This window comes from Achroia grisella, unplaced genomic scaffold (assembly GCF_030625045.1).
Source record: "Achroia grisella isolate CSIRO2021 unplaced genomic scaffold, CSIRO_AGI_Agris_v1 utg558, whole genome shotgun sequence".
NCBI classification, from domain to species: domain Eukaryota; kingdom Metazoa; phylum Arthropoda; class Insecta; order Lepidoptera; family Pyralidae; genus Achroia; species Achroia grisella.
The window spans coordinates 1,509,961-1,752,673 of record NW_026712938.1 but is presented as its reverse complement, the minus strand read 5'-3'; the positions used below and the strand labels follow the sequence as shown (position 1 = coordinate 1,752,673).

Below are 242,713 nucleotides of genomic sequence, written 5' to 3'. Positions count from 1 at the left end.
CGTCTCATTGATACATTGAGCGCACAATCAGTGAACTTTTTTTTTTATATATAACAACAACAGCGATCTATTTGTGAGTTTACAGATCACCGCATCTCTCCCTGTACTCAAGAATCGCTTTACTGGACCATCGTAATACTAGACATACATACCCATCACGAACATGCCTTCCTAAATATCATATTGTATTTTATAAATAACGAATTTTGTTAATAAACTTGGAGCGTATAGATCTAAAAACTTATGATACCAAGACGATAATAGAAACTGCGGTGTTGGTACACTGATAAGACATAGGTGGTATACTAGTACTAACCGATATCGAATGAACTTATTATAGGATAGTATACTAATCGATGTTGAGCAAAAATATTGCTGTATAAGCTATTAATACAATTCAAATAAGATATTTTTTATTTGTACCTAATACTTCTGATAATACTACTATAGTGTCTCCGCGTCAGTATCATTACTTCGTCGTAGCTGACGATTATATTATTAATAGTACATATATTTTATGCATTCCAAAACTTCCAAATTGACTTATCTATTTTCCAATATAACACCTATTTCCTTACCTGAAAAAATAATACATATTATATTTAAAGGGCTTTTTTTGACATTTTGACATATTACCTCGTCGAAAAAATAATGAAAAACTGTGGTAGTACAAATATTATAAAAAAATAGTATTCGTTACTTTCAAGGTTTGTTTGATTATAAATTAGGAAGATAAATAAGAGAAATTTAAGCTCGCTGTACGCTCCAACAGGTCAACTATACTCCAAAATTTAATTAATGTAAAAATTAAATTGTGACAACTTAACACAATGAGTTATGTGTAAATTAATCTGTCAAATCTAGCTTAATGACTACAAAGCTAAAAGCTAGCAATATAAGAAAAATAATCACAAGACTACGAACTTTCTATGTTGGATACGTCTGACATATCAAAATAATTCACTCGTAAATGTCACAGTTCACCGAGCTCGAAGGCTCCTAATCTCCCCACAATACTCAGTATCACTAACCTTTCTCGAAGGTCAATTCAAGAATGTATAGGTACGCTTAAAATACGTCAACTAACATAAAACGATACCATAATAATAATAATAATAAATTGTACTCGGCAATAACTACGATATTAGAATAGGTAATTGAAAAAACAAGATTGCACTCACGGCACGCATTTACAAAACATATGCGTAACATTTAAAACAGCAGTACAACGCAACTTTAGAATATTCAACACTTTACCGATGCGTTCTGATAAGTTATTGCATACAAATCTCCCGGGGGTCGGAAGTAGTCAATGTATAAATAACGTTAAAAATCACAGGTGCAGCCACGTTCAGGTGGTCAAAGGAAGATGTAGATCCGCCGCTGAGACGACGGGTGGCCCTGTCGACTCAAGCGCCACACTGCCGCTCGGCGCGCTGCCGTCCGGCTCTAAGGCACAGCCGTGTCAGCCGTCATGGTCTGTGGAACCTGTGACAAACAACAAATTCGCATCAGTGCCCACTCTAATATCCCCAAGCCATATAAACAGCTACCATACGACATTATACATATATACTAGTCCATTTTCAGGTAGATCACCTGAAAATGGACTAGTATATACATAACTTTTCAACAATAATTAATATTTTATAATTATATCCTATATATGTAACCTATTAAATTATAACCACTGTTATTATTGTGTTTATTTAGTCTATCTGTTTCCTAGTTCCTATAGTGTAAACACTGTTTGTTAGCAGTGTGTGCAGTGGCACTGCATATTGAACTCAAAATTTGCATGAAAACCTAATTTAACGTAGTTGTAATCAAGTGGTGGAAAAAAATATGGATCAAATACAAAAGCCATTACTTCGCAATTTTCATCCATTGTAACTTTCTCTATTGCTTCAAAAATACTACTTATCTTTTTCTTATGTAACATTATTGCTAAAAGTCACGAACGTTATGTATAAAACGATCGTAAATCGCTTTATAACGACCAATAAAATGGAATATGATATATTACTGAATTATTACTTCAATTTTTAAACTATACCAGAGGTTACGTACGTTACTACGTACTGCCGTTTTGACTATTTCAGACGTGAACCAAAATCCATATTCTCTTGTTCGACTCTGAGCAGACAGTTAGTGTAATATATATCAATGTTTTAGTGGCGTGAGGCCTTGTAATTGACCTGTCTATTTATTTTAATGGACGACAATGGAATGGTGTGGTCGCCTGCGCTAATTGTATGCTGGTGGGACACCAGTGGAGGATGATAGAACAAGCAAGAGGTGAAGTCGGTGACAAATTTATGAGGAATTAATCACGATGGATTTTAGAGAGGACCGCGTGAATGCCGACCTGAAATAGTAAATTGCTAGCAATGGAGTCACTGGTTCCCATTACTAACAATGCACTTCCCCCTAATGGATTCAGACTTACTTGACCCTATGCGAGTAAGGTGTACCTGTACACTGTCCCCCATTGTAAACCCTAACAAAATGACCACATTGGGATAAAGGAATTCTTACTTCACGATAGGTAAGAGGTATTTTTGTTACAAACAATCATAATCATGAACACAAATGTTTGTACCGTACGAGGAATTAAACAAACAACTATCAGTAGCATAGCAGTGTGCTAAATCGCTAGACCACTGAGGGCGTCGTAGTTTCTTTACTTCTTCTTCTGTTCTCTTGCTCTAATAATGGTACATACCTTGTGAGGTGCTTGCTTTCCTCGTGAACCGCCATTTCAGAACTCTTAAATTCGTTGAGTTCCCGTCGAATAGCAGCTTTGTCCCGTGGCGTGAGGCGTGTCCAAGGCTTATCAGCGCGCCGGTCGTAATCATGCGCCTGTGACAATATATATTAATGAATATAACTGGTGGATTTAATGTGTCTACAATATCGTTGTGATCTCTTATAATATGTTACTACCGACAAAAACAATAACAGATTTTACAATATATACATTATTAAAACCTACAGAGCATTAAAAAGTAAAAATCATACATACCTGAGTAACTTCAATATAATCGCTGAACCTAATAATTTTCTTTTCCTTCAGTTCATCTACCGTGGGCCGGAAACTAAGTTTACGAAGCAGGTACCGTTTCTTTTCCTCTTTTTGTTTTTTCTCCTCAGCTGGTGACTGACCTACAAAATTTTACACAATTTTATACATACCTACATAATTTATATATACTAACAACCTAAAACTTCGTATGAGTGACCAGAATGGCTTGATTGTTGATTACAGTTCATGACGATTGTATGAGCCTTCAAGACTCGAAGTGTTAACAAAGAAATAAACTCTAATTTTCGCAAAGATAATGTTAGTAAAGATTGACAAACATTTTACAATATTATTTGATACTCTGATGAAAAATAACTTACTCTTGAGTATGTTTCTTTCAACGAGTTCCTCGGCGGTGGGTCGCATTGACAGTCGACGTATCAGACGAGCGCCAATCGCCTCCCACGACTCTTGTCTCTCGTGTTCGCTCTGGACCACCAGAATATTTCTGCGATAAACAATAAACAACGTTTATTGACTGTAATCTCAACAACACTATTATGTAGTTCATTATCTAATTCGCACTGACGTAACTCTCTATATAACACACTGCGTTGGAACTAACAATAAAATCTAATCACTCACTACACTTGCATGAGCTCTCGCACCGACTGGTAATATAAAATTTGTCAAAGCGCACATGATACCTACTGAAAATGTGTTCATAATATCCAATTTACACACACTTGGCTACACCCCAACAGCCTCTAATTAAATAATTAAGGTCACCCATTATTCACATTGCAATTTGTTATAAGTACACAAAATTTATTGACAACGGTTTTAATATTCATCGAATTTTATAAACATAATTGGGCCATTTAAAAAAAGAATCAATGCCAGTGCCAAGACTGGGCTCGCACTAACAGGAAGGAATAATACATCAATAACAATGACTTTGCTTGACGATGTATACAAAAATAACCCTCCCAGGCGAACGTAGCCGGTACACGTTCTATGACAACTACTATTAATTAATACTATACTGTGAGAGCACTAAATAGCACCACGTGTTTTGAGAAAACCCGGTTAGTGTTCTATTAAACTGACCTTAAAGCTTTCATGATTTACGAATATTTATGACAATATTTTTATAGAACTAAATATTCAGAAATATCACTGCACAATTTAATGCTAAAGGTATGCCAAATGATTACAGTAGCCGTGCATCGCCGAAACTGATAAACTAGAAAGATTTTCAATCTTATGATAACTGAGTCATTCCGTTATTAGTGGGAAGATCAGTGTTTCGTCGAAGCTGTCAGTGCGACTCTTTCGGCCGCATCCGTTACTAGCCAACTATCCTAACACACCTACACAATATTCCAACGTTCATTCAAATAAACTTAAATAAATATGCTCATGATGTGTAATGCCGGATGAGGTAAATACAGGCGTCTCGTCGAATGTTGCTTACTATGTGGTCAACGTAATACCTCGTTTATATTTAGCCAATGCTACTACTCCTTGTAGTATTTACTTCTCGAAATAATTTTCAGCAGCGTCAAAGTCAACAACTATTTACACTGCCGCGATACACATTTCGCAATATAGGACGTAATTTAACTACATACAGAGCGTGCTGAAACAGTATCTTATTGAATTAGAATTCTATTTAGCATTACATTTTTCTATCTCATCTTAAGAAAGTTTGCTACAGTTCTATTCTTAGCTCTGTCTAAAGACAGTGCAATCTTTGGACCTTACAAGTGGTTACGTTCTGCTGCTTGTTTTATCTAAAATCTAAAGATAAAAGCTTAGCCTTTAGTAGTACATTTAAAACTTTTATTGTAGTGTTTATTTACACATACATTTATTTATAAAAACGTCAAATGTCTGCATTGCAGATTTAGTTATCTTGATATTAAACTATTTTCTTAATTTAAAGGAGAGTAGTAATGGGGGTATTATTAAAATTTATTTGTAGGATGTTATATATTTTACAAATCATGCAAAATTACTAATGCACACAGCGCCAATGCACTCTGTATTTTAATTTCAGTGGCTGTTAATATTAATATTTTCTTTTTGATCAGAGCAAGCCTCTCTTACTGCATGTACATGTGAGTGTTATGAAAACTGTTAAAATGTGTGAAAGTAACTAATTAACTAAAATATGATATAACAGTTGGTTATAAAACTTAAGTTTAGGATGGAGTACTCAATTGTAAATACACTTTGCTGTTTTTAAAACGGGCTTAAATTTATCGTAACTTGTGTCTGCATTAAATGTAGATTGAATAGAAATTGCACGAATATACATATATGAAGAACATTTAAAAAAAACATCTTTTAAAAATTTAGAAATTACCTCTATCAACGCTGCAGTCTCCTTATATATTTTTGTTATATTTAAGTAGGACATGTATGCGAGTTATTACATTTATGACACTTGTTTTTTTTTTTAAATAACACAATTAAAATTTTGTATAGAGAACAAAATAGTTATAACATCAATACAGTTATAACCAAATTATCCTGAGAATTGCTATTAAATAAAATAAAAACGCATATATAAAACTAAACAACGAAAAGACTCCAACATTTGGAGAAACCAAAATAAATAAGAATACTTTAACTACACAATAAAATAGGAATGAAACACAAGGTCCTTTTTATTACAGTTTTGGCAAAGAAGCTGTGAATTGCCAGTTGAAATGGTAACAGTCGTCTATAGACATCAGAAATTTAATTTGTGACTCCCGTAGTACGGCTTAAGCGTTGTCATTTATGAGGAGTATAGTGTTATAGCTTAGTCTCTCCCTTTAATTACTACCATATCGCTCCTTATGTACAGGATCATAACTTACAAAGCAAACTATTTTACGATAGAAATAAGTGAGACAACCAATGCCAATGCCAACCAATGAAATGCCAATGACTTTGTACCAATCCTTCCTGACTGAATTCGTAAGTAGATAAAATAGACTAGAACTACGACTCATGTAAACTACACGTGTGTATGCGCTAGTCAATGTAACCAGTGGAGTTAGAGACTTATAGAAGAAGCAGTATACCTGTTGATGAGCTCCTGCCGGTCGGGTCGCAACGCCAGCTTGATGTTCAAGCTTTCTTTGCGCGCCAGTTTCGCGGCGACACGCTCTGACTCAGTGGCGTAATCGTCGCGGTACTCCGTGGCTCCCTCCCACGGCCGTGCGTTCTCCTTATTTTCCAAAGCGTTACCCATTCTCACCGGTCGAGTGCTGTACGAGAAGTAACATAAATTAATTGAAATATATTAAGGATTTATTTATTCTAATAGTAATAAATACGACAAATATAATTAATACTCTTTTTTTATAATTATTAGAATATAAAATCATCAGGATTGTTTTACAGAAGCAAGATATATACTTTATACTCATACAGATAATAATGTTGATTGTTTATGGCGTGACTTTCCCCTCTGAGCTCTGTTCAATACTGTGGATATGATTATACTGAAGTCATTTTAAACTTATATATTGCTATTATATTAATAACGATGATTTTATAGTGTATCCTCAACAGAAGAAAGAAATTAGTAATATAACTTAAACAGTCAATATTTGCCTTAAGAATACATTTATTTTTTAATCAAATAATAAATTGTAGTCATAACAAAGATCTAGTTGATACATAACATCTAAATTGAAACTATAATAGTAAACAAAATTAAACGATGACTTATTTAAATAATAATGAAAATAATTGTAATCGTGTAGTACAACTAAATGCTTTAATTAGTATTTATAACCAAGTACAATAAAACAAACTTATACGTATAATTTTACTTGTAACTGAATACAGTCATATCGTAAAATTAAGAATACATTTACATGCAACACAGAACAACATTATATTATAGATTAAAACAATTAATATGCTTGCATGACACATTTCATTCATCATTCAACAACACGAAAGTATGGATTATGAAATTTATTAAGATTAGTAAAGGAAAGTAAGTGTATAAATGTATTCACTACACAGATTTGTAATCAGTGTGGTATGTTACTAATATGTAGCATCTGATAGTCAAGTTTTAGTAAGTGTTTACATCTATAATAACAATGGGGTGGACACAGCGATAGTAACATCAAAAGTAATTGTTCAAGATATAGATGATAGTCGGAAGCGTGCAATGCACGATGCATGGTCTAAAGGCAAAGCGGGCCGTCGGGAGGCCTCTGAGCGAAATGGTGTGGCTCGACAACATTGGCATAACGAGTGGGACAGTTACCATATACGGATCCTCGGTTTTGGCGGCGGACGTCTGCTCGCCACCACATTATGGAAATAAATGTATTCACAATTACGCCCACAATATTACAACGTTCACACACTATGTATGTTAGACGTGTTTATAGCTATGAATGTCACACCAATTTTCTGTATGTATCTAAATAGGTAAGTCAATATTTTAATGAGTGTTATAGTTAGCAAACTTTACATAGTCTGTTTATGAACTGAACGTTACTATGAAAAATCATGAATTGTTTGATAGTTTTAGTTTACTACAACCTATTATCATCCATCTGTTTAAACTAAAATGCAATTTTTATATACATAATATATGATTAGCGGAATGGGTTACTTACTGTTACTAATAATATATTCTGTATTTATCAAAAGCCCCACTAACTTAACAAGTCGTACCCTACAATTGACATTGAAAAGACTATTTCTACTAAATGTTACCTGTGGCTACAGCACAATTTTAGACATATGAAAAATATTCCTCTGTTTTTAGTTATGTATAAAAAATAGCATTAATTTAAAAACAAACGGATGTTTTAATTACACTGTTGGGGTCTTAGACTTTATGCAATTATATTGTATGGATGCAACATCACGGTATACTGACTTGAAGCTCGTGTGGTGATGGTCCTGACGCGGCGCTAGAGGGGTGGCGAGCGGCGTGGCTGCCGGGGAGGCGGAAGGCGCCGGTCGCTTCTTCAGGGCCGATTTGAGAGGCATCGCGTTGAATATTGGCTCCTTAGGTGGGATCTCCTCGACGCGGTTCGTGTCCGCGCTGACTGTGTGAGGTTCGACATCTTCGTCCTCGTGTTCGTCCTCCTCTTCGGCTGGTAACAGATGATAATTTAATATTAAGCAACTGAATAATATTTATGTAATAATAAAGGCCCATATTGCGGTATTTATAAATATTTGCAAGATCCTTATGAATGGAGATGAATTATATTAAAACGTCGTCCTTACTTCCACATTGATATACCTAACAATGGTGCTTTTTATGTGTGTAGAGTTTATTGTAACATACTTGTGCAAGTTAAAAGAATAAATATTATTTATTCTTTTAACATACATATACATTAATGTTATATAGGAAGAAAGAAAATGTACACATTTTCTGTGGTCTCGACACTGACGGCGGCTGTCGGCCACCATATCATCGCTACACCACCTCCTCGGCTTGTAGTCCCCCTTATCAAGGTGGACAACATATTAGTGGGGACTCAGTCCACAAACCAACTAAGTATTATATAAAGATATATGTACGGTACACTGTTTTATATTAACAAACTGTTCCATTCATTACATTTGAAAACATTACAATAATTGAGCATTATATGAAATTAGATCTTAACATACAGTTAGAAAAGGCAATATGAACTTCAGGAGGATCAATCTTTCATTATTCCTTTTCGTATTACGTATGTACGTAAAATGTGTAATATAATTAATATGTAATGTGCTGACCTATAAATCACGGTACTGTAAGTAGTGTGTTCTTTACACACTACATGTTAATTACAGTTTGATACTTTTTATATAGCTGTTACAAATTATATGTATTACTGTATCTCTTCTATATAAACATATCACGATGTACACAAACACAACATGCTGATGAACACGTATAAAAAGCGCTCGTATGACGGTAAAACCGGTAGTAGTAATGAAAATAGTTGCGGCAATACGTACGAAAGATAAACAAGAATCGACCGATAACCCTTCAGGGGATACAATCTAAAATGTAAAGCCAATATAGAATATATAATTTCCAAGAATATGAACCTATACCCCTACGTACATTTGTTAAAATATCCGAGATTATATATAGGCAGAGATATTGTCAATTAATAACAGATTGTTAATTGACAATATCTCTGACTACCGTATCTAAAATGGAACACTGCACAGACTGTCCAAAATCATCTGCACGCTATAGTCATTTCAGCCGCCAAACCGTTTGCTTTGTAAGATGCCTTTCGGTTGAAAAGTGAGATAAAGCGAAAAATTGGGCAGTATATTCTAGTCTCGCAGAATGGCAACGCAAAAGTGCACCACAGGCAAGATGACCATGGTACTGTTACGTAAATAGGTGATGGTTACTGCTTACCATTAGCTGTGATATCAGCTTATTTGCCATTCCATTTATTTTAAAAAAATACTAAACTTATCATCGTGATTACATTTAATAACATAATTAGTGTTCAAGAATACAAAACTGGAACTCATATTTTGATTTAATTTAGTTAAGTAAAAAACATGGGCTTGTTATGCGGAGTAACGAGTCTTATGTCTTAAAGAAAGTATTTAATATGAACTTAGATGGATGGAAAGGGAGAGGACGATTAAAAAAAGATGGATTGTGTGAAACATGATAGGTATAAAAGAAGAATAATCCCAGATATGACGGCTCATAGGGATCAATGGAAGAAGAGGATATACTGCACCGACTCCAAATAATGGAATATAGGCAAGGCAATGAACGAAGTAACAAGTTTGTTTGTTACTTTATTCTTTATTGTACACACACATAGGAAAAGAACAGTGATACAATAATTGTAAAGTACAAGTGCGAGCTTATCTCTAAAAAGAAATTTCTTCCAGAAAACCTAGAACATGTTATAGGATAGCATGTTAATTTGATCACCCAAGCATACTTGTACGATGAAGAACGACTACAATTTTATAAACTGAAGAAACAAGTTTATAATATTGGTATAGATAAATACTTACAGTCAGAAAGAGGATGCTGTGGAATGGTATGTTGATGGTGGTGACGGGTGGGGCTTGGTGAGCTGAACATGGGCGGGGGCGGAATAGGTCCAATTTCCGAGACCGCGATCGGAGGCTCCGGTAGCTCCGACAGCACAAGTTGTTCTTCGCTGTCGCCGCCGTTTTCGCCGCCAGATGGTCCATACCCGCCCACTGTAAATAAATAATTTGATACTAGTGTTTATTTTCTACAGGCAATAATTATATATTTTAATAATACCTGTAACCAGCGACTTCGACCGCTTTTATTAATATAAAAAAATAGTCTCTTTGTGATATAATCTATTTTCATGCAAAAATTCATTAAGATCTTTTCAGTAGTTTAGACAGACACATATAGAAGCATAAATGTTGAATTAATGAATAACTTCATACACGATCACGGGATACGACCATTACTGAAGCCTAATTGCCTACATTACGAAACTAACTTTCTGCGTTATGCACGAAAATACTTTTGAAGTTCTGTTCAGATAAATCGATAATATTACTCACGAAATCTCACTGATCGCCTTTTTAAGTAAAATTAACTAGTTTCTTAAATATATTTCAGGAAAAAATATACAATACTGGGTGTATTGTATTTTTCTCTAATGGAGTGTAGTTTTTTGTAATTGTGAAACCAATGATTACTATTTATTACAAAAGTCTTTTACATATTTATATATATGGGGTATATACCATGACGTATTGTTATGTATGTCATTATTCATATCACACACATCACAATCGGCCTATTTGGAACAATCCCCATTCCTACAACCCTACAATTTTTAGGTCGCCTTTCATATTACATTACATTAAATTAAATTGAACAAGCAGGTCACCGTGAGTTGGATCCTTGGCATCATGAGTGAATCGTTATGCTCCAATACTTTCAAGCAATATCAGACCTATCCTATTATATAGAACTCGTAACAAACAGGGATAACTATAAGTTATTCGCACGATTTCAACATTTCTATTCATGAATACAATTTTGGGTGGTGTGGCCTGGTTTGGGTGTTATATTAGTTGTTATAGTTGTGGTTGAATACATGCTCTGCTTCACTGGAACTAGATAGCGTGATGAGTGCTTGTTCTGGGTTATTATTAATATATTCCCTTTTTCCCTAATTATTCCTCTTCGTTTTAAAGATTTTGTTCTTTTTATCAATTAAAATCGTTATGAACCTATGACGATAAGACCAATTAATGTCTCGAATATTCATTAGATTCGTCATCCACTATTTAATGCATCGTTTCTTGTTTTATAAAAGTATTATTTTTATTTTAGAAAATATATATTATAATTTTTTCGTTCCAATACTTTTTATTAAACTATTTACCAATGTTTATATACTGCATATATACTCCTAATTTTATTGCTGCATGAAGTATCAACGAAAATTATTACGTATATCTTTAAACGAAATAAAATATCTATGCAGTAGCAAAAATTACATACCAACGTCTCCTTGATAACATATCCGCCGTGGTAGTTTGCCTGCCGTCAACGAGTTGGGTCTTTCAGGCCTCATTAACTCTCCACCATTTTCCAATTTATCTTTCTTTGGTTCTGAAAAGAAAGAAAAAATCTTTTCATTTTTACTCAAAGAGAAATCTTTTCAAACAAAAATCGTATCTGTCAAATTATTAAGTAACAAAAACGTGGGTTAAAATATTCTTGCCAAGTATATCTAGTACTATTTGTCATGATTTTTTATAAGGCAACGTAGCATTGTAGTAGTAGTACGATGTTACGTTGGCTTTATTTCATTCAAACATATTTTACAATACATAATTAAAAAAAAATTACTAATATCTTTCTTAACAAACTGGATTCTTTTTTAGATAAAAGATAATCTATGTTCGTCCTCATGATACAATCTATCTTCACATTTTTCATTAAATCTTGCTATGCAGTATAGTCGTGAAATAACAACTACTACCTAAGTATGAACATATGGATATATAATTGAATATCAATGTTTATGCAATCAAATTAAATTTAAGTTCTACAATAGTTTAATGCGCATTATTGACACAACGGTATTGTGTGCAAGCTGTATATTGTAGTATAAAATATATGGTGTAGTGTGGGATGCGTTCGAACTGCTCCATGGATGGGCGGCCAAGGTCGTTGTAGGAGTGAATGGATACGCGTGCCACGCGCTCGTGACTGCTCTATGATCTATTATTAGCATCCTCGTTTACTACAACTATTTTATATCTGGATAGTTTTAACTTCGTATCTCCGCTGCAATAAAGCAGGGAGCAGACTATTCAAATTCAACCGAGCCCAATACTGTGATCCCGCGCGCGTATTCAGTCAGTTTTAACTTATAACATTAGCAAAGTCAAATTATAGTATTTATCATTAGTTAGAAACTTAGGTACTTTCTTGCATTTTATTTTGTTCTTCGAGTATTTCATATAATAATACAATCACAATGACAATCTACCTAATAATATTTATCCATTGACAAGTCCAACGAGGTTAGGTTAAGCATAGGGTCTAGTTATTTTTCATACAGAAGTAAACATAGATAGCAGTCGATAGTGTCAAACGATGAGATCCTAAGCCTTAATACAAAATTGCATATTTTGAAGGATGCGAATTTGTAATTTGGCTGTAATAGGGCTTAGATAAATAAAACAATAAAGAAGTCGCTAATATGATATCTAGCATTATTGCGTTTTAAAAATGTCCTGCAATCTATTTAGCAACATTCATAAGCGAGCACCTGCCAGCGTCACCGTCTATACATTTCATGACCCACTAAGGTCTTGTTGCTCAACTAGAATTGCGACATACCAATTTCAGGGTTACATTTGAAGATTTATACACTTACATACTAAAGCTGTGCTTTTTGAAATTCGGCCAAATCTAAAATGAATGAAAACAGAAATGAATTTTAAACTCGTCAACGACAAATTAAGAATCAACATATCGCTGATTAAATGTCAAAGGGCCAATACGCAAAAAAAACTGACTTAAACTGTTTTTATTTCCAAAAATGGTATCTAAATCGTTATAATTTTTATATTAAAAAAAGACACCCTTGAATCTAGAGCTAACACATAGATATACCACTTATAGATTCGTAAAAAAAGTAAAATTATCACAGCAAAAATTTTAATGAGCTCTCCTGTTAAATTTACCTTTTGCGTCATGTGGCATTTAATCAGCCATATGTAAGTACCAATACTAAGAACGAAACAACTCCTCAACTATCTCAGTGCTAAATTACATTACATTATATAATACACCTGCAAAATATATCACAGTACATAGAGAACTAAGTTGCCTTTTATACTCTGTGTCTGCCTTATCTCACCGTTCAAGCGATGCACAACTTATAAAGTAAGCGGCCCAAATAGGGGAGACCTAAGGTAAATCTTTATTACGCTGACGAATCTTTAGAAAGTCTACCTCGGTAATATGTGAAAACTTAGTTAAATTAAATTTATACAATAAAAGAAAATACTATGATTGGATGAATGATTGAATGGTTAAGATGTTAAAATATTTTTATTGTAAAATCATTGATATGACAAACACACAATTCACCAATGTAATGTTTATCTATTAGTATCAAAGTAATCTAGCGGGCGTTTAATAAATTGGCACTCTAATAACACAAAACAATCCCCGTATGTTATTCTGGCATTGTTCTTAAAGTCATCCTAATACTTGGTTTTATGTTCCAGTTATTGTATCCAAAAAGTTATTTGTTCTTTTAGTTTTAACTTCACCTCAAGAAATGTTTATTCAACAGGCGGACTAGAGCGCGGGGTGCGCGAGCGCGCTCTGCCCGCGGGTCGGGGTGGTCGGGTGGTAATGGATCGATGCAGCCGCCCTTGGCCGCCGCGAGGACGTCGTTCGGCCTCGCTGCAGCGTTACGTAACATACAGCCTTCAGACACGTGGGAGAGGAAACCAATCGCTAGCCAGTGCCCTGATACTATTTGTAATCGATAAAATATCCCGTAATAATTGTTAATACTTACGTAAAAATTGGTAAGCTAAATTTAAGTTATTTTAAATGTTGTTCTTTCAACATTAATTATATCATAATAATTATGTTGGTGCTTTTTAATGTCACAACAATGGTTATAACCCTCCAAAACGTCAGTTTTTATCCTATCTCAAATATGTATATAGGTTATAAATAAGAAGAAATTTTGTGATCGACTTAATTAACACTATTTTAATTAAATATGCTTTTTTAATGGAGGACAATAAAAATACTTTAAAGTTAAAATTTAAATAAGAAGTTAACATATGGAGATCTCAAGCGGATAAACCTATTTTTGTTAAATATTCCTTAACAATAAAATATATAAAAAGTGATAATACATTGTAAACAAATGGAATACACAAGGAAGATTCCAATGTATAGATAAACTATAGATAGGTATAGGGCGTAGTTTAACAGTAATTACTTTTTAGACGTCAATCATCGCGTGTGATGTTGGTAGAAGGCCGTGGCGATCGAGAGGTGGTGACGTAACGGTCGAGTTATGCCAATAGAGAGAAGGATACCACCAGTAATAGCATCACGCAATGTCAAGAGTACGAGATGGACGCGCCGAGCGTTGGATTCCTCGTCATGTCGCGTAAAACGACGCGGCTGATGGCGACGAAGCGCGACGCCGACGCGGGTCGACTGGGTATCAGGGTTGCCAACTTTAAAACAGCCTGGTACGAAGAAGTAAAAACTCTGACAAAAACTCGTAAATTAGCTTAATTCCTCTATAACCTCGTACATCGTAGTATTTTGAACAATACTTGGAGGTCAGAATCTCGTACAAATTTGTATGGGCTTGAAAATACCCATGTACAAAGGCCGAATCGAGTATTTGTTCGAGGATCCTCAAACGGTTGGCATCCCTGCTGTGTACCCAAATCCACTAACCACGAGCTCGTTATAAATAAATTTTGTGGTTTGAAAAAAGAAAACATTTCGGTCGGTACGTTAGGTATTTGGCCTGTTTACACATTTTCAACAAATACTTTACAAGTAGGCAGTTTGTTACGGGCATTTCACTGTCGACATTTTAAAAAAGTAAGGTCAAAAATTTGTTCATTTATTTTTGACATAAATTTTAAACATTGTAATCGGATCCGAATATATAATATATACATTTTAGAACTTACTATTATTAGAGGATTTACTAATCAAATTTTTATATTAAAAATCAAAATACTAGATGCGTTACGCGACAGGTAATTTAAATTTTTTTGGATATAGTTTTTTAGCGTGTATGTTCATTGATATTTACCTTAATAAACACGAAGAAAAATAGTGAAAATCTTGCCTCTCGGAAAGGCCTTCGTCTGACATCGAGTATGTAACACTACAATTCGCGTTAATATTATAAATATAGTGATGACATTTTCTGACTTGGTGTTTATGATTTTGTAACCACCATTTGAAATATTCCTTTGATGGTCGTGTTGCTTGATTCTAGATGTATGTCAGCTATAGGTATTTATGTACTTACCTATTCAACCCTGGACAAAATCGGCACGACACTTAACATAGTTATAAATCCCATTCCTAAAAATATTTAATTTAGTAACAAATTTATTATTGTTATATTAGGAATTATTATAAGGATTGAAGCGGAGATTAGTAGTATACCTGATTTTGTATAGTTTATATTTTTTATAAAATAATGTTATGAAAAGAGGTGATTGATTACACACACACAGCTGAAACAATTATGTTCAGAAACATTAAATACTGTGCTATCCTTACATAAGCCAGTGGCATTAAGAAGCCGTTAAGGCAATAAGGGGCCTTAAGAGATGCATTTGATGCCGAGAGACCAGGGTTTGTAAAAGATAAACTCTATCACTAGTAAATATATTTGAATCGCGGTCACAAATACTGACATGTAAGAGAATACCAAAATACAAAGATCATAAAATTAATGAAACAATTTACAAATTAGGCCAGAGTGTAAATAAATTAAGTATAAATTTATTTGCTAAACGCGGCGAGAAACGACAGTGATGAGAGGCATGTGGGTGGACCTAAGATGAGTATGATTTCTATCAAGAGAATAAATTTATGTATCAGAATGGCTCTGTATAATAGTAATTATTAAATAAGAACATAGACATAGGAAAACTGTATTTAAATGTTGTTTAAATATAGCATTAATTCACTAAATAATAACGTTTATTAAACCTATTACAATAAAAACAATATGAGATATTTCAGTACGATTGATATGTGTCCTCGAACACTAGTAGGTAAAATATATTCTATAATTACTCACTTAATAGCTACCAACCGTCATACTATATGTATGTATAAATACAAGAAAATAATAACTGTTAATATATTAAAAAAATATTAGCTGATTTCAATGTCAACAAAAGATGTATTTCAAAACATGGATTTTTACTTATGATTTTTGATTAGTTCGCAAAAATGTATAGACATAGTATACATTTTTGCGAACTAATCTCAGTAATAGCTTATCAATTTACAGTTGCGGTTTTTACAAACATATGTGGTAAGTCATTTAATATAAAATTTTGTTTTATTCTAAGTACGAAATACGAAGTCGGGGGCTAAGGTAGGTAATTATGACAATATATATTAATTACTCATATTTACAAGTCACACCGTCAGTTTTGGGTTTAATAACAGCCATATTAAGGGAAATATTTTTGTAACGTAGATATTAATTTTACACATTTGCATGAAATAAGATTCGGTCTCGCAGTGGTAGGCACATTAATCATTCGGTCACAGCTGTTAACGTTCACACTGATGTTGAATCAGTTTAGACGGAGATAATTTGGTATTGTTCAACATAATTTATTAAAGATAATTATTTATTTAGACAGCGCTTATAATTTTAGGATTTTTATCACTGTTCTTCTAGTTTTTTTTACTAGTCCGATTGGACCATGATATAGCTATTGTTACTCTTTCACGTAAAAACTACTAAACATATTTGATAAAACTTTACAGTAAGCTATACATCAGAATAACACATATAAATATCATGCTGTTGAAACCAGTAACACAGCTATTTAATAATAATCTGATTATAGGGATGATGGTAGATAGAAACTGAGGAAAGTATGTTCTTTCCTCAGTTTCTATCTACTATCATCATGCAAATAAATATAACCCTGAATGTCTCTTTGGTGAAGGAAGTAGGTATAGATATCACACCAGATTAATAACTGATTAATATATGAGAGAGTATACAATGTTCTAAGATAACAGTTAAAGGCATTTTACATTTAATACTCAGTTATTTTAAAGAGACAAATACAATTCGGTCGGTTAGACGACGGACAGATGGATATATGTATATTGAAATAAATTATGGAAAGTTTATGCCTACCTCTGTAATGAATTCACATACCGCTTCAATCTATCATCATAATTGTGTTATCATAATATACATATATGTATGTATAGTTTTATTTGAACAGTAGGTTTAGTGAATGAAATTATAATAAAGCCAGTGATAACAAATAACCTAATAACATTCTACAAGAATTATGAAGAAATCACAGATTTTTGTTAGGACTGCTATATGTTGCAATATATAATATACTTATTCATTAATTCCAAATAATAAATGAAAACATTTTTGTAAGTTTAATAGTAAACGTAGTAAAACGATAAAAATATTTTAATTTGTAAACATATCATATGTATCTATTTAATTTTAAATGGCCTTCAGACGCCATGATTTGATGCTGATTGTCAGCTAAGTATTCATCAAGATAATAGGATCTCAGTAAATACTTATAAAATGAACGAAAAAACTTTCATTTCTACATAAAATCAAAGAAAATAATTCATAATATTAAATTATCTACCTAAGATATACCTATACACCCGACCATATGAAAATTACATCGTCAACAACATAAAATGCCTCTATACTCAGAATAAACATAATTTAATACGTGAATTTTATAAGTGAGCAACATAAAAGCTTAGAAGGTCATCGGTCGAGTCGCTCTGGTATCAATATAACATTTATTTTGGGGATCATTATTTTTACAAAGGGTTAAAAAATAAAGCTGAACAAAAAGTTTAATCAACCGTGTCATGATATTACAACGCCACAAATATCGGAATGGAACGAGGGTCGATACACCACATATTTAGTCAAATTGGTAACGAGGGTTAAATGAGTATTACAGTGGCATGTTTTTTTACTCTTACTATGTGTTTTACTCTTTTGAATAGGTTTCATTTAGTATTCACAAAATATTGTAAAATATGAAGTTGAACGCCTTAAACAAAAGGAAAAACAAGTTTCATGATCATTCAACTTGTGCTGAATGCGCATTCCGGATGAGAACAAAAAAAAAACCTGACTACTCAGTGTAATTAAATAAGTGATATTAAGGTTTTAATAACTACTAATTCTATTTTTTTACGTTTAGAAAGTAGGCAATCTTCTCTGGCCGTCAAGTATATTACTTATATGTATACTTCAGTGCGATCTCAATTTATTTATGGAATAGTGTCATTTAACGTTTCTTTCAGAACACGATGATCAAATATTTGATATACCCTACTACCGCGTTAGTTCTATTTTATCTATGTTCTTATAATGTGATTCCCTAACAAAAATAGCAAATTCACAAATGTAAGTAGGTAGTACTCATTCCATCAGTAATGTTACAAAGTCTGATGATCTGTAAACAATTGAACCGATCTCCATCATTCTGAATAAAAACATACTTGATTAAACCAGCTTTAAAAACCTAAAACTTGTCAAACTGCCAATTTTCGGCTTATATTCAAAGTGTAGACATCAAATGTTTTTTACAGTTCCATCAGCGACACTTGGTTTAAGATAATTATAGTTGATATACTCATCAATATTTAAACATGTTTTCAACATAGCTTTACAAATTATTTTCCTGTCATCATTCAATATTCACATACTTTTTGAGTGGACATATTCTTAATTTATAAGTTGAATAAACAATAATCACAAATGTCACTCTTATCTGATCTAACAGAAATGGTACAAAAGTAGAGAAAGTGCTTGTACAGACAGATCTATATACATCAAAGGTCTTCCAATTTTTATTTGAGTGCTGAACAATATAAATACCTACATAATTATTCTATTGAAACGAAAGCTACAGTACCTAATATATTGTGATGATTATTGACTTTGGTATGTAGACATTTCAGTACGCTATACGCTAATGTTATATTGACGTATTTCCCATTGATCTGTTCGTAAATAACTAAGTCATGTAAATATTTATTGTTGTACCAAATCAATAACTAACCTCCTAGTATAAATCAATATACCTCCTACTAGTATAAATCATTATATATATTAGAACAGTGTGAATTGTATCATCTCAATTCTATTCGTCACCACGTTATGGAGTTTAGCTCTACCTTGTCGTGTAACCTTGAGGCACCGCATAGTATTTAGTTTGTATTTTATGGAAATTGATCCTGCATGGATCAATCAGAGGAAGAGTGCTCACATTTCTTAGCAATGAGGTGACTGGCGACATAGAAGTAAAAATACATCTTTTAAGCTACTAAGCATTCTGCGTGTAAACACTTTCGGAATGTAGTGATTGACGTTCGTGAAAGCAATTAAAAATTCGTATTTAGTCTGCATCGACGACTGCGCCACCGGCTGAGCACAACATGCCGCAAATAGTTGCACAAGGCCACGCGGCGACGTTTTCTCGCAATTTATCGGCAGCGGCATCGCCGGCGCCACACCACGTTATTTCCTAACAAACATCTGCCTTCCGATTGACGCAGCCCAATCCGATTTGTCAGTCAAGTGGAAATGTACTTTTATGCGAGTGAAATGACCCATATTGTTGGAAAAGCCCATTGTGTTCATCACAATGTTTTGTTTACAATAATACAGTACTTGTATGTATATGTACATAGATAGTGTTAATAATAATTAATCGATTAAATGGTCACACAGATCACGCGAAATATTCCCCAAAATATTGTATTCTTGTGATTAACAAATAGTACCACATCAAAATTTAGAACAACCATAAGTCTAACTTGTTTGAAATTTGAATAAACATTACATTTTACACACATATTAATAAAAAAAATGCTGAGAGAATAAAGTGCTCGTCGTTAATTTTCCTAGCTCTTTCTACAAACCTGACGTCTAATGGCCGGACCATTTTGCAAATGTGGTAATATTTATACAAACGGGCCTAGCAATTACTTTTTCTTTGATGTTGTTTCGTGTTATCCACGCTAGTGATGATAAGCAATCTTTGCATACCATACCATACCATACCATACACCAGATATATCACAGATATACTCGTAACACTGCATTACAACATATCCTAATAGCATAATAATAATAAAATTATTTCTATGTCAATTTTCATTTGTAAATATAGTGGAACATTATGGCACAGATATAGGATATCAAAAATGCGTAGGTAATTTCAAAAGTACGCCGTGGACTTTGGTAGAAGTTTTAATTTTTTTTTTTAATTGGAATTGGAAACAAGCTGACGCCCCACCTGATGGTATGCGGTAACCATCGTATACATGAACATCACCGCGGATATCACGTTATTATTAGACACTTGTAATACCACTCATAGTTGCTATTACAGAGAACTAAGATGTCATGTCTCTTATACTGTTATTTCACTGCTTAATCTGCACCCTACATCCCTACACCCATTATAGGTGAGACGAAGGTGAGATGAGACCCAAAATACTTTTAGGGGTCTACGCTGTTATTTAGATATTTTTAATTGTCATATCCTCTACGTAATACGTATTTTACGTATGTTTTTTTTTCAAATCTTTCCTCAGCCATCTTTTTCGTAGGCCGAACTAACAAGCATGCCCTCTCCCACTTTTACACCAAGATCGCGACAGTTCTTACAAACCGTCTCGCTCACGAACTTTTGTATTACTAATGCGGTCCGTCAACCTTAATCCGCAGATTCTACGCAATGCTCGCATTTCGACCGCATTATTCATTCATGCTACTTTCATTCTCTTTCTTACATCCCCAACTCTCACTACCATACATATGAGCCACAATTTCAGACTTAGGCTCAACTAATATTGGTCGGGTGAAACTTGTTATTATTGTTTTACTTATAATGTTATGTGTACAACATATATACGTTATAAATTTAAAAAGCTTAATTAATATTTCTTGATGTAGCAGACTTACTGGTTATGTGTACAAGATTATTTGAATTAAATGCGCAAATTTTCTCGAAACGTAATATTCAGAACAAAGTTCAAGTTAATTTCATATAATTTCTGCTTCATATGTTTCTCAATAAAATTGTGTACATTTAAAATTAATCACGAAGTTGTAATTATTTTAACAAGTGTGGGTACACTTGTTAAAATAAGATCAACTTAACAAGTCAAGGCCCCTCAGGGAGTGTACGAGGTGACTGTGAATAATTCGCTAACGTACACAGGGTTTACTAGAATACAGTGAAGCTAAACAAACAAGATAGCAAGCACATTATGCTGAAGTTATGAAAACGGGAGTGGCGCGTGGGCGGTTAATACTGGCCCGTACCTTAGGGTGCGCTAACCATGAATATTTTGTTATTTACCCGAAACGAAACTAACTCTGAATGTAACAGAATAATGTATTATCATTTGCATGATCATAACTAGAATTATATTTCTATTTAAAAGTGGTAGTCAAGATATTTTATTATTCTTTAATAATTTAATTTAAAATTGTATATCTTTGTAATGAAGACGACCTCGTTGAATGTACTAACAATACTAAAAAATGTATACCCATTGACTTTATAATAAAGAATATGCGATCGATATTTACTTACAAAAAGATCTTTGTAGATCAAGTAACGTTCAATTTCTATTCACCACTTATTTGCAATTACAATTCGATATTAATTTTCAATTAATTATGATTAAAAATGTAGAAAATATCAACATTCTTTGAAGTAGTCAAAGGATGTTGATATTTCGTCATTATCACCTAAAAATGAGTAAAAATTTATGCGATGATTGAAATGAAAAATGATCAGAATCTATACATATTAAAAACAAGCCCCCCGATGCATTGGTCTGTATGTTTGATAATCAAAAAACTTTTAAGATCCTTTTTATCAGGAAGTTTTTATGAAACAAGGCCACTTGTTACTGACTAATAATTCGTATATCGTAGCACCATTTTTATCGCAAATACTTATCTAGATTAGATTAACCAGATTCATTAATTAGTTTAATACATAAAAAGAAACTGAAAAAATTATGGAGACAAGAACGTAACTACATATTTTAGAAAGTTTTCTAATTTGTTTCTGCGTAAATCAGGTTTACGGGCCAATTACGTTTTCTAGCAACAATTTCATATTTCAACTGATGGAGTGAACTATTCTGGTTAACCCCACTCACTGACATTTAATTGACCCCATACTCACTACGTAAACTATAATATTAAGAAATAAGAATTTAATAATTCACTCGTAAGTAATTTACTTTAACTCACTAAACTTAAATTTTATTGATTATATATATTCATAATCTTGTTTAATTTTCTTTCTTAGTAATACTAGTATACCTTCTTTCATAATAGAAATATAGGAAAGAGATTACGCTAAGTTTACGTCTGTTTGGTACACAATTTGACAAATCAATTTCAGGGAGAAACCTAATCTATTCAAGATAAGGTTTCTCCCTGAAACTGATTTGCATATTTATTATATATTAAGTTTATATTTATTGATCGGAAAATTAGCATTTTAAGAGATTTATTATCCCGAAAAGGAAATATAAATTGCCTATAACAACTGTACCTAGAAATACTTCAATGTTCATATATGGACGATAGCGCAATAATAATGCGGAGAACGCAGAAACTGTATATCATCATACGTGAGTAAAAAGACAAGTACTCTTAAAATAAGAATATAACGTGAAGATACAATGTGAATAGTAAATCAACACCTACTAAGTTAGAACTGAGTGGGTCTTAAAGTATTCCATTAAACTAAAATAAAAATAATGAAGGCAATAATGTTTTTAGGACTATACAATCGTTGTCTCATAACAGATTCTGTTATATATCCTATGCTACGAATGATGCTGTATGGAATGATAAGAGCGTGACATTGACATTGCGGATGCGTAAAGCATATGGTGAGCGGCGTTGCGGGCGAGCAGCCAGCTGTAGTCGAGTGCAAGTGCATGCGAGAATCCTGGTGGATACCATTGTTACGCGCGAACAGTGTCAGGTTTGCGGCCTGTCTCGGGATAGGTGACTTGCGGCGCACGTAGTAATGGTCGTGGCGCTGCGGCGGTGGTGGCGGCACGAAGGGCGGTGGTGGCGGTAGACGAGCAGGCCTCCGCCTCGCACCGCCCGCGAACGCGTCCATCGCGGCGAGCGTGCCGACGTCGCTCATGCTCGCGGCGCGCTCGCGGCTGGAAGACTGCGGCCGGCCGCACGATCGTTACGCCGCCCCCCGGACCCGACTCCGCGCGCGCTCTTCGATCGCCGCCCGCCCTCCGCGTTTGCCATCCGCCCGCCCACGCGCCGCCTCGCTTTGTTTTGAATTTTTAATTTATCGTCATTCATGTAGCACTAGTGCAACATAACGAGAAAACGAACAGCACTAACGTGAATGAGTTCGGTGACCTACCAACTGCAACTTGATATAAGTGGTCATATAGCTAACCAAATATATAATATAAAACACGAATTGATTATTTTTTAATCATTCGCATTGATCAGTTGGTATTTAATAATAGATAGTATTTACAACCTGCTGTTTATAATATATAGTATAATCACAATATATCAATTCTAACTAATTTAATAATAGTATAATTCACATACTTGATGCCCAACTATATTTTATTATATTATATATATATATATATATACGAGTATGGTATACATAATCCCCAACTTATATGTAGATACAGAGGTCATTCGTAGCATAACAAAATGCTCGATTCGCAATCAGTCTATGATAATGAAACTAATTTTACAAAGTTATCATGGCTTTGGTATAGAGGTGTTTTAGGTTACGTACCCAGAAGTTCGTTGTTTAATTTCAGATAACACAGAGTATCCCAAGTTGAGGACTAGAAAATCTAACAAACGTTTACCCTTGACTATGTCCTTGTAGTTGAAGTTTTCAAGTTCATAGAGTTCGGTTTGAGATGTCATGACTTGAAACTGTTTTGATAAGTTTAATTTTATTAAACACCAACTTTATTGGAATTAATTTCCTGTCGAAGTTGTCCTTAAAGAGTTTAAGACTACCCAATAGTTTAGTTTCCCCAACAAAGCTTTAATTTTTTTTTTCTTACAGAATCAAATAGTTACACAGTGCAATTATGTTAAAATTTCGAAAAATCACAATGTATGTTCACAATTAACACAATGCATAAGGCGTAAGATTTTGGGTAATTTATATCGTGGATGGGGAACATGGTAATAGGTATTTAGCATCTGTGCAACTTCAATGTATTTTAAGGTATAGATAAGTCAATGGGCCTACGATATAAAAGTGTAGGTATAAGCGGTATAGCTATAGTCAAAGGTTAAACCATTTATAGTACCTAAAGATTATTTATTAAACCGTGCATAATCTGAAGTTTTCTTAACTTTTGCCCATTTACAGATAACCTATTAGATGTTTTAATAACAAAATTCACCGTGAGATTTTCTGTATTTGGACTTGAAGAATCATCTTAGTCTGAAGCCTCACAACCGACTTTCAACTAATGAGTTTCCGTACTTTACTCGTGAAGACGTACATATATTATAAAGAATTGCGCTAATTTCGTTGCGTACGACTGTATGTAAGTTCGAAGAACGCCATCCTCCCACGCAAAACAGTATTTGTCGCCATGTGCAGCCAAATAGCAGTTTACACTCTTTGTTTGACGTCATATAAAAAGAATACGCATTACGAATAATATTGGCTAAATACATTGAAATTACAGGATAATTAAGAATAAGTAGCATGACATTTTAGTCCTCTGAAATGGTAACGCATGAGTGGTATCAGGTGGGGTATTAAATAAATATATATATTCGAGAACATTTAAAAATAATTTTAATACCACAATGAAGACGAAATTTTGTATTGGAATAACCCAAAAACTCATTTTGAAGTGAAGCTTCTAACAAAGTATTAGTTATAACTAGGATTCTATTACGTTTATAATTACGGCATATAATATTTATCTCGTATTTCTTTCATATACAGATAGCGATCAGTTAAATTGTTATTACATTTATTGATTATACCAGTTCAAATTGTCTTTTTACGAAATGATTTAATTAATTGCATGTTTTATAGCTATTAAGGTGTAAAACTAATTCATAAAAATGAATATTCCACATGCCCATAACCTACTTTCTATGGGTATGTAAATCAAAGTGTATAACTACAGCTGCGTAATATTTTGACACGTGACAATTAGAAATATTTTATAAATGCAAAACTATTAACAATAGATAAGAATGGTTAGGATATTACAAATAAGTATATATTATTAAAATTATGTTTAGAGCGCTCCAGAGCTTAGTTATAAAACAACTAGTTATTACCGGCGACTTTCTCATGATTTTTAAGACAAACAGACGGGTTTGTCTGTGATACAATGTACCATTCACGTTAAATTTATTAGAAACCGATTCCTCACTTAGTTATATAAAGCTAACAAACAGACAGACTTATATAATAATAATAATTCGTATTTATAATATTAGCCTGGAGGTGAAGTAGATCGCTAGCATTGTATCATGTCAGGTCGATCGCGGGATTCCTCCTAGAAACCAAATGATATCATCACGATATGTTAACTGACCTGACCTCATATCATCTTATGACCCTCCACTGATGCCCCGCCAGCGTATACTGTTGGCGCTGGCCGGCGCTCTATTCCTTTGTTACATCATTTCATAGACGACAACATATCAAGTAAATAACTAGTTTATTAGCATACAACGTTATAATTTAATTTTCTCATTGCTTTCTTGATTTAATTGATTGATTTTAGAAATATGAAAGCGTAGCGGTTTTTGTATTGATTGCCGCATGCATTCTTATGTAAAATGTGAATACTATAACTATCAGATAGCAATTGTAAGTAGCTTTGACGTAGTCTAGTGTTTTGAGTAGTCATGCTCACTAAAATGTCCAGACTTGTGGCGGCGTGGTGGGCCGGGTCATTGGGCTCCCTAAAATATGGTCGAGCGCAGTGATGGCTGGCTCATCCGTCATACTCGTGAACGGGTGCTGCTTGTAGGGACTGGTCTGCTCTAATCACTATGACTGATTTCCTCTTATTAATTGTTTAACCAGTTGGTTATATATTCAATATTATTTCTATTTGAGTATTTAATAGAATTAGTGCTAATTGGTGGTTTGTATTCACACACTTAAACTTAAAAATGTAAAGTAATAATAAAATTATTTAAAAGAGCAACACGCAAGTTTCTTGCTCGTTCTTCTTGTGATGAGACAGCTTTCCGAACGAGCGGTAGATTAAAAAATGTAATGACTATTCAAAAGTGCTTCAATGTAAGTTTATTTGAATAAATGATTTTCTATTCTATTCTATTCTATCAAAAAAAATATTAACATAAAATAGCCCGCTCTGTACACTGGTTTGTGCAGTGTATGTGAAGGTCAAATAATTATATGTAAGTATAATATATATATAATTCCGTAAAAAAAACGATACGTCATTTAGTATCTAGTAAGCGGAGAAACAGATAGATGAAAACAGCAACTCCGTTTTATATTATTTTATTAGATTATATAACAAATTTATAATATTTAATTGGCCTTTCATAATATATTTATTGCTATATAAAAACAGACAGGAAATTGACGCGCCAAGCAAAAGTAAGGCGTTAGTTACCTACTGTTCATTCAATAATATGGCATCAGTTACTTTGCAGATCTAAATGTCAAAGTATAATCTTATATCACATATTTTGCAGCTTAAATGCGAACTTCCTGAAACATCTTATTAATATTATAAACTCGATTTGTGAGTATGGATGGATTTGTTACTCGTTCATAAAAAAACTACTGAACGGATTTTGATGAACCTTTACCTAACATATAGGCTATAATTTAAATAGATATTAAGTAAATTGGGCGAAATATAATGATAATGTCAAGTAAGTGTGATGCAGAAGAAGTTGCACGGGTCGGCTAGTATTAACAGTACTCTTGAAAATTGAAAAACTGCCAATTACTCCTCGGAAGGAATACCAAACAACATAATAGAAGGAGATTGTTAGTAATGAGGACTATTGGCCTCATTGCTAGTAACCTCTGTAACTAAGGTCAACGCGGTTCCCTAGAAACTGGTATCATTAAGAGTGAAACAGAATTTTTCCATACATCCGTATTTGTATATTTCCTTTTCCGTTTCTTCGCCATAAGGACATTAAAGTGAATGTTTCTTCTCATACTGTATTTTTTTACGTGTATTTTTTTTTAATAAACAATTATCACAAAATTCATTCATTTCAAACAGACATAATCAGTAAGTTTCTAAACAAAATTGACAAATTAAAAAAAGGAAAATATAGAGTCAAAGACTGCTGTACTACTCTACTAAAAATCATTCAAAGTTGTCCAGTTATGAAGAAGAAAACAGAAATAAGAAATCACAATTTCCGCTATTATTTGGAGGTATAATCAAAGCGAGCTGCAGTTGTACATTTTACTCTTTACGGGGAAATATGGATCGGGACAGCATAAGTATACGGGTATACCTTTGAAATGTAATGTGTCAACAGCGGGGACAGTTAGTCAGACAGGCAGGATGATATAGTACTAGAATTGACGCCTATTCTTGTGTTAGTTTAATAAATATGTTTCGCCGCTCGCGTTTCGTAATGGTTAATTCGTAGTGAATTCTCCACATTCCCTTCGAAGGTATTACCTTAGGTACTATTCAAAGTATGACGTACGTGAAAACGTAGTACAGAGGTATGTCCTTTGACATAAAATCTACAAATTAATCCATTAAAGTTATAAAATTTTATTTACGGTTTGCTAATATGGAAAAATGTGATAATTAAAAAAGGAACTAAAACTATAAAAACCATTTCTATTATGAATACATTATAATTGACATACATATCTTATATAATATATATCTTATATATTACCTGAATACTTGTACATTTTTAATTGAAATGCTAATTTCTGCACAAGTTTAATTGTATACAAGGTTACATAATGGTGCATGAAAGAAGAACTTATAGTATTTTGCCAATGCTATTAACCCCCCTATAGTATTGGTAAAATACTAATCAATCTACTCTTTCTCGGTGACGGTAAATGGAATCCATCGTGGTTAATGGTGAATTCGCTATGGTACCCTTACTGATCTAACTACTTTCTCATTCTCTCATTCTTCGCCGACCCTGGTGACCCAGTATACTATCAATGCAGATGGGAATACCTTTCCATCATCTGCCATTAAAAAAATACCACAAAATAACAGAATACATGATCTTGTGAGTCATAAGCAATGGTCACACTTGTGATGCGTCATAGTCGGGCTTGCTTGCGATTTGTGCTGAAGCGTTGACTGCGTGCTACGCACCTCTCAAACAGGCGCAGCCCATGATGTAGCCCATCATAGACAGACGCGGCGCAGGTGGTGGCGGTGGCGGCGGTAGCGGCGGCACGCGCCTGCCGCGGTGTGGCGCTCGCGACACCGCGCCCACAGTTATCCACCACCCTTAACTTGATGACGCCCGCACATCCTGATCTAACCACCTTGATTCACCACGTATAGTCAAAACCCAATTACGAACAGCTGATTTCGTCATCTAATAGACAGGCGAATTTACTTTAATTGCATGGCATCAATAATGGAACTTTTGCCGGAAATGAACTTACAAGGATGTATTTATTTTGTTTTGCGGTTGTACTGTTTAACGAAAAGGCACCGGAATGGATCACAATTATTTCAATTGACAGTGGTATAAGTTTATAATATACGCCACTATAATGTAATGGATGTGTAGTTGGGTTGGAAGTGTTCGAATGCCTGGGGACCACAGCCGGTGCAGCGGCCGCGATCGCGTGCTGGCGGCCGATGTGGATCGATAGCGCCCGCAGGTTCACGTCTTGCCACCGACCGACTTGCTACCATACATAAGTGAAATAAGATATGACTAACAATTCTTGGGTAACCTACAAATTGGTTTCTTTTTCAAATTCATCAAAATAATGTTGTCATTAGAGACTGAACTGAACATAGAAAAGTTTTGAAAACGCATAAAATTTAAATTATGTAATAAGTGTACTTATGAGACACATTTGACTTTATTAACATGCATTCTAGGTAACATGGTTACTTCACAAGATGTACAATACAATAAATTTAATGCATTTCTCTTTGGTGTCCTTAGCTTTAAATAATGCATTATATTTATATCCAATAGCAATTTAAGTACTCATTAACTCTAAACAAAACTCAGAATTGGTTAAACTAAACACTTCACAAGTATGTTACGGGGCAGCTGATATCATTTTCAAGTCCATATTGCAGTGCAAGAATTCAGTTCATAATTTGGAGGGGGTATAGAGACGGCACGTAATGAGAGAATATCGTTGAAGGAATAATATGACAGGTAGAATTAGTGTGTGGGCCGGTGATCGAGTGAGGTTAGGGAAGGCGCGAGGGTCGGCAGGTTTGCGGCAGGTCGCGGGCCGGCGGCGGCGCGGGCGGGCCGACACTGAGGCGCGCGCCGAGGACCCGCGCCCCGCGCAACCCGCACCGCAGCCCCCAATCTAGCCCCCACAGTTACCCCTACGACCCTACTTTCTAACTATACATGTTTTCAAATCTAGCTTGTTGGCTGGATTTTTACAGAAAATCTAGTGTTGAGATAAATATAACTGTGGTTTCATATAATGCCATTTTAATTACAATCAGGCAATAAAGCGATTTTGGCGTCTGGTTAATCCTTACTTGGTAAGAATACTACTGCAAAAACTAAGTATCATCAATTAATCTTACTAGTCTTGAAAGCTTTTTAATTTTTTCTCCTATATTATACTTTATTTTCCTCCAATACTATATTTTATTTTGCATTAATTTCTTGTAACAAAAATACATAAGTACTTATATTTCATAAATAATATTTTTTATATAGTTCTAGGATTCTTCTGGATTCTAGTTTCAAGCTTGATATCATGACTATAAAATAAATCCTATTTCATTAAAAGTACATGAATTTTGACCTTAGACAGAATCAAAAACTTTTTTTATTTTACATGATATTATATATTTCATAACTTGGTAAACGACGTAACTTTATCTTTCACAAGTACTGGGCACTTGGGCAGATCAGAGAATGCACGCACAATGTATATGTAGCACTTTGTGCGGCCGACTCACACACTTAATTCATCACTCATACTAAAACCGTTAATTTAATTCATATATGAACTAGTAGCTTCTCCCGGCGTCCCCCGGGTACTACAATGTACGTCATAATAGCCGCTGTCCACTTGCTATATAGTAGTTTTGGTATCGTGATCGTAAAATAATATGCAGCAATAAATAAAGTAGTCAGGAAATTAGCACTATCGCTTTATAATATTAAAGAAGTTGGTTCGAAGTTGAAGTTAATAATATTTCACTAACTAAATTATTTTCCCTGGAGAGAGTTATTCAGTTTCGTGACTACTACGATTACATATATTCATTACGATTATTCAATAAATTTATAAAAAATAAAATCTTTATTTTCCTTTCTACGAAAATTGCACGGACGGAGGAGTATGAAATCGCAGTTATAGTTTATATATCCTTTTCTATATTTATTAAAAATAAATATAGAAAAGGATATTTCTATATAAAAAACTATTTTAAATAAATAAAAAAAAATTACACACTACCCTGTATATGACTTTTTGATAGGACCTTAATTATGTACAAACTTAGAGTTTAAATTAATTATGATCGAATTTCGAGCATTGGACGACCACTAGTATTTAAAATATAATATTTTTAATATAGGGATCCTGATTTAACATTCACAACATATGTACGATGTAAATGTTTGAACCGACTACATGTTCGTGACGAGCAGGGACGGGGCGGGGCGGGGCGGGGCGGGGAGGGGAGGGTCAATGTTCGACGGCAGTAGGTACTGGCAGGATACTACTAATTCCAGGCACGCGCCCTCCACTCCAATCCAATCGTGTACGGACAACAGGTGCTTTTTAATTACACAAATTTTTAATTACACACAAATTAATTAAAACTCATTAATTATATATATATTAACATACTTTTCACGTGTTATTACCATTTTGGAGATAACTATTACAGTTAGAGCACAAAAAAAACATAAATATAACATTTACTGTGTTTAAATGTTATTAATTAACACAATATAATGAGTTAAAAGTAAAACGTCTGATATTATATATATTTTCTAGACAGAGACTAGACTAGACTAGAGATGCGCCTTCTATCTACACACAAAACTCACTTTATCCACTGTCCTAACTCGTCTCATGATATTATATATATCCATAAAAATAATAATAAGATATCCAGAATACGCAATCTCATTTGTACCGAATAAAAACTCTGTTCCACCATTTTCTTTGTAGAGCAATCAATGCTGACGATTATGTAGGCGCGCGATTATGCTACACTTCTACAAACCAGAACTCATTCGTATTTCTATTTACCGTGCAGTATTGGTTTTAAACTTTCGTGTTTAATAGATATTTTGTACGTCACATGTCTAAATTACGTATAAGATGAGAAGTTTGTTAATAATAAGGACCAACGTGGCTATTGCAAAAATTGTTCCTGTCCAGGTGACCATGTCTATTGTCGTCAATTTCTGAATATCGCCACAAAGATCCTCCACTGTTGCCCCGTCAGCATAAAGTTAGTGGTAGTTAGTGCAGGCGAGTGCACACTTTTAAAATTATAGGTATGCTTGCAGTGATTGTTGTACCGCGATCTCTATGGCAGTAAAAAAAATACCTACTAACAATTACATCATTTTGCTCCAATCTGCTCGTGAGCATGACTACATCCATGTAATGTACTACATACATCGAATGGAATGACATCTTTTAATAATTAATTAAATAACGAATAATTCAAATTCAATAGTTTAGCATAATATACATCCTGTCATCAGCCTGTGTTCATCTGCCATAATATTTTAAAGGTTCAAATGACGCAAGTTAATTCTAAATATATACTAGTGGCGCACCACTCCCTCTACATAATATTTGCGTAAATTGGTGTTAAGACACGACATACTATACTGATAATGCGGTGTCAATGTACTATGTCTGTACGAGACGCGCTAACTATGTTTCGTCTATTGACTAAATAGATAAAAATACTCTTTCGTTAAGTAATCCAGTAACGACATCGAAGAAAGTAATTTACATCACTTACTCTAGACTGTCCGTAACTAAAGTCAAGCGCGAGATAGTTGACTTCCGTTGAAGTAAATATAGTTATTATTCATTACAATAGGGTTGCCAATCTTTAAACATTTAATCCCGTACAAAGAAATAAGAAACTTGATAAAATCTGGTATAAACTTGTACGAGGAGGAAAATGTCCTGGCACCGAAGACCAAATTTCACCTTATACGAGGATTCTAGTACGGTTGGCACTCCTGCATTACAATTAACATCCAAATTGATAATTTGACACCGCTGCGCGTCTAAGAGACAGACGATTGTCTATTGTATAAATAGATTTGACGACCGCGATGGTCTAACGGTTAAACATGCGGCTTTGCTTCCGATAGTCGCGGGTACGATTCCTCGCGCAGTACAAACATTTGTATCCATGAATATGATTATTTGTATCAGTTTGGTTGTTTTCTATATATATATTTTAAAAATATATGTAAGTATTTACATCAGCTGTCTAATACCCATAACTCGGGCTCTGCTTACCTTGGTACTAAATGGCGTTATGTGAATTGTCTACGAAAAAAAAATAGATAGAACTGCACTCACCAATGACGTTGTTATTTTGATGCTGGTGTTGCGCGGCAGCAGCGACGGCTGCTGCGAGCATAGCTTGCTGATGAGCAAGCTGCGAAGCCAGCTGCGCCTGGACGGCGGCGTGCATGCCCGCAATCGTGCGATCCGGGCCACTGATGCCGCCGCTCACCGTGTCGCCTCGGCCGTCATCGCCGTACGTCGGAGACAGCTCTTCATCTGCACAATATATAGCTTTTATTAGCAACGACGATCTGGGTGGTCTAGCGGTTTAGCACACTGCCTTACTTCCGATGGATACGGTCTCAATCCCCGTACAGTATAAAAATCACGAGTATCTCTATTTATATTGGTTTGGGCGAATAACTATGGCATTTGTGAGAGAAACACTAAAGAGTACTCATAAAACGAAATAGTCTATCAGATGTCTAGTAGATATGCCTATAAGATGTCTAGTAAAGGCTCTGCTCAGTTGCAAATTAGACAGTTTTGGGTATTCCAGAGTTATTGATTTATTGTTAAGACAAACGAAACCAAATGCATTTACAGTAATAAATCATGCACGGAATGAAATTACTTTATTGGTCACATTTATACTGTCGAACGGCACGATATTACGATTTTACCGTCACGTATACCGTGACCGCGAAAGCATAGCGAAGCAAAAAGTATGCAGATGTATGAAGACGCTTTTAAATCGCCGTCGACAAGTAACGGCATGCTGAACAAAATTGTGCATGAATAATATCCTAAAGTGAATATAAAATACAGATCATAAATAAGTTAACTCTACTTTGCATCGAATCTTTGTGTTATCTAATGACATTATTGTATTATATATTAATTCGTAAAAAAAATACTATTAGAAACCACTAATAAAAACTACAAAAGAAATAAAGGAAATAATCCAATCAAATCCACTATTGAAGGTGTAATTCACTTTGTGATTCATCACAAAGTGAATTACATAAAGGAAAAAATATAAACATAAATACAAAAAGTAATTTACCGGAAAAAATCCTTTCAAAGATAACTCTATAATAAGTATCTACAATATATTCGCACGGTTAATACAATGCTGTATAAACTCAGAAATACAAATTGTAGAAAGAAGACCTTATAAATAAAACTTTTAAAGTAATTTTACCAAAACTTTTACATTTTGAGTTAATGCATTGTATTAAGGTGTGAATAAAATAATGTATTGTTGTTGTATTTTAATGTATGTTTATATAATATGTAATAATAATAAATATGGTACCATCAAGAATTCCAATAGAAGCAGTCAAGAAGTTTAACAAAATTATACAATAACAGAACTCTAAAAATATATATTTACATAAGTGTAGAGCATATTGATTCACCAGTTACACTATTATTTTGGTATGTATTATATTATAATTATGCTAAAAGTGTTATGGTACATACAAATAAATTCCGTATAGGGAAAAATTTTAATGACTTAGTTAATTAGCCTTGGAAGTGCCATAAGCGACAAATAAACTCACTTTCGTATTCATGTACCTTCCTGTAAAATTTCTGATTAGTCAATGTGTTGTTTCGTTTCCTAGTATAAATCTGACTAATTCTGTTTGGACTCTGACTACATTTTTGTACTAGGATATGTTATAGAATAAAGTATTTTATATGTTTATTAATTATATCATTACTACATAGTACAAAACAAAGTCGCTGACGCTGTCTAATTGTCCCTATGTATGCTTAAATCTTTAAAACTACGCAACGGATTTTGATCAGGTTTTTTTTTTTAATAGATAGAGTGATTCAAGAGGAAGATTTATATTCGCCCGAGTGTATATAAAACATGTACACTCGGGCGAATCCGGGGCGAGTAGCTAGTACACATATAAAATATAATATAGAAAAGCCAGTTTTATGGCTTTTCTATATTATATTTTATATACATACATTTTCGTTACTTTTTATACTCAACAAGATTATATATGTAAGTCAAGAATTACATATTGTATTAATCGAAATTTAATGAGCGCTGTAAATATCTGACGTTTTACACATGGTTAGGTTATGGCGTTATGAAGACTTTTTAAGGTACTATTTCTTGGCTCAGTTCTCTAATGCTCGATATACATAATTTTGTAGAGCAGGGTTTCATAACATTTTCATCCTAGACTCCTAACATATTATAAAATTCTCAACGACGCCTCAAAAAAAGGAACTGAGTAGCATTTATTGATTACTAGCTGCTACTTCGTCTGATAAAACTTTCATGCCTTATTTTAACCCCTTCTATATTTTTATCTCTAATCCCAATAAAATCCGTTTAGGCGTGAAAATGTAACAAACAGACTGACACAAATAAACAAACTTGGATATATAATATCAGTATAGGTAGTTGAGTGATCCAGATTTAAATTGTGGAACCCCAATGATATAGTCCCGGACCATAGGGACGGGCGTCAACAACCTCTAAGAAAGAAGTGTAACGAAATTACTATACCACTAGTAAGATACCACGGTTAATGTTAAGTATGACACAGTAGATCTGTCATTAAACGAAAATAAACATAATATGTATGTTGAGTATGTAAGTAATGCGAGGACTAAAATAAATTGTACCAATCTAAAATACTATATGTCAAGAGTAGGGAGATAATGAGTAATAATTATAATTCAAATATGTGAATTTAGATTTTGGAAAACTCTATTTATCCTTCAAAAGGATTGAAGTAGAAGACTAGAAGGAGAATGATGAAGATAGTGATTGAATAGATTGAGCCTTAGTATTTGCGTAGTGTCAGTGTTAGTAGTCAGGGTTGGTAAGTGGTCGTATTGTCTAAAACTACAGGTATTAGAGTTTTTGAAAAATTAATAAGAGATTAAAATCGTAAAGAAATATGAAATTTGGCATGTACACAGTTTCTGAGATTGCAAGAAAGTTAGGAATAATGGGTAATTATTATATTGGTAAACATGGTCTCTCAAATGATGTCACGGGCAGAAATTAATGATTCTATAGTCTAGAGTCTACAAGTTGAGTGAACAGACAAACGTTTCCGTTCCGTACAATAAAAAATATTCTAATAAGAAACGACCTCCGAATATTTTTCTACTAATTAATTCACTAGGAATCCTCAGCAGCGTAGTTCTAGATTTTATGCAGAGCTCCCCCTCAATTTTTGGGCTCTTTCTTTCGTATCTCCATATAATTATTATAAAATAATTTACATTTAATATAAATAAACATAAAAAACATTTAAAAACGTATAGAACTTAGCGTATTAATATGTTTTTAAAAAGAGAAACCTTCGTAAATATTACACTAAAATCGTTCAACTGTTTGAATACATGAAAAGGTAACAAGCAGACACTGTCACATTTATAATATTAGCATGATTATTCTAATTTTGAACGATCAATTATTATTATTTTAATTAATTTAATATATTTCATAAATACTAGTTACTACATTTAACCATTAACTTTACAAACTAGACAATAAAATTTATTTGTTATTTTCACTCTCAACCTAACTTATGTACTTCGAAACAATATATATTGTTTCGAATATATATAAGAGATAAAATAATAAATGTACTATTATTTATAAATTATAAATAGTATGATGAGGCCATTGACATGTTATATTATAACAGTCAATAACTCATGTCATTATATATATTAATTATGTTGCGCTGTGGTTACGAATGTAAGTCGATACGATAAAGACAGACGGCGTGTAGGTGCCCAACAAATCTTACTGGCTTCAGGGACAGGCGTAACTGGACTCTCGGGCAGCAGGATTCCCTTCTGCACCAACTCATCTCTATTTGCCCGGACGGATATCTTTCTTTCTAGGGCTGCAAATAATAAAAAAACATACATTTAGTACATGATCTGTTTCTCAATCTCTTGGTAGAAAAGAAACAAATTTAACTTAAATCTTTAACATTTGTATCACCAATACTTAATGTCGACATATGTACTTTAAGAAATCACTAAAGAGATAAACATAAAATTTCTCTCAAACATAACAAAAAGTAAAATAATATTTATTTAATGTCTTTGAAATGTAGTACAGTAATATGTAGTATTTGCATATCCCGCATAACAAGCATAAATATTCTTTAAAAGTAATGAGTATTAAATTCTTATGTGATATTCTTTAGAAATAAAGATGGTACCATAGTGGTACACAAACAAATATATACGAATAATTTAGGTACGTATGTACATAATATTATGTAAATTTTGAATGTATTGCAAAAAATATACAGAATCATTAAAACATATAACACTTTACGGTATAGGTAACATATAACATAATTCGAATTAAAAGAAAGAAAATTAATTCAATAACATGTTTAAATTTCTGTGACAGCTATTCTCAGCATATGTGTTATGTTTACACTGTGAATATTCTAATCGATACATACTATGTTAAGATTATTCCTCAAAATATTTCAACTCCACTACATTAAAGATCAAAGAATGATATACGTTATTAAAATGTCTAATTCATTATTCCGTGGTTCGTTATCTTGTAGGTGTAATAGGTTTGTATAACAGTTTTGATATATAGTACTTACTTCTAGATGCAGCTTCAAATTTTTCAGATTTCTTTTTCCGTTTCCACTTCCATGGTTTAAAAAGTCTACCGAACGCCGAGAACTTGGATTTCGTCCGTTCTGCGGGTGGTGTCCGCGCGCCAGAGCCCAGGCTGTTCGTGCGCACTGTTGAGCCATTTTGTTTTTTTGCTGTAACCAACACAAAAAATAAGTTGTTACATATCAAATCACAATAAAAAATATATGAATGTTGTTTAAATTCATTCATTCTAGTTTATAACCTTATGAAAGATCCTGTCTTACAATACATATACTCTTGAATATAATTTCAACATTAATTTAAATCAAACATTTCAATCCTTGTTTTAAAAATAGTCCGTTTTACTGTATTTTTAAACGCAAACAAAAGTAAACGTCACGTTCCAATGTCGTTTCAAGATTAAACGTGTAAAACTTCGCACTTCTTACTGTTTGCCTTTTATCTGGAGACAAGATTTTTAATAGACCTATCTACATTTTAATGATTAGGCAAAGACAGCCTCTTATTAAATAATTATTCTTATTATTTTTCTTACAGGCAATATACGCACACTGTTTTCACAGATTTTTTAAAGTCCATGTAATAATTAAATGAATGAATTACACTCAAAATTATTTCACAATTATTATTTGTAGTTGTAGTGTAGAAGCTTACTCAAAGTTATCAATATCGAAAAAAAATAAGAAGGTTGGCTATTGGCACAAAGAATGCGATGAAAGACAGCTCTACATCAATACAGATAATGGTGACAGAAATCGGTACCCTATTGCACTCACACATGTGTCATACATACACACAATCAATGGCCCCATTACGTCGAGAGTCTATTGTGAAGAACTGTCCGTGACTATCACAATACCAGCAGGAAACTACCTACATACATACCTACGAAACAGAAGACTTTCTCATCTCAATGTCTATACATATGATCTATTTTTATGTATCCCTGAATTTTTAGTGTTCGAACGTAATTTGGTTATATTAAGTAATTATAGTTGTAGATTATGGTACTAAACAGCTAGATGTTATCATATTAAATATAGTACAAAATAAGTATACAGTGGAATACGAAAACATACTACATAAACATCACGTATGAAATAAATCACGGAAGCCTCGGGTACATACATCAAAAACTATTCTGCCCATAGACAATACATATTTCAAAATCTAAAGTTTCCATGTTTCGATGAAAAGCCTCAATTACGTATGTAGTCATGTCTATACATATATGTACGTACCTAGTGAACGTATACCCTATATTAGATAGAACAATGTACGAGTATATTAAGCAGTGTAATGTCTAAAATGATCGCAACATTTTTCAAAGGTGACTTATTTTAAACAAAATATTTATTGACGTATTTCCACCAAGACGAACCACATTACGCACATCCACTCAACCATTACGTTATCTATGTGCATTTTAAGGTGTCCAAATATTAGAGATAAAATAGGTATGTAATCAAGAAGACTGATTCAGACAGAAAACAAGTCGACAAGATAAGACGCACTAGTAAGTACCCTACATGACAAACAAAACAAAACAAATACTATTAATGATTTCTTAACACATATCTTGCACATTAGCGTGATAATTTTGCAATTTACTATTCATAATTGGAATTCTTATTCGTAGTTAGCAAGTAGGCGTGATACATGATTCGGTGTACATAATTCAAAATAATCGCTCGTGTTGGCGTATTTGATATCTACTAATTACAGATGTGTTGTTGCAGTCAATGAATTAGAAGAACAAAACATCAAATGGAAACAGTCAAAAAATATTAAATGAAAGATGATTCATAGACGGTGAGTTCACTATTATCAATGGAGCCCACCAACACACTAAGAACTAAGAACACACAAGACCATGACCGTTATTTAAAGATTATTCTTTCACTTACTACATGTATTTTATTCCAAGTACTTGTATTTGACATGTATTCTTAATTTGAAAATATGCTGATACATGTATTGAAGAAGGCGACCTCTGTATTTTATATGAAGTCCTGCTTGACTTAAAAATACGATTGTCAACACTGAATATGGCCAGTTTTGTGGGATAAAAATAAAATAATCTTTGCTTTGTGCGTCGTTTTAAGATATGAATATTTTGTAAAAACAAAATTATGCGTTTCCTCCAGAGATAGTAAAAATCGCTCATTTTCAATTCAACTAAGAAAGTATATTCAACATAATAAATTTTATTAGGGATACATAATACGAACAGAACTCCCAGAATTGTGTATAAAATCATACTTAATTATTTCACAAAACCTAAAATACTATTTTTTACAAAATATTTGTCACAAATTCTGTTAAAAAGCATCGAGCTTTACAATTCTGCCGTATCTGAAGCTAATTCCGCTTTATTCTGAAACTAGGAGAAGCTGTGGGAGGATATTTGTTTCTCTAAAATTCAGTCTCGATGAGTAACAGTGTCATAAATTCTCAATACCTATATGTAAGTAGATATTGAGAATTTATGACGTGAGGGATTTTTTATATCTTAAAAATTAACATTCAACATTATAATTTAAGTATGTACAAACATCAATCAATACTATCAAATCCTAAACACGCAGATTTGGTGAAGAACGAAAAAATCTAAATACCATGTAAATATATATACATAGACGCCCAAATAAAAAAACTTGATTACTAAATGCGCTTACGTCTCTAAAATACAAAAGTGATTAAACATTTATGTACCTCGTAACTAAATACAAGGGCCTGCGCACCTAGGAATGCAATGAATGAATGTTAATCCTTGATGAATCATTGTCATAAACATCATTGCGCAACAAATATTATTACTATGCTCCTCATGCACACCATATGAGTACCTACTAACGTCGCACTGCAGAGAAGATTAGAAGAGTTTAAGGTTGACATAAACAATCTATTTACAAGCTAATAGAATAAACTAAGTACTGATAATAAAGATTGCACTAGGAATACAACAATAAATAAATATAATTATTGAACTAACTGCAACTACTTACAATGAAATTACAAGACACAATTACAACGCATTCGACATATAGTACCTACCATTGTTGACTTCAATTAAAGCGGGCCAATAGTAGCACGGGCGTGACGGGACCGATTCTAAAACCCGAATATTTCATTAGTAGTAGAAGTAAGTATAAATAGAACATTTACTGCTTATCTGACGCACTATAAAATAACATTCGTTATCAAGGTCATTATAAAAAATGAAGATGACAATCTATCAAGAGAGCGTAGCATATTTACCGCGAACGTTGCGGTTAATCCTTAATCGAACAAATTTGAAGAATCAAAAAATGCAGTTATACTAATTCTGCATATTTTGATTCTTTCCCTGTTTGTTAAATTGTTATGTTGTGCTTATACATATTTAATTATTTTAATGTTTTTATAAGCATTTAAATAACTTTTCTAGAGAATTTTTCGTTGCTCGACTGCATTCGTGAAGATTTTTCTATGTTGTCCTTGTGATATCCCTGAGTCTCAAATGTAATAGCTTTATGGAGTGTTAGATGAACCGGCTTGAAAAGATGAATTGTTATGTACTTTTTTAATTATTACTATCAAATTTCGATAACCGATTCATATGACTTCATATTTAATGAAGTTTAAAGATAGATTTAATTTTACAATTTACATTATACCTCAGCAGGCGTGCTGTTAATTACTGTTTGATAAACATATATAAGCATTTAAAAAAAAATAAGCCAACGAGAGATCGGAGATCAGAATGCAAGGAATACGCTACGAAATGAATATTTTTTGCACTTAGACTGCCTAAGATCAATAATCTCTATATCGATTTACTCCTGGCAATAATTTCCTATATAGTAATTTACAATCAAGATTCACGTCGAGGAAGCAATATAGCTAATTTTACGTAGGCCCATGCAACAGGCAATTATTTATAAAAGCAACTTCAATAGATGAAATCATAGTAATAATTTAGAACCGTTAAGATTTATTCCGTAGTACAAAATTTTCCGATGAATTAAAACATAAGAACAACGAAGTAAACAATTTAAATAATGTATTTCAGTAAGTATAGTGAACTTACAGCTCTAAAAATAAAAAAATAATTAATTTCTATTTATTGCATTTTTACGTTATACACCGTTCTCTGGTACATAATATACCTAAGTATAATCCTGTTTGAGGTACCAAGTCCTTCATCTTATAATTTACAATGATAAAATAAAAAAATATTTTAGTGATGAAAATCATAAATTGACATTTAACTGAACATTAGTCACCACAATACCACTAAGTTCTGCCTAACGGCCTACCGTAGAATATGAGACTCTATGACTTGGAATGAATGAAAATAAAAGCTTTAATGTTGTGTTGTGACAATATTTTACAGTTATATTCATAAATGGCTGTGTCAGCAAAAACAGAGCGAATGACATCATCAGGCCATGAATAATATGCGGGAGATAATATCACGCATACGAAAGTATTGTTTGTCTCGTTCTGGTGCTCAGTAACTATGGAAATAAATGCGTCCATTGCCAAAAAATCTTACACAGCGGTTAATGTTTGTACTAACTAATGTAAAGTAACTACTACTGTATAATGCAAATAGAAATCAAAAGAAATATATACAAATTAATCTTGTTGATGTCTTACGGGTTCAACCATGGTGCTATATTAATGTGGAAATATGAAGTATGATGAGATAAGCAGACCATTGTCTTCGTCAATAGACTTTTCGCTTTCAGTAGTGATATAATTAAGTGAAAACGTGGGGAAAATCATGGTCTATTTATTCCTTTGTTCGGAGATAAAAAAAACATGTTTCTTTTCACGAAATTACAATAAGCAATACATACAGTATTTTATAATATCGTGAACAATTTAAGAGGTAAAACTAACACTGCAGCAATAAATATTTTTGATTTTTTTCTTTGTAAACTTTTGAAAGACTTTTTAGTCATATCATATCACAATCGTAAAATGAAAAGTTATACAGAAAGACACAAAATGTGAATTTATAGTCTAATGACAACCGTCATTAGACTATGACAAATTAAAACCAGTACAATGTTTAGTAAAAAATCTCAAAATAAACCTATTTTGAGATTTTTTACTAAACTAAAGATTTTTTTATTGTACTGGTTTTAATTTGTACTGACAATTAAGATTATACCTGAGAAAGATACGGTAATAATTGTATATTCAATTCAAACACGTTGGTTGCTGGCCTCGTCGAAGGTTACTTTGAGTTCAACTTTAACTATAAGGTCATTTTATTAACCGTGTTAGAATTAATAAAGAAATACCGTTGGAGGCATTTACAAAATAAACTTTTCCTGCGACTTCGTTTATGTGGGCAGCTTACCCGACTAACCCTGTACGTACCTATAATAATCGTTTACCGTTTCCGGTCACGTGTAGTAAGTAATATGGAATCACAAGCCACCTCGTCACACGTTTATATCATGTACTTTAGTGTATCATTGTAAATTTAAAAAGTAAGTTCAGATATATGTAATTCAGTATTATCTACTTATCCAGTTAAGAAAAGGACATAAAGTTCGATAACACATCTAAGTAACAAGGCTTTATTATTATCTCGATGATAGCCCAAATCATGTTTACATTGACAATTATTATAATCATGATATACAAGATGAAGATTAATGATAATATTTCTGTCACTAAACGTAATATTTTTAAAACGCAATTAGATTCTAACCAGGCCTGATAATCATTAGTAGAGAAGTTTTAAATGTCGAACGGCGTGAACAAAGCCTCATTTCGCAAACCTATTGTTAGGAATGTGGCTAGGCGTGTGACGAGACTGAAAAGAGTTATAGCTAAGCTATAGGGTACTGACCGGCAACAGCTGCAACCTCCTTAGCCCCAACATGCAAGAAGTCTGTAAGAGACAACGAGCTCGCAATGAGCTGCCTGCGCTCCTGGAAATCCAGTTGGTCGAGGCTACCGGTCCTAGTCCCGCGCACCGCCTGGACGGGCGCGCTCAACGACATGTCAACTACGCAACGCCATGTTGCATGCACATCATCTTTGGTATATAATCACCACAAAAACACTGACAATTTACACCAGTAAAAGGCACACGCGATGCCGACACGAGAAAATACACTACGAAATATTCATATCAAAGTGCCTGCGCCGCGACAGACGCACAGCGGTGGACTGGTGGCGTGCGGGCTGACGTCTGCGCGGGGCTGGGTGGGGGCCCGCCTGCCTTTGTCCCTCTTGCATGTTGAAATGCACTCGACTCGCCTCGTCGAACCGTGGCGAGCCGACTGGCGAGTATCCCATGTCTCGTCAACGCGTCCGAGTTCCGACACAACAACCGAGCAAGCGGCGCCAAACTGGATTCTATCAATTGTTTTACTTGATTTGTTTTGTAGTCACGAGATCACGAAGGCAATAGTTAATGACAGTGGCAAGGTTGTACCATTATTATTACCTTTTAAGAATTTTAATTAATATTGATGTTTGACACTCAAGTTTAGTTTATGTACGATATTTTCATGGAATCACTCAAAGTTTATACTCTTGATTGCCTTATAGCAATAACAGAAAGATGTTTGTTCGCTAAAGAATTATTAATATTTGTTCAGAATTGAAGCTGATGAATACTGATGTACCTACTCATATATCGCCGTCTCCCGTCATAAACTTACTGCACCCAAAGAAACACAGATTTAATTCAGAATGTCCTTTTTGGGTAAAATAACAAATAATACTGAGAAGCGGGTACTACCTATATAGTTTGTAAAATTTTAAGACTTGTAAAATATTAAAAACGTAAATGCAATACTAAAAACAGAGTAGGCTCCAATACAAATTAAAAAAAAAGAGTAATAATAAACAAAAAGTCTAGTGATGGCAAAGGTAACAATAAAATATAACATTAATTGTATTAAAATTAAAATAATTTTTATTACTTTATATAGCACAAAATATATATAATAATGTATTATTTATTATTTAAAAAATGTGCCTTTATTCGTTATCATTACTTATTATTAATAACATATAATGATGAATCGATTATTACGATTGAATGAATTATTTTAAACGAGGAGTTCAAATGAATATAAAATGTGGAGTTATCTGTAGTTAAAACATTTGAATAAACGTAACACGTATTTCCATTTAGTGAGTGCTTATTCATGTAAGCACAAATATTTTTAATAAGAATTTGTTTTTTTTTTTTTATTATTAGTGCCTATTGGAATAGAGTAGAGCCAATTTTAATAATGTATATTCTCACTAAATATTTTGTTTTATTCTGAAGGCGCTATAAAGGGCCGGTGAATAGATTAGGTTAGAAATTAATAATTATTATGATATATGATGTTGATATTGATACACATAAGTTAATTTTTGTTAATTTGTGTCGCTTCGCTAGTATATTACAATATCAATGTCAAGTCAGATGTCAATGTTTTATGGAAATATACAAGCCTGCTGCAAACTAAAATCGATTTTACATATAGTATGGGTAACTATGTAAGATACGGGTTTTACCTATGTCCAGTATTTTTAAACGTGCGATCGATCCATCGGTGACATAAAACCTGCACCTTCTGAGCAGGTGCACTACTGCAACGACCGAAGCCAATAGTGTATATGAACATACAATGGCCACTTCTACAAATAACTAATAACAAATAACTATAAGACCCTAAACGATTAAATGTGAGATACCACGCCATCGCGATGCATACAGATTAAAAATACTACCTGTAGAGATTCACTGTTTATTTTTTGTTTTCCAATCTGGGGTCCTGTTTGTGTTTTTAAATAAGTATGAATAGTTTCCAGTGACATACCACTTTCGATTATGTAGATCATGATAATCTTAATGTAGAAGTAAACGCAATTATATCTAACGGGCTTCTTGTGCGTACTGGTAATTACGTCAAGAAAATTAGGTAAGTTCTCCTTAGGTAAAAGAATAACTAAACAGAGTTATATCTGACGACCCCTTGCCCAAAAGGGTACCGGAAAAAATCTATTTTCAGACCACTTTTAATTTTTAGTTTACAACAATCAATCTTAGTGCATTGCATATGTGGCGTTGACTATAAAATTAAAATATTGTAACGAGTTTCTGATAACAAATTTTCAATTTTCTATATGCATCTAATTCATTGGTACGAGTATACTTTATAGATATTGTGAAGGATGGAGATCAAGATGACGAGCAAAAAGTAAAACGGCACCGTTGTAGTTGTAGAATATTTTTGTATTAAATTGACTTATGTCATATAAAAACAATATAATATTATAAAAAATATAGACAATAAAAATGTATATAAAATAGTTTCCAACAGATATCCCATATATAACAAATCAGTTCAAATACGATACGATAAAATATATTACTGAGAAAAAAATATTTAATCTAATCTTATCAGTATAATTATTATAATTATACAATTGTATAATTATAGGTTAAACGTGAAAACGTCACTAAATTTATTGTCTATAAGTATGTTATTTATTATAAAAATATTAATCGCCATCCTCAAAGATTTTACTGATTTTAAAAATTCATACACCTATAAATAAAATCAAGATAAGCAAGTAACATAAATTGTATTCTACGTGGTGTAGTCAGATGAGATATAATATATATAATTATTTAACTATATAAACTAAATTATGCGCAATTACATTATCCTGCAATATAGTCTTTATTAGATAGAAGATACAAATTGAGATATATAATATAAAGAAGAAGAGAGAGATTTAGCTGCAATATAGATATTTATGTAGTATTAAATAAAATTAGGATGGTAAAAACAATATAAAATGACTTTCTTTCATATATTATATGGTTAACCAAAAAATTTTGAATATTTAGTATCTTATAAACATATTACTTTTCCCTGGTAAGAAAAGCAGAAATTTTATAAAGAAGAATACTTCTTTATAAATGTTCTGCAATTAGAGACGTTTTATCTAAACTTAACAAATCTTTCTATAATACAAAAGTGGTATATTATATATAGTTTAATAGTTTTAGTTAACCGCAATGTACAATATTACTTTTTTTTATACACACGCGTATAATCGAAAAAAAAAGTGAATCATTCGTAGTCTAATATTGAAATTATGAAATTAAAATAGTTACAGATTGCTATAAAAATATAAGTACTGTCCTTAATTCCTGATATTCCTTGTGTTGCTTTGTAATAATTTTATTTGTAAATCCCAATACAAAGGGATTAAAACTATTTAAAATCAATTAAGTATATATAACATTATTTTAAAATACAATCGTAATACTTATCATTAGCCTACGACTCATAACGTTTTTGTACTCATTGATTATGAAAAATGTGATAACCCAGATAGTATATAATTAATCTGTGTTTAAAACCATCAAATCTTTTCTTTAAATGCGATGAAATATGAAACTGAAGGAACCTTCTCAATTTCTATTGCTGTATCTAATATACATATAACTCCTTAAAAGACACGCAAGAGCGAACATGGCGCAGCAAAAGCATAACAGTGGACCGCGCCGGACTCGTGAAATCAACTTATATCGATTTAACATCTGATGACCCTCGATGCACAAAATATTGTCCAAGAACAAATCTCCCAATTCCTAGTACAAATGCGATCAAATTTTCGACCACTATGACATGAAAAATTAAACCTTTACACTCAGTAACCACTAATACTGTCTTATTATAAATATGGAATAGTTTTTTTTTTTCATATTCAATGAAAATATAGCTTACTTTCCTACAAAATGGCCGATGTAGTCGGTTTTTTAATAGTCCTAGTATAACCTACTCTACATTTTTTCATAGTCCTAGTTAACGAGGCAGAAACTACATGACGGGGTTCATTTAAAAATTGAAAATGACATTTTTGTGTAGCATAGTTTACATTATGTTATGCAATGTACAACAAGAGTATATTTTTAGTTTTAGTACATAACTAACGTTGAGCCGGAACTATTTGTATATACCTGTAGGTACAACTGTTGTGAAACAATATGGATGCTAATATATATTAACATTTTTAATGGATTATTCCATAATTTATTTGCGGTACATAAATCCTAGGACACAAGTTTCTTACTATTGCTTAATTCCCTAAATAATTCTAAAATCACTTGATATACTTTTAATACAATTAACTAAGATATTGGTATATATCTGAAACGGTGACGCATAAAATTAGATAACTTACAGAATTCTTCACCAGCATCTAATGCTCCACTTTCGCTCCTAGTATCATCGTCTATAGGCCTACGTTTATTTTTTCTATTTTGAAATAAACCATCCATTTTCTCACTACACGAACACTTTGGCATTACAATTCCGTGAATTTCACATTATTTGAACAAATTTTATGTCCACATTGAATTCAACGCGATTTATAACTAAGACATTTCATTACATATAAACTTTAAAGAGATAAGATACCACGCGACTGATAATAACAATATAGCTTATCAAATTATTTTTGTACTACGCCTGATCCTTGAATATGTTAAGTAATCACCATACACAAGGTTATTAAAAGGCATACTTTTAGCAACAATTAACAAAACAGTATATTTCAGATATGTATATACGATAGCAACGAAATAAATGCTACTTTAGAAGACTACAACTAATAATGTTAAATTGGTATCTTTATTCTGTTGCAATAATAAAAACACAAGTACAGATGCTATACAACGATTGTTGCCTGGCACGTAAAGAAAATACAACATAAACTAGTAAAATATAATACACGTGGAAAAAGTAAGTACACTTGACCGGTTTATTGAATGTCAAAGTGAAATAAAAAATATTATATAGTGCCTGCTTGAATGATCACAGTGCTCCGATATGATTTTATGTGGATGAAGCGGCCGCTGTGAGATTAACCGTGGAGCTTGTACTTATTAATAGATACCTATTGCCCTAGAAAATAAACGGACCATGTTTTTATGCCTGAAACCTACGTACCGTTAAATGCATGCAGCGAAGCCTGAAGTCAAAAGTATCACCTACCTTTATAATTTTACATTAAAAGTAAGACGAGATAATTTAAAAAGCTTGTATTAGAATTTCATTAATTTAAACATTGAAAAAAACGAATCTATGATATACTAATTTGTGTAATTCTAATATAATATTGTGTTAAGAATTTAGTACGTACTTTAGTTAGAACATTTATGTTTTATGATACAGTAAACTACGCTAAAGTTTAGATTACATATTACAATATGAACACTTCAGTCTAATTAAATAAAGAGGCCGTATGACAGCATCACATTAACTCTGAGATTAATCAATCAGTGTGCTGTTGTTAACTGGCGTCTAATAGGTGCCTACCAACATTATGTATCGCTATACATAAATACCATATACACACCTATTTCAATAAATCATGCTTGGGGTCACTAATTCACAACGACAACACAGAAAGAGGATGCTCTCACCTCTAGCGTAAATGGGAAAATCGCCGTCAGATCGGCTGTGGGTAAGCATGGGTCCGTAGCACCGCCACGGCGGTCTGTCACGCGGCGCCCGAGGGCCCTCCACGGCCGCTCACCTACACCAGGCCATTAGCACATAAGCTCTCGGCACGGGGCCTACATCTACGTAGCACAGTTAGCGTGGCGTCCACCTCACAAAACTAGCATCAACTCGGCGATGGCGGCGTGGCGCCACAATGTCGGGAAAATGAACAGAGGCTGCGCGGCGCATCTCACGCGCGCACCCCTCGCCCATCCTAATTCGAGCTCGGTGCCCTCCGATCCCCTGTATTCAGCGTTACGCCCGACACAACGCTCTTTCCCCCTACGTACGATAATATACGTATTCCGTTTCCTACACGAGTCATTCTTACTAGCCAGCATTCATAATTGTTGTATTAAAATGTAGAGAATCAGAAATAAAACTCTAAACAAATACGTACACAATTAAAATTAAAAATACATGCACTAGAGTAATCACCATTTCACTTATCTATCTATTGTGCTGCGTTGCGATATGTGTAACGTGGTGTTAATGTAATGTTATGCGGTTGGACGTAATACAAGCATTACATGTAACCTATGAGGGTAACCGATGCGCGTTAAATGCAGTTATAACAATAACTAATAAATAATCAAACGTTTACGGGAAAATTATCGCCACACTATATCTAGATGACCTTTCTGTAGACTGTTGTAGATCTTTATTTATTAATATTGTAATACACAACTAATTAAGTATTCATAATAATAATAACGAAAATCAGTTACATGAAGCTCTAATTATTAACTTTATGATAACAGAACAATGCTATACACTATCAAGCACCTGTTAATTAATTTTCGAGACGATTTGCAATGAATCGATTCTCACATTGTGCCTCGTCCATAGACAAGTAGTTAGGTAGAATAATAATATTAATAATTACTACTTGCCTACTTACGATCCAGGTAGAGATCTAAGGTACCCAATTACTCCTACATATCGTCGTTGAATTTAGACGTAGTTTTTTTTTCGAACAACCGTTCATATAGTATTGTTCCATAAATCTTGCATCACTCTTTTGTAATTCATCCTTTCCAGATAATCAAGCCACAGCTACTCTAATCAGAATCAATCCATGGATATCTATTAATTTACATTTTGATTTATACCGAGTTAGACTTTGTAGAAAGTCGCCTGTGTTGTTAAATCAGTTTCACTTATTTCAGCGTTTTTACTTTGTAAGCTGTGTCGATTGCTGGAGTGAAATTACAGCATAAGTTGCATGACACCATTGTCCTACGGAATGGCAACGCATGTTTGGTAACACGGGCATCACGATATCGTGATAGTGCATGGTGATAAGGTGATGTCCGTCGTGATATATATATAGATAGAGAAATAAAAAAAAAATATATATATATATAGATGCGACGGTTACCGATTAGCACCATCAGTATCGAATGTGCCTATTCCCTTAACAGTTAATAGTAACTATTAAACTACATAAATGGGCATTTCCTCGAATCAACTTTTGAATGAGTAGAATTATACGGGTGGTGATAGAGTAGTCAAATAATATTTGTGATTATCATAGGCTTTATAATCTTTAGGTATGTTATTATCGTCTTAAGCACGTGGAGTATAACAAGTCATCCACCTATCCTACAATATGTTATTTGACGGCAAATTGGGTTGTCGGACTGTTATATATAAAAAAAAAATACAAAAATATAAAATGCAACTTAACATAACGGAGGAAAAGAATTTTTACTAATGGTGCTAGTTGACCTATTGCTCACAATTTATTTTATAAGATAGACCTCCAAACGGAGCTTCCATCAACCTCCTTATCCTTAACCATCGTGGTTAATTCTTGATGAATTTGCCATACTTGTGTTCATGAAGAGATAAATAAGGAAATCTTGGCTACTTTTTAGAAAACAGTAAACACCATATTACTTTAACACACTCCTATTACGTTGTCTCATAATAATATCAAGTGTAAGTCTTTGTGACTAGAAATATACTCACTTAAATCACCGTTAGCAGTTGTAGAATCAAATGGAATAGATAAGTGACGACCTCCTTTGCCGACAGCCGTATTCAATTTTTCCGCACTGTTACCTATATGAAAACCACATATTTCAATGTATTAATGGACAAAAGGTTGCTAAATATTAACATTATAATTATTCGAACAATCTTATTATTTTTTGTAAATCTAAAACTAATACAAAATTAAATAATTTTACTATTGAAATATTTTTTTATTTATCCGTAAGTAATAATGCTAAGCAACAATTTCTAGGTATAACATGAATATAAATAAAATATAATATATATATATATATATAGATATATATATATATATATATATATATATATATATATATATATATATATATATATATATATATATATATATATATAATAATAATATAGATATAGTAATAAATACACAATGATTTACAACTCAGTATGGGCAGTAAATCTGAATCCTATCTGTTATTCTGTTATAGCCTTTAGCTGTAGATTATTATTGTACAAGAAAAAAATCAATGACGATGCATTTTCATAAGAACATAAAAAATATATAGCTTCAATGTTAAAAGTCCTTATGAAATTATCGAAAGTCAGTATTTTGTCAAAGCATTACTTTTCAACCTAGAGTTAGAGTTTGAATAGTCAAAGCAATGAAGGAAATAACAATGTATGAACCTTTTCTTTGTCTTTACTTGTCAAAAACTATGACAACTCAGCTAATATAATGCAGCTAGCACAGATACATAGACAAGAAAATTTAAAAGTTTGCTTTACTGCACTACAACACATGTATATTACATAACATAAAACATTTAAGACTTTCTATGTTGTAATTTAATGTTCAATCTAGATGAATACACATGTTTTGTAAAAAAAAAATCTTATAAACATAATAATATAACAAAGAACAAGTATTCCTATTCATATTGGGTTGAAATGTCCTGATGGATTAATCCATAATATAATTACATTTTCCAGTCTTACTGGACTTTTGTTTATCTATGTAATCTATCTTATTCATGATATTTTTACGCCATAATTAAGTTTTCCTAATAAATGGTTTGAAACTTTTCAAAATTGGCAATGAAACATTGAGTTACAAGTGGATAATTATTTATTAGTCAATATAATAAATATCACAGAGTATGCATATAGATTTTTTAAAACCTATTCCAACATTTTGTAACTATACAAAATATTCTTTATTACAACATTGTATTGTATATTTGATCCACTCCTCACTACCATATAAAAAATACATACATATAAAAAACATAGAAACATAGAAAAAACTTTTGTGTAGTTGTGTGTAAATGTTTGTGTAGTCTACACAAACATGTTTTTTCTATATAATTTACATATGACTTGCTACTTTCTTCGTGAATTAGAAATATAAGATGTGTGCAGCTGCCACATTTTTTTACTACTTTGTTACCATGAATTTCCCAATGAGTAAGACTATTCTTTATACTTCTAGATATAGGTTTAACAATAATTTCTTTTGAAACAGATGAAACAACTGTTTTATATATATATATATATACATATATGCAAGGGTGCTATTCCTCAACCCACTCAAAAACCATACATTGAGAGGAATAAAGTGCAGTTTGAAGAGGAATAGTTGACATTATCTATGCATTTCAAATATATATATTTCAGAGGCATACAAATAAGTACAAATAGGGATCTATTAAAAATGTGGCAGTTTTAACTAGTAACAACCATTTTTGTTCCTAATTGCTTAGTGACTAAAGCACATATCACTAAGTAATTAAATATTATTTTAAATATAATTATTGTCAAGTTAAATGCCACATGTTATTATTAAATGTGAAATCTAAATAATTGTTTTCATAATTTTGTCTATATTGTCTCAATTTATCATTTTCCTTTGAAATAAAAATATCTTTATAGAGTGCTCTCCAGTCCTGTCTATCCGATTGGAGCTCATTGAAATCCCTTTTAATCATATCATGCCATAAAGATTCATTGGTACCCAACATATGTAATCTACCACATGTTTTACTAACATTTATTATATCATTCAAAGGTAAATAAAGTAAAATCTTATAGTAAACTTCTTGAGGTAGTCCAATTAAACTTGCACTAGGATACCCACTGTGGCTTATAATTTTACTTTTTACTGGAACTATAATTTTATTCTTGAAATTAAATGTGAGATGTTTTAGATCTCTGAACATCATTGGAATTGAAGAAGCCTGTACAGATACGATATAGCGACTCACAGGCAAGCAAATGGAATATGTATCTATTTTTAACTCATTTATCACTACATTCAACAGAACCATAGCACCCAAAGGCGACATTATCAGTTTTACTGGAATATTCTGAAATCCCATCAGAACGAACTTAGCTTCTTGGCCAGAAAACATCTCCAAGTATGACTTGATATCCATACATTTAAACTCATCTGTGATAGGCATAAATCCATTTTCGACCATAAGAGTAATAATTAATATGAAAAATAAATCCTTTTGTGATAAATCATTTGGTTGTGATCGACCAATAAGTGTTTTGATGATATTCTCCAACACAAGTGGTATTTTTTCGGTAGTACATTCTTCTAAAGCAAAATTCATGTCTAAACATTTAAGGTATCTAATTTAAGTAAAACATGTGGAATTAGCAGTATATTGAAAATTATAAAAAAGATATTTAAGTTAAAACTCAAAATGATATTATATATCAATTGTAAACAGAAATATGTGGTGCGTCATTTTGCTTATGTCACGATTGACATGTCTGACACCGAGTGACATAAAAGACATAGATGAGATTGATATATTAATTATAAAAAGAAAATTATATTTAATTATATATTAAGAACTATTTTTTTTCGTTTTTCCACTTTTATCGTAAATAGAAAGGCTTTACATACTTTCCTATGCATAATGTATAATAAATTGGCGTAAACTTTGACACAGGTGGCGCCACTATATTACAACATAAGGAAAAAGCAGCAGACAGAACAATCTTACTCAAAATATATACCCAGACTATACCACTCTCACAGTATATTGTTCGGGACAGGCAAGCAAACAATCCAAGGTCTGAATACCATGGATATATAGTTAAAATTGTAGAATAGTCTTATCAATTATTGTTCTATTTCGATGACGGTCCTTTAAGCAGGCTCTCATTTGTCTATTAAACTTTTGGAGTCCATAGGTTATACATACATATTATAAATATTATAAATTCCAAAAAAGTAAAAACCTGTCAGTCTGTTCTTACTTTTTACAATTAAACTACTGAATGAATCATAATAAAATTTGATGAGGGAAGTTGTGTCATGGGGACAGACATAGACATATCTATCATCTCAATTACAAGTAGAGGGAGATATTTTGTAAGCAAGAATATTTTATTTATATATCATAACAATTGTATGGCCCGTCTCATGGTAACATTATATTTTAAAGTCCTTAACCCAAAACAAAAAAAACATCCATACACTAAAGAAAAACTAATATAAGTACAAAACCAATATCATTAACTCTCCACACAAATATACCTTTACATCTATTATATGGGTAGTAAGAGACTCCTAATTATTAATGTCATAATGAAACCAACATAAGCTCACCCTACCACCATATCTACATGGCACACACACTATGCATGGTAGGATTATTAGATTGGATAGGATATTTGGATTGTTATTAATATTTCTAATACTGGAAATATAAATGGAGAGAATAAGTTATTACTGTCAGTTAGAATCAAAATCAGGTACTTTGGGATAATAAACCACTAGACCATGTACTTTCTACAAGGCACTGTTTTTCCTGTAAGGTTTTTCAGGTATAAAATGCTCATTAACTCATAATCATCATAAGGTTAATGAATATTTTATCCCTAAAGAGCAATTTATAAATGTCATAAATTTTATTCCTTCTGAGAATTGACAAAAAATAAGATTTTATACATTAGGTTTCAGTGATGCTTTATGATTGTAGGTTCAGTTAATTATATTTAAAAGAAAATGCTGTTTTCTTTTTGAACTTTTCCAATACTTATGTAAATTCAATTTATTTTAACTACAAGCTTAAATATGTGACTGCCGCTTATGATATTTTTAAATATATTCTAAGGATGGGAAATTTGTCATTTAACCCATCTGTTTTAGAATGTATGCTTAATTTCATATGAAATTCCTAATTTAATAAAAATTTGCAATATTTGCATATAAGGCAACACAAGCCCATTGCCAATAAAGAAAAAAATTGCTTCATATTCTTTTTTGGTATTTCTTAATATTCCAATATCCCTTTAAATTAATTAAGAAACAAAAATTGATAACTATGTTAATGTCAGAGTTTGGTAACAGTCAAGTTAGTAATAGACAATTACTAACTGACTGTTACTAACTAATTGCTTAGTTAAAAAAATACTAAAAATAATATATTTTTAGGTTTTTAACTACCTACTAACTATTAAACCCATTTGCTAAAATGTTGATTTTATTAAAGTAAGTTCTCTACAAATTAGAGGCAAAAGACTAGAGATGAAATTGATATCCAGTAACTATCTGGTATCCGGCCTATCCAACGGCCTTAATACTAACCGACCAAATACTGGATAATTATTATTTGGCTGGATAGGCATCGGCCATATTAAAAAAAAAATCTGGGTAATAAAAATATTTTTTTTTAATAATTATTTGCTTTATTTAGTTAGTCTTAGTATTACTTAAGGATAAAAATTAGTTAGTTTAAAATTTTAATCACTCAATAGTAAATGACTGTCATAGAAAGAAAATTAATTTATTAGTTAGCTAAGTTCCGCCGGATATCTGGCTATTCAGTCACATGGTTGGCTGAATATCCTGTATCCGGTATCCAACCAATCTGCTAGTTCATCTCTATAAAAAACATATTTTAATTACTAGCACTTTTTTGTTTAATCTTAGTGTCCATCATTATGGCACTGTTTAGTATAAAAATTCATGCAGAATAAATGTCAATATTTATTTTCAACAATTACTTTGTGATCAAAAAACACTTTTTTACTTACAACTTACAATTAAGGCAAATTGTAAGTCAACAGTAAGATTTCTCAGAAGATAAGTTAGTAAATTAAAATGTATATTTTATTATATCTTCATGGTATTACCTACAAATAAGCAATGTAACAGAGGAAACATTGAAAATGAGAACATTAAACATGAAAGCAAAAAAAAATTTAGATTAAATTGTTTACCGTTGTGGTTGATTATACTGTAATGCAAGGGAGTAAACAATTTTTAATAAACTGATTATTACAACAAAACAAAGCTAGGTTATGAGTTATATTATACAATAATTATACTGGTTAGTATATAGAAGAATGCTTACCGATATTTCTTGCATTTCCATGTTTCATATTACTCTTCAAGGAATCATCGGAGATATTACAAGAACTTTTTTCGCTGTCACTAGCCATTGAAAGGTTTCGAAAACTATAAAATTACTACTACAAGGAATACTATTATCACATTTTATATATAAGGCTTAATTTACTATAAACCTGTATTAATTATTATACTCTCAGTCACACTTCAAAAGTATAAAAGTAACGAAAGTATATATTATAACTATTAGTAATTCATGTTTACACCCTTTCCATCGTAATAGTGCACAGACTGGCACAGATCAACAATATTTATTATTGTTAAATTGTCATCCAAAGAATATACTACTCAAAAGTTGTCATCCATTCTACAATACAGTAGATGAAGTACATGAATTAGAAGCTTGCAGTTCTGTACAGGCTTAAATATGATTCTTATCTCTACGATATAAAGTTTTAGTTTCAAGTATATATACTTATCATAAAAGGTAATTCGGGAATGTGACATTACTATAAGGCATTCTCTTTCATTAATTAAGTTTGCCATTATATTAATAAAATTTCAATGGTTGAAAATAATTCTAAGGAGAGTTGAATATGTAGATGATATTCGTTTTAATTATAAATTTTATAAATATATTGATTAAAAAAAAATATTATATTATTTACTTATTAAATATGTTTAGGTAGGCATGAATTTACTTTCAGTTTTTATTTTGAAACTCCTTTACAAATCACACAGGGATATTACTACAAATTATCAAACTATTAATTGTTGAATTCAAGAAGATAAATGATCAAAATAGTAATATGCTATAAGTGTGGCATACACTACATTTTATAAACCAAACAAATAATTGAGACTTGATTTGACCTTGACATTAATTCTATTGGAGGAAGACGGCAAGACATATTTCCATTAATTACAGAAACAATTTGTGCATGTACAATGTTAAGCGACTATTACTAATTGAGTCAATTAAATAAAAAAATTACAGAGAAACATCCATGGAATCTTCAGGATTGTTTCAGAGTTGAAATTAAATATTTGATATGGCAACCCTAACTGTATTATTTCTACCATATCCAAATTTTAATTACAATTTTCGAATTTTTATCACCACACTGTCGTTCCTGAATATTTTTATGTGTTTCGTGACATAATCGCATGCCTCAGTTCAATTGTTGATTTTAATATTTTTTCATTTTGGAATACAAAGTCTAACTGACACAACATTAATTATCGTATTAATACACATTTTGAGACTCCGTACCTAACTGAGTGCATTTGCTGATGTGATATTCTTGAAATGTCATCGTATATGGCAGGTGTTTTCGATTTAGATTTAGATGTGGATAGTGTTACAGTTGGAGATTCAGACGAAGACGACATTATCGAAATAGATGAGGTATTTTTATTTAAAGTAATGAAAAGTTAAATTATGTTGTTAATTCTAACCTAAAACCTGATAAATATAATGGTATTTTTATTGGAAGTTATAATGAATTTGTATGGTAATTTTCGTTTTATATGTAATTACCATAAATATAAATTGGAATTTATTTTGGAACTTTTGTATCGTACATGGGGTGCAGCATATCCATCCCAACACGGTTTATTGTTTGTGGAATTCTGTGTTATGAATACAGATTCATCATAATGTTTGATCAAGCTTTTGTATTTCATCAATCGCCTGTTTATCTAGGAGTAATATGAGGTACCAAAGTATCCCTAGTGTGTAGATATTGTAAGTACTTTTGTTTTATATGTACATAGTTTTTATAGGAAAACATGTTGCAGTAGTATTTCTGTATAACTTGTTTTTACGACCCCATATAACATTTTACATATAAATTATTCACATTTAATTTTTCAAGAAGCTAAAGGGGAATTAAATTGTATATATAGGATACAATATATATACGAACAAAATATTTAAGTTTTATTAAAATCAAAACTAAACTATGAACATTCTAAATAAAAACCTTATGTATATAAAGTAAAGAAACTAATTATGAACTGTATAATACAAATCAGCATGAACCTATCATTATACATTTTACAGTACAGAAATGTAATATGAGAAATCCTCGCATTATTAATCCACATAATATGAAAATGCATTATAAGAGTACCTGTTATAGGGGGAATTACTGTATTTGTTTCAGTATTAGATAATACAATTTTTTCATTATATTTATTAATGCTTTTGTTGTGAAACCTTTTTTATAATCTAAAATTATTGTTTTAGAATGTTGTCCATAGATTTGGCTGTAACTGATGTGAAATTTACTTTTGTTGGTGTTGAAGAAGACAAGGCAAGATTCAGAAACAATCATCAGAAATGAAAGAAAGATCATCAGAACCAATGTTGAATCTGATGGATGGTATATAGAACGAAAGACAAATACTACAGATTTCTTACTGTTATATGTGCAAAGAATTCTCTAGTGTGGTTCTGAATAGAGTAAACAGTGGTTTGAACTGATTATTAAACTGTATATCATATATTTTTTTCAAAAGACTAATTGCGAAATCTGAAACCATTCTGATTTCGAATGATATTGAATTTGGGAACAAAAATAAGAATATTGATTTTAGAAATTTTCACACACATAGAAATTTGATTTCTTAAAATTAAACACAAATATTTAAATTATTCTACATAGACCTATCCTTACTTAATATGAACAGTTTGTTATGAAACAAACTAGCAACAAGAGTAGATATATTTGACAATCAAATGACAAGGGTGTGTGTGACCAGCGTTAGTTACGGGATCCAACTTTACTCAAGACTTGAAATTCTAGTATTCTGTTGAAATTTCAGGAAACTAATTTCAGAAAAATATTCTGTAAAATTTAGATAACATGGAACTTCAGAGCAAATTAGGTGCATTCATTTTGAAGAATTCTAATCATTAAAAGAAAAGAATTGACATGACTAAGTAAGACTATATTGTAAAAGCAAAATTTTCAGTTAAATTGTATCTGTTGAAAAGACAAGTTGGTCATATGTTAGAAAAGTAACCAAAATATGTGCACAATTGTGATTTTCGGTATAAAACATGAAAAATAAAGAAAGCCCTAGAAAGAACTAATCTGAGAATATACAACGGAAGAAAGCAGAATTATTACCAAAAAACTATTTTATAACTGTTATGAATTCATAAGATTATGAATTTTTGAATTAGAAGCATCTCAAATAAACTTTGGTTTTTCAAGTTAAGATTCCATTCCATATATATACACAATCAGAATTATGAGTATAGGAAAGTCAATAATTTAGAAATAAATTGAAAAATTTGGTGATCCATGTGAAAATCGGAACTATGTTCAAATTGTTAATAATTCTAATATTATACTAGTATTTGTAACATTCCATAATAAAACAATAAATAAATTAATAATTGTTTTTTTTTTTAATAAATATATGTATAATATATTACATACTACACATACTAGAAATTTTAGTAATGTTATAATTACATTATTTATACTGGTACTGGGAATCATCCACCAGTTGTAGTTATATTGTAATGTTTAAATTGCATAGTTTTGTGTTTGTATATTGTAGATTAATAACACATAATTTCTAAAAATAATAGGAGTAAAATCCAAATTATATTTTACAAAGTGAAACATAACTATATTTTTTATAGTCAATTTAGTATTAACATTTAAAATGACAAAGGATAAGTGTTGTGTTTGTGACTTCAAATTTTTTAATTAAACATTTAAGTTACCAGGAACTGTATATGCATACTGTTTTGTTGTTTGTTTTTAACAAACTTATTATAATTATATTATTTTGCAGGTGGATTGTGACCCAGAGTTACATGTTAATAGTATTGTTGAGTAAGTGTACCTTATATTTTTATCTAAATGCATAGAGTTTTGAAAAGAATTTGACTATACTATCACTTATATTATCCTTAACTTTTCAGATTAGAAGGTTCTGAAACCATACAGCTGTCGGAGGACACAGTTAATCCGGGACAGTGCAAACGTCTCGGCCCACAAGATTTTGAATTAAGGAAAGTTTTAGGAAAAGGTGGTTATGGGAAAGTATTTCAAGTTCGCAAGATTACAGGAGCAGATGCTGGAGCTCACTTTGCTATGAAAGTTCTTAAAAAGGCATCAATAGTTCGTAATCAGAAAGATACTGCACATACTAAGGCTGAAAGAAATATATTAGAAGCTGTTAAGGTGATTTGTTCATTAATTATTTGATATACCAAATATAAATTGAAATCTATGCTGTATCAAAATAAAATGATTATCTGAAATGTACAAACAAATTTCTTTAACATGACATGCCACTTAACCTTAGATATAAGCTAATATCTAAAAATATCAAATTACTCATAATTTTTAATGACTTGTAAATAAAATATTGTTTCTGATTGGGCCAATATTTACAATAGTAATATGTATTACAATCTCTACACTTTTTTGTTTCCAGCACCCTTTCATAGTGGAATTGGTTTATGCTTTCCAAACTGGTGGTAAATTATACTTAATATTAGAATATTTGAGTGGTGGGGAACTGTTCATGCATCTTGAAAGAGAAGGCATATTCCTTGAAGATACTGCGTGGTAAGTACTCAAATAAAAATATATGGTAGCATATTGTCAATACTGTCGACATGTTATAAATAATTTAAAAGAGAAGTGGTACCCCTGAGGGTAACAAATTCAAGCAAATATTTTTGAAGTCATTGGTAAAATTATAATTTAGGTCATTCATCATTAATTGTACATCCTGAAATTTATTAGTATTAAAAATAGCTGTAATGTGTGTTATATATATGTTTAATATGTGTATTTTTTGTTGCAGCTTCTATTTGTCTGAAATTATTCTAGCACTTGAACACTTACATAGCCTAGGTATAATTTATCGCGATTTGAAACCAGAAAATGTGTTATTGGATGCACAAGGGCATGTTAAACTCACAGACTTTGGTTTATGTAAGGAACACATTCAAGAAGGAATTGTAACACACACATTCTGCGGTACAATTGAATATATGTAAGTGGCCATAACTATATAATAATATTTTATATTTAAATAAGTGACGTATTCAATGGTGTTGACCACTGAAATCTAAATCTAGTAATATTGTAATGGTGAAGGGCTTGTTTATTTGATTAAACACACTAACCTTAAAAGCTACTATGTTGAGTTGAGTTTTTTTGGTTTTAACCATATTATAGCCCATTTATCTAAGAAAGCTGTAGGCTACAACATATCACGCCACGATCAATAAGAGCATCAATAAAAAAAACATGATGCAAAAAGTAGTAAAAAAATTTTTTTCTTCTCTTATTATATTATCTTTCTCTCTCTGTTAGGTGACGCCGACGATGTTACGCAGACTGGTTATTTATATATATCCAGTAAAAAGTGGTGTTCATGTATACAAATGTTTGTGTTGAGAAAAGTTCGAATTAGCGACCATTGAAGGATCAACTAATGGACTGTTATGGTCAAATTTACTTTAATAATCCTTACTTAATAATATATTTTTATTATTGTAGGGCACCGGAAATATTAACAAGAAGTGGCCATGGAAAAGCTGTTGATTGGTGGAGTTTGGGTGCCTTGATGTACGACATGCTTATTGGTCAAGTATGTGATTTTTTATATATTTATGAATAAGTTAATAAAATTTAATGAGTAACTTATAGTACTTTATGGTTAGGTACTTAAAAAGTATACATTCACATCACCAGACTTTGTATAAAATCGTTTGTATAAGTCTAAACTCTAAACTCACGCAGGGTTTTTCTGTTGATTTATTTAAGATATTAGCTGGCTTTGTAAGCTGTGATTCGGTTAGTGTGAGGGTTTTGCCAGTGAAATTCCAGGGTACGGGCGCAAGACATCTTAGTTCGCAGAGATGGTAAAACATGAGCCAGCATGCACGGTCATGACAAGATGTTCGTGGTGATGGCCATACAGGCGATGGCTTCCACTTTCCATTAGATATGTCAGCTCAGCGTCAGCTTGCTATTGTAATTACATAAAAAAACGTTTCGTCTTTCAGCCCCCGTTCACTGGTGATAATCGTACAAAAACTATAGAAAAAATACTTAAGGGAAAATTAATGCTGCCTGCTTACCTCACACAAGATGCCCGCGATTTGATACGCCGTCTTATGAAGCGGTCTGAGACTCAGCGTCTAGGAGCAGCTGGTGCAACTGCAGTACGAAATCATGCATTTTTCAAACATGTTCAGTGGGATGATGTGTTTGCACGCAGATTAGAACCACCAATAAAACCCAGATTGGTAAGTGTAGTAAATATGTAATAGTAATCTGAGTCTTTTGTATATCAGATCGGTATTGCTGATTTGTTCAATTAAATTACGATTTATAAATAAGGACAAAAAATAATCAAGAGTTGATTCTTAATTCTACTGTATTTTTATGCCTGTATGTTTTATGCGATAGTTGCCTAAACTGAATTCTAAAATAATAAATATCATTCATGATAGTTTTAGTAATTTCAACGTGGCGCGTGAGATCAATTTTGAAATTACTCATGCTTGCTCTCGAGTGGGTCTCACATTAATTTTGTCAAAACATAACAGCTTATTTGTGATGAAATTATTACTGTTCTTTTATTTATATAATAAAATATTTGAATCCATTTTGAATAATAAATAATGGGCTGTCCGTGTAAATGTGCCTTAAAGGATAAGCATAGGTACTGAACAACCCAAGGTTGCAGATTTGAAACTTTAACAACCCCGCGCAATATTTAAACATTCATGATTATGTTGTATTGGTTTATATTATTTGTGTATATGTGTTAAAAATGAATTAAGTATGTTTAATGTCTATCCATTATCTAGTACTTATAATACAAGTTCCTCATATGAGATTCAATGGCGCTGACACTGGACGGTGGATATTTACTTATTTATTATTGATTATATTAACATTCAATAATATCGTGTAATCCTATAGTTATCACAAAACTTAATCGGATTATTGTACGCATATGTAAAGTTAAAATAATTCATGAGCATACAGAAATAAAGTGTGGGATAAAAATATGATGAAGTATAAAGAATTCTTTATCATGCGGTTTTGTAATTAGGTTGTGTATTATAAGATACACATCGTACGGAAGTCAGCTTTTCGGAAGTCATATTCACTCACTTGTAATATTTATAAATTCCAGGCAAGTGAAGATGATGTTTCACAGTTTGATACGAGATTCACGCTACAAACGCCCATTGATTCACCAGATGAATATACTCTTAGCGAAAGTGCCAATTTAATGTTTCAGGTAATATATTATTTCATTTCAATTAAAGTAATTAATTACTTGCAAATGTTAAATAATACTATTTTAAACCATATATCATTAAACTAACTTATGGTTTGGACTCTGATAAATTTGAATAGGTTCTTAATAAATAAAGTACAATATTTTCTCTATTGGACAATTGCGGTTCCATTGCTAAGAGGTTTTTTTATTTTAATTTTACTATGTTTGTATACCTATAACCTTAATTAATGTTCTCATACAAAAAATTATCTACAACCAGAAGATTCGGCTTTGTTCAATGCTGCATACTTTGCACGACGAAAAAGATACATATTTCAATAAAACATGCAATCTGTAGTAAAAAAAGCCCGTCGATTCTATTTATTTTCGATTCTACGTATTATTTCGATTCTAAATAATACGTAGATATTATATTATTTACAATACTAATTACATTACAGTATACAAAAGTTTTCATTTAGTTTAACATATGCATATGATTGCGCAGGGTTTCACATACGTGGCGCCCTCTGTGATGGACGAAATCCATAAGCCTCGCGTTATCACAGCCCGGTCACCGCGACGCCCGCGGCCTCACCACCACCATACTTTTGGGGGACCGCCCCCATCCACCGCCAACCAGCACTCGCATGCTCAACAGGAAGACCTTATGGACGTTCAAGGTCTACCTATATAGTAAGTACCGTATCTAGGATAATTATTGTTAATTAACTTGGTGACCGGGTCAGCGGCTTTATGTTTAACTTATCCGTAAATATTTATCAAAGATTTGCTAACATATTAATGTTAGTTGTTTGTAACATATAATAATGATAGATGTAGTCTATAGGAGAATCAAGTAACCTTGTTTAATGATGATGTTATTAAACTTAGTGAATACTAGAGCTGGAGGATTTGTGTTACGAAGGTCTATTGGAAAATCCGACTGCATTTTAATTATTGGTGTTGTACCATGAAACCGTTGATCCAGTGAGCCTCATCCATTAATAGCATACAGCCGCACACTAGCGGAGACAGAGATGTCTATTCCTATAAAAAAAACAAACTAAATGTCTATAAATTGCATATTATTTTTTTATATAGTTATAGTATTCTTCCATTGTTAACAGACTAATGGAAATATACTGTAAATATTTGATAACATATATAACTATATGCACTCGTTATGTAATAGTATATTATACCTTATATTATATTATTAAGGACTGTTTTTAGTGTGCGGCTGCGCTCTTTCTAGTATAGTATATACTTATAATATTGTAACTAGTACTCCGTACCAAACTGAGAAATTGATGAGTATTGTGTGCTAATTAATTGAAGATGCAGTGCAGAGCTATATCTGATATTAATATTTTAGTTTAATTCATAATTACTGTTATTATATGTAATATTTATGTCGGATCTTATTTGGTTGTTGAAAATTATCTATTATATGTTTTAATAATTATATTTGTACTAGTGATGATGAATCGATAATTTTATATTGTAATTATAATTTTAAAATGCAGTTTCTAAATATATCGCGACATAATCCGCATAAAATATAAGTGTTGTGGTTCATAAAAATCAGGAATTAAACTGTATTGTATAAATCATTTGTCCAATCTATCTATAAAGTTTAGATAAATGTTTACCTATGTAAATGTTAATTTTACTGTTTTACTATGATGATATTGAATAATAGAAAACTATGTAATCTTACAACAGGAATGAGTGGGAACTGCTGACACTATTTGTTACCAGTTTTAAGTAAAGAATATGAACAAGCAATATATGTATATGTGCTTAAGCTCGACTACACCTAGTTTATCAGAGCAATACTGTGTTAAGTTTCACTGAAACGCAATGTAAACTAATAGACAATGGCTCTAAATATGTGCACTTTACGTCATATAGCTCCCACAAAAAATATAAGTACTCCAAATTTTGTATTTTCGTGAATGTGATAGTTGACGGAGAGCGCGATGGTCATGTTTAACAAAATTAACGGAATAATATAAACAAACTAATTGAATTGCAATGAATGTCACATTTAAGTAAGAAGTTGAAAATATAGAGATGGTTATTTTTCTGGTTTGTTTACATGTGTTGCAGTGTAAGTTCAACATAGTAGTATTATGCCATGGTGATATCTAATTATATATAAAATTCGTCCATGTTGATTTAACTTTGATAAATAGCAGTTAGCTTATCTCATTCTAACAATATATATTATATGTTCTCTTATTTTTGTGGGTTTTCACATAATTTTACTTTATGTTCTATTAAATTGTCTTGTGATTTCATTGCCAATATAAGGATATTATGTTTTTTTTTGTTTATATTAATATACTCTCTTCATATATACAACCTATCACAAATATATATAAAGAAAATACCACAACAAGAAAATGGCTTCAGTAAATGTATGACGGCTGTTAATTTGTGGTGCAGTCTTAGATTACAGCTCTTCTTTTTTTTTAGTTAAAGTGGACATTAACTTATTCCACAATACGTAGATGAGCATTACATAAATATTGCGTAGGATCTACCGGGATATTTCCTTGGCTTATGCAGGGACAATATCAGTACTATATAACAAATAAGAGAAAATGTTCTGTTTTTTTAAGTTGCACTTTCACGATTCTTATCCGTAACGAGGACTCGCAAACTAATATAATACGTTAAGGTGTGCCTTAAGGGCGGGCGTTCAACACAAAAGTGTCGCGATATTTGTAGTTAATGTATGATTGCGAGATTTTGGTGCAAGTCTACCATATTTTGCAGTTCCCGCCTCCTATACAACGTCATGGTAGTGGTGTGTTGAGAAACAGGGTTGCCAACCTTTAAACACTTAGCATTATACGAAGACCTATATAATCCGAAAAATGTCGTATATTAGCTGAATTTGGCTCTCTAAAGTAATACATCTTGATTGACATCCATGTTGAGAGAAACCCTCCTCCATTGCAGTAAGATTTTCGTCAGAATTTCCTTTATAATTTTATTGAAAGACTGACCTTTGTTGAATGTTTAGTGAAAATGTATTTTGCGTCACTGATGTGTAAGAATAAAAGAGATAATATGACAGAAATACATTTTGCCCGGCCGGGTATAACTTATATGAAATTAATGTTTTCCAAAATTCTTTCATTATACATTTGTTTCTCTTTTGTTACTTATAGATTTTTCATATAATTTTTAAAATATATACAATGGAATGAACCTTGATTAATATTTGTTCACCAAAATACTGCTAGAACGGGTTTATGATATATATGCAGTGACAAAACTTGTATACAAATGTAATTATTTCTAATTAATCCCAACACAAATATACAAATATATTTATTAATTTTCATGTATTTGGGTACATATATGTATATAATATTGAAATATAATGATGAAACGATTCTATATTATTTATTACATAAAATAGTATTGGTATGAGAACGTTGAGATTTTTTAATAGAATTATAGCTGACACAATGCTGTCAATAATTAAGTTCAATTAAATAAGTACAACAACAATAAGTACACATGGAAAAAAAATACTGGTAGAAATCTGAATTAAGTTACTGTTATAATTATTATATTATTCGATAATAATAATTACATTGTATTATCAATTTCATTGTAATATCAATGCATCGTTCTAACATTATATTTGTAGCTAATGAATAATGTTAAAATAGTTCTTAATTACAAACTATGGCAAATAGTAGCTAACTTTAGCTCCTGTTCCTAACGTTCTGATGTCAATAACAATTTTAAATCTAATAAAATAATATATTTCTAAATAATTGTTATATTTTTTTTTTAGATAATATTCATAACCAGTTTGATGTTTAATAATACTTAATGAAATATTGTTATAATATTTTTTTCTAAGTAACACCTAGCTTGCACTGTATTATTGTTATAATAAATTAGTAAACAGGTAACTATTCTTAATGTATGGCCTTGAAGAACCGACCAAGAGTCATAAGAATAACATGTACTCTATTATCGCAAGTCGTATTGACTACTTACCTATTGTATCCGGTGCAGTTAGAGCGATAATCACACAGACAATAACATATTTTTTTAGATTCAATTTAATGTGTTTTAGTGATATATATCGAATACATTATTATATGTTAACTTATTAAATCTCCGTTCTTCCTATACAAAACTATACTGCAAGTTATATATCAGTAATTGATATAAATATTTATATAAATAAAATAGGTAAATTTAAATATCAGGCATATGAATGATAGGTGCAATTACTGGTACCTATTTATATGAATCAAAGAAAAAAACATGTTGATAATTTAGGAGTTCCGCGCTCGCTATCAAGCAAACTTGTTCAGTAACCATATGTACAATTGAAATGGGTATGAGACCTATTGGTTACATTATAACGTCAACACTTGAGTACGATAGATGATGCTATTGATAAATGTATGATTAAAGGCAATAATTTACACGGATATATCAATTTGTGGCCAGGATTAAGGAATATGAGACATCAATATATATTGTAATAAATTTAAAATAATTATAATCATTACGACGGAATGATTTGTCTTCTTTATTATTATTTAAGACATTGTTGTAGTTTTCTTTTCTGAAATACAGATACAAATACTTAATCGACTGAGTAATGGTATAATTGTCATTGGCAATTACATATAAAACCTACATAAAAGTTTTCTCAAATGAATGTCTGTGAAATATGAAACTATTTTATACTGCTTACGTATAACTAATGTACATTTTATACGAGTTACCGTTTAGTCTAATCTTTTGTAGGATTAATCGCAGTAACAGAAAATGTTCTAACCCCGACTATAAGGGCCTGCGCAGACGAGGGTTAGTCCTCGAAGTACTTTAGCTGCCCGTCGCATTAGAGCACGAATTAGGATAAATTTACCATAATTATATACTTAGAATTATAATTTATAACGCTCACTAATACACCATAACAACCCATTAAATCCACTCACTATAAGAGGGCTTAGTTTACAACGCTGGTCAAAGCAGTCTGATATGGGTTGTGTTTTTGATTTTCTACTCTTGCAGTGGTGTGATGTGCTTCTTCCTCTAGTCCTATGTTACGACATCCTGAGGATGAATTGAAATGGCTATTAATAATTATTATTACTCGGCAATTAAACCAATAATAACTCTGATATATGATGGAAGAAAAATTATGAAAATATCTACTTACACTATTTGAATGAGTATCATACACGAATAGAAACTAATGGTAGATGTGAGACATCATGTTCATTAGAGAATAGATTGAAGTTAAGTAGTACCCCGTTATTGCTCATTTTCGGGTGCCTTGCGACTGATTCAATATGATAACCCACTATTTAACCTATTGAAGAGCATCACAACTTTTCGCCATTGATATCCACTATAGAAATCCTTTGGATTGACAACAGTTACACTATTAGTAATTTATGTTTTTCTAGTTAGTTGCTATTTATGTAGAATAAGTACATGGCAAATTAGAGCATGGATTGTACAGTCAGGGGAGTAATACATATAATAATAATGGTATGTAAAGATGTTTCGTACCTTATTTAAAAATATTGCTACTTAATATGTAAAAACTTTGTAGTATCATTATTGCCACTGTGACAATGTACCAACGTGTTTACATATGCTTGTGACTTTACTTTGTGCGGTAGTGTGTAGTATAGTGTTATATAATTTGGACTTTCATTGCTTTGTACATCTCAGGCTGGTATACAATAATTCCAGTCTACCATAGTGTGTCGTATTGTTTTCTATTTATATTTCTTACTCGAACAGATACGGACTAAAATATGTATCGCGTATATTCTAGAAATAATAAAAAGTCCGCTTTAAAATTACCTCGAGGACTGTCCCTCGTCTGCACAGACAAAATAATAAATTTACATATATTATGTACCTTGTTACCATGCTTGATGAATTGAATTAAAAGGTCATTTTTTATTTTGTATACTGGAGTTTCAATTCACAGTATTTATTCCTCATGTGTCCCCTACAAACGAGATCATTATAAATAAATAACAGTAAAGTGCATATTCAAACACAACAGGAATGTACAGCCTTTATAATAAAAGCTATACTTTCTATTTAATTTACTAGTAGGCATAATTATCATTACATAGTATAAAATAAAGTCGCTGTCGCTGTCTGTCCCTATGTATGCTTAAATCTTTAAATTTACGAAACGGATTTTGAAGCCGTTTCTTTTAATATATAGCATAACTCATTGGTGGTAGCTGGTAAGAGTTCGAGTGTGAAAACTATAGAGGGAAAAACACGAACATTTGGCACGAATTTGTAGGTTTTTACTACATACATGCATTTGACTTATGTAAAACATAAATGGTGTTCCTACCATTTATATTTTACATAAATGTAAGTTGCTGACTTTGTATATTTCTTATTTATAAACGACAACAGATAAAGCTATGAATTAATATGGCACCTACTATTATCTAGATTTATTATATTGCAATTGGTTGTACCTCTATAATATGCACTATAGGGAAAAGGAATAAAAAATAAATTATTATATTATTTATTGGTACAGTGCAGATATTTTTGTACAGAGTTTGGCTTAACATTAAAATCAACATCACAGTCATGTTAATCTGCAATTGTGTACAGTTTGACACAGAGTGTTATGTGACTAAAATACTACAAATAGTTACAACCATAATGCAATAATTTGTAGTATAGTGCTCATAATCTGTCTATAATAATTTCAATCATTTGTTTACTACTTTTTACCTAATACACATTTTTTATCAATAAGTAATGTTTACAGAAATATAACGTTACATGAACAGTAAAACTTTCAAACATTTATAATTTAAATCTTAATCCAGATATTATTAATTTTGTAATGTAATCTTCTGCTATGCAAAATTAACTATATTAAGTTAAATTAACAATTAAGTAACACACACACACATTATTTTATGAACATTAGCAGCTAGATATTCATAAATAATTTCTAGAATTATACTACCATTTGCATTTCCATACAATTATCACAAATAAGATAAATATTATGAGATTCATTTAAATCAGGAACTAAAGTAAATTGAAATTCATTACTGCATGCTGTACTATGATTTTCTAGCATATTGAAGATTTGATATTTTATTTGCTCAAGAGATTTCTCTGTTTTAATGGTACTTTGACAGTTTGAACATGCCAGAATTTTATTCTGTAGAGTACAGTTGAACTTTTGACATACTGGACAAATCAGATCATTGTTTTCCTGTTCTAAGGACCAGTCCACAGTATCAGCTTGTGCCTTCTCATATTCTTCCAACAGCCTGTAAATAATAAAAAGCTTACAACTTTAAAATATAAACAATACTAAAGAAATTATTCACATAGTGTTCAAATGCATTACATTTACTTTGTTATTACATACATTATAAATATTATATAAAAACACCCATATATACAGTCATACTCTTGAATTAAAACATTAATAATGTGGAGGACAGACTGAACATCTATATTAAGATAATAATAATAAATAAATAATATAAAAACAAAAGGAAACTTTATCGCTCAAAGCGATCTCTTACAGACAACCTGGAGCATGTTAATCTGCTATAATACCAATGTATACAAGGTCTTGAAGTGAGTGGGTTTAGAGACGAGACACAAACCATTGGAATTCTTCTTGAATCAATTCTTTTTTCACTTCTTCATGAACTTCAATTTCTTCATCTTCAATTGTATGTGTGTCCGAAAAATTGAACATAGTTTTATAAATGTTATCTAAAGTGTCCTGAATTTCAGTATGTATATGTACACCACGGAACTTAGTCAATAGCATGTTGCGGCAATTTTGTATTTTGTCTCTATAATTCTGTAATAATATTTTTATACATGTATTATTGCTCAACTGGTAAAAAAACAAATGTACATAAATTGTTTTTGTAAAATATACCCTTAATAATGACCAAATAACACTTTTAATGTAATAATGTAAATTTTATAAGTATTTGTAGAATATAAATACTTGTAAAATATTATCTATCCAACATATATTTATATTTTATTCTAATTTAATAGCATCAAAAGTATATTTTCACTACCCTCAAGCAATATAAAAGCATCCACAATTACTCTATAAAAAGCTAACGGCAGTAATGCTTTTAATCTATAAGATGTATATTGAAAAGGTAAGGAAATTGTTTGCATTATATCAATTTTATGTTAATTTCTTATTAAATTTCAAATGCCAAGTTTTGGCTTCTGGGCACTAAATATGGCTAACCAAGCAAGCAGTATTATTAAAACTGTGGGTTTGTTAACAGTTGGAAATCCAAAATAATCGACAGGTGGAATTGAATTACATACCTTTCTCATTTTCTCTTTCAATTCTATGGGCGAACGTTTTGTAAGATTGCATTTCAAATTTTTAAATTTTGGCGATGCAGTAAGTGTTGGCGAATTCATGGCTTTAATAAAGCTTAGCCTGTAGCTTAAACTTTATTAATTTTTAATAGTGATACATTCAATCATCAAATATAATTTATATAGGATTATAAAAGATAAAGAATAAAAAATGAGTATGCGAAAAGAAATTATTTTTAATTTGACAAGTATAAAAAAATTAGAGATGTGTCAATTCGAGTTACCTTGATTTACGCTGAATTCGAGTTAACTCGAGTTGAATTCTGCCAACTTGAGTTGGAAGAATTCAACTGGTAAATGAACGAATCAAGTGAAAGAGTGTTTCGGTATATCATGAAGTATTCCGATCATTTCATTGTTATAATTTTTCCCTGTATTTGTCCGGTTAAGTCATCTTTAAAATGATTAAATTAGCGGTTGTCAGTTGTCATTTGTTTGGTATTTTTAAATACTTTGTAATTTTTATACCACGTATGTGGCAAATAAGCATACGACCCATCTAGTAGTAACGTTAGCTTATTATACCGTAGTATATTTTTATATTTGCCGGGACTTAAGAGGAAATTTCTTGTTTTTTTGAATCGCCAGTGAGTAGATGTCGAAAGTGTAAAACATACTCGGATTTATTTTAAATATGTAAGAAACACGAGTTCGTTATTGAATCATGTTAAAAAATAGCACTCAAATAGGAGAAGTTGACCTGCAGCCATGCATGCGCTCCATAAGTCCTTCCGTGGCTTTAAAGTGCCATTACTACTCGCCCCCTATGGTTCGGTGAAGTTTTCAAGGCCAGCTGCGGCCAAAAATATTAGAATTATTAAAAATATTAAAATAAAACTGTTTTTTCCTGGTAACTCGAGTTAACCGGAGTTACCTGAATTAACGAAGTTAACGACCAACAACGAGTTAACTCGAGTCATGTTTATTACGAGTTAGTACATGTCTAAAAATAAAAAAATAGTACAAAAACTTTTATGGATTTGGAAGTCACACACAGTCAGGGTTGCCAATATTAAATGTTTATGCCTCATAAAAAAGAAATAATCGTACACATTAATCAAGTCATTTGAGTCATTACAGTGAACATACTGTTTTAAATAGGTAGGTAGATAGTAGTTCATATATGTAACTATTTATACATTTCTGGAGGTAGAAATACCAAGGAAAATTTAATACATTCAAACCACTAATAATGTCACTTTTAACATAATAGCAACAGACACAATGCTGTAATTATGACTAGAGTATAAATCATGGCAAAACTATACAGATTTTAATGGTAGAAACGTTTTTTTTATTAATTTTATTGATCATATCAGAGACAAAAACAGAGATTTTTATTGCCATTATAATAGCGTTTTCATATAAAACTATGTAAATATAAAGGAAGATACTTTGTAATGCCAAAATAGACAAGACACAGTGTCTGTAATTCGTACTCTTACATAATTGTCATTTAAGTCTGTCTGCTCTGTGGTTTAATCAGTCACTGTTAAATGTCATTTGTCGTAGTGTCATAAAATGGAATGGAAAAAACAATGTGAATCTATTGATAGATAATATGAAAAATATGGCTAAGTCCAAAAGTTGATTTAATACTAAACTAATACTTATAATAATAATAAAGTGTTTTTTTAAATAATTAGTATACTTATAAATAAAAATGACTCACGTAGAGAAACGGCCATCTCGACCAGGAAAAGAGACGATACATTCTGGGCACTTCATGGTGTCGCATTTTGAAGCTGAGGCTCAAGATGAATTTGATGACTTGGCTGTTCCTGTTCCTGAAGAGGAGCAAAACGTGCAAAAAGTTTCTGGAATCACTACATACACAGTGGCCCGGTCGAGAGAAGTATTTCCGCCTTCAGACAAACATGAAAATAAACAACATCAACAAGTTTCAATAGAAATATCTCTTACAAAATTATTTAAATGCATGACTTTGGCCTACAGGTTTGTATTGGACACTATTCTATTTTTATTATTTTAAATTGTTTAATTCTATTAGTAATCTATCCTCATTTTAAAATTTTAATTACTATGCTTTATTTATTTAGCATAATATATCTATTGTTCTGTATCTGTAATTTGTTTTTCGTCATGTATTATTTATAGACATTTTAGACATGAATAATAAAAATAAATGTTTTAGAATGTCAGTGATGGTGTAATTATATTAAGAAGTACAATGTGCTGAGATTATCAGCCATGTGTGAATCTAAAATGTAGGAAACAGTATGTTTCCATTGCTAAATCAATGGAAACATGCAAAGATAAGAGGAGGTCATCATAGTCCAATAAGACAGGTCATTTGCACAGATAACACAGTGTCTACAAATAATTGTTATTTATAACTGATTATAATTTTTAATACTTTTATTGTTATTAACATTTTTATTCACATTATCAATGTTTGCCTATCACACTGGGTACTACTTCTGTATTTTATCAAGTATATTTGCATCTAGGCAGATATGTTTTTATCATAGCTAAATAAAATATTTAAAGATAGATGATTGACAATTTCATAAAAAAATATCTGAAATACTTATATTTCAATTATTTTTTAAATTATAAGTATATATTATAAATTTACTGAAAGTGAAAATATCTCGTAAAGTATTAGGTTACTTTCATAGATTTGTTATACATAATTAATATGGTTACTTGAGGACAAATAGTAATTGTCTCATTAGGAGATAAAATAGTTGAGTAGACTACTAACCCAAATATTACTATGGCCATATATTATCAAAGTTATTGGAGATAATGTCTTTGAGCCAAATTATTCTAATAATATAATTTAATGCTCTGCATTTAATGCTCAATTACATTGAGCATTTAATACAGTTAAAAGTTTATCCAATGAATTTAATTCTGGGTATTTGTATTATAGAGGAGTATTGCTATTTAGGAATCCAACATGCAGAATAAATAAAAAATCATGGTAATGAATAAGATTTTTAATAATTTATTCTGATAATTGACATGCAGTATCTGAAATTGCTCCATAAGAATAAAGCTATTATATATATATATATATATATTTAGTTAATAATTATATAGTTAATTGGTATAGTTTAAAATGAGTAGTTGCTATCTCAACAATAAGTTGTTACCAATTGATGTATGAGTATGAGTATGATCATGGATAAATCAAAAGTTCAAACTATTAATACCTTATCTTACAAGCAGTGACAACAATCAGTTACCATTTAGATATAAGTACAGTTTAAATATTTGTGTAATCAAACTAATACTTCAAAGTATTTTGAACTATATCTTTACTTGTATAAAATAAATACTATCTTAACTAACTTAACTAAATATCCTTAGAGTTCAAAACAAAAAGGTTTACAATTTGTGCTTTTCAATTTTAAACTTGCTGAGTTGTGTGTCATGCTGCAAAACAACTTATGTCATGGACATTGATCCTACCAAATTTTGTAATCATTATATTTACATAATAAAGCATTAGTAAATGACTAATAGAAATTAATATAATATTTAGGTATATACTACAAAATAATTAATAGTTTCATACTTTGTACTGTAAGTAATAAGTAAGTACATATTTTATACAGCATCTTCATTTACTATATAAATAGTAGTTTTCATCCATTGCCTCATCATGTACAACATATACATGTAATTTTACTATAGTTTGTCAAGTCCTTATTATTATCCAGAATACTTGAAAGAAATTGAATGGTTAATGGACCCATAGAAAACAAGTATATAAACATACATTTTTAATTTATTTATAAAGATAATAGTCCAGATTATGTAAAAATTGTTTAATTATCTGGACAGTAGAGATAGGGTAACAAAATTAGAGTTGTATTAAAAAATCCTCTACAACTATTATTACAATTAATTTAAAACAATATATGTTATACTGTTTTATATTAAATGTAATAGATAGATTCTTTATCATTTTATTATAATGCTTGATAATTTATTTTTAAACAGATACATACATTGAAACTAATAACTAAATAAAAAAAATCAGTATAATACTTATTTAATTAAATTCTTTAATATTCTATACTATACTAATAATAAGAATTAATATATAAATGATGGTGTAAATGTTATGTTTTTAGTTTGCTTTCTAAGTCCTATATTTACAGTTGAAGACTACAAATTAGATAAGATAACAGTCTATTTCTTATCAGCCTGTTATTTACATTAAGCTCCAGATCCCTTTGATAGTGATACAGATAAATAGCTTAACATTTGATTGTCTGCTGACTTTTTATTTCTACAGTACAGTCTCACCACGAAGCCTGTACATTTACTAGAAAAGTATACATTTACTTTTTATCTTTTAATAATGTCTATTTTAAATTATTTTCGAGTGAAAATGTTTCTTATGAATTCAAGGACTTTCATAGTTAATTTAATAATAAAAGTACTTTTATCCAATATTTGTTTGTGACTGTGAATTGATATTGTGTGATTGATAATTGGAAGCATGGTAAGTCAGCATTGTAATATATTTGTTTTCTTTTTTGTTGTATATTTGGAATTCTCAGACAAAAACTAACATCACCAAAATGGAATCGTTTCAAAGGTATAAAACTTCGGTGGAAGGACAAGATCAGACTAAACAATGTTATATGGAGATGCTGGCACATGCAATGTGAGTTTATAAACAAATTATCCTAACATTATCTGATACATTTCTGAGATGTGATATATTAGGGATATCTGATTTCAATTAAATTGACAAAAAAAATTATGATTACTTAATCTATACCAATATAAACGTGTAGTGTTTTTTTGTAATATACAATTATTAGCTTTTCACTAAAGGCATATGAAATTATGTATATACACTATTTATGTACATCAAAGATATATATTAAAAAAATGTTGTCAGATTCTCTGTCTGTATTGTTTTTGCTAATCTCTGAAACGACTGGACATATTTTTACAGGAATTTCACTCGTAGTTAGTTCTTGTCACACCAGCGACATTGTTTGACGACTTGTTTTTTAAAAGGTAGACTGTAAAAAGTTGTCTGCGTGTGAACCTCTATTTGCTGTTTTATTCCATGAAATTGCTTTGTAAGCTGTGTGCAGGGTGCAGCCAGTGAAATTACAGTGTTAGCCCTCTGGAATGGCAACACATGAGTGGAATCACGGGTGTCACCTGATAAAGTGCTGTTAGCGCTACCATAAGTTAGACCGTTAACTGGTTGACCATTTCAATTACATTTGTTAGGAAGTCTATATACTTGACTTGGTAGATTTTTTAATGATAGGGTTTAATTAAAAATCATTCAAAACATCGTTGCTGTTTGGTAATTCTTAACTTTGATATTATTTCTGTGATAAATGAATATATGATATTAATGTTAATAGTAAAAAAAAATTGTGATATGAAATTAAAAAAATAAAATACAATATAAGAGAACAAGAACGATTAAGAATAAATAAGAAGTCATTGTTCAATCAATCAATCTTATTCCTTAATTTACCTTAACTGTCTTAACTAACTAACTTTTGCCAACTTAAATGATGAAATTAGCTTTTTCGTCACGTGGAAAATTCTTCAAAAGACCGTCCACCCGCCGAAGCAGTAGCATGGAGGTGTGGTGGGATATTAACCATAAAAAATGATACGGTGTACATACGAGCGCCATTGCCTTATTACTGCGACTCCGGCAAAATCATATTTAGGGAAAACATTGTCGACTCCCCCTGTAACTATTATATACTCAGGTATGACTAAGTTTGCCGATTGAATTAAATTAGTGCATACATGCTATGTACAATAGAAGTACTCTACATATGTAGTTAAACTATTTTATTATATACTAGCTGTACACGCGATTTCGTCCGCGTGGAATTTAACTTTATTTATTGTAAAATAAAAGAATTTTTTGAAATAAAAGTCTCCTAAGTTGCTTATTATTACATCAGCTACCTGCCAAAAAAAGTCCCGTCAAAGTCGGTCCAGCCATTTCAGAGAATAGCCGTAACAAACAGACATATACAAAAATTGAAAAAAAATGTTATTTTGGTGTATGTAGCATATTTATATTCATATGCATGTAGTAAAAAACGGTTATTCAATATTACAAACAGACACTCCAATTTTATTTATAAGCATTACATTAATTTAAATTTCTCTAAAAATAAAGTACTCCGCACTTGATCCACACTCCATTTCTTCAACTACTAAAGATAACATTGTATAATTAACTAATATAGCGGAAAAATACATGTATCTGCAAAAAAAAACATTATTTTAATATTGATCTAAACGCTATTATGTACCACCATAAACAAAGTTGTCCGGTATATATTATTATTATTATTATGGATTACAATGATTGTTTTTTGTAATTGTTTGTATTAAATTCGGTATATATAGAATCAAATACACATTACATTAATAAGAACGAAATTATAACAGCAACAAAGTAACACTGGAAATGCACATCATATAAAATAAATGTTTTAATTTCCTTCAAATAATAATAATAAATAATCGTTTTTAAACAGAATCCTATATGTAGATGAGGTCATTTTATATAGGTTTATATTGCTTAGAATTAGTATTCATAAATTGTCTTTATGACGAGCTATAACTACATTTACAGTATATATTCCCAATTTTCGTACTTATCTCTTCAATGCATAATAATATATAAAATCAGAATTATTTGACGGCTGAGGTTATGATTACTGTATATTTTTATTTCTTAAAAAAAATCCGGTTGCTGTAGATCAATAGCTACTATATTTAATACAATAATAGATATACGGAATACCGCAGAAATATCTATACCTATATAAAATACAATATAAATATAAAAAGGTATGTCATACACGATTATATTAAATTATTTGAAAATAACTTTTCTTATTCCACTGCGATACCTGTCAAGTATGTAGATACTTACCGGACTTACTATCGTAGTATAGTTGCGTTTAGGTTTAGTCAACTATTTTCGGTTCATAGCATACACGAGAATCATACGTGTACATTATGTCTGTGAATAGTACAGGTGGCAACCATGTAGATATATATTAATATTTTTGGGACGTGTAAGTAAATGATAAGAACCTGTCACGCGTCATCGCCGTGACACGCTGACGTCACATGAACAGGTATAGACGGCTTTATCGTATTTTTTTTACACATAATTATTGAAAAAATGTAGATAATACAATAAAAGGTGATAAGTGTCATGTCATGTTACATGTTAGATTAGAGACGCATATGCACGGGCGTGGCGGGCGTCCTTTCTGCACACGCCTCCTTTTGGAGTTTGCGTGTTGCAGTTTATGAATGAACATAAATGTGTTATGTTAATAACAAACAAAAAAGTTGTCCCCTATGTTATAAAAAATGTAACTTTATTATAGGAAAATTAATACTACATATTAAAATACAAGAAAAGGCTAAGAAAATATATTTCAATGCCCCTGGGCCCAAATCATCCGCATAGTCTCTTCCACTAGGCATTAGACATGTTTAAAGAGAATATTTAATAGAATATTCAACTATTACAGTTGTCAGGCAAGCAGCACAAATGGCTACATTGCAATGACAGAAAATATTAATTATACAAGCTAAAGTTTATTTATTATTTTTAGTTTTCTCAATGGCATATAATCTTGGAGATGCTATTTCTAGGTATTGGTGCTTGATAAAATTTTACGTATAGTTCAGATTGCTCAGCTGTAACACATTTATCCATTTCTGATAAAAAAATACCTATAGATGTTATTTTGTGTGTTTATACATTTATGGTTTTAATTACTGAATTAAAACCATAAATGTATAAAAATAAATTAGTAGGTATACTGATACCTACTAATTTATTTTTACTCAAATATCAGCAATTTTCCCAACACAAAACAATCGTCAATTTTTGTATTTTTCAGTCATAAAGAAACAAAATACATTAGTTTGCCAGTTCGCTTCCCCGTTGGATGTCGATACGCACGTAAAACCAGAGGTAAATTTAGAGTATAATTTAAGCACTTAGTGAAATGTTTTTGAACACCGATTATTGCACAATTTTATTTACATAAGTAAATTAGACACATCTATGTATTATTGCAGACAACAATATTAGAAGGTAAATATTGGAAAAGAAGAGCCGAAGCAGTAATAGCAGAATATAAAAAATGGCGTATGTTTCATATTATGCGTCTTTTTGGCAAGGGGGACTCGACTGTCCACGATTCGGTAAGCATATTATGACCATTGGATTTCTTTGTTTAAAGGCGTCAACTTCATAAGGCTAATGTAGCATTACCATATTGTTAATGTAATTTATTTGTATCGAAACGATACGAGATCTTCCATAGAATAAAATAGAATAGAATAGAAAATCATTTATTCAAATAAACTTACATTGAAGCACTTTTGAATAGTCATTACATTTTTTTTAATCTACCGCTCGTTCGGAAAGCTGTCTCATCACAAGAAGAACGAGCAAGAAACTTGCGTGTTGCTCTTTTAAATAATTTTATTATTACTTTACATTTTTAAGTTTAAGTGTGTGAATACAAACCACCAATTAGCACTAATTCAATTAAATACTCAAATAGAAAAAATATTGAAAATATAACCAACTGGTTAAACAATTAATAAGAGGAAATCAGTCATAGTGATTAGAGCAGACTAGTCCCTACAAGCAGCACCCGTTCACGAGTATGACGGATGAGCCAGCCATCACTGCGCTCGACCATATTTTAGGGAGCCCAATGACCCGGCCCACCACGCCGCCACAAGTCTGGACATTTTAGTGAGCATGACTACTCAAAACACTAGGCCACTTCAAAGCTACTTACAATTGCCATCTGATAGTTATAGTATTCACATTTTACATAAGAATGCATGCGGCAATCAATACAGAAACCGCTACGCTTTCATATTTCTAAAATCAATCAATTAAATCAAGAAAGCAATGAGAAAATTAAATTATAACGTTGTATGCTAATAAACTAATTATTTACTTGATATGTTGTCATCTATGAATTCGTCTATCCTGTAATAGGCTTTCTTACATAAAAATTGATTAATATAAAATTTTAATTACCTCTCTGTCAGATTTAATGCAGATTCTGGCAGTTTATTATAAAATCTTATGCAATTACCATAGATTGAATTACTGATTTTGTGCAGACGGCATTTAGGTAAAATAAGTGTTCGTGTTCTGCTAACGTGTACCAGTGGAGGATGAGGAGCAGTTAGCCCTTCGTGCCAAATTCACCAAGAATGAATCACGATGATGACTCTCTCCCGCCTTTGGAGGATTTTAATTACGCCGATGTATATAAGAATCTCTGTGTTCTTGCTTGTGCTTGGTACATGATCATCACGTGATTTTATATTTACGCCGCTATTTCAGATATCTACATTAAAATTTTTATTTGTGCAGATATCGGAAATGGACACAGTGGAGTCATTCTCACAATGCAGCGACTTCGCAGGCAATATGCTTACAGACGAGGACTATCTCAACTTCATGAGTGACACATTGTTTTCCACCATCACCAGCAATCAGCCGTTCGCTTTTCCAGATTGTAGAGAAATTGGTAAATCATCAATATTAGCCTTCATAGCATTAATTTGTACGAGAAAGTAATACTTTTCTAATAATATTGAGGACACAAATGTATTTAGAATCTTTTCTTATACTGTTTCTCTAGTTGAATCTTATTACGAACTCTACATTAAAAATTGACTTGTTCATTAGACTACTTGTCTACATTGGAGTTTCTATAAAAGATTGAAATACTTGTACTGTCTTCTAAAACTTAATCAAGACTAAATCGATACTATCAGTTAGTTCTTCCATTAAATATGAAATATACAATGAATACGTCACTACTTCCTACGTATAATTCAAGCGTATAAAAAACAATACAAAGTTAATAAATCGTGTATTTTACTCCATCAGTCCATAGTTGGGACCGATGCTCAGCTCAGCTCAGCTCAGAGTAGTAATCGGCGTTTGACGTGATATAGAGGTGATACGAACTTGTTTTACATTGCAGCTAGAGGCACGAGTTTAGCAGACTTCATTCAACCAAGTTTAGGCCCCTTGCAACCTAATCTTGATGATTTTATGGAATTGGAACCTATACAAGGTGAATATAATTAGTAAATTAAATTATCTTTGACATATACGAAATGTCTCTTACATTCATAGTGTGAACATTGATTGTTTGTACATTGACGGTAGAAATATTATATATAGTAATTTCATCTCAGACGTATTTTTGATTAGCGGCTGATGTACCCGTGTCTTTACTTTTATCTTTTATTCTAAAAGATAGCCTCGTGTAGCTATATATCTTTATGTCAAAATTAATATAATTTTGTTATGCTATTAAATAGTTGTACAGAGAACGATATTACTGAATTTACCTTGTATTGTGCAAAATTATATACCATTGTATACTTATTTTTATATTACATTAATTATTTTGGAATTAAGTGCAAGTACATAGATTCATAGTTATTTTTGGGGTTCATTTTAAAATCTTTATAAGTGTCTGCTGCTTTTATTTTGTATTCAATTTCTTACACGAATTAAGTTTTTACAGAACTATTGTCAACGCCTCGCTTGCCGCCCGTACCCGAAGAAAGCACTCTCGCTCCCGAGGATAACCTGTACCGGAGTGGTATGTCCGTGGACTCGTATAGCTCACAAGGTTACATAGCAGGAAATCAGACGTCGAGCCCAGTCACAATGCCTACGAGTCAAATGTCCATTCATGGTACGCTTGTAATAGTATTATGTTATGTATTGTTAATATTTTGATTATCCATTCATGTTTAGAGTCCTTCATCAATGTTGTTAAGTTTTTTTAGCATCTTAAAACAGGTAAAGTTTTTTTTCAGAACCTTTAAAATCATCCGGGTCGTATTATATTTCAATACAGATATAATCAAATTTAATTATGGAAAATTGACCATCTCGATAGAAATTGCCACACAAACATTAAAGCTGCAGGTTAATCCGGACTTAGAAGTCTTGTATACTTACTCAACAACCTCGTATATCATTGTTCTTATTATTATCAATTTCCGTACTTCAATATCACATACAAACTTCTACTAAGATGAAAATATCCCCGTATCGATGATCAAAAATCCCTTTCGCCTTAGAAATTGCGTGTTCAATGCAAAACAAATGTTACGCGGTTCCTGATCATCTTCTCACTTTTCAAATAATTAATGGCGATCTTTCTGTGATATGTGTGGTTTATTACACTTAGTATTTTCCTTATTTTTAGGTACCAGTACCAATACTCAAATGATGACGATGTCTGATCAGACGATTAAAAGTGAACAAATGCGAATGTATGATAATGGAAGACAGTTTATACAAGGAAACTTACAGGATAATATGATTAATGCTCAAGAGATACTGGCATTCGCCCCTCCGTCGTATGATCAGCAAGGCACTACTCATTCTGGCCCGCAAATGAATAGTGTTTACATGGGTAAAACACGATTACCGTATGTAAATACGCCTAAAATCGTATCGCAATCAGAAGTATGCTATTCTAAATATAACAATTCAGGTTTGTACTATTTTTAATTTTGATTTTATCGTTACAGCGTCTTGCCTCTTAGGGCGAGTGCCTTGTACGTTCATAGTCATAAAAACAGGTACTTAGTAAATAATTAAATTATTAATAATATCTTATTTCTCAACAGTCATACCGCCATCGCAAACAGCGCCGGAAACGGTTTCATTGCTCCAGCAACCGCCGTCGAGTCCAAAATATACGTCGACAATAGTATTGCCGGGGCGAAGCGGGTACAACCGCGAGAAGCCGAGACCGCGTTTGACGCACTATGCGAATCAGCTCCCAAATAATCAGTACCAAGGTTATGGCCAGCAGCATGCACAGAGCGCTGCGCCGGTGGTCACTCAGGGTTACGAATCCCGACCAGGGGCGGTACGGCAAAACCCTACACAAATGCAGTATCTGCAACCGAATCCCGTGGAGCCGTATAAACCGAAGTCTATACAGGCTGGAGTCGCCGCCCGATCTTTCAAAATTCCCTCGTCGTCTCTTGCACCACCGATCTCCCAGCAGGTAAGGAATTTGGCTACTGTATTAGCCAATTGGGTTAGAATAATATGTTTGGTAGTCTGCCTTTAACATAGCTACATACTTATACACTTTTATATAGCATTAAGTAAATCAGTGAAATACCGCACCACATGTATCGAGATGGTACCCTTAGCATTGTCGACGCAGATGTCGAGTGTGAGCTCGGCGAGTGCGGGCGGGCGCGGCGGCAAGCAGGAGCAGTTCCGGTCGCAGAGCCTGCCGCTGGGCGCGCAGCTCAACGCCGACTGGTCCGTGACCACCGGCGCCCCCTCCGCCGCCGCCTCCGCGCCCCCCGCGCCCCCCGACCCCGCCCGGCCGCCCGCCACCGTCCTCGCGTCCGCCACCGGCTCTGTGAGGCATACCGCCAGGGTAACTTTCTTACTCGATTATTATGAATCTATTACTTATTTAATACTAATAATCTGAACGTATACATCACCAGTTAATATGTAAGTAAAGCCTGTACCAGTATTTCAGGCGTCTGAAGGCTTATTTACTATCAATGTATCTGATGGTAACCGTAGCATACAGACCTTAATTGTAGTATATAAAAAAATGCTATTGTACTCGTGTATTCAAACGTGTATAGATAGACGCATCAGAAGCCGAGACAATTTGCGGCATGTATGTTTGTTTAGATATATGAACTACAATGTTTATTTAAGTATTATTTCTGTCTATATATTATATTATAAACAATTCTCTTTTATATATGTATATATAAATATAAGGTGTAACATCTAATATTCTGGTGTGAAAATCATTTAACAAGTAAATAAATGTAGGCACGTGAAACGAATCCGAGTGCACTGCGTATGCGGTCCCGTTCGACGTCGAGTGGCTTGATGATGGAGAGCGGAGGCGGCAACTCTTCCGGGCCGGCCCGTCGACCGCCGCCGCTCAACAGCGTTGCATCTGAACCTAGTCTGCCTCAAGAAAGCGTTATGCTAGCTCAACTTCTGTCTTCCCAACACTGTAAGTTACCCTCTGCGTCATCATAAAAGCATCAGAAAGTTATCTCTCTTTTAAAATCAGAACATTCTGAACCTAGTCTGGCTCAAAAAAGAGTGGTGCTTGCTCAATTCCTGTCTTCACAATCTTGTAAGTTACCTTACTGCGTCAACATTAAAGCAACAGATGATTATTAACTCATTTTTAAAATCAGATCACACTGAACCCAGTCTGCCTCAAGGAAGCGTGAAGTTTGCTCAACTTCTGTCTTCTCATGTTCTGTTTCACGTATTATTATAATGATTTTTGTTTCTTAATAGTCATCTATACAAATTAGAATTAAAATTTCTGAAGAAGATTGTTTGTGACTACGCCTATGTTGTATTATAAATGGTAATTGTGTTCCATTTATTTTCAGCTCAAAGTTTATACAAAGTGAACAGTAACAGTGAGGAGGCGTTGGCCGGTGGCGACCCGACCAGATCGCCGGTGCCAAGACTCCAATCCTCGCCCATTGGCAGCGACGTCATGTCACCACATCACGTGAGCGTTCATTTTCGCTTATTCGGTGGATAGGTACTAAACCCCAATTTTATACATACGTAATCTATAGGTACAATATTCGGACTTCTACTTCTACCTGTTATTCTGCTTTTTATAATTATATAAAAAAAATATATACTCTTGAGACATAATTAAAAGAAAACAATCAGCAGTCTTTTATACTACAATTTATAAAAGATTTAATAGATAGAGACGAATTGTTTAGGAAGGACGTGAGCCGTTTTTATTGTGTTGTTTGCAATTGTAACTACCTCCAATTTCAATAAAATATGAAATGATTACAACAATGGTAAATAAATAAATCCCTAATAACAGACGTAACAAATTAGGATGCCAAAGTAGTAGTATTATAATCAAACTTGTAAATTCTTAATTTTACAAAATCTATAATACTGCATTGTAACTGACACGAATTATACACATGCGAAAAGACTTTACAAATGAGACAGACAAGTCGTCGTTTTTTTATTAGGTATGTTTAATCGCCAATAGGTATTATTATTGAATTCGCTAATTCTTGAACGTCTAGATTTGATATCGTTGAAAAAAGGCCTTCAATTTATCATTGCGACATCCATTCGTATCAAAAACGGGATCATAAGTTTCCAAATATATTTTTTAAAATAAAAACTAAGATTACAATTGACTATCTGTAATCTAATCTCTTATCGATTTTCATACATCGCTCATACATGTCGAAATTTTGTTTTTGATTTTTTTTTTGTTGAATATTAAATTTATAGGAGAGAGGGGTTATGTAGGTATTTCTGACTTGTTTAAACTTGTTGATATACAGTCAATTCAGTCAGTTTCTACTACGGCCCTGTATCTAATAGTTAGTCTAATAGATAGTCTATTAATATTGTTTAGTCTTAGTCAGTCTTGTTTGTATAATTAAATCGTAACTTAGATCGTCATATTATTATATCCAATTCGCAATTTGAAAGATTGAGAAGAATACTCATTTTTATATGTTTCAACTTTAATTTTAAATTGACACACGGAGATATCAATTAGTTAGAAAAGATCGTATGTACAAATGAGAGTTTGTAATTTCCGATATTATATCTATCTGCTTCTGCGCTTCTAGATTACGTATGTTTTTATCTGTCTATTAGTTATTACTTCTACATTACGCAACTGTCTATTAGTTATTTTATTGAAAGTTATTTACGATCTGCTACTAGAGTACATTATATAAAAATATATGATCCAGTTCCTGTAAATGACATTTATAACTACGTGACTGTGGTCGTAAAATAATACTGTCATCGTGGGAAAATGACTCACACTTTAACTGTTTTATTACTGGTTTATAATCATTATTAACGACTGATTATTGCATATTAATTTTAACCGGAGTATTGTTACTAATTTCATAAATTGCACAAAAGCTCAGTGAGTTATAGCATTATCTGGGTAGTAATAGTAAACTAATCAGGTTGTCAGTCAAATTAAACACTTGACAAGACTTCCAATTATCTTATCATTATGGTTTACATTTAAAATCAAACTAAATAATATATTGACGACTAATTTCTGGTTTATACCGGTCAATCTAACAATGACCTCTGACAATGTCGTAAATAAGTCGTAATAGTGCTGTTAACTTTATCATACAACCTATATTAGATACAAACTTGTTATTGAATTTTGTGTCATCCAAAGTAATTACTGGTCTTTGCGCATGTTAATATTAAATTGCTGTTACACAGAGCTGATACTTTTGTCATGTTTTCATTTGCCCTAGATCGATTTTGTACAAATTCTGCGTCAAAGCAGCTAATTTCTAAGTTGTGTTTCGGTTGAAGGGTAAGATATGGCAAAAAATTGCAGATTATGAATGCATATTTTAGTCTTCCGGAATGGTAATTCATGATGCGGGCGTTGTGTAATAACATTTGTGGTATTGTTCACATGTCTGCCGGTGTTTCCATATACCATCGAGTGGGCCGTTGTCTTGTCATTCCAGTTACATCAAAATACATATTTTTATTCATAAATCAGTGAATCTTAAATTGTCTTAATAAAATTTGTTATTCTAACCAGTCAAGTAAATGACTGAGTCTGATATTAGGGATAAAACGAAGGTAATGTGGGAAGATACGGAGAGAAAATTACTAATAGATATTTACTTTATTCACATGAACAGATACACACATATACATTTTACAACACCGAAATAAAAATTACGATAGCGATAATGTTATGAATGTTGAATATTAAAATTTACGAAGAATTTCGCCACAGGGTAAATATTTAATCATAAATACGGCACTGTATGTAGCCAACGCGTAGATACAAATAAGAGTGATATACTTTTATTTTAATAATATGATCGATATCACGTTTATTTTATACACGGTTTTAAGGAACCATTGCAAAACTTTTAAAATAACTTGCAATTTATTTCATCAATCTGAGTCTCGATTGTAAACGGAACCTACATAATTTTGGTTTTGGTATAGAGCATACATAAGAAAATACTGTTCTTTTGGGTATCGGTTCGAAACTTATCAGTATGATCATTTTAATTAATTTAACGACGGGTCGAGTCGTACTCCACGTAGTGAGTGTGGTACACCTATATTAATATACACACTAGCTCAATCTAAGAAAGTAATCAATCAAAGTAATTCCAAAAAAACGTTAACATGACCATTACTTACGACTTACTGGCAGAAAATCTTGAACTGTGTACATGTAATCGTTGAAATTGTTGTGTGTATAACTGCGTGTGTGGTGGCGTGTGGTGGGAGACAGTCGCTGTCGCCGCCGACGTCGCCGGCGTCGCCGCGCGCCGGCAGTCCGCGCGAGCCGCGCCGCACGCACCTGCACGCCGAGCAGAAGCGGCGCTACAACATCAAGAACGGCTTCGACACGCTGCAGGCGCTCATACCCCAACTCAATGCCAACCCCGCGGCCAAGGTACGTCATCATCGCACCCGAAACCGCACCTGCTCGGATGACCACTTTGTTCTTTTCTCACTATAGAGATACTCATAATTTCACTAGTTGCACTTAAAAGCGGTGGTTCCAAGTTATATAAGGCTAACTTCATTTTTTTTTTGTGAACTGTTTGGAACGAATCGAACCTTCAATGTAACGGAAAACTTATTGCAATTTATTGTATATTTATTACGTAAATGCATACGATTAATAAAAACTTTCTTTGTCATCAGATAAGTAAAGCTGCCATGTTGCAAAAGGGAGCAGAATACATTAAACAGTTGAAGGCGGAACGAAATCAAATAAAAGAAGAAATGGATAGTTTAAGGCAGCAGATTGAATGCTTGAATAACTCTATTTCGTAAGTAAATTATGGTAATTATTTACCATAATTAAAATTTAAGTCATTATAGTTTTTTTTCTAGGCTTTTTGACAAGGTTGGGCTAGTTGTTATCACGAGCAGGTTACAGTATTGCGATATTATTGTCAGAGATAGATTTTAATAAAATGGTTCACGAATATAAAAAAAACCTACGGTCCATCTGATAATCGCCGTCGCCGAGTACCGGTATTCGGTACTTCTAATTCACATATTCAGTACTGGTATACGGTACTTCTAATTCACATATTTCATCCAATAGCAGTAAATCGTAAATCATAAGCTTAACGCAGCGAGGTACGACAGGCAACATAATGACGTACATAACATTACGTATATCGGTGACGGCGATTATCAGATGGACCGTAGGTTTTTTTATATTCGATGTTGGCAAATAAATATACAGCCCTTAAGATGGTAAGTGGTTACCGTAGGCTATGCACACATAAAATACTTGGGGTGTTACGTGCGCGTTGTAGACCCTTAAGAAACCTTACTATACCCTTCTTGAGAAAACCTCGACAGGTATTTCATTCCACAATCTGTACTGTTTCGCTGCTTAACATTTCATATAAAAATAGCGTGTAGGTACTAGGTGTGATAGTTTAAGTAACAATAGAGATGTAATATCGATACGAGTGGCGTGTGTCGCAGTAACTGCCACTCGCTGCTGCCGGCGACGGGGGCCCCGGTGTCCCGGGCGCGCGCCGGCCGCCTGCGGGAGATGTTCGCGAGACACGTCGCCAACCGCACCATGCACAATTGGAAGTATTGGCTCGTATCCTTTTCTGAAATATCTATTCAGTTCATCGTCTAGTAAAATGTTGTATATTTTTTACAATTACAAGAACATACCTTCATTTGTATGATAACTTGAGTACTACATGGAATTTCGAAATTATTTGCTCTTCAAAAGTAAAATAATAATTATTTAAATAACAATAAGTAATTAATTTAAAAATATATTTTGCTCATTTTCCCTCTATGTATGTCCCGTATGAGCACCCGCAAAACCAGGGGAATTCCAGTTGCGTTGCCGGCTTTTTAAAAAGGATAAGCTCCATACTTGAAGGTTTCAATATCGTGTCGGTTCGGAAATACCATTACTGGAATTGATTCCCTGTGGTTGTGAGTGGCAAAATGTTTCCAGAAAAATGCATAGCGGAGGATCGCCGTTCATCCAGATGATCAGGGTGGTATTTTAGTTTCTGGCGGGTAGTGCGATGTTGGGTCAAATAAAGATTTCCTTAAGAGTGCGTTCAGTTCAGCGTGGTGGCGGCGGCGCTGGTGGAGTCGTTCAGCGCGTGCGTGTCGTGCGGCAGCGGCGCAGACCTCGTGCGGACCACGCTCCTCTGGGCCGAGCAGCACTGCTCGCTGGTTGAGATGCGACCCGGTCAGTGTCAAACTAACTCTAACGTACAATAGTTGTATTTGTATGTAGTATTAAAACGCCACTGATTAATACGATAACTTGTTTATAAATAACCAATATATGTTTTAATTGAGATGTTTGAAAGCTTTATAATAGTATTATAATAGTATATAGTAGCTTTATAACTTTATAATATAGAGATAAAAAGAACTGTGAATTTTGTAGTCCGTTGAAGTAAAATTCAGATAATACTAATTTTATATATTTATTTACATATGTAAAAAATATTATTTTCTGCCACAGTAGCGGCGGTACACCACTCCCTTAATTGATACTTATATTTGAATTGCAGCCGTATTGAATTCATTGCGAGTGCTATGCACGAAGACAGAGATCCTGTCGAACCCCGAGAGGCTGCCAGAGGAGGCGCGGCAGGCCGTCGCCTCCAGCGCTGGCGTCAAGACCGAGCCCACCTAACACTACACACACAGCCACCGTATCGGATTACGTGCCTTTACCGGAAAATATCAAATATCATTTTGATTTGTGATCTCTATCTTTCAATATACATTTTTAATGTGATGGAAAGTGACACTATATGTCAGTAGTTAAAATATGTATATTACAGGTTTTAGCCATTTCATTAATAATACTTTTTGAAAGCTCCAGTCTATTGTGAAGTCAGCAAATGTATTATTAACCGCAACATTACAATATCCCTAGTAACATCAGACTGTTACGCTGTTGCTTTAGAGAAGTTATTATGTTGAAGTTAAAATTGTAATTGTTCACTATAGCAACTATTATTATATGATCTGTTGTATCGTTAAATTGTATATCAACAAATTTATAAAATGTACCTTGAAAACAACATGGAATTGATTGAATTGATGATATATTAAATGTAATTAAACTGACTGTACAATTGACACTAATAAATGCACGTACTGCTATAAAGAGTATACAATAGTGAAAATTGTTTTATAATTTTTTTGCCATTATAAGTACTATTAAGGATTCTTAAGGGCCGGCAACGCGCACCACTGGAGTTTCAGGCGGCCATAGGCTACCGTAAACGTTTACCATCAGATCGACCGTATGATTCTTTACCACAATCGTGTTATAGAAAAAACTACTAATTATAATACGTGTAAACACAATTGCATATATGCCGGTAAAGGAACGTAGACGCGGGAGTTTAGTATTAAGTTGTCAGATATAGGTAATTGTTAATTTATATTAAATGTTATCAGAATTGACGAAAATCGAGCGTTGTTAATAGGTCATTTAGTACAAGAATCTGACCAGAATTTGATTTCACTGTTAATTTTTATCATATAATCTATTGTTTAACGTCAGTTCTGATTATATTGGTCAGTTTTAATTCATACAACAAAAATACCTCAAAAAGTTAAATTGGTAAATTTTGTACCAGTCTTGAAAGATGCACGATGTTTGGTAATTATTTTAAGAGAACCGAATTTATTTCATGCGTGTAATTTTGCTTGTATTTGATTATATTTTCTTATACTTATGTATAACGTATTAATGTACAAATCTAGACGCTCATATTAGTCAGTACTTAACAATATTAACACTGAATATGACTCTGGTAAAAGCAATTGAAAGAATATTTCATTTGTATGTTTAATTCAATTATATACTTTATTAAACGGGTATGTAACTTATATTGAAGTTATATTGTTCATATAATATATAAAAAACATCACATATTTTAATTAAACCAATTTGAGTTTAATGTAATATGTATATAGTAAGTCTTGTAAATATATACAGATTATATTCTAAGAATTATATGAGTCGAAGCCTGAGCAGCCTACCCATTTGTACCTTGTAATATATATAATAATATTAAATGCCAATATTCAGTTAAAGCTTTTAGTAGTGGAGTTGTCACATCCCTCTGTCAGCCTGGTTGATAAAAACATGATTGAACATGAAAACGAATAGCATAGATTGTCATAAGAAGTACTAAAATTTTGTTTCGTAAGCCGAAGTGATTTTTTTAATATATTTTGGTCGATATCTTTTTATGAAGTATTTTATAAAACGCACAAGTTATTTGTTTTTCTTATTTATTCATTCAATGACTCAAATTAGCGCTTGTGTAAATTGATTATACCAATGCTTACTGTCAGATATAGCATCATACAAATATTTATGTCAAATAATATAAAATCGGACAGTTCCAAGTACAAAAACAGTCAATGATTATGGCACTGCGCAAATGTGCACCGCTTAATATATTGGATGTTATCGTATTGGACATATTGTCTTATTTTTATACAATAAATATAAAATTGTCCACTATAACTGTCTGTATATTACGCAGCGCCTAAACTGTAATATATATAAAGCTAACTAAAAAAAAATGCCTGTTATATACTTGTTTGAATGAAGTGTGGCCTAAATTAGTGCCTTTATAGACTATGTTCATACACATTGATAATATTGTCATGTTAATATATAAGACAAAATATATGTCAACTCATGAAATTACCAAAGAATTGTGACATGGTTATTCTACCTGAATGTTCACTGTAATATAATAACACTGAATGTGATATTATGTGTGAAGCATTGGAAATGTTGCCTGCCCGTCCTCTCCAATAACTAAGTGTGATAAGTAAAAGAAAAAAGAATTTAATGAACATGTCGAGATTTTAATTTAGCATTACTGTAAGGATATTTACGTAAGTTGTATAAGTAAATATTTTTATATGATTTGTGTGGTGACACAAATGTTTTTATATAATTATATATAAATCGGTGCCAACGTAAATATTGTTGTAATTTGTTATGTAGTGATATAATTTTATGATGTAACGTTGACTCTGGTAGCACGTTGTGTTTGTTGTAAGCGCGCGGACGTCGCTGCGCTCAATGTGAGCTTTAAACGAATTATGTGCAATTGTTAATCTATTGATAATACAATTTGAAACTAAATTACATTGTTTATATTATTTATTTTTCAATAAACACCTTTACATGTATAATAATAATATGTTAAACGGCAGTGAAAAATCTTTGTAATTGTTTACTAAGTTTTCATAACTCGGTAATTGTACATATTTAACAATACTCTGTTCATTTACAAATATAGTACGTACATTCTGTAAATAATATTGGCGTGTCTAGGTATAGTGATGAAAATAAATATGTAATATTGCAGGTTTTTGGGGTAAATAATTAGTATATTATTATCCCAATTCTTAATTACCAATTTCGATAAAAAGACATGCCATGGTTGTTTACTAAATACACCGAACAGAATATGTACATACACAGGAACTTCGTTGAAATATAAATGTTATACATTAAGTTTATTTCAGTATTTTATTATTGATATAAAACTTGACAAACGTGACTAGGTAACGTTATTATTACGGAATTCTCTAACGTTCAGTTTCATCAACATCACCATCACCAACTGAGGATAGAGTTTAAAAGTACGTATTGATCGTAAATACCATTGGATAATAAATTTTTAACCTTATTTTGATGAAGTTTTTATATAGAAAATCTGCAAGCATAAGTTTTATATTTAAAAAATAAGTATTAAAAGTATTCGACTTTAGTGGTCGTGGAAAAGTATTATTAAGTAATTCATAAATACAATTTAAATTTACTGCTTATAAAGTATAAAATATACGATACTCCTGTCAATCATTCTCAATATTGCCAAATTCAAAAGTCAGTAAGTTTGGAAATTGCTAATAGATTTATAAATAAATAATGGCCTCTGTCTCATTGTCCCAAAAATAATTCAATTGTTATATATTTACACAATATATTTTTTTATTATATTTAATTTTGTAGTAATAATGGATGTCTTGTGTTCAAACAAGAAAAAAATATTTAATGTCAATTGATTTTCATGGAATAGCTATATCTATAATGATTAATAAATAGATAATTACGATACTCAATATAAATAAATATATGAGTTTAATATAACTTACAGTAGGCAGTAGGCTAAAGTAAGTATTATAAAATATACAAATATAGAATTATACCTGTATCAGATATACATAATTTTGTCTTTTATGCGTTATCTATAGACGCACCAAATAACGTACATACATAATATACATCAATGTCGGATGTAACATCGTTTTTCTCATAAGTCATATTTTTCGTAATCCTTAAGATTTTCTTGGTAGTAGGTATTGTAGTTTTATCTTGTATGGTAGTGTTGTCTCTTTGGGTAACTGTCGGTGGTGGCTGGTGTGAGAGTATCGAGTGTCATCGGGCTCCAGCCTTGAAATAAGTAAACATTTATATTTTCATTATATATCATTTGGAAGAAAGAACAATTACTGAATACTGAGTATTAAGGACAAAAAGCTTCCGCGTTTAATATCATATTTATTAACATTCGGTTATTTTCTTTGCTAATTAATAAGTGTACATCATAATTAAATAATAAATAACCCTGGTTAATTAATACAGCGTCATCTAGCTCCCGATACACAGAGCTTGTGTTATGGATACTAGACAAATTATATATATACTTGGATATTTATAATTATACATATTACGTCAATATATACATATTATACATAGAAAACATCCGGATCGATACAAACAATCATACTCATGAATACAAATCTTTGCATTTTGCGAGTAATCAAACCCGCCGACCATCCGTAGTAAAACGGTGTGTTAAACTGCTAGACCACCGAGGCCGTCGCTTTATTAATTTATTAGTTAATTAGTTATACATACGTACAAAGTTGGTCCCGCACTGGTCAACTTCATATGCTTCTAATTGTGTCATTAGCAAGTCGAGATTATCTTTCTCTGTTCACGGTGGCTAACATGCGCGCGAGTCGTGAGGTAGGTTGCCCGAGGAGCTCGGATACTTCTCCTTGTTCCACTATGTGGCCATCCTCTAGGACAATGGCTCGGTCGTAGCCACGCACAGACGAAATACGATGCTGTAATTTTTTTTTAAACTTATTTGTGAGTAGACAAAATATGTTGAAACTATAGAGAAGAAAGAAGTATCTTTAAAAAAATAAAGTAAATGTCAAATTCTCTGCTTTCTTCTATAGAATTTGGAAATCTTTTTTATTCTACTATTACAAAACTGGTTTCTGTTTTTGAAGTTCCATTAAAAATTCTCAATTAAATGGGTGGTCAACTACTATGAAATTATTTCTCCTTCGTCTTCGACACTCGTGCTAGTCCTATAGATTGATTAATTAAAAAAGCTCGTCAGAATACTTCTTTATTAGGGCGTTCTTTTCTTCAAAACCAGAAGTTTGAGACATTTTTGGATACAATTTGAAAAAAATACTAGATATTAATTTACGTGCAGCAGCGCGCACTGAGTGGAGCATACTGTGGGAGGTTACCGTGACGGTGAGGAGGGTGGTGTGCGGCGCGGCGGCGGCGAGCGCTCGCAGCAGGGCGCGGTCGGCGGGCGCGTGGAGCGCGGCGGCCGGCTCGTCCAGCAGCAGCGCGCACTAAGTGGAGCATACTGTGGGAGGTTACCGTGACGGTGAGGAGGGTGGTGTGCGGCGCGGCGGCGGCGAGCGCTCGCAGCAGGGCGCGGTCGGCGGGCGCGTGGAGCGCGGCGGCCGGCTCGTCCAGCAGCAGCGCGCCCGCGGTCCGCGCGTGCAGCGCCGCACGCGCCGCACACGCGCGCGCAGCCCACCCCGCGCTCCACCCGCCCTCGCCTGAACCGGCTGACGCGCTCACGCTGCATTCTGGAATATGTTGAATGAAAATCTGAAATTTACATACCTAAATATCTACAATTTTGACCGCATATTTATAGAATACGCAACAAATATTGAATGGGATAAAGAAGGTGAAGATGCATTTGAACAAAGTAAGCAGAGCTCGCAGAGATCTAAATTTAGTATGATGTCTGGAGATCAGTTTAAAATACTACCTGTTTCGCGTGTGATAAAAAAATAGTCTAAATTCTTCTCTATTTCAAATACTACGTAGGTATATTATGCTATAGCAATAGCTCGTCATATTAGGTTAGCCCCGGAAACGTAATAAATAAATAAACAGACTCACTGTCGTATTTAAAATACTTTAGACGCCAATGGATTGGTTGTTTAATTTTTTTACTAAATAAACAGATCAAATAATAATATCACAGTCTACGATAATAAACTCACCTAGTCCGGCCGGTTGAGCCGTAACGAAATCAAACAGGCCCACAACTTTCAAACTGTGCCATATCTCCTCGTCGGTGTGCATGGCGAGCGGGTCCAGGTTTTCTCGCAGAGTGCCTGAGAACAGTACCGGCTCCTGTGGCATCAGCACGACACGGTGCCGCAGCGCCCGCAGTGGAACCCGCGTGGCGTCCTGTTTGTCGATGAACACTTGACCGCTGCGTATAGTCGTTGCGCCCGCACACGTTAACAAGAGTGATGATTTACCACTACCGCTACGGCCGCAAATTGCAATCTGTGTAAACAGTGTATTTAAACAAAAAAAACCGAGGAGTAAATAGAAACAATGATTCATCGTGTTGTTCAATACATATAATAATTAATTGGTTACATAGCCCCAAAAAATTTAACTATTTTATTAACCAAGCATTAAACTTCCACTTTCCGAGTCAGTTTGAGATTTATTTAAAATTTTAGTACATCACAGACATCACGTTTCATTAAATCCATTTAGTTTTCATTAATAGTAATATCAATTTGGTTCGTAACCATCCGTATTAGTTTAAATAAAACTTATTTTTCAAAATGTATATTATATATACGTATAATCAGTAAAAATCACGGGATCTTAACACGTTTTATATTTATTTGCTGAGTTCCCGATATTTCGGTAGTGTTTCAACCACCATGATCACGGGTAAATGCGTAAAAATAAAGACATATGCGTCTACCTTCACACATCTTCGTTTGTTGCTACTACTGGAACTCGCACGATATTCATCTCGGCAAACTGTACTCACAGTATCTTTACGTCGAGATGAATATCGGGCGAGTTCCAGTAGTAGCAACAAACGAAGATGTGTGAAGGTAGACGCATCTGTCTGCCCATAAAAAGATTTCATTTTTCATCTACCCGCTGCTCTTCAGTTTACCCGTGATCATGGTGGTTGAAACACTACCGAAATATCGGGAACTCAGCAAATAAATATAAAACGTGGTAAGATCCCGTTATTTTTATTAATTATACGTATAAATAATGACCGCGTCAAGTTTAAAACAGTATATGTATATTATATTTAGTGGTGTAAAATGTTTTACTTTACTTTACTTTACTATCTGTACCTAATGATATAAAATAAGCCTAATATCGTAAAAACGTAACAAATAAATGAATAGAATAGAATAGAAAATAATTTATTCAAATAAACTTACATTGAAGCACTTTTGAATAGTCATTACATTTTTTTAATCTACCGCTCATTCGGAAAGCTGTCTCATCACAAGAAGAACGAGCAAGAAACTTGCGTGTTGCTCTTTTAAATAATTTTATTATTACTTTTCATTTTTAAATTTAAGTGTGTGAATACAAACCACCAATTAGCACTAATTCAATTAAATACTCAAATAGAAAAAATATTGGATATATAACCAACTGGTTAAACAATTAATAAGAGGAATCAGTCATAGTGATTAGAGCAGACCAGTCCCTACGAGCAGCACCCGTTCACGAGTATGACGGATGAGCCAGCCATCACTGCGCTCGACCATATTTTAATGCAAAGATTTAATCAATGTAAAGTATGTAAAACAATATAAAACAACTGACTTTTTTTATTAATGAACGCATAATATATTTAGATCTAGTTATCTACCTTCTGCCCAGGACTGATTGACAGGTTTATGTTGTGGAGGATAGGTTGCGCTCCCGGCTCAGGTTGTATTGTTACATTGTCAAATTCTATTTTTCCATCTCGTTGCCAGCCCGATGGTATAGGGCCTACAAATATAGATTAAAAAGTATATGTTACATAGATTTACAATATATTCAGGTAGGTAAGTTGCGCGGGTCAGCTAATGAGTTAAAATATTCCAAGAAGGGCTCACAAGGAAATATGAAGTGATATATAAAAAACAAAACAATACATAGGTATATTTATAAAAAGAACGGTGGACAAGCTGCCAGCAACATCAATATTCATCGTAAGTAGCATAATACTTACAATCGTCCTTGTAATCCTCTTGAGGCACGTGCGTATCGTGAGAGAGGCGCTCAACGGCGGCGAGTTGTAGGTGCAGGTCTGCGCGGCACTTGGCCAGGTGTGCCAGGTACGCAGGCAGCAAAAGCGCGTACGCGCCAGCCAGCCCGCCCGCCGCCGCTCCTCCGCCGCCGCCGCCACCGCTCAACGCCACGCATAGAGACGCGCACACGCTGCCCGCGCCCACTATGTCCTGTACACACAATATACGACAATATTTATTTTTTTGTATGGACACCAAGAATGGAAAGTATTAGCTGGAAAGAAAGTACAAATTGAAGAAGTGCTAACACAGGGTAAAAAAGACAGATATTTAATACTATTGTATCGGGTAAACATGAGATTGATTCTTCACGATAAATACATGAAAATTACCTATTATTGATGGAAAAATAGAAGGAAAGAGCAGGTTGGGAACATGAAAACACAGTTACATCAAGGAACAAAAAGAAAAAAGACAAAATTGCAGTAGCGTATATGTATAGCGTAAATGTAGGGGGGTAAGGGGAGAATGACAACAACATCTTGTTCAGCCCAACTGTCAACCCCTCCTGCACGCGATAAACGGCGGTGACAACCAAGTTGTCACGGTGCTTCCTGCTAGATAACAGACGGGGCTCTGGCGACCGAGGAAGTGGCGGTATAACTACTAACCCTACCAGGCAACTGGATAGGAGAGGCTACAGCAGTCTTGGGAATTAAATGATCTCAAAAATGTTTGGAGCAGAAGACAAAGGGAAACCACTGCTACAAATCTCCCAAGAAATTTATTATGGAAGTGCAATCAGATATACGACGAATGACATGCGAACCAATTAGCAACCGGCGCCGTGATGTGACCGGGGCGCGCGGTGATAATTGGACTACCGGTCATGTTGTGGTAGGGAACCAGGCCACTCATGGAAACTCTGCCACTGGAACCTCCATTAAATTGCGACATATCCAGAAGATATGTACATGGAATGTACGGGGTTTACTCTGTCCTGGAAAGCTTACTATACTAGAAAAGGAAATTACTAGAAACGACTTGACATCTGCGGCCTTAGCGAAACACACTGGAGAAATAGTGGACATTTTCTTACCGAAAACCACGCCGTATACCACTCTGGCAATTATAATTCTAGTGTAAATCGAGTGGCATTTGTAATTCAGAAACACCTTAGGAATTATGTAATTGGCTACGAATTACATAATTCCTAAGGTGTTTTGGAATTAACAATGGCATACTAAGTATCAAACTTAAAGCATGTCCAGTTAACTTAAACTTCATTCAGATTTATGCTCCCACCAGTACAGCTAGTGATGATATCATAGAAAATTTTTATGCTAAATTAGAACACACTATTTCAAAAGTCCCAAAGAGAGAGATACTTTTAATCTTGGGCGATTTTAATTCAAAAATCGGAAATAACTCTCATCAAATCAGCAGTTGCATTGGAAAATTTGGACTCGGTATACGTTATGAAAGAGGTGAACGTCTCATACAGTTTGCCACTGAAAATAATTTTGTTATAACAAAACAGTCTCTTCTAACATCATGTACGCAGACTTTATACCTGGACATCGCCCGACGGCAGTTATCGTAACCAGATTGCCTATATTCTAATTAACTCACGATGGAGAACTTCAATTCAGAATTCCCACACTTTACCTGGTGTCGGCTGTGGGTCAGATCACCAATTACTTGTTACAAAATTAAAATTGAAACTAAAAGCTACAAGGAACACTAGCAAACAAGTAAAGTTAGAAATAAAAGATTTGACAAAGTTTGTTGAAATAGTGGAGAATAATTGCGCTGACATAACATCAGAGCTGCCATGGACTAAAACGAAAGCTGCAATTACTCAAGCTGTGGTACAGTCCACACCAACAACTGTAACAAAAAAAACGCCAACATTGGATCACTGATGACACCCTGGCTCTGATTGAAAAGAGACGTGAGATAAAGGTTGCTGGTGTAAATATCACTGCCATAAATATATTATCTGCAAAAATCCAGACAAGATGCAGGAGTGATCATAACGCCTATCTTCAAAAAATCTGTGAAGAAGCCGAAAATCACGCAGATAGACTTGAGTCCAGCGACCTATTTCGGAAGATTCGTTTAATCACAAGAACATTGTCTTCTAGAACTTGGGCTATAGAAGATAGCCAGGGCACAGTCGCTACAGAAATTGATAAAGTCTCCGAAATATGGCAATCTTACTGTCAATCACTCTTTGCAGATCCACAGTCTCACCTCTCCGAAAACATAAAATCCGAAAACAAGAATTTAGAACCGAATATTCTTAATTCGGAAATAAGAGCAGCAATTAAACATATTAAAAACGGAAAAGCAGTCTGTACTGATTTTATTCCAATTGAGACCATCAAAGCCTTGGACGAGAGAGCGGTCATAATGTTTCATGGAATATGCAACAGGATATGGCAGACTGGAGTTTGGCCAACAGACTGGGCACATACTATCTTTGTACCCTTACACAAAAAAGGCTCTACAAAGAAGTGTAGCAATTACCGACTCATAGCCCTAATCTCATATGCCAGTAAAATCATGTTGCATGTGCTAAATGAACGCCTAAAATCCTGCCTATCTAAGGAAATCACGCCTGAACAGGCAGGATTTGTTAAAGGAAAAGGGACCCGAGAGCAAATTTTCATCGTGCGACAGATAATAGAAAAGGCCCGTGAATTCAATAGGCCGACTTATATTTGTTTGTTGACTTCTCAAAGGCGTTTGACTCTGTGAAATGGCCAGTTCTGTGGAAAACGTTACTGGAAATGGGAACACCGTCACACCTGGTATATCTCCTTCAGTGTCTATACCAGAGCGGAACAGCTTCAATACGCACTGACGAAATACTGTCTAAACGTTTTCACCCCAGTGCTGGTGTTCGGATGTATAATATCACCGCTACTGTTTAATGTGTACACGGAACTTGCCATGCGCATTACTTTAGAGGACTGGACTACCGGCATTAACATCGGTGGTTACAAAATTACAAACTTACGCTATGCAGATGACACGACCTTGTTTGCGACTAGTGCTGAACGTTTGGAAACGTTACTCCAGAAAATGGAGCGAGTAAGTAAAGAGTTTGGGTGAAAAATCAATCGTAAAAAGACTAAGATCATGATTGTTGACCAATAATAATTCGCCCGAAGTCACTCAATTGGCGAACTGTGAAGTGGTCGCATCCTACATTTACCTGGGCTCATTAGTTTCGAATGGAGGAGGTTGCATGGAAGATGTCAAGAGACGTATGGCCATGGCAAGAAGCGTTATGGATAAGTTGAAAAAAATATGGAGGAACCGAAAAATAACAGAGCTGTCGTGCGGTGGATTACATCAGCCTCACATCCCACTACGTAATGACCACGACCGTTCTGACAAGAACGAAGCGAATGAGAAGAAGAAGAAGAATATGTAAAGAGGATGATGGAAGGTTGTGGGAAGTTGCAAGAGCTCTACCGACAAGAGCGTGTCTCTTAAATTATATATGAATGACACGCAACGGTGGTGGCGAGGCATGAGTGAAGGATGTCATAAAGTCAGATTTAATTAGCTGCTTATGAGCGATGTTTACAAGTAGTAACGATAAATAGATAAGTTATATAAGAGGACTATTGCTAGTTTAGTTTTAAACTTAAGTTTTTTCACATAACACTAATAAAGAAAAGTATACATAAATATCTTACCAAACTAAGTCCAAGCCAGCGGTTGGCCGAGTTTAGAAGCAGTAGCGCATTTTGATTGCGATCTAACCGACGCTGAAAAGCGGCGCGCATGTAAGGTTGGAGCCGACCTACGCGCACGGTGGCGCCGCCTGTGCTCGTCTCCGCTGCCAGTGACACCACACTGGCTGCGCTCTGTGCCTCTTCGCGCTGAAGCTCCCTGTTATATGACAATGGGTATTTCCTATTTTACATATATTTTCTAACTAATGATAATATACAGGTATATTATGTATATATTATGTATATAACTAAAGTATTGCAGCCGTATATTCAGGCCATTTGCATAAATTTATTTTTAAACATCATCTTATATTTAATCTGATCTCTCCTCAAATTAGAAGTTAATTGTCGACGTTCTTGATCGTTATTATTACACTATTAGCATTTACTTATCATCAGTCATGGTCGTGACATCGAATCTAGCCAACAAAAAAAAAACTTTGTCAAATAATATTTCTGAACGACACTGGTGATGGAAACACCCATAACAAACCAACGTATTAGTCTCCTGACACGTTGGATTTAAATTAATATACCTACTAAGCAAAATGAACACTTATTTCGTTCACTACTACGTAGACAGTCGACAATTTCTGTGACTACCCAATATGGTAAACAGTCGGGGAAAGTATGATGATTACAATTTACAACTAAAATTTATTTTTACTTCAGAAAAATAAACATTTCCTCCACCGGAACCAACATGCATGACATCAAAGTTATATTGGCGCCAAAAATAAATGACACAGGTAATACATGCGTAAACACATACTAGTTTGTTATATTAATTTTCGGTAACTTTACGATCTTTTTACAATTTAATATAACTATTTACTACTAAATGTACCTGGCATTATAAAGGTAAACTGATTGCAGAGTGAAATAAAATATAACGGCTGGAATAAGGGCAAGGAGACTCCACGGTGCTAAGACTGCATTAACTAACATCGCAGCTCCACAAAGAAGTGCTAGCTGTGCCCAACGACTGGTAGCTATCGGCAGTTTCTGTAAAATAATAATAAAGCACATTATTAGAACATTAACACATATTATGCAATACATTATATTAGTTTCAGAATATTAGAGCTGCTTGTTAGTACTCCCAATGACAGTTATGTAATAGTAAGAATAGAAAGGACTTAGTTGCTTCAGTTAGTTATATGGTTTCATAGCCCTTACATTCCTACCTGTAACTACTTATAATTATATTTATAAGTAGTTATTTGGCAAAAATTTAACTTCTCAGGTTTATTCACAACAAAATAGAAATTTAACATTATAATACTGTCATACATTTGAATAAGTTCGCAAATATAGTTATAATAATAATAATCATCATATTTTTTATTAATTATGTAAGAATTGTAAATAACCTTATCAATAACTTGTACATCAGCAGAGAAGCGATGTAATTGTGATCCGTGTGGCATTGCGTGGTGGTAATGTAGTGGAGCGTGCAGAGATGAATGCAAGAGGCGTTCGTGGAGTTTACGTCTCGCCCTCGCTCCCGCGCATGCGTTCGCCGCTTGTGCAAGTCCGCCCATACTCGCACCGCACACACACCACAAGGCGTAGATTTGGACGCCACTCCACATCTAACATTAATAAGATTTTCTATAAATTGTGTTTTATTCTTGATGGGTCAAAAAGACAAAATTGTAAAGATCCACACACGCTCTAAAAATATTTATGCATATTGAATAAATACTAAGAATACCTGTAATTAATATCATTAAAATAAATAAAAATAACAATACATCGGTTGAAATTAGAAAAAATCTGCGAGGAAGCAGTGAGTCGGTACATTATTTTTTTATTATTATTAAATGACAATTTTCGTATATCGTGGCATTTGTTTAGGGTTTTGGCCGAGAAATCTTCTTATTTAGATTAACGTCTTCTTCCTGCTTATCCGCCTTAACACAACAGAATGTTTACAAGCGATTTGATAGATCAACCTTTTCATCCACAATTATAATAAACGAAGAAAGAAACTTTTTAAAAATAAATATGTTACACACTGATGACGTAACTTTTCATAGATAAATATTTTTTTATTATTTTATAATGTTAGTTTAAATAATAGGTGGCACTTTAATAGTAACCTGTTCCTCTGTGAGTGGCACTTTGGTGTCGGTTGTCGTACGCATGAGCCAGTAGTCAGCAGCGATCGAGAGAGCCTGCGCCGCCGCCGCCGCCACCCAGTACAGGGCGCCCCACCATCCGCACGCCCGCCCGTACTCGCACCACGCTGCTTCCTGGAAACATCCATAAAACCAACGATTTTATTTATTTAAGTATATATAAGGTGGGTGACCCAAATAAAGCCTATGTCTTAATTAATTTATATAACTTTAATGCACACAGTACCAAAGTAACAGTATATTTGGCGGACTTAACATCTTATATAAACAAATATTTATAAAATAATTTATATAACTTTAATGCACACAGTACCAAAGTAACAGTATATTTGGCGGACTTAACATCTTATATAAACAATTGTATATATTTATAAAAATGTATATATTTCAATAATTATATTCTAATTACACCTCTATTAAAATCATAACTTGCTAAATCATAATAAACTTTGCTGAAGCGAGCGTAAACCGCAGGCGCAAACGCTAAAGCATTGAGTAAAACAAACAGATTCTCAATTAAAAAAAAAAAAACACCATGCGGTATTTTCTACCAGTCAACCATAGGTAGTATAGAGAAAAATTGTTGGCGGTGCAAAAATAATCATAACAAAAAAATCGCTTATATTGTGAAAATCAATGCCATCAGAGCGTGATAATTAGTAACTAGCTGTGCTCGTTGTTTCACTCTCGTGAAATTTATTCATTTTCTAATTCGGACCAATCGCATCCATATTATGTTAGAAAACAACTAATAAACTACTAAATGTATCCGCGACTTCGTCTGCGTGTAGTAGTGACCTTGACAATATATATATTTGTAGTAATATGTTTACGTATACTGTAAGCTAGAGTAATTCAAGATTTAGCAGTTAATATACAAGTTACACCCTACTGTGTGTGTTTACTCTCACCACCCCTCCTGTCATCACATGGCGACCGTGACAAAGAAGCTGCATAAATGGATCAAGATATATACTCTGAAGATCTTCGGGCAGCAAAGAGGTATAAATTATTTATACTCAATATACTATGGAAATGTACGGTACAATGTACGGTGGAAATTAATGTTCCTAGGCCATCGGTGTCCAATATCCTCAAATTGAGGTTCACCGCATACCTGTGCCTAAAATTAATTGAAGCATCCATAGATGGAAGTATAAAGATTGAATAAAAGTGTGCTAGCGGTCTACAAATGTTGTAGTGATTATTGTGCCGCGATTAGTGTCATTTCTGAAGACATTTTTATACGTGTTTGGTGTAGTGAAAATATAATTAAGGGACATATTAAGTGGTATATAATATTTGATTGTGTATTTAAATTTAAGTCACTTATTTTGAACAGGAAGTAGGCAAACTGTGACAGACCAATTACACAATTTTTGAAAGAATTTTATATTAGTCTATATATTTTTAAAAAATGGCCGCATTTGATTTAAATATAGCTTTATTACTATTAGGTACATATAGTGAATCGAGATGAGAAAATTATAAAAAGCCTTTTAGATGGCATTGAATTTTACAAAACCATCCTCAGGCCTGATGACCATCCCTTACTAATAAATTTATATTAAAGACGTGACTTTCTAGTTGTGCCAAATTAAAATTAAAATCAAACTACGATAATATTAATAATTTAACAGAGGATATAAGAAAAATTTTTTAAATCGTACATTCATTTTAACACAACTACAAAAATGTAGGCAGGGTAATAGAACAATTTTAGAGTTTGGGGATGAAATTGAAAGGTTGTTTGTTGAATTAACAATTGCCCAAGCGGGGGGTTTGAACACCGCGTATGATATTCTATTGCCCATAAATGAGAATATTGCAATTGCCTAATTAGGCAATTTGCATACGGGCTAAACGATAGTAGGTTGACAATGTACATAATATGTCGAAAAATATCAAATATACAAGAAGCTGTCAAAACAGCAATAGAAGAGGAGGAATTCATTCCTAAGAACTTCCAAACGTGTTTAATAAATAAAATAAATTATGACGCACGAGAATTTGATCGCAGATCAAATGAATGTCAAGCGAAGCGTAATAATACTAAGGCGCGAAGTCAGCAAAATACAATAATGCATAGTAAAGAAGGTGGCGCAGTTTGTTATAGTAAGCATATGAATTACGTCAAAGCGTCAGCTGATAGTAGGAATAGCGATAGAAAGACGTCGTTAGATTTTGTTCATGGAAATAAGAATACCGAAATTTTAGCTTTAAACACAAATAATGTAGTTAAACTTAATTGTTTTAATAATGATATGTTTTTAATAGCAGACTCAGGAGCATCAATGTCAGTTTTAAAGTATGATTGGTTAAAAAATTTGCCTTCAATTAAGATCCATAAAGATAACGCTATAATAAAAGGCGTTTGTGGTAATCTAGAGGCAATGGGATTTGTTTACCTGAATCTTGAATTTCAGAAACTGCAATTTAGACAAAAGTTTTATGTATTTAAAGAATTACAGTGCAGTTCCCATGGTATATTAGAAGAAGATTTTTTAATACAATTTAAAGGTATTATAGATTTTGAATTAGGCTGTTTAAGTGTAAAGCCCCACGGATTACTTGATAGGGTACGTATACCTTTTCAAAAAAGGTAAAATGGTATAAAATGTGTTACTTTTTCTAATAAAAGGAAAACTGGCTATATGGAGAAAAATGTAAATTGTTTAAAAAATAGAACAGCGGACGAATTATCGAAAATAATTGTAACGTCCGATGAGTTAAAAAATTAAACTAATGCTGTTCAGGCGTTATTAAGCAAGGTCCAATTAAAAAATTAAAAAATTACAAGAAAGTCACAGTTTCGTGTGAAATTAAATATTTGTAATAAGGAGACATTAGGAAAAGTGTTATGTATGCATAATATGCATGATAATGCGTGCAATGTAGTTCTATCCGGATCTATAATATATTTAAATCAAACGTCTCTATTAACAATGGTGGGCGTAGATGAATCATTAAGAGAACTTGTAGAGATATGCAAGGATCATAATATTATGGAAGTTATAATTATTAAAAATATGTACAATAAGTCTCAAGTTAATAAGTTCTGTCGGTATATACAGAAGTATGATGAGTTTTTACGATTATGTAGGTATACTGTAAGATATATAGATAAGTGTAGTAAGTCAATAACTACAGAGAATGAAGTGAGCATTGTCACATTGGCCAATAATGTAAAGCATAAAATTTCTTAAAATTGTTATAGAGTAAAAGGCTTAATTTTAAATTTTAGTTACTACTGTTTCGTAGAAAACAAGATCTGACAAATATGTATCAACAATACAATGTAATTTTAACAGTTTTTAATTTATATGTACTCAGGTATGATATACCTTGAGAAATTGTTGAGTTAAATTAATCCTAGTGCTGTTTTTTTTGTCTTTTTGTATGTTTAAATAATAAAATTGTCCTTGACTTTCAGAGGGAGGGGTCACCTTCACCATAGACACCCTACTTTTCAGGGAGGTGTGATATAGTGATGCAAATCAGCACGTTCGATAGTAGATTGTGCCAGTGTACGTTTTATCAAACGACACGTAGGTCACGCAGTACCTCATATATATAGTTTATGTAATTAGTGTAAGCTAGAGTAATTCAAGATGTAACAGTTAATATACAAGTTACACCCTACTGTGTGTGTTTACTCTCACCACCCCTCCTGACCTGTCCTCCCATCCCATCCTGTCATCACAGGATTATTTTAACAATGCCATTCCCCCTTCCGTATTTACGTGTTGAAATAAAAATCGGTAATCATTGCAGTTGCCGCTGCATGTTAGTTTCATGTGGGGTCGGTTTTAGGGTATTGCTGCAAATAGAAGTGGTCTAAAGTTCCTCTTTCTAACTGTAATGATCACATGATAACCTAATATTACATTTTGTACGGGATAATATTACAATGTTGTCGGGTGATACGATATTATTACAAATGATGGTGAGCTGACCTGCATTATAGTACTGATGTTGGGTATTATATACAAAACAACAATAGTAAAATCTAAGGTGGGGTGACACACACGGTTTGAGCAGTGCTTGGTGGACAATATTTATATTTGCCTTAATTGATTGCAAGTGTTGAAGTATCTGGTAACAGTGTCCCATACATTTCGATGCAGATGAGTTGTTCGGAATACCTGCAGACTATTTTATTTTGGTATTCGAGGAGAGCCGCGAAGTAGTGTGGTTAAAATGTTTTTATTTATTTGGGCATAGATCTGATGCTTTTGGATTATATAATTTATAAATAATAATTATTAGTGAGCGTTCCAATGGATGCCGGTGGGAATTGCAATTGTTTTGCATAGGAAGGTTTTAAATGTAGATTAATTATTTGTTTGATATATTATGTTGGGGTCTACTATACATGTTATGTAGTGCAAGGTGCTTATCTACTTGTCTGGCATATTTTTAACATTTGTGCTTTGTCTTAAAATGAAGTGCGCATCTACACTTGCGACCTAGAAGGCAATCTTTTGGTTTGGTGAATTTAGTGTCTAATGAATTTGTTGAAGAAAAAAAAAAAGCAACGTAGTCAAGAGGTTGAGCTGCCGACTATTATATTGCGGGTAGTGTGTCGCTAGTTATGGTTGGATGTAAGGTACAGGAGTGCTTTTTCTGTATGCGGTGTATGGTTTCTATAATATTGGAACGAGAAAAAGGATATCTAATTATATATATAGAATTATTCTATTATTTTTACAGCAATGACAGTGATTAACTTTTAATAATAAGCTATAGTATAGTACAGTGGTGGTGAGTATGTCTTTATGGAATCATATTTAAGATTATCTCTATTTTAAAAATACCAGTAAATTAGAAATTTCACAATAATGGTTATATGAAGTAGAACTACTATTAAGTTCTGAATTATTGTACCTACTCGCCTAATGCATTATGCGGATGAGTGATGGGGTTATTAGAGTGAAAAAATGATTTTTATTTCTTTGAAGTTTCGGGAACATGGAATAGAATATGAATATTCTTTATTCAAAGAAGCTTGAATAAATAATAGGAATAATAGCCATAATTGCATGAATGTACAGCATTTAGTAGCTGTGGAATGGAGTTAGAATTTGTTTTGTGATCACATGCAGACAGCGCTGACAGCTGTTTTTTATGAATGTGACAGGGATGTTGGAGCGATGGGGAGTCATTTTTAATTGACAGTTAATCCACTTGCGGCTGGAGTTGTGTAGTGTCGCGAAAATAAGTATATTAATGTGGTTTTGAGTTTTGAGACAGCTAATAGGAAATGATACCTGCTTTATTGTAGTAGTTGTAAAATATATACATGTATTTGTTTATCGTCATGGTGTTTGGTCGCTCTCTATAAATACTTTGGCCGCATTGCAGGGTAGCTTAGACAAATTAGCGTGTTTTAACTTTTACATACGTACTACAGTGCAACCTCGATAAAACAAATCGAAACAAAGGAAGCAAGTAAAAAAAAATATATAGTATATCAAGTAATTCGTTGAACTGAGATTTATTATGTTGAAGGTACGTTGGTCTAAACTTTATAAAAAGGTAAAAAACCTGTCTGAGCCATTTCAACTTGAATCTTTAACAATAGTGACGAGCAGCAGTGTTTACAAAACTTTACATTACTTTCCATCGAACAACAATTATTGTTCTACGAAAAAAAGTACGTCGAAACATGTCCTGACATGAATCACATTCTATGAGATAAGAGATAAGTAGAGTTAGAGTCATACCATTGGTGGGAACATTATATATAAAGGTTTTGGGTTGAGAAAATTCCTTATAAAGAGGTGTTTTTCCAAATTAAAAATAATAATAATGTCGCTATGTAAATGTATATTTTACATCGATTCTTATGGAAAGTCCAAGGGGATTACAAAGAATTAGTTAAATCAAGGAAGTCGTTATATACGTGGTATATTATTGTGAATGAGGTGCGTTATACTATAGCTGGACGATTATTATTATTACTAGATGCATGATAGTAACAATTACTAACGATACATTATTGGAAAAAATAGTTCTGAGGATACTATTAGTATTCCTATACTTTAGATTAGACTTATTTACTGGACATCCTTGTGGAGTACATAAATCTGAAATATGTTTAATATCAGTCATAAATGTATATATTGTGAAAATTAAATGGATAAGAGTGGCGTTTAAATGTGCTATAATTATAATATTTGGTGTTTTGCAAGAGTTCATGATTTGCTTATAAAGTGACTATTGGCTCGGATGACCTTAAAGAAATTAGCAAAGGAAGAAAAACCATGAGCATAATACTAATAACCAATACTTAAAGAGGATGAATTAAGAAGTTCAATGGAGTTATAATGATGGTGACAATGGCATTGATATTCTAAAAAAGTAGCTACAGAGGTAAGGTAGACTGGGCCGTCAAGCATTAAATTGCGTATTGACGGACAGGTTCCATTAAATTGCGTTGGCTGGGCCATCAGGCATTAAATTGCGTACTGATGGACAGATTGCATTAAATTGCGTTGGCTGGGCCATCAGGCATTAAATTGCGTACTGATGGACAGATTGCATTAAATTGCGTTGGCTGGGCCATCAGGCATTAAATTGCGAACTGATGGACAGATTGCATTAAATTGCGTTGGACTGGGTCGTCAAGCATTAAATTGCGTATTGGCGGACAGGTTGCATTAAATTGTGTTGGCTGGCTCGTTAAGCATTAAATTGCGTATTAACGTCCAGTTTGTGTTAAATTGTCTTTGGCGGGGTCATCAAGCAGTGTATTGTGTATTGATGGACACCATTCATTAAAGTGTAAATTGATAGAATGTTGCATTAAATTGCGGTTGAATATAAGTAATAAAAAATTGCCAGTGTTAATGTGTATTAATAATCGGAGTGAAATGAAGCGGATTCAGTAAAATATAATAAATCAAAAGTCATACGACACAAATTAATTTTGGTTGAAAATATAATTTCTATAAATAATATAATTGAAGATTGCTGGAGTACCTACGTAGAGTCTCCTTGGTGATATATGTTGTATATGTCGATCGTTCAAAGACTGGTCTGACAACCTTTCCTAATATTTTACCACTGAATTAATGCAGGTGATAAGAGAGATAATTTTGGTACGATGAAGAATGGTTATAGTTATACCCAATTAATACTACATGGACTGATATCAGATGTGTAGACAGAATATAGTGGAAAGTCGATTGCAATTGTTGATGCAATGTCTTGATAATATAGTAATATTCTTATATACCACCATAGGACCCATCATATTTTATGGAATGATAATAATAAATAGTGGGGAGTTTTGAAGAAATTCCAGATTATCTTTTAGATAATCACTTTTCAAATGTACATGATAAACAAAAATACTACATGTAAATAACACATTGCATGAGACAGATAGAATGGAAAAAATATAAGTATTTACCTTAAACCTACAAAACATAAAGTAGTGACTACTATGATAGAGATATTCTGGTCATAAACATACAACATTTTTTCAGAAGTGCTTTGTACTAATCTTACATAATATTACACAATAACAAAGTGGAATAACGATTATATGAAAACAAATATAAAAGAAGAAAGGTGAAGTATGTGAAACACAGAGTAAATTGGAGTTAATATATAAATGTAATGTATATTCAAAAGAGGAGGAGTGATTTTTTATCACGGTGCTGGTTACGCTGGAAAGGCCAATCGCACTAGAGGGATTCGGCTTATGTGCGGCAGTATAGTGTCAAAATGAGTCCACCATCGTTGTAACGTAGCACACATGCCTCCAAGGAACAAATACCTAATAGGTTGGATTGATTCATGCTACAAAAGAAAAGAAACTTAAAAAGGAGAGAGATGTAGTGTATGTGGAAACACTAGCAGTTTATTATCTATCGTCTCGAGCCGAGCGTACACGGGCTGCCGTGCGCAAGAGGGGAGGGATTCCCTGCGCAAGCGCCGCGGAGTAAAGACGTGGAGCTGTGGCTAACGAGCCGATATTATGTCGATAACAACTTACATACAAAAAGACATAAATAACAAATAAGTGAACACTATAATAGATTAAAAAATATGTATGATATATTAAGTTAATTGGTTACCTCACTGGCACTGGTGTCATTTTCTTTTCTAGAAAATGAATTTGAAACCATCACGTTGCTGGTCTCAGCGCCATTGGAAGTCAATGACGTGTATGTCGAGTCAACTCCAGTTTCGTTAGCTACATCTGTAATGAAATAGAATATTGTAGGATTATGAATGAACAGGAAAATAAAATACATATTTTTGAATATACAAATTCGACTTCAAACTTATTAAACACGACAATTTATTTACTATATATTTAATTTTATATCTCATTCTCTTCAATCATCTTTTCAATCTTACATTTGGCGCAGCGCAGCAGCATTTAGCTAAATTATATCCAGTTATTCTAACATTGCAAATTAAAACATTATTAACATGGCAAGAAAGTAAATAGAAAGTGTGTTATTTTTAACATAAAATAGTAACTTAACATTAAACTTACGAGTAATCACATAACAACGCATACGTGGATATGATGATAGTTACAAATAATTACCATTATTTAAATTGTCTTCATTGTGTGTGTTTGCTTCTGAACTTAATAGGCGACGTAGCGTTCTCGGTGTCCATCTGGAATATTATAAAATACGATTCAAGTGAATTTCTATCACAACTCGCATAATATAAATAGACTAGCTGTGCCCACGATTTCGTTGTTGTGGAATAGCGATCTTGGACAGCATTTTTAATTACTGTCTTCTTCTAACATTTTCAAACTTGACATAATAAATCTGAAATAATGTATATTTTTAACCTGGCAAGAGTACGATGTGTTCTAGGTCGCAGCAGCCTCCGCAGCAGACTTGCCTCTCTTTGCAGCGCTGTATTTGATGCGTCCGCGCTAACTGCGCGTCGCACCTCATGTCTCCATCTACAAAAATAATCCTATTTTTCGTTTATTCTTATAAATTTGTTACAAATTTTAATATATCTCCTTTCAGTCTTTCTGATCTAAAATTTCAAATAAATGCTGTAATTAGTAAGAGTAGTTGACATTAATTTAATTCGTCGACAATTGAATATCTATTACATTTATGTCAGCTGGTGTTGTGATGAAACAAATTGCCAGCAATTTGAGACTCTTATCATTTGTACGAATGATAAGTTGGCTGATAGATTTAAGGCGGATCATCACAGTTTTTAGAAGTAGGGTAATCCATAGAAATTCAATCATCATTCTTAATGGAAAGTAAACGTGGCTTATCGACTCGGTTATATCTCTCTTACTGTATGTGTATATAAATATATATATATATAGGTATATAAATATAAACATGGTTAATTTCACCATTGAGATCCTAGTATTTACTTGTAATTCTGCAATGAGGGTGGTGGTGAAGATAATTGTCTACAGAGCGGGCGCCTGGTACGAGTCGTGGTTTGCCGCCAACTGCCACCCGCGCACGTTGGCACTTCCGTCAGCAAGTGTGCTCCCGCCGCTTCATTGATGCCGATCTAGCAATACGACTATATTTTAACTTTTATTTAAAGTGATCATGCTATAAAAATATCAGGGCATATTGCAATACGTAGTACATAGGAATTTATGAATTGATAAAATAAATATTTGATTGAAATCACAACGTATCCGTATTTATCGTTCAGATATCAGAATCAATCTAATTTCGGCAAAAGATCGAGATCTTTTAATATGGCTAGGACAAATATAATGTTTAGCCATGAACTCATGAAGAAATAATAGCACGAGCTTACTCCCTTGATAGGGATTTTCCCCAAGTAAAAAAAATCATATGGTTGTTTTAGAGAAACAAGAACAAAAACAAGCTTCATCAATAGACGCGAGTAAAGATTTCATATGCTTAATCGGGCAGACCTTTTATATAAATTTAATTTACCTACCATAGTATTGTCGGAATGACACCTTTGGAACCTGGTGCGGTTGAGAGCTCGACGCAGACGGTCACGTTCGCGAGCAGAGCCTCCAGGCGGGCCTACACCAGAACGAGCTGCAGCCGCGCGTGCAGAGCCAGCTAGTTGTGCCCAACGCGACAGCGGCGATGGTCCACCTGCGCTCGGACGTCCAACCCCACACACTCGACCGTCCTCCATGGCTATTACCTGACATTCAGTACAGTCATTAGCTGATTCTACAGAGACAGACTTTGTAAAAAGTCATCTACGAGCTTTGTAAGCTTTCGATTTGAAAGGAGAGACGGGCAGTTACGAGGTACGGAGTCTTGATTCCTTGGTGTGATAGGTATTATGGGGGTTGCATAATGACGCGGTATCCGTAGTGATATTCATAAGTTAATACTGTCCATCAGGAGGATCAGCTTGATTCCTATTCCAGTAATATGGAATTAGTATCAAATACATGTTGACTGATAAAAATTAGAAACATTCAGCTTATTTTTTTTAACGATAATTCAGAATGATCTTTTCACTAGTACCTTATGATTTTTGTTAGTTGACAACAATAGTTTTTGAGTACGATCTTACCACGTCAGCATAATGTAACAGTTCCAATCTGTTAGTAGCGATTATCACTGTATGGCCGGCTCGGGCAGCCGTGACCATCGCGCGCGCTACGACGTGCTGCGCCAGCCCCGCATCTAATGCTGCGAGCGGCTCGTCCAACGCCAGCAGATGCGCATTAGAGTAGATAGCTCGTGCAACACACACACGCACTCGCTGCCCACCGGAAAGTGGCGTGCCATGGCTGCCAAGGCGAGTCGCATCTCCTTCTGTTTAAATGAACGATGTAGGGTATCTATATTCATATTCTCAAGGTTTATGCGTTAAAACTGACAATTAAATTAGCATTTAGTTTTTATATAATTTTGGGTGGTGTTTGTATACCTACAGCTATACGGAAGAGTAGGAATATTCCCATTACGGATATAAGCGAAGTAGAAATAGTAGCGTAAAATGAGTAATAAATTGAATATAAAATTAATTTATAGAATAGTACCTAACAAAAAGTCCTGGACAATTCACACAGAGCCATCTAGTCCCAAGCTAAGGACAGCTTCTGTTATAGCACTAGGCATCTGATAGAAATACTTTTTCGTAAATACATAATATACATAGAAAACAAACAAGCCAATACAAACAATAATGTCCAAATTTATTTCCTAAGTTCATTGTATCTTTGTATATTTTGATAAGATTGGGATAGATGGCGTTGTGTGAATTTCCTGAGATGTTATTATTATGCATTATACTATACAAATGTTATTGTATAAACAAACAAATGTGCACATCCTGCGAAGAATAGAACCCGCAACCATCGGAAGTAATGTGGTGTAGCAGCGTTAGATCACCAAGGCCGTCAGAAATAACGGTAAGAACATAGTTAACTAGTTTCTTACCAGGCAAGAGTTGTAAATCGGGTCGCAAACTAGTCGCACGTAACACTCGCGCGTATTTTCGTTGACACCAAGCATTGTTCATCACTATATTGTCTCGTACCGATGCCTCTAGTAACCATGGTGGTTGTCCTGCATACCATTTACTGCAATGTCTACATAAGAATGTCTAACAATTAATTTAATATATATACATACCAGTAACAGTTGTAGGCTTATCTATGTAAGTATATAGAGAACAGATAAGATTTTTAATTTGAAATGGATAAACTAAAATAAATTTATAAACTTTGAACATTGTTTCAAATTAAAGGCAGAAATGCATTTTCATAAAAGTTAGTGATAGATCCCTATTCGTTCGTGTTTCGGTTAAAGGGCGAGACAAATGTCCTGTGATTTATTTATTTATATGTCTATCGAAATGGCCTGGCAGGCAGCTTGTTTGCTGTTCCAGTTACATACAAAATATATCCCTAACACTATATACATAACTAAAATACACATGACAAACCAGGTCTTATCTGTAGTCTGAAATAAATGTAGAAATTTCTTGCAGATAACCTTTCTAATCCGTTCTCATTTTCTGGGGTCTATTGGTTTTTAAAACAGCTTGTCTTCGACCTCATTGTTGTATGTAGTTTCGGTATTAACCCATACCTAATTATTATGAGAACGACATGCCCACTCATTCCTATAATATTAGGTATATAAATATATATAACACGAATAAGTGAATATATAGATATAGATACCTACTATTGTTATGCAAATATGATAATCAAATATAACTTACCCATTGTAATTAACTTCGCCTCGCTCTAAATACATTTCGCCGAGTATTGCAGATAACAACGACGTTTTACCGGATCCAGTTGAACCAACCACCATTATTAGTTTTCCTGATTAATAAAATATATTATTAAAAATGATAATTGATACACAGTATATAATAGTTTGTATACTTCAGACAGGCAATAAATATAAATTGAATTGAAAATGTCGTACCTATGTACCCATTAATATTTCTGACACGTTAAACTGTTATATTTCGTAGCTTTATTCTTCAGATATTAATTTTACGGTTTATCATGTACAATATAGGTATATGTATAACAATAAAGATGTATAAACAAATGAAACGACTAATATAATAAGACCTACCTTAACTTGATCATACTAATAGCTTGAGTTCGAATCAGTACCACAAAACAAAAGTACTGAGTCAATTTATGGAAAAGCATTGAATTTAAATTTATGTGAACATCATAAGTGTTGGGTTCACTGCAATATCGCCAGTTGTTCAGTATTTTCAAGCATCTAATGAGATAACCAATTTATGAAAAACTTATAAAAAATCCTCGAATTTTTCTTATATTTCAAGGGTTTCTCAAATTACTAACCTGTTGGAATATCTAAATCATCAATTTCTAATAATGTGCCATTTTTCATTCCCCAAGAAAATACTGCATTTTGAAAACTAACTACAAATTTATTTTCTTGAGCTAGTTTTGTATTTTCATCATCTGAAAATTGGTCATCATCTCCTATTTCTTCTTTAGTAGCGACATTATCTATGGGAAGCGTGTCGTCAGTAGAACAATTAATAAAAGCATTGTTCAAGATGTCTGTTGGTTTCATCAATTCTGTATCGTTAACTTCTTTAATATTATTAGATTCCGGAAGATCTAAAAAATCTCTGATTCTTCTTGTACTAACCTGAAGAGATTTTATTCTTCATTTATTGGTAGCAATACGTCAAAAAATATAATTAAGAGTGTAATATAATACTTGTTTTTAACTTACCATAGCTTGAATGACCATTAGAACGGTCACTGGTAAAATAAGTAATGGTACTGATAATTGGTTAAATAAAGCCAACCCGGCAAAAACATTATATGCAGTTAAAGTATTACTATTTTCCATGAAATAATATGCTATGAATGTAATCATTGTCACCAAAATTGTTGATACTTGAGTAGTAAATGCTGGAAATAATAATAATAATAATATTTAAAATATTGTATATTTTGATTAGCTTAGGTCCTGCGATAGCATACAAATTCAGAAGGTCATACATACTTAAGAAACTCCAATATATAGAGTCTTTATTTAACAGCCTTAGCTCCACTTCTCTTAAATGCAATATTTTTTCATTAAACAGATCTTCCCATACATAAAGTTTTATGACGTTAATACCTTTTAGTATTTCAGTCATTTTGGATATTCTGTGGTCTGTGCATTTTGCTATATCTTTAGAATTATCAGACAACTTTTTGCCAATGAAGAATTGTAGTGGGGTGATAAACATAACACTGACTGCGGTGCCTATTATAGCACTTATACCTAATTTTGTATACAATAAGTACAGAATTACTGTTACCTGAAATATTAGATTAGTATTTATTATTAGATATCAATATTTCAAATTTACTTTTTTATATACTTATTCTATTCTACCTTTAATGGTATAGCCCATAAATAATGACAAATCCAAACACATGACATTACATTGTAAGTGTCTTGTGAAATGAGATTAGTAAGGAGACCAGTCGGAGTTGTGGCCGCAACATTCGGCACATGCAGCAATGGGGATTCTTCATTTTCTTCTGGACTAGCCGAGGACCATGGCGCCAGTCGCATGCATTTATCGTATAACATACTCTGAAAATAAAAAATAGATGTAGAACTTTGAACAATTCAATTATTAACTTTCTAAATAGGATAGATCGAATCTGTGTGGCACACTGTAAAAATAGTAGATTGTTCTGAGGGCAGACTTATTCAGAATATATAATAGGATATATAAGTAAATATATATATGTTCATAATTCAGGTCAAAATAATAATACTGAAAAAGACGTACCTGTAAACTTATTTTCAGTCTTGTGCCCTCTACAGTTACTAAATGAGTAGAATTTTGAGATAGCAACGCTTGTATTATCAGTGCTATTGTTACTATAAATAACATAATATATCCATTGTAGAAATATTCCTGTATGGTAACTTGTGATTTCTGATCGTAACTGTCAAGAGGTTCCTCGATAAATCTTATAATAACTGCTAAACCTAATGCCGGTACCACACTTATTAAGTCACCTAATAATTTCAAGATACCCGCAATATAAAAATTTGGCCACACTGTGTAAAAGTAGCAATGCCATATATTAGGGGTTCCTTCGTCCACTTTTTTATTCTAAAATGTAAACAATTAAAGAGTTTATTTGGAGCAACTAAATTATTTAATATGATATTGTTTTTATGTAAATTTACGTAACAATAGTTTTTACCTTTAAGTCATTATAAATCCTTTTAAATTTTTCATAATACATATTTGATTTTTCATCTTGTGGTAAATCACCAAGTCCTTCTTGGTCCAGAGGTGAAAGGTATCCTCTATAAAGCAGTGGGTTTAGCCATAAGAATGCTATCTTTGAATAAAAGTATGTATCATTGTATTTGTATGGTATATTTTGATTAATGTCACCAGTAGTATGCTTTTGTTGATTTCTGTGTCGTCTTGCAACCTATAAAACATCCACATAATTATTATGCCATATAATATTATTCTATATTGTAGATGGATATTTTGTTACTGTAAGTTAGCGATTACACTAATAAAAACAAAATGGTTATACCCAAATGATGTGTAACTAATGTCAGTAATTCGTTTTATATTATATAAACTTTTACAACAAACTGCCAGAGTCTGTTCTAAATCTGCCTGAAATAAGATTCAAATGTCGTAATAAAACACATTCCTTGCAGAAAAGCTTACTACAACATTTTGAGGTTAGGAATGATAATAACGTTTTAGTAAAAAAAGTTACTTATACATACTGATAATATTAATTGTTCGTTAATAAGGAGGAGGCCTTATTGACGAATACATTGTATAATGTATATATTAGTAATAGTTATAATAATAATTAGCCGTGAAGTGGTCGAGTGCCATGAGTCAGTGATATCATCATTAAATGTCTAGACAGGTGTTGACGTGGCGGGACACGTCATTGAGGTCCCTAAAATATGGTTTAGCGCAGAGATGGTTGGCTTGCCCGTTAAAGTCGTGAACGGGTGCTGTTTTTTAGGGACTGGTCTGCTCTGATGACTATGACTGACCCATTTTGTTAGTCAAATAAATATTATATCTACGTATTTGCCTTTGGCAATTTGTATTCATGCAAAATCTCTTTAATAGCAAACGCAAATTTTTTGCTGGTTCTTTTTATAATTAATCAAAGTCTGCTTTTGAGCGGTAGAACAAAAATATATGATTACTCAAAAGTGCTTATATTAAATTTTGTTTGCATAACTATTGCTTCTATTTCTATTCATCAAACTATTCCTTCAGGTTCACGGTTACGTATATTTTTTGTGATACTTCCTATTTTATATATATTCCTACTTCTGTATTAAATATTTAATTTATAAGACATTGACACTGACACCATTTTTATAAATACCTACTTAATTATTAATATCTAACATATCTACAGTATTTTAAAAATGCCTTAAGAATTATTTTTAAATAATGCCTCATGTAGTATTATCATAACTTAAAAAATATACATTATATAGATAGATACTTTAGTCTTTTTAGTCAGGTACATACAATACAATAATATAGATATAATGACCTACACCTAAATTTCCTTATCTATTACCTACTAACAAATCTAATTTTGGTAGATATGTACGTATTTAATATTATTATGCAAATAGGAACTTAATATATCTATTATGGATAATTTAACATTGACAACTTGATAAAATTTGTGTTACTTTAATTTTTGACAGATTCTCAGGTGATAGAAACATATAATTATTTTTTCAACATCGGAGTGTTGGTTCTGAAGCTCGTGTTCCTCCATGCGATATCGGCTGTGTTTCTTTATAATATCAATGTAGATAACTTGACTATAATCCTTCTTCGTTTTATTGTAAAATGTCCTATTTTAATATCCCATAGTTCACTTAGCAGACGGCCGCCCGCGCCGTCGCGGCGGGGCCCTCTCCAATCTGGCGCCACTGTTCTAATACACCTTATGTGTTAGAACTTTATATTATATATATAGAACTGGTTGCTTCGATCTTTTGATTGTATAAAATATCTTCTTTATTAATCTTTACATATAACAAAACGGTGGCCAGGCGAAAATTGTCTTTTTTTGTGATAAATTTTCACGTAAAAAAGACCTAAAATCAGGCAGAACATATTGTCAAATAGGGAACGGAGATAATTAACTCAAAGGGATAAAATAAATATTTACAGTAAGCTATATATGTATTACCTACTTATTGTATTCATTTAGTTGATTTTATCAGCAATATATATACCCCTCCGATCGATCCCCCGTCCGATTCAAACGGGGATCGATATTACGACGGCCTGAGCCGAGTTCGAATCCCTAGTGGTGCCCTCGAACTAAAGTCGTATCCGTCAGGCAGGAATTGGCCTTCAGCCGCTCCATAAGTCCTTCCGCGGGTTTGGAGTGCCATTTGCACTCGCCCCCTAATGTCAGGTGAAGCTGTAAAGGCCAGCTGCGGCCAACAGCATTAGAGTAGTCCGAAAAAAAAAATATGTTTATAATTATAAAAACGTAGCAAAAAGCACAACTAGTTGAACTAAATGATATATTATTATCTATATATAAATTAGTTATTATTTATATTAGTAATGTATTAAGTATACGATGCAGAAAACCAGTTATCATTTTTGCACGTTATATGAAAAAGTTTAACCGATTTGAATGCGGTTATCACTTATTAGTAATGTCAGCACCAACGTTCCAGAACATAACATATAGGTAAGGATCTATAGTCTTTATATCACTTTCAGAACAGTTATTTGGTTAGTTTCATATATGCAGGAGAGTATATATATATTAAGCATATCATTTTCCTTTTTTATTTATCTGAAATGACGTATGTTGTATAATTTGATAAGTATTGTAGAGTACGAATTTACTCGTACTTCTAAATGCATCGAGTTAGCCGATAATCAGCTTAGCATCGTCATCAGAGTCTGAGTCATTTGTTCTTTGTTTATATCCATAGCCATTGCAAGTGTACAAGGTAAATTCAATATCTATATAATTGGGTTTAGATTAACATTTATAGTTCTTTATAAGATCCAATTTGCGGGTAATATTTTAATTGCATTAACTAAGGTTATTTACGATTTTCATTCCAATATAAAGGACCGTCATAGGACAGAAATTATGAATAATTTTTAGTAATAGGGGAGATGAGTCAAAAAGGAATATCACTGGATTCATACAGACGTTGATAAATAATAGGTGCATACATACACGGCCCATTATGAGTTTAGTTTATTTTCGTTTCAGAAGATTAATTATTTCGATTCAAGATAAAATTTATGACAAAAAGTAGTTAGAGCAATGTAGAAGCAAATATACATTAATTTGTATGTATTAGGTATTATCAATAAATATTCATTTGTAATATCAAGAGTAGTTTAGTGGTGACAACATTACTTCTCTTGTTAAGACTTTTGTTTCTTCGTATATCTTGCTTATGATAAAAGGTCACTTAACAAGTTGTCTGTTACTCGTACTGGCCCTACTTTTAGACATGTTCAATATAATGATTGTTGAGGGTAGAAGAATAATATATTTTCTAATATTATCATGAGTATTATTATCATCATAACCAAAATACACATTGTTACTACATCAATTACAGAACAATTATTACAATATCTATCTATTCAAGAAATGGAGAAACTTTCTCTCAACATAATTTCATCCATCCGTTCATTCATTCCATGAACATTTACATATACTCGTAGGTATGTAAAATTATGAAAAAAATAATTTGACTTGTGTAGTAATTACATACGACTTTGAAAGCGTAACAAATACTCTTTGGCATTTTTAAATATTAGTATGTTATGTTGTTATTGCTCAGGGCCGCGTAACTTAACACAAACGTAATATAACATATAGCTATGCTTTTGTGCTATAAGCCATAGCACTACTATTTAAGCAGATAGTATATTCTCAAAACCGTATTTATCGTTTATACCTAGTTTTATATAACGATAGCGTATTACTGGGTGAAGCGCGTCGCGGTGCCGTTCATTTACATACATACTGATTCCGTTCAGCGGCGTCGTAGTTCCGTTTAATAAAAATTACTGGTATGCACGCCTCTGCGGTACATCACAATATCATATTAACATGTTATGCGTGTTTAACACTCGTCAACAAAATTGCTTGGTGATCCACTTTTGAGCACGCTTATGCTGGTAGTGGCTAGTAAATAATTTTCTTTGAAGTTTTACAGGGAGTATTATGATGCGTACAGTTGGCAATGCAATTTTGGAAAATTATAAAATATAAAGTATACTTGATATGGACTTCGTAGCAACAATAGCAATATTAGCTATTCTTGTAACTACGATATAATTATATGAAGCTGACTGTACTTCTCGATTTTAGTTACCACATCATTAACCTGTGTTATTTATGTAATTTGGTATAGTATTTATTCACCCGCAACAATACCTAAATAAAAATAAAGTTTAAATAATTACCTCATCATAAAAACAAACACTGTCAACTCCCGCTATAAATACTGCTAATATTGTAGAAATCGCCTGAATGTAAACTTCAATGTGATTTAGGCTGACTTCAGTCTTGATGTGCTTCCACAGAATGGCTGCTGAGGAAATGGCTGATAAAAGCCAATATACAGCGAGGTAAAGGATAGGTGCAGCCGAGCGACGGCTCCACAGTGTAGCGTGTAGTGCAGCAGCGGCCAGCCACGCCAGTGGGGCTATAATTGCTGATACCAGGTACACCGTCTCCGCAGGCCTCAGTGATGCTGCAGAGGCACCACAGCACCAAGTTACGCCTATGAGCACACTGGCCACTCCTCGAGCTGTTTGCCCTCTCCAATGCTTACTATGCCTGTAGAAAAAATATTAATATGTACATTGCTACATAACATACCTTTGTTTGGTTACGTTCCTATATTAATGTATATATAAATTATATATGTATATGAGTATGGGAATAAACTTCCATCACTTCATTCGCGTGGAATTTGTGTTGCGTCGCGTGAACGTTGTTTTATTAAAATAAATAAAATTTCTAAAATAAAAGTACATACGAGTTACACTTTATAGCATTAGCCATTTGCGAGTGAAATTTTCTTTAAAATCAGTGCAGCCATTTCAGAAATTAGCCAGAATAAAAAGACAGTTTTTAATTAAATTTTTTGATGTGAGTAGGTATTGTATATTCCTTCGTATGCGTTTAGTGATAAGCTATTAATTTGAAAATACAAACAGACAGCTCAATTTGTTTTGTTTGTATATATATATAAATTGAAATTTTTTATGACTCTACCGCCAATTATTATATTTGGAGTGTATATAAAAATTGTATAACTAACTGCTTGTGTTTTGTCTTGGTTCTATACCTACCTAATAATTGTAACTTATAACAATGATTAAATGAGGTTTAAGATCAACTATAGGTACTATTATCAAATTAACAAATACATACAAAGAAATAATATATAAGGTAAAAAAGGACCAGAAATTCCTTCTGTATTTCCTTTCCAGGGAACCCTAAATCTGATTTAGATATGGTTGAATGCGTGTTCGTACCAATGCGGATGTACCGGCGCACAGAAGCAAATGAGCGCAGTGGATATGGAGGCGCAATACAGGTGCAGCGAATGAAGTGCAGCCGCCAGCGCGCGGACCTCGCACACGCCCTGGCCGCGCTCGCACACCGCATCCATGCTGAACGCAACATCATGGATCACAGAGATTGAATTTATACTTATAAAGAATAGATAAACATTCAACAGAAGGTTCTATTCACCTTTTCTTTTTTGAAGTAGGTTAAAAATAATTTCCCAAAACGACATCGTCAACTATTGTGTATTTACGCGTTAACGAGATACATTTATTTATCGGCTTAGAAAGGAACTTAAGTCCACCTTCAAAATTATTTTAACTTTTTATTTTTATATAGAGAAAAATATATGTACATATTGAGTACTAGCTGTACCCGCGACTTCGTCCGCGTGGTATATAACTTTATTTTTCCAAAATAAAAGTAGGCTAAGTTACTCCTTAGTACATCAGCTACCTGCCAAAAAAGTCCCGTCAAAATCTGTCCAGCCATTTCAGAGATTAGCCGGAACAAACAGACTGATAGACAGACAAAACTTGTGAAAAAAAATTTTGTGTATGTACTGTATTTATATTCATATGCATGTAGTAAAAAAAACTGTTATTTCAATATTACAAACAGACACTCAAATTTTATTTATATGTATACATTAAAATAAGCTATAATAAAATTGCTTGCACATAAATGTTTTATTACATAAAATTTTACGTCTACATCGTACCTACACATTAACATTACACATATATTTTGAAGTTTCTAAATATTTATTGACAAAAAAACCCAATGTTAACCCAATATTAATATGTAATATTATGTTCTCTGTGGTATTAATAAGAGTTTTGGAATTCAAAATTCTAAATACATATATACCCTTTAACATTAATGAAATCTAAATATTAAAGTTAGTACTGGTTTTGCAGAGTACTGGATTCTTTAGTACCTAGTTGATGCTTGTCATCCACTGCTGCATGTTATTGTGTACTACCTATCTGAATATTTTGTTTGTAACTAGGCAACTTCATGTAACATAGTCAGTGTCTAGTGAGACGAGATATATTTTGATTTTACACACGTACCTAGAAATTATATTCGATGCAATATATTAAAAGTACGTCGGAAATTACGATTTACCCACTTGTAGATTTAACAATCTTTACTTACCTGTTAATAAGAGGATAAGTATTTCAGATAAATAAATATTTTATTTATATATATATATATATAAAGGATATTTTATTTACGGTGTCAATTCATGCCACAATTCACAACATAGCACACTTTACAATTACTCAGCACTAACTGCAGTGTTTGCTATTTCACCGGGCGATGTCGGTTAACAGTTCATGCACATCACGAGCGGGATGTTAGGATGATTGTTTTGATTTTACGAGATTATTGTCGAGTCGAACTTCATGTCTCAAGTCCTTTTAGACGCGCGTGAGGCCGCTCTGCAACCGCACTGGAGACTAAACTGAAGTTGGACTGTTGGACTGGATCACGACATGCTGTACCGTACGATTAGGAATCCACCGGAGCGCAGCGCATCCTAACGTGACCATTATTTTCTTACCAAAGTGGGATTATATGAGGATAACAAATAATAAATCAATGAATACATGCAATACATCAATGAAATGAATTTACTTTAATATGTAGGAAGTGTCCTGGTCTAGAGGTCTGGTAGAGGTCCGCTACCCTAAATTACAACAAAAAATATTGTAAGTTCAAATTTAACCAACAATAATTACTTTGTCTACTCCCGTGAAAGAAACACCGATATCAAAATGATAACTAATCCGAGATACGGTTGTAGGCCAGCCCCAAGTCCCGTTTATTATATAGATTCAATACATATAATAAACAATATATCCTGCAAAATTTCATTGTTAACTGTTAACGTTCACCATGACGTAGATTGTGAATAAGCCTTCAGCTATACTATCTGGTATAACATTTTTAGTATGTTTTTCTATTCTTTTTCTTAGTCCCCTAGCATTCCATTCATATATTTTTATATATCACAGACATTTTATGAAGTTTGTTTGCGAAATAGGATCTTTTACCTCTAACTGGGGACCGCAGGATAGACAGTCTGAGAGCGTGACTATCCCGTCAAAGCGGAACGAATGGTCACTTTACGCATTCATATATCGCCGGCGACTCGCGTACTATGTCGGAGTCGACGCACTGTCGCCCCGTAGTCGTGTACGTATGTGAAATGGAAGAGCGGTGACCTGCGCCTGCCGCATTTCAATTTAGTTCATTGAAAGTATTGAAACAGGTTGTTTTTACTAGCACCTACTAGTACACTTTCAAATGTAATTTCACAGTGTAGCGGGAAACAGGAGAAACGAGACGCCGCATAGGCTCTTTAAGGAAACATTTACCTGTTTACGTTTATAAAAACATGATAACAACGTTCTGCGTTGAATGTGTAAGTCTATACGTGAATAGATTAACACGATTTGGAGATTCCAAACAGCGGGTTTAAGTTGTATTAAACCCGCTATTAAGTTGTAACAAATTTTGCTATTGGATGTAAACCTCTGTTTACCGTGGGACAAGATGGCGCTGGGTTAAATGTCTAGGTTTTTTAATTATTTACTATTATTTTGACGCGTGTGTAGACCCAAACTCATACAGCAAGGGCGAGTTAGAGGTAGACGCAGGAGAGAGAAATGGGGGGAGCACAACGATTAATAAGAATAATAATTAATAATCGTAATAAATATATATTATTTGTGTACGTACTTATCCATATTTTTTTTTAATTTGTAACAACACCTCATTAAACTTTCTCTAACATGTTATTTATTTAATAATTTACATAACAAATATATTTGTAATTGTTAGGTTATATGAGTGTACAGTAAAATCACAAAAATACTGCTAAGTTAAAATTAATATTGCATGTATCAATACGAATCAAAATACTGCAGACACTGCAGTGTAAGATAAGTGGAAGAGTTGTCTTGACAACAACCATTTTCCATATATTCTATTAAATATATATTTGTTTCTTTATTAGAAGTTTATATCCCAACCAGAATTTTCATCGGGCGGTAGTTTGTCTTTAGGGTATTTTTCGAAGTTCTTTAAATCCGAGTTACTGGCTACAGGTTGGATCAATGCTGGCTTTAGCTTCATCTGTCGGAGAGCTTCCCAATCAAACCCAAGGAACCACCTGAAAGAAAATATAGTAGGTAATAAAATATCATTATTTCATAGCATAGGTAGTTACAAAAAAATCTGATATACTACAACGCTAATAATAAATAAATTGAGTACAATAATATCTTATTATATGCATAATCACAAATTTTAGCACAAAAGTGTCTACCGTGCAATGTTCATTACCTATATGTACCTATAGTTGGTAGGTACTGAATACGCTATTGTACTATATATTTGTAGTGTTATTTTATTCAAGTAGTTTACAATTTGTTTGTTTCCAACATACATTGTAAAAAAATATCTACGTACTTGTGACTTTTTATATCAGCTATACCATTCTTCAGATAACCAAGTCGTTCGGCAGGCACAGGGCGACACAGTTTACGTATAAGCTGTTTGGCTGAGTTAGGGATGCGTGGGTGAAATGCCACAGCATCTATTCCTCTCAATATAAGATTGTACGTCTTCATGTGGTCACCGCCTGGTGCCCGGAACGGTGGTCTACCCACTAACAATTCGTGAACTAAAACACCCAATGCCCAGCAGTCCACTGCGCGGTCATGGCCCTAGATTAATAAAAAGATTTTATAAACCATAAACGTACCTTTCTGCCTTTGCGGAAAGTAACACAAATGAATAACGTTGAAGCGTTAACACAAACATTGTTGTTCATACATTTCCTGTTTTGTGAATGTCAAGTTTTCTCGTTGAACATTGAAACCAATTTCGATAGATAGAGAATCAAACTAGCCCACCTCTACGTCGTCATCATGTGATGTTCGATGATACATCACATGCGCTACCATTCCGGAAGCACTACATTGTCACGTCTCTGTAAATACCTGCCCTGTAATTACACAGGTCACTACCTCACAGGTCTCAACTGAAAAACACTTGTATCTTATAAAGCAAGCTGACGTCTACAATAGGTGAGACAGAGTATAATAGAAAAGACAACTTTCTACAAAGTCCTCCTCGATTAATATTCTAATGTATATAAAATTGAAATCTAAAAAGAAATATATTAGGTAGGTATACCTGGTTGTAACAATTACCTTATTTAATACTATTTCTGGTGCAACATATTCAGGCGTACCAGCAAAAGTCCACGTTTTATTATTTGATGTTACTTGTTTAGCAAATCCAAAATCGACCTACAACAAGGGTGAAGTGACGTAATTATTTTTTTAAATAATGTTAATGATGATATTGTATTATTATATGAAAGTTGATAACATTGAAATGATTTGAATCAACATAATGATACAAATATTTACGATAAACTGAATCATATAGTGATAACACACAAGAAATAAAACATTCCGTGAAAATAAAACTTTATGACGATATATAAAAGTAATATACGTGTATAATAACAACTTATATTTATTTATTTATTTATATACTCTTTTTTGCACCAGGAAAATTACAGTAATAGAGTAATTAAAATTAAAGGGTACAAAAGGCGGCCTTATCGCCTATGCAATCTCTTCCAGGCAACCTTTGGGTAGAGGAGAAAAAACAAAAGGTGGGTGGTGGCACTAGAATAGAAGAGAAAAAAAAAACATAATAATAATAATGAATAATATAACATATTACATATATAAACAGTATACACCAATATAAATATTATATATATATACATACATAACAACATGCAATAAATAGATACAACATAACACAAAATAATGCAAGCAGCAAGTAACTGTGATACACGCATAGGAATAATACCTACTAGTAATATAACAAGGGTGACGACAGAAAAGAAACATTATAAGGAAAGATAATGTGATTTGACCGAGTTCTTAAAACTGGGTAGCGATCGTGAGCTACGTATGGAGGAAGGTAATGAGTTCCATAGTCGAACGGCATGTACAGAAAAGGATTTGGTGTAGAATGAAGATGTGTGGGAAGGGATTTTAAGACGGAGGTTTGTTGCACTGCGTAAGCCATGATTTTGTGCCTCACCGAGAAATAAGTAAGGTAGTTAGGAGTAACAGGATTAAAGAGAACGGAGTAAAGAAGAGAAAGAATATGCCAGTCACGGCGAAGGCGTATAGGAAGCCACTTAAGCTGTACACGATAATGTGAGTCATATTTGCGAAGTCCAAATATAAACCTGATACAAATATTTTGAAGACGCTCAAGTTTGTTTAATTGGTCTTCGGTGAGGTCCTATATACCCTACTTCTTCCTATCCTTGATTACGCCGACACCTGCTACCTAAGCAGGTGTCGGCGTAATAGAAGTAGGGTAGGGTTGTGCAAGCGAAACTTTGGTATCGACTGGCAAGAAATTGCCTAGTCTCCTGAGTGAGCCTGCGGCAGGGAAAATCTTACGACTCACTTCGGCGATCTGAACTGTCCAAGACAGCGTCCTCTCGAAGTGGATGCCCAGGTTCTTGACGCTATCACTGTACTCAATGCATACTCCATCCAACACTATTCGAGGAAGAGTGCTCCAATTAATTTTTGCTATATACCGAGGGCTACCAATAACGATGGTCTGAGTTTTTGAGGCATTCAATGTTAGTCCAAAATTTTTACACCAACTAGATATAAGATCTAGATCTGCAGTAATTGTAAGGATGGCAGTGTCAATATTATGTAATGGGGCTTGCGAATAGATTGGAGCATAAAGGTGGTAGCAGGAATGAAGCTGCATAGTAATAGAATTAATAAAAAGCGCAAAAAGAAGCGGAGATAAGCGGAAGCGGATATATTTATGTTTTTATTTTAACTAGACACTTATATCCACTCGTGGAGAGCTCAAGGACCACCGATATGAAGTTAAATATAGGTAGATGGTATCATGGTTACACCTATTTACATATTTACCAATTTGATGTATCCATTTTTGTCCATCATTAAATTCTCTGGCTTAAGATCTCGGTATATGATATCTTTAGAATGCAAGTAATGAAAGGCCTCCACGACACAGGCCATCATGAACCGCGCTACGTTTTCTGGGAAGTACCCCCGTTTTTGAAGAATCGTCCACACGTCACCGCCCAATACGGGCTCCATCAAGAAGTAGATGTATTTAGTATCCTTGAACGTTCGGTACAGTCTGAAATATGATTTATTTATATTATTATTTCGTCAAATAAATGACAAATGACAGTAGTAAAATCATGTACTATGCACTTGAAATATTTACTTGCAAATGAAAGGGCTGTTGCATGACATCATGATATGTTTCTCATTGTAAGCGTTTTCTTGTTGATGCAATTGAACCATATCGATTTTCTTAAGGCATTTGAGCGCAAAAGTGGTCGATGGCTGAGGTTTATATTGGACCAACTCCACACGACCGAATCCACCAACACCTAATGTTCCCAAAATTTCCAGGTCATTCAACTCAACGTTTTGGTGTTCTGTATAAGAAATTTATTACACTAATTAAAAATGGATTGGATATTTCTTGATTATGGTATTAAAAAAATTAGTCATATTGTTGGTCATGGGATACGACAAGGGTTTTATTTAGAGGAAGTTTTAGAACTCTACTAATAATGTAATGTGCTATATTTTCCTAGTCGGTTCTTATACAGTGGTAATACATGGTCACGGAGTTGAGATTTACTTAACTTAGATACTTTAATTTATATCAATAATATAAGATGTTACTTGCTACTTCGTATTATTTATTGAGATACAAAATAACCTCAGGATACAATTTATTTTCACATTAAATTTTAATAAGACCTATTCAGTCTTTTAGTCGGGAAAATATAGTAATTGTAGATTACTTTGTCATTTATGATATTTGTACGGATAATAGTTATAGAATATTACAAATTGACACTCAAGTAGCTACGGATTCAATCAAATTATGTTTACCTCTACCTGTATTAATTTGAGGCTGTACACCGCTACCATCCGGTTCTTTTGTAATTGATTTATTTTTAAGTTTATCTAAACCACCCAACAGCTCATTGAATTGTCTAAAAAATAAATTTAATTGCACTTTAGTAACAAGACAATGTTAAACTGATCTGACTCTAATTAAACTTTAATATTACTCTGTGAACTTTAATATAAATCGTAGACTTTATATTCAGTTCAGCGCTTCTGTCTCGAATCTGTAGAGATTTCGGTATAGATATACAGAATACAGTACGTTCTGTACAGAAAATAAAAAAAGCGCCAACCCGATCTGGAATGCGGCTAACTGTCACTTCGAAAACTACTTTAGAAAAAAAGAAGTAACACTTGAGTATAAGATAATGATTAAAATTATACATACAATCGATCGAGTGTTAGACATTCAACGCCTGGAGGCAATGCAGTTACAGTAGCCAGACGTCGGTCTTGATGCAGCAACGCCTGTTCGCCGAAATAGTCACCTCGGAAGAGGGTCCCGACACGTTTTTCACTACCGTCATTTTCACGCTTTGTTACAGTTACGATGCCACCGCGGATTATGTAAAACTTGTCACCATAGTCTCCTTGTCTCACTACTACTGTGCCCGCCGAAAAGAATTCCTATTTAAAAATGGCGGAAAACAAACACTAAATATAAAAATTGGAGTACAAATATTAGTAATTAATTATAAACAAAAAGGTACTGTTTATATTATTTTAGCATCTGTGATACATAGTTGTAACAAATGAAATACTATCAGCCTTCTCTCAATCTCTAGCAGGTAGGTAATTATAAGTGCAAGTAACAATAAAAATAGCTAATGAACATTTAACTTAATAAGCAAGTAATTAAGTATACCTATAAGTACAATATCGTGCCATGACATACCCGTTTTAGACACTCCGAAATTTTTACAAGCTCTTCATTTTGGATACCTTGTAGGAACGGTACGGATGACAGAAAACGGATGTTGTCATCCTGTTCTTGTCGTCCACTGCGGACCATAATCTTTTGAAATATTCGTCGTTCTAAAGTCCATACTTGCGCTTGAGTAATACCTATTAAAACCGAAAAGAAATAAACTATATAATATTCACTATAATTATACATACAACTATAATACAAATACTATTTGAGGTAGCGCCTCGATAAGTGTAAAGTAGGAAACAGTACATTAGTGCATTGTTTGTCTAATAATAGAAGCAAGTTACGATGTTTAGACGATACTGAATTGTATTATTAGTGTAAAAACGCCCAGATTCATTAACGTAGCGTAGTTTTAATAAACTACTCAGGGTTAAAGCCGCCATGCCTCTACTTAAATAGTCTCAATAACTATTCGCGTATAAGGTTTCAAATTTAGTAATATATTATTCTTAGTCACTATATACCTATCTAGTTATTGTGTTTATATTGTGTCAGTTGTTACATTGTTGTGTTTATTGTATGTGTTATGGTGTAATGTTAAAATTTTCTAAATACTTAACTAAAATTCGGTTTCCTTACTATGTAATAATAATATATACTATAACCCTTTAAATAAGTATATAGGCGGTTTGTAAAATTAGTAATATTGCAGCTAAAACAGGCGTGACAGGCGGTACCTAAGCAATTCTAAATTAATGGTATGGTAAGGGGGTTCACTACTAAAATATGACTGCAGTTCTCTTAACATTATTATTAAATAGAACCAAATATCAATAAATTAACACAATATATTAATGCGTAGGTATGCTACTTACATCGAATTGAAGCGAAGCGTTTAGCTCTGTATAATATGGCTAGTTCACCGAACGCCACACCTGCTTCAAATGTTTTCACAACTTGTCCGGTTTTTAATACTTCGAATTGCCCATTAGCCGACACAAACAGATGAGTTCCACTCTCCCCTTCGCGAATTATTAAATTACCACCAGAGAATTCCTGTGGACTCATTGCTTCTGTTACCATATTAAGACGTACATCGTCCATTAAATTTTTCAAAAAGTCATTTTCCATTATTGCTTTTTTGATCAACTCGACTGACCTATAAAAAAATCGAGCGGCGCAATTAGGCTTTGATACCAGGTATACAAATATTTACATAGAGGATCTATATATTGAGTATATACATAGGTGTTGAAGGATTTTATACATAGGTATTTTACTCCCTTTGACAAATGCTTTCAACCTTTAAACTCACCGTTCGTCTTTATCATATTTATCATACTGCAGATCAGAAATGTCAACGTGCATAGGGGGCGGAATTGCCTCGCGTTTCTGTCGGTGCTGCATATCGGGGTTTTCATGTACTATTTGCGCTATAGTCTTTCGAGCCATGTTGTGGCTACTACGATTACTGTGTATTTCATTTTCCGAATCTAAACTTTGATTTGATTGTTTACTTAGAAGACTTGGCTTTTTACTCGATTTTCTACTAACATCATTGTGTGGATTTTCTTTTTGTGGTTCATGGTTCCGACTTCTGGTCTGTAAGTTAACGTTATTACAACTAATTAGTTTTTATTTACTGTAATCACAATAAATTACAGCTTTGTATGTTAGTGAAAAAATCTTTCGGCTAATATTATATTAGTACCTATAAAATACTGACCTACTACTAACTGACTACGAAAATTACTAACTAAATGACTGACTACCTACTACAAGTTTTCACCGTGATTGAAATTACGATAAAAAGATGTAGAGATACCATAACATTCATTTGGTCGGCGTTCCAAACATTTATTTTATTATTTTTGGTTTCAAATTGCAACGACTAAAATGTTTATCAAAATAGGTAATAACACAACATATCTATGTATTTCGATTTAGTATCCAATTCTTAAAACGATTTTCTGTACAAACATATGTATATCTTAAGAAACCAATTGCTATCATTATGTTACATTTTGATTTTAGTAGGTTAGGTACAAGAGTAAATTTTCTCAGGTAAAATATAAGGTTCTAGGGCGCTACGGTACGGATTTTAGTAAATAAAAATTTGTTGTTTGTTGTAACAGTACTGTGACGTAGATGTTTAAAAATATCTACACTAAAATGTACAAAACACATTGTAATTGGGGGGTGGGGTAATTTAGAGTAATCGTGTGATCTGCATGGTAATTCGTTGCAAAGATAATAAGATGTAGGTATACTTTTACAATGATATATACCTAAGTAGATATTATCTTTGTCATTCAGTCATCTTTAGAAAATGAATAGATTTAATTATTTTCTTTATACTTTAGTTAAAAAAGGGAAGGTATCCTATTTCGTAAAATATGTTTATAGTACGCATAAATTTCATATAATATTCATAGATCAATGTCCATGTTTAACTAATGATACGTCAATGAATACCTTATCAGTGCTGTGATCTATTAGGCAGTGATTTATAACAATAGGTACTAATATGATAAGACTCCACAGTTGTTTTTATCATAATTAAAATATTTTAGACTTAATGAATTTCCAGTTTCCTAATATTAGTGTAAATAATAAAACATGTATGAGAATACTGCACAAATAATCATCCAAATCGGTTTAGTATTGGTTAAGCTACGGGATAACTCTTCTAGAGTTAGTTACAACAATCCCGGTCACCCTAAAAAATCATCGTGGTTAATTCCTAATATATTCACCACTATGGGCTAATTAACTTCATGTTTATATTATCATCTTCTACTAATAACCCGCTATCTTATACCGGTAGCGCAACATTCCAATATTATCCATAAATAAAGTCAAGTTAACTCAAATTCAAATTAAAAAATCATTTATTCATGTAGGACTTTTAGCCGCTTGTGAACGTCAAGTTTTACATTATATTTTTTTTTCCTACCGTCCAGTTCGGTATATATAGGTAGATCCAATTGAGAAGAACTGGCAAGAAACTCAATTGAATTACTTTTTTTTAAAAGCCAGTTTATTTACAATGTATAGGTATTTTGGACTTTTTCTAAACGATACTTGGGGACAGCAAGTTTATCTTTAAATCTAGTATTAATATTATGAATATTGCTGTTTTTTGGCAATAAGTCAAGATTTTTATGAACATATAGGATATTTGAATATATAAATTGAGAAGCAACGGTGAGAATATGGGCCTCTATGAATTTTTAGACAAGGAACATCTCTATTATCTGGAACTGAAGTAACCGGCTAAGTTAGTTACCTATACCACTGATATGATAATATTACATAACTTTTTTTGGATAATAATGGAATGATGGTTGCCGTGTCAATTCGTTTATGTATCGTGTTTTACTGAGCTAGACTTGATAAAAATAATCATCTATTTTGGCGGCCAAGTAACTTGTTTTGTAAGACGTTTAATACGTGTACCTAATTTCAGCCCCTTATACCCTATAAGGGGATTAAATTAGGTACAGATCTTAGTTCTCCAGAATGGCAATACGCATGAGTGTTATCAATGGTATCAAATAGTAACGTACTGTCAGGAATGCTTACTATAGTGTTCACTTATTTGTTATTTATGTCTTCTTGTATGTAAGTTGTTATAGACATAATATCGGCTCGTTAGCCATAGCTCCACGTCTTTACTCCGCGGCGCTTGCGCAGGGAATCCCTTCCCTCTTGCGCACGGCGGTCCGTATACGCTCGGCTCGAGACGATAGATAATAAACTGCTAGTATTTCCACATACACTACACTTACCATTCACCATGAGGTCGCCGTGTATGTTTTCTATTTTAGGTTATAAGCAAATAACCTCTTACCTACTAACAATACTATACTCACCTATAATTACGAATTATAGCGAGGAAAATAAGTAGGTAGTACAACAATCAAATTTGCCAGTTTTAGTCATATTTGGAAAATAATATCTACATACGTGCAAAAAATATATGTTTTTTAAAATATTATAATGTTCAGCGAAAAACATAGCTTGCAGGCTAGCTTAGCTTAGCCCCACAGGACTACAGGTTAACTAAAGTAACTACGTATACCAAAAAGTAAGTTTAAAAGAAAATGTAGTCTCACTTCCTGAGTAGGTATTTGTACTTAATTGCCATATTGATATACAAGTCATGCTTGCAATTTCTTGCGCGTGAACTGGTACCAACTCGTTGAACTGACTGTATTAAATCATTGTTTTATAGTTTTCCAGGTATTGTATAAATGCCGATTGTATGTCGATAGATATAATATATATTCGTTCGCGCTATCTTGGTATTATTTCCGGGATGTATTTATGACATCATTATTAATTCATTAATGCTTCCTGTTCCCAATATCATGCTATATCTAGCTATCTATTAGGTACGTTCCGACAATGGAGATTTTAAGATTCATAGCAGAATTCACCATTCTACCCATAATAATATATTTATTTATTGCCAGAACAAAAGACACATCGACATAAATTCGAATACGTCCATTGTTTATTTAGAAGAAAAAAACTATAAAGTTATGAGCCTCTCCAACTACGTATAAATTTACCGAAACAGTACCTAGTACCTCATATTCTGAGCTAAGAGGCTGCCTCATTTGAAGCGGCAAGTGTATAGTTTATACGTACGCTACACTGCAGTCCAGGAGTTAACAAATGTTATATAATACAAACAAAAGAATATATTATATCTACATATATAAAATATAAATAATATAGGTATATGTAGATATATATGAAACCTTATCTATCCATCCTGAGGGAACTATGTATATAACGCTACAACATATATGCATAAAGAATTTACTTATTACTATTTTTTATATTATTATAAATTCTATTTACTTATTACTATACGCTACACGGGATGTCATATCCAATTTATCCAAAATAAAAAAGTCATGTAGCCTATAAATAACGAACGTTTCAAATTTTTCTAATGATACATACCTTAGACAGATAGGACATATACAATTTGTAAGAGTTTCACAGGTACAATTATCAAGGCGTCTCATCCTCGCAATTGGGTACGGGTGACGAGACACTAAAGTTGTGGAAGAATTTATTATTATAATTGAAATATTAATTAATAGAAAAAGCTACAGGAAAACGTAGTTTACAAGTTACCTACAAGGGAAAAGTTATAAACATAGGTATATATATATGTATGTACCTGAGAGATTGATTCACCCTTCTTTTTGCTTGTCTGGTAAAAAACGTAAAATATAAAACTACTTACAAAATACATTATTTAAATTATTAACCGGGTCTTAACACGAATAATTTTATGGCAAATAAAGGTATTTTGCCATAAAATTATTCGTATTAATAATTTAAATAATGTATATTAAACACGAAAGTTTAAAATTACTTACAAAATGTACCTTCACTAAGTAGGTAGTTTTTCTTATTTCATTTCTTAGTTTCACTGTGTACGTGTAAACATAATAAATACAGTTTTCTGTCTATAGCAAGTTACAATATTATTAACTGTAATAATTATCTATTTTCAAATATGAATATTAATGTCGAAAGGAGATAGATAAAGTTATATATGTTGCATCTCCTTTATCTCTAGATAAAATAGATTAAGAATAATAAAAAATAACATAATCAGTGATTAACAAATTGGAATCAATGTACTTTTAATATAATTTATTTAGTTAATGTTATACTATATGAACTGAGTGTTCCTTTGGACTAAGCAGTGCATTGTTTGTTGTGATGTTTTTATATTCAAATATCAAATAAAATGATTTCATACTTATGATTTAAAGTCCGGAGATAAAAAAGAGGTTGCAGTTGTTTTCTTTGCTTAAAAAAACGGTTTTTTTAAAGGAACTTAAACGAACTTCTTTTACTTGACACCCTACAAAAACCTTACTGATCTCATTGTGAATGTGATAACAATCCTGACTAATTGTTATTGATAATATATGCCTCCTATGTTTATTTTATGATGGATGTTATATATCTAGGTAGATATGGCTATACCAGAAATTAATTACTACTATGGTAAATGTAAATTTATTAAAATCTATTAATCTAATATACCTAGTTAAATAAACTGGACATATTCCTACATCTTTAATTCCTGTAGGAATATGTGCTCACATTATGCCATTACTCTCTATCTATTACTTCTAATATTTACAGTAATTTGTCTTTCTAACTTCCATCAAATATGAACCTAGTTTGTCAGAATAAGGTAATGAGAGGATAATAATGCACGTTTAATATTAGCTATAGTTGTGTTAATCCCGGATAAACTTCTTGATTTAATAAAATTTTTCATACTTATGTATGAAAAAACTAATTTGATTAAGAAACAAACAACCAAATGTTGTTATAAACATTCATTACCTATTTGTACACGTCATATTAGTATAATACTGAAATTTTAATTTGTACCATATCTAAGCATTATCACTGTTAACGAGATACTATACATAACGCCATATAACGTATACATAGGTAGAATTTTAAGTTAAAATTGAGTTCTAATTCTAATAAAAGTATACCTATATATACCTATAAAATTTATATCTATTCAAGAAGTCATTATGACGCTATTTTACTTACATCTGTCGATTGACCTGAGGATCTACCAGCTGGATTGGCCACTGGTTTAGTTATATTGATTCTGCCTTTCTTGGACCACCTGAATGGCGGACACAACACCATTTTAAAAAAAACTACTGTATTTGTAACCAAACACACTGTTCCATATTTTAACACAACTAAAGACAAACTCTGATTAGGTGCGCATACACACTGAGCGATTAACAATCTAACGTATTTTATCAGTAGGACCACTAAGATTACCTTACAATACCGATTTAATTATTCAATTCTATCATTACCTTGTTATTATATTTATCAAGGAACCTTGCGATCTTATCAGTATTGTAAATTGTCATCGCTAGCATTACTGCTCACAGAATTGGCAGTTGCAGCCTGACGTCGATAGCGTATCGGAACCAATGGTCGTAACGAATTATGTAGAGAAAAATTTAAAATTATATTCTTGTTCTGGTTTTGTACTGAATATAAGCAATATATTTTACCATTCTTTAATTATGTATGTACCGTCTTGTTTAGATATGATTTTTTTTAAACTAATTATAAATATGCAATAAAATACTATTATTTTTACTCTGTCGATATATTCCTAATATAATAAAAAAAGGGATGTTCATCAAAGAAAAAGCAAGTTCATACTATAATTTATTAATAACGTAAATGAGTACACAACGCCAAAGGCTTTAAATGATTCACTTCATTCATTATTCTCATTGGAAAAAAATATATATTTACAATAAAAGAGAAAAAAATCAGCTTCGCAATTTATCACAAAATTGCCACACGAAAAAGGAAAAATTCATCCATTATTAGTTTATCACAAATCGTATGAGGGAGCTCGCTGTGCACTTGGCTCGATAAATGTTCATACTAAAACCGCACTCTCCGCAACGGGATCGACGTGCAACAATAAAATGTGCGATGAATCTATATAAACTGTGCCAAACGGAAGACATTCATTATGTAACAAATCTATTGTAGGTAATATTATTTTAAAAAACATTTAGTTTTAACATTACACGTACAACATACACATACGGAAATTGAGCACGGTATTGTAATCGTATCCAAATATATGTCGGCCCGAGCCGCGAGCTGGGGCTTACGCGGCGCCCATCTGCGGCTCCGTAACGTAACGCATACTCTTGGCCGGATAACACAAACCATCGTACATCTTATTAGTATAACCGGCCAAGAAAACAGCACCTTTAGCGGAAGAAGCCTGTTATACTCGGGTGGTTATACAAAATAATCTTACTACTCTGTAACATACGCTTTTTATCCGTCCTGTACTCATCAATATTAGTATTATTGGATATTTAACATATGTGTATATAACATTGAGGTAATAATTAAAGAGCGTAGGGTCTAATAATAAAAGTCACAAAAAATGTGCTGAGTTAATCTACATAATGATGTTTATTTTTGTACCAATTTTGCATATACAAATTCATTTTAGCTCACATAAATTTCGATTGGAGTTATACTATTTCATACTAGCAAGAATAGCAAAGTCGTGGACCAAAGGAAGACTAGTGCGTGATTCTTGCAATGTTTGCATTTTTGGGACTTTTATCTCGGACTCTTCTGTGCATGGACCTAATGATGAACTGTACTATTTCCATATGCTTTGCGACGGCAGAACATCGATCGGAAGACGACCGAATGCACTTTCAAACAATTAATATCTAACATGTAATAATTGTATTTTGATATTTTATGTACACTTTAAATAAACTAATGATTATATCTACATACATAGTTAATATATAAGCATTTGTTCGTCTTCTACCGAATCGTTACCGATCGTGCCTGTGCACGTCACAAGACAATGAACAGCTCATTTACAAATCTCTATTGACGACCAGTATGCGCTACGTCTACCGATGTTCCCTCTTTTTATACAAATAACAAATCATCATTAAATTCATAGACATGCCTTTAATTATGAGGTGTCATATTATGTGTAACGTGGCACGCCTACGACTTTAATATAATATTAGACACTTGGATATACAGGCATAAATGTTATAATAACCCTGCTAATATGAGTACAACTACTACACTAACTGAACAGCGTCGACGAGTGCAATTGACGAACAAGTGATACTTATCAACTCCGGCTACGTTAACAATATAAACCCGAGGTTACAAATCATACGCACAACATGCGGCGGCGACTCCGCCGCGATAACACTATATACAGTTGGCAACGCGAGTAGGCCGCGGCCACCACTCTGCTACCTCCAGCCTATCCGGCACTAAATGTTTTATGACAGATATATCAATAGTCGTAATGATATTTTGCCTAAATGTGAACATTTAGATCGATTGCTCAGCGGTTGAAAACCCCGCTTCGTAGGGTACGCAACCATAGAATTTACTTTGTATAACCCGCCGATGCAAATGTACTAGTCCATTAATACTACGCCTTCAGCGCGAGAGGCCACTTAAACTGGGAGGATTATACAACGTAAATACTACTGTATCGTAATGAAGGTTTTTAACCCCACGCCATTCCTATGAGTCAATTTTGGTAGCGTAAGAGTCTCGAATTTTATTGCGTAGTAGGTGTAGTTATACGTCAATCAGTTCACACCGTATCAGAACGCGAGTAGGTGCGACTCGAACGATACAAAAATAGGTCGCACCCAATATTGTGAAAATTGCCAGGAGGGTAGCAGCTACTGGGTCACAGCAGACCCGCGACGCCCGGGCCGCGGCCTCACACACTCACACGCCCCTTATAACAGTAGTCATTGTTGGTTTGGTGTTGCCAGCAAATATCGATTTTCGCTAACAACACTATTGATATGACGTTTTATTATGCACAATATAACAATTCGTTTTAAATCTAATGATTAGAATCGAAGCCGTCGATCGTATAATTTGTGCACAGCATAAAGAAACGAGAATAGTATGAAAATTTAATTTAACATCTCATAAAACCGAGAAACAAATCGCGTTACAAAATACACAATATCCTTAATTTAATGATTATCATATTTATAATACATTGTTCTTGATGATTATTTTTTCAAATCTTAACGTAGCACACTAACCATTTTGTCAGATATGTCATTTAAATTCAATTTTTCCCCAAGTAACAATTTGACTTTGATCTTGAGTCTTTCAAAAAAGAATATTCCATATGATCAGATTGCTATTGTGATTTAAACAAATCGTCCTTAGAGCCATAACAGAATATAATAAAAAAGCAACAATCATTATGATCTAGAGAGACGATCAATTGAATTGTGGCGACTTTTAGACTTGGGCTATATTAAGAGTAAATTGAAACTCAATGTCGATAATCAATCAGTCCAACATTTGGTCCAAACACTATTTCCGTCCGCATCCCAAGTCTAAAACACACCCAATTTATATGACTTACGTATAACATTGGTGGTTCGAGTTGTAGAAAATTATAAAAAATTGTGACATCTATTGTCTCTAGACAAAATATATATAAAAACTACCAAATTAAAATCATTTAGAAATCACATGTACTTTTATAATGTACTTAAATACAAAACTTGCATTAAAAAAATTAAAACAGGTAATGCCTAAAAACTAAAGATATTCACTTAAAATAATGCATTCACGCATGAGTATTCAGCGGTAAAGCGCAAATTATTGTTCGCAGCTGCAACAGGACTGACTACAGTCCGATAAAATATAACTAGAACCTATGCATAATCAATATAATAAAGCCAGTGGCACTAAGAGGTGAGTGAAACGATCGTAATCTACCAAATGAATAATATGACACGAAGACCTTAACAAATAGATCCTACAGAACGAAAAGAGTATATACCTACATCAAAACAAATTCGGAAAGGCGTATGAAAATATAATTCGTAAAATTCACATATTTACGAACCAGCACCTTTAACTATCTTAGTTTGTGCGCAAAAGACTAGAACTGCAAGTTAAAAATATTCACGTCATGGGTTCGCTATCGAGCTACGTATGCTAAACTTGTGTGCCTATGAACTTGCTACCCAACTAGCACAACAGGTGAACGCCTCCATCATCTTAACTTTTTAAGTAATTAAAGCTATCATAGTAGATGTCACCGTGCCGAAACGTAGCTTTTTAATATACCAGGGGAATATTTCTGTTGATATGTTAGCATAGAACTGTTACGCGGGATCCTGGTAAATAAATTTAAAAAATACATATTTTGAATGATTACATTCAAACTGAGAATAGTACTGAAGCATAAAATCATCATTGTAATGCGATTTTTAACACTACAAATTTACAACAATATCAATAGAGCAATAGTTAACATGAAACGAATCATTTCAGATCTATATTTATATATCATATCATTGAACTATGTAAAAAACTACTCTAGATGGCAAATAGATATGTTCAGAAAATTACTTTACTATAACGAAATCACTTAAAACGAAGATATTGTTTGAATATATAAAAGACTCACAGATTTTGTAAGTTTTTCTGAATGAAAGACTATGAAATCTATGGAGAATAGATGAATGACATGCAAACGCTCTGATTACGTATGAATCGATGGGTTTTGTGCTTTGGTATAAACGTTGAGCGAATTCAATTTTTATGTTATTTTTACAATCCTAATGCAAATGTTAGATCTAAGTTACGACGACGTCTAAAGGGTTGGACCCGTACGCGTATTTGTTCCACAAATGAAAGTATACCAGATAAAAGTATTAAAATAGCGTATAAATACACACCGTACACATTCAGATCTACGGTATCGAACATAATTACAAGGAGAAATCTCAATGATATGTAAGAACTCGATGGAGTTCCCTTCTTTACTTAAACACTACATCTAAAGCGTTATATCTACGTCTCAGTAAAATATTAAACATTATATTACCTAGCGATCAATAATTCGATTTTATAGAAAACGAAAGTAAACATTTTTGATACATGTAGGTACTACAGACAAAAAGCATATTGTACATAGCGAGTACTAAAACAATTGCTAATTTAACACGAACAGGATTTGGCTTTCCACAGCTTGTGGGTATAGGCATGTTGCGAACTTTAAAGGCTATATAAGCACAACTTATTGAATTTAATCACATGACTGTAGCATATACGCAACGAACAGCACCTGACTGAACTGAACGGTCGAACGTTTCTAAAACTATGTAAAAATAGTGTTCTTTCAAAATATAGGTAGGGTCGAAGATAACTTCCCAAAAATTATCTTTGTAAAATAACAACCAAGTAAATAATGGCACCATATAAAACTGCACCACGAAGACTATTTTTGCCAAACTATATTGAATAGAATTAAACTGTATAGAAAATTTCATGTCTTTTTGTTAAGTGTCACCTGCACTAACAACAAGACTATATTACTTTTTCTAACTATGTATCCAACATGAGACGAACTAGCGTTCAACTGTAAAATTTATGACGTCCGATGTGATATTCCGATAACAACAAAGCATGAAGTACATATATCTAGCAAACACACACGTGTTCCAATATCTAAACTAAAATGTAACGAACTGTAAAATGTATTCAGGATTCAATATTTACATTTTTCTATGATATGCAAGTGCAAAGCTCACTAAATATCGTTTACATGAAATATTCTTCTATTGTCAATTATTACAAATGTAACATCTACATTATACCACATCGTAACATTCACTAAATGTAGATATTCACATTCACTCTCGTGTATTAGTAAAATATAACTCTTACAAACATCTAAATAGAACGAAAGCACTTACTTTAGCTGCTCGCACTTGTATAGCATTAGATACACAAATAATTTACAATACAGTTTAACTTAATAAACTATTTCTGTTAGAAAATTTAATGACTTTGGTATTATCATAAGTTCCTCACGTCCGCCGTGAGCGGACGAATTGGACACTTGGGTGACAGCCGACGGGCGGCTGACGACGATCCGAGAGGCCAGCGCCGATTCGCCACTAGTTACATAGTTAAGCTATCCAACTTTAGCAATCGGCTAGCACTATTACGGTTATCTTAAATTATGAATTAATTTTGTACGTTTACAAAGAGAGTTCATTGTCATGTTAGGGTAAATGTGAAAGACAGTTCTATATTCGAGTAAAAACTTTTTTTGTTCCACTGGCTTAGTAGGGTGCAAATCTGTTGTAACCGCTCCTGTAGACAGCAGTCTGGAAGTATAGAATAAAAAGAATATATAGACACAACGGCATATCAAAATAATAAATTGTACACGAATATTACAAAGTGAGAGAAGATAGAAAACGAGTTTTGTGATTACTCTAATCTACACAGATTAGGGAACTTATCTATAGAGCAGACGGGTAAAAATATTTAAAACTGCCCTTGCCGCATTCAACGCAATCGATCAAGTCCATTAGCATTAATTAAAACAAAAAAAATTGATCATTTTATCAGAAAAGCATATGCTAAAAACGTGTTTTATACAGATTAACTTACCCCATAACCTGTGACTGGTCCTATACCATGCCCTAAATAAGGGTCTGCATATTCTCGACCATACCTGAAAAAAAACAAGAATAGTTATTATATATATATAAAAAAATTTTGACTAGGATATGATTGGGATACGAACTTTTTCATAATATGCATTGACATTGTAAAACGTATAACAATCGTTCAAAAGCAGAAGTACTATATTGATCAAATTTATAAAATAACTACACTATAAAATAATTATCAAATTGGGTAAGATCAAGAAAAAGATTTCTTAAGACAATAAAGACAAAGTCGAATTGCGTATGTTCTTTTTTTTTGAAGTCGGTTCAAATCGTGACCTTAGCTACATTTACACGACACATTTTTTCACGCGATTAGGAGCGGGAAAGCCAGCGTGTGATTGTAATTTGTACGTAAGTATGTCTTCACATGTCATTTCAGTTTCTTTTAAATACACAAATATTATTTTCTAAAAACACGCTGCCGATTCGTTTGCACTTTATCTATTTCTTTTTGTCTGATTTATCACGCACAATATTTCTTGCGTGAAAGCTGATTCGTTCGTGAGAATACTTAGAGGAAGAGGATTCTCAGTAATGTGGACTAATAACCCTATTGCTAGCAATGTAGCATATCAGGCCACACCTGGAAATCTAACAAATCTAAAACCACCTGGAAACTATCGTGATAAATTCCTAGCGAATTTGACCACCTGACCTGACCTCATCCTATCATGCTCATCTTATAATACTCCACTAGGCCCCGCCAGCGTAGGCGAGGGCACCATTCTATTATGATTCATAAGAAAAAATAATATGTGTACTGACGTGGCGGCGAGGGGCGCGAGTGCTGCGGGCGCGGGTGCGGCGCTGACTGCGGCGGCGGCGGCGCGTGCGGCGGCGCCGTAGTTGGCGGCCGCCGCCGCCGCCGCCGCCTGCTGCGCCGTCGCCAGCGGGGACTTCAGTAGCGGCGCTGCCGCCGCTGCCGCTGCCGCCGCGGCCTGCAAACACAAACCGCGACACACTTAATTGTATTTACAGCAGACACCGTATTTTTAATACAAAAAGTTGCGGCGACACTGGTATTTGAATCTGTATTCAAAGCTTGAAAAAAGTATTTCCGTTTTACGTTTTGGAACGTCATAGTGTCGGTAGGTTGCTCTGCTTGCGTAAAGTCTAATTGCAAAAAAAGCAGGCATTTTATTCGAGGAAACTTATCTTAATTTTTTTACCACATGTGCCATACCTGTCGACGGGATTACATATTTGTTGTACTGCTTTTAAACTTCTGATTACCCCATAACACCGGCAAAGATTTTTTTAAAAATTCAATGGTATAAAGTATCTGTCCATACAACTTTTAAAACTTTTATTTAATCCATAACTGAAAATTTTATTTAAACCATAAATACTATCTGCACGAACAGTGAGCCCACAAAGGCTAAATTGCTTGGAACTAAAAATAGACGTCGCGTCAAGTACATCGCATTTCGACAATAATGAACACCAACACTTTAAATTATGATTTCTGATTTTAATTCTGATGAGGCGTAGAAAAAAGTATGTTTCTTAACAGCTTACCATTTTACACCTGCAGTGATATAATGCTGGGTGAACTCTCGTGTGCCGACGGTACTGGTACGATTTCTTTAGTCTTGGAGGACATATTAAATCACAAAAGCTAGGACGATGCAGAGTATAACGCATTGAGCTATTTTATTAATACACGAAAAAGAACCAGTGAACATTTAACTGTGATATAGTTTATTTACAATAAAAACATGCAACGTTCTTGGCACACGCACCTACAGTTTTAAATGATTCATGTTTCTGCATCAAAATAACGATTTCACAATCGTCGAATAGTACTGTGTTAGTTTTGTTGCAGAAAATATGTGTAAAATGATGGGAGCGACGAGCATGCACTATATAAAGAGTAATAATGATGTTGGAAACGATACAAACTATGACTGTAACAATATTGATAGAATAACTATAAAACTAGTTCTACATACTTGTGATTGTTAGTATATATAGAAAAGTTGCAATTATTTGTGGGCTCAATGTTCTACACGGAGCATGATATAAATTAGCATCTGATCGAGTCAACTCATAACTTGAGCAAACGCCTAAAACTAAATCACCCACCACAATACCAACGAACAAGGATATGAACTCAACAAAGCAATCGCCGCGGCCGGCGCGCAACACTGTGCCGCTCTGTACGGTTACCACAAACACATGTGCACCCTGCATTACGGTGGATACCAAAAGACCATACGAGTATAATAAGGAGCAAACAAAATCCCAGCACTCACTCCGCAATGATATACAACTTATACTATATAGCGTGGTAGTACATGAATCAGGAAGCGATTGGGATACATATATATAGAATATCGATCGGAACCGAGCTCTAGAGGCGTGATGTATTACCTCGGCTGCGGGCTTCGCCGCCTGCAACAACACACGCATATCACCTCGGCTCAGCATTGTACCGTTCATATATATCGGTAGCACATTACAATATAAACAGAACCAGTATATTATTATAATATTGTCAAATTACCATGTACTATAAAAATTAACATGTAATATATGATTATGGATATATTTTAATAGCGGAAATTCACAAAAAAAAAATAGTTCTACCTATAAAAAGGTTATTTATATATAAGTGGTTACTTATAGAAATATCACAATATAGGTATATTACCGGTGGTATAGGCTGACACTATTTACCATTGGCTGTATTCGATTTCTAATATTATTATGAAACTAAAGCAATGAAGTCGCAATTTTTTTTAACAGTTTCATCGAAATATGTACTGCAGCCTAAAGGCAGAATAGTTAACATGTTTAACAGAATATAAACCATCTATCATGTATTTCTGCACCAAGCAGCCTGCTTTGCAAGTTGTGTTTGGTTAAAAAGTGAGAAATGGCGGTGGATTTTTGAAATACGGAGGCATATCTTATTCCTTCGGAATGGCAACAAATGAGGGATGACCACGAGCTTCACACGAAAACGTAATATCCGTAGTGCTGTTGATGTATATATACGCCTATATACCACATACTATCACGTGTGCTGTTACTTGATTTGCTATTTTACATAAATAAATAAACAAAGTACCATACTACCATTAATATTTGGAATTCTAATTAAAGAATGTACTTTATTTTGTGGCTAATTAAATTATAAATAAAACTGATCGTATTAGAATATATCTTATCTTAAGTGTAATTAATTAAAAAAAAAATGCATTTATTAAATTATGTACCTGTAATCTGTAGTTCGAGTCAGCAGTTGCAGCCGCCGCTAAGAATGGGTCGTAATATACACTGTAAGTGACGAAGATACACAATTAAGGTTTATATAACATAGTAAAATTGCAAATTATATTCAATTTATTAATAATACATATAATAATAAATAATTGGTACATATCTGCAGCATAACTACTTATGAATATATAGGAAAAGTCTAATTACAAAGTAATGAAAGAAGAGACTCAAATACTACTCTAATATAGAAATAAACATTCGTAGTCTAATAGAAGGATCATAAAGAAATATTAAATTGCGACACTACAGGTAGGTACAACTACGTGTGCATTTTACAGTGAGCACAATCTTTTAGTGTGTTGAACGGAAGTGAGAAGCACTAAACGGCCAAGCTAATCCATCCAATTAAATGTTACTCGAGTTAGTTACGTTTAACATATATTATTAATGTGCTATCTAAGGGTACGAACAAACTGTGTAGGTTAATTCACTATTAAAAATTAATTCATACCATGTGGTTAGGGTTGTAGGAGCGAAACAGGATGATTAAGGAGAAAAATGTTTCGGAGGGTAATAGGATGCGCCTTGTCTCCTGAGATGTAGAGATATGATGTAATTTTTATTATTTTTTTTATACTCGAGAAGATATTGTTAACATTACATACAGTGACCACTTTATAATATTTTTAGAATATATGTATGTCATCATCATCAGCCTTACTTGCAACCCTACCTATGTCGTCTTTCCACCTCTGGACTTACACTATGTTTACCTATTTATGGTCACTCTGAACACGTTTACCCCAGCGACGCTTCAGGTCCTAATATAGCTGAGGTATGTCGAAGAATATGTCTGGCGAAGCTTAGACGTCTCGTAGGCGTCCACGTTACCATATCGTATGGCATAAAGGATGCATTGGTTATATACCTTTGCATTGTAATAAAGGCGACGACACAACTTGAAACAGTTTCCCAAAAGCTACTTGGACTAGAATCTGATATGGATGCTCCGATATTATTATATAACACTTTCTTCACATTATCTCTATCTTAGATATTCTTCATATTACGATATTTGAAAGTACGAAGTTTATTTAATACTAAACTGACTGTCTACTGTTTTGAGCGCGACATTGTTTTCAGTATGGGATGAAAAATATCATAAAATTAATTATAGAAATGGGTCATGTATAGATCTAGATTTAGGTATAAATAGGCACACCCATTGAACAGTCAGTGAAAACGCTTACTTAATAATGAAATAATTAAATTTAGACCATTGTTAATACAAAAATATCATGCCATATTTTCTAAGAGAATACAATAGTTTTAAATCGTTTTCTAATTAAATGTTCAAAACGAGGCATTTATTATTTTTTTATACTATGATGGTGGCAATCAAGCATACGGCCCATCTGATAGTAAACGGTTACCGTAGCCTATGAACGCCTGAAACACCAGGGGTTACACGTGCGCGTTGCCGACCCTTAGATTTATGTTTTTGTTCGAGATAACAGATAAATAAATCTATTTGTATATTCGTATATTCGTTTCGTTTTAGGTATAGAATGAGTTTTTAACGTTTAGAACGAAAAACGTATGTCCGATATTTCAGTTGTCGATTCACAGCTCGAGGGAGGCGTGTGTTGGGAGTTTAGGGGGTGCGTGAATGGTGTGTGGTGTGGGCGGTGCAGGGGGGGGGGGGGGAGGTGTGAGGTGAGTACTCACTGTGCATATGCGTGCAACGGCGACGCGTAGGCGGCGGCGCGGGGCAACACAGCGTGCGGGAGGGCGTGCGCGGAGGGCGGGGCGTGCGCGGCGCGCGGCGGCCGGGGGCGCAGCGCCGGCGCGGGGACTACATGCAACACACGGACAGACTAGCATGCGCGTACCTGCGTCGCTGCGCGGCGCGCGGCGCCAACACCAGCGGGGGCGCGGGCGCGGCCGCCGGCGCGGCGCCGAGCCACGGCCACGTGACGCCCGACACCCGCAGCCCTGCGCACACACGCGCCTCTACACTCACTACCTTGCGCACGCTCGTATACCACGCGGCGGCCGGCGGCCGGCGGACTCCCGGACTTCGCGGTCCATTCGGGAGACCCCTTTACGTTTCGCACTGTCATTCCCGGGCGCCCGGCCTCCAGCTTGTTATCGCTATGTATGCACTAGTGAGATCGAAGCACGAGCGCTCTCGTACTCCGTAGTATTATTTACTTAGCTATTACAGATTACAGATATTAAGGCCATGCTACATTACAGCACGTAGGACATACGTAGCTAATTTACATAACTTGTTACCAAACTTATAGTTAGATACCAGTAAAATACGTATGCATATGTAAGTAGCCCTTGTCTTTCAGCTCTAAAGAAGCATGGCCGACAGAAAACCTTTACAAATGCTGTAGAGTCAATCAGTGACATACAAGATCTCATCGAGCAGTAGAACTAACAACCACAGTCCTCCATCACATTGAGTAAAGAAAAAAATCATGCTCGTATAAATGTTATATATATAATGTAAACGCAAAAGCTTTTATTTCAGTCGAAATATGTATAATATTTTAAATATATTGCCTCACCTTCAGGCCACTGGACACAGACTGAAACAAAACGAAAATAGAAAATTAATATAAGCAAAATTGTAATATAAAGCCTTTCGCTTCTAATGCAGACATCGCTTCTAGTACAAATAAGACATACCTAACAGACATTCCCCACTACAAATTTAAATATTAATAGTGCATTAATGAAGACATTCATTCCAGCAATAAAAAAAAGGAATAAACAATTCTTGTATAGCATTAGAAAGTGTATATTGTTCTAACAAGCCGACTAGGGTTGGTGTTATCCGTTCATACAGAAGTGTTAATTATTCAGGCAAACACTGACGCCGGAGACAGCCCTTTCATATTCTCCTTACGTGTAATTTCAAAGTTTGAACAAGGTGAGGTGTGATCCAATTTATTAGTGCTTTTAATGTGATAAGATCCGAGTGACATCAACACAGGAGGCGTAGATTTTTTAAAACTTTCCGTCTGTCAAAGTAAATATCGACCAATCACAGCTAATTTTTATTAACCCTCATTAAAGACAAGAAAAATTTTAATGTGTAAATAGTGATATCTATAATACATCATTTAACATTCAGATTAATGTCGTCTCCAGTGCTGAACACTTAACTCCTCATTTACATTCAGTTAATGCTTCCTATGATATTTCTTTAGCAGTATGAAAGGTAGCAAGTGTTTACATAACCGTGTTATTCTTGCCGTGCATGTGACAATGTCACAATCTCGGACAATATTGTTGTATCGGACAACATAAAATTGTTGCGGGAGTTCTGGTTTAGACTGTACAATTTTCTACAATACTGTAAAGAATTGTACTCGATCCAATAAGGTGATGTTTTATATATTACTTTGTCTTATGATAAATAAAAAAGACGGCAGAGTGTAAACACTGACTCGTTTTGCGCTGTCAACCCCTTTTGCCACCTTCTCGACAGTCACCATCTCATGGCTATTGCCAAGGAGGCGACAGCAGCGCTGAGTTTATATCACTAAAACTGCCCATTATCATGCTCATTTACCTACTTGCTGCTGTACAAGTGAACTGAGTGTAATCAAGGCATAAGAGTGCGCATCGTGTTTTCTGTGCGCCCACAGGCTGTCTCCGGCCGCCGACAGCAAATCATTCTCTAAGTAGCATTCATCTACTTGCATTCAAACACGGATCTAGTTAACATGTAAGGACATTAACATGGACAACACCGATCTTTATAATTCCAGCTCTCTCACCCAAAGTGGGAACTGATCCATTTCTAGCCAGAATAACTGGATGGTTAAAAGAGAAATCCAAGATGCATTATAATTGAAATAGCTGTGATTGTACGAAGACGTGTAATATTATTATAGCGGGAGTGTTAATAAAATATGTTACAAGTAGATATAGGGCAAGTGAATCTATAATTAATGTTGAGGAGAGACTTAGTACATTGGATGGTTGCGATTGATAGACATGTCTGTAAGAAGGTGAAGCAGGCTTACCATTTGGTACGGTCGGAGGTTTCTTAGTCTGCACACGCGCCGTCGCATTATTAACCTGATTCGGAATTAAACTTTGTATCAGTTTCTATTCTCTAACTCGAGATCAATTTGTATTGGCCGACTTTATAAAAATGACTATATCGAATGGAAAAAAATAAATATTCTAAACAGCATGCTTAATCTCTTTGTATAAGTATGTTCAACGCAATGGGATTCGAACCCAATAGGCTAAAGTCATTCTGTCCGACTACAAAAATTGATAACATGAACTCATGTCGTTACAACCACTTTTAAAGAATTGGTTAGTTTAATGTCAAATTCATATTTCTTAAGCAAAATTTTAAGTACAATAAAAAAAGTCGGCCAATCCCATGTCAAATATCTATTTTTGATATAATATGAATATGTATACATATAACGCTAAATAAGGGCTAGTAATAAAAGTTCATCAAAATTATTATTTAATAATAATACATTTCACTTTTTAATTTTTAGATATTTGACATGTTTCATTAGAAATGAGTGTAGGGATAGAAAACTAAATGTGATTGAATCTATAGGAAATACGTCTGTATTAGAAAGAATATTATTTTGAATGCCAGTCAGTCGTCTAGTATTAGTTAGTGGTTTAAATAATATTTGAGAATAAATAGATAGAATGGATCTAAAAAGTGTGTTCGTAAACTTTCTTACCTCTGCGGCATTGTGACGGTACGGTTCGTTCTACATTTCTCTGTGAGACACTCTCTCTTTCGATCGGCATTTTAAATGACCGTCTAGAGAGTAAAGGGACAAAATAAATAAGGTTTGATTGTGGATTAGACTGCGGCATACTTAGTGCTAAACCCGCGCCGGAGCGCCGGGGCTCCGGGCGCCGGACGCCGGGCGGGCGCGGGGCGCGGGGCGCGGGCGCGGGCGGCGCGGGCGGCGCTAGCATGACATAACTACAGAGCAGACGAGCGCAGGTTGCGGTGGGCGGTGGGCGTAGGAGCGGGATGTTATAAGTTACATAGTGCTACGGATGGTATTCATTGAGTCATGCACACCTCTATCTTTCTGCCCTCAACCACGGTGCCGTGAAGACGCTCTCGTGCTCGCTCCGCATCACCACTATTTGCGAATGTTACAAAACCGAATCCCTGCATGCAAGACAGACAAAACATGCATTAAAAACAGCGTCGCTCAAAAAACAACGTGCAACAAAAATTAACATTTATGCATTGCATATTCTTTATTTAAATAGTCTAGTGAAATATCGAGAGGATTATATTTATTTGATTACGTTGATACTTTGAGCGTATACTAGCTGAATGGGTACACATAAGCTTTTGGATTTACAGTAAATTAATAATGTCGCTCGACCTAGTAGTCTGTACTATTGGTAGGAGAATTCGTATCACTGTGTACGGGCTCGGAGGGTTTTTTCGAAGCTATTTTGATAGACACTACTTGAATTAATAAAATGACAAGTCATTATTGTGTGGAATGTTAGCTGCAATTTGATCTATACAGAAAAATCACCGGTCATGCACATAGAGTAACTATCACAGACTAATTGAAACTATGGTAATATTACAATGGAACTTACACACGTAGAACATGTTTACACGGCCATAATAATACAGACTTCAACATAACGTTACACTTTAACATTACAGTTGAAAAGTAGTAAGTAAGGTAAACTAAATAATCACCATCCAACAATCAAGAGCGTCGCATGTAACCTAACACTAATGAATACACGTACATCATTACATAACTGGGCAAAAATTTGTAAATAAGCACTAGTGTGTACCTACTGTACATCAATAATGCTTTTGTATTGTGCATATACTGTACAGTGCTAAAACTTTCTAAGCGTCTTACTTTTGAAGCAACTTTAGTTACTTATCCAAATATCCCAAATTTTGTTAAATTTTATTACTGGTGTGGGTTACAAATAAAATTCAACAATTTATTCGAGTAAAATTGCATTCAAAACACAGGACATGATGTCATTAAAAATTACTCGTATCAATTGATCGTGCTAAGACAAAAGTATAAACTACAATTATCATTACATGGTGATAATCCATAGATACAAAAAGCAGCTAGCACAGCACACAATACAGTGGAAGAGACGAGTTGTGAAAGTGGCAAACAAGTTGCTGATTGTACGAACGCTTACACTTATAAAAGCAATGACAGCTCTATTATTACCATTCTGAGTGCAAATACTTTAAACAATAATATGGGCAGAGAGAGAGAGAGATCGAGATAGGGTGGTCGGAATTCTTTGCAATTATTAAATTATCTAAGTAGGGGTCGGTGGGGACGGGGACCGGCGGGCGTCCAGTCCACTGTAAATCGCGGACGAGGCGCGACGGCACGGGGCGCTACGGGGCGGACGCACGCGCACGCAATGCAACAAGCTATCAGTGCGATCGACAGACAAAGTTCTATCCAACAGACGAGGTAAACACATGTGACATTCGATAAAGCCAAACTATGTGATGCGCCCTAGTTACTTCTATGAAATAGAAATTATTACGAATACACTTTAATACGGATTAAACACATTGTTTAGAATCAGCGAAATATACATGCCCAAAAAAATGAAAATATGTTCCCCTGTTAGGAAGCGTATGACCGAACAAACTGTTTATTAATATTAATCGGAGTAAAAAGACTACGGATATAAAAGATTGTATTAAGTAAATAAATATTTCAGAATGATGTTCATCCAAACTACACACACGACACAATGAAATAAAAAAAAATACTTGTAACATGTACAAAAGCTAAATGTATGAAAATACTAGGAAACATAGAGGAGTAAGAACCATAGAGTGGAGTAGTTTAGACGACAACAAAAGTATTATTAGTGATGAATAATAGAGCTGTCCTGAAAATATGATTTAGGAAATCAGCTGTTATAGTGACGATGCATCATTCTCTAATACTGCATATCCCAATGTGAGGCACTGAAGAAAAAATAACTTGGAGCTATTTATTATTCCAAAAGAGTAAAATATTATATTTGACATGAGCGAGCATGGTCTACTTGAGGGGTGGAGTCACCAAACTGACACAAGGAAAGCAGTAAACACGAAAAAGCGGTCAATCCAATCAATTTAAAAATCATTTCGATAATATCTCTTTGTTCATCGCTCTTATGGGATACGTCATTTACAGTGAGTTGTTTTTTGAGTATCATTAAGAATATTTTAATTAATGTTACTATTAACAGTTTTAATACCAGTGACTTACTTTTATTAATTTTAATACATAATACTACATACTTTATATATTTTTGTAAAATTAGTAGCGCAAGTTTCAAAGCAAAAGTATGTCAAAGGTATAATAAAGATAAATTCATTTCAAATCCGAATAATAAACAATATTATTCAATGATAATATACAATGCAATTAGAGATACTGCACCAAACATTAAAACCAAGAATATGCTATGAGGAAGAAAATCTGTTTAAATCAATCAATATTATTTTAACTAAGCCCATTTGCCTGTAGACTTTTGTTAAACCAGATTAATTATTCAAATCACATGAATTGAAAGATTGTAAAATATTATTGAAAGGATATATTTAACTAAACCATTTAGTTACTTTAGTCTGGTAGTTTGGGCAGCAATGTACTAATAGAAATGTTAGTAGAACTTCGCAGCTATTGCTATAAATTATCGGTAATATAATAAAGTATAAATAAATGTAAATTTAATAGCAATAGCCATGAAGAGAAATTTTAAATATATATATATCGTTTATTTAAAATTATGGGAACAGCAAGTATGTCTTCTATATTGTTATCATAAATTTATGCAGAGACTGCAAGGCGTGGCAATATGTTATTAATAATTCCCATAATTTATAATAATCCTATGTTGTCAATGAAGCAAGAAACATAACATATTAATGAACACTAGTCCAACCGCTCGCGCCTGCATCACTTTATTATGTAACCGATTTTAATGAACAAATTAATGTGGTGGGGCAGGTCTTAAAACATTAATATAGATGACTATAAATAGTTCTGCTCCAGGATTTATTTTACAAAGATATGGACTAAATTGTTGGTCGTATAAACGAGTAGCAAATCATCATATAAGGCAATCCACTAATCCAATCTCAAACAATACATCGAAGTATAGAATTTATTTTTATTTAGATGATTATATTTCATTGGATTAGTAGACTGTCAATCTTTCTGAATTAAAGCAAAATTATATGTTTACAAATATATAATACTATTTGTATATTACACTTATAAAGAAGATATTAATTAATCTAATGAATTATCCTGCATAAAGCATGTATGTGTTCGTTTATTGCCTCATCACCATGAAATTATTACAAAATAAAAATGTGAAGTAGTAATGGCCACAATGAAATCATAAGATTTCAGAGAGCCATTCTATAGTCTTAGTTAATAAAGAACACTGCTTACCTTAGAGCCACGTTCATTGAAGATAATTTCTACATCAAGAATTGTGCCATATTGCTGAAATGCAAAATGTCGAAAATTAAAATTTAGTCTAAAATGAACAACATCGAATAGTAACATGCCGTGCTTTATTTATATAATAATATATGGGAAGATAAATTTGAAAATACGTACCCCAAACATGTTTCTGAGATCGGGGTCTCTAAACCGGAAAGGTATATTGGAGACGTGTAACCGTTTGGGTTGTGACGCTTGTGAGACGGGCACGAGGGCCTTCTCTGTGTTGGCCGTGGCGGCGACGTTGGCGCTGGCCGCGGCGGCCGCGCCGGCGGCGGCGGCGGTGAGTGCGGCGGCCGCATGCGCCGCGTGCGCCGCCGCCGCCTGCTGCGCCACCACCGCCGCCACGCTCACCGGCGTGCTCTCTTCGTTTGATTCTCCTTCGCTTTGCTGTAAATATCACACGCAGTACTCATTAAACTCAGATCTACGATACTCACAGCGGCTTCATAAGGGTTTCCTTCCGCGTACGATTAGATTGTCATATGAACTACCTGCTGAAGTCTTTTGTATGGTTATTAAGGTTTCTTAAGGGTCGACAATGCACTTTTGGTGTTTTAGGCGTCCATAGGCTACGGTAAACGTTTACTATAACAATCAAATGGGCATTATGCTCTTTTGCCACCATCGTAGTATAAAATAAAACTCGAATAGAATTAAATAATAGATCATATTTGAAATGTATCCCTACAACCCATACATTCTATCAAGACACAAAAAAGTCTAATCTAATAGACTTTTTTGTGTCTTGCACTAGAGGCGTCATAATAGTACAGATTTTAAAGTGGGATTTTAACCAAGTATATGCAAGTGTAGTTATGTATAATTTACCACCAAACAGTTTACAGACTATATTGTAGTTTGTGGAAATCCCTAATTTTACATTGCGCCAACATCGCCAAGTCATTCTAGTCATTACTAGAGTCCATAAGCAGTTGTGATCCCCAATCAGTAGTATGTTTAGTGGCATCATCTTTTATACTACATGCTTAGATATAGTCAAAGGCATTTGGAAGCAAAGTCCAGTGTGGAATATGCGGTGGTAATAAGTCCTTAACACTGAATGTAATTGCCAGCTGAACTCAACAGCAATTTTAAAAATGACATAGGGTTTTTTATTTTAATTTAGTAGGTTCTTGAGTTAAATATTATGATCAGCTACAGAATCGATATAACCTGTTTTCTGAATGGTAGTAAAATAACCCATACATTTTGCAGTTTTTAAAACTAAATATTTTAGAATAGAATATTTCTTCAATTATAAATAATGTTACGAAAAAGATAAAAGATTATATATTTTTATTATTCTTCTTATAAAAAGGAAATTGTATTCGAGTTCCACATTCTTTAATTAGGGCATACATGGAATAGCTATCATTATATCATATTTTCTGTAAGAGCGGATCCGTAAACATATTATAAAAAAATAACAATCAAGCACAATAAAAGACCGTATTAGCCCAGACGCGATCTCTATTTAGAAATCCTAGGATGTCTAAAAGAACTTGTTAACAAAACAAACGCATATATATTTAATCTTATATAATAATAATAATATTAAAAACGCGAAAGCTATAATTATGGATGTTTGTTACTCTTTCACACAAAAACTACTGAACGGATTTTGATTAAACTTTACAGTAATATAGCTTATGCATCAGAATAACACATAGGCTAAATTTTATTGCTAGTAGTAAATAATTCAACTTACTGAGCTATTATTTTGATTTTCTATTGAATTCGGTGCATGTGTCTGTGGTGGTGGCTGAGGTGAGAAGTTGGCAGGTGGTAACGGTGCCGGCTGCGGCGGACCTTCACTTTTAACCAGGGTCGGTTGGGGGGGAGCCGCGGGTCCAGCCTCAGCCTTCACGCCGGCCAGAGCGTCTCCGTTGGCGGCAAATTGCGCAGCTGCCGCCGCAGCCGCCGCCGCCGCAGGGAACGGGGCCGCCATACCCGTCCCCACCATATGCTGGAATTGATACATGCCATTTATTTATTAACACGTCACATATGTATATGGGAAATAGGATGCAGTGTGATATGTCTTGCAAGAGACCTATGTCCATAACAAAGATCGAAGATTATTGTTTCGGTGCACAGCTGTCTATTGATATACATTTATATATACATATTTAAGAAGCCGAAATAGAGAACAACGCACATGCAATATTGCTGAGTATAAAATTCTCTAAGTTAACTAATTTTTTGGATCTTGCGAGATATTAAATGAGAAAGGACTCCAAACTGACAATATAGTAACCCTAATATTAACAATTAGTAACATAACTATTAAGAAAAAATACTGACTGTGGAATAACGGTACTAATAATAATGTACTATAAATAAATTAGGTCTATTCATTTTTCGAAAACTGTTAAAGATATTGTATTATAACTATGGTACAATAAAAATATAAGTGAATTTTAGATCAAGGACTCCGGACTAGGTATAAGATGTGTTGCAATAAATACGGCCGATAATAGTTGACGGTTCTAGGCTGCGGATCGAAATATTGACGCGAGTGCTAGTGCCAAAACACGATTCCTACCGCACCGCACTCTCACCTACAATAATCATTTACCGAGCTTTACTACTTGCAAAACGTGCACGATACGCAGAGATACTGGAAACACGACAGAATAAGTTTTAACTTCTATTCAATAATTCTACATAGACATATATCATGCATCAAGCACTAGAAATAAGTACAGAATATAAAAAAATATAATCTTAAGTATTTATATAATCAATTTATTATTATTTTTCAGCGGCATTAGAGATCCTCTATATGAGCTTGACACCAAAATTTATTTGTCACAGTAAATAGAAGTTAATAAAAATAATATTGAAAACATTCTTTTTAAAAAAAGATCTCCTTAAAATAGTAAACAAGTTGAAGGCCCTGCGGAAAGTAGCAACCGTCATCCGTAGAGATAACAAATAAACCATGAATTTATTACACGGATAGGTAGATCTTATGCCTTACCCATCCACGAGCACTACTGTAATATGCTCCCATATCCTTCTTTATCTCTCTCTTTTGACTAACGTTTCATACCGGATTACAATTAGCAACAAGCTGCTTGGCAGTCAAATATCAAATATAGAGCCCACTATTTCAGTAATTAATTCTACTTCTACACTGGTCTTTCGACTTAATTCTGCTATTAAAGGTGTGCTTTTGAGCACAGGTTCTAAGTATAATCCTATACTCAGAATAGTTTTGTTAAACTTTACTCCTTCAAATCCGACATTGTTTGTGAATAGTTCAGATATTTTGAAAACTATGCAAAAGCTCTTGCTGGTTTCATAATGTTGGGTATGAAATTGTCTACGTATTTCCTACATATTTACAGGTACAAGAAGCAAGAATCTCAGAGCGCACAAGGCAATTATGGATATTTAAACAAGTTCATTATATAATTATATTATTCAACTATATAGGTACCTAATTTATTATGATAACAAGCAGTACAACTGAGCTCAGAATAATGCTAATTTCGGCTGTGTTTTATGTACAGTAATATCAGTTGTTGTGTGTGCTTAGGCGCTATCACAACATCCTTCGATATTTACTTTGTTATATATTGTTTGTTATATCAATTCATACTTTCCTTTGAATAGTATTTCTTAAGAGTTATAATATTTACAATATTCAATTTCGTATAACAGAACAGTAAATAAATATTTGAAAAATCTGCTTCTAGTATAAAATTGTCTATGATTTGTATAATTATAATTTGTGAAAGCTATGCCTATCCTGCTGCACTAGTATCATGACTAAAATAGACTTTTCTTATCAGCCAAAAAAGGAATAGCCGTTGTAAAAAATGCTCAGAACTCAGAAGATATAACCCAAAAAAAAGTATCTTGTTTTTAAATCAGATAAAAAAATTAGACAATTTAAAATAAAAAGCAGTCAATAGACATGGAACTTAAAATTATTACTCTTTTGTATACAATCTACCAAGTTTAGTTCCTATAAAAGGTAAGATCTGTCTTGCGATTAACCTACATTGGACTATACAAATAGATAAATGTAGCAATGGTATGATTTTCTACTATATGATATTATAATAGAATATTCTTTAATTCTTTAGTAATTGGTCTAATTGTGCATGTTTTTTACTTACTTATGGTCTACAAATAAGTAAAAAACATGCTATAACAGCTAGCATATTAAATTTTAATATGGTCAAAGCCACGAGTCTGATAATATAATTGTAACCGTAGGGTAAACAAAAGTTGTCTCTATGCAAAATGTCGAACATTGTTTTAAGGAAAGGGCCGCCAGCTTCTTTTTTGTATTCGTATTGGTCAGTTTAGTGTTGATATAAACTGACACTATAGAGGACTTTTTAAAATATTATTCATCTATTTTGTTATGTGACGCTTACCATTAGGTGGGTCGTCAGTTTGTTTTCTATTCAATATACTTAAAACTGCAATATCATATTAGATTTTTTTATGAAATTGGCAATCAAGCTGATTACCCACTTAATGGTAAGTGGTAATTGTCGCCGATATACATGAACAGCACAATTAAAATGGCGCTGTCATGTGACAACCCACAAGCAGTCATGTCTTGCCATTCCAGAGAACTAAGATGTCGTGCCTCTTATTCTGTAATTTCACTGCTTAACCTGGCCCTACACATATATATATAGACATATAGCATACAAAACGAGCTGCTTGGAGGCTAAAATAAAGTAGGTGAAACTGAAGTACTCACGCAGACGACTTTTTAAAGTCTATCTCAAATGGATGGATAAATACAATATCTGGATAAAAATAAATTGATTTAAATATCTATCATTGTACACAATGTGTTATTATAATGTTTCAACTAAAATTGTATATCATCAACTCTTGAAATATTTATAACATGTAGAGAAACGTTCACCATTCATCGAAATAAACGCAAATAGAAGCGCAGGACGGAAACGAGAAAATTAGGAAGTAGCTATTGGACGTAATTGCGACAAGTGCTCCCGCGTTCCTCGCAACATACTTAAAATTTTACTTGTATTATTATTGTATTGTAAAATGTGCCAATAAAATTGCACTGTAAAATTTATACACAATAAAATGCAAATATATTTATATTTAAAAATAAAATTATTAATGTAGTCCATGTATGTTTACTCAGTAAATTTATATAGAGGTACAAACTTATCAACGTAAAAGACAGTAATAATTTACCAAATAATGCTACGTGCTAGTCTAGGTAGTTCTAGATTAATCTAACATATTTCATAGACATTCTGGAATTGGTATGGGTATGTACTCCATGTGGCAAATGCAACTTCTGAATTTTCGTAGAACATACATCGCTCAGTACTTTATTAGATTACGTATGATGCTTCTACTTTATATATGGAATATGCTCTTATTATCTCCGAAGGGCATAAAAAAGTTATCCCGTATAATAATCCTTGTACAGAAGTACTAAATTTAAAATTAGTTTAGATTGTTTGCTTACAAGCAGCCGTCCCACGAAGATAGCGGAGTAAGGATTAGCGAGCTTCTACGTCTTCGCCGCTGTCGACAAGCGACGAGGGGTCACAAGATTACATTTTCGTCCGCCCAACCGCCCTATTCTGTTACCACAACGCCTAGCAGCCACCCTCTCACTATATACATCTTCTAGTTTTAAGATCAAATTCTTTAAATTATTGTAAGTGATTAGACTCATACTTAGGCATTCAGAATATTTTTTATTAACTTTGATTTCTGTTAATGTATAATGGAAATATAAAATAACTTATTAGCAAAAGGAAATTATGCAGCCCACATACCATCATTCTTTTGACAGTGTGTAACTGAAAATGTTTATTTTTCAGGAAATAAAAAAATTTAAGGTTTTGTGAACATTTGAAGCATAAGTACATACATTTGCATAAAATATTTAAAAAAGTTTATCCTACATTTTTAAATCAGCTAATTTTAATTAGTATCAAAATATAAAAATTGCCTTAAAATAACCTTACGCAGTGTTTGAACTCATTAATGATATGTGAAAATAGTAGCTATGTCCTTTTAATCCACAATTTCAGCTATTATTGTAGGCGTAGGTGGTACCTATTCCTTATTAAATTTTGAAAAAATAAAAGTTGTAAAAATTTGACGAAGTTATATTACGGACTCGGACTTAGTACACACATAATAAGTAGGTAGGTAGGTAACAGGTATATAACTTAAAAAATAAATTGATCAATATTAATACTATTCAGATTACTTAATTTAGGTTAAACGTAGGTAGACTATAAATTCAGACCGGATAACACGGTGTTTGTTAGTAGTTTCATAATTTCCTCAAGGTTTTCTCAGTAACTGCAAAATAAAATCATGCTTACTTTCTTTCTGTAATATTTATATACACGCACTTACAAATAAAATTTATCATAACTGCAATTATTATGAAAAATCACTTTAGTAGGCCCTAAACTAAACTTTAAAACTAGCATCCATATCGACAAAGAAAATAAATGTCATCCAAATTTTTAGATTCAAATATTGTAACAATAGTCATCTAACAATATAATTTATTAATAAATTCAATATTGTTTCTTAAATAATTCCTACAACAATTTTTACATGTTTGGTTCGCAGCCACAACAAGAAATAATTTATTATCCTACTCCTCTGTCCGATTCACAATTATCCATTTAATGTAGCTATTATTACATCGCTGTATCCCGCAACAAAGCCGTCGCGCCCTCACAGGAATATTAATAAAAGAGCATCAACGGAGCACAATAAAACATTGTGAGTAAACTGTAATATCTTTAAAATAGGTACGATTCATTTTCTCTATATATTTATTCTTTATAAATGAATACAATTTTCCGTGAATACTCTACTTTGTGTACCATTAACAATAGGCGGCTATGAAAAAACGTCACGAGACCTCTATTGAAGACGAGAGGGTCCGATACTAATACCGCTACAGTCAATAGTGGTGGGTCGTTTTGTTGAAGATGTTATTAATCACGAGCAAGGAGTTGGGTTGCGTCCTTTACAGGCATTCTCATTGCTCCGGAGTGCTTATTCTGCTTTTCAGACACAGAGCCCAGAAGGGCCGTGCGTCTCACCTCCTTTGTACGCAGCCTTCATGCAACGATTTAGTCACGTTTCAATATATCCACACTTGTAGTAAATGTGTATAAATTTTTCTGCCATCTTAGTTTCTAAATTGCGAATTATTCCGAAGTGATCTCGTCAGAATTGGAGTATTAAAAACTACTATTCTGATTAAAATCTATCTGTTTCTGATATAAAAGTTCTGTAGAAATTTATTGTGATGTAATGTACCCTTACTGTTATTTAAAGATTTAGATGCGCTTTTCTGTACAACTGATCTATTCAACAAAGCATCTGTTCCAATATTAGGCTATATTGCCAAAATCATTGTCAATGAAACTCAGCTATAAAAGCGGTTCATTGGGGAAAGCGTAATAACTTCCGAAATATTAAGGAGACGTAAAGATGGTAATATCTCATAACGATGATAACGATGCTCACATTATATGATCACGACTCAATAAGGAACAGTTATTTCGCAAAAAGTAAGTAAAAATAATAATACGAAAATTGCGATATAATACACATGACATGCATATTATATTATATACAGAAATAAACTGGGTACTAGAGATTATACAGTACGAGTGAGACAGTAGAGAGTGGTAGGGGCTCTACAAGCAAACTAAGAACACTCAGCTTTGGAGATGTAATTGTCCAACCGCGAGACTTGATGTAAGACTGAGCTACAATTTAGTACCTACTACATGTGTGACGGCAACTCTGCACCCTCATCTGGAGTTATTTATGGTAACACTACGACACAATAGTGATGACTCACTCTATTAATAACCAAGGGACTAAGTCGATGTAAGCAATGTTCATCTAAGTAGCCATTTAAATATTCTAGTCGCAAACAATCACGACAAAATCTTTATTAAAACAATACGAATCGAATTGATATATGCATATAAATTTAATTCATTAGTTGATACGGATGGTACCAAGCAGCGGACAAGACAAACGAATTGACGAATTTATATTACAAATTAGATTGTCTTGTTTGAAACAATTATAGAATCAATCTACATTTCGAATTTAATATTTGTCCTGTAATATTGTAATTTTTAGCATTAAAAATAAAATAAAAATCGTTTGCACGAGACAAATTAAAATTTAGCTTACATATACTTGTACAATCTGCCTGGAATGGTGTGGTTATTTCTAAGAAATATTTTTTAAAATCCGTTTTGTAGTCGTTTTTTAAGTTTTATGAGTATGAAAATTCGACTTTTAATGTTTGAGAATGCATTATTTTTGAAAATACTTTCGCCGTTCTAGGACTTAGGTATATCCGATTAACGATTATGATTAATCATCAGTTATATTTTTACTTTAAGTAAATTGTACTATAAGTAAGTAGGTAAATTGGAATTGTTTAATGCAGTTATATTTATATAATATTTTTTGTTATAAGTAGCATAAAAAAAATAAGTTTTATGACACTACAATTATAAGTGTTTCCCTTATAATTCTGTAACGTTTGTTTGTTATACATATTCTGTCTATATGACTCGTCTTAATAAAACATTTTTAAAGTAGAACTAGAACAAAATGAAAAAGATTTTTATCAATCATTGCAAACTGTAGTTCGCTTGTACGATGTATTACTTAAATTTCTAAATAACAAGCCTATTTCCATGGCCCTACACGTTTGTGCAATAGTTTTGACATTACGACTTTGTCCGTGGTAGCACATATGAATTTTATTTATGAACTGTATCGAAATATCGTATTGATTAGGCACGGTGGTTAATACTTCGAAAAGAGTTACAATGACCATCACACATGCGGCGCGCCGCAGTCCAGTCATATCCGGCGGTCGCGTAAACAAATCCAACTTTTTATAGAGCTTGCCTGCGATTCGTCTCATCTCACACCGCACCATACGCCATGCGCCACTCTGGTTAATCTCGTTCACACCAAAACCATCGTCCAATAGTTTATATTAACGCGGTGTTTACAAGACGTAGATGATATACGTTACATGTGCTACAGGCAATGTTATAGGGACTTATTGTACAATATTGAAAATAACCAACTTTAAATAGGAGAGTATCTTCAATTAGTGGTATGCGATATCTTCACCAATTATAAACTTATTTTCATGATTACATGATATACAATGTAGCACTAATTTTGTAAAGATTACGTTAGTTTTTATATTAAGTAAAATCTTGTAATATTGTAGGATGTTAAAAACTTTATACTTTTTACGTGAGAGATCAATTTAGTTCGGAAGCTTTTAGGGGGAATAAAATTCACTTACCCACACTCCTACTCGGCGTCTATCTACACAACTATTGAACGGGATTGACCAATTCAAATGCCAGTATCGTACGTAACAAAGAAGGAGCAAACGTGTATAACATTATTATTATGCCTAAGCGACGTAGGTAGACCTACTACACCAAGTTCACGAAGTTTTATTACGCTGTTTTTTTATACAAATGTTACACGTATTTTCTAAGCCAACAATTTATAATAATTTATTCGGTAAGAAGCATATATTCGTATGTACAGGTATAACAACATAAAGTACGGATTTATGAAATACGGTGCACGTACCTCTTTCTTTATACTATTTATTTCGTATTTCTTTTAAGCACAAAAATTGTAAAGTAAAAAAGTAAGTCGAAAGCCTTAGTATGCATGAAACTGGGGAAACTTCCCCCAGAAATAAAGTAGAAATTATTTTTATACCTTCATACAAACAGATCTGTGATCTTGATCACTACCTACTAACTTGTTAGTAGGTATGAAAATTTAAAAAAGTTTTTTGAAATACTCACTTCGTTTCTTGGTGATAGTGGTTTGAGTGACTTCTATGTAGATTTGAACTTGGTAGACTATACTGTTATTTTTTTATTGGGAGATTGGCCTATTGTCAGGTGTTAAGATCTGTAACACTGTGACAAGTATATATCTATTGTGCTTACCCTTATTCGCTACCTAGACCCGTGAGTGACAAGAAGTGAATGATATTCTTAGGAGCGATGGTTTTCATCTCCTCAGCATAGAGCGCATACTTTCCAAAGCAGATATTTTGTTTATGCACGAGTGGGCTACAACAATATAAGATGTGTAGTGGCGATTCCTCTTCAGCCTGGCAAAATCTGCAACTATACGATTAACCCTATACAAATAATCATACCTATTGCTTTTTATCGTTGTATGCCACATTGATGTCGGAAATTTAAACAAAAAAAAAAAACTTTTCTACTTTTATTGCATATTAATGTATAAGTTTAAAGTTAAGGCTAAATTCTCTGTGTGAGAGAGACAGACTTCTTAGCATTCCATGGATTCACCGTGCGTGTGCCGAATCCATCGTGTGGCAGAGAGGGAAACTCCGAGCAATTTCGGATACTTGTGACCCGGGTGTACGTAGTACAGTATAGAACTCACTGCAATTCTAGACCCAAAAGCCAAGATGTTTTAGAAGATGAAGACCGCAGAGAGATTCCGCTGGTATACCTTGCGCTCCCATTTTGACAGCATATAAATTAGCTACTTATGCATTTTTCGTTAATTCGTTTATTAATGGGTAATGTTTATTTGTTTTCACTGCATGGTCTTTAGGTATATTTGTTTCTTATGGTACTGTGAACAGCTTTAGTATGTTAAAGATGTACCAATGTTAACGAAAATCTAAAAAATAAATTTTATAGTTACATCCTTCGTACATATATTCAATACAAATAAAATAAATATTATATCCTAAGCATTTGATATCCAATACATTAAATAAAATATGCTTTAAAAATTAATCACAAAATTCATATTTTTATAATGTGTCATACCCTATCTATAGTTACATGCAATACAAATATGGGTTTTCCTATTGTTTATGAAACCGAATTATTTATCTCTAGTTGTATAATATCTTGGACACGAGAATAATATTATTACCAAACCAATTAATTATGAAACTTTATAATTTACATAGCACAGTGCGTAATACCCCTTGTGTTTCAGGCGTTCATAGGCTACGGTAACCATTTACCATCAGATGGGCCGTAAGCTTGATTGCCACCATCGTAGTATAAAAAAAACAAAAAAAGTAATATTCTGAAATATCTAGCTGTGGAAAAATGGCCTAACCAATGGTGTGAGTAGACCAACTCAGTTGTAATTATAACAAGAACAATTAAATGTAATTAAACGCGGGAACAGCGTCGGAGATCGCGCTGAGGTCACGCGTCTGTGTGTACGAGTATGTGTCATACCGCCCGCACTGGACATCTGTCACTAAAATATGATAATTCTATCCACTTGCTCGGTATTTTAGTCTGAATTCGAAATGTAATAAGTCACTTTATTCCATTTCATGCATACTATATACATTGCTACAATTTTACTACTGAATGAATTTATTTTTATTCGACGTAAAAAATCCACTTTATTAGCTAGCATTCAGATTTTAAAATGTGATTTTCCTACTAAAAGGGTTTGGCGGGGAAATTCCTTTTAGGGTGGAGGTCGGAAGATGGTTTAATGAAAAATTCTTCAACATCAAGAATTTTTAGATGAATGTTTCCTTTAGTGATATGTGTTATAAATCTGATATGTACCGTTTAGTATATATTTAAAAAAAACCAGGAAAACTATAGATAGCGTCATGACGCTATCTATACTTTTCAAAGAAGACGATATAACTTCTTAACGGTTATAATCACTGTGAGTCGAGTTCTACTTAATATGGACACAGTGTACTAGTAACTATCATTAAATGTAGTGTAGGTTACATATATTTCATATCTCTGCATTTATAATCTTCAAAAACTTTACTTGGCCAACAGGCAACATATTATCAAAGAGTATGACTAACATTGTACAATATGAGGCATCATTATTTTATTAAAAATAAACTGATGTAGACGATAATTGAAAAATTTCGTATTTTAATTAATATTATACTTACATATATTTATATTTATAAATGATAGAAACACTATTTTAATAACAGACATATGAAACTCACATATATATATTATATATACATTTATCTATATGTAATGAGAAAATTTAGGAATATTCCTAACTACACCAGGGATAACAAATTATCTTTTAGTTCATTCCCTTGTTATATATATATATATATATATATATATATATATATTATTACAAGTTTATTTTTTACAAGTTATACTATAGCTATAACTCGTAAAAATTGTATAAAAATAATAAATAGCATTTTATATTTTCGAGGCATGTAAATGTACATAAAATCATCGTTGTTTCTAATCTCGTAGGCCTAAACTAATAGAAGCGACTTGAAGACAATTTTGTTTACTTAGGCTAATGAAGACAGAGAGATAGGTAGGTGCTTCAGTTATGTAGTTACTGTGATCAGAGAAGCTTATTATAATTACATTGTAGAAAAGCTCTCCTAAAATTGAACTATTATATACACATATTGTTATAAAAATCATATAGGTATGCACAGATCTACAAAGATATGAATTACCGTAAATATGTATACCGCTGGAAACAAAAGTATCAAATGTCTTTATAATTATTTATTACAACAGTTGCTACGTAAATCTATTTTTTGTATTACTATTTATAGTTAACTAAAATCGGATTAGGTATTACTGTTTGATTTTATACGTTCATACGAAGAGCAAGTTGCGAAAGAGTTCGCCGAGTTCAAGATACCTCTATATTTAGGTTTAGAACCCGTACCATATTCAAGCGGCCATCTCAGTATTAAATATATTAAACACAGGGTAAATTCACATATCAAATCACTAGTATCATATTACTGTGGTTACTCAATTTATAAATAAACTACTGTGACCTACTTCAAATAAAATAACAAAGTCTATAAATTTAATTTTTCTATTAATTCATGGTGGTAACTATAGGTATATGAAAGGACGTTAATTTGGTTTCTGTTCTTTATAGAATTATTGGTTGAAATATCATATCTATCTTGGGGCAAAATTTGCCTGATTACATATACAAACACATTAAACATGATTAATACTTGGAGAAACAGGAATATATATATATTAAACCTACTGATGATAATTGATAGAAAAAGGAAAAACATCGAATATTTCATAAGTAACAACACTGCATTAATTAACTGATAATTAAGACGTTCAGAAATGTGTATTTTCAACAAAACACCCATTAAAATATTGTATAGAATCTGAATGAAACACCGCTCCTACGTGGAAATAATACTCGTGTTACAATGATTTTATATATTTTCATTTTAATCCAACGTCTATTTATTAGCTAACATTTAGCGATAGCTAATAAATAGATAGCGTTTACATCCAAACGACCTTCTAAGGTGACTATGTGTGTATGGGACAAAGATTTTAGGTGTGGTCTTTAGGTGGGGTCAACAAAGTCTACCCGATAGGGAAAGAAACAGCTGCGCTATAATCAAAGAGAAGTTTGTTGTAAAAATATGTAATATAATAGATTGGATACAGGGGTCGTAGTATTCATGAAATTATCTAATTAAAAAGGTATTTACATATCGGACACATTATGATATTAACTTTAGTGTGCTCATGTTACGATAGAAAGGTTTTGATTAATAAAGTCTGCGAAGGTGAGGTATAATTTACATGTGGAGGACAAAATGTAACGCCAACCGCGAACCGCGAGTAGCAGGCAACATTGTGGAATACATTTTGAATGATAAAAATGTGTGCACCTTCATCAGCCGAAGGCCAAGATAATACACGTATACCTTTTAGAAAATACAAGTAAATAATGAAAAACAAAACGTGTAAAATATTTAATCATCCAGGATGTTCTATAAATAGATAGGGTGCTGCCCTCAAACATATCTATAGATTAATGACACGGGACTCCGACGGAGCGTGTAGGAGGATGCAGCCCCACCCCTCACTCGTGAGACGCACCCAGCGCCCCCTCGCCCTTACCCTCGCAACTGAACAGATGCTGGATCTTGTAAACACAAACATAGTCCCTGTTAAGGCTGATAATAAAACTTACGGCCTATCAAATGGACACAATCAGTCAACTATACCTAGGTAAATATATGTATCGAGATCAAGTTTTTGATACTCAATTTTATACTATTTGCATTCTATTTGCCGACCTAGTAATGGGCCTGTCATGAAAATAACATGAAAATAATTACAATAAACAAAGTTCAAAAATTACCAATAAATGGATAGGTTTGAGATAACAGACAAAACTATTGGAAGACTATTCACTAGATTAATAATTCAGATTTATATCTGTATTCCGGTGGCATAACTCATTAGTGCGATTATGTCCACACAGATAAAGTCGCAGACGTCAGATAGACTATTACGATCGTATATCGACTGAGAGAATTAATTCATAAAATTTTAACAAAGTTAGCTAATAGACAATGCGTCAGTATTAAATCAGCCTTTGAACCACTGTTCATATGATCAATAGTTATTTAAATAAATGAATAAAAACAAAGGGGCAATTGTAACAATTAAGCCATAAACTGGGTGGACTAGGCAGAAAAAAACAGTATTATTCGAAGTCTATACATATTTTAACCCTGTACAATCCACACATCGTCTAGTCCTAAGTTAAACAGAACTTGTATTATTCGTTATAAATAACTTATATACATATTTAAATAAACTTTTTTGTAAATACATATATAATAAATATAGAAAACACCTAGACGAATACAAACAATCAAACATATGTATATAAATGATTGCACCACGCGTGAAATTGAACCCGCGACCATTGGAAGTAAAGCAATTAGCACATTGCTTTACTTCCAACTTATTCTAATAGTTACCTAGGCCGTCACATATCCATATACTAAGTGCATCTGGTATGCATTAGATATTTTGTAGCTGGTTGATTTGTCATCGTAGAAACACACTCTAAACTACGAACAAGCCTTATTAGGAAAATTTTCCTGAAATATTTACAACAATGGGAGATATCAAGTTAGCTGCCGCAGAGTAGAGTCTAGTAAATAATTATTGAACATAAAAATTGGTTAGGTATACAGAAAATGAAACCAGTGTTATCTATTGTATATATTATACAAATAAGAATTAGAATTCGTTAAAAATCGGATACGCCCAGGCAAGGAAGGCAAATACATACATACTGAAATAAAAAAACAGTTATTTTAATTTCATTCTTCGATTGTGGTTGGTCTGAAAAGTATTTGCATTGGATTTGAAATTCGTTTACTCAAACACAGATAGAGATTCGTTTTCAGTGGGATTTCTTTTGGTGAATTATATTTGGAATATTAATATTCAACAGTTTGCAACGCCGCTACGTGACCAAGGCAGTATTTACAGTGCTTACCGAAGCGCGCGGCCTCAGCGCTCGGGCACCCAGTACCCAGTTACCCACCCTCGCGCTGCTTACTTGCATTTCTGATACCGCAAATGAGACGACTTTCTTTGGTCTTGTCACAAAATCTTTTTTAAGGTTTGTTATGATGTTTGTTACGATATAAGTTCGCATCGAAGCAGTCATTCATATTGATAATATGAGATATTATTTTTCGTTCTGTCAAGTTCCTCGGGCTGTGCCCCACACAAATACGATTTTCTATACCTTGTTCCACTTTGTGGCAAGTGGTAACCATAGCCTATATACATAAACCATGGACATAACGTTAACCCGTTGTTGCCATTCCATACGACTAAGATGTTATGAAGTAATTTCACTGTCTAATCGTCTTACAACCAAACACAGGTTACAATGAAGCTGCTTGGCAACTGAAATAGGTGAGACTGAGATAATCACGTAGAATTTCACATGTCTACCTAGGGTAATTACTTGGTAGCACTCCAGGGAACATCTCCTTAGCACATCATCGATAGCCAAACAATAAATCACAACTACCTAAGAATAAATTACCATACAAAATATTTGTAATCAATATTCTTGATCTTAATCCTCGAGGGGCATACAGCTACTCACCTGTAACCCCAGATCGAGGTTTCTGAATAGCAAACAATACGATTCATTATGCTTTATCGTTCACATTCTAATTAGTTACTGTACGAGTATATTAAAATATTACATTAAAACTAGTTTCCGACATATAAAAACGTTTATGATCATGCGCTTATGTTAACATTCGTTTTGAATACGAATTAAGAATAGTGCAATGCTTCAGTTCGCTTCTACTTGTATGGCTTGACATAATCATAGAAGTGATAAACTACTAAGAAGTTCTTCATATATGTTTGTCTTGTCATTATAAAGTAAAATCAAATATTTTATTTGCAAAAATACAACTAATCAAATAAATGTCTTTTTAAAAATCTCTGAACATTACGAAAGCTTTCAATGAATCTTTTTATAGATATTTTCAAAGATATAAATCTGTCTATTCTCATATATCATCTGAAATATGAAATATTAAAACGATTTAGATCTAAACGAGCGAGGCTCGGTTCCCTGGAATTTTGCATAGAGGTTTTATATGTTCAAAAAAAGTATGAAGCAGTGCGCTTATATCCTTGGACCACTTCAAAATATATAACGAAAGTTTGAATTCTATCTTAAACGCGGCTTTCAGAAAATATTATCGAGTAATGTTCCAATAACTATGGATAATGTACGACACTTTATTATTCATCAACGACACTCGGGTTAACAACCGTAGTTGTGTAGTCAACCAACCGACACGCTCTGTATGTTGGATTCATTTTGTCACAAAGCGCGTGGACTATGGCCCATCTGTAAAATATCTTGGCTGATGTAATGTAGTAATTTATGAGAGTATGTAATATTTAAGATCGTATTCACATATTAAGCGTAGGAGGAAGAGGGCGTCCACTCATCAGCGAACCGTCATAGTAGACAGGCAATCAAAAGCCGCTCGTAAAGAGCTGAAATAGCTCTCTTCCGGACGCTGCGGTTCCACGCGCCGTATAACCCATACACTCGGCCCAAAGCCGATATCCGCGTCAACGCCCCGCTTCATTATAGTACTTGTCACATTCGTAACGCTCGCTACTCGTAATACTTAGGATACACGACTCCATTATAATGATCCAATTGACTCCAGTCCTCGTTTAGGTAACTCGGTGTTACTAACTTTTTATATTAACGTTCCATTAAAGACACTATAACTAAGTATTTATGACGTACCGAGCTAGACTATACAAAAAGTCACTAAACAGCTAGGTTTGTAAGCCATTTTTCGGTTAAATTGTGAGATAACTGAGACAGTAAAATTACAGGGCAAGAAGAATCACATCTTAGTTCTCCGGAATGACAACGCATAGGTCACGAGTGTCAAATGATAACGTGACGTCCGTAGTCGTAGTGTCCCTTGTACCTATAGCCGTCAGATTGTTTGCCATTCCGGATAAGTAAAAAAGTACTCTGTTATTTTTTACACTATGGAAAGGATAATTGTTAAAATACAAAATACGACAGTAATTTAGTTATTAATGTAAAATAAAATACGACAAAGGTAGAAATCTCATTGCATCCGACCACGGCGTGGTGGATGTTGGGCGCTAGGCCAGGCACACGTGTTCTGCCCCAACCATGCATGAACCGCGAGCCACTCTTTGAAACTGCACCCTATTTTACGGGTCACCGATCACGTTAATTAACTGTTTTTATTTGAATACTTTAAATTATATTTAATTAAATCCAGATTAAAATTGATTATGATATATCAAAATTGTATTTTAGGGTACCGCATTTAAACTAAATTATCTAAAATTGGAATAATTGAATTAAAAATATTATAATGTTCACCTGGTATTATTCTATTCAGAAACTTTTATATCAGCCACAGACAGGTATCGGCATGAAAAAATTAAACACAATGGCTAACATACAAAAGGAAGAATGGGGCAAAATTCTTTCCAAATAACTGTCCGTAGTAAGGATAGTTTTCACAATTATGAATATTGTCATGTAAGAGCTATTAATATTGAACACTAATAAATTCAATTATTTACGAAAACAATTCGACCCAACATCAGATATGCTGAACAAAAACTGTTTGCTATAATTATTTTAAATTAAAAAATATGTAACATCACTTGATGTGGACAGCGTTGTTGGTTAGGTTAGTAGCATACTTGGTCACGTTACTAGTTAGTACTGCTGGTGGGCCTGTTTTGAGTACAAGTTCCATGAAAAGAGACGATTTCGAGACCGGTTCGCTTACTATAATGTATGTAAGTAGTAAACTGTTTAACGTTTAATTTCAATTTACATAGTATTGAAAATAAAATAATACCACTTACTCAGTGAAATGTTCCTTCTTTTAGGATGAACAATTTAATTTATGTACGGAACCATAAAAATTTTACAGACTTGAAGTTGTATACAGAAGAGAGCCTTTACAAAGGCTCTCTTCTGCATACAACGAAACCGTAAATAAATTTACATTTATTGTATAAAATAATCTTTCAGATAGTTTATGAAAATCCCTACAAGAAATTGAGAAAACGATCTGCAATGGGAACTTATGCAAAACAATCATTATTAAGTCTCATCTAAATATTTTGCGTTACGTTTCTAACAAATTAATGTGTTTATTTAAACTCGTTTTTAGGTTACCGTAGTAATATTTCAAAACTTTTAAGACAGGATGTGTAGCTCATTGTCAGTGCCGGCAGTGATCTGAGCTGGCAGGGATTGAATCCGACATATGTCAACATGTTGCGCGGGATCAGCCGGCCCTGAGAACATTACTTACGCGAAATATTGATCGTATTTGAGCTTGATTAACTCGAATGATGTCGTCGTGCTAATAATATATCAAGTCTGGCACTGGTCCAGTGGAGGCCTTAATGGTACTTCGATGCACGACAACGTACAAAGGTGACATGATATACGTTCCCATTTGAACTTTCCTGTCGATACCAGTCCACAATTGTTTACGTCGAGACTACGCAATTCATATAATTATAGAGCTACTTTATTTTACCAGGTTATTTTTTCAAAAAGGTATTATTTTGAATGCTCGGAACCTGATGGGAATTCTCTAATATCAGAAACTAGTTCGAATAGATTTTTTTTTAATATTGTAAATTTTATTTATTTTTGGATGGCTATAGGCTATATTGTAACATAATGCTACGACCAATAAGAACGTAGATTTAATGAAACATTTTGGATTAACGCGCAAAATTTATTCCTTTTGAAAGCTTCCTCTCTTATTCCTCTATTGTGTAGGAACGCAGACGAATTTACGTGAGTCATCTACTTAGTTCTAAAAATAAAATAACATATGTAATAATATCCAGCCTGAGTTCATTTTAAATATATAATAATGGACCTAACAGTCGACCATCCGCCATAGGTATATATAAGACTATTTTTGAATAAAGTAATATTCGTAGAATTCGGTTTATCAACATTGAATATATCGAAAGATGATTGAGATCAGAGTTGAGATTTGATAGATAGCCGGGTAAACAGTCAGGTGGACAACAAAGTGATTCCATAAAGGTAACATTTTAGCTTTACTTTTGGTAGGCAAAGCCTTAGAAATAATAATGTACAGTAGATACAAAAGTAGACTCACAGTTTGGTAAAATCTAATAATTTTATTCTACATGAGGGGACAGGGACATAGCCTCAAAGACAGTATCTGGTGAACCCTTCTCAAACGTAAATCCCGTCGTATTAGATTTCTTATCATTGTTAGCCGCATCTTTACGGAAATAAGGATACGTTATTCATTTGATCTAGTCGTGTATAAACATAAGATTATGGTTGCTTACAGTTTACGCATCATAATAGTACCTACCAATTTAAATCATAGACATTACATTTACCAATGCTAAAGACAATGCATATAAGCAAAGAATTACAAATCCTTTTTGTAAGCAGGAATAACAACAAAGACATCATACTGTGATGTTCAGGACAACTCTTCTTAGTAAGTCCTATGACGACTAAGATTATTGAACGCACTTGGCAGACTTTGCATTGACTATATCATCCTCTAGACAGCAACTGAAATAGCCTTGCACGCAACTGCAGACCACGTCACATAAAACATGCTTCTGCCTTCATACAGGAGTACACAGATATTTTTTTGTTACTAAAATAACAAAGATCTAGAGGACAATGTCATGGAAAGTGGTAGTCTTAATTCGAGACAAATTTTTTAAAATGGGATAAGACTTTATTATTATTATACCTTATATATTATTAGACCTTAGGCCTCTGGAATGGCAATGCCGCATAACATAATAATGTGATGCTCGTGGCGCCAATGACATAAAAAATCATAGTCTTCCGTTATTGGTCCAAAAGCAGTCTCCGTACTCTGTAATTTCACCACAGACGAGATTGCATGCATATTAGTATCTATGAGATTTTAATGTTCTCAAAAGTAAGATACCATTTGTTTACAACTTTGGATGCATGTAATTAAACTAACCTAGATGATGTCATAAAAGACAAAATAAAAAGAAGGCCACATGTCAAATAATAATGTCATAATGTAGGTACAAGTTGCACATGCCTTACTAAGTACAAGGTTAGCCAGGAACAGGCATACAAAGAATTTTCCTTATCCGACAAAAGTTCTTTTATTGCCTGACAAACAAGTGTATAAAAAGTAGTCTAATTGTGCTGTAAAAACTTATAATTCCCAATTGAACTGTTAACGTAGATATTATTACTACTACCTGTTTATTCTCACTATATAAGAACATAGTTGTAACTAAAGTCATTATATATACATATCTTCCTAGTCTTGCTACGTTTTTATAGTTCGCCTAAAAATATATATTACATATATAGATACGATATAAAGTGTACCAGATTATACAATATTAATCTGTTAATTATATTTTTTTTTACATCTGTGTTTATTTTAGTTATTATTTTATATAATAGGTTCCACTTGTACGTTAAAATTCAGTGTTAAAAAATATGTACTTAGATATTCGATTTGCAAAAAATAATATTGAGTATTAAAAGAAATTAATGCTTAGTTACACACAATTGGGTGGCTGATTTGATTGAATATGCAACGATTGTGCGGGGCCTTGTAATGTATTCTGTTGAACAGGCTGTTGGTATACCTATTTAAACTTTGAACACTTTCCACAGAGTTCAAGTTGGAGTACGTAATATGAATTGATCAGAAATAGTATGTATGCAGAGCACGCGCTAGAATGGTGTCAATAGCATGGTTGCCATTTAGAAATATTTAAAGACAGAGGTTTGAAGTTTAATTTATCAATACATATTAATTTCTTAAATATTTAAATAAATAATCTTAAAATAGTTTTTATAACTAACATGCCCAAATTACAGACATCGAGTAGAATGTGCATATGCATTACTTATGTATGTTGGGGCGTAGGAAAACAAAGTGGACCCGACAAACGAATGCAGCTGTAACAATGCTTTGAAAAATGTAACATTTTCAAAAATAATCACTTGTAAAAGTTGGCCACAAAAGGATATCTATAACGAAAGTGGATTTTCTTTTCAAACATTCATGCTGACATATTTTATGTATGCAATGGGGTGACATTGCAAACAATAAATAACGTCCGAATTATGAAATTAAATATTTACAAACTAAACAACCTACTTTTCGATCAAAGCGTTCCATATTGCGTGCCAGCTTCTTGTCTGCATCAATGCCATGCCAAGATGAAAATAATGTAATTAAAGTTTTCATTAAATTAACGGTGAGACTAACCATGTACATCACATGTAAAAAATATTTATTGTATTGTTAAATATAATTCTTAATAAAACACAGTCATGACTATTGTCCTAAATGGGGTAGTCTGAGGCGTTATTAACTGACGACGTCGTGTGGAACGTAGCACTTGGCATACTTGATATAATTGAAACCAACGGGAGAGCCTACGGCCGCCACCCAGATTGAAATAATGTGTAGTTCTTAATCCCCAATAAAGTGAAAAATAGTGTTACAGAGATATTCTACAACAACATACGAATTGTAGCACAAAAACAGGCATATCTTGCAAGTACGTGATAGAAGAAACAGGCATAAGTGTGTGATTAGGAAACAATGATTTCTAATTATTGCTATTATTATAGTAAGACATGCTGCCATATACAAGTGCCAAGAAAATAAATGGTAAATACCAGTAGGGTAGGTGTTCCTGTATCGATGACATTGCCGTTACTCACCTGCAATTAAAACAACAATATGAATTCAAATTACTAATCCCTTAGATTTAAAAAGTATTTTTTAATATTTTAGTATTAGTCGACATAACAACATTCGAACAGTAAATAATATAAAAACAACTTCGTTCTACCTAATTAATTAATAAAAAGCGAAAAATACACTGATATTTTAAATAAATGTGTACAATATATATTTTCCGCACTCATGTGACTAAACTATAAAGCGCTGTAAGTGTGACATAAAATTATATCTAATAATCACATAAATAAATAAAGTTGTTTTTTAAACCTACTAATTTATATCTATGTATATCCTAGAAAACTTCAACTATTCTTTTGTAAATAGACTGTTTCATATTTATGCCTTTTAGTATTACTTACTCATGAAAATTACATGAAAACTTAGTGGTATTTCATGCATATTTTGTTGTGTATATATTAGTTTGTTGATGGTAGTAAAAGATTAATTTGAAAGTTTTCCATTTACGTATATAAGCTGAATAATCCGCCATCTATGTTTCTAATCAAGTTAAATGACTTTCAGCTATAACCATTATAATTATAATAGTATCGGGCAGACGTCTGTTAACCGATAAACGACGAACTCTAGTTATATGGTTGTACACGTCAGTATTGCATATGTGTCGGTCAGTCGAGTGTCGCGACGCAGCACCTACGTCGCGACGGCCGCGATTCGAGCAGTCAGTACTTGGCGCCCGCCCAAATATTTTTCATGAGCTCGCTCAGCTTCGGGCTAAGTTGCCTTATTCACCTGAATTCAAATACATTTAAATCAAACTGCAATTGAAAGCTAGCCAGTAGTAGTAGTAACGAACTGTTCAACTTTTGTGTGTGTAATCTGTTGATTCTATGAATGCAACAGACGTCACTACTATTGTTAAGTTTATTTTCGAAATTTCAAACAAATATTTTTATAAAGTATTGTCTTAAATTTCATAATTCAAAATACCTTTATTCTATTACAGAATCTTATGATAAATCAAATCTACTGTCAGTTCGGAGTGATTTCGAGATTACAGGAACTGACTCAGCTCGTTTTTAATTAATATCGACACGTCAAGTCATGTTATATTTGAATAATAATTAATCTATACTTCTATTCTATACTATTATTATAAAGAGCTAAAAAGTTTGGATACGAGGTAAAGAGGCAGTTCGGATAACTCCGGTACTGCTGATACGATTTTAAAATTATTTTAGTGTTGGATTGCACATTTATGAAGGAAAGATTTAATAAAATCAAGCTACGACTAATAAAAACCGAGCTGCAATGAAAAATATTGCAAGTATTACTCAATAATCAATTTATTTTTAAAAGTCATGGTTTAGTAACTATAAGGGTTTTAAGCTCGTGTATCTATTGATCGACAAGCGACTAGTTTAAGTACCTACATAAATACGAGAGTTACCGTGGGTGGGATACTTCGTTGGAACGAAGTTCCTTTAGCTATAGGTACATAATATAATGTATTAAATAACAGACACAACGAAATAAATTAACAACCGTTTGGGCGCCATTCCCAAGAGGATTATTAAAATGGAGGTGATACCATTCACCTCCATTTTAATAGGTATCTACATAAAATATTATTCTGCGTGATGCCAACAACTGTGATATAACTATTTATATATTATATACTTTATTGTGTAAAGTACGTTTTTAGGGATACTCATTAGTTTGATACATTTAGGTACACAAGTCGCTTTTTCCTTAAAACTTTAACTAGAAAATAATATTTTTGTTATCTTCACCGATGATGATTATATTGAATGGTTTTAGGTAAAATGTACCGTCATTTATGATAAAAAAAAATTTGGTTAACTTAATTAAGAATTTTATATGACAAAAATGACTACTTTTATACAATAATAACAATTAAATTGTTTCAAATAGGAATATCAAACTCATCAGACATACAAGTATAGGGAAACATTGTTGTTTCTCAATTAATAGCATTATTTTATGTCGAAAAAAAATATCGTTAGACATGTATTATTAATGTTTCATCGGGATGCAGAGATCCCAATGAAACATTAATAATACGTATTCACACGTTATCAATCTTTCACTTTGTAAATATTCATTCTGATGTTTTGACAGTTAAATCGGATCATGGTCCTTCGTTACATATAAATAAATTTACATGAAACCCGGATTGCTACTGCGTAGGTATGCGAATTATGAATAAGTTTTAAGATAGACAAACTTGGTGTAAATGCAAATTTACATTAAAGCGACCTAGCTACGCTAACGTAGATGTATCAATCGACGGATAAATTACCTATTACTTATGCGTAATATCCTACATAGAAATTAGATCCATATGAATTACGTTAAGTACCTACCTAATATCTTTAGGCACTTCCAGTTTTAACGTGAATTCAAGAAATAGTAAGTAATATAGGTTGCAAATTGCAATGGGAATAAATAAGTTTTCCATCTTCATCTGCCCAGAAAACGAGAATGAAATAGGAACATGAGGTAGAATGAAAATTAATCTGTAAGATCAGATCTATTTCTACGGTAGTTTTCCTATTCAATAATAGGTAGTTGAGCAAACATATTAACAAATACTTCTAATATTAGCATTTTCGTCACCCATCAAGTAACGAAGATGGGACTACTAAATACTGTGTCTGTAACTTTAAAAAGTCGGACCCATTAATTTATATTTCGACAGATAGATCGCTCTCCATAAAATTTAGAACATTTATTCAAAGATAATATAAAAGTAAAGTAAGTACGAACTGTACAAATGATGTATAGATAAGAAATAATACTAAAATAACTAAAACATTAATAACCAATGTTTTCTTTTATTATCGTTCGAAAACAATTCGTTATAAAGAATAAAGAATTGAGTAGGTAATATACATTTATCGTTCTATTTATCCAAGACGATGATATTTGCTTGCTTATGAAATTACCACTTGATTATTATTGTTGTTAATAATAAAAAACATACTTTCAATCTTTGTATCTATACTATTATACCGTTTACGTTAGTGACATGTATATTACTTAATATTTTTGCAATGTAACAATTAACAGAGGCAAGTATTAACAAGCCTCTAAAACTATACATACTTATACAACGCCTTTCAAGTCGTCGCCTAGATCACGCCACGTGACTCGGGATTGGTCAGTTGTGCATCGCGCGTTATGCGACTGAGCTGTGGATTGGACCACTTTATTACGCAAGTAACGAACATTTTTAACTTTACAATTTTTTGATTTATGCTCACAATATGTGGCATAATATTATGTTTTTTTGTTTTCCTAGCAGTATATTTCATACTTAATAATGCCATATAACTCAATTGACAAGATTTTTATAAAATATTTTTATTATGCTATTTAAAACAAAAAATGTACCCTTGGGGCTAAAATTAACAAATCGGCGGGGTAAGTATAAACGTGTTAATATATACTGTACAAATGATACCTATGTTTTATATTCTTTTTTCTTACATTTTATTACATAATGAGAACATACAAACGTAAAACTACTCGAGGAACCAAATCCTTAAAGGTCTACTAGAAATAATAACTAAACATAATATGTAAGTGATTTCAAACATGTCTAAAACATCAGGAATAGAGAGATGCTGGTGACTTCTCGGTTGAAACTGTAAGACCTTTACTTCCATCTACTCGTAAAAGGGCCAAAAAATCTGCCATTCTCGCCGATATGCCCGAAAAAAAGCTCTGGAAGACGAACACCATATTAAAGAACTGAAAAAGAGGAAAATAGCAGAAAAAAAAACAGAACAAAGAGAACAAAAAAGATGAAGGAAAGGGTAAAGAATAAAAGCAAGGCAAAGGGAGATAGAAAAATAAATAAAGACGAGAAAATAGAAAAGGCAAAGAGAAAAGTATTAAAGAAAGTATACTTCTCTTTGTATTGTTTGTGGTATTTCATATAGTTCTATTGATTGGATCGATGTATCTCTTGTAAAGAGACGATGATATCACATTTCACTTGCCTGAATTGTATTTCGGACGATGATGAATATGAATAGATAATTTGTATGCTCAATATTCTTAATCGAATTTTTTATTATTTGATTTTAATAAAAGTATATTGTTGATTATTTATAATACTTTAAAGAATTTATAAGTTTTTGTTCATGTTTAAATATTCTGTAATTTGTAATGTCAATTCATATGAAAAATGTGTTCTATACTATTATATTGATTTCACTTTCATTATTACAAAATAATATTATATTTGTTTTTTTCATATTCGTTAGTATAACATGACGTTAATACTTACTATGTTAATTCTAGCCCCAAACACGGGGTTTTAACATACGACTTATCCGTTTATTTTATGTTTGATTTAAGTTAAAAATATGATACCTGAATAGTTACAGCACATGTGACCTAAAGATCAGGTACGTTGGAAAATTTCGTCAATGAAAAATGCAATTTTTGTTAATTGTGCTGTCTCCCCTACCTATGTCTTTATCTATCCATACTTGTCATGAACTAACTATTCTATACAAGTCTGTCGTGCTGCTTCTTCTGATTTGTTACTATTTATCATTTTTATATATAAAAAAATCTTAAATAGTGTCGAAAGAAATATTTTTACAGAATATGCTGATAATTATAAATATATATATATATATATCTATCTATCTCTCTCTCTCTATCTATATATCTCTAACTATATATCTCGGATCTATATAAGTTAAACGAGATTTGAGAATAAACGCAACAAAAGAAGAAAACAATTAATTTCGTAATAATTTTCAATTTGCCAACTACAATTTTATTAATTATTTTATGAATTAATTATTAGAAGGCGTTGTATAAATGTTTTCTTTTAATTTTGTTTTATATCTGTCGTTTGACCACCATCAATAGCTTACCATCTACAATTTTACACGCGTAGCTATGAAGTCGCAAGCAGCAAATATATAAGAAATTCCCAATTCATTAAATAAACAGTTACTCCTAAATAATCAGCAACATCCCATTGATCATAATATTATTATAGTTAAGATAATATAAATTATGTTAAGTTGGCGGTGAAAGTATTTGAACTAGTTTGAATATATAACATATACTATGATTAACGTTCATCATGTGCAACTGTATTGGAGGCAACTTTCCATTACCCGCCCCATTGCACGCACATTGGCCGTTCCGTACGCAGCAAGAGCAAAACCACGGTCAACTCGAGCGCGGGCGTTACAAACACAGACCACATACAACTATTATACGCGTACTGGTTTGCCTTCAAATGCCACAAGTACCAGAACCATTGATCCTTCAACGTATGTATTTGTTATTTATTATATATACTAGCTACCCGGCTTCGCACGAGTGAACCTTCCTTTTATATCAATTGCTAAAAACTGCATTAAAATCAATTGCGTAGTTTAAAAGATCTAAGCGAACAAACAACGGATTTGATTTTATGCTATGTAAAGATATACACAGTTATCTTTTAAGCCCGGTATTGGCACCCAAATGGTCGCCGTCCAGTTGAATAAAGACGCACATAGACTAATCCGATTTCGATGATTCTCAATTTATAGCACAAATTATAAATGCGAAATGGAGACTTAATTTTGAAAGTTATAATATTAAGTTATTGATCGCTACATGGATTCATTTGAATTTATTTTATGTGATTTTCCACGATAACATCAAAGCTGGAGCATTGATGAATTATGTCCAAAATGTCGCCATGACCCAACAACGTGATAATTGACAGTCGAGCGATAGGTGTTTATATCACAACAAGATATTATGATGACATGTTTTTAACTACATATAAAATATTTTTTTTTCAACTACGATATTTATTACTTGCTATACCGATAACAAGGTACAAAGCGTACGGAGGAAATGGGGATTGAACTCATTATTATAAAAAACTAGCTGACCCGCGTAACTTCGTCTGCGTTTCATTTCCCTACTTTTTCCAATATTTTTCATTGCAACTCCGTAGAAATGTCATATAGCTTAAAACCTTCCTCGACAAATGGACTATGCGACACAATAAGAATTTTTCAATTCGAACCAGTAATTCCTGAGATTAGCGCGTTCAAACAAACAAACAAACTCTTGAGTTTTATAATATTAGTATAGATATCCTATTTCTGTAATTTTATTTACATACTTTCTCTTTTTGTAGACATGTATATACTGATTATAATGACTACTAGCAATTACTAAATTGTCATAAAAATCATTAAACATCTTTAATAAATCGATCTCAATCCCTGTTTCTTTGGGCCACTTTAGGCTATGTGACCTGACTTCATCCTAATATATCCTATCGTCCTTCACCGGTGCCCCGTCAGTAAATACCGTTAGCTTAAATGGGATATCCATTTCATGTTCATTACTAAAAACAATATGTAGCATTCGATTCAAAATACAAAACAACAGATTACGACTACAAAGTCGCATGGATAATTACAATTTCCTACAAGTGCACATACATTAGTCCGTCCTTTAATTCTCTTGTACACAATCTATTCAACTGTCAGACATTGACTCTATATTACAATATATCGAAGGTAACAAGTTAATAGCACTGTTGCTACAATTATTGATAGTTAAGTCAATAATCCTTAATTATACTCATTATCGTATATTTAACTAGACACGTAACACTAAGACATTCAGAATAAGCGTAATTGAAATAACAAACATTTTCGAATTAAACATAGATATATAAGTGCCTAAAATTTCTCGTTTAACTCCCGATCTATTGCAATAAGTATTTAATAAACAGGAAACTTAAAAATTAACAAGTTGTTTATCAAAAATTATACATCATCATCATCAGCCCAGCAATCTACTACTGGATCAATAATTATACGGAATCAGTCAACTTCACATACTAATACGAAAGATTTTTGAAATACATGCAATCAAATGCATGATGACAATACCAAAATTTCTATTCCACAAATTGGCTACGTCCTCTGCATAATTGTCGAGTCGAAATTTGTTCACATCAAATGCCATATTAACTACATACAAGGCGATAAATGCTCGAAGCGTCAAACGCCATGAACAATAAGTCAAAGAGATTAACTAGAAAACCGGTTTGTTCCCGGGGAAAATAATTATTTGGGATCACATCTAGGAAATCAAAGATATTACGAGCTGAGTTTCTTGTCAGTTCTTCTCATTTCGAAATCATTCCGAACTGACGGTAGAATTGACATATCACAAGTCTGTAATAGACCTACATGAATAAAGATATTTTCAATTTGAATTACCGATTGTTTTGATAAAATTTGCTATTTTTTAAAATAATTGTAAAACATACTTATTTGGTACTGTTTCATGAATACGAAGTCGCGGGCTTCGTCTAGTATTTACACAATCAATATGAGAGTATATTGACACTTGTTTTTATTAACTATAAATATATTGGAATCTGCACTGTTATCGTAGTAAGCAATAGTACCCAGTCTACATAGATAATTGTGACCTCGTTATCTGTCAATAAACACGCAATGCTTCTTCAAGCAACACACAGTTCGATTCGTAACAATAGCTATATCAAGCCATATTAGGGCTATTTTTATACTCTGTTATTTCATGTGTGTCTAACATTCTAAGTACTCTCAAATATCCATTATATATGGTACCAAATAATACAGTTATCGATACATTGTTTGCTTCATATGCACATATCGTGTATATTGAACATACTCGTATATTTTTAAGTGCAAATCACATTATTATTGTGTCGTGGACGTACTTGTATACACGTCAGAATTGGCGCCGTTCTCGTTGCCAGTAGAAATACATACCTACATGTATATACGTATTTTATAAGAAGGAATCTATTTAATAATTAAATAAAACGTTTTCATGGTCTACATTCTTTTGTATTAAAGAATATAATACTTGAATCCAAAGTGGATAGTTAATATGATATGCACCGCCATACAAAATTGTCAAAGGAACTGTAAATCATATGTAATAGTGTTCAGTCGCAGACAGTTACTGTTGTATGATAGGACAGCATTTAACCGGGTATCTGCTACAGCTTTTGGATGGTAGCCAATTTATCCAAAAACATTTTTGTAGACAAACCTACAAGTACCTTTGAGACTAAAGAAATTCATAAAAAATAAGAAAATATCATATTATAAAACGGATTATAAATTTTTATTTTTAACATCTGATGTCGCCGTGTTTTATTTTTATCGCTATTGACAACCTACAATGAAATTATAGTATAGGTTTCAAAATGGATTTAGTTATTTCCTGATGCTCATGGGTTTGAATCCCGCGCAATAGTCCTGAACGGATCCACTTACAAACATGATTATAAACAAATGCATGGTTGAATTGTATTCCCGCATTACGAATATATTATTTGTTCTATATACAAACAAAAGAATAAATACATAGTTAATTCGTGTAATGTATACCCCACTATTATAAAACCACAAATCATAACGACAACTATAATATGATGAATAAAACCGCAAATAACATTACCCAGACGGAATTCAGAAATGACAGTGGTATTATAGGTGTTTAAGGATATCGTGAACACGAACAATATAACGGATTCCTTCAGAATAATCATTCACTGTATTCTATTGGAATTACGCTAAAGAAAAATTATATGAAAATAATTGAATACGAAGTACAACACACATAGGTACATGTGTGTGAGTGTGAAGTGTGACAAAATCGCTCGTTTTATAATTTGTTATTTTTATTCACAATTTCATTTTATTGACAATATTATATTTGATTTTAATTAATTAAATTAGGAAATATCGTTGGAAAGCAAAATGGAACAACAACTCGAAACTTTCAACACAATCCAGAAAACTTTGTTTAATAAATTGTCCTAACAGAAAATCTAACTCATATATATGTTTTAAATTAATCTGCGCTGCTAATAAAATACTTAATTTCAAATTGTCAGTAATACAAAAGGTTGGCACATTAAATTCGTTTTTAAGATATATAATAAAACAATACTAATATCCGAAGATAAGTTTGTTGTTATGCTTCAAAGTTATGTTAAAACCAACCATGACGAAATTTGGCATTTGGGGTTGAGGTTTAAACCAAATTCTTATACAGGTTATTTACTTATTCATGATAGCTGGAATACAAACTGTAAATCGTGGGCAGAAGTGCAATCGTAACTCAATGATAATTATTTTTGCAGCTATTTATGAACTGCAATAATTATTATAATCACGGTACCTTTGTATTTGTTACGTCGTGTCGTGTTGTTACCGTATAAGTATTAAAAGATAAGTAACACATTTCTATTCTGTACTAAAATAAACTACTTAACATCTTGGCAGCAATGTTGTAGAGGTAAATCGTACTGATCACAAAAATAATGATGATAATCGGTTTCATTTTTACGAAAATATACAATATTTTTTTTTACTTAATTATTGGATTTAAGCAATAAACACGTCTAAAAATTTAAAAGTGGGAAAAAATCAAATATAAATTCACTTTTTAACATCAAAAGTTTACCTACATAGTAAATCTACAATAACATACAGATGAGTTTAAATTATTAGAATAGGTAATAGTCACATATAGAGAAAATAAATTAGTTGATTCCTAACTGTTTAAATATTTGTGTACTTTATTTAATACTAATCAACAGTATCTATTCTTTATTTTCATAAACAAATATTGGCATATTTCACATTTTCACGTAGATAATTGTTTAGTTTCAAACATTTCAGATCGTGGAGAGAGGCAATACTGATTGGCGTCCGTCGACAGCACTCGCTACACTAGACAACTGAAAATCAGTCAAATGCTGGCAGTATTACCACAATAATAGCAAATCACGCCAACTACAGTACTCTTTAATTTAAATCCTGTTGAATATAGAAAAATATCCCTGAATAGATTCTGAAAAGGAATTTCACTCAATTACAAAATTAATTATACCGGTCACAGCTGTTCTCATTTTTCAATGCGAGCACTGTAGCTGTAAATAAACGGCTAAAACACAATGAGTAAGTACTTACCTACCTACTATGGTTAGGTAGTGAAAAGGGAAATGAGAGCGCGACGATTTTCTTATTTTAAATTAAATAACATTTTTACATGAATATAAATTGCGAGTTAAAAACAGTTTTATAGAAATTCAAAGCAGAAATACACTTTTCGCATCAGAATATTCAATATGGTTAGTTATTTTTTGTCAATTACCAGTATTAATAATACTTTCTGTTAATAAAGAAAGTAGAAAAGTTTAACGTATTTAATATGCGATAAATATTTGAAAATAACTAAATCTGCACAAATTAACTAACACCTTCACAGTGAGTATCTTTAGGTAATATCTTTAGTGAGTATCTTTAGGTATCTTTACTGTCAAAAATTTATACCTTTTATCTAATTGCAAGCTAAGTTCTCCCCATAGTTAGAAATAAAATATATATTAGCTATGAGGGGTTAAAATCAATATTTTGTAACTTCATTACTGGCTAACTACTGATTTAAGAATGATCTGAATAAATAAAGCTATCATAATAAAATGTCTTTATGCCAATATATGAAACACAAGCCGCGTCTTACGTTAAGCAGTCTAACATCCTCACGAATTATTCCACTTGCTTTAAGAATTAACGGTTAACTCTGTTAACTCAATGGCAAGGGACGAATAGCTAACGAATTAGCGAATTTCGTAACAGTCGTCCAAAATTAATTGAATTATATTTGTTAAAGAACGAGTTAAACTAATACTTTAGATATTTAAGATTTTGATGAAGCATTCGAAGGACAGAAATAATTTTGAAGTACTATAATAAAGTACCTATGGATTAAATTATTATAGCGTATATTAAATGATAGCTCATAATATGATCACAATAAAGTAATCGTTATTTAGTCATGATTGAAGAAGAGAATGGGACATTATATTTTAAACAAATATAGTTAAATAGACAATATGATGAAAATTTTGATGCCACAAAAAACCGCACTTCGAGTGACATAATAGTAATTTCAAAAACTGCACTACATTTATATTTTCTGTACATTAAACAGTCAAATTATCTTTAAAAAGCAGTCAAAATTTCAAGTAGTGGACATTTTGTATTAAGAAACATATTTATTTGATGGAGATAATATACATTTATTTCTCTCTATATCCTTTTTGTCCTCATAGCTTATAAAAAAAAATTTAGTAAGTCTATACGATTGATTATTCATTTATTTAAGCTGTCACATGTAGGTATTAGTACTTTTATGTTATATTTTATATAATAGCTTTGCTTCTGTATCATATCGTCAGCATTTGTGTCATAAATATCACAATATGGAATAATGTCTATACTGTATATGCTTAAGCGTATGTAAATTAGACTGATATGCCACATTCAGCTCCATCAAATTGGACGAAGGTGCAGGTTTGAGCTGAGATTATATACCTATGAGGGAATATGAACCTACATATTACCTAATTGGAATATTGATCATGCTACGCTTTCAACATATCTAACATTATAGGCATCTAAAAATGACTCAAAAGTTGGGGAGTTTATGTTAACAAAGTTTATCTTTTTCCATTTATTTTCACATTGCCTTTTTATAAACTGCTCACTTAATTAAAAGTCTCAGTCTTAGTCGATATGCTGATTATTCTAAAAGGTGCCCGGCTCCATTTTCCTTGTTTATATTTTTTTCCAAAATTGAGGACCTTTATTATGATTTACTATGTAACACACGTACCTTAATCATTTCAGAGGTATTTACAAAATTAAAAAGCACAAAGGCGAATGTATAATTTAATTTAGATTACATTGATGTGTTGCTCCGGATCTAAATTTTATTACCTACGTTATTTAACTTTGTACCATTTTACGTCACAAAGGAATTGCTACTCTACTAAAGTCGTGATAAGTAGATGATTAAGAAAAGATCAGTTTCGCGTTTGTCTCTAACTAATCTCGTTAAATTATGCAGTATTAGTAAGTGATAAATGCGCGTGGAATACATTCGTATAGAATTTATTGATATATCTATAAGTAGAATGTATTAAAAGATGCTTGGATTGAAAGTCAATATTTATAAATAAATTTAATGATTTATTGCAATTTATGATGTCCATAGTTAATACAAATTTTTATTTTCAAAGCGGCGACATTTTGGATAAAATTATTATTGTCGGTGAAATCTGTAAATATTTTATACTTAGATATAGTAGACTGGTAGTCGAAAATAGAAATAATAAATAAAATAAAAATTTAAGTCAAAGGTCTTCTAAAAAATGCGGTAATATTTATATTTAATCACGAATGTGACATTAGAATAATGAATAGTTAATTAAATGCATAGTTTGAATCGTGTTTACAAGTTGTGTCGCAACTAGGTATGTGATGCGTCTCTAATTATTCACAAACGCAGTTCTTCTTGTTTTCTCGTTTTTTTTAATATAATGGTGTTTCTATTTTTCTTTACAACGAATACTTTATTTGCGAATACTTATGACTGTCTCTGTTGAAAATGTGATATAAACTATTACTAGGTATAGTGACTTATTACTGAGGAAAGTAACTATTAAATAGTTTTGTTGCAAATTCCATAGTGAAATGAACATTAGTAGATTTAACATTTCTATATAATGTTATTTTAATTTGTTTCTTATTCCGAGTGTAAAAAAATGTAACTTTATATCTTTATCTCTTCTCAAATAAAAGCGCAGTTTTTTTATAACAGAACTATCAAGCCAATACTAATAAAATAATGTAGGTTTTGACACTTTATAATTGTCAAAAGCCTGTGTTGTGTAAACACATATCACCTCATAATTTTAATAGGGACTGCAATTTTCTGTTCGACACTGTATTCATACTGTTCGAATACCGGAAGTTGTTGTCATTGTTTATTTGAGCAGGTGGGATGGGTACGGAAACATATTTGCCATCACTGAGAACGCTCGCTATTCTCTGGGGAAAACGCAAGATATATAGTTACATGGTTCTGATATATTATGTACAGTTGCGTGTACTAACATGTAAACACTTTTTACCTTGTCATAATAAAACTGTAATGTAATAAGGTATTTACGTATGCAGATGATTATATTAAGTAATGATATCAGTGACTTCAAACTATTGATAAAGTTTTTAGTTTAAATGTTATTGAATAGGTGAAATAAAAAACATTGAATAAAAGTAACTGATTATACTTAATACTACTCAAATTGACGTATGTATTATAGATGAATGTTCACTTAACTACTATAATAGTCTATGTTAATAATGTGACTTCACTATGTATACATACTCGTAATTACGACTAAATACTTATTGTAAACTGTCGAGTCATGAAACATTGAACAGGAGTTCCTGTACCGTACTGTATGAACATAGTTTAGGGAGTTTTTGGAAATTCCCACAGTAACAGGAAATAAAACGCGGGTAAAACTAAGAAAATAGGTAATAATTACAATATAAAGAATACGATATTCTGACACACTTAGCAAAAAAATTTCATTAAAACAATATTATTACAGAATTGTTAAAAAAAAGATCTATAGAATAATATTTAATTCACAGTTAGAACAAAATTAACATGATGAACACATCTACGGCACTGTGTCAGTCGCCTGTAAAGCCGCAAGCCGAAAGGGTACAACAAAAGGGTAGATAAATAAATTTCCTGTTTCTACAGCAAACTTTCAAATGGGCGAAATAAGTAAGTCATTAACAGATCCAACAGGGCCCGCTATACAGCAAACATTAAATTAATTTGTAACTAACTTTCTGGAAGCGTATTTAACAATGAAGATCCAATATTTAAAGGACGATTCGACAGCAAGTTATACTCAAGATATTCTTTCGTCAAATTATAAAAATAATGAATAGATATAAATTACAAATTTAAAGATTCATTAGCATTAATATAATAATCAAAAATTACTAATTTAGTGAATTTGTATGTTATTTCTACAGTTTTGTTTAGGTTGTGTGTGAAGTGATAATATGTAGGTATTACAACATTTGAAAAATTCTTTCATTCCCATGACAAATTCTTTTAACACTAAAAGGGTTTAATTTCACTTTTTTATTCCAGGTAGAAGACTATACGTAAACAGTCGCACTAAAGTGGGCCATGCAACTAATAAGTTTAGTAATTAGTTATTATGCGGTAATATTAATACTTATAATAACCACAATACTTAAAAGATTGTACAAATTATATTTCCTTTTGGGTACATTACAGTTGCTACACGTTTTCTTCATTAAGTGACGAACAAATTAATTTGTGGAATCTGCTCTCTTAGGTTGGTATTATTACATTACGTTCCGTCCGTCGTACCGTAACAAGTATCAACGAAACACGACCCATGTATTCAATTAATACGAGTGTGTGTCGTCTAAAAGCATCTTTAGAAAACCGTAATCATATTTCGCATCTATGTGTCTATCTAGGAATATTTACCCGAAATTGTGATATTCATGAAACATGCCGATTGAAAGATTCACACGTGTTTAGTAAATAAACGCTACGGTAGACGCCGTGACGTACTAATTTTAGCATTACAAGAGTGCCTACTAAAACTCGACGATATACAACAGCTCTTTCATAAAATTATATATAACAGGCTGCAATATCAACCATTGTACTTTCACCTAAGAGTTAATTATAGTAGTTGCTACCAATGATCGCTAATTCAGCATTGGTAATTTATTTATAATATTAGAACAAGTTATGTGGTTAATAAACTACACAACCTACATACCAATAAAAACAGAAATGTCGCAACTCTGTCAACGAGATTCTTCTGGCTCGCGGTTCGACAATAAAAGATCACTAGAAAATACCAACCCACTTACTAAGAAGTTAGGTACGCGTAGTTTTCTTCATATTTACGGCCTGGTATGTAATAATAAAAGCGGTATATGTAGAAGATAACTAGAGCTACCATGTAGGACTCTTCGTTTGTTTATATTAAATAGTTGATTTAAAAATAAGAGGCAGTGCTCGGGCTGTAGTTAATTTTGTATGCATTTTAATAGGAAAGCCACGGCGTAGATAAACTCTGAGTCAGAACCGTAGGATATTTTATTTGTAGATGTTCTTGAGAAAAACGAACAACAGAATGTGTTCATGATAACAATAATTAATAATAGCTACTTCAGCAAGTATACCTCATCACTCGTGATTAACAGAAAGCACCAGTTAGGTTAAGGTAATCGTTTTCAAACGAATTAACTTAAAAAAAAAACAAAACTGTAACTAAGTGACCAATAAAATAAAAATATCTATTTTTGTGTCACAAAATATTTTTTTATTATAAAATAAAGATTTTGTTACACGAAAATGTTTCTATTCATGACCAAATTAGTGCCAACATGGATTAAATACCGATTATGAAATAAATATGTAATTATAATACTGATTTGAGATAAAATATATCACTTGATCTCCGCAAAACTTAGATAGGTATTAGTTCTAAGTTTATAATCTCACAACTGAATGTACGAAGTCTGAGCATAAAGGTGGTACAATTCCGACTGCAGATCACAGATTGCAACAACAAAGCCGCCGGCAGCTGCCGCCAACCCTGTCGACACTACTTGTTTCTACGAGTATGTAGGTGGTACCTAGTTATTTGTCAACCGACTACAAAAGGAGAGACTAAAATTTATATTAGTGTTTTTCTTAATTTCTGAATTACGTTTTTTTTAATAAAACATAATAAGTGTAATCTAAAAATATAATTTTAAAACATCACTTAATTTAATTTAATGTTAATTTAATTAAATATTTACATACATATTATTACTATATATAAAATGTAGACTATCTAATACGAGTATAGGTGGGTACAAATTTATTGATCGACATGATATGATATCGAAACTATTATTAATACCTCGTCACTAAGTTATAAAGAGGCCTTGTGACAAGCATATTGTTAAAGAATCCTTATTTGAGATGCCTTTATTTTAAAAAAAATCTTGCAATAAAAATGAAGGCTTTTGTTATCAAACCTACCTACACAAAATCACAAAGGGACGACTATAGTATTCCTTACTACGTAAACAAACTACACGGTTGAGTTAGGTACTTATATCGACCTCTTTCAAGATTTAGTTTCGGTGCATTAACAACCTACACAAACTTTCCGAAGATATCAAATCATACCATCATGCCTCAACCCGATGTTTAGGTACTCATTGTGATTTTATTAAAACAACTGATTGAAAGTAAAATGTTCATGCTCATAATATAATTAAATTATGTCACTTACATTATATGGTACATATAGGCAACAGAAAATTTATAAAAATAACCCAGTACAATTCACACAGCGCCAGTTAGTGCCAATCTTAGTAGAGCTAGAACTGGGTAGGTACTAGAATTCTAATAGAATTGCTTAATTTTTTTGTAATACAAACAATAATGAACAGCTAAACCGATACAAAGAAGCATCTATATATTTTATATGTTAAACAAAGTGCAAGTGCTATTTTGTTTGAAATAGCAGAATTAATATCTACATTAATCATAATATAAAAAGAACATTACATACGCTATATATACTCTTTTGTTTATTATTAAAGTCTGTCGTCAAATTGAAAATAGATTTATATTGTATGTCTTTAATATAATTTTTATTTGTTAATATTATTATAATATTTTATTATTATTAAGTTCTTGTTTATATTCACAAGTTTATATTAATGCTGAATTTTGACCATTGGGTACCACTGCCACTAAGACAAATAGATCCTGCTGCCATTGGAAATAAAGCGGTGTTCTAAACCGCTGGACCACCGCGGTTATCAAAAATAGGGCAACGCTTATGAATATAATTACCTCTTTCTGTAATTCGTACTAAATTAGTATTGTCTCTACACCCATGCAAACTATACCTTCACATTGTTATGAAGTGTATGCATAAAAATATATTACGCAGCAATGTTTGGCTACCTGCACTTACAAATACACACGCTCTCGAGAGCAGGTAGAAGAACCCAAGGCTGTTAATAAATCCATGAACTCGATTTGTGAACAAAGGGCGGTATGCGAATTATTCGTCCTTTTTACCATCTCTGATCGGCATGCGCGTTCACCTTGAGGCATGAACGGGTACCCGTAATTTCCCCTTTTGGCGGCAAGCGCACTAATACAACGTGGGGGCAATACAGAGGGACCCTCGTTCGGTTCACAAAAGAAGAATAATGTATTCTACTGCGTCACACAGTAAATATGAACATCATATACTCTACAATGTTTTAAGATAACTTAAGTAACGCAGAATTAAACTGCAAGTAATAATACTTAATCGAATTTATAAATAAATAAATTTGTTATTGTAAATATAATTATATACCATTAGTCATCTTTTAAATAAGTTAAAAATATAGAGAGGTCTCAAATCCATCAATGATTCCTTATGGAGAATTGACATAAGGTTCTTAGTTATCAGTTATTCATATACTAGCAACTCGCCCTGGCTTCGCACGGGTGTACATGTATTATGTACATATGAACCTTTTTCTTGAATCACTCTATCTATTGCTCAAAACTGCATTAAAATCCATTACTTAGTTTAAAAGATCTAAGCGAACAGACAACGGAAGCCACATACGACTTCATTTTATATTATGTAAAGATGTATAACTTTATATAACACGATATATAAGTCTATTTTAATATATTTTTCTCTTGTGATCCTTAATATATTATCCACCGATTGATTGATGATTAATTTGCACTAGACAGAGTTTTTTCACGTTAGGTTGGTCGGACTATTACTTTGATCCTAAATGAAGACGCTTATTTTGTGGATCGTAATGGGTACCTGGCAAACCAATGATAAAAAAAACGGTTGATTATTTCTATGAATGATTTTCTATTATACCTTATCTTGGTGGCATTTTTGGCACAGTTCTATAATAAAACTTCCTTTAACTAAAAGTAATGGAATTTCCCGTAATAAATACGATTTTTGTCTGAAGACTCATAGATATAAATTCAGTGCGGCGCCAAATTAAAAACATACACATTTTGTTTGAGTTACTTCATCATTTTGAATACTCTATATTGTAAAATATACTAAATATTTATAAATTCATTATTTATAAATATTTAGTTTATTATTTGAATTAAAACAAATTAGCAAGACAAGAATGTTACAGCAATTTTTTTTATTTACTATTTATTCTTCATAATAAGTAATAAGTTTGTGATAGATTACACAATATAACATGAGTATGTAGGTACCCAATATAATATTATAATAAAAATTTGCATAGATTCAAGGGCAATAAATGTCCAAACAAGTTTTCTTATTATATCCAAGATGTCAGAGTTCTTCAAATGAAAGTGACTGTTTGTAATAAAGTGTAAAATTATTACATTACCATCAATTAAGTAATGTAACCATTTTTTGAGATTATTTAACATATAATAAGAATTATGCATGATCCTGTGATGAAGCAAGAGCTCCATCAACAAGAGTGTGGCTATCAAATTATGAATGCATGAATGAATTTATATAGATAGTAACTCTCTAAGTTCAGAAGGAAATACACTTATTAATGGTTGGCACCGAGCACATGACACCCCTGGTGTTTCAGGTGTCCATAGGCTATAGTAACCATTTACCGTCTACCATATAGTAGTATTAAAAAAACACTAATAGCTCAACCGATGGAAGGTGGTGATAATCATCTCCAAGAGGAAATACAAGCAGTATTGAAATATGTTACTATAACAGTGGTATAAGACATTATTCTCACTTACTTGGTAACTTCAATACCATATTTTACCATAACACTTATAAGGCTAACTGCATGGTGGCAGATTTAGAAATACTGTAATATAATATTTACATATAAAATTAATTTAATATTAAATATGATAATTACAATTGACTATCTGATATGCAAACCTTCATCTGAATTTTTTAGATAAAGGACAACTTATGTCCATATCCTATGTTAGATATATCAACTCTATGTACTAGTAAAAGTATGTTTTATAATAAAATAACAACTATATAACATTAATTTAACTATGTCTCTAACACAATTCACTTTAGCAATTAAAATACAACCAGCACATCCTGTGCTCAAAGACTGAATGCTGCGGCTTACAAAAAAAACCCTCCCTTTTATAAAGAGAAGATATGAGTGGGGGTTATATGCAACTAGTTTAACGATACCAAATAGTAATGAAACTACCTTCTTTTAATATAAAATATCAGATTTTTCGACAATCTCGATGTGAACCCTAACACCATCTATGTATCTTCAAATTTCTTTAATATTTATTACTTTTTTAATGAAAAAGTAAATAAGTAACTGACAAACTTTATAATATCCGTGTGAGTTTATTATACACTGTAAGTACTTATTGAACAAACTTGGACCAATGTAAGAAAATACAAAATCACATTAACTATAATAATAAATTAATTCTTTTAAAGTGTGAAATGAGCATTAGGAAAATTTTATGAAGTTTCATTGAATGAATATAACAAAATAATGTTAATACAGATCAATAAAGTATAATATAATATGCATATTGGAAATATGTTTGATGTATTCAGTGTACATTACTAATTGTCCAAATAATATGATAAACTCTGACGATAAAACATTAAATACTACTAATGTGTACATACATAATAACATTTTAATTAATGGTCTTCTCAAATGTTAACATCGCATGAGATGACAAACAACGTTATATGGACATCCCACTCCAACATACAGCAGTTTACAAAGGCGAGAATAGGCTAAATAGAGTTACTACATTTGTTGCTATTTCAATGTCAAACAATGAATTTGTTTCTTTAGGTTAGAGATTGTTTTTAATTATTACACGCCTAGACATTCACAATTTTATAATTCCTTGGTTAACGTCATCAATTATATACATTTATTTTAATTGATTTTTTAGTGTTATTGAACACCGTGCAAGGAAACAGACACAGAAAAGGATGTAACCCTGACAACCAGCAGATAAATGTAGATTTTAGTTGTCATCATTGCTATTGGTGAGAACTTTAACTTTATATATTTTTATCACTGTTCTAATTCTAATAAATTAATGGAGGTGGTCCAAGTACCTATATACGCCGCCATAAATTGTGTACCACTTACAAATTGTAATGATACTGGGTTATCCTCTATCATGTAGGTACCGCTAGTGAACTTAAAGATGAGATTCGCTGACCTTTAACATGTCTGGTCACTGGTTTTAAATAATTCAAATATTACTCACAGGATAATACATCCCCTGCGGCGGCAAAAAAAAGGCCCCTGATCCCCACAGCTTGCCGTTTGTATTTACTTTGTACTGCACAAAAAATACACTCCACGTCCACCCCTGCTTGAGTGTAAACTTTCACAAACACTAACTTATAAATTCGAGGTAATCATGAGTATTTTTGAACAATTACAATGATTAGTACTAAAAATAACCAGGGTTGTTTGACTTTTTAGGTTATGTAGATATAGCGCGGAGGAACGCGCTGTAGCACTGAAAGCGGTTGATGTCGATGTGCAACAACGGACGGCGGGACGGGCACGCGTGGCTACTCCGAGTCGTCAGTATACAAATCGCAGCCCGTGCGACAAGGATAAAATATAGTCGGTTTTCTTCGGTGCTCCGACAGAGATAACAATACCATTATCCTTTTCACATTCATGACACACATTCATACAAGAAGAATGGGGTGGTGGTGTGACGGTGTGACCAACAACAAGACGAAAGAAAGAAAGAAACGGCATTTATTTTCACGTTTTCTAGTTTTTACAACCTCCTGGATTTTTTATAATTGATCGAACTTTTATCATAATGAAAGATAATTATAAGAATATATATACCTATACATGTAGATTTATTAGTATAAATTGGTACTAAATTACATCTTGAAATTATCTCTTAACTCTAAACTTGTAGATATTTCTTATATCAGATCTACAACTCTGTAAAAAATTTAACTATAAAATCTAAAAAACATTGAATCTACTAAATACAACTAAATATTTGCAATCAATTTCAATTAGCTATGATAAGAATAAAAATATTTTCTTTCCAAATATGTACGTATATTAAAACAGTTAAGCAGATATTTACAACATCCAAATATATTTTTTGTTATAATATACGACATTTACTCCAAACTGAACTAAATTTTATATATGTATAAATACGTAGGTATGCAGGTAAGTAACTTGCCTATTATTTACAGTAAAAAATACACTGAAGAATAAATGTAATTTTGCTGTGAAGTTTTATACGTCTGTATTTGTAATACCTGCCCACATAGTACGCAAACAATAATTCAATGTAAACGTGGAGCGAGTGAGAGGCTGCACGGTAGCTGGGCTCCCCAGCAATCCGTCCCTGTCGCGATGCCGAGAGTGATTCGGATCAATGAATCGTTCCCGGGCCCCCGATCCCAGCGTCATCCCAACCTCCATCTGCGTTCCCTCTCATTTCGCATCTACCTACCTACTTACTCTTGCAAGTCTCGCATGGGATCACTATGGCGCTTCAATCTAACTCACGTGAAATTCCAATTCGTTGGCTGTTCATAATAATTTGTTATATTAACTTAAAAAAATCAACCGGATGTAGCTTAAAGACCTACGAGAATATTTTTATTTTATCATTTACCAATTGCTGGAGTTTACTCCTATTCTCTTATGTACTTAGGTAGTAACTGAAGTCGTCACCTCAGCCTACACAGTCTACCTTTTTAGCTAGGTAGCTATAATAATATAGGTATATTATTGTCAAAACTGGCCGTTTTCGATTTTGCCTCTGTTAAAACATTATTTAATTTTATTTTCATGGAAATTATTGCGTATATCTTTGTGTGTAACCTGTATGTTGCCCAGCATTGCGGGATATTTTATATTTTAGGCCTATCTCTATGTTCTGTTTAAACGACTTCGACGGATACGAGTAACAGAGGGATCATGTATCTCGTAATGCGCTCCACTGATTCCGAGAAAATATATGTAACTAGGAGCTACCTACACCCTTTTTTATTATGAATATGATGTACCTACATTACTATTTGATAACATTTCATTGAAATTACATAGTTCAATTATATATATAGTAATGGCAAAGTAATTGTTTGTATGTCTATTTTTTTTAAATAAATAAACAAACCAATTTCTAAGTATAAGGCAATAATAGTTTGTAATAAGCGGAATAATTACATATAAAGTTGTATTTTTGATGATCCCATTCTCAATATAATTAAAATTCGTTTAAACATGTTTTAATACCCCTCAATATCTGTTTATAGATATTAGATCTTATTTGTGATTTGGCCCGCAAATATCCCTTCAAAATAATCAATGTCAGAGAAGTGTCAAATTCTGATGATTCCCGAAATACCTACTCTATTTCGTTCCTATACAGTTCCGACTAGACTACTGAATAAATAATAATACTGATAATAGACAAGCTGTAGAAGCGTCCATCTCCATACCCTCTGTCTTAAAATATAACGTGGGTATATTTAATAGCTACTCATGGACTGAAATCTGCATTGGTTCATATAATGGCATCACACTTATTTACTCGTATCATTAACAAAAACTGAATATTATGTCTATTTACCAAAGATAATATAATGTTACATATATATAACTATAATAGGATTTCTCTCCGATCGATTCCCTGTCCCAATCAAAAATCGAAATCATGTAGGCCTATGCCAAGGTTCGAATTTCTAGCGGCGCACTGGGACTGACATATCCGTCAGGTAAGATTTTCTCTTCAGCTGCACCAGCTGTGGTCAACATAATATAGTTCGAAAAAACACATTTACTCTTACCTACCTATTATATCCATCTATTGTCAAACGAAAAAGGCATTTATTTTCTATTGTATATATAATACTTAGTACCTAAATACTACCTTAATAATAATATTTTTGTTAGTGAGTAATCAAAATACCTAATAACTGATATGACTGCTAATGTCATCAGCCTCTAATAAACAATTATTGCTCGTATTATCTATCAATAAAGTTATAATAGAATTGTAATGGAAAGACATCTAAATGAAGTACCTACTGCGTGCAATGCTCAGATAAATCACCATGTGCTGGATGGCTTTATAAATGGCTGAGTTAAATGATTGGGACGCGTGAGGTCATGTCACGTGGTCGATTCTAATGATTTCGATGAAATTTAAATCGATTTACGTACATAACCTAAATCAAGACTAGAACAATTTAGTGAAGTAGCTAGTTTCACATTTCACATATAATCGAACACGGTAAAAATAACACTCTGAACTTAGAATGAATGCTAAACCTCAATACAACAATAATCATAAAATGCATCATACTGATAGGAGTGCAATAGTTCAGCTATTTCATGCTAGATGGCGCTATAATTCATTCGGTCTTTTGCTACAATAGAGTGTGTAACTCAAGAAAATGTTGCAATAAGATGACCGGTGGTATGGATGAGGCATTAATCCATATAAAACGGGTTACTATGAAAATTTTGTCCATGGGATAAGGCAATTAATATCAACATCTCATACAAGTAATTTTTATTAAGCCTGTTTTTAGAATTCGATTTTCACCAAACAAAAGAGCATATCTTCAGCTTATTTGTATTAAGAATATCAGTTTGTGTTTTTGTGTAGATATTCTTCTTTATGGTAGATAATGAAATGGTGCACCCGCCTGCGCTAACGGTCTACGCTGGCGGGGCACCAGTGGAGGACCATAAAAAGAGCTAGGTCAGTTAGGCTATCACGAAGAATTTATCATGACGGTTTCCAGGGGGATCCACGTGGAGGTCAACCTGACATTGCCATTGTTAGCACTCTTTGCTAACAATGGCAATGTCACCAGTTCCTAATCAAATAGTCCCCATTTACCCTGTTTTGTGTATTGGTTACTGTAGTACACTCTCCTTTAGGTAAGTGACATAGTTTGTTTTCTTTTGAAGATGCACACATTAAACAAATGTGTGCATCTTCAAAAGATAACAAACTAAACTTTTGGAAAAACAATAAAAACTTTAGAAACCCTATTAAGCTATCATCTCAACAGGATTGCAGTCAGTATACTCGTATTAAACTAGTAATGTATGTAATATGTAATTGAACATATTATACTAGGTTCATTTATTTAGCTACAAACACGTTTCTAATTCAAGTATCGCCATCTATTATTAAGTGTGTACACGGTATGTGAATTGTGTTTTTAGTTAGTTTTCTTCAACCGAACAACTGAGCATGCAGTTCATATAGTTTTCAAAATCTCCGCTAGATGCCAGTGTAGGTGACTAAAACTCTATAAATAACAGATTCAAATAAATTATACATTTATAAAAAAGCTAGGCTGTTAATTATCTTTGGTTTAAATTAAAATTATATTATAAAAGAGTCCGAAACCATTTTATACTACACTTTTAATAATATTTATGTGATGTTATGTAATATGTTGAATGGAATAAAAATATATTAACTGGGTTGATTATCTCAGGGAAAATATATTGAGATATGAGATATAATGTGAATTATAAAAACCATTTGGAGTATTTAGACCTTGTTTTAAACATACCTAAGGACCAGGTAATGTGAAACGGCTTAGTTACGTAATATTGTCTTATCTGTGGCTTCGTATTTATTATTTAACAATTATTTAAATACAAACATTGCTTTAAATTCTTTTAAATAATTAAAAGGGTAAAAAGCCTCCCGTTTAACGTTGGTAAATATCCGTATTTTTGCCCGCTTTTGCAACATTGATTAAAATTCTCACCAACTGAACAATCTAAATGTCGTTATGTTGACTTCATCTTCATCAGAACCGTCCTATCGTAAACTGTCTGCGCCGGGGTACAATAATGCTCTGGCTCCCTCAATACTTGATTTTTTTTATGATTGTGATAAAGAAGATTATGACCCAGGGGCTTTTCTTTGTAGTAGATGAAGACGGAATCGTGTAACCGCCTACATTAAGGGCAGGGCACGCACGCTATACTTATGTATAATAAACTGGTCGAGCATCAGTGGAAAGTTATAAAATGAGGATGGAGTCAGCTCAGTAAGACTATTGTGCCAAATTCTTCACGAATAATCACAACGGTTTACATTTAAAAATAATTATTGGTTACTAGAGTAACTTACTAGCACTATGTGGAGACAGTAAGACACATGCCCATTGCTATTGGCACAAAACTTATAACTGTTGACCAGTTATAAGTTTTCTGCCAATGGGCATGTGTCAATATAATAAATGTTACTGAATATATTTTATTTATTTATTTATTAATATTTTATTGCACCAGAAAGACAAACAATTAAACAAAGAACAAACAAATAATTAGTAATAAGGTACAAGAGGCGGTCTTATCGCTTAAGCAAACTCTTCCAGACAATCTTTGTGTAAAGGAAAGAAGACAGAAAGTGGTAGATGGCGCAAGAATGGACTGGAGAAATAAAAAAGGCATAGGAATACTAAATAATAGTAATTTACATATACTACTTACATATATATAATACAATTTATATATTAATATATACACATACATATTATATACAAATACAATATTTTTTAATTTAAAACGCACATTTCCTACTTACAGAGGTTCTGTCAATGTGGTATCCCAGTAAAAAGTAAACATGAAGAGTGCAAGACTTTTATTTATTTTACTTGGAGCTTCTCTTCCTTGTACTGATAAAGGTGGTTTGTTCCCCAAGTCCCTTATTACATTACGTTAATTCATTGTATTCCTGTTCCGAAACCACATATAATGTGTTGGTTTGATGTAATTATATAATTAAATAAACCAACGTTATTCATTGTCGTTGTAATTCAATAGATTTCGCCAACGCGTCCCTAGGTCCCAGATGTTTATGTAGCGACTTACTTTACGTAATAGATTTTGTAAATGGATGGCTTCTTGGCATTCTTGTCAGAGGTGAGTGAAATATATAGATTTCAATTGAGCTCCTTTTCACTTCATGTTTTGTTACGAATACAGTTCCGCTGATAGGGTAAGGGTTCAATGAAATATGCCTAAATTTGAGAATCGAGATAAGGTAACCCTGTTTCAATGTTTACGAGGAACCCTATTTTAATACGCTTAAATTAAAAATAAATATCTGCTCTATACTAAATTGTGTGTACCCATTATCGGTAATATAAGTAGGTATATTACTCATTTAACGTAAGTCTCGCGTCATTAGACCACATATTACTCGAAGTCTACTATTAATTTACAAGACTCTGATTTTAGATGTGTAAAGTCTGACCTAAGTTTTTTACCTATTCTATAATGTAAGGAATGGCGGCAATCAGAAAATGTTTACTGCCAACGTTATTTTTTATTTGATACGCACATGGTAGCGTGTAATAATGCGATACGACTAGTCCACTAATTCAAAATCGCTTAGCGAATAATGAAAAGAGTATTTCTGTGGTATTTTTTTAAACCTTACGCAGGTAATACAACAGAGACGAGTATAATCGTGGAATTATAGAATACGAAATCATGCCACTTTAGTTCTCAGTAGTGACATGCATGAGAGTCATTATTTTCCATCAGGTGGGCACTTTACTTGCTTTTCTAGGTAGGTATAATACAATAAAAAGTTATTGATATAGAACAGAATATACCCTATATAGGTGGGTGCATATTTATTCTACCCTAAATGTAATCGTGAATCGGCAAACGTTAAAATCATATAGGAAATACGTCATAATAGAGTGATGACCTGCGGCATGGTAGAGCGATGTTGGGTAGGATAATGGATAATGATAAAAAAATCAGGAATGCATCACCTACGTTGTATTGTTTTCTGATTTAGTTTTTGTTAGTCTTAATAATTTCTCTGAAGAAAAATTTAACTTACAGTGAGTCGAATCACGTGTAGGTACCGAAGTTTGTTTGATTTGAAAATGCTAATTATACGTTTGTAGATACGTATTTTTCTATCTTTTGTAATCTTATAATAATTAATATAAAAAATAATTGGTACCTAGGTAGTTTTACAACATATACTACATATTGCTATATGTTGGCTTAGTAAGTAAATAAACACAAAGGACACGAGCCTGTGTGTTTATTAAATAAAAGTTTTTCTGGAATATTTGATTATTATATAAATGTATATTTAAGAATTATTTGTGTGTCTGTGTGAAATTAAATTATTAATTAAAGAATAGACACGACAACGTACTAGTATAGCATATCCGACGTACCTATACGTATTCTAAATTCAAATTTTAAAAGATTCTTACTCTTAAAATTATTTATATTTTAATAATTAAATAATATAGCCCAATTCCATATTAAATAAACAAACATTAGATTTAATTAAATATTAATATACTAGGTCACCCTAAGTTAATAGTTCACTTAAAGTTACGAGATATGTAGATATTAAATGTTATTTTATAAGAAAAATTGAGCTATATAAAATATTACAAAGAACAATATAAACGTACCCATATACATGCGTTAATATAATCCCAGTCTTGATGCCACTCGAACAATAATATGCTTTTAATGTTTTTCATTATAACATATTATTTATATTATTTCAATGAATGAATTAATAAAAGTCTAGTGCATGCGTAAATAAACACAAGTGTAGAGAACAAGGTAATGTTCGATATTTAAAAATAGTCATTATTATAAGACTTCGAAATTTAAAGTAGGTATATCAGTATCAATCAATAATATTATAAACGCTTCAATAGCGGATTTAAAATGGAAATTTTTATGAGTAAACCACTCACAATTTTATCGCATAAAATGGGTGGATTACACGAATATTGCAACTAAACGTATACTTTAATAAAAGGGATAGATACGCGATTAACTGTCAATGAAATTATTGTGGAATTAAATTATTATTGACTAGCTGTGTCCGCGATTTCGTCCGCGTATTATATATTATATATAGAACTCTGTACAGTATTTTTATTTATGTATTTGTAATAACAAACAACCTGACGGTCCACTGGAAGGTCTTAATAATTATTAACAGTTCTAGACACATCACATTATCATGTAAAATCCATGATACTCAAGTGTTGCTATTCTAGAGGACTAAGATCATCATCATCTTGCAATTTTAATATAACTAAAACACAACTTAAAAAGAAAGCTGCTTGCTGATACCTCTGGTAATAATAATAATACCAGTACAATTCACACAACGCCATCTAGACCAAGTTTAGTTAGCTAAAGCTTATGTTATGGATAGGTACTAGATAAGTGATACAAATATACAGATTTTTTTTCATAAATACATACATATACATTATATTATACATAGAAAACACCCAGATCGATACAAACAACGCCAAGTAAGGCGGTGTACTAAACCACTCGACCATCGTGGCCGCCAATAGTAATTAACATACTACTATTGTAGTACCTAGTACTAAGAAATCAAATTTTATTATATGTATGTAGGGACAATCTGACAAACAAACGTACAAGACATAATGCACGGTGGTGTGCCAAATTAAGTCATGGTAAAGCGTTTAGTTGTGCCGATATATTGATTTTGCGTTGATTCCGTAGTACGAAAGTGATATTATATTTAAGACTTATAAAATACATAGTAAATAATTACGTAAGTATGTATGCAACAGAAGAGAAAGCTAATGTAAGATAGAAGAGAAACTTTAAATACAATCGATAGGTATCGGAATTTCTCTAAGGCACGTATATACGTATTTAAGTGTAGGTATGTAATATTATATTATCTGTGGTGTAGGTAAGTGTAATATATAAGATCAAGGTTGAATGTCGGTATCATTAAATTTCATCGACATAGTCTTTGATCAGTTCACCCACTTGAGGTTTTTGTATCCAATATAATTATAAATTAAAAAATATTCGACAAACCAATAAATTCTATATAATATTTTTGCTAATATTCGGAATCGCTGTCCGTATTTTTAGAATATCTCAGTCCTGTATATATTTAAAGAGCCGATTTATTATTAGTCTTGAGACTAGTAAAATAATATTGATTTTGTGCCAAATTAAATACCTACTTACATGTTGTTACTTTGTTCGCTGTGTCGAAGAAATTTTAACTTGTCTATTAAAAGACTTGATCCGTCCGCAAGTTTGCAAATTTCGACCTACAGACAGCTTTCTGACTTTATCAAAGGAAATTTTATATTTACTGTTTGAATCCACTTTTCATCATCGCAATACTATTTTTTGTCAATAGCGAATTCTTATTGCTTACGCTTTGAGCACGTAGGCGCATCGCAACAAATCGAAGGTACCTACACAAATTTTGTTTTATTTACATAAAAGTAATTATTTCATTATGTGTGTAAAGATTAAATTATTCTTTTAAATATACAAATATTCTATTATTAAATTTAGTATTTTAGTTATAAATAAGTATATTTCATATTTGTTTCCAAAGCCCTGCTCACTAATTAGAAACAGGACCATCTATAACTCCAGTGTTAAATAGATACTCAATGAAGGTTTAGTTAGGAATTAGCCAATTTTAATTAAAATAATTTAAATGAAAACAACCATCCACAACATCCACCCCAATCGTTGGAGCCGTCAAACCCTTGAAATTTGGACGACAGTTGTGTTTAATTACGTAAATATTAATAACGAAAATGCAGAAATGAAATGTAACTTACGTACAGAGTGAACAAGTAGTTCACAAATCTAACAGTAACATCTGGTATAGACTTTTATTTGAAGTTTTTCATCTCTCGCACCGAGTAGTTGTAATACCGTATTTTTATTCTTACCTACCCGATCATCACCTGGATAAAATAAGAGCATAGCTATATGGTTTCTTTTTGCGTTTTAACAAATGAAAATAATTAATAAATTGCAGATAGAACTTACTCCGAGTGTTTCCGGAACTTTTACACCACAGAACATTCAATCCACGAAAGGAAATTAAAGAAGTTTTTATCTTTGATAAGTATACGGTACACCATTTATTGAATTTGTTTGTGAGAAGAAATTAAAAATACCATCTTGATAGATTTAATGTAATTTTACACATTTTTTTATTATAGATATAAAATATCTGTACATGACGATTCTATACCGGAATGCTTATTTGTTTCTTTCTGGCAGTAATGCATCTGCATAGTATACGAGAAATTAAAAAAATACTAAACTATTAAGTTACATAAATATAGAATTTCCACATTAACTGTAGTGGAAAACCAAATAAGTTAAATAATTATGCAGTATAAAGATAGATTATTACATAGTAATAGAAAAATACTAGTATATATATTTGGTTCTAGATATATATCTTATATATAATATAATACATATATATAGCTAACTTGATGTATATATCTACGTAATAATATCTTTCTGCCATTACGGTAAACTAATTTAGAACGTGTTGCCTTACCCTTAACTTTCGTCAAAGTTCCAAACTCAACCATTTTCCTGTGTAAACAGATAATTAACATAGCTACTTGAGCCTCAAGTAAAAATAGTAGATATTATCTGATCTGGCATAAAACGAAGTAGTTAACATCGTAACGAGAAAATGTATTTGTTATTGTATTATTTTCAGCAATAATAATTTTTTTAAGTAAAGTCGATGGTGTACGTGTTATAAATTATCTTAAAAACAATGTGAATAGCTGCTTTATTATTTTATGTTATCAATTTTTACGATTTATCACCAACTAAACATCATCTGCGAGACATAGAGTTGAATTTCTGCACGTGTGGAAGTTTGTACGACTTGATTAAAAAATATCTTCGAAACAGTAACATAGATGATATATATACATAATAAATATAAGTCGTAAAGCATATGACTACGTTACGGAGCATATAAGGCTATCTGTTCAACTATTATACTCGTATATTAATTTTTACAGAGAGAAATCTGATCTTTATCATTTACAAGAAGAAGTGGGAAGAATGTGTGAAAATTATACATTACGAAAAGTAATAAGTAATATACCTTTTGGCAAATAGTTAATTCTCAGGATCCTATATCTAAACTATAAAACGAAATTTGTTTATTACAATTTTGTCAAACCTCTGGTCTCTCCCTCTATTATTACATCCATATTTATTGTGTTTTTATATTTGAGCCTACATAAATTAGTGTTGGTTGGTAATTTGTATTCATACGTTTCAACTTGTAAAATGTGATCTTACAAGGATTGTTTAAAAAAGCAACACACAATTTCATTTTCATTTCATTTCAAATAGCTTAATTTAAGTTTATTCGAATAAATTATTTTCTATTCTATGCTAAGAAAATGTACATAATGCTATCCAATTTTAAAAAGCAGAATAGTCAGAGTTGAATCATAATGTTAATATTATTTGAAATGTTACTTTCATTGCCAGAGGGTTAGAAATGAGGGCCCGGAATTTAAAAGTAGACCCTTGAACTAGCGCCTTGTTTAATTAGATACTTATCTGCCGCTTTCGCAGGATGTCCAATGTCGTAAAATTGGAAAAGTTGATCTCCCTTCCCTCTTCTATCTTCCTTACTTTATATTCAATATAATTGAAACTACAATGAAATATTGTTTTGTCTACATGTTTTTTTATAAAATATAGTCACTGCAAAGATACGTACATATTTTTGTAACATGTATAGATAATATCTCTATAATAATTTTTGTGAGGATGATAAGTATGTTAAGGATATCTTTCTGAAGCAATAAATTTTGTTTAAAACTCTTTCAACAACTCTTTCTAACTTTATTACAGGTGGTCAAAAATATGTAGTTTTTACTCCAGGCATAGTCGTGTTATTTTTCAACATCATATCAATTGTATACAATGAATAGCGAATTATTTCAATCGTAGGTAGGTATGATTGGCATCATATCTAGTTCAATTATCGGTCTGGTGGCTGTTAATTGCTTTTTTCGAATCGTTTTAAAAATTACATAATAATATTTTATTAGCCGGCCTATTTTTTATAGACATCGATATAATTTTTTTAGGTCTAATTAGTAATCAGTATTTGCACTCCAGTATTCTCTCTTCTTAATATTCTTCGTTTTAGTCCGCATAATAAACTACACGAAGTTCTTTTCTATGTGGGCCGTAATCGCTATAAAGCTCTAGGTCAGCTACGAAAAAGCGGTCGACTTGGCTTGGAAACACGAGAGGCGCTACATGGGTAAGTACAAATGTTTTTATTACTAGTACGTATATACTATGTTATCTTTTTATTAGCAAGTTGTGTGCTTCTGAATTACTCGGATATCTTTCAATATCTATAGCGGTTAAACCAGGTTATGACTACTACTAGTATTGTTAGTGAGGGATAAAGTTGATGATAAAACAATATTCGTATTAAAAATATATTCGGGCCAACCGTCATCAGTGATGCCGTTTGTAGACCGCCGACACCCGACAATCTCACTCTCACTTGCTTTTACATAAGCAAAACAACCTTGAATATCTTCAAGCGGCTTAGGAACGTAACATTAAATACTTATAATACGTTGGAACTTTGTTTTTATGTCACCGAACTGTTATACATGATGAGTTATTTCGATTAAAGCCATTATAAGCTATTATTGTGAACTTGGTACAAAGAGTATACTATAAAAAGAATAATATTTATTTAAATAAACTTTTAAATATTTATATACCTCCACATTCTGATAGCAAATTTGTCCGCGAAGAATGAACAAGAACATCAGCTGATGTTCTTATAAAGCATTACAAATTTAAGATTATGTGATGATATAAATACAAACTACCAAACCAATATATGGCCAATACAATTAAATAATACATTACCTAATTAAACCGAACTACTAGGTTTAGAGTTGTTTTTTTATGATTTGTTTATTTTAATTTTTCTGCAAGGTTCACCATGATATATTCGATCGAAATTTTTATGTTGTTCCATTGTGATTATTTTTCAAAAGACTGTAGAAAATAAATTAAATTCAGTTTATCATTTTCTTTCTTCTTTGGACACCATACAATGACTTTGTTTGAATACAATCAAATTTTAATCGAAATCGAACAATCCTATCTGTGCAGGTAGGGACGATTCTGTTATTATATGCTGAAATAATATTGACGAGAGCCATACACATCGTAATCCCGAGGGATTGTGAAGGATATCCGCCATGATTGACTGCTACATAAAATATGGCATGTATCTGTGACAAAAAAATGATTACCAATTTCGTGAGAACAAATCCTCGTGTTTAGCCAGACAAATACAAACGGAAATTGTATCGGCATACTGCCACATACAGTGAACCTATACAGTAGTATTGAATTTAAAAGAATTATATTTGTCTATTACATACCTACTACCTAGCTATTACTTCGCATCTTCAATTTATTTATTTATATGTTGTTTATGCAAACTTTCATCCCCTTGTTTTTTGAGATAAAAACCTACGTTCGTCCTCGTGATACAAGCCTGTAATCTGTCTTTTCATTAAAATGTGTTCAACTGTTTAGCCATGAAATGATAAACAAAGTACACACCTATCTTTAGTATAAAATATAATATTAGTCAATATTGGCACTATTATCAAAAAAATATTTAAATTCTAAGACAGCTATCGTTGCATATGAAGTGTTTCTATATTTCAAGTATAATATTATTATAATACAATATTTTATTTTCGTTTTTCATATATAGTTATGAATTTGTAAGTAATTATGTTTTATTCGTCCTTATTTCGCTTCAAAATAATAAAGCAAGTGTTTCAATTTCTAATTGGTGTTTGCGAAGTAATTAATTACAAGGTAGTTACTAGCAATGATTCTAGACCAAATCAAAGAATTGTATTTATTTATTTCTGTTTAGTTTATTTAGAATTTATTTCTTGTTATGTTTTTGCGAATGTTTATAACCCTTGCATATTATATCGATAATTAATAACAAACAGTAAACAGTGTCAGCAGTATATTGACTAACAGCTTACAAATAGAGAAATCGAAATTGCGTGGATAAAATGGATGAATAAATGGATTTAGTAACCATATATGTAGACTTAAAGGAAATTCGTTATACATCGGTATACGAGTAGGTATAACACTCGTACCCACTAACAAACCGCAAAACGCGGCACTCATCGGAAATTGAAACCATGACATTGCATCCTGAGACAAACTACAACCCTGTTATATGTGGTCCACTAGTTTATATTTAAGAGACTGCTTGCAGTAAAAATTTTAATTAAATGTTGTTAAATATATTTTGTGCTGCATATTTTTCCCAATTTTAAAATTTATTTAATATTAGGAATAAGCAATTAAATACCTACTGCCAGTGTATGTATACACCCAATGTCATGGGGAATAAATATTTCTTTTCTTCCTTTATCTAAAAAGACAAACTGTATGTTTACCAAACAAATATAATAACTAGATATTACAAAGAATAGAATAACATATCTATCTTAGCATAACAGTCTGAAATCATCAAAAATCTCTACACAATATTAATTTATTTTATTATTAATAGTAATATTGAAATAACCGTGTTTTACTACATGCATATGAATATAAATAAGGTACATTCCACACCAAAATATTTTTTTTTACGATTTCTGTCTGTCTGTCTTGATTAGCCGGAACGAACAGACAAACGTCTGTTTGTATCGGCTAATCTCTGAAATGACTGGACCTATTTTGACGAGACTCTTATTGGCAGGTAGCAGATGTAATAAGGAGTAACTAAGGCTACTTTTATTTTTGAAAAAATAAAGTTAAATTCCACGCGGACGTTGTCGCGAGTACAGCTAGTTTGCAATAAAAGGCGAATTGTAAAAATAAACAGATAGTTAGTTACCTCTAAGTAGGTATGCTATTTATCTGTTCGTTGCTAGTCACATATTAAGTATTAGAAACAGCTACGTGACCAACTATGTAATAAAATTCATGTAAGTAACTTTCTACTAGAAACAAATAACAATACAATGAAGATGACTTATTGCTAAATTACTTTACTATATCTACCCAATTCATTTGTAGACATTGTTACAATTGTGAGCATCTGACGTTTGAATTTTGGGGCCATGTCATAAACATTGTTTCGGTAAGTGAAACCAACTGACAAATGTTTGAAATGATGAATTGTAATTATGTTGCTTTATAGCTTTAGTAGGCCGGAGCTCTGTTTAATGAGGGCCTAGGAATATAATATGTCACTATTCATTAATTCTCAAGGATGTTCAAAGAGATGAGGGAATAAAATGTAGACAAGATACTCAGAAAATAACATAACAATATCGTCACCAGTACAGTCGTCGTAACATTATTTTTTCATATAACTGGAAGAGTAATGAAACTGTAACCCTCTGTAACTCTAACTATCTCCTCTTGTAAAGTAATATCGGGTTTATTTACATAAACGTTACCACGGAAACACGATCGTGTGATAGCTGTGTTAAGGCTCATATGTTACCATTTCTGAAGACTAAACTGTCAAGCCTCTGTATATAATAATTTCTCATTCAATTGTATGTGAATATTATTTTAGTCTCCCTTTCTATTACTTCAAACGAAACACTAAATACAGAAGTTAGAGGTACCCACGCAGGCAGCTATGAACAGTCCAAATTTAATACACTTTGTGAGGATACATTCATTTTTTGGCACTTTATTGAATTATTAATATTATGGTAGTATGATAGCTCTAATATTGTAAGAATACCTATGTACGTACCTAAAACAATATGACCTTTCATATAATAGAATTTCTTTCGAAGTGATCTTAATCAATGAGATTATTGTGCGTGTCAGTATCCTTTATTATTTTATATCTACTATATAACATTTTGCCATTGATATAATTTTATATTTTTTTGCATATCTACCTGTCCTAAATGAACTGCATTACCCAAAGGCTTTAAAATTAATAAATTGCTTTTAGCAATAACGTCGTATTGCTGTATATGTGTCAATAATTAATTACGTAATATTATTATCAATTTAATCTCCAATTAAGGCCAATTATGTGGTATTGCAATTCTGATATTTCTGGAACGTACATTACAAATTATTAGCGGTCGATTCCGTTTCCGCTCGGGTTGAAATACTTAGGTACCTAATAATTATTGGTATTCTCTTATCTGTGTTATTAGGCTATGTTCAGTTGTATTAACGTACATTTCTAGTAGAGATAGACAGTGGGCTTCACTATATTTCAAATAGTGAAGCCGTTCTGGAAATTACACTCCACATACCAACAAGCTCACAAAAGGCGAACTTTTCTTTTCCTTTATAAGATTAGCATGGGAGTATAAAATTGTGGATAGAGTAGATGTGTATTACTCAAATAATGTTAGTACTCTGACGGCTGGCACTTGTATTCCATACATAATCGTAGTTATCCATTGCGGTATAAAATCTGTCAGTTTATAACCTTTTCACAATTGAACAGCTGAACGTATCCGTTCAGCTGTACAGTTTGACGACAAATGATGAAGATAGATTGTATCCGGAGGACGGACATATATTTACTTTTAGTATAAAAACCAGACCAAGTTGGTGGTAACAGATAGATTACATATAAATTAAAAAAAGATACTGTAGTGAACGACATAGAAACGGTTGAAGAATGAATTTAAGAAACATGCAAAATAACTAAGTAAGTACTGTAATTCAGTCGATCCAGCTGGCCATTTTTCAGTTATCAAAAAGCAATCATTTTTGTTAGAGCGGTAGCACTTTACGAAGCCTAGAATTCAGAAACCGAGTAAGTTTGTCCCGAAATTCAGATCTAATGCAACATGCAAACACGATTCATTTTTGATTTGAACTATAGGTGAGTTTGTTTTCCCAAGTTATACAGAGGTAACAAATGTGAAGCGGAAACTCGAACGGAGTGGATCGAGATGGCCGATAAGCAAATGACGTCATCACGTGATCGTTTTCTGTAAGTTCAACTTTGCCTATTTCCCTCGAGCTTTTGACTGTTATGATGATCAATGATACAAGTTCCATTGGAAACGATGTTCGTTGTTTGTCTTAGAAATAATTTAGAGACCTTTGAACCTGATTTCATTAGTGAATAATAAAATAAAATTAAATGAAAGCAAGAACGACCATTTAGGTAATTATAGATACCTACGCTTCGTTATTATATTAGTAATATTGCAGATAAGGAAATTAGTACTAGTTTATACTAATACTTCGGCTATACACACATTACTCGTAACATGGTTTGCACTTTGTTACGGCACACGTATAATAAATAAAAGTGGTTAAATATATATTTAATAAGATAATAATGGTCATAACTGTAATCCCGTAATAAGAGTAGTTTTTTGAGTAGTTTTTTAAGAGTAGTACTTGAATATCTCCAGTCCTTTCGACTTGCTTAATGTAGTCAGGTAGAGGGAGAGATTATCGTTATCTGTAGTAGTAAATGATACCTACTACCAAATAACTAAGTACTCTCCCTCCTAAGAACTAATGCTTTATGGCTTTGGTGTTAGACATTGATTGAGTTTTCACGGAATGAACAAGTGGTAGTTTATATATTGCAGTATATATATATACAGGTAATACAATATAACTAGTGATAAGGTGCACTTCCTTATCAATAAAAAAAAGTCTTGTACCTATATAAATTTTCTCATACACAGTTTACAAAGTAGATACAAATAACTCTCTAGAGGTAGATACCATAAGATGATTTTATAGATGTATAAATCTGTTAATATTATAATGAATTTAAGGGACAAATAAATTTATTTTAAATGACATCCCTGAAGATTGTTAAGCCTGTTACAAATATAGCATTAAATAGTGAACTGGTTACAGAAATCGCAGTCTGGCATATCACGCTTGTTTGAGATTTGAACACATGTTTAAAATTTCCACAAACATTTGCACTTTACTATCGTGCCGACTTTCCAAAGCGCAACGGAGCGTTCAATGATCAAATGCATTCGCAGAGTGTTCCACTTGCGCCCTGTACTGTCAATACATGTTTACAAAAAATGCTCCGACATGTATGCCATGTTTTAGGATCTTAATTGTGTGTTTATAATTATGAAGCTATGTCTGACACCGGGGTTAAAATATCGAAATTATGAATATTTACCAACAATATACCATTATAACCAACCTATTTGTAATTACTAAAATTAAACTAACTACATTTTATATTTCACCTTATAAGCTGTAATTTCATTGCATTCCGTCGACCGCTAGAAATTCACGAATCGTTTGAAACATTTTACGTTCAAGGTTTTATATGCATAATCTAAATTATTTTTTAAGTAATAGTTAATATCTCACATACAACAACAGCATTTTTAAATTAACATAATGAATAGATAATCTATAAGGGTGGTGGTCTTTTAACATGGTTTATCTAATATAGAGAACAAGGTCCATAATATTTATGGGTATTATATCTCTCTGTATAAATATACAATGAGATCCCTGGTTCCCCCAGTAGGTAATATGAACCACTTGCTCTCAATGTTAAATAATAGATAGCAAAATTCATATTAAACTTAGCAGCTGTAAATATATAATAAGTCTGCGTATTCTTTTGTTTTATTTTAATTTAGGTTCCGGTTTCGAGCAGAATAGAATTTATGCGCCATGAAGATGTATAAAAATAATGTGTTTAGCTATATCATAAGGGGCCATATATTGTACGCAACTGTTTATATAGTGTCAAACACGATGATAGGTAATGTACGTCCCTTTTGATTTTAATGTTTCCGTTCAGGAATAATAACCATAAAAAAGCTTAATTTAAACTTTGTCAAATACATCATACAAACAGAATTAAAACAGTATTTAAATAGAATTACTTTTTCTTATTTATACGTAATACTTGACAGGTTATGCTCGTGTCATGAAAAATTAGGAGAAATTATAAATACCTATATTATAATGACAGCCTGATAGGTAATTCTACTATATTATTTCTATAGTCATTATCGAGTACATGAATACGTACATTAGTACATTATTGTGTCCCCTATCTGATAACTGAGATACTAGCTGTTAATATGAATGTTTACGTACTACATACATCATCCATTATGTATGCATAATCATCTCCCAAGTGTGGTAATACTGTTAGCGACAAGAACAAACAGCTAAGTTGTTGTGGAAACAGTACTAAAACTTTCTAGCTTCAGGAAACATTTGAGAGGTCCGAACACAAATAGGGCGATCTATTTCAATAGTATCCCCTCAGTCCGTTGAAGTGCCGATGCCAGGGTTAAAGGGTACCACTACGAAGGGTTTACACCTGCGGTTTTGCCACGCATTAGCTATTCAACATGTTTAATCGGCTTTTCTAATTTCAGCATTTGGCTGGAATTAACCGACGCACGTTTCGCTTTTGAAGTTTGAATAACTTGGCCAATTGTTCAGATTCATGATTCGAGGAAATCCAATTTAAAATTTGATAATTAAAAAAGGCTTTGTATAATTAATTAAAATACAGTAAAATAATATTTAGTGAACCTAGCACGACTTTTCCGGCATGTACAATATCATAATTGTATACCTATATCACTTTCGACGAATACAATGTAACTTTTTTAATCAAATAACTTAATATGTAGAATATTGAACATGGTAAGTACAAGCATTTGTTTATTTTGTATCGAATCCAATTTTCAAATATTGCTGGTATCCGATGAAATTACACATTCGTGATGCAGTACCTATCTTTTTGGGTTTTCCATAGAAACTCTGTTATAAAATAATTTAATCGCTTTTAGGCTCGGTGTTCCATTCTTTTGATTTGTAGCTATGATACGTACCAGAGGTAAACTGTAAATAATCTTCTGCGTGGTTACCTCAGTGTCACCTATTTTAGCTGCCAAACAGGTAGCTTTACGAGTTATATTTTGGTTGTAGGGTAAGATTAAACACTGAAATGACAGGATAAAGAGGCATGCCATTTTAGTTCTTAGTATCATTCCATTCACACGTAACGTATTTACCATTCCAAGTGCAGAAAAAATATATTTAAAAATCTGTTATAAATATCTACCAGCCAAGTAACTATAATGTTAAAATTTTACATGGGGTCCGATTATAACGATCATCTTAAATCAATGCTTATTGATTGATTCAGACTTGATGAGTTTCTATAACCTCATTCTACTAACTGTGCTACACCCAATATTTCTATTCGGTGGTTATTTGTGTGTTTGTTATACGATATCTTTACCAAACTTGAACGGAATTCGATGTTGTGTTGGTTTTATGTAAATTGCTTCCGAATTGATAGCCGGATAATCTACATAATAATATATATATATATAAAGATTTTATTTTTTATCTTGTCAACGAACTATAATACTGTGAGTATTATAGATCGAAATAAAATATATATATATATATATTTTATTTCGATTATATGTTATATATTTAAATATCCTTACATAAACGTTGACAAGCCTAGAGCGAAATAAGAATATTTACATGCATACATGAATACGATAATAACAACAATATTTAACTTTCCAAAATAAATATTTTTTAGCAACATTGCAGTTCAATACCAATACAACAATTAATCCGTCGATAAATATACTTACTGTTTGTTATATTATAAAGTACCTTGCACATAAATTGTACGCTCAACTAAGTTGATTTTAACGGTATGTTCAAGCAATTACCTGTTAGAACAGCAACTTAGTTCATTGTTATTGTTAATGTATACAGGGTGGTACAATCCAAGGCTAGCAACTAGGTAGGCAAGTAGGCGCCTTTACACTATAGCGTACGGCCTTGGTGGCAAGTGGGTACAATAAACATGGCGAACGAGTAGCGAATAATTACCCCTTAAGTTTCCGTTACGTATTTTAATATTTTTACTATCGGAGTTAAAAGTAATCTGTAGTCAAGGCTGAGCTTGACAGGTAAATAGCGTTAATCCAACACTTATTTTTCATTTACCGTTTAGATAGAAATTTACCATTTCCAAGAAAGAAACTCAGTATAAGACATGTAGATAGTTTGAAAATACGTACGGCAAACTTTACATAATAATGGCATTCTCTACCAGTCAACCAGAAAATGTAGTAGTATAATAGTTCAAAATGTTGTCGTGTACATTTTGTTTATACCTACGCTTAAAACATAAAATACTGTTTGGTGGTGTTGTTTCATTTTGTGATACCCGACGTCTGAGGATTTGTGGTTTTAGATAGGAAGTATTAACTACACAGGGGGTAAAAAGTTTTAAGTTTTACTTGTGTAAAGCTGACGTAGTCAAAGTACCAAGTCATTATTATTTAAATTCTGAACATGGACTTGACTATTTAACTAGTAAATAGTCAAGTCCATGTAAGTATATCAACACCAACACTTATCCATATTTATGAGATATAGAGTAGATGTAATTATATGTTATAGATTATTACTTATCTTAATTTTAATGTACATACTTTTGGCACATTGCATGAAGTGGGACGATCTTCAGAGAGTGGTTTTCAAAAGTGTAGGCGTATTAGTAATTATATAGGTATAGGGTAAGGGATATCATAAGTATTGAAATATTATATCATAGAACATATATTATAGTTACATACAAGTTTAAAATAGATATATATATATATATACACAACAAACGTACAAACGTTACAGAATAATCTAGTCATTCTCATGGATTATTAAATTGACTTGAGTAAAAAAACCTGGCCTCTATTAGACAATTAGGTAGGGTGAGAGGTGGTACCATTGCCTACACATAAAAGTGTAGTCACTATTATCTTTCATGATTCGTTCCTAGTAAAATATTTCGCGAACACCTTAATTTTGTAAAAGTTCTTATTTCATTGTAGTTCATCTATTATTCCACTTGATACACTGTAAATATATATATAGTATATAATTGAGAAACGACTCGTCCCTTACCCTCTGTGCTCGGTCACGTACCAACATGATCCAATGAATTTATTCTCATGTGAATTCGAGACAGAGCGGATGAAAGCCCCGGGCAAAAATGTTTAATATTATACTTACCTATATAATTTTTGCGCCGAAATCAAATAACTTAAATATCCTCTATTGGACAATGGACCAATATTTTCTTTATAGATAAGCATATTTATATATTACAGGTATATATTTCTATATTATCGTATATTACAGGTACCGTAATGCTAAAAGGTAGGTACGACTAAAAGTTGGACGCGATTGAAAAATGGAATCGACTAATTGATTTCAAAATAATGCTATGTATAATTGTTTAAACTGCTATATCATCACATAATAGCACACATATGCAACGTGTATATATAAGTTTAAGTGTATTATCAATTTATTTACATAACCTAATTGTATAACTAAGAAGCTAAAATTAAAAAGCTTAAAAAATATAATGTAATGACTAAAATATATTATTAAAAGGGGTCCCTTTAGGCAACGTTCCGAAGATACTGGCAGCGTTCCCTCTTTGAATAGCTAGACTAATTCTTTGTCCAAGGTAGCTGCCAGCTCTTCGGTCTTCTGTGATGTCGACTAACCTTTTCGTTATTTCTTTGAAAAGTCTTATAGCTCTAGGACCCCACGGACCAAGGGTCCCGACACCGAATGGGACAAAATCATATTCGGAGCCTAGACCCCTGTATTTACATGTTTTGGCTTTTTCAGCCGCTTCACATGCCGCACCAGCTCTGTTGTTGGTTCCATGTAGATGGGATGGGGCCAGCGTGTCTGAACAGGTTGCACCCCATACCAGCACCCGGCCCATCTTCCATGGAATCAAACTCATACCGTCCGGTCTCTTACCATCGTCTCTTGCAATACCAGTCGGCTCAAGCAGACTTGGCACGTTGACGGTGGCAAGGGACCGGCGTATGATATTGTTAAGTGCGGCATAAGTTTAAGTATTATCCCACATAAAAGATAAAAAAAAAATTAAGTGTACTGTTATGGAGGTGACTTTATGTACCTACTCAAATCGATTCAATATTTTCTGCATAATTGTGTAAATTTAATCCATATCGTATTGATGGACTAAGGATTTAATAGGTACAGTAAGTGTAAATTACAACCCATTCGTACAATATAAATAAATACCTTCGTCGATTGCTTTCAGTGAGCAATTGTTGTTCTGTAATATATTAAGCTCGACATGAGCAGCTTTCGACGACACGCGAAACGGGGAAGTTATTATTAAAAGACCTTTACAACTTTTCGACATTATTTCCGAGTACAACAGAAAGTCAGGAGGTAGGTAGGTATTGTAGTGATAAGCTATAGGCATCGGTGCCGCGGTGTTTTGTTAGTGTCGAGCAAGTAGCAAGTGGTGGATAGCACGGCGATGGCGATGGCGGCGCGCGACACCCCGCTCGCTTTGTTCGCCCCGCTCAATTGAACTCTATTGTCACGTCATTAATCACAGCAACATCAATATTCTCAGGTTTCTGTTAGAAACTATTCACCACTACGCGTGTACTTAATTTTGAGTTTCTATACGAGTAATTACGAGTATTGATTTTGTATTTTTTTATTTCATTATATCGTTTCGAAGATAGCAATTTGAATATAGGTTTACATAATGAATTATAATAGTTTCATTAAATAATATTTATTACATTTACATTAATGATCCATTAGCTTTGTTCTAATAATTTGTTGTTAGTAATTACATACTTTCTGGCTAATAACAGCAAGCAATCTGAATTAGTATTTAAAAAAACAGCAATAAATATGATATATATTAATATGATATATATATATATATATATATATGATAGATATGATCGATGTATTAATATGAAATTAAAACAAAGCAATTGAAAAATACTAGAAGTAATATCGAATGGCCAAAGGTGTTTGACGAAAAATGTACTAATATATGACACATAATAATATATAAATCTAAACGAAATATAGAGCAATAAAGTTGATACTTACATGTAATTAATATAAGAGAATTTGAGATGCGGCCTTCGGCGATCGGACACGACGTAATAAAAACTTTTCAAACATTCGCTCATTTAAAACTTTTACCAAATCCCTTTTATCTTAGGTATACCCAGGAGTCGTAGAAGGTACCTAATTGATTTTGTTTCAAATAATAAACTGTTATCTATTTATTGAATAATTATAACTTGTTACTTGCGATCCATTTTCTTTACCGCCAACATTTATTTGAAATATTTTACTAAAATGACATAAATCTCCAAGCAAATTATTACATAAAGTACTAAGTTTGTATTTAATTAGAATTTTTGTCTCTTTATATATGATTTTATATGGACTAAGCTTAATAAAGCTTTGGCTGTGGTTTTCACTAATGTATTGTGTTAGCTTATTATTTTGTGTTTATTTTATACCAAATCTGTAAAAAAAACTATAGAAACTGTTGTTATTCCAAATATTTACCAGGAGAACGAAGTTACACGCACTCTGGAAATGTGTATAATAAATTTTATTTTTACGTCTATAAAAAATGAATAAATGTTAAATAATAAAATAATTTATAAGAAGTAGATATTTATAGGCCTACCTAATATTTCTAATATTAAAAGAACATAAAAATAGTAATAAGTAGTTAAATAATAATAAAACCACGTGTGTATGATGTAGGTTTTATTAGTTTTCTTTCGTCGATGGCGTTTAACGACGCGATAAATAAATAGACCTATATATTTCTATTGTCTCGTTGGCAAGCCGGCGTGTACATAAAACGATTTGTTGCCCGTTATAAAGATGCTATAAAATAAGTCATGAGAAATAACATTGCAACTATATATTAAATGGGTGTTTTTAAGTGCACTATCAGGTCAAGGGTGGTTTTAGCTGATATTATAAAATGATTATCGTAAGTCGTGGCAGGAGTAATAGTGCAAGACACGCAAGCGCTAAACGGACAAAACACTGTTAAAACGATAACGCACGTAACGTGTAGAAGGACTACAATTTTAAGCATGTAGCTACGGAAAGACTACGATTCGAGCTTCGGCCTACGACGGGCGCTGCGGCGCGGCGCGGCGTAGCAAATGCAGCTGTATACTAATGGCTCGGTGAAGGAGCCCCTTCGTCGTATCTTAAGGCTACAATCTCCTACTTTTTGTGATGTTCCATTACTCATTCACGTATATAATACAACAACCTATGATACAATGCATATAATTATATACATACAATGCAGTTGTATAAGGCAAGTTATTGAAACCTGTTAAGTTTGTAAAATGTAATGTAGTTTATATACAGATTTTATTATTTATAACGGATGATTATAGACTTTTTAAATTTGAAGCGGTTATTATTTATATGTAAAATTGAGAAAGTCACGGAACCTTACCACGCCTTATTTGTCATCATTACTCACTACAACAAGTAAAATGTGAAAACATCTCGTGAGTTTCTCTTAATTTTATTTGTAGCTAAATATGGTATTTTGCACACACCTACTCTATATCTATGGGCTAGAGATATAATAAAGGATTATAAAATGAAGATAACATCTGGTTAACTAGTCCCTATTGTTAACAATATCCTCTCACAATACATTCTATTAGAATATCATGTTTTATTTTTCCTACCACTGTACTCTTCAAATACCTTAACTTTACAGCTATCAACGAACAACGTGCAAGTATGTAGACATAAATAAGCGTGGAAAGCATCTCGACGTCGCGGCGATTTTCTTTTTGCAAGCAATTTAGGCCAACATGCGATACATACATGCGCTCTTTATATAACTATAATTATTTTATGTTCTTTTAATTTACACATCAAGCTAATGGTTCCTCCATGTTTTACAAAAAGTAAACTTATATAATTATTAATATTTATTTTATACACACTTATATCTGTTTGTACAAACATAAATAAATATGCATTAAGTATTGAAGGGTACTACCATTATTGTACAATTTTAATACATTAAAAATATAACAATAAAATCAAGAAATACATTTTAGATACTTGTGTATCGAAATTCATAAAAACATCAATATGGTAATTTTAATTGAAATATATTCACAAAAGCATTAAAAAATATTAAGTTTAAAATGTATAATTGAAACTGGTAACATCAAAGGTTACACAAATAAATTAATGATATTTTCTTCTTTGAATTCATTTACATGTTTGTGTACATAATTTAAAGCCTATTTGCCAATATACATTGCAGGAATTCGTCTATCCATTAAAGCCAAGCTTACTTTGTAAGATTTGTTTTGATTGAACGGTGAGATAAAGCTGAGAAATTGTAAGATATGGAGGCAAAACATCTTAGTCCTCTGGAATGGCAACTCATGAGTGGTATCATGGGTGACACTTAATACATTGATGTTCGTGGTGCGACTAATGTATATTGGCAAAAGTTCCCTTTACCGTCAGATTATTTGCCATAACCTATTACATAATAAAAAACATTACATCAAAATATACATAAATCGAGTTTGCTATACCTAATACGGTAAAGTAAAATCAGAAAAAGCAACGTAGAAATAATAATTGTCTCTATAAAGTACAAATCATTGATTGCTTGAGATATTTCCTACTATTTACGTATACCTTGACAGATTATGACATTAGTGCTACAATGCTCATTTCTATCATATATAAATACATTAAGATAGATCATTGCAGTGGGGTAATATACCCATATCTTGAGTGAATTAGAGTGTGCATACGTTTTTTTATATTAAAGATATCTGTTACATTGTGAAGTAGGTATATAGGTATAGGTATAGGTAATAAATAAAATATTCATTTTATTTATTGTTCTTCAGTAACAGCTACCATGATCACTTTGTAGTTTGTTGCGAAATCCTAATTTTAAGCCTATTTTTTTTAAATACAACAATTTCGCTTGCCATGAAACACACCAAATCCCCTACTATAATGTGAGTACTTTACGTTTTTCCTATTATACTCGTACAGTACGTATAATAGGAAAAATAACAACTTATCATTGACAATTTGTTATATTCACCCCTATTTCCACCACATATTCATGTATGTATAATAATATTATAAATAAAATGTATCCCACGGTTTTACATTTTTTTTAATAAAAAGCATTCGTGCGAATTTATTTTTGAAAAGTCTCATGAGAACGAGAAATATATTGAGTAGCCAAACAATTTTAAAAGCAGTTTTAAGTACTTTATTGGAGATCTATATTAACTTCAAGTGTAAACGCATACTGAAAGCCTCCTCTCGTCCATATACGTCCTTTTCCTAAATTTTGCAAAGGTTGTCTCACAGGCAGTTATAAACCTTTAATGGAAATCGCAGAGGATAATGACCATAATCCTCTTATGAGATAATACGATACTTCAAATAACTCCAATGGCGTTCTTAAGTCCGTAACTGGGTAAGAGTAGCTTAGTTTAACCAAAGGTTTAACTATCAACATTATGTATGATAATGTGTAATAAGCACCTATGTAAAATGTATGTTGTATACGTATTTAAACTGTTATAATCAGAAATTGTAAGTAACCTCGACAGTGAGACATGAGTTAACGCAGTGAAATAGCCTAGCTTATATAAATATGAGCCAAGCTGTCATGCAACTATATTACCTAAGTTTATCTGGTTACAAGCACAGTACACGAGTGCTACAACTGCTTGTTATAACTTTGAAAATATGGTAATTATGTTTATAGAGGTTTGTAGGACTGTAGTAATTGTAGTTTTCATTCATGTTTTTTATAGTAACTTTGCTGTGTTAAATTGAATTCGCGTGACTATATAAAATGCTTACTTAAGATGTAAACTAATTTAGATATCACTCAATTATTCAACATAAATCGATTACAATAAGTAGAATGTAATTTGCTCAAACATAATATGTACAATGTACATACTAACTATCAGTATAGCTTTTCTGGTTAACTCGTTAATTCTCATTTATGACTACCCTAAGAATAGAGCCGAATCGATAAAGCCGATATTCAAAATTTCAGATTTCAAGTCTCAGTAGATAATTACTACGCCGTAACTGCATATACATACATTGGGCCATTAACATTCAGTAGAGTGTAATTGACTTCAACTGTAGTTAAGATTCGGATTTCGTAGAGACGTGTTAAAGAATTGATAAAAGAAAATAGTGTTTTAGGGTAGTATTTATACATTTAGTTTATTATATTTGCGTCTCGTATGTTTATGCAAATAAACTATTAGCAACCTCACTGTAGAACATCTAAGAATAATAAATAGAAACTTAAAACATCATTACCTTAATAATGTGTTATTTATTTAATTACAGATATAAACCACTTTCCAATTTCGCACAAACTCCTATGCTAAGTAATTAATTTCTAATTTTATAAACACGTACAATATTATCTTCACATTCTCCCTCGCTGTAGCTACCCTAATAATATGAACAGGGAGTAGGAGGCTGCTTTCAAATTCTTGACAAAAAATAATATTGAAGCCGAACGGAGACAGATGGCTCGTCATTTGCCTAAAAGAAAAATATGCTAACTTTTATTTGACGTGACAATGACTTGGGTGTATGTTAACTTTATATTTTTGACAGGGTGTATTTTCTTTAAGGAGAAATGTAATTTCCAAATGAAAAGTACTAATATGTACCTAACTGTTAATACCGTTTAAGGGTAGAAAAGTATACGTTTTCCTAAGCATGAGTAATGTTAGCTTACAATATACTTAAAACATTCTGTTTTTAGTTATACAGGTAGGTATATCATTAAATTGGTTCAATATCTAGATTACTACTCTGCAAGTTTGTTTAACTTTACGAAGGTCTTGGGTATCAGAATGCCTACCTACCTGTTTTAAATTTTAGACTAAACTTAATATATTAAAATAGTAATAATTTTAATACATTATTATAAACTTTTGACTTTTGTTTTCTAAAAGCTATTTATAATTACGTCAAAACTAAAATCGACATTTATAAGAATTTTGTTTTCCGCCCTAATGCAGGTCAAATTACGACCAAGGTTTCTTTGATAAAATTTTATATGTCTGTCCTTAATAGATGTTAGATATTTGTCTATGTTGCGCCCTTTATAAATATGTAACGGGAACACTTACAAGGTCTGAACATAAAGTGGAGTTGTGATACGATACAGTGAGTTAGGTTAGGTTAGTCACTGAAGTCAAGTCACTGGAGTTGATTTACAAAGTATGTACTTGTACTTCTGAATATTAAAAAGAAATAGAGACATATTAATGTATGTATGTGTATTTCTATCGATACTACATATTGTATTTTATAGTAGTTATTGTAAATCAAAAAGCGTGTCTCTTGGTCTATTTGACTGACATTGTCGCCATTAAACGGCTAAACACGTCTTAATTAAAGATAATATAATAATAATAATAATAATAAATTCATCCTTGTAAAACATATCTCTTAAAAATCTCTGAAAATCTGTTGCATTACTAGATTTATTTTACTTTCTCAATAATAACATCTTCATATAGCGCAACCTCTCCCACACTTGGGTGTGTGAGTATAGTGAGTGAGTATCACCATTTTTTAACTCAGATAAAAGAAGAGAAAAGTAATGAAACATAAAAGAAACTTTTATTCGCAAATATACAGTACAGTTTAATATGTTTAGCCCTGGCTTTCGAATGAAATATACACAGATATCTTGTATCACATGCACTGAACTGATGTGTAGGCTAACTTTTCTCTCAATTTACTTTTAATTAAGCAAACATCCAGTATTTGCTTAATTAAAAGTAATGTGAGAGAGTAACAGGTTGTATTAAAATAATAAATATCAGAATTAAGTTTTTTTTCAAAATCAACAAATTTAAAGGATTTTGTAAGGTCCTCACTTTTTTCAAGCAACTATAATCTTAAATACTCATGCTTCAAAAATATCAATTTCAAAAAATAAATAGGCAGTATTGAGAGGCTATTAAAATTCTGTAAAATTCATTTAAAAGCGTTATATTCAACGGCAAATTAAAAATTTGGTCGTGAATAGATGAAAAGTTACGGCAATGAGATTAGCCGCAAAATTATATTACCTTTGTGTAATTTCTTTTTTACAGATTAAGAAATATTACTCCAAAATAGTATATACGTATAGTACCAACCTATTTCATATTATTATTATTATTATTTTCTTGCGTCTGGATTATGCGATTTATCACAGAACAAATTTTTCTGTACGATTAATACAGATTTACAGTGATTTGAAATCAAGTAACAAAATAAAACGGTACTATTATAAAATATTACGAATATTAATCTGACAGTAGTTGATAAGTTCCTATCACATTAAATTCAAATATTCTAGAAAAACGTGGACATGTCCACGACTACACGCAAAACTTCGCCATTTGTCGAAAGATGAATATACTCCCAGTTAGAGTATCTGAAACTATAATTACAAAGATATGTATTAATTAGTAAATATTATACCGAGATAGACTTTATAAAAAGTTGTCTTCATATATTTTACGTATTATAACGGCAAAGGAGCTTGTTTTGAAAATGAGTTTCGGTTAAAGGGAGTGAGGGTACGAAGATAACGCATTGAAATCTAAATATATACTCAGAGGTGACTGACATAGTGATCTATCAACGCAGAGCCCAAACCACTGGATGGATCGGGCTAAAATTTGGCATACAGGTAAATGTTATGACGTAGGCATCCGCTAAGAAAGGATTTTGATTAATTCTACCCCCAAGGGGATAAAATAGGGGATGAAAGTTTATATGAAACTTTGTTAATTTTAAACCGATCGGACTGAGAGTTTACATGCAAAAAGCTACTATGACGTAGGCATCCCCTAAGAAAGGAATTTGATATTTTCTACCCCTAAGGGGATAAAATAGGGGATGATAGTTTGTATAAATCTTCTTAGATTTTGAAGGCCCTAATTTTTTTACACACGATAAACAAAAGTAAAGCCGCAAAAATTTCACCTAATTTATAATAATACTTACTACTACGCGAGCGAAGCCACGGGCAAAAGCTAGTTACAAGATAAGAGACGATATCTTAGTCCTCCAGAATGGCAAAGCATGCTTAGTCAAAGGCTTAATATAATGTCTGTAGTGCCGATCATGTAAAAAAGAGGATGTGTCATTTACCATCGTGGACCTTCAGCTTGTTTGCCCTTCTCCAATTACATAAAATGATATTTACAATATATTTTAAATATTCTAAACCAATTTTGAAGACGATTTTTTTTTATGGTAGTCTCAATACCAATAGGTATATAGCATTATGCCAGCCGTCATTTTTATGTTCCAAATGATAAAATATTAATTTGTCAATTGTCTTTTCACGTAAATACGACATAAATAAACTACAGCGATACTGATACAAAACTATTATATCTTTTATCATTTATAACTTGGATACGGCATACTTGAACTTGTTCTTATCCCTTTTTCAATGGGTCTCTTAGCTTAAGTGGCTCTCTATCTATGAGTTAAAGGAGGTACTTTATTAGATACTTTATATCTATGCTTCTTTAACTACAATATATCGGAAATTTTGTTTAAATGAGAATAGTGCCCGCGACTCCGTGGGCTTATATTTCATCCCCTTAGAGAGTATTTATATCAACTTTTAGCCTATATGTTGACCCGTACTTAATAATATATTCTGAGAAAATATTATCGTAATTTTTACGTGAAAGCTTAACACACAGACTGAGGACACCTCGAGAAGATTTTGTTATATGTAGAGATAAGGATACTGTAATCTTAAGTAACTGTTAAGTTAATCCAAGAAAACTAGGATCTATGTGTTAATATTATATGATATATTTGTGTATCTAATTTCATTTAAATCTGTCTCAAATTTAATTGTCACCAAAAATGTTTTATGGTTAGATTTCTTAAAAATATTTTTTTATTGTTGTATCTATATATAGTAACATAAGTGCATTGTGCATTATACATATGGAATATCTCTCTATCTCTACAATATATTCAACTGAAATAACAACTTTAGATATTTATATAATAAAAACGTATTATATAAATATCTAAAATTGTTAGGCTAACAAATAATACACTGTCATAAATTTTTAATACAGAAAGTCCTTAATTAATAACGCAAGTACGTATTTAGTGTTGGAAATGGAAAAGATAGCAACAAATCGCTCGTCATAAAATGTTTAGCTATTTACTCCCCGTTCATAATGGAGGCTTAAAACGTAGGCAGCGTAAGCTACGTTTAAATCACGTCTGCCTGAGTATTTTCTAGTCAGTGATAGATATCCGTACTAAGGAAGAGGAATATTGTTGTATACTTATTTTTTTAATATCTGTTGAAAATTCATACTGATATTATAAATGTGATAGTGTTTATATCTGCCGTCTGTTAGGTTTTTACGTTTTTAATGAATTAACATAATAATATCATTAAAATAAAAGAGTTCATTGTTCTACAATTCGTTATCTAAGTGTTTAAAACAAATCATTTGAATTGTTTTAAATTTCTATTAATTTGTGTTTAAATAAGATTAAAAATATTATATAATATATTACGCTATTCGCCTCTTGAATGTACCTCATGAAACCTCTTATTATTACTTGTCAATTAAAATAAGAATTTCTTTTTGATAGTGAGTGGCATAGCTTTATTGGTATTCTCCGAATCCTTAATGCTGCCATCACGAATCATATTACAAGGTCGTAATAAATTAACAATGCTTGCAACTACAAATACCTAATTGCAATACGGACGGAACTTTTCAGTTTCTTGTTTAAGATCTATATCTCTTCTTTGCTTTATTTCTTTACTTATAATAAAGTTGAAAAAAAAATTTGACGTCATCTTTTATTAGTTATTGAATTTATTAATAGATGCTTTATTTATTATTATCGTTTAGTCTCAGTAAATATAAAGTAGTATTCAGTAATACCACAGATAACATAATATGATAATAGTATGAAATCTTTGTATTAAAATCATTTATGATGCTCACGTAATTGACCATTTTAAACATTATAAAAATACTATACATGGTTATACATTAAAATATAAAATTACTTTCATAACTGTACCTAAAATTAAACAAAATTTTCTGAGAGAAGAAGGCATTCCGACAAAATATAATTATTCTTAATAAATAATAATTACGGTAAAAGTCATTGTCTTCCGTTCCTGTGGGAATTTGGAGAATTTCTTCTTAGTCCTTTTACGTTATTTGATTGAGGTAGCCTAGGAACAGATTTGATCATAAAGGGAAAGTTACAATAAAAAATATATAGAGATATTCTTAAGTGGTTGACTATTTTGTGAAATGATAGCATTTCATGATATAATCAATTATTACTGGCTGATTTGTCGATTCGTTTACCATTATCATCTTCAATAATAAAACAAATAAATCATGTTATGTAGAAATTACTTACAAAAAAATACTGCATTAATCCATAGATATATTTGGGTTTATGGATCTTTAGTAAAGAAATTGTCAATCAAAATATACGTAAAACGTAATTTTACGTATATTCTGTTGATACAGTAGTATCTACTTGTTGTACCCGACTTACCCGATCCTTCCTTCAAATCAATCGACTTAAAAATCGAGAGATTATTAATCTGAACGTTTTGGTGATATGAGTATACACATATATAACTACGATTATTTAAAACTGGAAACAAACACTAATTTATTGACACAGAGATTGGTTTCAGAAGGTTTAACTTTGTATGAGGTCCGATAGGTTAAAAAAATCTTTATTGCACTTTGAAATACAGTAACTATCTAGACAATGTGAACAAGGGTGGACTTATCTCTAAAAGAGATCTCTACTAATCCACCCTACACAATGCATAGCATTTGCAATGCTTGCATAGCTGGTAGTGAGTGAGTAACACTAGCGCAACTAATAGTAGAATTTTAATATATTCAAAAATATAAACAATTATTTAAAATTAAAGTAAAATAAATAATCTTTTTATGATACACAACAATAAATGTAAATATAGGCCATATGTACATATAAATTTTGGAATGTTATGTGTCATAATATTATTGAATTATTACTAGTAAATTATTATTATCATTTATTATATAAATTATATATAATATAAAATAATAATAAGAATTATTATTACTGAAATTCAACATATTGAATCTAAAATTATAGTTTATAAAATGCAAGTAAATTACTATTATTCACATTAATTTGAAACTAAAAAGGATAAAAGTATAAGTGGCATAATTTCATCGTCTCTAATGGATAAACTACAAAAACACTTTACTGATTTACAAAGTCAAAATCAGCTTTAAAAGTACGTATTTTACATACAAATCCATCGTTATAAAATAAAGTTATACGCGAGTATACTCATATCCCCATATTCAAACAAGAAACGTACAGTGTAAAAACCATTATATCACTTAAACCGCCAAGGTTTAGATATCTTTAGAAGTTATTTAGATCTGTAGACTGCCTGATAGCAAGCTAAGTTGACCCCAAAACCGAAGCTAGCATGCAGAACACTTGGCTACACTAGTGTTGTAAGTAGATTTATATCTTCAGCTGAAATTCTTTTTCATTCCTGTACCTTTAGGTACTGCTATAGTTTTAAAGATTGTTGGAAATGGACAGTATTGTTTCAAAAGCCGATATAGACAGATTTTCACATATAAACTTCATACAAAGTCATCTGCATGGGTATATCAGTCTGACATGTTTCACATACCAAGCACTTAATTTATAATTTGTGTTTCTTAATCGAAAGGTGAGATATGGCAGTGACATGAAAGAGTATGAAGGCATGACACCAAAGTGTTCCGAAATGTGCTCTGATGGTCACATTACGACGTGACGACCATGTTACAGTTCATGTATAAAGGCAATGAACATATATAGTGATATATTTTCAATTAAATATATAAATAAGTAAAATTCGTAATAATAAAGTAAAAGTTATAGTCAGCATATCTACACTGATGATCGGTTAGCGTAGGCGGTAATCGCATCAACGTAGCGGCAGTTATAATGCCCCGCCGAGAGATTGCACAACGTAGGCGTGTATGTATATAAGTATACATATACGTTAGTCGCGTAAGCTGATATTTAGATAATAAAAGGAAGTCTCAAATGTCAAACATTCTATAATTTAATTAATTAACACTATGGAAATCCAATCGCTGTTCTCTACCTACATTTTATCAACGTTTATTTTCTTCTTTTTTATAAAATTCTATTAAATAATAATCTAATGAGTTTAAATCAAAATTACTATAAACGAAATATTATTTTGTTTACATTTTTATCACAAAAATTAATATTAACATAACAGAATTACCCCCTGCTATGCTAGCTGCTACACAATCTTCGTTCACATTAATTAAATTTACCAGTATTATTAAAATTTATACACATAACTGTGTACGGCTAACAGTGTACAAGTCTTTACCACCACGAGGCAAATAGATATTTGATTTATAATGGTTAAATATAATCTTTTATGTTTAAAATGTTAAAATAAAAAGAAAAGCTATATCATTACATACCATTCATTATTTATTAGTTAGTTCACAGAAGTTGAAATAATGAAAAATTTAAATAACCGACTAAATCCAGATCTTATATGTAAATCCCCTATAATCTGTTAAAAATATTTAAACATCTGTACAAACTTTTACATTCATAAATTTAGTAGGAGTAAACAGTCCAGTCCCGTAATTCCCCACAAATGCGCAATTGTGATACAAACATTATTTGAATTTATCTTTGCTCATGACCAATTTCTTTGATAATCCAAACTAATAAGAAAAAATCACTGGAACTTACCACGTTTTATTTATTTTTAGAGTTTCCGATATTTCGGCGGTGTTTCAAACCCCATGATAACAGGAAAACTTAAGAGCAGCGGGTAGATAGTAAACAAAATATTTTATGGGCAGACATATTCATCTACCTTCGTGTATACACACGTCTTTGTTTGTTGCTACTATTGAAATCGATGCGTGATTAAGGCGGCTGAAACCTGAAATATCAGGAACTTAATAACAATAAATAAAACGTGGTAAAATCCAATGATTTTTCTTAATGGTACATATAAATAATGACGGCGTCAAATTTACTACAGTATATAATACCAAAGTAGGACAGGGCGTACGTTTTATTTTAATACAGAGACGTGTTCAATCTATACCACACTTCCTATGGTAAGTATTTGTAAGTGCTTCAGACAGAAAATAATAACGGCGAATAAATAATACTACTTGAAGACTTCGTAGCAAACGCTACAGACAAAATAGGTCGTAAATATTAGCGACACTTCCATTTTAAGAGCTTCATATATTATTTAAGCAAAGACATTCAAACCAACCATCATTGCATACTTAAAAGACCTCAATCTATTGCCTACACATCACACAGATGCATTTAAGTGAACATGAGGGCGAGAACAGCAGGAAATATAAATACACAGAAATTTTCTGATTTATTGGTAAAAATTGGTGAAATAATAATTACTACTATAGTATTTATAAATGCGAAAATAACTCTGTTTGTCTGTCTGTCGCGATTTCACGCCAAAACTATTAAACTGATTTAAATGAAATTTGGTCTCTGGGAAAGGATAACAAGAAAACATAGGCCACTTTTTAGTACGATAAAAGGGTTGTAAGGGGTTGAAAGCGGAGATGAAAGGTTGTATAAAAATATCGTCGTTTTTTAAGTAAAATGATGAAACTATTTGGGTCATAATCTAACTAAATATATTTCATTTATTTGGCCAAAGTCACTACTCCACGCGGATGAAGTCGCAGGTACAACTAGTAGTAATATATAAATATTCAGACTTTGTTACTTAAACTATCGCTGTTATTTATATTACATTATAACAATTGAAGTAGGTACATTGTCGGGGTTCAATTACGGGGCTTGTAATTGCCAGACATTAAAAGAAAAACAGACGAAACACGAAACACATAGGTAACCGTTAAAAATCGTTAATCCTTTTTTAATTTACATTAACATTGATGGTTTATGGTATGTACATTAATTCATATTTGTTTTACTTATAATTGAACATGTTGGTATCAATGTAAATGAAAGCTTCAAATTATCTAAATCTACACCAGTTTAATATGTTGACAGGTTTTATTACAAATAAGCTAAATTCTGCATCCACGCTACAAATATCTTACTGATATTATAAACGCGAAAGTATGTGAGTATTGATGGATGGATGTTTGTTACACTTTTTCGCAAAAACTACTGAACGGATTTTGATAAAACTTTAAATATAGCTTGATGATGATGATGATGATCAGAATGATATAGGCTATAAATTTGACGCGGGTGAAACCGCGGGCACAGCTAGTACCCACATAATTATATAAACTAAGGTTACTTGGACTTGTATCCGCTTAATACAATCACCAACAGCGTATACTTGGTATGGTAATGCACTAATGTGCTGACGAGATCATAATTCCTTTATTATTCTATATCCATAAATAAATTAAATTGAAGTGTTTGTATGTAATATGAAAGTATGTAATCAAAATCATAAAAATACAATTTATAAGAAAATTGTCTGTGTCTTTTGGTTCTGGCCGATTTTGATGGGACTTTCACTAGCAGATAGCTAATATTATAAATAGTAATAAGCTACTTTACTTTGTATTAGAAATTTTATTTATTAGATGAAAAAGAAAGTAAATTCTCGCGCGGACGGCGTTGCGGGTAACTACTAGTAAATAGTAAAAGCTCCTAAATCTAAACAACTACATACTAATAGATCTTCTGAAAGGCATGCTCAACGTTTCTATTACAGTACATAACGACATTCTCTGAAGGTTACTTCAAATCCCGGCTTATTGTTTGAAACAGATGCAAACAGAATAAATATTTCAACAAAGATATTCTTATATTTGATTTCGGTAAGACGCTATTCGTGAAGTAATAACATAAATATTTACTCTACATTAGAATAACGTTTGTAAGTGTTCAAAACTTCAAATATCGAAATAATAAACAAAGCTCTAATGAATCGGTCATCTTAGTAATCTACATCTGGCCTGCTGTTCTATTCACCAGAGATACGATTCGTTCTGAGTAAAATGAATACAACAGATCATTAATTACTTTGAAATCTGAACAATTAACTAAGAGGTTTCCTTTTATTTTATAAATGGTCGGTGCGGCGCGACGCGGAGGCCCGCGGGGGTGGGGTGGGCGGGGGGTGGTGGGCGGTCGCGATATAAGCCCAGTCGAGTGGGCTCGTAAAAGCGCACTACAATGCACCCGCCGAGGACCGGGACTTGTAACAGGGTTGTCAAATAACTGGCGAACTTGGGAAAATATTACCAAGTTTTTCATTATTATCTGATACACTTTATAGATATTTAAGTCTTTTTATCTAGAGACATAGATAAGATAATATTACATACTAGATATAACAAGATAATTTGCCATTTTACTGTATAACATGTCTAACACATGGAAAATTCCGTAATAAAAAATAACATTCATTCTTATGCGAAGAATCAAAAATATTTTTTCACTGATATCTAATGTTATTTGTAATATGTAATCTTGTGATGTAATTAGACATGGCACAAGAGGTGCCTTGTAATAACCATATCCAACTAAAAGTACTGACATGAATCAACGATCCATCAATGCAATAATAGGTCTATGTATGACCTACATCGTATTACTTGTTTTGTAGAAACACAATTCAGCATCACAAATATTTTACATATCTTACAGTTTCCACCAAATGCCAGATTGTAAAATATAAATTAAGTGGGATATTAATTAGTGTTGCCACAGATAAGAGAGTATAAATTTATTTGTGAATCTCAGTAATTTATTTCATTACCAAATTCTTAGCTCCCACTCAAAAGTAGTCGACATTAATTTAATGTATTATATATATATTTTTATGATAAATATTGTAATTTTTTATGATTTAACATTAAATATGAATAGTACCTTAATAGTATTTCTTTTCCTGAAAAAACTGATGTTATTCAATATCTGTTACAGGACAGCACACTATTCCAATTACTAGTAATCATGATAAAACATACTGTAGTTAAAAATATATAGATATATAAAGTAGGTTGGTCACCTTAAAGTAACCATTACACCAAAGTAATTTATAGCTATCGACGAAAGAATCACGGTCTAGACTGAGAAAGACGAACACATTCTGTGGAGTTACAGAAACATTACCTACAAGAATATCTACTTAATGTCGAAATTCGAAACAGATAAGTAGAAGGTCGATAGGCACACTATGTAGCCCACAGTATTTTCACAATGTCTGATTATATAAACAAGAAAGAAAACAAAGCAGGAGACACATGTAGGCAGCTAAAAAATCTACGAATAAGACCGAGATCCAGATGATGTCAATTCGACTATATCTACTAATATTATGCGTGCATATTAAATACACAATACTTTGTGCTTACTACTTACTTTACGCTTTATTAAAAGGTTGTATACCATATTCCTTCCACAATAAAGTCCTTTAAATCGAAATTAATTATATTACGTCCTAAATTTCCAGATGAGTAGTCTTTTCTTTTTCCTGCCAAACTGTTGCAGATTTTTCACCTTTATTTGTATGTAAATTAAACCCGAATGTGTAGGAGTTTTTTTATTTATATTCTAAAGAACAAAATATAAAATATGCTATGATGTGTTAATGAACATCATAGCATATTGGATATTTTTATATGCACGTCCAAATTTTATACATATTATATCTGCACCATCCAGGTCATGAATCAATTGAACCGTGAAGAACTCGCATTTCGATTTTTTTATAAATAAAATAAGCATAGGTATCAAATAAAATCAAAAATTTGAAAATTCCAATTACAAAATCAAAAATTACTTAATTATGTATCTAATACTATAATCTAATACAGAAAAGTGATACATTTGGGACGAAAGAATGCATAAAACCAATATTTTATTAATATAGGTATATGTAATTGTACGTCGAATATTCATGAGGAGAATGATAAGGAGAGTCAATTAGAACTTCATTGTCATTGTTTTGCAGTCTCTAGGTAACTTTTTACTAACCTTACCAATAAATATGACGTATATCGCAAATAACTGTCACATGAAAAAGGGGCTCAAGGCATGTTGTAGGCTGATAATCTGTTTTCCCCTCTGAAAATAACCTTTAAAAAGTACCTGCTTTATTTTTTATTAAATACATATATCCAAAAAACATCAACGTTATTAGCTAAATCCGATAACATCAAAGGTTTTGCTATTAGATAAGTAAAGACAGAAATTTCGTGTGTAGTACAAAAAACATTTCTCTAATGATATTATTTTAATACGAGATCAAAATTGTGAATAATGTTTTTTTTTTGTTCCATTCGGGAGATGTAATCGTTGTAAGGTTAAAGTATGTCCCTCCCCTCCTGAACTTTTAATGAGTGTTCGACACGCTCCTTGTTGGTTTTTATATAGGGTACAGAAAGGGTACAAAGTTGAAATACTGTGACGGTGTTCACGAAAATGAATAACTTTCCCTATGGAAAACAGTATAGGATTTTTTACTAATGTTAATAAGATAGAAGTTATTTATACATATATTCTTGTTTGCCACCATAGTAGTATAAAAAAATTCAAAATTTTCTGGTCATATCTACGATCCTTTTACTATAAAAAGAGGATACTCCCGTAAGATTGGTAATATGGACTAGTAGGCTTATTGCTAGTAATGTACTATGTTAAGTCGGCCTCCACTACACCCCCCTGGATTATTCCGGATAAATTAACCACGATCAAGTGACTCATCTTCATTCCTAGCTTATCAAGAACTGTCATAATTAAAGTTGATTATTACCACGGACCAAAAAAGAAAGTTATCTTTTCTGTGAATGCTCATTTACATATTCCTGTTTTCAATCTTACTGCACTAATTTAGATTCAATTCTAAATTTGAACTAAATTCTTACGGAACCTTTCATAGAAACGTAAAGAATATCGTATTAAACGTGAAAATATCTTGATTGACTAGCTTGAAAGGTTCCAAAAGTGTTTTTCTATTACAATTATGTTCTTTGGAAAACGTTTCGAGCAGTAAATACTATAGTAAGAATTGATTCTTGAGTATTGTTACGTACGGCCTTTTGTATACGTTTTCTCGCATACTATGGATTTTTTGCCTTAATTTATTTATGTGTATGTTACACATTAATTGTACGCTTAAATATAATGAAAATTGTGAATTACTAAAAGAATAAAAATTACTGAAAATATAAAAAATAAATAAAATGATAACAGAAAACTTATGTAAATATGGTTTTAATATTACCCCGTTTAATACGTATTCTAACGCCCCACCACGTATTTACAATGGTAGAATATATAGGTAAGTCAGTTTCTTTTAATGGAGTAAGAATACTGCTCATCTTACGCGATGAAAAAATAATTATGCTTAGATTTAGCATTTAGAATCTTTTTTTTCTTTAATCGTTACAAACAAAATAGCAAATTCTTCTTCTTACATATTAGTTTAGAAAAGTCATGTTTCGTAATAGTCGTATAACCTTTTTCCTAATTTGATACTTCTAATGTTAAATAAACTATTAATATTAGATAGGACGATATTTATATGACAGACAATATTATTAGTAATGAATGTAATGAAATATCTAGGAGAATGTGTTGATATATTTTTTGATAGAAACATTTTCATTGTATAAATCTAAAGGTTCTACGGATTTGTACCGTAAACTGGCAATATTATTTCTGTAACCAGTAGGCGGACCCTTTAGGTATATTTTCATTCAATTAAAGTATACATAATTTTAGTACCCAGTAGAAGTAACATTATATGAATATATAATTAATTACATCATAATGTCATGTTTCTTTTGATGTTGAATTACATTTACTGAGGACGTGAGGTAAACACTTCTGGAAACTGAAAATGTTATTTATGCAACGTTTTATATTATTAATATTTACTAAATCCTATATATGGAAGTGAAAAATGAGGCAGACAAGGATCGGTGGAGACATAGACTTACTAGTCACAACTGTGTATTATTTAAAGAGTCGGGAGTATTCGTATCTAGCGTGGTATATATCAGACGAATTATTATATGTATAAATGAAACAAGAGTTGTATGTAAGGTAAGCTAATTGGCCTCGATTGTTGCTTGCCTAACACAGAATAAGTAGACTCTGTTCTGTGCTGCCGACCCTGTAAGAATTCTAACGTAAACATATAGGTATATGCAGAATCTTACATCAGTAATGTCAATGTTCTTTATCACTTTTACTTGCAGGTCTTTATTATTGTATTAAATTTTAAGAAGTAGGTAATGTTGCAGTAGTAACTAAAAACAGCTGTATTAAAATATTGTATTACAGGGTTACTCGAAAGCGTTTTACAACCCAACGTAAGTGATATTTTTTATGTAACTATACTATGTTTCTCCACGAAAAGTAGGCACCTACGTCAAATAGTATAGTATAACCAAAGACAATTAACACAGCGTCACCTAGTCCCAAGCTAAGCACATCGGGAGTGATGGGTACTAAACAACAGATATAAATACTTGATACAGTCTTCTTGTAAATGCATGCATAGAAAAGAAAGAAGACACAAAGAAAACACCCTGACCAATATAAGAAATATACTCATGATTACAAATGTTTTCACAATGCCAGCCATCAAACCCGCGACTATCGGAAATAAATATTTAAAATAATTTCTTATCGTCATATCGTATGATGCAGAATCATACTTACTTGACCAATTTACATGAAATACAATAAATAATAAACTTTTTATTAAGATGTACACTTCTAAATATCCCCGTAAATAAGGACTACAAGTATCCTATGTTCAGACAAAGGTCCGTCTGTGTACCAAGTTTCAATTATATTCCTTCAACCGTTTAAAAGTGATTATGTGCGAAAGATCTAGTATCACACTTTAGAGAGTACTTACCTAAATATTTATTTAAGAATTTTTTTTATTTAACTGGTTTGACAAACAAACTGATGGCAATATCGCTACCTTATACATGGATGAACAACACCAAAGATATCATGTTATCATACTCATGCGTTGCCATTTCAAACAACTAAAA

The 242,713-nt window shown here is 32.5% G+C and overlaps 8 protein-coding genes across 20 annotated transcripts; 2 read left to right on the top strand and 6 right to left on the bottom strand.

Moving 5' to 3' along the window:
- Positions 1–641: 641 nt before the first annotated feature.
- LOC131848442 (phosphatase and actin regulator 3) lies at positions 642–56,834 on the bottom strand. 7 transcript variants are annotated; one of them, XM_059198301.1, is made up of 15 exons: positions 56,562–56,834; positions 51,190–51,282; positions 40,742–40,798; positions 37,666–37,833; positions 36,838–36,936; positions 33,113–33,316; positions 11,541–11,651; positions 10,055–10,246; positions 7,932–8,151; positions 7,308–7,340; positions 6,103–6,288; positions 3,406–3,533; positions 3,026–3,165; positions 2,726–2,862; positions 642–1,488 (listed from the first exon to the last, which is right to left on the bottom strand). In XM_059198301.1, exons 1-15 carry the CDS (start codon positions 56,647–56,649, stop codon positions 1,473–1,475), a joined length of 1,872 nt encoding a protein of 623 aa, XP_059054284.1. In that variant the 5' UTR covers positions 56,650–56,834; the 3' UTR covers positions 642–1,472. The 7 variants fall into 7 exon arrangements, with proteins under 7 accessions (XP_059054284.1, XP_059054285.1, XP_059054286.1 ...); XM_059198302.1 differs by lacking the exon at positions 7,308–7,340; XM_059198303.1 differs by lacking the exon at positions 40,742–40,798.
- Positions 52,521–53,942, bottom strand: LOC131848446 (uncharacterized). Its single transcript, XM_059198313.1, has one exon. The coding sequence runs from the start codon at positions 53,802–53,804 to the stop codon at positions 53,004–53,006; it is 801 nt and encodes a 266-aa protein (XP_059054296.1). The 5' UTR covers positions 53,805–53,942; the 3' UTR covers positions 52,521–53,003.
- Positions 56,835–57,648: 814 nt separating the features above from the next.
- Positions 57,649–65,788, top strand: LOC131848498 (ribosomal protein S6 kinase beta-2). Its single transcript, XM_059198387.1, has 9 exons — positions 57,649–57,965; positions 60,374–60,414; positions 60,504–60,765; positions 61,022–61,155; positions 61,397–61,588; positions 62,098–62,188; positions 62,607–62,849; positions 63,749–63,856; positions 64,347–65,788. Exons 1-9 carry the CDS (start codon positions 57,867–57,869, stop codon positions 64,533–64,535), a joined length of 1,359 nt encoding a protein of 452 aa, XP_059054370.1. The 5' UTR covers positions 57,649–57,866; the 3' UTR covers positions 64,536–65,788.
- A 2,475-nt stretch (positions 65,789–68,263) lies between these two features.
- On the bottom strand, positions 68,264–72,462 carry LOC131848499 (RPA-interacting protein-like). Its single transcript, XM_059198388.1, has 3 exons — positions 72,215–72,462; positions 71,518–71,720; positions 68,264–71,172 (listed from the first exon to the last, which is right to left on the bottom strand). The coding sequence occupies exons 1-3, from the start codon at positions 72,311–72,313 to the stop codon at positions 70,851–70,853; spliced, it is 624 nt and encodes a 207-aa protein (XP_059054371.1). The 5' UTR covers positions 72,314–72,462; the 3' UTR covers positions 68,264–70,850.
- A 1,333-nt stretch (positions 72,463–73,795) lies between these two features.
- On the top strand, positions 73,796–92,363 carry LOC131848497 (carbohydrate-responsive element-binding protein). Of its 2 annotated transcripts, none has more exons than XM_059198385.1 (17): positions 73,796–74,227; positions 76,813–76,919; positions 80,179–80,252; positions 80,360–80,485; positions 81,684–81,840; positions 82,303–82,395; positions 82,855–83,028; positions 83,548–83,838; positions 83,975–84,360; positions 84,526–84,747; positions 85,164–85,353; positions 85,748–85,872; positions 88,657–88,821; positions 89,076–89,203; positions 89,877–90,000; positions 90,486–90,615; positions 90,947–92,363. In XM_059198385.1, the coding sequence occupies exons 1-17, from the start codon at positions 73,935–73,937 to the stop codon at positions 91,069–91,071; spliced, it is 2,910 nt and encodes a 969-aa protein (XP_059054368.1). In that variant the 5' UTR covers positions 73,796–73,934; the 3' UTR covers positions 91,072–92,363. The 2 variants fall into 2 exon arrangements, with proteins under 2 accessions (XP_059054368.1, XP_059054369.1); XM_059198386.1 differs by lacking the exon at positions 73,796–74,227 and adding an exon at positions 76,550–76,754 and having other exon boundaries at positions 76,851–76,919.
- Positions 92,364–126,188, bottom strand: LOC131848500 (ATP-binding cassette sub-family C member Sur). Its single transcript, XM_059198389.1, has 27 exons — positions 125,983–126,188; positions 124,708–124,845; positions 123,628–124,003; positions 119,357–119,593; positions 118,933–119,262; positions 118,527–118,730; positions 118,149–118,449; positions 117,873–118,054; positions 117,470–117,785; positions 116,863–116,968; positions 116,073–116,224; positions 115,201–115,445; positions 114,601–114,819; positions 114,050–114,195; positions 113,495–113,611; positions 113,237–113,310; positions 112,755–112,879; positions 104,629–104,781; positions 103,897–104,118; positions 103,371–103,528; positions 102,485–102,680; positions 98,753–98,981; positions 98,405–98,529; positions 96,756–97,047; positions 96,115–96,329; positions 95,348–95,555; positions 92,364–94,875 (listed from the first exon to the last, which is right to left on the bottom strand). The coding sequence occupies exons 2-26, from the start codon at positions 124,842–124,844 to the stop codon at positions 95,409–95,411; spliced, it is 5,004 nt and encodes a 1,667-aa protein (XP_059054372.1). The 5' UTR covers position 124,845; positions 125,983–126,188; the 3' UTR covers positions 92,364–94,875; positions 95,348–95,408.
- A 1,341-nt stretch (positions 126,189–127,529) lies between these two features.
- Positions 127,530–139,661, bottom strand: LOC131848475 (cGMP-dependent protein kinase, isozyme 1-like). Of its 2 annotated transcripts, none has more exons than XM_059198351.1 (11): positions 139,259–139,661; positions 133,965–134,251; positions 133,525–133,808; positions 132,671–132,840; positions 132,164–132,402; positions 131,758–131,861; positions 131,075–131,291; positions 130,753–130,984; positions 128,971–129,069; positions 128,225–128,481; positions 127,530–127,925 (listed from the first exon to the last, which is right to left on the bottom strand). In XM_059198351.1, the coding sequence occupies exons 1-11, from the start codon at positions 139,358–139,360 to the stop codon at positions 127,766–127,768; spliced, it is 2,151 nt and encodes a 716-aa protein (XP_059054334.1). In that variant the 5' UTR covers positions 139,361–139,661; the 3' UTR covers positions 127,530–127,765. The 2 variants fall into 2 exon arrangements, with proteins under 2 accessions (XP_059054334.1, XP_059054335.1); XM_059198352.1 differs by having other exon boundaries at positions 131,764–131,861.
- A 5,182-nt stretch (positions 139,662–144,843) lies between these two features.
- On the bottom strand, positions 144,844–200,306 carry LOC131848553 (RNA binding protein fox-1 homolog 1-like). Of its 5 annotated transcripts, none has more exons than XM_059198469.1 (14): positions 199,993–200,306; positions 179,694–179,738; positions 159,247–159,504; positions 157,653–157,925; positions 157,482–157,535; positions 154,085–154,177; positions 153,039–153,093; positions 151,572–151,592; positions 150,885–150,987; positions 148,989–149,049; positions 148,141–148,161; positions 146,533–146,705; positions 145,706–145,769; positions 144,844–145,416 (listed from the first exon to the last, which is right to left on the bottom strand). In XM_059198469.1, exons 1-14 carry the CDS (start codon positions 200,002–200,004, stop codon positions 145,372–145,374), a joined length of 1,278 nt encoding a protein of 425 aa, XP_059054452.1. In that variant the 5' UTR covers positions 200,005–200,306; the 3' UTR covers positions 144,844–145,371. The 5 variants fall into 5 exon arrangements, with proteins under 5 accessions (XP_059054452.1, XP_059054449.1, XP_059054451.1 ...); XM_059198466.1 differs by lacking the exon at positions 150,885–150,987 and adding an exon at positions 150,721–150,847; XM_059198468.1 differs by lacking the exons at positions 148,141–148,161; positions 150,885–150,987 and adding an exon at positions 150,721–150,847 and having other exon boundaries at positions 199,993–200,305.
- Positions 200,307–242,713: the final 42,407 nt, after the last annotated feature.

Coding starts and splice junctions, on each gene's coding strand:
- LOC131848499 (XM_059198388.1), bottom strand. CDS start 72,313: ATGAATTCGCCAACACTTACTGCATCGCCAAAATTTAAAAATTTGAAA. Junction 71,721..72,214: donor TGAAAGAGAAAATGAGAAAG/GTATGTAATTCA, acceptor ATATTATTACAG/AATTATAGAGACAAAATACA. Junction 71,173..71,517: donor ATTCAAGAAGAATTCCAATG/GTTTGTGTCTCG, acceptor TATTATTTACAG/GCTGTTGGAAGAATATGAGA.
- LOC131848442 (XM_059198301.1), bottom strand. CDS start 56,649: ATGGCTAGTGACAGCGAAAAAAGTTCTTGTAATATCTCCGATGATTCC. Junction 40,799..51,189: donor AACTGCTAACGGTGATTTAA/GTGAGTATATTT, acceptor TTCGGGTTTTAG/AATCGGTCCCGTCACGCCCG. Junction 11,652..33,112: donor TCAAAATAACAACGTCATTG/GTGAGTGCAGTT, acceptor CTTTCTTTTCAG/AACCAAAGAAAGATAAATTG.
- LOC131848475 (XM_059198351.1), bottom strand. CDS start 139,360: ATGGTGTTGTGTCCGCCATTCAGGTGGTCCAAGAAAGGCAGAATCAAT. Junction 132,403..132,670: donor TTTCGGAGTGTCTAAAACGG/GTATGTCATGGC, acceptor ATTTTTAAATAG/GAATTCTTTTCGGCGGGCAC. Junction 131,862..132,163: donor TGTCTAACACTCGATCGATT/GTATGTATAATT, acceptor TTTATTTTTTAG/ACAATTCAATGAGCTGTTGG.
- LOC131848446 (XM_059198313.1), bottom strand. CDS start 53,804: ATGAATTTTGCTTTAGAAGAATGTACTACCGAAAAAATACCACTTGTG.
- LOC131848553 (XM_059198464.1), bottom strand. Junction 151,593..153,038: donor ACCTCCGACCGTACCAAATG/GTAAGCCTGCTT, acceptor GTTTTGTTTCAG/TCTGTGTCCAGTGGCCTGAA. Junction 148,162..148,988: donor ACTCGAACTACAGATTACAG/GTACATAATTTA, acceptor GTGTTGTTGCAG/GCGGCGAAGCCCGCAGCCGA.
- LOC131848498 (XM_059198387.1), top strand. CDS start 57,867: ATGTCATCGTATATGGCAGGTGTTTTCGATTTAGATTTAGATGTGGAT. Junction 60,415..60,503: donor CATGTTAATAGTATTGTTGA/GTAAGTGTACCT, acceptor TTAACTTTTCAG/ATTAGAAGGTTCTGAAACCA. Junction 62,189..62,606: donor ACGACATGCTTATTGGTCAA/GTATGTGATTTT, acceptor TTCGTCTTTCAG/CCCCCGTTCACTGGTGATAA.
- LOC131848497 (XM_059198385.1), top strand. CDS start 73,935: ATGACTCACGTAGAGAAACGGCCATCTCGACCAGGAAAAGAGACGATA. Junction 74,228..76,812: donor TGCATGACTTTGGCCTACAG/GTTTGTATTGGA, acceptor TGGAATTCTCAG/ACAAAAACTAACATCACCAA. Junction 89,204..89,876: donor TGCTTGAATAACTCTATTTC/GTAAGTAAATTA, acceptor CGTGTGTCGCAG/TAACTGCCACTCGCTGCTGC.
- LOC131848500 (XM_059198389.1), bottom strand. CDS start 124,844: ATGGATGCGGTGTGCGAGCGCGGCCAGGGCGTGTGCGAGGTCCGCGCG. Junction 104,782..112,754: donor ATGACACCAGTGCCAGTGAG/GTAACCAATTAA, acceptor GGATGTTTCCAG/GAAGCAGCGTGGTGCGAGTA. Junction 103,529..103,896: donor ATGTACAAGTTATTGATAAG/GTTATTTACAAT, acceptor ATTATTTTACAG/AAACTGCCGATAGCTACCAG.